At 39.8% G+C, this 266,206-nt stretch overlaps 13 protein-coding genes and 2 pseudogenes across 14 annotated transcripts; 2 read left to right on the forward strand and 13 right to left on the reverse strand.

The window, feature by feature from the left end:
* Positions 1-53,885: 53,885 nt before the first annotated feature.
* sox8a (SRY-box transcription factor 8a) lies at positions 53,886-57,642 on the reverse strand. Its single transcript, XM_061026385.1, has 3 exons — positions 56,947-57,642; positions 56,350-56,585; positions 53,886-56,213 (listed from the first exon to the last, which is right to left on the reverse strand). Exons 1-3 carry the CDS (start codon positions 57,360-57,362, stop codon positions 55,474-55,476), a joined length of 1,392 nt encoding a protein of 463 aa, XP_060882368.1. The 5' UTR covers positions 57,363-57,642; the 3' UTR covers positions 53,886-55,473.
* A 49,854-nt stretch (positions 57,643-107,496) lies between these two features.
* On the forward strand, positions 107,497-166,200 carry LOC132995397 (ras-related protein Rab-26-like). Its single transcript, XM_061065356.1, has 9 exons — positions 107,497-108,052; positions 110,094-110,204; positions 132,081-132,122; positions 134,519-134,585; positions 142,958-143,010; positions 160,905-160,970; positions 162,773-162,829; positions 164,121-164,197; positions 164,753-166,200. The coding sequence occupies exons 1-9, from the start codon at positions 107,867-107,869 to the stop codon at positions 164,850-164,852; spliced, it is 759 nt and encodes a 252-aa protein (XP_060921339.1). The 5' UTR covers positions 107,497-107,866; the 3' UTR covers positions 164,853-166,200.
* LOC132995396 (arf-GAP with dual PH domain-containing protein 1-like) lies at positions 162,060-175,586 on the reverse strand. Of its 2 annotated transcripts, XR_009677016.1 has the most exons (12): positions 175,243-175,586; positions 172,971-173,101; positions 172,397-172,488; positions 171,600-171,682; positions 168,726-168,838; positions 168,252-168,398; positions 167,942-168,025; positions 167,780-167,842; positions 167,556-167,627; positions 167,082-167,310; positions 166,912-166,992; positions 162,060-163,151 (listed from the first exon to the last, which is right to left on the reverse strand). XR_009677016.1 is itself a non-coding variant. In XM_061065355.1 (11 exons), exons 1-11 carry the CDS (start codon positions 175,331-175,333, stop codon positions 166,964-166,966), a joined length of 1,134 nt encoding a protein of 377 aa, XP_060921338.1. In that variant the 5' UTR covers positions 175,334-175,586; the 3' UTR covers positions 166,198-166,963. The 2 variants fall into 2 exon arrangements, 1 of the variants encoding a protein (XP_060921338.1); XM_061065355.1 differs by lacking the exon at positions 162,060-163,151 and having other exon boundaries at positions 166,198-166,992.
* Positions 175,587-176,083: 497 nt separating this feature from the next.
* Positions 176,084-179,807, reverse strand: LOC132954575 (tektin-1-like). Its single transcript, XM_061027166.1, has 8 exons — positions 179,530-179,807; positions 179,124-179,295; positions 178,851-179,016; positions 178,542-178,670; positions 178,262-178,405; positions 177,604-177,829; positions 176,912-177,108; positions 176,084-176,679 (listed from the first exon to the last, which is right to left on the reverse strand). The coding sequence occupies exons 1-8, from the start codon at positions 179,620-179,622 to the stop codon at positions 176,520-176,522; spliced, it is 1,287 nt and encodes a 428-aa protein (XP_060883149.1). The 5' UTR covers positions 179,623-179,807; the 3' UTR covers positions 176,084-176,519.
* A 672-nt stretch (positions 179,808-180,479) lies between these two features.
* On the reverse strand, positions 180,480-183,036 carry LOC132954170 (RNA-binding protein with serine-rich domain 1-like). The gene is made up of 7 exons (XM_061026654.1): positions 182,926-183,036; positions 182,219-182,365; positions 181,931-182,116; positions 181,712-181,817; positions 181,333-181,486; positions 181,101-181,242; positions 180,480-180,938 (listed from the first exon to the last, which is right to left on the reverse strand). Coding segments are annotated over exons 1-7 (843 nt in total). The 5' UTR covers positions 182,928-183,036; the 3' UTR covers positions 180,480-180,832.
* A 1,255-nt stretch (positions 183,037-184,291) lies between these two features.
* Positions 184,292-187,042, forward strand: LOC132995580 (uncharacterized). The gene is made up of 3 exons (XM_061065621.1): positions 184,292-185,144; positions 185,289-185,393; positions 185,734-187,042. Exons 1-3 carry the CDS (start codon positions 184,509-184,511, stop codon positions 186,688-186,690), a joined length of 1,698 nt encoding a protein of 565 aa, XP_060921604.1. The 5' UTR covers positions 184,292-184,508; the 3' UTR covers positions 186,691-187,042.
* A 241-nt stretch (positions 187,043-187,283) lies between these two features.
* On the reverse strand, positions 187,284-191,018 carry LOC132995585 (cytochrome P450 2K1-like; annotated as a pseudogene).
* Positions 191,019-192,229: 1,211 nt separating this feature from the next.
* On the reverse strand, positions 192,230-217,536 carry LOC132995586 (cytochrome P450 2K1-like). Its single transcript, XM_061065625.1, has 4 exons — positions 216,886-217,536; positions 193,094-193,276; positions 192,527-192,667; positions 192,230-192,445 (listed from the first exon to the last, which is right to left on the reverse strand). Exons 1-4 carry the CDS (start codon positions 217,064-217,066, stop codon positions 192,258-192,260), a joined length of 693 nt encoding a protein of 230 aa, XP_060921608.1. The 5' UTR covers positions 217,067-217,536; the 3' UTR covers positions 192,230-192,257.
* On the reverse strand, positions 199,298-203,837 carry LOC132995584 (cytochrome P450 2K1-like). Its single transcript, XM_061065624.1, has 9 exons — positions 203,446-203,837; positions 203,193-203,355; positions 202,784-202,933; positions 202,434-202,594; positions 201,415-201,594; positions 201,197-201,338; positions 200,548-200,732; positions 200,307-200,448; positions 199,298-200,209 (listed from the first exon to the last, which is right to left on the reverse strand). The coding sequence occupies exons 1-9, from the start codon at positions 203,638-203,640 to the stop codon at positions 200,016-200,018; spliced, it is 1,512 nt and encodes a 503-aa protein (XP_060921607.1). The 5' UTR covers positions 203,641-203,837; the 3' UTR covers positions 199,298-200,015.
* LOC132995588 (cytochrome P450 2K1-like) lies at positions 206,262-215,552 on the reverse strand (annotated as a pseudogene).
* A 1,166-nt stretch (positions 217,537-218,702) lies between the features above and the next one.
* On the reverse strand, positions 218,703-220,329 carry LOC132954396 (cytochrome P450 2K3-like). Its single transcript, XM_061026948.1, has 4 exons — positions 219,613-220,329; positions 219,331-219,543; positions 219,074-219,223; positions 218,703-218,941 (listed from the first exon to the last, which is right to left on the reverse strand). Exons 1-4 carry the CDS (start codon positions 219,773-219,775, stop codon positions 218,703-218,705), a joined length of 765 nt encoding a protein of 254 aa, XP_060882931.1. The 5' UTR covers positions 219,776-220,329.
* Positions 220,330-222,728: 2,399 nt separating this feature from the next.
* LOC132954397 (cytochrome P450 2K1-like) lies at positions 222,729-237,043 on the reverse strand. The gene is given in 17 exon segments (XM_061026949.1): positions 222,729-223,640; positions 223,738-223,879; positions 223,979-224,163; positions 224,628-224,769; positions 224,846-225,025; positions 225,865-226,025; positions 226,215-226,364; positions 226,624-226,786; positions 226,897-227,070; positions 235,499-235,638; positions 235,641-235,677; positions 235,759-235,855; positions 235,857-235,914; positions 236,073-236,222; positions 236,314-236,498; positions 236,690-236,845; positions 237,030-237,043. Coding segments are annotated over 17 exon segments (2,328 nt in total). The 3' UTR covers positions 222,729-223,446.
* A 960-nt stretch (positions 237,044-238,003) lies between these two features.
* LOC132995587 (cytochrome P450 2K1-like) lies at positions 238,004-243,575 on the reverse strand. The gene is made up of 9 exons (XM_061065626.1): positions 243,309-243,575; positions 242,972-243,131; positions 242,246-242,395; positions 241,924-242,084; positions 241,454-241,633; positions 240,771-240,912; positions 239,842-240,023; positions 239,527-239,668; positions 238,004-239,439 (listed from the first exon to the last, which is right to left on the reverse strand). The coding sequence occupies exons 1-9, from the start codon at positions 243,498-243,500 to the stop codon at positions 239,252-239,254; spliced, it is 1,497 nt and encodes a 498-aa protein (XP_060921609.1). The 5' UTR covers positions 243,501-243,575; the 3' UTR covers positions 238,004-239,251.
* Positions 243,576-250,615: 7,040 nt separating this feature from the next.
* Positions 250,616-255,187, reverse strand: LOC132995581 (cytochrome P450 2K1-like). Its single transcript, XM_061065622.1, is given in 8 exon segments — positions 250,616-251,527; positions 251,625-252,050; positions 252,515-252,656; positions 252,733-252,912; positions 253,752-253,912; positions 254,102-254,251; positions 254,511-254,673; positions 254,784-255,187. Coding segments are annotated over 8 exon segments (1,611 nt in total). The 5' UTR covers positions 254,979-255,187; the 3' UTR covers positions 250,616-251,333.
* A 4,388-nt stretch (positions 255,188-259,575) lies between these two features.
* Positions 259,576-265,201, reverse strand: LOC132995582 (cytochrome P450 2K1-like). Its single transcript, XM_061065623.1, has 9 exons — positions 264,912-265,201; positions 264,645-264,807; positions 264,184-264,333; positions 263,178-263,338; positions 261,542-261,721; positions 261,313-261,454; positions 260,580-260,764; positions 260,339-260,480; positions 259,576-260,253 (listed from the first exon to the last, which is right to left on the reverse strand). Exons 1-9 carry the CDS (start codon positions 265,122-265,124, stop codon positions 260,063-260,065), a joined length of 1,527 nt encoding a protein of 508 aa, XP_060921606.1. The 5' UTR covers positions 265,125-265,201; the 3' UTR covers positions 259,576-260,062.
* Positions 265,202-266,206: the final 1,005 nt, after the last annotated feature.

A 266,206-nucleotide genomic window follows, 5' to 3' on the forward strand; every position in this document is an offset into this window, starting at 1 on the left:
CCCAGAGGCAGGACTTATGTTAAAACTAAGTATTAGCTCTTTTTTGCAGAAGGCTGCTAGTAGTTTTCTTTACATACAAATGTCGCTTATTTTCTTCTGTTTGTACTTACTTACGTACTTGTACATAAGAACTTTGCAGATCTATTTCTGAAGGGCATAGGAAAGTAATAAACAATCTCTTTTTTGCAATAAAGTAACTGGAAATGTGTCAGGAGTGGACCAGAACATTGCAAATTAGTGTTACTGTGTAGGAGTTTGCTTATATATTTTTAAATACTTCAAATTGTGACTTGGAACAAACATCTTCTTTTTTTGACTATTATTTTCTAGATCTGAGTTGGGTGGGCAGACATGATGGGAAAAGACCATTGCACTTTGCAAAAGTTGCATCTGTGAGAATACAACATGTACTCTTTAACCTAAAAGGGACTTCTGAGTTCAAAGGCAGTTTTCAGAAGCACTGAGTTCACAGAAAGTAATTATAACACAGTCTGTTTCCATGCAGCACTCTCTCACACTGTCAGGGTGAGTTCAGGTTAAAAATATATATAAATGAGAACTCTTAACCCTTTTTTCCTGGAGACAGGTCGCCTTTTAACATCACTTATAGGTGACCTGCTGTACCATGATGGGTATTGCTTTGAGGATGGAACAGCACGACTAATCTAAAAGCTTATTGAACTCGTTTTTTGCCCAAAATATCAGTATGCAGGACTTACAAGGCATGCATAGATACTAAAAGCAAGGGCAGCTATGGGTGGGCTACAGTGAGCTAAGTAGCTAAGCGATAAGCAGACGAGGTCATTCCTTGCGATCTGTATCTCTGCCCTGCTGCTGGCACATACATCATTCAGCACAGTGATAAAAACAAGGACAACTGAATGTAAACACCACAGAGTGGACACATGACCACATCACAGCATGTTCAGGGAGGAGGATGGCAGTGGGAATTGGGTGCTCTGAGACATTTGGACATAATTATCTAATATTCTATGTGGAAGGGACCAAAATAGAATTGGCTCCCCTGTTCCTCTCGCTGTTGTGTCCAGCTGTAATGTGTGTAGGTTCTCTGCCCGTGTGACAAGATGAGGTAACACAAAGTCATATCCTACAATCTCCCCAACTGGATCTCATGTCCGCCAAACAGTCATTACCAGCAGCAGGAGCACACATTGTGCACACTAAATGACAGGCTGGGTCAGTACTGGCTGCCCGTTAGCCTAGCCGCTGCACCTAGATAATTATGTATAATTGGTCCTCGCTGCTCTGAGTGCATTAGTCTCTCAGGGTTCGACATGACTCCATGTATGTTATGTTATGTTCAGGGATGTTCAGTAATATGAGAGAGGACTGAGAGGGGATCAGATGCAAACATATACAGCAGAAGTACAGATCACACACACACATACACACACACATACATGTCCATATAGAACTCATCCACAAATGTAAATACTGAACTTCAGCACACTCTCTCACCAGAGCACTCACCGGAATCCATGAGTCGTCTCAGTTTTGCTCTGCGTCATGGCAGCTTTACACTCTCCTTCATATCTTTTTTTGAACAACTTGTTTATGGAGCATGATAGTGATTAACATCCTTGATTATCAGCCCCATGCACCAACTCTTTCTGTGACCTCAGGAACCTGGCTTTCTGAGGCCAAAGTCCCATTACAAGAGTTCTAAAAGATGTAATGATGTAAAATGTAAATAGTATCACTCAAAAACAAAATGCGAGTACCCACAGACAAAGTCCAGATTTTTTTATGGTTCTTGCCAAAATGTCTTAGGGTGTGAGGAACATTAAGAGTGATTTTACTTCCCTCTATATCCTCAAAAAGAACCTTGTGCTAGTGTTCAAACATCACACCCTGTTGAGTGAGGGAACCTTGAGGACAGCTGGGCACACACTCTGTGGATGGTAACGTGGAATGAAATGATAGGCAATTGGGAAGTGAGTTGACTGAATGACGTTTTTACTAACCTCAAGCTCACACTGTAACATGTATAGCCCATTTTCACGCTTTATCTCTTCAACTTCATCCACAGCCTTTCTTTTGTCTTTGTGACATTTCAGGTTAAGGTAGTCCACAATCTGTCATTGCCTATATCCGCCTGCTCATGATCAACCACGTTTGTTCACTTTAAAGTCACGTTTGACCTCAAGATCTTTGAGATTTATAGTTTTTTTGAGTCAGATCTCTTACTATCTATCGAGTGTATCTAGTGTGTGATGTGCTGTTTTGGTCTTTTGTTACTCTCTTCACAATATGAAAAAAACTAAATTTTAAACCTATTTGTCATCATGTGTGGGGACTCTGACATTTCAACATTTTTAGGATTTTAAAACTCTTTTGATGTGGGCCAGGCTTGAGGTGAAGATACGCTTCTGTGCAATCTCAAACATCACACTCTACAGCAGGAGTGGGCAAACTTTTTGACTCGCGGGCCACAATGGGTTCTAAAATTTGACAGAGGGGCCGGGCCAGGAACAGATGGATGGAATGTTTGTGTGAACTAATATAAATGACAGGTAAAAGCCATTACATGAAAGGATTTGGCCTTTAACAGGTAGCAAAGCATGAATATGCAAGGCTCATTGTACAAATTGATTTCCAAATGCATTCATTTAATTACACTCATTCATGTGTGAAAATATGTCCACAGCAAATGCAAAGTCACAAAGCCAGTTCTTGTGGCTTAGCTCAGGAAATTTGTCGGATTTCCCCATTAACTCCAAAAATGCGCTGATCTCCTCTTTCAGCTCCCACACTCGTTGAAACACTTTGCCCAAATTTAACCAGCGGACACGAGAGTGGTACAGTAAGTCCTGATGATCCGCATCAGTTTCCTCCAGGAACATAATAAACTGACGATGCTGAAGTCCCCTTGCTCGTATAAAGTTAACACGTTTTACAACTGGATTCACGACATGATTAAGCTGCAATACAGACTTACACAGAGATTCCTGATGGATGATGCAGTGAAGGAAAATAACATCCTGGTCAGGGTTTTCCTCTTTCACTTTATCCTGGATTCTTTTCAGCAGCCCAACATGTTTTCCAGTTAAGTTTGGCGATCCATCCGTTGTGACATTGGCAAGTTTACTCCAAGGTAGCTTCATTCTCTGGATGACAGCAGACACCTGGTTATACAAGTCCTCTCCTCGCGTTTTTCCTTTCAGGGACTCCATGGTCAAAAACTCTTCCGTTATCTCAAAACTGTCATTAATCCCTCGGATAAAAATGAGGAGCTGAGCAGTGTCTTTCACGTCATTACTTTCATCCAGCGCTAGTGAATATAACTTAAAGGACTCAGCCTTTTTGTTTAATTCGCTGGCTATATCTTCATCAATCAGTTCCACACGGCGAGTCACAGTCCTGCGTGATAAACTGATTTTTTCAAACTGGCCTTGGCTCTCCGGACACAAGAGACCTGCTGTCTCTACCATGCATTCTTTAAAAAACTCGCCTTCGGAGAAAGGCTTGCTAGCCTTTGCTAATTTGAATGCCAGCAAAAAACTTGCCTTGGTAGTTGACTCTTGAATCGCAGTTTGTTGGTGAAAAAAATGTTGCTGAGTCTGTAAATTATCCTTCAACCTCTGAGCCGTAGCCGCCCGTTCTTGCGGGGACTGCTTGCTAGCGTAGTTAGCATGCTTCGTTGCAAAGTGATGGCTGATACTGTACTCTTTGAAAACTGCGACAGTTTCTTGGCATATCAGGCATACAGCCTTTGATCGGACTTCAGTGAAAAAATATTTAGTTGTCCACTCCGTATTAAACACTCTGCATTCACTGTCCACTTTTCTTTTCTTTGGTCCGCTCATTTTTACAGAAGGGCTCATACGGGTTCATAGGGCAAAGCGAAAAAGTGAAGAAGGGCGTAATACACCACACTCTGAAGTGCGCCATCTATTGGGGAAACGCGGGCATTACAGGGGAAAACGAACGAGGTTTAATTATAATAAAATTTAATTTAATAATAATATAATTTGGACAAGTTCGGCGGGCCGGATTAAAAAGCCGTATATGGCCCGTTGGGATCTCAGTGACTCAGATGTCAACAAACCAGAGACTGAATACAGCCTGCTGTAGTGATACTTTGCAGAGAGAAAATCAAAAGCAGAACTCTGAGACACACATGGTAAAAGGTTGTCTATTCCTTTAGCAGGAACTGAAGGCCATATTGTACCTGTTTGTTTTCTGTCACATATACAAGCTGACTTAGCCTTAGGGCTAGAGTGTTTACACTTGCTTGGAAACACTATTACGGGATTTATCGCCATGTCTCCTCTCTTTTTCATAGGCTATTTTGGTCCAGCTCAGAGGATACTGATGTAATCAACACAAGGATGATTTATTGAGGTGGCTCAAATTAGTCAGTGAGCCCACAGGTTAAATGCTGGATCTGAAAAACTTTCAAACTACCCGATAGACTTGATTGAACATCAGTATCCAAGGCCTAAACTCCCATAACTATTGGACGGTTAGTGGTTCGATCTCAGCTCCTGCAGTCCACATGTCAAAGTGTCCTTGGGCAAGACACTGACCCTGAAATTGCTCCCAGTGGCAGCCATCCAATATGGTGTAAACAGGTGAATGTCTAAAGTAGTGTTTAAGCTCTACATATTCTTGAGTTCAGTAAATTTGACCATTTTCCAATTTCACACTGTTGCAGGGTTCAATGTAAAAGTGCAAAGACAAAGTTACAACAGAGCTTCATTATGGCGTGCTGTGGAATTGAATTTAATAAAGGATTGTGACTAAAAGGTCACCTACCAATCTATAGATAAGTATTCTGCATGTTAAGTATTCTTTAGCAAGGGGCTGAACCCTTTGTGTAGAAGATGATGATGACCCTGGTATGGCAAAGCATTGTAGCACCTTGAGTATTTTGATTCTGTCATACTTCTAAGAAAATACAATAAACAGACAAAGACAGACCAATCATGTTTTTCTTCATTTAATGGAGTTCTTTTTACATATAGCCTTACCACTGTCAGGAGTAGGGGGAGCTGAATACATTGTGGCAAAGTGTCCATTTATTTCACTGAACACATTTCCTCCTGTCTATTATCCCTTTGGGGTTGACATGGTTAGCAATCAGATTCTACTACAAAGACAATATACATGTGCTTCACTCACAATAACAATCCCATTACCGCCAAAAGTGTTATATAGCCTGAAGTGGCCAATATCCTTTTACATCTTGTAGAAATTCTGTCTTGGATTCTTGCTACCTTAACTTGAATCGCAATTGTGAAAAAGAAATTACAAGAAGTGTCTTTCTCCTTAACAAGTCTATCACTTAGGATATGCCTATACGTCACCCTGCTAGCTCTGCTGAACATCTGTAAAAGTTACACAATGATCTGTCAAAGTAATTTGTGAAATTTGTTATAGAAGAGAATTAAGTTCTTTTCACATCTCAAATTGCTCTCTGAGATTTAGACCAATGCCCCAGTTTCTGATTTGGACTCTTTCTACATTAAAAAAACAACATATTCTAACCGTATGTGCTGCAAAATGACACAATGTTCCCCCCTCAGCAGAGTGGATGCAGACAGTGACAGACAGATGCTGAATAATCCAGTGTTCCACCTTGTTGACACCTTTACGTGTATGCACTGACTGATGGTTGATTTTACAGTTAAGAACTGAGCACACACACAGAACCAATGGATTAGAATTAGCCTCCCCCATTGTCTCTATCCCTGCCCACAAATTATATGGTTAAATGACATCTGTTACTCCATTCTAATGTGTCTGGTGTTGTGTAATCAAACAGGAGAAGAGCTGGCAGGGGCTACACTCAGCATTTTTGTGTCACAGTGGCAACAGGTGGATTGGGTTGCTTGGTAACGGCGGGAATAAAACATATTTGAAAATTGCACGCAGAGAGAGGGACAGTGAGTTTATTTGATGTTACACTTAAAGGCGATTAGCAAAGCGTCAATTTTGATGGATTTTGTCGCAGCCTTTGAAGATAAATACAATGGGGTCTATGTTGCTTTTTATGCGTGTTTATTAGTGACAATTGGAAAGGAAGATTGCATAACTATTCATTGCAACACAAGCCCCATACTGCTTTATTGTACAACTAAATCAAATAGCTTTCCCGGCAAGCAAGAGAGGACTCCCACAAGTCAAGACTTGATGTTGATGTGTGTGTGTGTGTGTGTGTTTCTGTGCATCACTAATACCTCTCTTGGGAGGCCTGCGTGTGTACATACTCTACCATCCATTGAGAATCTTGAAGCAAAATGTAAGACACACACTGTACTGTACATTACTGTACGTTTCCTTGGTAGCTTAGCTCTCACTGTTATTACAGTTTGTGTCTCTAACCCTGAGTGTAAACTTTTTCCAGGGACTGTCTGTACACGCTGCTGAGCAGGGACGCACTGCAAGTCAAGTTGGCCCTGGATCTGGCAACATGAGAAATTCTGCAGATTGTAGAAAATGATGTAATCAAAATGTCAAAGAGAAAGTTAAAAAATGACATCAGACAGGGGAAAAAGCATAATTAGAGATTTAATTAAAATAATTAAGTAAAGCAGTACAAAAAGGGCATTAATGAAATTCAAGTTTAATTGAAATCAATTAAAGTACAGCTGGCTAAGAAGTCATTGAATTTATGGGAATGCAGCAGTAATTGAAAATGTTTTAAGACTTGTTTTAAAAGAGTTTACAGATTGAGCCAATAGTTTGAGTAAGACATGAACGCAATCTCAGTGACTTCACCCATTGGTTTTTGGAGTTTTGATGCCCAACGATGGCAGTTGCCATGTTGACAATGCTGTGACACATTCTCTTTCGATCAATCTAGAAACAGCCTGGAGATGAGATGAGCCTTAATATGCAACATTATGAATATTAGCAAAAAACATAAAGTATGGAAAACATGAGCTATTGATACCAATATTTTTTTTGTACTTTGATGTAAACATGTTTTTTTCTGCTGTCAAAATGGGCATTCTAACGCGGGTGTAAATGGTCCCATTGAGACTTTTGCAAACAGCCTCAAGTGGACACCAAAGGAACTGCAGCTTTTTGCACTTATGCATTGGCTTCATTTTTCATCACTGGAGGTTGCTGCCTGAGGAAGCTGCAGGTTCTCTGACAGCTATTGTTTTACAGTTGAGGAGACTAAACTAAAAGCTGCTTCATCCTGTTTGTTCTGGTTCTAGGAACAATGAGTAAACATGACCCGGAAAACCCGAGGGGTCTGGATGCCTCATAACAAACTCACAGATCTGATGTGTATTTTGGCAGCATGATAATGAAAAAATATCGTAATTATTTATATTGTATGCTCAAATGTGGATAAAACATGTTAAATTTCCATTTTTTTCTCAGTAGAGTAAAGGAAAATGCTAATGTGAAGATCAAGTAGAAAATAAAACTTGATTTAAGTCCAACATTAAGGTTTAATTTCAAGACCTGAAGGATTGAGGTCAAATTCATCATAACGGTTTCAAGAATAGCCACTAGGTCAATGATATAATAATGTTCATGCTATGCAGGAAATGAACAGCAGGACACATGTTGAAATGACTTATGTTTTTGTTTTGTCTGTGTGTGTGTGTGTGTGTGTAGGTGTGTGTGTGTGTGTGTGTGTGTGTGTGTGTGTGTGTGTGTGTGTGTGTGTGTGTGTGTGTGTGTGTGTGTGTGTGCCAAATATTCTCTGACTGCATCATAAAGATGACCCACATTTGGGTCACATAAAAAACAGCATGTCAGCGTCATTGAGGACTTACCATCATCTCTTACCCCGACAACATTTACGGCTGATTTCTTGAATGAAAAATTCATCCGTCTGCATTCACACATTTCAAGGCAGTTTTCAGGAGTTTGTGTGTCAAAATATTTTTATTGATTTATGTAAAAATGACCCATTCATTACTTTCTGTTCAAATACCTGTAATGTATTCAGGTATTTGTTGTTGTTGTTGATGATGATCATCTTGGTGACAAATCTTAATTAAAGCTTTGACTGTTGTGGTTTATCTCCATCTGAAGCATTCTTTAAATATTTGATTTGAAATGTAGGACATATAAAGTCACATTCATTCATATTCAGAACAAAGAGGAAGATGTATAGGAAGAAAGAGGTGTTGTTTTGTGTACAAACAATATGTACCATGACACTAATTAAGTGGCTTTGGTTCATAATGACCTGTAATTATGCGATACTATACATGTAATGAGATCTGCTTTTAATTATTGCAAATGACATGCATTGTCACACTCCGACCACAAACTGTATCTCTCGTAAATTTGCAGATCATGTGAGCATTTAAAGTGTCATTTTACAAATTTTCCATGAAAACCAAATATTTTACGAAAAATTTTACGAAAACAGAAGCAGTTCTCATCTGTTCTAATCTGAGTTTTATGTTGGGGACAAGAGTGCGTAATCAGGAAGTCAGACAGTGTTTTGGAAAATTTAAAACTTTCTAAATCCTGTGTCTAAAGAGAATTTCTGCTAAATCTGCTAAATCCGCTCACCAGAATTTCTTGAACAGGCCATCAACAAAAAAAAATCTGAAATTCTGGCATCCACTTTGCGTTTTTTCATCCCACTTACATCGAGTAACAACGTTCAGCGTCCAAGCTTTTTATATGAGCAAGAACACAACATTTAATTGTTGTTAATAACGTTAACAAGGACTAAGTGGGAAAATGCAGAACCTGGAACATGCTCAGGAAACAGATAGCCCTGAACAGCCTGATCAGCAACAGCAGCAGCAGCAGCAGCTGGGAGGGCCGTTCATTATCCAAGATGTGTTCTTCAGTACAGCTGGAGACAAGAACACACCTGCCTCAATACATTGTTTTTGTATTTTTGGACCCAGTGACCTGACAACTGCACCATCAACAAATAGATACTTTATTCAGACTCAGATTCAGATTCAGACAACTTTAATTATCCCAGAAGGGCAATTCAGTTTCACAGCCTACCGAGACATTCATCCTTCTCTGGAACTTACAATGTCACAACATGCAGCTATATTCACATTTAAAACACCATATCTAACACTGGTCATAAGAACACTTCAGCACATAAAATCCATCCAGATACACTAAAAATAAGTTCCTAAAAACATAATAAAACTTGCTTATAAAAATATCTAAAAAAATGTCCAGTGCGCAAAAGTGGCTTGTAATGTGGAGAAAAAAATCCTGCATTAATATATGTGCACAAAATTGGAAGAGAGTTTGTAGTAGTTGCATGCATATCCTTGGTATAAGCCAGAAACTGTACACGCCCAACATGTCACCCTCATGTTCTGAATCGTTGATAACAGCTGAGCTCTGTTCAGAAGTTAAAATGGACACTAAATTTGGTTCTTGTAATATATCATCCAATTGATGTGGGCCTTGGCTTGCATGTCAGTTTTCTTTCCACATTGCTGGTGTTGATGCTGCCCAATAAATCAAAAGAACAAGACAATCCAGCATTTGCCAGTTTTTTTCAGATGTCCAGCCAAAGTCTGCCTCGGTCATAAGTACTGTAGCTGGTTTGATTTACTTTTTTTTGTACCTCAGTCCAAGTAAAAGAAAAACATGAATAAGCTACACACTTACCCTCATTGTGTGTAACAAGGATGAACTGGAAACAGAACATTACAAACGTTATGCGCACATCAATCAGGAACAGATTGTTCTCACTTTGTCTCATTATTCTGCAGCTTCTTTACTGTACATGAAGTTCTCACCAGAGGAAACAGTTTGAGGCAGACAGACATAGTACATTTTTTCATATTGCAATCCAGAGAAAAATACCATATTAAATTACAGCACAGAGTCACCTTGACCATAACGCCCTGTTCTTTTAAGATGAGGCAGAATAAAGCTGAGAAAAGTACTGATTTTCATAAGCTTGGTGGCAGTATCAAAAGACCTTCACGCTAAGGCCATCGCGCTCAACGCACAATTGAAAGAGAAGGACATTATCCCATGCGCTTAGCACGGCCTGGACCAAAAGTAGAACCTGTAGTGGAAAAGATTAAGAGGAGAGGACTCCCAGATCTGGCTCACTAACACACACACACACACACGCACACGCACACGCACACACACACACACACACACGCACACACACTGGACAAGCTGTTCTCTCCCCTGACTCAGCAGGCCGAACAGCCTGACCTGTGTGTCTGTGTGCGCACATCTTTGCACCTTGGTGTTTCCAACAGAGTTTTTTTCCCTCTGTGTGTATGCCTAAGAGAACAGTTTAACTTAGAGACACACACACGTAAACATACTGTTCTTTTTTGCATCAGCACAGGGTGAATCCTTTTTTCCATTATTATAGACAAAAAGGAAAACTAAGATCTCTCTCCCACTCGTCACAGAGAACACACCTCCGCAGACTGCGCTGTCAGATGTCTTTTTATACTCTCCAGTAATATGCAAGGACAGGTTACTTCTTAAACAACGTTTTTGTGTGTGTGCCCTTTCTCATTAGCGGAGGGAAGAGAGTTCGATTGGACATGTTATGAAACCGTCTGCCTCTGTATGAGAACAAGCTCTTGCTTTTTCTTCACTGTCGGACACGTTAGCTAATCCTGTTTAAGTGTAAATGAGTTGCATGATGCTGCCATGGAATACAAAAGAAAAAAACAACTACCTTTTACCCTGACATCACCAAACCAAATCACAGAAGTAATTTTGTCTCGGAACTCTCAGTTCATTTTCCATTACAAGGGGAGTTATCAATGGGCAGCTTCTAAACCTTATAAACAATCAGAGCAAAAATTGGATTGGCAGTATGAATCCACACTATGTCACTAATATAATCCTTAGAGCTTCCAGATGAAGCACTGATGACAAGTGAGCAGTCCAGTTTGTACCCCACCTCTCGCCCTTGGCAGCTGGAATCAGTTCTAGTCACCAGCAACCATGGACGGGATAAGCGGTATAGAAAATGGATGGATGTATAAAGCCATATTGGTTTCTATCAAAATTACCTACATATACCTCAATAACCTTGTTCTCAGGTCTATTCAGTTGAGTCAAATTAAAATAATTTTCTCAAAGAGTCAAGCTTCCCTGAAAACCAGCACAATCGACAAAGCTAGCGGGTGAAGGGACGGGGTCTCCAATGCAGACAAACATCCATTGAGGTAAATAATCTGAAGCAATGGTCAGAAGAGGGATTTTTAAATAGAAAACATTATGCATTTTTAGGTGTCCAGAAATCTAAGAGGGGCTGGACAATTGAGCATGCAAAAGAAAGTAAACAGAGAAACCGGTGTGAAGAAAACATGAACAGTTTCAGACGTGGTGAACAAGCAGCAACCTCCAATGCAGAAGTACCAAAACGTTCAGTTCCTTCAGCGTCCAATGAATCACAATTGACACCCATGTTAAAATGCCTATTCTGACAGTAGAAGTAAGGTCTGGTGGGGAGTCAGATGACTGGGACTGGTGGGATATCTGGAAGGCATATCTGGTGGACAGCTGAAAAAAAAGGCCAACATGGATATGCCAAAAACTGCAATTCCTCAAGTGACCACTTGAGGCTGGCTCCAAAAGGGAGTAAAGCTGCATCAAGCTTTATGTTATATCTTATACAGTTTCTAGATTATTACACCTTTTAAATACATCTTTAAGGGAGATTTTATGAGACGAGTGGATCAGCCTTGAGCATAAACTGTTCAGCTTTTATAATTTCTTGTTCGCCCGTCCCTCGCTACTCACCAGGTGAACCACTGGTTTAAATGGAGGGTTTGAAACAGCAGTTCAAAACTAAAGGGTGACCTCAGGATGGCTACGTCTGCCTTTTTACGGTCTCAGAATAAAGCTCAATAGAGGATAGGTGGGGGCCTGCTGTGGTGGAAATGGGTCTGAAAGGAGGGACACACTTAACGAAAACACAACTGAGTCAGACAAAAGAAACAGCATGCAGTGAATCCTCATGACAACTCAGAGTAGGCAGTGAGTACAGAGTCACATCAAGGATCAGAACAAAAGTCAACATGTCCCCCCTTTTGCAGTAAAATTGACCGAACACACAAAGAAAAATAATCTGGAGATTTTCAAAAGACATATAGGAAACTAGAATGGCTGAGATGCTAACTGATAGCCAAAATGTAATGACTTGAAAATCTGTATTATGATGTTGGATGAAAAACCTGATAAATTAGAAAAAAAATGTAATTGGAGGATTGCACAATGACAAAATTCAATTTGACCTTGTTTTGTGACTTATTATCACCAATACAAATGTCGCCAGTATTACAGGTTGAAAATAATCCTAATGACACAATCAAAAGTATTCAGATTGGACTCTGTAAATCTTCATGTACTATGGAACTTACTAACCACATATTTTCCTGGGAGCTCCTGAGCTTCCTCTCGTTGGTCTTTGAATAGATTAACTCTCAGTGATGTGAATTCCATTGAGTTAAATACTACTAGCTATTCCTTTAAGTGAATTTACATTAGAGCTCAGACCATTTCTAAGAAACCTGCATTCTTTGAAAAGTTTGTCCATTATGGCTTTCGCTGTCCAAGGCATTTTGTTCACTGTAAGTGTATCGTATTACTCTGTAAGGACAAATGCTTCTATGCAGTCTTCTGATGCTATTATGAAGCTTGTCAAGCTTTTTTTCTATTACAGCTGAAGTCCTTTTTCGGGGTGAGGTTGGCCTTATGGTTGCGTCACACGTCCCATGTGATGTGGCTGTGTGTCATCCCCGAATCTCTACCCAAACATTTCCTGTGTCTCTTCAGCTTTCCTATTCAGTAAAGGCAAAAATGCAAAAGCAAGAAAAAACACAATGCTCATGAATGCAATCAGGAGGTCAATGGCAGGCTTTGTGTTCAGCTTGCATGACAATTTTGGAAACAGACACAAGTTGCAGATCTGATTGTAACCGAAACAAGACGTTCTTGGTTCTGTACCTTGTGATCCTTAACAAAATTATCTTTCAGTTTGTGTCAATTTCTGCCTCCCACACTTTTAAATGTTGCTAAATGTTTCTGTGCATGTGAAAGCAGTGTTTTCTGAAGAAAAACAACGTCTCAACAGTTGAATATATAATTCATTGTGAATCTTTGCTATAAAAAATGTTCACAAAGGATGCTTTCACAGAGTGCTGTAACTCATTTCCTCTGACACCTACCATTTGACAAAGTTTTTTATGATTTCAAAGCACTTCATAGAAATAATCAATCTTGTCACTGTTGGTATTTTGCTTTTGGAGGTCATACAAGTGCATCAGTATTATTTTCCATGTGTTTCATAACCAGCAAAAAAAACTCCTCACTGGAGCTTTAAGATGATTTGGGATTTAAAATACATTCAAGAACAAACGCACTGTGCAAAATGTGTTTAAACATTTGTGAATCACAGCAACCATGAGCAAACAGTTTGACTTGGCAGGCAGAACAGTGCACAAAAAAAAGTATGGCTGTTGAGTCCAGAAGTTTGCACGATTAGCTGTGCAGCCTGATACAAAAAACACACGCACTCTTACATGAATGACTGAACACATGATCCCCCCGAGCTTATGTCTGATGGAGATAATAAAGTACATTCTCACATCCCAAACACGGGCTAACCGACTGATTAACTTGTGCCGTCATATCAATAGCTACACTGAACTATGAATATTACACTGAAGTCAGCTGCCTTGAGATACAAAGTGTATCCATCATGCTCACTCAGTTCTTCATTCTCATAAATAGTCGGACATCTTGAAACCCCTTGTACCAGTGTTATTGTTGCTGCTGCTGCTGCTGACCGATTATGTGCACAGTTTAACATAATTTAACATAATCATATTAATGAGTGAAGCTGGGCTGCCTGTCCACAAGAACGGTGTGTTTTTATGCATAATCAGTGCCGCAAATATGCACTGTTAAAAATCATCTGGCAACTGCTGCAGCTGGGCGTCCATGCTCCGCTCGGACAGTTTTCTGTAACACCTGCTTGACATAAGACCTCTGTTATGTCAAACCAGATTGAGGCTGAGCTTTGTCAATAGAGAGCTAACATCAGCTTTCTATGACTGCACCTACAAGGCCTTTCAATTTTCAATTCCAGAGCAATGAGGAAGCAGACACTTTAAGGGAAAAACCTTGAGTATTGTAATTGTGCACAAGCAGACACTTTAAGGGAAAAACCTTGAGTATTGTAATTGTGCACAAAAACATTTCAGGGAAGAGAGTACTGAATAAACTGTAGAAAGCAGACCAGAGCACATCTTTGACCTTTTTCCGCCATACAGAGCTTGCAGTAGACCTACACTATATGTTAGGTATATGATACATTTTGGTTGATTTCCTTCACAAATGTTCATGGTACTGTTTGACACAATGGCTGAGACTAAGAGACGGAAGAGGACGACGACAGATAAAGCAAACAAAAGAAAATCGGAAAAAAATAAGAAGCTGGCACCCTCATGTGTAATGGCTCCAGACCGTTCAACAGATGTGGATAAAGTGTTGAGCTGCTGACAGCCCTGGGTCGATTTAGCCTCTGGTTATATTTATAGTAGTGATGTTAAAGTAATATTTAGAGACTTTATAAACAGATCATTTCTTTTTAAAGTCATACAGAGACGGACTGATTTCCCGTTTACTGGAAAGATTGCCTTGGACTTCTCTTGTAAATATTGCAGCAAACTAGTCTCAGCAGATGGTTCTTGCTCGTAACTGTACATGTTTGTGAATCATATGCTTTTCCCCAAAATGACTGCCGAATGGCTCATTTGAAATACCAGCAATGACGGACGGACAGGCAGAGACGTTTGCTCTTCAGGGCGATTAGGGGATGCATTTAACCCCCCTGCTTGTGTTTTGTGAATGAAACGCTGTCTGCGTATAGCAAACGCAAAAGCAGCACAATCCTTTAGGGAATCAGGACCCTGTGTGTTTTACAGAAATGCAGTTGCACTCGGAGACCTCCAGTGGGCGTAGAAGCGCATCAAACTGAATTCCTCTATAATTGTTGCTTTAACAATGGAAATGAGGCTCATTGTTCCAGCAGAACATTGTTTGATGGTTTCCCTCTGAAATCTCCTCCAGTACAGGTAAGGCACCAAGAAAGATATGTGACCGATATGTGGAGGGAAAATTACTTTGCTTTTGGTCTACAGTAAACCGACCTTCATACGATTGGGAGAACGGTTAGACGAGTCGGGTGCAATCTCCAACCTCCCTGCTAGATGCTTCTAAATCCGAAACATCCGAACCAGACCACTTGGATACGTGTGAAACGACTCTTAGAATAAACAATCCCAGGAAGACAGCCGTCTGCCGAGTTAATCAACACGGCAGGGGAGGCCTTTGATGTGATCTGGACTATCTCAAACGGACTTAATAGCTTTTAGACCCGTTGAACGAACTGCCTTAACCAACATAATCCATTTCTGTTATAAAAGAATTTCGGTTCAATCCCCGAATCGGATATATGTATCCATGACATCAAGACTAACACTTTCTTGTAAGGTAGTTTCCGCTACGATCATATATGACGAACTTAGATATTGAGAAACTAAATCACATCACCTGATGAACTCGACTTGAATCTTACGTGGAGCACTACTGCCCCCTAGTGGCAAGAGCGCTGTACCGACCTGAGTTTCAGGACGGAGGAAGTACGATAGTTACTATGTGATTTTGTCCTAGTTATACATTTTGTATTTTAAGATATGATATTATACCCTTCATACTATATTAATGTGTGTTTGAATGTTGAATGGTATAATGCTGATTTAATTCCCATACAGGCGGAAATCGTCTAACTGTCTTCCGGTTGGACGTAATGTCTATTTCATTGCATAATTGTCTGAAATGTTTACTGCCGGAAATAATCCTACATACGAATATTGACATGGTGATGTTCATATGATCAAAGTTCTTATTTATGCTCTTAATGAGTAAAGAACTCGGAGTGTATTGAAATAAAAGTGAACATCGGAGGCAGGTTAGATATTAGGTCCCGCCCCCTCGTAAAATCATCCCCTGGATAAAGTAGCTCATCTCTCAGGAGCGCACGCTTTTTTCTCTCGTTTTTCTTTGTAAATTTTCCTCGTAACTTCTTCTTCTAAACTCTCTTAGACGTCTCAAATTCTTGTTTCGAACCACTTTGTTTCTTCAAGTTTTGCCGACGCGAAACTCTTTGAATTTAAGTGCAGATTCGCAGGACCTGCAGAACTCGAATCCAACTTAAACCAACCCTGATTCTTTATGCCCGCATTCTAAGGTTTGCTTACAGCCTAAGATTGAGAGCCTCTGTCTTTTTCCTTTTTTTTAAGTATTGATCATTCGTCTTCCAGAACATTATTTTTTTCTATCCTCACATTTGACTAAAGTGACCATTCAAGTCAAGTGAGGATCAACGAGCGTCAATCCTGACGAACGTTAATTAAGACTCTTTGAGCCGCTGAGAGAAGGACCCACGGACAACTGCTTGGACCGCTGTGTTTTTCTTCAAACCCATCTCATTATCGACTCCGACCGGACCTGCTACGGCGGTTATTGTGGGCCACCAGCATTCCTGATCTGAAAGAACTTGACGGGAAGTCTTGGTACCATTCGGCGGAGTTAAATTGAACACTACATCTCAGTAAGGAAGCGTTCTGATTATGAGATTGGGTTGTTGAGTCAAGCTTGTGGTATCCGAATCAAAGCCTCAGAGTCAACTTTCACCAAATTTATTAAGTTCCCTTTTTAATTTTCTTTCTCAAAATCCCACTTCGTTAAATCCCTCAAACAATATAGTTAAACTCCAAACTTGACATAAGGATCTCACCATGGCAACTTAAACAATTCAATATTATTATTAAAGTTATTTCACTGTCGTAATTATACTGATATTACTTATGCATTTCCTTTAAATTCTTCTGTTCATCATTTTTCTTTATTAAACTTTCATATAAACTTTCAATACTTTGTCTGTGTAATTTCATGGTTTTTACTGCTTGAGAATTCATCCCAATGATATGAGACCGATTTATAGATTCATTAATTACTACAAGTAATATTAGTTTCCTTACTTAACAAGGATGGTCCCCCGAGTTATACATATATAAATATTAAAATGTACTGACTAATCCAAATGTAATCTCTGGTGTCATAATAATGCATTTACGCTTGTAGCATGTACAGCAGATGGGTATAGTAATATCATGTGTGAATCATCAATATCTCAAGGTTGAAGAATACAGAACCAGAAGGCAACCACCTTGCAGCAGGCTGGCTGCTTCACACTAGACACTCATAGTAAAATAAAATAAAAGCCATGTTGTAACCAGCCCTCTGAGTTGCTGACGTTGATTCTGTTCTCTAGCTCTCACAGGGGTGGGTACACGTGCCTAGTACACAATAAGACATCCACTACAAAGTACACTTAAGACACACTGACACACAGACACACACTCATTGGTTATGCTCTGACAAAAACAATCCTGGACATACAGTAGCATGAAGCCGTATGCAGCTGGTTGAGTCCGTAAAATTACAAATGTGTCTTCATTATTCATATAAGAACATCAATTAGAAATTAAATCATTTGGCCTTTTTAATTAGAAAAGGGAACATTTCAGCCCCTTTCTCTTTATCAGTGGCTAAGTGTGGAAGAATTGTAATTTAACCAATTATTTCAAGATGTGTCCATGTGAGATCTATGCTAAATCACAAGACATCTGGCATGCTTTTAATAACGATGCACATCTTCCATTCACAGCTAAGTTCTTTAAGAGAGCCAGAAAGAAAATGCTTTTAAAGAAAGAAAAACGTGTTGAGAAAAAAGGCATGATTTGCAATCAGAGCACCAACACTGGGCTGAGATTGCTTCTTCTTCTAAAAAAACCAAAAACCCATTGCTTTAATTGAGGCTGGGATGACAGAGATTGCAGGGCATTTTGTCCAAACATTAAAGTTTTTATTCTGGTATTTGGGAAGGAAGAGGACTACTTTTTTTTTTTCACTTTGCAGAAAATATTTTAACTGATTTCCATAAAACATTACGTTAAGTAAGGGTACTTTCTTTTTTAACCATGGTGTGGATAAAAAGAACACAGAATGGGTTGGAAAACAATAGTTTGGGTGGAATCGGGTGCCATTATGGGACTGATTCATTGAGCTGTTCAACACCTGCCACCTTAAATTGCTTTATCCTGATGTTGTGACTGTTCAAATATTCAGAAAAAGTTAGAAACATGCACCCAAAGCCACGTGGCAAAAGGGCACCTACTTGTGATATTCTGATGTGGAAGCATGTTCTCATGGCTGCAAAAACAATCAAATATCACATTGTGTTTGCAGTCCTGCCGTATGGCAATCGAGACCACGCAGGATTGAGTTTTGAACTAACCTACCATACATCTTAGCAAGCTAGGTGAGGCTTTATAAATTATGTTTTGTATTGTGACGTACCTTTGACTCACCGGTTGTTCTTCCATGAATGTGTCTGTTGTTGTTTAACTGCAAGGAAGACACCCAGCAAGGACAGACAAATAAAAGTTAAAAGTTGTGCTCCTCGCCAACAACCAGTGACTCATGCTCTTCCTATTAGAGAGTAATTTCTCTCCCAACAGAATCTACATCAACAGGATTTGACAGCAGAGCAGCAATTACAGGTGTTCATCACTTTAATTCCCTCCCAAACCTGAAATCCAAAGGTCATTTTACTCATATCCAGGGGGGCCACCAGCTGCAATCCTGTATGTAGGGTGCTGTTTGAACATTTTAATACCGGTATGAAAACTAAACTGTGACAGCGGCAGATCTTGTATTTTAGTCTTTATCATTTATTTTCTATTTCCTGTTATGACCAGCGTCATGACGCAAATGTATTTGAAGGCATATGATTGGTCTAACAAAAGTACTGTTGTAATGGCGTCAGTTAAGGGTTATTATATCAAAAGCTATGGTGAATTAATTATATTGTTTGTTTGAAAAGAATGAAGTTGCATAGATATGAGCAAACACAAACCATTTTTAGGTTTTTGGAAATAAAAAGACACTTTGCAGTAAAGCTTTAGCCGAGTGTAATACTGGTAGACTCTGCTAATGTTAGCACCGCTAGCATTAGTGGTACAACAGAGGGCAGCAGCCAGCTAGTCCATGATGAAGTTCAGGTGCAATCTAAGATCTCAGAAATCACCATCAGTGACTGTTTTCCACATCCAGAGGAGTTGGATATTTCCCCCCACACAGCAGCAAACATCCACAGTATTTGCTACCTCAGTTTTCTCCACGTGACATCAGCTTTATCACGGCTAATGAGCTAAAAGGGCGTTTGAATCGGTCAAACTGTTGACTAGATTCAAGATCAATACCGACTTTTACTTCATGTTTCTCTGGAATAGCTTTATAATACAACAATACATTGCTCCTTGTATTTAGCTGGCGGTTGTTTTTGAGGTCAGTTGTCTGGCTACTTGTGGTTAATTCAGAATGTTGGTCTTGTATAGCAACGTATAGGTAGTCTCTCTCTCTCTCTCTCTCTCTCTCTGGCTCGCTCAATTATTGCGTATGTGCATGTGGGAACCTTGAAAATAAACGTGTCCTATGCATGTGCTGGAATGTTCTTGTGCATACAGTGAAATTGAATCCTGCCAGCGCCAATGTTCACATGCATACATTTATCTCCTAATATCAGATATTCTATGAAAAGGGTTGTACACCTAATGACCAAGAGTTGATATAAGCAAATCAAACTCTTGTGCGTAATGAGTAATGTCATGTTCTGATAAAACTGTGTGCCATGTCCATATTAACCACAGTGTCATCCAGGTATCGCGTTAATATTGATATGTGAGGGTAACCAATAATGCCTCTCAAAATGTTTTTTGTAAAGATGATTACAAAACATTTTGACATGCATATGACCTACCTTGGGCAAGAAAATTACTCATTCTGTTTTATAATTCACTGCTATAATATTACTGCATATTTAATCTTGAGACAGCAGTGTTCTCAACTCAATAACACTCAAACCTTTGAGGCATTTTCAGGACACAGAATAAAGAACCCATTCTCAATCCCAAGGCGGAAAAAATCAACACTTGGTCAAGGCCGTCACTTCAGCTTCTCGAACACAGAAGGTACCATTTACAGTCTGCCAGCTTTCAATTTTACATTAAAGCCTTTGAAGGCAATAAAAGATTCTCAGAGAAACAGCTGAGAGGGAAGTTTGGACCAATGAGTCCCCATAAGGGTGCAGAACCTCAGAACCTTTGGTAAACAAATCTTGACTTCGGTCATTTGAGCAACAGTGTGACAACATTGTGAAACATTAAAACTACCCCATGATCCATCCATCCATTATCTAAAACACTTTTTCCCTTTCGGGGTTGTATCAAGTCAACTTTGGTTATATTCTTTAATAATTATACTTAACTATTAATAATATAAATAAAATATCATCAAACTATGTTTAATCTCATTTTGGGGCACCAACCTGTACTCAGGGAAATATAACCAAAATATCACTCAAATCAGTCTCAAATCAGTTATTTAATTACTAATATTATTAATAATTAATAACTATATTTAATAAATTGAAGGCGTGAAATCCGTACACAAAGCCTTCGCACCCAGCTTATATCACAATGCAAATACACCAGTAATCACAAACAACTGCTCTCTTAAATTATAACAGAATTTATTTAAACAAGGCAACATCAATCCAAAATCAATGAACTTAATCAAACAAATAACTATCATAAACTAATCTAAGCAACAAACATTATCAAGCAAGGCTTGTGGAAGGTGTAAATGTGTGTGTGTGTGTGTGTGTGTGTGTGTGTGTGTAGAGGAGAGAGAGAGAGAGAGAGAGAGAAAACAAGATGGTGGAGAGAGACAATGCACCATGTGGCTTCGTCACATGTGGACAAAATGGTGGACAACAAAGGAAGCCGTGTGGCTACCTTTTGAAATAGTTTTGAGCTCTCTGAGCTGAGTTCAGTAACTGTTACTTAAACACCAGAAAGCCAGTGGCCGGACTTTGATTCAACAGCAGGTACACTGGTCTTTCTGATTGTGAAAGCCGTTGACTGAAGGTAAACTAGCATAGCATTACATACATAGGTGAACACAGCAGTTCATCACAATAAAACAAATGCAGCAGCTTACAACAGATAATAAACAGAATGTGACGTCTCGTCAACAATGATGCATAATTATCAGTGGTTATAAAAGAAACATAACTATTTCTGAAACTATTTCTGCCCAGACCAAAGCTCTTACTTGGGGTAACTCCTGGTGATCGTTTCAAAGCTGGTTAGATCGTCACTCTGTTGAATGTTGAATCATCAGATTCAGGCAGGTTTCCTTCGTGGCAGATGTAGGAGGAGGGTAGCGGGATTCAGATCTTCGACCAGAGCGCTGCTCTATAGGGTCTTCTGGTTGCAGGAGCCGAGTTCTTTATGTGTCCTTGTGGATTCAGGGATCAGTGGGCTTCCTTCAGCGCTCCTGTCCAGTTGCGTTCAATGACGTCTTACGAAAAATCAAAGGAAAGAAACTCTTCTTTTTGCTCGAACCTGATAGCATCTGATTGCGCCCAAAACTCCTAAAAATATGCCATGGAAGTAGTCAACTGAATCCTCTGATGCTTGAATTCAGCATGTGAAGAGCTACCTATACTGAGCAACCTCAGCTCTGGAGTTTAACCTATGTAAGTCAAGAGGAGGAAAGGCTTTGTCTCGAATGCTGGAGTCCATCTTGTTGGAGAGGGTATCCTCTAGTGTCGGCAGACCACACTTGAAGAGAAGGAAGCAATGCCTGGTGATTGCTTTTAAAGACTGGATCTGCCTGTGGGTTTACCTCAGGCCTCCTCCAATGAGGATAGAGAATTCAGAAGCCCCCAACCCCCCCACTTTTCACACCTATTTGTTAGTTTCTGTTGGGGGTTTGCTGGGCTAAGACCCCTTTGTTTAGTTGCCTTCAAAATCACTTTAGTCAGGCTCGGGACTGTGATATAGGCCTGAGTCCTTTGTCCCAACCACATGGCTGAGGCCCAACAGGGTTGTAACAGGGCAATTCAGAGTCACCAATTGACCTGACAAGCATGTCTTTGGACTGACGGATGGTGTCGGAGTACCTGGAGGGAACCCACACATGCACATAGAGAAAATGCCACACACACACACACACACACACACACACACACACACACACACACACACACACAGAAAGGTCCTGTGCAATGGGGATTTGAACTTGAAACCTGGCTGTGAGTCAACAGTGCTAACCACTGCACCACCAAAAAGCCTCATGGTGTTAGTTTTTATTTTTATGACACATATTTTGTGCCTTTACCTTACCCACCCAAAAAGAATGTTGATGTTGTCCTATTTGGAAATAACAAAAAGGTATTTAAACTTTATTGTTAAATGCCTCTTTTTCCTTCAAAATAAATAAATGCAACCTGTGCGTATTCCATTAAAACAGTTCATTTTGAAAGGAAGATCAGCCTAAACACAAAGTTTTTTCCACATATGCACCAAACTCCTGAAACAATCCTAAAATGTATCAGAGCGAGCTGCATGTGTGAACTCAAAAAGCAACATTTTTAACAATGGCTTTTTCCTGCCTGTCAATTTTCTGTATAAGGTCGAGGTGAGCAGCAGGAAAAAATCTGGAAAATTCACCACGAGAGAGTGAGTGATGAAGTTTATATCCTACATGTAGCACTGATATACTTTGGAATAAAGGCAAAGATTTTTCATCATAGCGTCGGACTATGTTGCTTCATGTGCAACTTTTGTGTTGTTCTCATTAGGTCACATACTGCCTCCTGTCCAACAGCGATAGCCTCCTTCTGTGAGGTGCATGCATAAACAAGCAATTCAAGAAGATTCAAGGGGCATTCTGCCTGAAATCTACAAGAGTGCATATGTGAAAATTGATTCAGACATACAAATGGAAACTCCTGCAGTCCTGTTGCCTGAAAGTTTAGGTAACGATGTCCAAAGTTTACTTTTCACATTAGAGAAAAATAAAGTGTCAATTTCCCACCTTACTGGCATCTGATCTACTAGTAGATCTCACATAAAAGGTTTTCTCATTCACTTATTTTTAAACCATCATTCTAAAAAACTGGTACCAGGTCGGGATAACACTATATATTTTTTTAAACTTAAAATGCATCTAATATTATGTTGAAATTTTTTTTCCTGGGGCTGTTCCCAACTGCAGACTAAACCCTCTCTGGAGAAGAGCTAATTAGACATCTCTGGTATCCTGTGGACCTGGAGAGAGGGATCAAAAATCTGTTCCGCTGTCATGGATCAAATTATCTCGATCACACTTTCTCCTGCAGAGCACCTACACCTTTCCTCATGAAATTACTTTGAAGCTCTTTCTACAGCAGCATCAGAGAGATGTGCTGTCTGGATGAGGCAAACCCAGCTTTATTCATTAAAATCTTCTTTTTTTTTTTTTTTTTGCCTTTGCCTTTATTTTATGAAACAGTGGATGTTAAGTACCCCAAACGGTCGAGGTATGTTTGCATGTTCGCATGTTTGTATGATTGTATGATTGGATGGACGGATGGAGGGATGGATGGATGGAAGGCTGAATGGATGGATGGGTGGATGGATTGATAGATATTGATGGATGGATGGATGGATGCATTGATGGGTGAATGGATGGATGGATGGATGGATGGGTGGATGACCTACCGATCAGTTGCTGTTGACGTGATATATTCTGGGGAATTGTTTTATACATGCATGCACGACTTGACATTGTATTGTTTTGTCATTACATTCATGGGTTAGCTATTTCACATATGTCTTGATTTTGCCTTTCTCTGTTTCATGAAAGAGTCCGATGGTTCTTCTTAATTAACAATGGATTTGTGTTAACTGGGTCATCCCTTTTCATCACAATACATCTCATATCATCTAAATCTGTGACAAAAACAAGAGGCTTATAACTAGAAGTCCCATTGGGCACTTGTGTTGCTGACCTGAAGACCTAATAAAGCATCAGTTTATTGTAATCATAATTCTCTTCATCCCCAGATGATTTCAAACTGTAATCTCTTCAACTGGAAACAAGAAAACTTCAAATCCAACAGGACATCAGTAAAAATGATCCCCCCTAGATCCCTCCTAAATGCACATCCGACTATGAAGATTGGAAGTTTCCATCATCTCAAGTCCATCTGTCTGAGTCATTACGTTTTCGATGATATGTCAAATAAGACAGCCAAGAAAGAGCAGAGTAGTCCATAACTGGAAACTTTCAAACCTGCGATGTTCCAGTTTCTGAAAGGTGTGAGTCACTGATTGAGACCAGGAAATTAAACCTGAATGATTCAACTTGACAAATTACATCTTTGGAGTTTATTTTAAAGCAGTTCTTAAAATACAAAAAGGAAACAAATAAAAGCTCTATAACAAGTGTAGATTAATGCCCCATTTTGAATCCCTCCTGATGAGCCAAAAGTTTTAATTATAGTTTCTGGAGTTTGAGCTTTGCTTTCTTGTTCCCTGGATATAAAAATTGGCCATTAAAACATGTAACAGCATAGCAACCATCAGTTATGTTTCTGACCACCTCAGGCCTGTACAACGAATCAGGGTGTTATGTTATTGAGATAATTCCGGGATTAACTCTGGCTTTTCAGTAAGGTGTTTCACTTCTTACCAAACTACCTCCTGCTCTGGAGGAGGTTATGTTTGGAGGAAGAGATTGACCCTGACTAATTAGATCTCTTGATCAAGGAGCTGGAGGACAGAGAGGCCAACAAATACTTTGTCTGTCACTTTTTTTTAAGAAATAGGATGATAACAGTTTGTAGTAGTGCTACTGATATCATCCTACAAAAGAGACTGAAAAAACACCAAAGTCTTGTAGTACCTATTAGTTGCTAGATAATCGTTAAGCGTACTATCACTTCTAATTGGGCTCTACTTATATACTAATTGATTTGCCATAAAGCCAGATAACCAAAAAATACCCTGTTGAACTCACTCTATAGTACAGGCCTCAGATGTTCAATGTTAAATCTATGTGCAGCATTTCTTTCTCTTGTCTTTGGTATCTCTCAAGGGAAATATCTGGCTCCTTAACAACTTAATACTCCACAATTTTCCCCAGCTAGCAAGGTAAATGTTGTTGTCTGCTTTTTCTTAGCCCGTTTTGCTGTAAATGGATGCCTTCTGTGGCTGAACACCATGCAAGGAGAGCTATCAAAGGGAATCAAGACAGTACAGTGACAAGCTATTTTAACTAGTCAATGAGCTGCATGAAGGTACAGAGAGAAAGAAATAATCTCCTGCAATTTTAAATCATCATCTAGATGTTGTGATTGGCATTTTCAAAGAGATTTAAGATTTTATTAGTAGTCTTTATTCAGTTATGCAAACTCATTGTCCCGCAGAAAATCCATCAACTGTGATTCTGGGAAACATGCACGTCGTCTAGTAATTAAAAGACCATGAAATGTGTTTAAAAATATGTAGTGTCGTAATGAGCCATTAAATACTGCCTTTGATACATGACTTTTTAAAATTCCTATAATTAGACTTTTTCTTGCAGCAGAATTAATGTATGTTACATAATAAACTTTACTCATTAAAGCCTTGCCAGAATAAAGCCTAACAGTGTGGTTACACAAGTAAAAAGCCTTTCTTTTTGTCCACCAGGGATTGAATTATGAGCCGTAATGTCATACCCATCTAAAGTGGACTCACAACAAGCTATACTGAGTGTGAAACAATCGTATATTATCCTGTAAAAGACACAAGTTTGTATGACCTTGTTTAAAAAAAACAAAAAACGGTTTATTTGGGATCTTGGGGAAAAGAACTACACTACCCACAATACTAGAGTGTCACACTGATAGGTGGAGCCTGCTGTTATATGGAAATGTTTAATGTTTGCTCCTACCACTGAAGTTAAACACACTTTAAGTACACAAACTACAATATATTACAATATAGACATTAACAATATAGACATTACTATGAAGATAAATGTTTCGGAAGAAGTGCGCTGAACTATAATTTTTTGGGTCTCCATGGATTTGTAATGGATTGTTGGATGTGTAGTTCCTTTACTCTCGGAAGAAAAAAAAAAGATTCATACAGTCTTGTACCTTTCCCATGTTCTCTGCTTTCCAATTGTTTATTCTTTTCAGGGGGCCTGAATGAAAGCTCCATAAGTCTTTCACAGCTCTTTTCAACATCTGTTAGAAAAGTGCTAAGTTAGCATCCAGCTGCAGGAGGGACCGTTCTATTCATCAAAAACACGTGAGTGTGCTGGTCTCACTGACATACTAATGCAACTCAAAAAAAAAAAAAATCACTGTGGGTCAAAGACACACCCAGTACTGTACATGCAGAACACATTATCCCGTGCATGCATACACAACTGTCTGCACACACTGACACACACACATAAACATAAGCGCAGGAGTACAAGTAGGTGGGCCCAGGTAGGTCAAGTCACTAGCTCAGGCAGTCACAGAACAGCAGGAACAGCTGTGTCACATGAGGAGACAGAACTGACACAAGCAGAACTGCTGGAACATTAGTGCAGTGAGGTGTCAATAAAGCAGTTCTTACAGTAATATATTCACTTTGGAGTTCAAAACCTCCTGATATATGTATTTTTGTGAGTGTGTGTTCATGTCACACTATCAAGGACGGCACAGCGGTGAAGGTTGGCTTTTTGTACGACGAGGAGCGCCTTTATGTTTCTTTGTCCTGTGCTTTATTACATTAACCACTATTGTTGAGGTCAAAAGTCTAACAGGCAAACCCCTCCATTTGGTCGATTTAGATTAAGCTCTCACAATGAGTCACATAATGAGCAAAGTATAGTCTTTTTAAAAGGAAAGCTTCGGGCTGAGAGTTGCTCATCAGTGGGTTTGAAAAAAAGGAAGTTGGATTTCACTCTGTTGACAAAAGATTTCTCGATGTCACCAAACTCACAGCAGCCCAGACTGCATGAGAAAAAGGGATCAATGATGAGGCGGGAGTAAATAATGAAAGTCCTAATCAGACCTGCACGTGCTAGGAAGGTGTTAATACATGTGCATACCCCTATGAAGGCATCACGTGGCAAACAGAGAAGACTGGGTTTTGGAGGAAGTCAGAGTTTGGTTTGGCTTAAAGGGAGACAGCAATGCTTTTGCGTCTAGACCAATAACTTAAAAGAAATTATGTTACTTAAAATGATGTCTAAAAAACATCTGAAGTTTTAATATTGATTGAATCACTTACAGTAGCCTTATGGCCTTACTCCTTTGATAAATGGCATGAAAACTCTCCCTTACTGTGAAAGTCAGAGCTGTCTTAAAATCACATATCCATCACATCCGGCATTCTTCTATCACTGCCACCACCACCAGTGTCTAGAATCTAAAAGGGGTTTTCCTACCCTGCTCTTGGCCTCGCTACCCCTCTGAGTGCATGAAGTCATCATGACAGAGTCTAATCACCAAAGACATTGCATATTTATCTTTTCCTTAACTGTTAAATAAATAATTGTAAACTCTTACTTATGTCTTGAAATACCTTTATTAGAGGACAGGACAGTTGAGTAGGAAATCAGAAGAAGAGAATGGGGAATGATGGGAGTCAGAGTCTAACCTGGACCAAGGACTACAGCCTCTGCACAAGAGTTAGACCCAGCAGCACCCCTCTACATTTTTACATTTAAGGTCATTTGTGATCTATTTCATCCCTACACTCTGTTTTTATGTCATTGTATTTAAAAAATTGTTTCTACATGAACCGACAGGTGGGCAGTTCCATTTGAAGGGATGAGGTGATGATGGTCTGTTCCATGTGTATTACAGTAGCCGATAATACTAATTTCAGGACAACCTAATTACATTATCAGATATGATGTTACAACAACAACAACAACAACAACAACAACAACAACAACAACAACTGTGTTACGTAATTCTTACCCCAGTGGTGGTAGTCTTCAACCTGCAAGTTGTGCCAGCCCAATTGACACTTGCAAGAGTTTCCAGATTGCACATAGAGACGGGATCAACACGGTCAAAATGCCCAGTTGTACACCAACAACATTTATCTGTTTATTTCAGAACAATGCAAAAACAACTGTCCTATTGTTAGTATTCATCCACATAGTGTCCAGATTTTGTGTGTTCAGAAACATGTTAAGTCACTAAATTCATCTCATATTGAATGAACTGCTGACTTCATTTTCTGTTTATCAAATATTTTGGCCTCATATATCAGTTCTCTTACGTAAGATGTTTCGCAATGCTGCTTACTTTTTCAATCATAAAACCTCACCTAGTAACCTTTTCTCAAATTGGGGAGAAGCTCAACAAGTTGACTGTTGTTTCTTTTTCTTTTTCCAGTAGCGGTAAACTGAATCAACAGCAGCTCACTGTTAAGCGTGAAATGTATTTTCCCCTTAAGTGTCAACAGGTGAATTCCTCACTGGCCAAGACATAAAGCAACATTGTTTGCACAGCCCTCCTTTACGCATTTGAAACAACCAGTATGTTTTTTTTCCCTGCATCATCAGAGCGCACAAACCACGCCATACACACACAAACAGCTCCTTCTGCCGTCCACTGCTACTTGTTTGTGTCTGACTGAACACGGATTCAAAACACTTCATGGTGGTTGTTTTGCTGAGGCATTGAAAGGAATGAACCACTCTTAGAAGCGCAGACATGCAGCTTTCCTTTGGGCCATTTTGCTTTTTTTTTTTCTTCCTTTTAATACCAGTGAAGGGCAGCAGTAAAAGAAAAATATTCTAAAAGTGTCTGACTACTGTCTGAGTCTTATTTAATACTCAGTCGTACAGTATAAAGCGCATATTATGTGAAGCAGTCCTTTTAATTGGCTGTACATCTCTTACACATCTTAAAAGTACTAAGCTTCCATTTTAATGTCATTCAAATGTGCAAGTCCCTTTGTTTCTGAGATGAAAACCAATCCTTGCACATCTTAATAGAAGCTGTATTTCATGACATTTACATCTATAACAAAACATACGGTCTCTACACTCATATCAAATTAAATTCCCTCATTGTTCAAGACGTTTCCTGAAATATAATCCTTTTTCTGCTTATTTCAATCAACACAACAGTGTGGTACCAAACAAGATCAAACATGATCTATTCATTACATAAATAGTTCATGTTCAGTGCCCTAATTGGAAAAAATGGTTGAAAGGCTCCAGAAGGTCACTCTGATGTGTTTTTGTCTCTCTTAGTGCCAGCTAATTCTCCGTACGCTGTGATTTGTTTTGGGCTTGTAGCCACAGGCTGTGGGTCACAGATAATGCTATAAGCTCTTCTGGAGAAGTGAAATTGAATTTAGGAACACTCACAGGAGAGAAAATAGAAGCACCAAAGATGAGGACAACATGAGGAAAAACAAGTTGTCAGTTGTATGTACTGTGTTTCTCGCTCAGCAGCATAGGAGCACCTTTACATAAACCACATACATACATAACATCTCAATGGATACAAGCCAGTTATTTCTGTACAAACTCAACTTCAATGTTTAAGGGACAACACATTAAGGGAACTTGCTCTTCAGAAAGGCTAAAATTACGTAAGAAGCTTTAAGGGTTCCTGTAGATAAAAAGGAAGAATTATTGCTAAGAGTGCTGCCTCTGACCTTTTATCTGTGGTAATACATGCATAATTCACATACATTATTATTTTGAACATGTAGAAATGACACAAAAAGAAATGTTACAAATAAGCAGACAGAAAATATGTACAATCAATTAACTTATTTTAATTCATACGTCCTTAAAGGAATGTGAAGAAATGTCCATTTATTTAAGCACGTCTACATTATTCATAAATCATCCTGTCAGTTTCTTATTTTTATACATACAGTGGGTACGGAAAGTATTCAGACCCCTTTACATTTTTCACTCTTTGTTTCATTGCAGCCATTTGCTAAAATCAAAAAAGTTCATTGTATTTCTCATTAATGTACACTCAGCACCCCATCTTCACAGAAAAAAAACTGAAATGTAGAAATTTTTGCAAATTTATTAAAAAAGAAAAACTGAAATATCACATGGTCATAAGTATTCAGACCCTTTGCTGTGACACTCATATTTAACTCACATGCTGTCCATTTCTTCTGATCCTCCTTGAGATGGTTCTGCTCCTTCATTGGAGTCCAGCTGTGTTTAATTAAACTGATTGGACTTGATTAGGAAAGGCACACACCTGTCTATATAAGACCTTACAGCTCACAGGGCATGTCAGAGCAAATGAGGATCATGAGGTCGAAGGAACTGCCCAAGGAGCTCAGAGACAGAATTGTGGCAAGGCACAGATCTGGCCAAGGTTACAAAAGAATTTCTGCAGCACTCAAGGTTCCTAAGAGCACAGTGGCCTCCATAATCCTTAAATGGAAGAAGTTTGGGACGACCAGAACTCTTCCTAGACCTGGCCGTCCAGCCAAACTGAGCAATCGTGGGAGAAGAGCCTTGGTGAGAGAGGTAAAGAAAAACCCAAAGATCACTGTGGCTGAGCTCCAGAGATGCAGTAGGGAGATGTTCCCTTAAGCCATGCACCGAACCCACAACAGCTTGGGCGCTTATTTATGTGCAGCACCTCACTCTGACATCTCTCCATAGGTCATGTTTGTGCACGGTAACCTCAGGGATTAAAGTGTGTAAAAAAAGAACATATGTTGTATGTGTTTGTGCGGGTGTGTGTGTGTTTCTTTATTAATAAAAGTAAACGATGAACCAAACCAATAGAAAATGTTAAACTCATGCCTACTGTATATCAGGAGAAGCTTGAGTCAGTTGTTTGTTGATTTAGTAAATTAATCTAAACTCATGAGACAACCATGACTTTCTCAGGACCTTTTTTTAAAAATAATGTGTCTTTACACGAGATCATCAAAAAAAGTAACTAATGTAACTGTAAAAAAGGAAACGTACCTAATAAAAAGTTTTTAACATATTCCAGGTTTTCTGCGAGGAACTTTAGGGTGGTGCCAATTTGGGGTCCCCTGTTTTAGTCCTGGACATGTCTAAGTAGTGTTTTATGATGAAAGCTCTCATCTTGCTTTCTTTGAACTGTCAGATATATCACTCTGAATGTTTGCTTTGGGAAATGTAAAGAAAGTCTGTTTTGACAGCATGCTGCTATTCTCCTTGTTTGACACCTCCCCTGTCGCAGTGGTTAAAGCATTTAAAATAACTGCAGTATATTGAACTTTTATCTTTTCACTGATGGAATTCTTTGTGTTTTTAGGTCCAAAAAAGGCATGGGGATTCATTTCAGTATGTTTCATAACCTGTTACCAACTCCTCACAGGTGCTTTAAGACCTATCACTGGAGATTTGCAACCGGAGTTCTTTATTCATGCAAAGACAATGTGTTTCTAAATGACTTGTCAAACAAGCTGATTTATTCAAGGATGTTGTTTCCTAAATATGAAAAGAAAAATTTCTGCAGGTTTTTACTGATGCCTGACACCTTGCACGTCCATTCAGTAGAAGTCCTGAATTCAGAAGCTGAAACTACTGTGATATTCATTTCCTGAGTGGGCAGCAGTCAATCACAGTGACTCACTTTACTTTAGTTCCAACTCCAGAAAGAACTGCCCATGAAGAACTCTTCATGTCCTCCTGTTGCTTGGGAAACATGTAAAAAGGGGGAAATATGTAAGCTGAGTCATTTATCTCAAACAAATGCCCTCTGTCTGAGAAAAGTAGAACGAAAAGGGCAAACAGGATGCATCAGAGATTTTAGAAGACTTGTATAAAGGGCACAATGTTATATTAGGGATTAAAACTAATGCTCAGCTTGTTGTTTTTCCTCATTCCTTCTTGTTTTTGATCACTGCGTGGGTGACAATATCTGTAAGACGTCATGTAATCATCTGGAAGTTCTCTGGAAATCGCAGTTCACATGTATAGCCTACATTATGTTTGGTTTCAGAAAACTGAAAAAAAAAACATCATGTCCTCTGCTTTTACATCAAGGGGAATTTACAGTATTGTGTGGTGTTAATGCTCTGGTGCTAAGTGTGACCATATGCGATCTGACATTTCTTCTATTGAATAGATGGTCCTTCAAAAAGTGATATCCAATGAAATAAGAAAATAAAGTTGCATTTTGACACTGGGGAAAAAAATCAGGTTCTACATCTTTTAATGAAAGCCTTTTACAATTCTGTCTGATTGAGCTCTTCTTGTCAGAGAAAATACAGTTTAGCACATTCTCTAGTCAAAAACCATGCAGTTAGTTGTGTTGCTCTTTGAAAGAGAAATAAAAATGGTAGCATAAATTGGCAATAACTCTGAAGCATTGTATTGATGTGCCATCTAGTGGCCTTGGCAGGGTAAGTTATTAGCTGAAGGGCAAAAACTAAGAGCTGCTGACACATGATGAAAAAAAAATCATAATTTAATAGACACTCTATTGATCAACTTATGCAATCATTTATGCTAAAACTAATGGAGCTTATGTTCACTTCCAAGTTTTTAAAATAAAACACACACCTCAGAAGCATCTCACTTTGGTGCCATATGTATTAAACCACATGTTGTTCTTTAATTTCTCCCTTAACTCTGCTTTAACATCCCCAATCCCCTTTCCTCTTTATTTTCTTTCTCTCTCCCCTTGGTCTCCTCTCTTCTTTCCTAAATACAGGAACTAATGGAGGGCTCCTTAGCAAAGAGACGGCTCCCCAACACTGAGTCTCACCACGGCCGGTTCCATCTACTCCTGAATCGGCAGATGTCCATCTCTCTCCTGAATCCATCAGTACAAACCCTCCTCCATAACACTCTACCCTCATGCCTCCATCCTTCTTCTCTTAGCACCTACCCTCATCCCTTGATGCCTCATCTCTTCTCCCAGTCTGTCAACCCTTACCTCATCCCTCATTTTGAACCCTGCCACTTATTTCTTTCAATAAAATATCCTCAATCATTACCTTAGAGTGATATCTGTTATTGAACAAGATGGTCATTTATCTGCACTAAATTGACTTATCCAATAAAAGCAAATATAGCCCAAAAATATGGAAAAAAAAAAAAAAGTTGGCTACGTGAATATGCAGTGTTTAGTGATGTCCCCTCACAGAATAGAAGGTTCCTGGTTTGAATCCCTGTCAGACAGGAGCCTTTCTGTGTGGAGTTTTCATGTTGCATGCTTGGGTTCACGTGCTTTTGCATGATTTTTTACTTTTTTTGATGTTTAAACTTTCATTTATTTTATCTTTGAATTTCTTGAATTGGCTGCAAAGTCGGTTTTAATCGTATATGCCTACATTTCATAAACTAGATATCGCGAACACTTCCCTGTCAGAGACCTTCTGAGTTTGCGTGTATCAAGTTTGGGCAGAGTGAGTGTGAGAGTGTGTGTCTGCATGTGTCCACGCTACAGGGGACTGCAGTCACGCGGTGATTAACAACACTCTTGGATTCTCTCGACATTCATGTGAGGGTCACTTGTGTTGTGCTCCATTCAAGATCTCTTTAAGAAAGCAGGAACTGTCAAATTAGTTATCCAACGTGCTGTTACAAGCAGCCACGTTGAAGGGACCTGAGATATGAACACAGGAGATTTTTTATACAAAGTCCAGCTGACCTGATGGGGATATTGGGGATATGGGGATATGAGCATGAATAGCACAAAACATCCAATCCTTAGTCAAAACATTAAAACCCTCTGTGATATAATGATTTGTACATTTCCATATTGATCACAACACATACATTATGTAAAGGAAGCATGTAAAAACCCATTTGTCGTCAGAGAGAGCTGAAACAGGAGTGTTTTTCCCCCTTTTGGTGTAAGTGTCGTAGTAAGGTGTTGTTGTTTTGCCACCTTCAATAGGTGCAGTGTGGCACTGTGACCTCTGACATAACCACATTATTACATAAGTGTCATCTGGTTCCCCTGTCCTGAAATCACATGTGCTCCCACTGTGAAAATAATAAATTAAATATATGGCCAGATATTATGTTCGCCAGTATGTTCTTCTCTGCTCATTTGTTTATACTGTGAATACGTCCAATTATGATGCAGCAATGATGAAGAGCAAACACTGTTATCATTAGTGTTTTAGTACTCGAAATCCGTTTTTTAAAGATTATTATTATTATTATTAGATATTTTTGGGGCTTTTTGTGCCTTTATTTGAGAGATAGTACAATGGATGGAGTTGGAAATCAGGGAGGCAGAGAGTGGTGAATGACATGCGGGAAAGTAGCCACAGGTCTGATTTGAACCTGGGCCAACAGCTTCCATACATGGGGCGTGAGCACTAACGACTGTGCCATTAGTGCCCCCTTGAATTTAGTTTTTGAAGGTCTCATCTCGTCATTTTTACTCGGTCTTGTCTCTGTCTCAGACCGGGAGGACTCCGGATTTTAAATCAAGACCTGTCAAGACCACACCAGTTAGGTTATTTTTCCACGTCATCTAAAAGAACTGATAACTTCAATTCATTCTAAGTTTGATTTTTATCCCGCGGTTACAGCAGCAACCTTCCCGGTGTTACAATCTAAGTGAGTGACATACCTGCTGCACACAAGAGAATGATTTTTCTCTGATATTTATGGTCTTGGTTGTCTCGCCTTGCCTTGGTTTTGATCTCGACTCGGTCTTGATCCCTAAATGTCTTGATCTTGTCTCAGTCTCGTCCTGCCTTCTTCTTGGTCTTGACTCGGTCTCGGAGCACTGTGGTCTCGGGTCTGTCTTGGTCTCGGTTAGTGTGGTCTTGACTACAACACTAGTCATCATAGTAGCAGCCTGTCTGTAATCTTGGTGCAGTCTTTTTACATCATGTCAAGTCCTGTTGGCTTGTATTTTTCTGAAGATGATTTGTACCCTTTGAATGGAAGTTGGATGTGTGATCTTTTCTCTGGAACATGTTGATTTTCAGACTGAAATACTAACATTTCTGCACCGTGTGCTTGTCTCCATGGCAACAGAGACTCAGATGGAAGCTGATACCGAGGAGATGTATACAGTGGCCTAAGTGCTGAATGAAATCTATTTTTTTCCCTCTTTTCTTTTTGCTCCTTAGACTCATATCTTTAATTTACAGCATATCTTATTCACACTGGATCCACAATGTACCTCACAATCAGGCTATTTACAACACCAGCATCCCATTGGGAATATGAGTACAGTGAATGAAAAGCTCTTGAAAAACTACAGACCTATTTTTGATCTACATTAAAAAGGAAGGCAAAAATGTTGACTATCATGAACACGTAATCCACCTTCTTCACGTCATGATGGACAGCCTGGAGAGCAACTTCAGCAACAGACTGATTCACCCCGCTGTTCAAAAGAAAGACACAGGAGGTCTTTCTCAAGTGCTTTATTCCGTCCATCCATCCTCCTATCTGAATGGATTTCAGCCATCCATCCATCTAGCTATCTATACATCCGTCCGTCAGTCAGTCAGTCAGTCAGTCCATATATCCATCCGTCCGTCCGTCCATCTATCTATCTATCCATCCATTCAGCCATCCATCTGAACTTTTCCTTTTAGTCCTTTTTTCACATTAAGTTGATCTTTTTCCCCAGTGTCTAGAACAGTTTGATGAGAAACACGATCTAAAGACTTTTATGGGCCAGGCATGTGCTCATAGAAACGTGATGTGTTTTTTTACATCTTTCCTTTCTCTTTCTGTAATCGGTACATTTCACAAATCTCCTTTCTCTGCTTCCTAATAACATCTATCTGCTCTGCATGGCCTACCCCATTATCATGGAGTGAGTACATCAACAGCTGCACTAGCGACTCAGATCACGAGGCCTCACACTGATTCAGCTTCATTCATTTCACCTCCTCTGAAATGGCATTAATAAAATATGGCCATGAACTCGGAAATGAAAGCGCTGTTTACTTATGAGCATAATGGGCATGCTAAATGATTTTCTTTGGATTCATGTCTATATTGAGCCCACATTATTTATGTATGCCTCAGGACTGACTGCTTGCTGTAAAGGTAAGTATAACTAGAGAACGGAGGAAGTCCTTATTGCATTGGATTGAGAAGTCCCTCAGGGCTCCCAACTAGGTTGCATGATGGTTTTGTTAGTGACTGTAAATGTGCAAAGGTAGATGAAAAAGTATTCCCATTCTTCACTTAATTTTACTTCTACATATCACACTGCAACAACAACAGCCCTGAATTAGTAAGGACACAGGAAATGTAGCAAATTACATGTAAATGGTTACGTTTTACATAAAAAGAATAAATTATTGATGCTTAATTAAATTATTAACAATTTATATATGATTGTATTTCATATGTTCTCTTTGATAGGAAGTTATCCAAAAATCTAAAATGCCAAATGTATTTTTTCCTCTTATTCTTTATTCTTCAAAGTAAGTACACAAAAGACTTTAGTTGTAGAATCATAAATAGAAATAAACTGTTTTTTTTATTGTGGATATTTCCATCTGTTTGTAGAAGTTGCCTCATACCCTCTCTGTATTGTTTACAAAGCCATGAAACTTTGATCCAAGATGTGAGATTAGAATGTAAAAAAACAAAATAATGTACAATATGGATTCCATGGTTGCTATGGTTACTCTCAAGTTGCATCATTTATATCAAAATTTAATTTTAACCCAAACAAATTCTCAAACAGCCAGAAAGTGTTTTTTTCTCAGTGATTTCCACTGACAATGACGCTTCACCTGCAGAATTGTTCCACCCTGACAAGGAGCAAAGATTTCCTGAAACTGACACAAGCCAAACAAACAACTTCTGTCATGGAAAATGTAAGATTTCAAACTTTTTGGTGAACTCTGGTGTTGACTGTAATGACTCATACTGTCAGAAATAGTCTGCAGAAGATCCTTTTTATCAAGTTTTTAACAGATATTGAAATGCTATAAATACCTCTATCATATTCATTCCATCTTGTTTCATATTCAATAACTAGTTCATTAGAAGTTAGAAAAACAACCACATAGATATACTACTATAAGTGTAAGTATAAAGAATATCTGCCCTTAAGTTCATAGTTCCTTACAATTTGTAATTCATGTTGCATTAAATGTGTCAGAGAGAGGAAAAGTACTACTTAAGTACTACTGTTTGTTCAGAAATAAAAATGGCAATCATATGGGGAACAATACAAGCTGAGTGTAGACATTGTTCAGACTCATCAGTATTACTCCCTGCAGACCCGGCCTCAGTTCACAGCTGGTTTTTGTGCATTTTATTATGCAATATAAGTGGACCATACATTATTGTGTAACTGTCTGTTTGTGCCTGCAAATTGCCTTTAAGAAACCTTATCTGGTGTTAATGCATAAATGAGCGTGTTGACTGTACAAAATGTCCGAAGGGTCTCCATGGTTGCCATGGTTCTTCTCAAGGTGCATCATTTGTATCAAAAATCAAACATAAACAAAATCTTAAAGTGCCACTCGAAGTATTTCACAACCCAAATGTGGAATGTTTTCATCCTCATGAGCACAAAAGACTCAGGCTGTGTCCGAAATCACTCACTCATTCCTTACTCCCTATTCACTATATAGTGAGTTTAATGCAGTGGACTATATAGTGCACTCACTCAGCAAAATTAAAAAACATTTCGGACACTGCTCGCTCACTCACCGGCTGCAGACAGAATTTGAATTTGAATTTCTGTGATAACTCATATTATACACTTATAAAATATTGAATTTTACATAATGAGACATATTTTCGGACCAAAACTAAATTATTTATGCTCACAGACTCTGGTTTCTCATCTGTCATCATCATTAGGACAAACTAACGTCACTAAAGTTGACAATCTTTGACTCTTTATTAAAACCGATCATAGATTTCAGTAAAACGCTCTGAATATGAACTTTATTGAGTTTCTGTGTTCATGCTGGTCGCTCTTCTTGTCCGTTTGAGAGCAGCCGAGTCAAAGGCCACTCTCCGCTCGTAAAAATCTTTTGAATGCATGATGGTATATATTGCTCGCATAGTGACCATCGCTCATACACTACTTTTCAAAATGCATTGTGGGATACATTGAGTGGACTATATAGGGTATGACCATGCTCACTCAGAATTCGGACAGCACTACAAAATGGCGTGTCCACTATATAGTGGATAGGGAGTGATGTCGGACACAGCCTCAGAGATTTAAAGAGGTCATATTATGCCCTTTTTGGGGTTCGTATATTTAATCTATGTACCTACTAAAGTATGTTCACAATAGCTAAAGTTTTAAAAAAGTGTCTGTTTTCATGTACTGTCGCTCCATGCACCGGCTCTGATCTGATTGGTCGGCCTGTTGGCTCTGCCGTAATTGGTCAGTCGCTCAGCCACTCTGGCTCCGAGGGCCAGGGAGCAAAAACATTAGTACCTTAGCACTACTGTGCTACCGCAGGCTACGACATATCGTGGGCGTGCTACAGAAGTTAATGGGCGTGCAACATGAGCTGCTGGGCTTGCCACAACGAGCCAATGGGCTTAGATCAGTGATCTCACACTGACAAGACGTCACACTGACACATTTTTTTCGAGGGGGGCTAGAACCGAGCGTTACATGCAGCTAATGCTAAAGCTAACAGGAGGACGTAGGAGAAGCCGCGTTTCCGCTGACTTTGAATTTTTGCACATAGATGTGCCTAAACATGCACAGGACACTTGGAAAACACACTAAAGAGCATATAAAACCAGAAAAAGCAGAATATGGGCCCTTTAATGTGGGGTCAGCTAACTGTCATCATGGAAAATATTAGATTTTAACGGTGTGAAGATCTTCTGTGTTTACTGTAACGATGCATACGATGAACCGGGACTTTCTCTTCTGTCTCCTTAAAGAATCAAATAAGATCCATGCTATATATGTATGATGTCAAATATCTAATAAATAACGTGTTAAAATCAATCAAAGGCATTGCTAACATAAAGGCAAACAGCTGCAGCATAAAGCACAATCTACAACTTCATCCAGCAATCTTAAGCTTCTGCCTCCACCATGCATCCTCTGCAAAAACAAATCAGCCTATACCTCTACATTTGCAATTTGAAAGACAACCAATGCCTTCAACTGATGGCTCCGCAAGCAAACTGCAACACCTCCAACTGAAGTTTGTGGCTTAAAACTCTTGCCAAAGCCCCCAGCTGCAGTATCTTCTTTTCACCAGCAGCAACTTCCAACTGGAGCCAGGTTGAAAGCTCCAGCCTATTAATCCAACTCAGACCTCTGCCAATCCCCGACAGCCGCCTGGAGCCTCCACTAGCAACCTTAAACCTGCACCACAAAATTTGATCATACAAGCTGTCTCATTGAGAGCAAAATTCATTCAATATTAAACAAAGTATATTTAACTTTTTCCTGACACCTGTGAACTGTTGTTTTTCTTCTGATGCTCAGGATGAACTTTCAATCCTCTGTTCATATGCCAGATTATATCAGTATTTAATTTTAAAAAGTTATCATATTAAACATTTTCCAGTTTGTGTTTAACGTTTATGTGAACATGTGAGTGGTAAGGACAGAAAGAATGGGGAACTTGACATTCTCAAGCTCTTATTTTTCCAAAATGGTTCTTTAACTTTCAAATTACCTCAAATTATTCACACCAGCTTTAGGTTTTTGTCATTAAACCACATGTAATATTCAATGACATTTACTCTTCCTATGACTGATACCATATGACGTGTATATAATCAAAAAGAAAATACTGAGAAGCAGTATGGAGGATCACTTTGTGGAGTGATGTTTAATGCATACTAACAAAATTATTTAAGAATAATTTTGCCATTTTAACTCTGTTTTGACAATGATGGCTGAAACTTTTTGAAAGAGCAATTAAAAAAATCACTGGAGCATCCATAAGTCTAATGCAAACATAATCATTTTAGACATTAATGATACAGTTTTAATGTCACGTTGTTAAGGTTATTATATCCTGCAAAAACTCTCAGGAAAATAGGTCCGCCCTGGTTTAAATGTAAGCTTGATATTACACAAAAAAAACTAATGACAGACTCCAGAGCAACCAGACAACAGACACATCTAAATGCAAAATCAAGAGTAACGCCTGTACAACAGACTCTGCATTATATAAAGCTAAAAGAAGCTCTTCACAGTTTGTATTCACCTTGTTTGACTTGTTACATCTTCAGATACGAACATTGTTTAAATAGCTAATGAACAGCCTACCATTAAATATTGTGACAGAGAAACAACATAGACATATGCCAATCCTTTGATGTACTTACGTATCACTATTTTAACTGTTTAAAAGTTATCCATCACATCATGAAATTGTGTATTCAAACCTGAATTAAACTTGATTTTTATATTATCAAGAATTTTATTATTTGTCCTCCTCACACAGATCAGATCTTAGATGTGGAAATGTGTACGTTGAGTTAAATCTGTCTACACTATAAGCTGGTAGAAGTGTATGGCCCCACAATTACTGAACAGACAATAGGGGGATGCATTGTTTGTGAAAGGCTCTTATGGACTTCACCGACCCAGTGGCAGCAGAATATACATTGAAATTTCCTGAATGTAGGTCAATCGTGTTTGTGATGGTCCTGCTTACTTTCTAGGTCACAAAGAGACATCAGAGTTTATTTAAGCCTCCTTTATAACCAGTAAAAACTCCAGAGAAGAGCTTTAAATATTAAAATGGTGTATCTAGTGCACATCTATCGCCTGCTGATTGCTCATAAGACTCATAACAGCTCTGTGAGTTTATTTCCTTCACAAAATACCAGCTCTCACTTTATGTAATCAGACTTGTATATAATTAACCTACTTTTCCAAATCCAGTGGCAGTATACAGTCACAGTGGCTGGTGAGGACAAACAAACGAGCTATCAGCCAGCAGCACTGCGTGTTTATGAAGGTGATTTGCACCATTATCCTGCATTGCTTTGTGGGAACAGAGCCCATGCACGTGTAAATGTCTGCCTAACAGCCTAACGCCAGTGCTGAGAAGCAGGACTGTGGACTAGATAAGAGAGTGGCTCATTGAGCTTGCCAACGTGCCATTTTCATTTGTCCTAATTTAGCCACAGTGGGTGAAATGAAAGTGTAAGAATTGTAAAAGTGATATAAACCAGCAGTGTGATCAATATGGTAAAAACAGATTGTTATATTTTTGACTTACTTTGTTGCCAAACTGACAAAAAAAAAGTAACTTATTCGTTTCCTTATCACACATGGGGTTGTTTACATTTTCCATAAAAATGGAAACTATGTTTGGTCTGACACATATAAGTGAACATAAAAGATTTCAATTGTTACATTCATGCCACTAGCACTCATCCAAAATCATCTTTTCTTCACAAAATCAAGTGTCAAGACCTTGACACGTCAGCTTCAAATTGAAAGTAAAATTTGTATGGATAGCGACACATTTATGGGATAAAAGGTCATGAAAGTGTGGACAAATGTGTCATACAAGCAACAAAAGAAAACAGCATTGACATAAATGAACCATAGAGTAAAATGGCATGGCCACAATCGGGTGGTTCTGAGAAGTATTGGGAATTTGGAATTGAAAGGATTAAACTAGAAATACAGTTACCTTTATACAAACCTTTAATAGACCTTTAATACAAAAATATGCTAGTATATACTAGTATTACATATTTATGTTTTAATACCTTAGAGATACAATTGTTTAAGAAAACATATATAGGTTATCTTTATATAAAAGTTTTGTTTATTTTTTTATTTTAAAACTTTATTACATTTATTAATTTTCCATGTCATAAGCCTATTAAAAGTAATAAGCCTATACTGTATTTCCAGATCCCCATTCTGAACCAGTTGGGGGCGGTAATGCACCAAGAAGAGAGGAAGACTTCAGCTCCCAGAGTTCTTTGGTGTGGTCACATGATAATACAACAACACAGGTGTTCCACATCAGGTGATTATTAGCGTTCTTGTTTACTTTTCATGACCTCAAGGTCCAACATTTTTACTCTTTACTTAGAGTTTGGGTCTCCTGAGGGGAATATTAGTTCTTTAGCTGCTAAATGTTACACTTTTTTCATCTTAGCGGCATGCTAACTTTGTCTTTCTATTGTTTGTTGGGGAGTAGGTGGTGCTGAATTAGGCTATTTGAGCTTTGTAGCTAAGAAAAAAACACCTGTTGCTTCTGGAAATGAGTCTGTAAGTCCTTAAAAGCTGAGAAGCAAAAAAAAAAAAACTCATAGAGTTGAGGAATGCTACAGAGCTGGCTACATCACTTTAAGCTAAATTAAGGTAGGAGCTAATTTCTAAGGCTCAGGTATGGAATTCATTAATTGATTGAAAGATTCAGAAGTAACTGTTTGCCTCTGGACAGATGATTTAACTTTTTAAAGCCATAATCTTGTAAACTATGTTAAACTTGGGTTGTCAAGAGAGATACAAGTTTTTATTGTCATTCAACCATATCAGCAGGGACCTGTTGTCACATTCTACCTTGTTAAGGTCTGTTTTTATTGTCCCACAAGGCCACATTTTCACTAACTACGCCATCAAATGAATAACACTTAAATTGAATTGTCTTTTGGATTAAAATGTTCCACATGTGGCTAAGATAAACTGCGATGTGCAAACAAGGCGGGTTTCCAGGTACCACAGAGGCTCATCATGGAGGCCATTTAGTGGGATAAAAGTTTAATGAGGCATCATCTAATGTTTCTGACATCATTTATAGAGGTCAGCGAATTAATGGAGGACATTTTTCTAAGGCAAATGGAACTGGATAATAAAGAGCTAAATTGTGCATTAGACTGTCTGGTATTTCTCCATATCAATGTACCCACAGAATAATACTTCATTTCTTCACTCAGTCTCGAGACTCAAGTTTGATTTGAATGAAAGTGGAAATGAATCATTTTGCATGTGCCGCGTGATCTCGTGTTTTCGTAAGTCAGTATTTCAGTCGTACATTTCATTCATGCTCTTCTTCGATTCCAGGCATTCATGTAGACTGCATTCATTTGCATATTTTTCTGACTGGTTTTGAAGCAGGAGAGTCATATGATATTAACATCTTTAATCTACAGACATGATTCTGCTCCCACTAGGTCTAGAGATTCAGTTCACCATTCCACTTTTAGGCTTCATTACCAGAGTGAGAAAAAAAAAATCCTGGACACCTTTTTCACGTGATACATAGTCTTAACTGACTAAAATATTCATTTTCTACATGCAATAAGCTCATATAGGTAAATTGTCCTTATATTATTTAATTAATTCATTAATTTTGCTGCTGTGGATCCCTGTTCTTCCCTAAACTCGCTCCAGAGATTTGCTTATGCTTACAGGACTATGTAAAAAATATTCTGCTTTTACTGCCAATGTCCCTGACCCCTGTCAGTAAGACCCTCCAAAAATATATTTTTGAACAGTGGTTTTCTTTTGTTACTTTAACACAAATCTCAAATTTAACATGTAATCTGTGAAATGTAACGTTGAATTTTACAGTTCATCAAGAAAAATGCAGGTTTAGTTCATTAGGAGAAAAGATTGGCTACTTGGCTGCTATTCTTTTGGACTCTGCTGAGTGTGTGTTCTGGTTTTACTTTTGGATGATGTAAATATGTTGGGCTGAAAGAAAACGTGGCACAAGCTTGGTACACAGACAATCTGAAATCAAGTCATTTAGCTGCTTTGATTAAGCGAGATGCACAAAATAACTCCTCCAGTGTGCAGTGTTTTTTATGCATGGAAATAAAGGAAGGTGTGTGTAATGTGTTCCTCTAAACACTCGGTGGAGCAACAGATGTCAGGATCCAAATGAAGTGAAGTGCTGCAGTGCCATCTTGTGGTGAACTCCCCTACATGTCTCTTCAGTCAGTCCCTCTGGCCTTTTGAACGACAGAGCTCTTCTTTATGGAAATACATTCATCATCTATATCACACAACATACATGAGAACAAAAATGTTTAGTCGGTGTAAAGCTACAACTTTACAACCTGTTATGATTTACAGTTTAGTTTGAAATGTTTAAGAGGGTCATTTATCTCAGCTGTGACTGGTTTCTGTGGTAACGGGAAGAACAGGTGGAACTCGGCCTCTTCTTCAGGGAAATACCAACTTTTCCAGAGTCGCCTCAACCACCTGTGCCTCTTATATTTTCCAGGAGAAAGTGACGATGACACGCGCATTCCTGCCTTTGAGTTTCATCTGTTTGATTGCACTTTCCCCGCTGCTCAGAGAGAGAGAGAGAGAGAGAGAGAGAGATGAAGTACAAGAGGTGGGTCATAAGGTGTAAGAGATACACTGGGGTTATGTGTTTAGCTGTATGGGTCCAGCAGGTTGAGGGATGAAGGAAATAAGGATGAACAATGTAGAGGCTAATGATGCCTTTTTTAAATATGTTTTAGTCTATTTTTATGTCATGTTAAAACTAAGTTTAAATTATTTTTGGAAGAAGGGTAGATAAAAAAAGATGTCTTGGTCGTACATAAATGTTTTTTAACAGTTTGGCGAGAGCTTTAGAGAGACTGTATTATACGTGATGTTGCCACACTGCAAGTGAGAGGATTGAGTCTCAGCTGTTGTTATGAACTGAGGACCTGGGTGACTGGACAGCTTTGCATCTGTTGGTCGACAGATGCAAAGTTATTACTGTGCTGAGCAGTTGCCCTTGTGTGTTCGGCCTCTGGGTGTTATTGTAAAGCTGAAGATACAGAGAGATGTTTGCCCTTTGGGTCAGTATGTACACATGAACATGTGCTTAAACACACAAACCAAAAGAGACTTTGTAAAATTTGTAAAATTACATTTCTCCAGAATTTGTTTTATTAAGAGGGTATGCTGCGAATAAAAAAAAAACACTTGTACAAAATAACAAGACAACATCAGATTTGTTTTGTATAACATTGATGTATAGATGTAACCTGAAGTATTTTAATATCAGGCATGTGACATGCATGCACCTTCCCACTCATTCTCAATTTTGATGCAATTTGAAATTATTACATGACTGTTGGTTGTATTCTGACGGAGATGTCAAAGATTAACTGTAGCCCGAACATTTTTTTGGGGAAAACCCCTGAACCGCTGTGCCAGCATGCAGCTTGTTTTGACAGTCAAATCAGCTGCTCTGGCTATATTTCAGAGGAAAACCAGGGACAAGGAAATTGGGATGAAAAGCAAGTGATACCTAAGTCAGCCAACCTGCCTTGTGATGAAAGATCATGAGTGATATTTGGAAAGCCCCAGAAGGGCAAAAACCCTTCAAGACCAAAGGCTCTCTCTCTTTACCTCTGCGGAAATAAGCATCACATCGATGATGATTTTTTTATTTTCATCTAGTTATTTTTCATCTTGTGATGGGGAAGTCCTCAGGGCAGAGAGGGTGATCAGGCTCAGGGTGCGGAGGGAGTCTTGAATTATGGGCGATTGAAAGCTTTTCTGGACCGGGTTCAAGAAGTGCTGACGAAGCAAGACTAAACATCGTGAACCGCAGCTGAAAGATTTGCACATGTGCTGCGGCCCCCCACCCCCACCCCTTCACTCCTGCCACCCCGGGATTAGTCCCATCCTGGGAGAGCGGCTACATTTACATGCCTGCAAGCATGCACACACATACACTCACTCGAGCTTAACATGCACGTTCACCCTATAATTAGAGAGAAGAAAGGAGAGGTAAGCGTCAAGAATGATGGGAAAATGGGAAATGCAAAAGACAGAATTCCAGAGAAACCACAATCTGCAGCATATATACATTCATAGTAGCATAAAGTATGCCGGTCTGTGAATCAGTTACAATTAGGTCAGTTCGAACACATTAGATTCACTTTCAATGTTTTTTGTTGTTGTGTTGTTTTTTTAAAATCAAACTTATATTTTAACTTTTGACATTAATAACTGCTTCACTGAATTCACCTGTGCCGTGAAACACAATATGTAGACGCTTTATCTCTATTGCATCAGTCATTTTTGGATGCATGCGGGTTCAACTTACTGTGCAAGTATCTTTGAGACAATTGGTTTAAATAGTCGGTGTGTCGAATGTATTTCTGTGTCTCAGCCCTTAGAGCTAGCTCCCTACGAGGCTACAGTCCTCGGGGTCGTCCCTGGTTTGAGCCTGGGCTTTGATATTTGTCGTATGTCATTCCCAACACACTCTTCTCCCTACTCTTCCTTTCACTCTTAATCATTCTATCCAAATAAATATATAATATCTTTCGGGGGAAAAAAAGTATTTTTGCCAGATCGTTGTTACTAAAACCCTAAAAATATTAATTGTGATTCTTTCTTTCTTACACAGATCCAGGATCTTTTATCTGGCTCCAGTGACTTCATTCAGTATTTTGGAGTCTTCTGACCTCCAGTAACCTTCACAAGCTAGCTGCCCCATGTGTTTTCCCCATGCAGCCCCCCCCCCCCCCCCCCCCCCATCTCCCTCCCCTGCAGCAACAAGAGCACCTCTTCTCAGGGATATCAAACCGCCAAGCAGTGAAAGGTCTGTTTTATTTTTAAAGAAATCCTCACAAACTACAGATCAACTTTCACATTTAATCATGTAATCGCAGCACCAGAACCGACCCCACATCAACACTACCGGGAAGCAAGTGGAATGCATGCTACCTGGCTAGCTGTGTGTAGCTGTGTGTGTGTGTTTCCTTTGCTTACCTTTAGAGCAGAAGAGATCTTACGATAATATATTTAAAGACATCCGAATCAAATACTCACTCAAGTTAAAGATGAAATGCCTTAACTAGAACTTAAAGGAAAGTTTCCTTCTAATCACATTGTTTATAAGATATAACTGCTTTGTTGTTGTGTCATGATTTCCGAAGCAGAATACAGAATTCTTCTTGAGTGGAAAGCTTTAAAAAAAATTCCCCTACAACCGACACCTCCTCCACAAAACCATAAAAACAGCCGAGCATTACCTGGTGCAGTCTAACACACCGGGTCCCCTGCCTAGCCAAGGGGTCAAGGTCAAGCTCATTAGCTGCTACAGTGAACAGTTTGTCTCGCTGGCACAGGCGAGCGCTCACTACGTCACCCTGAACGACGCAGCCTCAGCAGCTCTGTCTTCTCTCTGTCACTCTGTTTCATGTGTTTGTCTCAGACCTTTAAAATCTGACACCGCCATTACTTCATAACCATGTGACAACGTGGCTCTGTCACTAAGACAAATGGTGATTTGAAGTTTTTGTTCTTTGACTGAAGAGCGACGCAGCAGTTACTGGAAGTAGCTTTGAGGGTCCTTCTTTTCACTCTTGGCTGAAGAACTGAGAAGAGACATGTAAGAGAGATTTTTATCTAAAGTCACGAGGGAACTTTAACATCCAGCATGTAATGCATCAGACATGAGATTTTGAATTGTTGATTGATTGTTTTAACAGAGTTTTTCTTAATGCATTCACAACCAGTAAGCTGCTTAATGACTTTTTAAACAGGCAGACATTTGATCTTGGATTTGTGTTGATTTTGAAACCGAACCAGGCCGTTTATTTTTTAGCTTTCTGGCTGTGTGTGTCCTCACTGAGTGCTAGCATAATGCTTATTCCTGGCCTTCCTGAAAAGTCAACACTGTGCTGTCAAACACGGTTGTTGTTTCTCTATGAAATATTATGAATATAATTGTCCCTGAGAAATGACTGTTGTCATGTTGATTCTTGACATGGGGGGAAAATAATGGAGCAGGACCAAGCCAAACATTACCTTAAGGAATCGGCAGAGGAGAAGTCAGCATTGGAAACCACAGACTATTTGTGGTCAAGATTGACCTTCCCAGACACAAACTCCACGTTTGACCATTTACCTACGCTGAGTCATCGCCTGCTTGGAGCTACAGGCACATCACTGAACACCAAGTTTGGCATCAAGTTAGCATGAGTGTAAAGTTTGTGTATGTTTTATCTTTCACGCCATATATCCTGGCTTCAAATAGCAAATATGCTGCTCTCATTTTTATCCATTCAAATCATCTTTTACCTCTTCTACTCCAAATATAACTCGCCACACACATTTGCATTGAGCTGTGTGTAGCTGCTGCAGTCAAATCAAACTGCTGGTCGTGAGGACAGCGGTGACACATCCCAAGAGCTGCTACAACGCCCTAAAGCCACAGTCCAAGGCCTATATGTCCCTGTCTGTGAGAGCAAGCCACGGTCAGGGACCCAGTATCATGTTGAAGGCGCCAGAGCATTTTGCAGTGGGCGACCTCTGCGACCACGCTGAGGTTTGTTTCTCTCACCATAGCTCAGCCGTAATAAACTCAGCAGACCACTAAAAGGCTAAGGCTAGCTCTCCCAGCTCCCAGGCCCCCATGAGGCGACAGAACCATGAAAAAGGGGGTCTGTCTTTTACTGCACAACACAGAGAGAGGGTGAAAGCTGGTGTCATGTCCGCTTTACCTCTGTTTTTATTTGTTGCGGTCCTGCTCAGATTGTCTATTGAACGAGTGTAGCCGGTCCAGTTCTCAGACTTGGTTTTGAGCCTAAAGTGTTGATGGCATTGTTTTGCATAAGAGGAAACAGCAGGGAGGGTGTAAGCAGGTTCAAATCTGTTTGATGCTTCCCATTTGTAGTTCTCAAGAGGTGCTAACGGCTGCTATAATTCAGCTCTGGCTTTATACTAATTCTTTGCAGTTGTGTGAAAACAAAAAAATTAGTGCAAACAATGATGAATGAAATGAATTCTTGAAAGATTTGACACTAGAGGCGCTAACACATTTAGCTACAACTGCAAAGTGAGAAACCTGTTAGTACAGCTCAGTGTTTCAGAGTGTCAGGACTGCGATGAGGTGAGTGTGGAAATGCCCTTTCAGCCACACACAGCACACCTCTCCTGCTGGCCCCATATTGTTCTAGTCTTTGACAATAGCTTCAGTTACATAATGAACCCCATCCATATCAAAGGCTGGACCCTGGATAGACTGGCGGAGCTCCAAGCCCCCTCAGAACGGGGCCAAAACCACATGGGAGAACAAACTCTTCCCTATTTTTGCCCCCCTCTCCCACTCTTTGCTGTTTTTTGTCTTCCCACAAAAGATATCGAGTGTGAGCGGATGGACATGTGTTGCTGATCATATGTGTATTAAACAAATATTGCAGTGGTCACCTAATATGTTGTGGTGTTCTATGCATTTTAGCATAGCCTGGAAAGTAGAGAGAGTGTGGCATCCCAGACATGGTTTAAAATGCATTCCTCATGGCACTTTGAGCTATAAGAGAGTATAGACAATCCAACCGGAGGCTTGTGGGGTATATATGCGAAGGCAGGGTAAATGCATTTTGATGGGCTCTGCTGCTTTTTTGTGTGTCTGAATCGCCATGTTGCAATGGGCGACAAAATTTGGTGCTCCCACCGAGTGCACTCACACACAGCTCTGCCAACACCGAGCTACATTTAAAACTCTGGTCCTGCTGTCCCTGCTGCACTCTCTGCCAAGCAACTCCGCCAACAAGACAAATAAGAGGGGGATAATTTTCTTTCCTTTGTTTCTACCTGAGGCACTCCAGCCTTCTCTTTTCTTCCCCATCCTCTTCCCTCCCTCTCCCTTCATCATACTTTCCTCACCTCCTTTCCCCTCCTCTGTTCTCCCCCCCTTTGCTTTGTCTCTACCTCTTCTACCTCTGTGCATCAGTAGCATGAGAAATTTGTGGCAAATGTTTCTCCCACACTTCACATTCCAGGGTCTTACAGGATCCCACATGCTGGTGGCTCAGTCTCTCTCTCTCTTAGTGACAGTGGAGTGCAACTTGTGTGGGTGCTGGGGGCCAGGCTAACATTTTGAGGGTGTGTGTGTGTGTGTGTGTGTGTGTGTGTGGGGGGGGGGGGGGGGGGGGGTGGGGGGGGGGTGTATATGCTAATTCATTATTCTTGAGTATATTGGCCTAACGAAAGATTCCCTCATTGACATAACCATTTTAAATAAATGTTTGTGAGGGAACAACCCTTCAGCCAGCACTTCTGTCACTTCAAATTGCAGAAATATTTAAATAATGTTCGTATTAAATCTCTGGACTGCTTCTTAATCAGAGTAAACAGAACATATCCTAATAAACATGCAGAACTATCGTTTCTCTTTTTGAAAAGCTGTAGACATTTTATTCTGACAACTGTCAATCATCGGAAGTCTTCCCAGCGTTACTAAAACACTGGACAGTAAACTCACTCGGTGACGAGAAGAGAGACAGGAAGTGTGAAGCGAAAAAGGTTGAGATGAGCTAACTTGAAGTAAAGATGGTGAAAGTACATGACGATGGAAGCGTGCCACAGTTCAACAAAAGCAGAAATCTGTGACAATGAAAACACAGCCATAGTTACTAATCAACAAGTCTTAAAGCTGTGGAAAGAAGATGAGCAGCTATGCTGCCACCCCATTCACAATCGAGATGTGCCAAGAAAAAGTGAAAAGGAGAGAACAAATGAAAAAAGAAAGTGAAAGACTGTGGACAACTGTTCAGAGAACAGAACATGACCAGATGTCAAATTGTTGCTGTTTTTATTCCGTTTTTTGTATTTCTTTTCTCCCTTTTATAAAAAATAAGAATTGGAACAGTCCACCTGGTGACTGTTTGTCTTCATCACCATCAGTATCACGTTTCACAGTGCGAATAAACCCCACTTTTTGTCACATTCATTTTATTTTTTCAAAAATAATACGAGATCTAAACTTTGAAAATTGTGAAAACTGAATATGAAATTTATGAGCACCAGAAAGTTTTATTATTCAGGAAAAAAAAGCGTAAAAGTCTCCTGACACTGTGACTCTCTGTGGTGCAGTAATCCCTCCCCATCTGGCACTCCGAGCAGGTTGAAACAGACACTGAGAATTATGTGCAAATAGTTTTAAACCTAGGTCTGATTATCTTTTCAGTAAACAACCAGAATCAGCCGCTCCACTGGGACAGATCTACTTCAAATTATTTTTCATTAGGCTCCAGATTTTTTAAATTTATGGTTACAAAGTGCTTAAGAGGCTTTATTCATTGATGCTTTGTGATTTACCAAGAAACATTTCAATCCTCAAGATACAAAAGAACTGCGACTTTATTCATTTTGAAACAAAACTGTTATGGTTTTGACATTTAACGTTCGGTTCAAGAAGCTGAACTTGTTGAAGTAAGCGTCAGGTCCTTACATGAGCTCAACATTGCCGACCAATCGTAGGTGACCTAAGTGGAGCCAGCATCAATTTAGTGGCATTTCAGGAGCCGGAGGTGTTGGCATACTCTCCCTTTCCCTTCTTTTCTGTGCCGGCCGCCCGTGAGGAATCGTGGAAGTCAATGTTAGTTCTGTCTGCCACCCTGTTTTACTTGGCCTAGTCACGGCTGCAAACACAGTAGTCACCAATATTAAAATGGACTTCTTTATTTAGTGAGAAGAACAGGCAGAGGAGGCAAAACAAGCCACAGGAAGTCATTTAGTTGGGCGGAGCGGCAACATTTTAGTCGGACATGTTTGCTTTGGAAGTAGCTTGAAAACCTGAAGAAATGAGTGAGCTGGAAAACTTTTAAAAATAAGCTACTGTATACCATGTTGCCTTGGTCTGTAGGTTGTTAAGAAATCAGACAAACTTGTTTTAAAGCTCAGTTTTACATTTACCAAAAATACTAAATCTGTAACTGAAACAAACCAATTAAATGAAAACAGTTTGCTGATGTTGGAGTATCGTTTTCATACCTCCATTAATGGTATTATTTGTAGTAGGGAACGTACTGTATTTTTTTTCTTTTAAAGGCCGGTGATAAATTACACATCAGCTGTGTTTGCAAAGTAAGAATTCAGATAACTTAAAAGAGACTCAAATGGAATCAGGCCAGGCAGATTCAGCGACGGGCAATAAGCACGCTTTATGTCCACTTCATTTCCCTTGCAAATCAGCATCACATTCTCCCGAGTTTTCACAGTTCCCAGCTCCCTCTCCCCCCCCCCTCTCGAATCATGCCCTGAGTCAGCCGGGCTCATTAAACAGGATGAGACTATTACCAGGCGAGTTATCCTCCCGCTAACAATGGGATGTGGTCAGGTGGTGGAATCACTAGTTTCACTGGGTTCATTTTTCTTTCCCCCCCTCTCGTCCTCTGGGTGCAAGACCGCGACTTCCACCATAGGACCCAAAAAAACGCCCTTTCCTCCATCGGCAATGACTGTGACAGCTGGAATGTAGAACAGTTTCCGTGCGGTGGTGATAAAATTACGTTAAATTATATTTCATTTCCAATTTTCTGCGTATATTTGAGTATGGAGGGGGTGACTCTGAAAATATTGTATGTACAGTGTTGTGGTGTACTGTGTTTAGAATATGTCCATAAATGTACTATTCTTATGAGATTAAACTGGAGCAGCAGTGTAGAAACGTTCATTCATTCATACATTAATTCATTCAGTATAGCATTCTGATCTAAGTCCAGTTCTTTCTTTTTTTTTTTTTTTTTAGCTATTTACAGTAGAGCTTTCAAGAGGCCCAATCGGAAACTGTGGACAAGTTCCAGGGAAACAGGACCCAAGCACCCTGAAGAGCCTTTTTGCCTCACTTTTATTCACTCCTGTTCTTTCTCAAGAGTTCCTCCTGAAAGTATTTGGCAAACACTGGTGAAAAAAAAAAGACTTTGAGGGAAGAAAAACAACAAGTCGTTCTTGAGCCACCCACACCCCATCTGCTGTGGTATTATCTTCTTTTATTATCTACAGATTATGTGCGCTGATATGATTTCTACAGTTTGGTCTGCTGGTCATTCTGGTTGTTCTTGTTGTGTTTTCTTTTTGTTTGTGGGGCACTGTGATATGAGACAGCAAGGTGGGGGTGGCGGGGTCCTCCCCCATGTGCATCTAATCGTCCATTCAGGACCCTCTTAATGGCTTGTCAGTTCCCCTTGCCCTTCCATTTTCTGTCCAATTAATTCCTTTCTAGCTCTCCGGATAAAGGGACACAATGGGGCCCCTCCACAGCATAATGAATCATTAAAATTCAGCAGCGCGGCCCTGGCACTTGGCTTCTCCCGTGGCTGGTTAGGGACGGCTGCTTGGCATGCATGCCAGGGCCAACTTGAGCATTCTACCCACTGGACCAGAGGAGATGGGATCTCTCCTCATTCCTCTGTAGTCTGCCGTTTAACGCAGAAATCTCAACTTTTCTACTATGGAAGACGTTGTCACAAATAAGCGTTGACCCCCAAGGGCCTGAAAGGTCAGAAGGCCCAGAGAGTGGCACCAGAAGTGCAAGAAAGCTGCTTATTGCAACATGTGTCAATTATCTTTTCCATCCTGTCTGTTTTTCTGACAGAATCACACTTGTTGAATCTATAAGCTATTTTTTTTTGTACTTATATTAAATGTACAAATTGATCTGATTTTCAAAGTTTCTTGTTATATTTCTGTTACAGTTATTTTTAATGGAGGAGATGTAGTTCAATGTAGGTCCTCAACTTATCCTGACACTTTCCCGATATCTTTTTGTCTTTTAATCCAGCAATGGTTGAGTCTTTATAATGCCACATGGTTGAGATAAATGTTAAGCACAATGTCTCGTGACATCTTCAAAATGCTTCTTTTGTCACACCAACAGTTCAAAACCAGATGACTAATAAAAAAACGTAATTTGAGGCTCCTGGAACGAGCGGATGTTTGACATTTTTGTTGAAAAATTAGTAAAATGATTCATCAATTATCACATAGTTGTCATTCACTCAATTGTCATTGAGTTAGAATATCTAGTCAATTTTTGCAGCTCTAGAGACAAAGCTAACTTCTATCCTCTGAACGGAGTCCACTAGAGATGAGATAAAGACCAGCTGTAAGAAAAAACAACAAATGTGCATTTCCCCCCCTCTCTTTAAGAAACTGTTCAGTGCTACAATAACTGAGAATAATGTCCTGTTCCTAATGCTGACTTTACAGATGTCAGAAGCTACAAAGACAAACTGAATTATTTATATTCCAAATATTCAAGTAGAATTATGAACAAGTCTGATCTAAATTAGACCGTAAATAAGAATGACAAAGACAAATATCAAGAAAAAGTATCTCATTTATTTATTTAAAAAAAAAAAAAAAAAGGCCAGCGAATGGGTTAGCTGTGCATGTGTGAATGAAACTCTAGTTAAGAGAACAACAATAATTTTCACAGCCTTCCTCAAAATGATACACCAAAATAATATACAAAACACAGTTCTGTGGACAAAAGACTTGGCGTGTGGTGCTCCACACGATTCTCACACAGCGTCTCACAGAACATTTACAAACCAAAGCTGTCAGGAATGATATCAAATTAAGGATAAAGAATCGGGTTAAGTGTAGTTTCTGGTGTGGATTGTGTGCTGCCTGGAGTTTGTTAATAGTTCAATTTCACATTTGAAATACTGACTGAAAGCATTAGAAGGCACAAAGCCGTTTTTTTGCGCGAGACTGCGGCAGTGAGTTGGCACTTGATGGTCGATGTGATAAAAAATGGGCGAATGTTCACACACACTACATCTCCTCATTAAAACGCACACACTCCTCTTTATGTAATGGATGAAGATCAGAAAACGTGGTTTTAAGTACCATATGGTGTGTATTTTCATTATTATCTCTTTTAAAGGAAATGGCTCACACATACAGAAGCACTTTGTCTCCCACACAAACTCATGTGTGCATGTACACACATATCCATGTGTTGTCCATCCACGTATACAGGAGGTCCAGCTGACATGTCACTCAGAGTGTGCGGTGTTATTTTACCCCATTTCCTTTAACCCCAGATCATGACTAATCGCAATTAGCCAAGCGTAGCCTCCCGACACCTGTTCTGTCCTGTGCGAGTCTGTTGGTCCGGCTCAGTTTGCTTGGAATGGAGATGTTTCTGGAAGTTTGTCTTAGACGGAATGATATCAGAATCGTTGAACTCGTACTGTCCTTCACTTCAATTACCTGCTATTCATTAAAAGCCAAACAGTACTGTAAATAAGCAAACCCACATTACATGTGTTTATCTACTCAAGAACAAATAAAAGGAACCAATAATGCAAGAACATAAATATATATAAGACTTTTATGCCAAAATGTCACTAAGATTCATATGAGCCATTTAGTTAAGACTGATCCACTGATGCAAATGTCCAAATGTGCTGCGATACAGCTCCGGCCATTAATGTAAATTTTACTGCAAATTCACACAATTGGTCCGTGTACATTCTCTGATGTATCTGCTTCTCCATCTGCTTGGCGACAGAATTGAGCCAAAGTGTTTCTCTCCTACACAATGACGCAGTGGCAGGCCATTTGCTTTTACCTCAAGTGTGCGCACACACGCGCACGCTTTAACGGGAAAAAACGGGGGATGTACAGAATGTAGGCGTAGGTGACATTTCCTCATGGAGGAGTTTGGCTCACCAACAACAACACACTTTGTCTTTGTGTATAATGTCTGACAAGTGTGTGTGTTTTATATCGCAAAGATATAACTTTGTATAAAATCAGCAGGCACTTTTTCTTTTTTTTTTCACGTTCAAATGGTCTCACACACTCTTCTCCACCTGCTCCTTACTTCCTTCATTAGTAGTGCATCAATCTGAATGAGTCTCTGGTGCGAGTTGACAATTTATTTATTTTTTGTCCTCTCATGGTCGAGACAGAGTGGTGTAGACGGGCTGGTCCCAGCTGGAGGTGGTGGGGCTGTGGGCAGGAGCCATGGACAGACTGTTGAGGATGGGGCTGCCGTAGGGCCGCCTGGATGAGTGGAAGTAGGGGTACTGGTAGAGGCTAGAAGGGTAGCCTGAGTACGGGTTGTAGTAGTTGGAGCTCTGGATATCAGTATAGTCACACTGTGAGCTGGAGAAAGAGGAGGAGGCTGACGTGGCCGAGGTAACACAGGCCTGACTGCCGTAGGAGCCATAATCGGAGTGAGGAGGGGACCTGTGGGAGTGCTCACTGTAGTGACTCGGGCTCAGTTGCTCCGTTTTGATGTGGAGTCGGTGCTGGCCAACATCTCCAGCGGCCGGAGAAGAGGAGATGGCGCTCTTGCGGCTCCACACTGACCCGTTGGCGCCTGCATGGCTGTATGAGGAAGCGTAAGAGCCACCAGGCGCCGGACCCCCATGGCTGTGGTCTGAAGGCAGGGCGGAGGAGCTTGAGGCGTGGCCGTTAAGCGGGAGGTACTGGTCAAACTCGTGCACGTCAAAGGTCTCCATGTTGCTGATGACATCAGTGCTGAGCTCAGAGATGTCGACATTGCTGAAGTCGATGTTTTGCCTGCTGCTGTCAACCAGACGGCGGCCTTCATGTTTCAGATCCTGCTTCACCCCGTGGTGCAGGTCTGTTTTGGGAGTAGTGGGTGGTGTAGGGGGACCATGAGGCTGCCCTGAGAGGAAAAAGCCACAAATAAAGGACAAGAGTTAAACACACTAAATACAAAATGATCCAAACAATTCACAGCAGCCTGAAACATTTAGAATCTTAAATAAAGCAGGTTGATGTGTTGTTTCTGAATAACATACCTGCATGTTCAGGGTGGTGGTGTCCGTCGGTCATCCCTGCCAGTCCTCCCATCCCGGGTTCAGCTTTGTACATGTGATGTGCCAGTTCTGCCCCTGAGTCTGAGTCGCTCTGGCCTGGTTTCACATTCTTCCGTCGCCGGGGCTGGTACTTGTAGTCTGGATGGTCTTTTTTGTGCTGAACCCGAAGCCTCTCTGCTTCTTCCACAAACGGCCTCTTCTCACTTTCTGAGAGCAAACTATGGTGGACGCCCAAAGAAAGAAAGAAAGAAAGATTAAAATGTGTGCAGTCAAACTAAAGAGAAATAAAAAGTGAAACTTTGTTGATAAGTTTATTTAGAGGTGTCAGGAAATAACTGCTTTTTTTAACACTTAATTTTCTCTAGAACCTTTACCTACATTCAAAATAAAAAAGTAAGATTTAGTAGAAGACAAATAAATTAAATAAAAAGTGTAATTGCTAAAAATATTTTTGTTTAATAACTTAACTATTTCCAAATATTTAGCCATGGTCACGTGATCTCCTTATTGTTACTTTCTTTTAATCATATCAATTTATATCTATTTTTTTTCTTAGAATAGTATAATATGTCTGCTTACCGCCACAGTTTCCCCAGAGTCTTGCTCAGTTCGGCGTTGTGCAGGTGTGGGTACTGATCCGCCAGCTTTCTGCGGGCCGCTTGCGCCCAAACCATAAACGCGTTCATGGGTCTTTTGACGTGCGGTTTATTCTTCAGAGATCCGTTCCCTCTCACGGGCATCGGCACCAAGGACCAGTCATATCCTTTGAGGACCTGAGAGACGGCGTCCCGTATGCAAGCCGGGAACCGATCATCGTCCTCGGAGTCCAGCTTCTTGCCCAATCCAGTGAGCAGAGATCCTTGCCCGTCTGAGCCCGTCGGTGAGGACGGAGCATCGGAGTCGGACTCGTCCTGGGACATTGAGCTGTTTGAGCCCGATGGACTGCACGGCTGGTCGCTGACGCACTTTTCATGCTCTTCTGTCATTTTCAACATTATTTATTCAGCCCTTTTTTGATTTAAAAAATCCGAATAATTAATTCTAAAGACAGAATTCAAATTTTGCCACTGAATTCAAGCGCGCAACCAAGTGGCCAGTGCGCCTTTTACGCACGGTGCGCCACAATAAATTCCTCCAACACTTTCGCTCAGTACGAGTCCGTTGTTTTCCTTCTGCCTCCCTGTTTGTTTGTCTTCGTCAGGGTTGTTTTCCTAGGCTGTCATGGGAGGTGCAGTCGTGAAAGTTGTGGTCCACAATGTGAGCTGAGGAGCTGCACGTTACAGCAACTTGAGTTGGAGTTTTAAAATCATCCCTCCACCCTCCGCCCGCGATTGGCTGGAACAAATCACCACTTCCCCCCGATTGGTTCAGGCTTTTATGTATGCTTCATGATTATAATGATTTTCTATTTGTCATTATTGACACAGTTCAGTTTTTTATTGCACACGTTGTGCAATTTTATGATGCTGTTAGAAAAATAACCATAGTGATTATTTTAACCAGGGCTGATACTAATAAGAATGATTACTAGAGTATATCAAAAATATAATTAAATTCTATGTAAAAAAAAAAATTAAAAAAAAGTAATGGAATAATTCTTAATAGTAAATAATGATTTGTGCAAATAGGCTTATAATTTCACTTTTATATATATATATGGTTTATTTTCTGTCTACACAGGAGTTCATCTCTTAAAATAGTTTTTTTTCTCATGAACACATTAAGTGACTGCCAGACATGAAGTGGTCTGAACATAATAAATGTGCAAATCCAGAAAATAATATTTTTTTCCTTTTTAAAGTCATACTTACTTAATGAGAGAAGTACTAGGTTAAACATCTTACTCAAAAATTCCATCTGAAAAAGTAACATTATATAGAAAGTTTAATATTTCATATTTAGGATTTTCAAAGAGTTGAAAGAATACATAAGAGTGGGTGAATAATCTTTATGTGGGAAAGGAATAGACGCATATTTGATAACTGTCATAACTAAAACTGATTGTATCTGTCTAGCACATTGTATCTGTCTTTCATCAATACAAGCATACAGGCCTGTTGGGCCCTATTTACAGCTTTGGTATTTGCTCCATATTGAGAACATGAGGTGAATTTGTCCCAGCGGTCTGTCAATGTTCCCTCTAATCACCAGTGTGCGTTTTTTTACGACACTAAAGATATAGAGAGCAGGAGAGATAAGAATGTAGATGAATCAGGCCTTTTGTTAAAGGTGTCTTTGTATTCTCGTATTGTGGGGTGATTTTTATCACTGAGGCTCCCTGTGAAAAGATGTGGTGTGTTTTTGCTGGACGGCAGTTTGCTCTGCTTGATGCACACTGCAGGTGGCCGAGGGAAGAAGGCAGATTGTTACGTGGTTCTGATATAAATGGTGGCTTTTTCTCTGAGTTGACAGCAAGAAAGGGATAGGCTTGCACATTAAGGTAAGACGTTTGAATTGTTTGTGTAAAGAAGGATTACGTGTCTGCCTTTTGGGAAGCATTCGATGTAAAATAAGCTTCTTTTGGTTAGGTGTAAGTTGAGTAAAATGAAAGTGTGTCCTGAGCTGCTTGTCTTTCTAACAGCTGCTGTCAATGCTCGTGCTTTGGGTCAAGTTCAGTGCATGTGGGGGTGTGTGTCAGTGTGTGTGTCAGAGTGTGTGTATGAAGATACAGACAGGGAAACGGCTCGTTGTCAAACATGAATGACTCTGGCTATGTTCTTGTCGCGCTCCACACATGGAAAGTGTTCCTTGGTGCAGGCAAGAGTTTTAACCCATACAGACTAACACTTACACACGGTGTGTACACATGCACGTTATGTCAATGTGTAGAGCTTTAAGCAAGCCACAGGCACATATTTAAACTGAAGCACCAGATATTTGATATTCATTTTTCAATTTCACAAGTTCTCAGTCAATAATTACTTAGTTGATTTTATGCCATGTTAATTGTGGGTCCTTAGAAGTCACCCAGTAAGTGTAAACGTCCATGAATTGATCAAGTATCCCAAACATAGGGGACATAATTTCTGTCACTTCAGCATACATTTAGTCAAATGTTTTTCTTGTTCTGTGTGTGTCGCATGTACTGCTGGAAATCCCTGTTCCCAATCACAATTGAAACAGAATCAACTGTTCTTGGCTCAAATCCTGCCTCTCCACAAAATTTCCCGGAAATCTTTTATGTCAGGGCTTTGAGTTATCCTGCCGACAGACAGACAAACAAATCAACATCATTTGAACCACTCTGTCATAGTTCAAAAGTGCAAATTCAGCCCATTTTAAAGCAATATCAAGAAACAGACTTAATCTCGGCGGCTGATTCTGTTCCTTCCTCCCCAAATCACCTCAGACTCAGGATGAGCCAGACATGAATGACAGCTGCCGTCGAGCCTTTTTCTAAGCTGTGAGACAGTCTTGGTTTCTGGGTAGAGAAAAGGAGACAGACTTAAACAGACTCCAGCCGTCCCCCCTTCATGCCTCCCTGTATTGTGGGGAGAAACTCTGGCCACAGTTTGTGGTTCTCTGGGCTCTTGATTAGAAAAGGAAGGAGCAACAGAGGAGAGGTAACCGCGTATGAACCCTGAGTGTCCCGAGCAATGATGGAAGGTTTCAATTTTCCTATATTCACAAAGATGCATCTCAAAGGAAAGACCAGGGTAAAGATTTTCAGATTTTCAGTTTTTTCCAAAGCTTTTGCAGAGCATGTAAGTCCATTCCTCCTGGGCCCTAGTCACATCTACCCTACATGTAAATTATACTCTCTGGCTTCTAATGTGCATACAAAATTACATTACACAGTCACCCACAGGAATCTTGCCCCCTTTGGTCTCTGCTTCTGTGTTTTAATACACTTCGGCACATTTCTTCACTCTGCCCAAGTTATTGTACAGTGTGTTGAGAAGATAAATTGTCATAAATTGTCACAGCATTTCAAGGCCTAGAAAAGAGTTTTAGATGTGTTGGGAGTACTTAAACATGATGAGAGGTTCATAAAGGTCAAACCCTGAGTTTGATACGTGATGCTATGTCTCCAACTAAGTGCTTTGTTCTTGTGCAATATGTCTCATTTCTGCACCACAAGAATCCTGAATTCTTTTACGATTTTTTACAAAATGTTTCACATAAGTAACAACTGTGAAAACCTGTCTCTGCAGCCATCACAGCACCCAAACCCTAACAGCAGGCCTTCACTCTGTTAAATAATCTCTGTGATTGCACACTGAGTCAGTGTAATCTCTCTGAACCGTAGAGACTGGCATGCCCTCTCTGTCACCCAGACAATCCCAACCACCAACCTAACCACATGTGGAACTAGCTCCTGGGCTGCTAACAAACCGTAATTCACTTTGGCACCACATCAACCAGACCACTTCTATCTTTGGTTTCACACACTTAAGAAAGGAGTAATTAGCACATAATTTACAGTCCCAGAAAATGCAACTGGAAGGCAAGGATACAATATCTGGAAACGATATTTTGCAGCCGTGGTGAAGTTACGGCGTCTTGCATTGTTGCAACTTTTTGGTAAAAAAAAAAAAAAATCACAGGATTTTCCAGCCAGGTTAACCCGATCAAAGCAATCTCTCAGAGATGAGTGCATCTTTTCCTCCTTAGTGGTTCACGGCCAAATCCCAGTGAACACTGAACCCTGACAGACCTAAATTAAAAAGCATCACATTGACCAAAAAAAGACAATACAATATAAAAATACTTCAAAAATGTTGGATATAAAAGAAATCAAGAAAATTACATTAAGCAACAATAAGACCTTCAAATATAAAATATATTCAAATCTCCTCAAATGGTGTATCTGCAATTTGCACCTAACAGTGAAACAGTGAAACTCCTTTCTACAGACACAGATCCCTCTACTGGTCTTGTCTAATCAAATTAGATTCTGTATAACAAATTAACAAACAATTAATTTAGGCCCACAGTTTGCTCTGTCTGTCTTGGGCACAGCCTGAAGTTGCCCTGGAAGCCCCACGCAGGGATGTTGTGGTGGGGAAATCAGCCAACAGTCTCTACACCGTTTCACCAATTTATCAGTGATATGCTTCAGACATAACATCATTTGTGATTTATCCTAATTTGCCTTTTTGTCAAATGGATAATTTGCCTTTATCCTAAAAAGTCATTTTTTTCTTATAAATATTTATCAATTAATTTTACTGTTGTGTGTTTGTGAATTTTGCAATGTATGCAACGTACTCTGGGTCAGGTCTCATGGAAAAGTCTGCATAAACTCAAACTCACAGAAGGTGCCTTAAATTTAATTTAAGGCATTGTAAAGTTGGCATCAGAGCCCTCATGCACTTGATGGTTTGATTGTGGGACAGCACTAAGTACCTACACTTTCACCGGGAACGCGACTCTAGATCTGAATGTGGAGTTTTGAGATTGGGCCAATCCCTGCTCAATCTCCAAACCCATGGACTATTATCTGACGATGAGTTACCCTCTTTGAGCAGCAGCCAACCGTTAGGAGCTTCTGGTTGTGACGGCCCTGGCTATGGGGTTTTTCCAGCATTTAGCAAAAAAGGACATCTGGCCGTGACTTTCTGTCCTGCTGTTGTAGCAGTCGGACGAGCAACTTGAGAAGCAAGAATGGAGTTGGAGTTGAGAGATGATGTCTCTTGTCCTGATTGTTTGCTTCATCTAAATGCAGCTATCAGTCTAGAGACGTTAATTAAGATCAATTAATAGTTGTCAGACGACAGCCGATGGAAGTTGGGATAACTTTACAGTTGGTTACGGTATCTTTTTTTGCTCCCTACTCACAAACTGTATTTTTGCACAGATCGAATGGCAGCAGAAACTCTAGCGGACAAAAATACCTGGACTTCACACAGAAACCAGAACACCTCCGACACACATCTTGTCTCATGTTTCCAGATTTGGCATTTCTATACAGAATTTGTAAATAGGGATTCATCTCTACTCATCCCTTATCTGCATCGCAGCAAGTGGTTGGAATTGTTTTACCAATTGGACTGTGGCCAAACGTATTTTCCAGGTTTTCTACTAAGCGATGTTGGGGACCTTGGGATGTTTGACTTCACTGCTTCTAATCACACTCCAGCCTGGCAGCTGCTGTGTGTTAGTACCTCCCACTGACCCCTGACCCTGCACCATCCTATATTCATTCTATTAAAACACCGTAATGAGGGGTTTACTGAACCAATTGCAGGTTTTATTTAAACCTATTAGCAGCTGCAGAGAGGGGGAGAGGAGGGGCGGCACTGTGAGGAGGGGAGAGGAAGGGAGTTTTGGAGAGATTGGAGGGGGAGTGTTTGAGACTGAAGGAAACAGTCGAGAAAAACGTCTCAGGGTGTGTTTGGCCTTAAGCCACACTTGTTTTAATGTCATGAGTATAAAAAGAGCTCAAGTGTTTCCAGATTATTTGCTGTGTTTTTCTCCCTGATGCGTAAGTGTTTTGTGATGGCAGCAGTTTCTCTTGTGATGGTTGCGTATGTTCATATGAACTACAGGTAGCAGACTGACAGGTTTTGGAGGCTGCTGTGGGAGCAGGTCAGGAAAGATTATGTAAAGTCATTCTTTACTTTCCCAGAGGCTTTCCTGCAAAACCTTTGATCTGCAAACCGTTAGATGATGTCTTGGTTGTGCCGGAAACTCCCAATGACTCCACATGTAAGAACACTTTAAATGCATGTATCTGAGGTGTATAATGGTTTGAGTTGTTGACACAAAGTTTCAGTTTGAACGGTGGTAAAGGTAAAGATCAGAGTTTATTATCAGAGAACAAATCAGGGAAGTTCGGTTTAGTCCTCTGCGTGCCGTAGAAATGTCCATCTCTTTTTTTTCCCCTTCTGACATGACAGTATAAATGCTAAGACGCTCAGCAGGGATGACACTTCCCATGGTATATCTTGTCCCAGAGCTGTCCCAGGAGAAGCGTGGGTGTATGCGGGTTCTTTTTTTTTTGTTTTGTTTTTACGCTTTCTGATCTACACCCCCCTCTTTCTGTCTTTCTTCCCTCTCATCTTCACAACATGTGTTCTGCATAAAAGTTGCGGTGTGCTCAGTCTTCCACATTGTCTACTTTTTTGATCCTTGATTCACATAAATCATCTCCCTAATTTGCCTGTGAATTAGACGGTGCGGGACATGTAGACATTTAGTGCCGATCTCAGGGGCAGCGAGGGAACAGAGAGCCCACCCCTTGACTTTACGGGAAATGGGAGGCCGCTCCACAAAAGTGGGACTATTTAGAGGACTCGTCAGGCTGTGGGACGTTGCCTCACAGCGCTAAGATAACTGCGGTGGATTTGTTTTTATTTGGAGATAATTAAAACAAGAATAAAAATGCCATTTGCACTGCTCATTTTTATGTCCCTTTTATGAGCACAAGACTGAGCTAATGTGCTCATGCCTACACATGTTTACACATTCAGACCAGCACAGCACACATTGTATGATTCATATACTGGAGGGTAATTTATAAGCTATTACACTGATTATTGGTGAAGTGGATCAAATTCTCCAATTAGGCTCTCGGTGTACCAGCCAAGACTTTCAATGTTTGGAGCCTGTCTGTCTCCAGTCTGTCTGTAACCTCTATTAGAATCACTACATGTAGAAACACATCGGCACACCTGCTGCTGACCACATAAAGAGGCTGTTTGTGTTGTGATCGTTTGAGTTAGGGATGTAGTATATATTCTTTAATAGGTGTTTCTGCTTTGAGACCATTTTTATAGGTTGATGTCAGTTTACATTACGGCCGTTTTATGTTCATTGTATTCCTTCATTTTCTCCAAAATCTGTCTTTACATGCACAATGTTTTCTTACTAAGTAATAATTCTTTGTAATGTATTGAGGAATTTTATACGCACACATTTGTTTTTGTTTTTTAAAGATTTATTTTTGGGCTTTTTGCCTTTATCTGATAGTACAGAGGAAATGAGTAGGTAACATCTGTGCCCCTATACCCACACATTTGTTTGCATTTTTTTTTAGCTTGTATAATGTCTTTATGAGTGTACAAAAAGTCCAGACTGTCCCATAAGTATCAGTTTTGTTTTGTAATTATATGCTCTTATATAATAACAGTCACGATGGTCAACAACAGAAGTTTAATTTTTTTGTTGTTGTTGTTTCTTTGACCTTAGTCCTTGTGTTCATCTATAGGATTGAAGTCGATTCCCCCACTGGATAGCTGTTATATAATTGCCTTAATTTTGTTAATAATGCAGATTATTGAAAGTTATAGACTCTCTGTAGATTACTAAATGGTTCGGGGATAATTTGAAGCTTAAGTAATATATGCCCCTCCCCCTTCCACAAACACATATCTTGCAACTGACTTATACAAGCTGTCTGTAGTCACTACGTGTCCTTGTTCCCCTATAAACACCCATCAGGCTCCGCATTGCTGAGCACAGAAACCATCAATGCAACATTATCCAGAGATTAGCACCATGTACCGACACGGTCAGCTACAGTACAGATCTGCTGAAGAGAAGGCTCAAATTAAACTGCAGTGACTGGCATGTCGTCACCATGGGAATATAGTTCAGCGTTTTAAAACTGGCTGGGGCAGCAGCTGTCAATCTCACTTAATATTATTAAAACTCCTTAAATGAATAAATAAAACCTTTCAATCATTATTTTTTTTTCTTTGTCTTTTTGAGAGTTTATGTGATCTTTCAGCTGGTGTAATGATCCCAGCCAATGAATTTCCTAGTCAGTACAACTAACTAGTCTAAAGGTAAGAAAATACTACCTGCCAAGCTAACTGTTGAAGATCATCTGAAATAAACCATAATGTATTGTAATTTTCTTTCCAGTACTGCCTGTATCAAATACAGATCAGTACAGATGAGGCTGTGTGAGGGTTGGATGTGACTGTATTTACTGTAAGTATATGAATGTAACTGATTTCTTTTAACTCACCCTCAGCAGCATGCAGTCTATGTAAAAAGCATTCCTGTAAAGCACTGTTGTGTTTGTGAATCATCGTCCTCACTTCCTCACTTCTAAAGAAGTTGAACTATGAAAAGTTACCTCACTCAATCTGTCGTGACTGGTAGTTCCACTGTAGCATACTTTCTTGATCCATAGCATGCAGCATCACTTCTATACTTGCAACAGTCACCCACGGACATCTCTTGCCTCAGGCAGGGAAATACGGAAGCACTTACTAACCGTTTTCCACTGGTAGTAGGTACTGGATATTAGCCACTTCACTATTTCAAACTGTTTATCCGACCCCTAGAGACACGCATCAACAAAGTCTCCAACATCTACAATACACACGAATTCAAACATCCACAAATGTGTGTGCATAAAAACCTGAAGCAGGTTATTTATGTAAAGTCTATAACAGTTTTCACACACTATCTCCTGAAAATCTTCAGCACGTTTTAGGACAGCCTGCCCATGAAACCTTCCTGAGTTGCTTTTTTCATGCATGTCCCTTCTTGCATGATTTTTTTCCCCCTCTGCAGCAATCATGATGTAAAAAAAATGAGCTGCAGAAATCCAAGATGGCAGCGTTTTTGCCTTGAAATCAATGCTACGTGTTGGTCAATTGTTCATTCTCACATTGTCATTGAACAAATGGGGAAAAAAAAGAACATTCTGGTAAGCAGAAAGAGTATAAAGCAGCTTTTTTTACTGTACATGCAAGACAACCTCATCAGCCCTGACGGTTGCTTGGGGTGAACTTTCCCAAATGATCCAGCTGCGTTTACACATCGACTCACCTTGACTTAACATGGAAATTCTACTTTTACAAAAAAGTCTTGGCCGGGTTGGAGTGACACATTTGTCCGTTTGCGTTCACACATACAGCTCATCATGAAATTTACAGAATATTTTCAGAAGTTTTTTGTTTTGTGTTTTTTTTAACATTTATGTTTGGGCTTTTTATGTCTTTATTGAGCTTAGACAGTGGATAGAGTTGGACAAATAGAGTGGGGAATGACATGCAGGAATGGAGACCCTCTGTAAATGGGGCGCGCAAACTAACCGCAAGGCTATCAGCGCTTCAGGACATTTTTATAGGTTTTTGTTTGTATGAAAACACTAAAATAGTTCTTGTTTTTTTCCACTATTTTAAATCTATTTTTGGCCGATCTTTGCCCTTATTGGAAAGGACAGTCGAGGAGAGACAGGAAATGCTGGGAGAGGAGAGTGGAGGATTACATGCAGCAAAGAGCTGAAGCCACATTCGAACCCATGGCCACTGCATAGAGGGCCTATAGCCTCTGTTAAACTGGGCTTCATCTACTGAGCTAAACCTGCGCCCTGGTTGTTGTGGTTAATTCTGACCATGACTGCTTGGTGGATCACAGCTACAGGTCACATGATGTGGGAGTCCAAGATCACCAAGGTCACTTCCTGTTCCCTTTAAGAGGTGCAGAACTTGAGCTGGGGGACAAAAGAGACCAAGGAAGTACTTCTGTTGCATGGAGGACATAAAGACTCTTTTCAGATCACCACAAAGTCTGACCTTTTCATTCACAGAGGAATTTAACTTTCCCTAGAACTAGCATGCTTTGGAAATGTAGCGCACTCCTCCACCTCCTGTTGTGTTTTCATACAAATCCTGACCTGATACTTGCATATGTTGTTTATGCTGTTTTTGTCTGTTAAGAGTTTCATAAGCAGACAGAAATCATATTTAATGGCTGGATCACCTTTGTTGAAGTTCATCAGAGTTGAACCTCCTCTGACTGCTGACTCTGTTCAGCTCTGAGGATTATCAGTGAGCAGATGAAATTACATATCTGCTGCAACTGATCAACATTTGATTCAACTCAACACACTCACCTTGGATTACCTCTCTGTTTTCTCCTCTCTGTTTCTCTGTTTCTCTTAATATGTAACTTTATTTCTTTACAAAACATTTGAATTTAAGTCTACTTATTTTAGCCAAATTGAAGACATACTAAGCACTCCAACCCCTATTCCATCTACAGTACCTCTTGTATGTAAAAATTGCGGCCCATGGGGCATACTTTTTTTTTTTTTACAAAGAATATAAATCTACTGAGCTATAGGGTCTGTCATTTAACAAAATGCTGCTTTGTGGGGATCTGCAAACCTTTGTTTGGACAAACGTTTTTATTTATTATAATGAAGAATATGTCATTGAGGTTTTTATTGATTCATAACTTTGTATATGCTTTTGAACCATTAGCCTCCTTGTTTGGTATGGAGAATACATTCATCATTTGTAATTTGATAATGATATGACCCTCTAAATCCAGACTGTACATTTAACAGTAACAAAGCAGAATTCTCTTAATTGGAAAAGTTGTTTATGTGCTGCTTTTTTATGTGTATGTGCATGTTTTTGTTGGTATATGCAGCATATATAGGATCTTTTAGTAACCAGTAAGTTGTTCACATATGCCTCCACATGCTTTGGATGAATTGGTACAGAATTTAATCAGAACCAATGACCTGGGCCCCCCACCCAACAGCCTAACTTTTGCTGCATGGTGCATTTATGGCCTCAAACTCAGGTACATGTATTTATGATGGCAGTAAAGTGTGCTGCTGTAGTTAATCGCCTAATGGCGTCTCCTTTCCTCTGCCACCAGTAAGTCTGGGTTCGGGCCACAGGGACCGATTGCTGGAGTTGGGATGGGTGGGGGGGAACTAGCCCCTGTTTTGGGGAGTTGAAATTCTGCAGAGCATGACTGGGTTTAAATTAGACTGGCTTCATTATTTGGTTGTGGGAAGCCCAGTATGACATGTATGTGACATGGCATATTCCAGAGGTGTGAGTGGGAGGCCCAGGGGGAAATTTCCTTAATGGGAAACAAATGGGCCACAGCTCATGTCACTCTGTATCTGGGAGGACGTGTTTTTGTTTTGTTTTTCTTTAGGCATTCATTTGCAAAGGTGTTTTGCATACACCTGTTATGCAGCTTATTTGAATAATATTCACGTATTATGCCATGCAGTCTACTTTTGTATACCTGCATATGCACAGGTGTCATGGCGTTTTTTTAAGTATTAGCAGAAATCTTTTGTTAGGGGCAAAGCATGATTCTGATCTATGAGCGCCTGCTACTGTATGTAACTTTGCATGGATATAAAATATGATCTGCAAGTGTCAGTGCTGCTGCTGCTGCACACCAAGCAGAACAGTTACCGCCCTTTTCCTCTTTCTGTCTCCACTGTCCATCTTCCCTCCTCCTTCCTCTCTCCTCTCCTGGTTGCAGTTGTATTTGTGCGCCTTGGGAAGATTACAAAGAGGCGCTTTGTGAGGGGATGCAGCTGCTGAAATTCGACTAGATCCAGCTGAAGAGAGAAGGGAGCAGGTGGGTCAACAACGCCACCCTGCCGTTCCCAGAATATCAGGCTGCAGAGCTGTGTCCCCCTCCCCCACCCACACACACACACACACACACACACACACACACACACACACACACATCCTCAGTGCACCCCTACCCCATCCCAGCACACACAAACAAACATTATACCATGTCAAAATACAAACACAGTAACACCCACGAAACAGCAATATGCACATGTCAGAGGACTACCGCAGTGGAAATACTGCCCACTCAAACAAGTGTGCATCACTGGATTCATTCATGCGGTGGGAGAATGTTGGCAGAAAGTTAGAAAAGCAACACAAAATAATTACAACAACACACAAACAAATCTCTAAATGCTGCCTCACTAAGGTCTGCTGATACTTAGTTGTGGCTTTTGGGTGTTTTTTATGATTTAATTATGAGTTATAACGAGGTTAAAGTGTGGCAGACAGAGTGTCAAAGTGTTGCAGAAGGCAGAGGAAGATCCTGTCAGCTTTGTGGAGTCAGGCTGTTAACAGGTCGGGATGCTGCCAAAATGTTGGCTTTTTGCATTGCAAAGGGGACTTTGGTAAGATGACCCTGATCCGGCTTTGGTGGAGGTGGTGGGAGATGGAGGGAGGAAAGGAATGAAAGAGAGGAGAGGAAGTCCTGCAGGCTGATAGTTCTTGATCTTCTTGAGGCGGATAAGATGTCACACCATTCTCTCTCTCTGCAGGGGCAGCGTTCATTATGACATGAAATGCATTAATACAGAACTGTCATTATTCGTTATGGGTTTTTTTTCAAACATGAAAAAGTCTGGGATGCTTCAGATCTTCAGACACACAACGAAGTAGTATTGAAGTTAAAGAAAGACAATGCTCCCAATTTCCTTCATTGTCTCCATCTTCACCCTTAATCTGCTCCAGCTCCAGACAAGCTGCTTTTATTTTTTACACAAAAATTCCCTGGGGAAACACCGGCCAAACTATAGCTGGATTCCTTGTATTAACTTTGCATATGCTTTCTCTTTGCCGTCATGTTCAATAAACAAGCTTTTTGATAATCATAAAAGCAATATGCTAAAACTTTGTGAAGGAGTTGGGCAGTAGAGAAAACTGTGTGCTTGGTGAACTTTTCTTCAGCTTTTCTGCCTCCTAAAGTTTCGCTGTATCACTAATGAAGCTTTTGACGCACGTCTCCCCTCCCCCACACCTCAGCACGTACCCATCCCCATTCATGAGAGCCATAACTCAGCCTCACTGATAATAACTCCTTCTGTCCTACTCAGAAAATGCTTGAATGTCATTTCATACACTATGCCCCACAGGGTTATACGCTGAATGAATCAACTGTCTTACATCCCGGTTCTTAATATTCTTGCCTTGAAGTACTTGCAGACATTTATATAACTAGTAGGGATGCAGCGATGCATTGATTGAACAACGTTATCGACCGATATTGATCCTGTTGACAGACATCCACACATCGGCAAATGATGTGGTATGAACCGATGTAAGTAGTCGATGTTTATTTGTTGTGCCAAATCATTTTAATGATGGAATATAGTACATATACTGTAACTACTAATTCAGAAAAGAGGTTTATTATTAGGCAGAGAAAGTCACCTGTTGAACAAACTCAGACTTGTTTTTTATTGTCAAGAGAAAAAATGGTGGTATTGTGGGAGTCTTAAACCAAAAGAAGTGATGAAACCAACATATCAGAATCAGCGTTTGGCTAAATAGTAATTTCAAACATCGGTATCGACCCTGATTTTCCCAATCCGTGGATGTCTATTAACTAGTTAATGCACAAAAGTAAATACACAAAAGCATCCTTACTTTGTAATATAGGACCTTCTTGACACAGTTATTTTAGATTGTTTTTAAATAACAGTTTGAATCCATATTTAAATTATTGTCATTTAAGTTGCTATAAACTTTTCTGAATTGTATTTGGTTGCAATTTGCAGGCAAACTGCAAATCATTTAGCATTGCAAAACTCAGAACAACGGGTCATCTCAGATATAGAGAAAGAGAAACTTGTTTTAGAGAAAACAAGTGTGCGCACATTGACGCATAATGCATACAGGTGCAGGACAATAAATAGTTTTAACTGCAGGACAAAGAGAAAGGTCCGCACACTGTTAATCTTCCAGTGAGCTACTTTATTTTAAACAGTGCAACGTTTCGATCTAAAGTCTCTTCCTCGGCAGAATCATCAAGTTGTCATTTCTTCTATCATTTACTGAATAACTTCAGTTGTTGTTTTAGGGTCAGTAGTCTTCTTTCACTTGTAGGCAAGTAGTTTTTGTTTAAAAAATGATATTAAAGTGATAATATTGTTACAATCACTGTCACTTGCAGGTTTCTCTCTCAGGCTTACTGACATAATGCTCCAGGTTCTTCTTCATTTTCAAGGCACCTGTCTGCTTCACCTGATATAGCAGACACGCCACATTCTGGGTTCCTCACTTGCTCAGATTACAGTTTGTGTGGAAGTGTGAGAGAGATCATCATCAGAAGGTGGATTTCAAAAAATGCAGACTTCCAGCCATCTGGATCTCCATCCCTCCACATGTTTTTAGAGTGTGGGAAGCTGTAAGAACGTGTCACTGGTCTATATCAAATCGCTAAATATTTCATCAACTCTGTGCTTAGTCGTGGGTGTTTTTGTTAACAGTTATTGTTTGAGTGGGTTTCCTTTTTTCATTGTGGCCAATTACTCTCCCATCACTGTCATTTGCATTCATTTACATCAATTCATTTGTCATATAAAATTTGTCTATGCTAAGCAATCTGCGTCCAGCCCACGCTTATAGAGTTTGACAAAATGAAGCCATATGTTGATGATGTGGCACTGTTCATATGTATTGGGCTTAGCACTGTGTCATCTTAACCCGCCCTGGGCTGCAGCAGCAGAAGACGAGCCACATCTCACCTCTCCACTATGTCTTCACTGTCAGAGTAATGGTCTCCACATTGCCTATAGTGAAGCATCATGCATGATTGCTGCCATTCTCACATCTGCTTCCTGGAACAGCGGCGGGGAAGTCTCCAAAGAGCTCCCAGCAGAGTGCGGGGCATGTGTGCTCACATACGAGGCGAGAGTTTGAGACAAGGGCTTGCCGGCGTGGTTTATTTTCAAAGGGTAGCGCTGAGAATGTGTTGAGAGGTTGAGGAGTTGAGAGAGCTCTCTCAGCTCTGGTTTGGGTTTCAGCTCCCTGGGACACAGCTGGGAGGTTTGGGGGTTAGAATTGATGTGGGGGTCCACAAGGATTCAGAGTTTAGACAACAGCAAAAACAAGGCAGCATATTATTTTTAGTGTATGTGGGTGGAATCACGAAAGACACAGACAGAGTGTTAAACCTCGCACATAATGTTTTACCCTATCATATTTACAGGAAATAGTTACCTGATTCTTGATCATCTCATTTTGTGTCATTTTATATTTAAGTCTCAGGTGAGGGGAAAAAAATGCAAACAACCAAACTGAACTGAAGCAGAACAGGGAAGTGTGGAGGCCAGCTAACTGTCATATCTGCACAGTTAATTTCCCTATTTCTCAGCAGCCGCAGTAACATGTGTAGCGATAGGCATCTCTCCAAATGGGCCACTTTGCATTGAAAAAAAGGCCTTGGCCAAAGGAAAAATGTACAGAGCAGAATCAAGTTTATTTGGTTATTCAAAGTCACCACTCTTCTTCTTTTCTGGGCCTACATCATACCTCGTGTTTTTTCAAGCTGCCACAGCAGCTTTGAATGCGAAATAAGATGCAAAAGGGAACATTTGCATCTACAGGACAGTTTCAACACATGCAGCAGAGAAATAAATGTTGACTTAGACACCTTTTAACATGAGGCATGGTCATTTTAGGTGCTTAGTGTATGACCTCTCTTTAAACTGTATATCCCATATTGCAGAGAAAGTGAGTGTGCTGGAATTTGAGAGCAATGGAAACCTTATTTAAATGCATACCAATGTTGTCTTCTGCTAAATGTTTTTATTGAATTTGTGAGGAACCTACTGAATAAGTCTGCATTAACGTGTCCAATTAAATTAGCTCTCCAAGCATCACGCTGAAAGTAATGTTAGCAAAATAACTCAAATCAAAAGCAAGCTGAGCAGATTTAATAAAAAACACTGGATTAATTTTACATTTAAGAAGTGTTTTACCGACTTCCATTAAAGTAGAACATACACATTAACGTGACCAGATAGTGTACTTGCATGATATTTTGCAAACTGTGTGGAACCTGCATAATGTATTTTACCGTCCTTGCGTGTCCAACTAAATCAGCTTTCTACAGATAATGTTCTTCATCTGAAAGTGTGTTGGATGCTTACTAATGTTGGATGGTATTTCAACTTTCTGTTTTGGTCATCTGGCGCTCAGGACAAATCATCCCTTCTGTTTAAGATCTCTATTATTCTTTATCCTCGCTTTTTCATCTTTACTGTACTTTCTTTCTTCTTATTTTACACCCACCTCCACAATAAGCTGTGTCACACTATACTGTGCATCTAAAATGCAAATGGGGAAGCAAGACACTCGGCATGTCTGGATTTCTTTTTTTTCTAAAACAATTCCTATGGCTTCTCTGCATTTGTTGCATTGTATTGCCTGCCAAACAGTGAGGCTGCCACAGGGCTGCCGCCTGTGTTTTTTCAATCAGACTGGTGTGGACCTGGGAAGCAGAGCAGTGCCATGGTGGAATTCAGGTGCCAAGAATATAATTTTCCTTTAAGTGCTTACAACTGTAAAAACCAAAGTTGATTCCCTGAGACTGAAAGTAATTACAGGCTGCTTAAAAATGGAGAAAAAGTCCGAGCTCAGGAGTCAAGACACATCATCTGGTCCGTCTAATTTTTGTTTTATTTGAATGTTTTAATGTTGAAGTCGGCCATTTATGTTGGCTGTGTGTGATTCCTCTGCAGGAAATGCCACTGGCTGCGGTTAGCCCAAACGACTATAAATTGTGGAAGATATATCGGGCTTTCATATCAACACTAATGTAAAAAAGCATGGTCTGGAATGAAGTTGACTATAATATCCTGTCTCTTACATCTGCATGTGGCTAATAATCCTTCCATTTACATTACTGGCTCCATGTGATTGACTGTGTCTCTATCAGCATGTCTGAATGAATTCCAAGCTGCTGCTTTGTCCTCACTGAGAGATGATTTTGGCCGAGAGATGCACCAAATGTATCCTGTATTTGTAGAGTAGCAGAGGTTGGGAGGGGGGGCTACTTCAGGCCTGCAAGAGCGTGACGGTGCACCTGTCAGAGAGGAAGGCCTGGCTAATCAGTGTAAGCTGGACGCTGAGTTAACATATGTGCTGGGGAGACCCTCAGGCCAGCAGGGGAGGGGAAGAGGGAGGGCAGGCCTGACCTAAATTACTTTAATAAAAAAAAGGAGGATGTGGATGGAGAATTCCCCTAATCATTCCCCCACCTTCTCACCGCTCCTTCTGTCTTCCCCTTCCCCTCACACTCTCCTTGTTTCTGTTATTGCTGTGAAATCATCCTGCAGTTGACATAGTGATTCCATCCTTTGCTCATATTTGCTGACTCATCTCTTCTGTGAAACCCGCCTTACTGGGAATATCTGGCCTGTCATTGGTTCCCTCGTGTCTGATAACGTTCAGAGAATATTTCCCTGCTCTTTCTCTCTGTCTCTTTCTATCTATTTCTCCCGGACTTTCTCTCTATGTTGAGTCATTTTCCTGGGAAAAACAAATCAGCACTCCGGCGAGATTTCCTAGAATACACACTCTCCAGTTCTGTTGACGAAGGGTGAGGTTCTTCTTCTCCTCACCTCTCGAGGCAGGACCACACAGCGTGTGAAAATCTGGCCGGCAGACACACCTCGGTTTTCACGTGCAATACACAATACATGCTTGTTTTCCCAACACAAATGACTCACACTAGAGATGCACAATCATCTTCACTCTGTTGTAGGAATAACTCGGGCTTAGCTGTGAGTGTGGGTAACGCTGCAGGGTAATTATCAGGATCAGAATTTGAATATGGTCAGCAGTGGTGCAGTCTAAACAACATGAAGGAAACAGAAGGTTTGTCTGGAGTTCAGCTATTAGCATGTTAGCTCAGTCTGCCAAATCGAAGGAACGTTTTAAATGAACGTCAGATGTGGTGAAGTCTACCTTACCCTCATGAAAACCAAGTCATTTCAGTTGTTTATCTTTTTTTAATTTATTGTCCATTTCTGATGGACTCTAGATTTTGACTTCAGCTCTGATTTGATTAGGTGCACTGCCTTTGTGTTTTCATGTGTCTGGTCTAGCTGCATTGGCAGACACATCCAAACACTTGTTTCTTTTCAGTAGTTATTCCAAATGACCAGCATTACTTTTCTCCAGGGGTCAGACCCTTCATTTCATTTCACTTATCCCTCTACACTCCCAATACGGGCGGCAATAAGGGCGGCAGGGCGGCAGTAGCTCAGTCTGTAGGGACTTGGGTTGGGAACCGGAGGGTCACCGGCTCAAGTCCCGGTGCGGACCGAACATGGAAGTTGGTCTGGTAGCTGGAGAGGTGCCAGATCACCTCCTGAGCACTGCCGAGGTGCCCCTGAGCAAGGCACCAAACCCCCTCCCCACCACCAGCCCAGGAGCGCCCGCCGTGGGCCGCCCCGTCACCCTGACCCCCCTCCATTAGTGCACGTCCATAGGATCCTGTTTCTGCATGTGTATATTTCAGCCTATGTGTGTGTTGCATGACTTACAGAGTGTAAAAAATGAAATTTCCCCTTGCGGGGATCAATAAAAGTAAATCTAAATCTTAATACAATTTGCATCTGTGCTAAACTGCAAATTAAAGAAATCCTTTATTTTATTATTAGATCATTAAAAAAAACATTGTTTAAGATGAATTGACACCAACTAAAAAGGCTAGATGGAGAAGCGAGGCACAATGAGAAGGCTTAAATGCAACAGGTCTGGGTTAAATATTACAGTATAAAGGTGTAAGTACAACATGACAAAATTAAATGTTGTAAACCATAACGTTATGATGTTGTTTAAGATGAACAGTGTGTCTGTTTCAAACATGCAGAGTCTCATCTATATTACATAATAATCTGAAAAAAAATATCCTTTTAATGGAGACTTATCCTGAGGAACTAAAATCAGACTTGATGCTGTATACTTTTGTGTATAAGTCGGTTACCAATCCCTTCAACAGGTCTGTCCTAAACATTGGTATTGGACTTGGACCATAAACATGCAGAGTAACACATGCTGTCTACAGCTTGTCAATGTGCTTCCACTTATATCCACCTCCTCCTCCTCCTCCTCCTCCTTTCTCTCCCCTCCCTCCCCTCTATCTCTTCTCACCCTCTCCTTCCCCTGAGGAGGAGTTTGAAGTGGCATTTTTTGGGCTTTGTTTCCTAAATGGGTAGTTTTGTTGTGTCTAGTGTCTGCTGCAGCAGGGCCTGGATGCCGAGCTGAAACCTAATATAACTCTGAGCTCGCCACACCACAAGAAGCGGTTTCTTGGGATCCTCTTAGTGGCTTCTGGCTGCTTTATTCTGGACTTCATGGGCTCCCTATAAAGGCAGTGTCTTCCCATCAAGGGCCATGGTTTGCTGCCTTCCACTACCCCCTTTAGTCTCACTGTTCCTCAAATACAGTCAACTCTGAATTTATACTCAGAGTACAGAATAAAGAAAAACAAACAAAAATGTCTTGCATAAACAAGGTTCATACTTTTAGTGATGGGCTCATTTTTATAACTATTTTAATGTGATTTTCTTTTTCATGTAAAAATGACTGGGGGTTTTGCACTGCTTGAAAGTTAAAGTCAGATAATAATAATAATAGTCGGCCCAAAAAATATCGTATCGGTCAGAATTAAATCTCAATTCCTCTTAAAGCAGAGCTTGCAGAAAAACCTTTGGGAGTAAACCGATGCTCTACTGCCTTTATCAAGAACATTTAGACTTTTATGAAGTGATGGCTGTTTGGAGCATACTAACCTTCCTGATGGAGAGCAGGGGAAGGTTTATTTTTTCAAGGAGGTGCTAAGACATCTCTGAATATGTTTTATTCTTTTCATCATCAGAAAATAACTTGAAGATGACCTTATATGACAAACATCGAAGACATCTCTTTGATTGAGCGTTGATTCTCAAAAGATTGATGACACATCGCTCTGAAAGGCTTCCACCAGTTGCTGCTACTGTAGCTCTCGCTGTCTACCTATTATGCCTCAACACACACACATTAACACACAGACACAGAAAGAGTAACATGGGTCCCCTGGCCTGGCTTGGCTGTGGGTAGCTTGTAACCCAAGTGTTTTATTAGCAACTGGTCCAACAAAGCTAATTGCTTCCTGAGGGAGCCGCCTCCCTTCAGTCCATGACTGATTAACAGCCCACATTATGTGTCTCGACAACTTTGACAATCCTTTTTTTTTTTTTTCCTTTTTGGTCACAAAACTTTTTTATTACACTCTACTGCCACAAACCTCGAGTGTAAATCTCCTCCCAAACCAGTCATTCATTGTGAAGCTGTAAAAGTATTCTGAACCTGAGATTTTTATTAATATCATTTAATAATTTGTCGAAAAGGAATGTTTTTAATGCTCACTTATTGGTTTGGTTTGCTAATGTCTCAGTCATTAGTAATATTGGTAACATGCACTTGATACTTTTTCCACACTGGATTATTTGTCAGCTTGTTTGTGGTCACTCTTGTTACTAATAGTGTATCATCTTTACACATAAATCCATTTTCAAGTGATGACAATGTTTCACTGCATCACATCAGAAAATGTGTGTGGGGGAAATGTCAACGTCTTCAGCTCTCTTTTTGTAAATCACAATGGAAATTAGATCACAACGATTTTCTCTGTTGTAATGGCTTCGCTGTGGGGACTTTCATATTGCCCATAAATATTAGTGCGTCTTGTATGATTGTTGTTTATCAAACCAAGCTGTGATGTTCAGATTCAATAGAAATTGTTTTTTTGGTCATGATCAGATTTGTCACTTATTTGTCTCTCAGAGCTTTTATCTGGCATCTCTGAATCTCATTATTTCTGAGTTTAAAACCACTTGTTCAAGCCTATTAGATTCAGCAGATGTTGTGTTGTCTTCCATTTCTCTGTGTGTATTCATGTGTGGGTTGACTCTTGTTATACTTGTGCTTGTATGCACATGATGTAAGCATATATTAATGGACTGAAACCAACATCATCTGGTTTTTGACCTCTTAACCGCCCAAAGGAGAATACTTAATATATGATCAGTGGATGTGTGAGTGGGTGGACATCAGCCCTGAGAACTTCCCCAAATTTATTGACTTTCCTTTTTTTTGATGCAGATATTTATTTTAAAACGCAGCCTTTCATCCTTTCTGAAACTTTGTTCTTGAGGATCTTAATTACAAATGCTGAATCTTTTGCATGAAAAGCGGCCGCTGGTTTCCGGATTCTTCTTTGTTGCATGCTCTTGTCTCATACGTGTCTTTGATGATGCCGTTGGGAGCCATGAGCAGATGGGTTTCAAAAGGCAGCGTTCCCAAACAGGATATAAATGATGTGTAGGCCTCGTGCTCTCTCGAGCCAGGATCAAATGATGTTCTTCCACCCCCTGCTGCTCCCTAAAACTCTGCTGGGCCGGGTCCGGACGGATGGTCTGAGGAAGAGGAGGTCTGCCTCAAGTGTGTTTCAAGGTCACTATTTCACATGGGCTGCATCCTCATCACTTCCTTTGAATCATCTGGACTTCATTAATATCTCCAGTTTATAAAGACCTAATAAATGAGTGGAAACCATCTATTTGTCCTCCTTACAGTATGTTAAAATCAATCTTTTCATTTGCATGCACCTTATTTTGACCCCTAGATGCAGAACTCTTTAATTACTGTCACAGTTGCATACATAATGGCGGATCAAGGCCCTGAAACCATGTTCAGACAAACTGCGGTAAAAAAAGAAAAAAGATTCATACTTCTGGTTTAGGCATGAAAGAACATCTCTTGCTTCTTCTCTCAGAAGTTCAGAGCCGACGTCAAGTGTGGAACTCTATTATTGACATGGATTTGTTTTGAACCATCTCTTTTGAACAAGATTCAGCCATAATTGTGTCAGAATCTAGGACATCTGTCTCTGAGGGAACAAATCTGATGGATCCATCCTTTGCAGTGCTCTCACATGTGTTTCAGTGTATTTGCAGCTGTTATTTGATACCATGACACTAGAATGGCACTGACATCAGGAGTGGATGGTGCTGGAGTGATGACTCAGTTGACCGTATTCCAGAGACTGTATGAATATGGACGTAGTATCTTGACATCCCCCATTGGTTTCTGAGGCGTGGTTTTGAAGCCCAATGTTGGCGATTGTCTTAAAAAATGCAGCCTGAAGCTAACTCTCGATCACCCTAGCAACAGGCAAAGAGCTGGATCTGAGGTGGGCCTTAAGCCTCCCTGAAAACAGCTAGCTCAAGTCCAACTTGAGCTGTAATCCGGAAGATGACGTCAGAGAAAAATGGCCACCTTGTGAATATGTCGAATTGTATCGGATAGATTTCTTTCTGACGAATACAGCCATGACCAAGTGGGCAAAGCGGCTGGAGCGTGGTTGATAGGAGGGCCCTGGAGCCCAGACGGAGGAGGAGGAGTCGTTTTCGTATTAGCAGAATCACATTTCGAGAGAGAAGCAACATTCCAGGAGCTCTTTATTTAATTAGCAGTAATGTCATAAATGCAAGAATGTACTCGGATAAACGGCCCAAGTAGCTGATGAATTAGTTATCCCCGTCAGCAAATACCCACGCTGGCTCACCCTCCCCATCCACGTCCCACGGGCCACATTGCCTCCTCAATCTGCAATATGGAGCATAATTATACTAATTTCTCTCAATTGCATTAGCGAGGGCCTGGAGAGAAAAGAAAGCCTGTCTTTCTAAGTCGGAGCCTCCACCATCCAGTCAGCCTCCCTGCACCTCAGAGAGCAAGTACAGGGGGAGGCAACATGACCCCTGCTCACCCCCTCACCCACCCCTCCTCTTTTGTTTGCACTCCTCTCTCTCCTCCTTCGTTCCCTCCAGCTCTTGTCCCTCTTTACTCTTTCCATATTATCCTCCCACACCGGTTTCTTCATTTGATACAAACTGAAACACACAGAAAACATTGAAGTGCTTCCAGTGTCCGTAGAAACAGGGACCTCTATTATCCCTTTAAAATTGTGCTGAAACAGTACCATACTTTATCAGCTGCAGCAATTCAAGAGTTTGCTTGTAGATAAAACATCCTCCTCTTCAACCCAACAATCGCAACAAAAACTGCCTGGAGTTTGGAGTTTGTATACTTGGATTACATATTATGTATAACAAAAGCCCCATTTCAAACACACCTCCTGACAAGGTGGCTGATCAACTATGCTCTGGTTCTGCTCGAGGTTACTGCCTCTTGGGGCGCACTCACGTTAGGCAATCTGTACCCCAAGTACGGTACGCTTCCTTGACCACAACAGGTACACAACATAGACAGCCTTCGTTATGTAGAAATCCTGGAGTGTTCTCAAAATAAGCCACAAAGTCAGTAAAGTAGCTGTCTTGTTCTCCGTGTTGTTGTCCGATGTATGGACGTGGACCCGTCTTTTTTCGAGTCTGTCTGTCTTTTAAACTGAGCACGCTTCATAATAACGTAAAGCCATGCATGTGTTGTATTACGACCTCATGTACAAGAGGTAACCGCTCAGGCCCGGTTATTCCTGGAGCAGTGTGAGTGCAGGCCGGCGGGGGAATGGGGGGCTAATGGTGCTTAAGTACGGTACGGGACAACTTTGCCTTGTTTGAGTGCGCCCTTAATGGCCTTTTTTTCTTTGCCACTGTAACTTTGCTAAATGTTGCTTAGTGCTGTGCTCATAGTGGAATAATGTTGGGGTCTTTGTAAAAATAATAAAGCAAATAGTAAAATCTGGATCTGCTATTTTATTATGAATTGGCCCTGTACAAATATAGGTTTATTGATTGATTGACCCCTAACTTTACGGAAACTTTTTACGATGGGGCTTGAAGGAAAAAGTCAGCTAAAAGTCTAGGTGACTGATTCAAACATTAACGTTCACCCATGCATCCTACCCAGACAATGTGTATGTTCAGTGCACTTCTTAAATGGTTTAAAGAAAGTTATTGAGACTAGTGCCTCAGGCGAACAAAAGAGAAATCCTCTTTTAGAACTTCCTCCATGTTGAGAGTAATGTTGATTACTCCGTGGTTGTTCTTCTGTCTGCCCGACAATGTTTTAGATTGACATTACTTTACTTTTGTGAAATATACTCAGTAACTACTGCTTTGAGGATCTAATAGAATTCTTTCTCTCTCTGTTTCCTTCCTGGTCCTCCATGACCAGGTCACACCAGACCGACCCAGTGTATGGGGGGGACTCTGGGGGACCGCAGGGTGCTGTTAGAGGGAACACAGCCTCAGTTATGAAAGACACCATTGTCCGGTTTGGCTCGCCAACATACAAAATGAATAAATCAAAGAGGAGAGATCAAGAGTGGAGGAGAGGAGTGGATGGAGGGAGCAGGAGACTATCTGACATCTGCATTTGTAACTGGGCATTTAGCTCTGGAGGAATGTTGTTATCGTCCACCCTCAATGCTGCAAGGGTGAGGAATTTTGCAATGAATTATGGTGCAGTCTGACCTCTGATCAAATCTACACCTCGTGTCTGCCTCTGCAAACATACTAAAGACTGTGATTGCAGACATCAAGTTAAACCTTAGGGATCATTGTTAATGACATAAGATTTCTTAAATAGCTGAATTGAATCTGTTTGAGCAAAGTTCATATTGGTCAGTATCGTGTGTCCACCTGGATGGTTGAGCCAGGTATTTTGGATAGATAAGTCTCTATTTCTGTTGATTTGATTCAGAGATTTACTTTTGATTTCTTCCCTCAAGCAGCACTTGTCATTGATGTTTCCTAACCTGGTTAAGATGGGGCTTACAGTGAATCTTGTTTACGTATTAGTGCTCCGACCACAAATAGATAGACAAGACTTGTATTCATTCTCTGAAAATCTTGCAAATATAATCATCGGCAATTGACTGCCTTAAGTGAATATCAATAAATGGGACTTTCCTATCAAATGATCAGAGGTTTTATGGTTGTTGTTTTTTTTTTTTTCACTGACAAGTTATTCCACTTGTTTTCAACTAAAATGTCCATTCTCTCATTGAAAAATACACGGCCAACAACATACATAATTGAACTCTTTTATGGCTGTTGTTTGTTTTTTGCATTACTTTAGGCCATGGAGTAAAACAGAATCAAGCCACAGTGACTGTAGCAAGTCTGTATCCTAACCTGAAACAAAGTGCACTTGTTGCATTAACATAATGACTCAGGATGCAAATTCCTTTCTTTGGTATGAATGTCCAACCTTCCCACCTCAGTGTGACTACTGGTGCTCGTACTAGTGTCATGTGGCACACTTACTGTAAGTAACAACTTTATCTGGAAAAACATAATATTAAGGAAACAGGGCTGGTGCCAAAGTGGATAACTGGGTCCCTCCTGTAATAACATACATTTTTACTTTGTAAGTCACAAGTTGGTTTCAAATGAAGTCCATGCAAGTCCAAAATGAAGTCCTTAAGTTTGCATGATGTTGAGAGACAGGAAACGTGGGGGAGAGAGAGTAGGGGATGACATGCACCAAATGGTTGCTGATCGGAATTCAATCCAGTGGCCAGTGTGATGAGGACCAAAGCCTCTTGAGGCATGGGGTCTAACGCTTGGCTAAACCCACCCCCAAGTTTGCATTTTAAGTCCTAGATATAATCACCTGTTTGTTAACTGTAATGGGCTTTACCATTAGCACCCTCTCTCCGTCTCAACCAACAGACATTTTTCAATACACGATCTTTGCTCATTGGGTTTGAGGGTTAGTTCTGTTTGACGTAACTCATTATATATATTTAGTGTGTTTGTGTGATGGCGTACATGCAATGTCAACCCAGCTAGAAGTAGAACTATAAGACTGCATAAACATCCCTTTACACCTGCTGTTGTGCCACCACTGGACAAAACAGTGCTGTCATATTTTTGACCCAGTGTGCTGGCATTGAGGGATCAAAAGAGAAGCACGTGTAAGCAGATAGCACTGTTCTATCCTGCCTGCTCCCCCATTTACAAAGACACCGTTTCCCCTCTTTTGTTCCTTTACTTTTTGGATACGGTGAGCCGTAGCTGAGACATATCAGTGGATACTTGTACATGCTGTGTGAACACAGCGCACAATATTCAGAACCTAGTGTGGGGGAACATGGGGTTAGCTGGTCAGTCTTTGGTCAGCCTCTGCCTGACTTCTGCTTTCTTACAGCCAGTGCAGACTGGTATACTTCTGGATCCCAGTAACAGCAAGACGGCAGCTGGCTCTCTAATTCAGCTCAACACAGTGGCACTTCACTGCTGCCTCCCATCCCAGGTGTGTATGTGTGTGTGTCTGTGTGTGTCTCTTTGGGTGTCTGTACAATGGCTGCCCTGTGTGACCCTGTGCATCTGTGTCTGCCCGGACAAGCTCCTCTGTCCTGCTTGCTGCTTGGTCCTCTCTTCAGTGTTGACAGCGCGCTACAGGTGCCCAACACATCTGGCCCGTCACACAACCAAACACACACACACACACACACACACACACACACACACACACACACACACACACACACACACACCTCTTTCACACATCTTACATCTGCTGAGGCATTGATAAGTAAAATTAAGATTAAGGCCTCAAAGGAATACACTAACAGAATCAGCAGGACCATAACAAACTGCCTTCAGTTGCTACTTTAAGAAGTGAGAGAAGATTTTTTTTTCCTCTGCAGGGCCACAAATGCTTTCATTATTTGACCAGGCCACAAGTTCATGACCAGACCTCCAGTCATTAATGAAAGTCTGTGTTTGGGAGGGGATTCTGAACAGTCATCACACTGTTTTTTCATCCAACACCCCCCAACATCTTTCAGTACCAAACACATCCTGCACATAATCAATGCTCTGTCCCACTGCAACCTCTGTTTGCTAACTCTGGACAAGCAAAAAAGTTTGTTTGAAAGGTGCCATTTATTGGTGTTTTTGTAGGCTAAAAGAACGTTTGTTATTCATTTGGTCACTTCTGAAACAGTGTATCCATGCAGTTGCAGTTGTGACAGTTTGTGACTTTCTGTTTAGCCCATTTAAGCTGCAAATTGCAACATAAGACGTTCACTGAGCACAAGGAGGAGGAAAACAAAGTCCAGCTTTACGCTAAGCTATGCAAATAAATCATGCAAGTTAGGCAGTTAGTTGGTAACAAACCAACAATGAGATCATCAGGCTTGGTTTGCTCTTCTGGTAAGCAATGGCACTTCATGCAAAAGTGAGCCTGGGGTTAGCCAGTTCACAGGTGCACTTCCTCCTTCACCTGGCTGGGTATTTGCATGAGCTTCTAAGGAGGAACCACCATCATCAGTCACCTGTCATAAGAGTCAGTCAGCGGAACGTTTGAGTTTACATCTCTTCCTCATTCACCTGTGAAACGGATCCCTTCCTGTGTTTTTATCAGAACCATTCCTGAAGAAACTCTGCGTATCAGGTTTCTGTGGTATACCCCAAGACAAACACCTTTAATAAACTTTTGCTATGAAGCATCAGTTACAGAATCAAGCTTCCTGACTGAGCTGGATTTTCTCCCAGAGTGTGCGATGTGTGTTTTTTCAACTTTAGGTTCCAGCAGGTCAGGTCACAGGACATGACAGTTGGCTAGTGGAGAGAAGCCTCCAGGCTAGTGCAAGTCCCCTCCTCCCCCGCCCACCTATCTCCCTCTCTCTCCCTCTCGCTCTCTCTGGGTGGCCTGTGTTTACGAGCTCCAGGAGCAGGTCATCACTGCACTGAGAACACGGCTGCTGCAGTGGGACTGTTGCTAGGTCATCCCTCAAGCAGCAAACAGGAATTTTTTTTCCATGTTGTGTGTGTCTTTACATGCACGCTTGCTGCTGTGTGTGTGTGTGCAGATTGGGACTTCCTGTGTGCAGCCGTGCGGGGGAGCAGAGCAGAGATGGGGGTGAGGTGACCTATGACCCTGACCACATGTCCTGGTCTGTCGGCTGATCACCCACACTTCCGCCTGCGGGGCCTCTTTGCTCCTCTCTCGGGGTCTGAGAAATCTCCCGGCTCATCAGCGCTGTCATACTTTTATCCTCATCTGCATCATCATAAATATGTTTGCTGTTTGCATTGATTCACAGATTTTTATCTGGCTTTCTTTGAAGTTCTCATTCCAAGTTCAGGAGCACACGACAGAAGTGGCTAGCCAAAATGTTTGTGCAGATTGTTTCTGAGCTAAAAAAGACTTCTTTTCTCAGAAGAAGATTCTATTTGTGAGTGTGAACCAACACCTTGGTTACATATGCACCAACCTACTGTGGGTGAGACAGTAATACTATCACTTATGAAAGGCAAAACAGAGATATCTTCGCTCAATTGAAAAAAAACGTGAAAATGAAATTTGGCCTTTTAAATTCTAACTTATAATTCATTGTCAGTGTAAATTATTTTATTTGTTTGTCATCTCGACTTATGCAAAGGTTTCAAACTGTAGACGTTATTAAATATGAACCAGATATACGAATGAAAATAATTAACCTTGTAATAAAGATTACCCTAAATATAAATATTGAATTAAGATGACGTTGTGCAAAGTGGTTGCATAGAGCAGTGGTTACTGCTGTCGCCTCACATGTCGGGGGTTTGCATCCCGGTTTGGGATGGCATAAATGAAAAAAAATACTTAGTTGACAAAACAACTAAATTGTAAAATAAGTGAACTAAAGGAAGTGCAAGTCAAAGTTTAGTTTTTTCATTGAATATCAATTGGTCTCAACATATCATCTAACATTCAGTCAACTAAAATTTATATGGCTGTTTTAAATTCAAACAATATTTAACAGTGTGTGTAAGGAAATATGAAAAGAATTTGTTTTTTTATCAACAATCGTTAAATCATCATTTGATATAATAGTAGTAAAGGCCCCAAAGCATTAGGGCCTCTGTGTTCGTGGTTATCATGGCAACAGTTAACTGACACATCACGGTTAGTCAGGGCTAAGAGACATGGTTTCTTTTCTTACCCTTTTTAAGATGGTTTATTTCATATTTGTTGTGCAGAGATTAAATGAATCAGTCCTTTTAATATGTTGAGGGACTCATTCACTGTTTCACACATTGTCCACTTTCCCCTGACATCATGCCCAGGAGGAGAAATCTGATTCTTCTTTTTTCAAAGCGGAATTCCAGCTCAGTGTTTCAGATTGTAGTTTGTATAAATGAAAGAGAGGTTTGACTTATTTTTATCATTTCAAAGCGTCGTTGATCAGAAACCTAGACGACAGATGATAGCTGGAATCAGACAGAAACTGGTCCATATTTTAGAGTACACTACATATTATTTTAAACCTGTAGCCTCCTGTAAACATCCACTAGCAGTAGCATTTAATCGCTGGCTGGGAGTATGCTTTACCATCACATCATGCAATGATTTTATAATAATGCTAGACGTGGCTGAATATTGAGCCTAACTGTTTTCTAATCCCTCTACGATTTGACTATCACTGGTTTCTGTTTCCAGTCACTGGAGTAACTGTGAAATTCGGCTGAAATTCGGCTGCGGTTTTCAAATTTGAGTAAAAGCTACTGTACATGTAGCCTCTTTTAATTTTTTTTTGACAAAATGGTTGAATATTGAAGCACAAAAGCCAAAATATACACACATAGATGTATGCCTTGTAATTAATTTTTCATTTGAGATTAACACTTCCCAACCCTATGAAGCCTTTCCAAACACCATCCTCCATACCTCCATCACTGGTGACCCTTTAACCCCCCGGCTTCCTTGGGAACACCGTCATTCCTGTCCTCTCACTCATAGGGTCGTATAGTCACCGGCCCGGGGCAAAAACTACCACAAGGCTTTCTTTGACGAAGCCTAATGAGAAGTCTGTGGTACGTGGAGAGGTTAGCTTCCTTAACTGCATCCTTATCAGCCAGTGTATCGAAAATTATTCAATTATATACATCTCCTCTCCCCGAGGATTATGTCCACTCCCGGTGGTGCACACTATTCTACTAATATGGTTAAATACAGTTCAATTATATAATCACAGAGGCTGATAGAGGGGCCAGTATGTGTGTTGGCAATGCACTCTCCTCCAAGATCTCAATTCGTGTAATTAAATGTAGGGGTCTGCATTTTTGTTTATTGGATTTATTTTGCCTGATTAGCCTTGGCATTGACTGATAGGTAAGACAGAAGTGGTGGTGTGTTGGTGGAGACAGAGAGGGGTCTGGTATTATGAGAATGCATGCAATCCTGTTGCTCCTGTTTGGCCTAAAAGTTAAAGGTCAATAAAGACGTTATCAATCATACAGCCTGCCTTCCCCTTTAGCAACTCTATTAAAACAAACACGAAAGGCTTCTTGCTTTTTACGCCTTAATCAGAGCTCCTTATGTGCATAGCCAGCATTAGTCTGGTGTGAGTGTGTGCGTGTGTGTTTGCAGTGGCGTTGGCTGTGTTTATTTGGTCAGGGGTGTCAGACAGATTAGCTGGTGTGTTACAGGTGCTATAAAAGTTGTAGCTTTGGACACGGCTCATGAACAGTATAATGACGCCGGGCTCAGGTTAATCTCACCCTGCCTGGCTCTGTCTTTGGGTTGCTGGCCTGTTTTTTGCTGCTGGGCAGGGCTCAGGGCTAACAGGCAAGCGGAGACGACGCAGAAGGGAGCAGAGCGTTCCAACATTACGCCTACAGGCAGAGGCCGGGAAGCAGGCCAGAGAAGGAGAGAGGGAGGAGAAGTGCGTTTGTGACTAAAATGGTGTTGATTTCTAATCAAAGAGAAAACTCTTTTTACAATGATTTTTCTTCCTTTTTTCATTTGCTCCACTGTCATTTATCTACAGATGCAGTTGATTATTGAATCAAAAAGAAAGATTGAGCACCCATCAGAGAGGAGCCCAGGAATATGCAGGAACAGGAGAGAAAAATAGCGATGCAAAGTCACTCTGTCTGTTCTCCTCAGAGGAGGTTAGTGTGTTGTGGAGGACATGCTGTTTGTCTTATCGTCCTTAAGGGGAAAGAGCTTCAGAACATTTGTTCTGGATACACGGAACCACATAGTCTGTGTTTTATTTGCGGATGATACTCAGCTCTTTGAGGATCATGAGTCACAGATCTTTGTCTCGAACTGTCACACCAGTTTGCTGGTGCATTTCTTTTATGCCCCAACCTGTCGCTTCTCCTTACACACATGATCAGTCTGCGCTTATGGTTTCTGTTACCAGTTCTTAGCTCATTCTTGGCCTTTTTGTTTGTCTAATTTGAAAATCTTAATTAAGTATAACATGCATTTGAGAAAACTTTGTACTTCCTGGGTTGGAGGCCTGCCAAGCTGTCAGACATGGCTCTCTTATGAGGTAGTGCGTTGGCACAGACTGCAGACAGGCTGAGAACTCAGGTGTAGTTTAGAACCACAGTGTTAACGAGGCACTATGCTGGTGTAATCCAAGTAATTGTTTATTACAGGCCTCAACCTATAGTATATATGTAATTACTTTTGGGTTGCCCTTGCCCTGTAAAAAATCTGTTGTGTTTCCTGTCTGGGTGCCGAACACCACAGTCTAAGCTCCTCCTTCCAAAATATATATTTTACTGCACCTTTTGAATGATATTACATATAATTGTGGATTTTTTTTTCTGTGCAGTTGTAAAATACATGCATATGCTATTAAGGATCATTAAAGCTCTTTTGGTGCAGAGCTATTCCTCAGTGACACTCCATCGCCTGAGCCCATAAAACTCTCCGAGCCGAGCCAGTGGGGGGAGGAATTTAAGTGTTGCACAGTGCTCTTATAGCCACTTCCTTAATCAAACGGCTGGACAAATTGTAATCATTAGCAACGTAGTGAGCATGACATGGGTCTCCAAACTCATTAGAGTGAGTTAGCTGCAGCGGGGAGTGATTGAGGGAGGAAGAGAGGGAGGAGGAAGGTTGCTGTCACACACTCACCTGGGTCTGTTTGTAATCAGGCGGTTCAATTAGGGCCTGGCTAAGCGCTGCACCAGCTTGGGTTGCGTCATCTCCACCGACACATGGATGCAAGCGCTCCTCAGACATATACGCATGTGAACACACACAGTCAAATGAAGTTGCTCACATACAGTTAAACGAGGGGGCAATAGCCAACACATACTGTGATTACAGTTACAACATTAGGACACATGCCCATACGTGCTCAGCAGAGCTCAGATACAGCTCACACTCTGATTCACTCTGTAGCTTTGTCATCCTTCTGTGCCGTGTGAAACTCATAACTGGCGGCAAGAAAAGACAGGGAGCTGTCGACAAGTGACACCTTTAATTCTCTTGGCTTGGTTCCCTTTTTTGAGTCCTGACCCTTTCCTTTAAGGATCTGTTTGTCATCGTGTTAATTAAACAATAATAATAATCAAGAAACATAATCTACTGACATTATCCTGACTCAATCTGCTTGTTAACGTAATAGAGCAGCCAAAAGCCTCAATGACTAAAGCTGAGATTCGTTTGCACAATGACACATACATTGGGACACACACAGAAGAAAACCTATGAACATGCTAACAGACACACTGTAGAAAAAAAAAAAAAAAAACTACACACACACATACAGTACACAAAAGCAACAAGTGTGCACATCCACACAGCTGCACATGCTTGAGCAAAGCTAGCATCTGTCCCAGAAACATCCGTCAGTGCCTCCACATCTGTGTGCTCCAGCCCGAGCCTTTTGCCCCCCCCACACCCCACACACGTTTGCCTCAACTGGGCTTGGCCCCGTGCCACCCTCCCCTAGTCCTACAGCTGAGTGAAACATGCGCTAACCTCAGACAGCTATACAGTCCTGTAGCCAATTTAAAGTATTCCACATGGGAATGTGATACGGTGGGTTTTATTTGAAATGTCTTTTTTGATTGAGAGGGAGATGTGGCACACTTACCATAATGGCACTTCTAATGGGCCTAATGTGGAATGTCTTTTCACGGTAACACATGTTCAAAGCCTTTCTGGCATGCTCGCTGGAGCAGCAAATGCAAACCTGAAAACTATCGCTCATCCGTCTGAAACGTGACTTTTTCTCTGTAACTTCACAGGCGGACATCGGCTCAGGGACATCATTGATGATGGCTGTTGAAAGCATCACTTATGGACAGTGATTGACACAACATTTGCCGTTGCTTGAACTCTAAATACCCTGGATTCTAGTTTCAGTTTTTTTTTTGTTTTTTTTTAATGCTGTTGCTGTAAGTTAGATAAGAGGCCGAGTTTGAATCCTGTGATGATGTTGTTGTCTTGTTGTCTTCAATGACGGCATCATTCCTCCCCCCCTCCATCTTCACCCCTAACTAACCCCTGCCCCGAGGTCATTAGTCATAAGCTCGGAGGGAGGGGAGGAAGGATTGTCAACAGTGCAGAATAGAGCCTATTGTTAGCCCTGCAGGCCAGAGGGTGCTGTCTCACCCATGGAAGTGTCACCATTTGGACTATGCTTGCAGCCAAGTGTGTTGTCTTGGTCGTCCTTGTGTATGTAAATGTTTATGTCTATCTCTGCATGTGTGTGTGTTTTTCTGCAAATGCATGTATCTGTAAGTGTGTGTCTGCACAGCCATATCACCACGGCAACTGCTTTTTTTTCGGTTGTTCATTTCCATCAAGCATGTGATATGATGCAGCCTGACACCGACACATGAGCATGTGGAGGTTGTCACAAGCTAGTCTTTAAACTTCTTGTCTTCTATTGCACACATCATAACGTCTCTACCCCCAAAGGTATTTCCATATGTTGCTTTTTTTCGCTGCAGCAGAGGCCTTCATGTGTGGGTTTGTGGGTGGTTTGCATTTGTCTCCTCCTAATCTGTATTTATGTACTTGCGGTCAAATTAATACAGATTACTATAATCATATCTGGCTGTGACATGACGTCGATGTTATGCTAGCTCTCTTTCATACATCTCAGCAAACCCATTCATCCCTGACTCCCCCACTTTGATTTAGGCCCAGATTGTTAAAGGCGAGCACACCTTGTTTCAGGAGAAACCCCGGCCAAGGGGGAAAATCAGCCTTTAATAACTTTGTGAGGGAAAAGACTCACCCTGCCAAAATGGCAGCCGCCCTGTACGCTGTTCAGCTGGCAGACCAACAGCCAGAGAAGGAGGGACATGATTGGAATCCAAGCAAAAAGTAAGAGTGATTTCTCTCCCAGACCTCCTGTTGCAGAGACAGCATGTAAGAGCGTGAGGAGAGGGGTGTGAAGAGGCTTAGCTAACCATCATTATTCTCTCTCGTCATTATCCTTACATGTATTGTACTTCCTCGTAAAAAAAACAACATTTATTTAAATTTCTATTGGAACAAATTCATCCGTACATATTAAATTGGGTTTACAGTTTCATTGTGTTATCTCAAAATGGGTGACTTGTTTGTCACTAAATGCTTCAACCATAACCTTCACTTGGTTACATTAACAGGGTTACCCAGACTTATCTCTCTCTGTATGTCTGTTCTCTCCTTGCTACACTCGACAGGCTTTTAGCGGTTGTATATGTTGTTGTAAGTCTTGAGTCTTCAGAGCAGAGCTTGGTAGGGAGGAGGCTCCCAGCATGTTGGAAGCCACAGCATCAACAACGCCAACTCCGACGAGACATGAGTTATAGCTCCGGCTTCCCCGAAATCAAATAAATAATCTCCCGCTTATTCATTTACTTAGGATCTGAATAAGATTTGCAGCCTTTCAGTTATTCTATAGGGATATAAAGGACTTTCCTGACTCTTTTCACGCTTTGCCTTCCCTTAGACACGTGCAGGGCTGATATTCAGACACACACCTGTCACCTGGTTTTCCCTTTTACATTTTTCAGTCTGGATATTTCATCATTAAGTAGTTGCAGCAGGGCTATAACAGTGTAATGTAAAATCATTGTCTGAGCATTTATGCAGCAGCAGGTTCCACCATTCCTGCACACCAACAGCGACAGAAGCGAAAACATTCAACCAGCCGACCTATAAACACACGCACACACACACACATCACACACACACACACACACACACACACACACTTGAAATGAGCCCTTGGTAGCAACAGTGCTACAGCTATCACAGCCTCTTGGCCATGTGTTGAGTACAATAATGGTAAAGGCAACGACAGGCTCAGCCCATATTCTCAATTAGGCTCCCAAGTGCTAGGTGTGGAAAGGTGTCTGGCACAGCGCCTGACCGCAGCACTCAAAGAGCACTTTGTCTGCTTACCTCACACCCACCGTACCTGCCCGTGTTGTGGAAACAACCCAACGTTGTCACACAGTTGATTTAATAAAATTGGATCCCCAAAATGAGACTTCTAGTGTTTCAGGGGCTCAATAGTCGTAATGGAAACACTTACCCCGCCCCCTCTCCCTCCCTTTGGCTTTACAGGCGACTTCCAGAGTGAGAATGAGCGCGGGAGACCCCGGGGGTAAACGGATACTTCCCCACTGTGAGCCCAGGAGTCTGGGTATGGCAAGAGTAACTCCACGTCCATCACAAGCTCGTATCTTGCCACAAGCCTGGCTGTTGCTGCAGCTTACAGACTTGTTAAATGATGATTGCAAAAACAGAAAAAGGAAAATAAAGGTAGTGCCAGTGAGGGTGAGGTGCCGCTGTGGTTTTGTAAGTTGGTTTTGGGATCTGTGGGAAGCCTGTTTAGTCTCCTGTAACCCCTGCTTATGCATGATGATTTAACATACGTGTTTACAGAAGTGATGATTAATAATCACCTCAATAGCAAACTTAACTTAATAGATGCATGCAACTTGATGAGGGAGGTCAGTTTTTTTTGCAATCGTGTTGGCTGAAGGCATTTAATGGCATTTAAATGATTGGCTTGCGGAGAAAGGGCTGCAGTACTTCAGGGGTAAGCTTGGAAACAACTGAGGTGACAGCAGACCCTTCACAACAAACTGGCCAAAACAAATGGACTTTGAGGACTTGTTCCTGAAATAGTCCAATAGCATGGCAGGAAGTTAAAACTGGTTGCTATAGTATCTGTCACATTGCATCTACTTTTAGAATTTGTCCTGCAGAGCGTTTGGTTTTTAGTGCTCTCTTGTGCCTGGTGCCATAATGTACGGCAGCCTTGAAGGTCAAAACACAATAACATTATACAAAACATTACTTTGACATTTCAGTAGGGGTGTAACATGACCTTGTGATACATTTAGAAATTGATACAAAGATGGACACTTTAAATCGATGAAACAAAAATATACTGTTACACTTTCTTTTTTAAACCAGCAGAGGGCGCTTTCTGCATTTAGTTTGTCTTGTTCGACATCAGTAGCTGAAGACGCTAGACCGTAATGTTGTTGGTGGAAGAAGGTGAAGATTTTGAAGTGGCAAAAGTGACTTCCTGCTTCAAATCGAGGGTGTAGAGTCGACATGACAAAAAATGTTTTGCAAATATTTCAAGAGACTGATCAGCTACACAAATAGCACAACAAACATGACATAGCGTGTAAATAAAGAATTATGAAAAAGATACCACAAACTAGTATCGTAATGTATCGTATCATATCGTATAATGAGTTCAGTATTATGACATCCCTACATTTGAGTAAAACAGGATTCTCCATGAAACACATCAGAATTTTTAAAACACTACAACAGAACACAAAACAAAATAAACAAAAACATAAGGTCATGTCAGTAACAATAACGACATAAGACACCACATGACAAAACACAACAACGTAAAACAAATGACATCCACAGAACAAGATAACTTTTTTTTTTAAACAGTACTTAATAAAAACACAACACTTCTCAAAACACTAAAAAGAATTAGGACACAAACATTTCAGAAAAAATATGATGTCATTTCAAGAAACTCAAATCATTGCATCAAACACAAATAAGTTGACTGGTGACATCACCTTAACTGACAATATCTGCATTAGCATCATAACAACACAGTCTCATTATTCATCATTACCTCTCCTTGTATGTGGACGACATACAGAATGAAACAGTTCTTCATTTCTCTGTGCATTCTCTGGACATGTGACAGCACATATCACAGATTTCCAGCACGTTCCAAGAATATAACAACACTGTGAACAGATGATGATCCATATGTGTTTTCCACTCAGCCATTTTTCTGTACATTCTGTTTTCTGTCTGTTTTGGAAAGATTTCCTCCATCTTGGGAACAATATTTATAGCTTTAGCCTGCAACCCACACCCCTTTTAGTATACACACACCGATTTGTCATTTTTAATCGTGTAAATGTTTTAAATAAGTTTAACTAAGTAAATATGTTATGTCTTATGTTTCATTTTCTATTTATTCCAAAAATATTTATACTCATCTAGGTTGAGGCAATAGCATGAAAACAGCAGTGCATGTGCTAGTTCTCTTGGGACAGGGGTAGGGTAATAGGCAAGAGGGTAAACAAGTAAACAATGTGGTGGCGTGTGTGTTTGTTTACCTGCGGAGTGTGTGTTGACACATTTATACAGCCAGGGGACTCTGAGGTTCAGGGTGGGGTGTAAGAGCTATGTGTGTGTGTGTCACTGTGTGTGGTGTGTTTCCTTGCTCCTTATAAAGCACACATTGTGGGTCAAACCTGGGTGTGACAGAGGCACCTTATTAATTCAAGGAACATGACCCTAAACATGCTGGAAAAAGATTTCACTGATAGCTACAGGTGAGTTAGGGTGGATTTCTGCACAGTTGCCCTTGCATAAATGGGGAGTACTGATCATGTTATTATAGCAGCTCTAAGAATCATATTAGCATTTCAAAATGATGATAAAAGAAGTAAGACAGTTTGATTGTTGTTACAGTTGGAGTCAGGCAGATCCTCAGCAGCAGGCCGTCTCTCCAAGGAAGATATATGGTTCGTAACTTAAACAGTACATGCAGATTTGAAGTTAGTGTCATGCAGTTCTATGATATGAATGCAAAACATCACACAGACATCTCCTGCCTCTGTCCCAAAATGGTTTAGACAAGTTTTCATGAGGTTACATTTCACGGCCTACAACACTCATGAGGTTTACGTCCATAGTCACACTCTGCAGGATTATTGGTGTACTTTATAGGTCTGAACTTGTGACCTTGGATGCATCGTGGAACAATTTATGATTCCTTTTTTCTCCCCTCTTGTGCACGATAAACATCTGCGAACCTCCCCAGAGCTGACTACGATGACAACTTACAGCGAGGAAAGTTGAAAAAAATGATTCGGCAGAAATCTCTGCTTTCCCCTCCATCTCCTTCACCTCTTTTTGTCCTTTTCTCCATCTCTTCTTTTTCTTCTTCCTCTTCATACTGATGTGTAGTCTTTGGAGGTGGATGGATTCGGGGGGGGGGGGGGGGGGTAAAGAGGGGGAGCCACAGGGAAGGATCCTTCTGCACATCTGAGGTTTATTTGGACTCCCCCTGGGGAGTGCGGTGAAGCTCTGCATCTCAAGGAAATTGCCAGCGCTCTCAGGGCCGGCTTGGCACTCTCTCAAACGCACTGTCACACACATAAGCGAACACACACACACACACACACACACACACACACACACACACACACACACACACACACACACACTCTTCAGGTTGCTTAAGTCGTCCTTCTTCTCACTGTCACAGTGGCACAGCATGTCCACTTTTCTATTCTTAAAATTGACACAATTATTGGCTGTAGGTTCTCATCCAGTAAACGTTATTGTAATGCATATCCCCTTTGTCTCCTTGTCAACAATGTATTCCCACACTGGAAACCCCCTTTATGCGTCCTCGGGCATGAATCACTTTTTTTTTTCTTTTTTTTTTTTTTTACCAAGCAGGCCTTGACTTGTTGAGAAAAAGCACCTTTAAGGAGTCGATGCCAAAAAGTGCTCTGCAAACTTAAACTTAACTTTTAGAGGAAACAAACCCTTTGTAAACCTAAAGATTTCATGAAGCTTTTTTAATACAGTAAACGTGGGTATGTCCAATGAAGAGAAGGATCTCATCCCTGAGAATGCGCCTTCCTGCTGACACTGCACCCACCCCAATCTCCTTGTGTTTATTCCCCGCCTGGCTGCCATTGAGGTACAAAAGAAAAAAATGCAGGGGAGGTAACAATCACAGGCAGGTGGCTCTCCCTGTGACCTGGATGTACTTATCCCCCTGATCCCTGCTGACCCTCACAGGAAGTGAATTGCTGTCCAAATGACCTCCCCTGGTGGCCCTTCCTGTCCCCATGTTGCCTCGCAGGAAGGAAGGATGCGGTCTGTTGTCCTCAGGCGCCGCTCACCCGTTCTCCTCTCCTAAAAAGAAAAACAGATTATTGATTCCAGGCTCGTCTCGCTTCATGCTCACTTTTCATCCTTCTTTTGGTCTCTTTAATTTCCCATATTCCTCCCCCTTACCTCAGCACCCACTTTATCCTCTTTTGACATTATTCCTTTGGTCGTTTGTCGTCTTTACTGTGCCCATGTGAGATGTAAGTAAACACTGCGGACACTGGCGAACCACAACACCTCCCCCAGTCCCAATCGATTACACTCCAGGGGCTGATGAGCCGTGATTTAAAGTCCTCGTTTAATTTATTTCTCACACTGACTTGTTTATTTGTGTTATTGTTATTTTATTGGCCATTTGTTTGCATTAAATGTGGCAGTCATTTCATGTGGTAGAGAAATCCCAACGCCAGGCTTCTGGGTTAAGTCTGCTCTCAAATGATGCACATGCACTTTGGGAATTAGAGGACAGCATTTGGTGATAGTTAGAAGGAGAAGGGGACTTCCCGACAGACAGAGAACGAGACCTCACTGACAACATCAAACGCCTGTTTTTCTTTTTTTTTTGTTCTTCTGGCTGCAGTTTAAGAGCGAGGACTCAAACAAAACCAAAAAAAAAGGTGAGTAGGTCATGACGAATCTTCGGTCATTGGTTGTGGCATATAGCTGTGACAGCAGAAAGAAACTCCTGACCTAAGGTGTCTCTCCTATTAAGACGAATGAACTTTGTTTAATCAGGCACACTCTGCATTTCATTGGATTTCATTAACATTGATCATATTTTGCAACACCATTTATTAGTATTATAGTCAACAGGCCAAGCTGTATCATGCATCTTGTAAATTATGCTTTAAGTTATATAGTAAAAATCTAAACATATAAGAATCATAAGAAAAGTTTTATTCATCATACTTTTAAACATTTTTTTAAACATGCTCATGTGCAAAATATAAATCTTTCAAATTTGTGTGTGAAGCATTTAAAAAATCAAATATTGCAGATTACTTTTTTGAAAATGAGGATTTTGTGACCTACTTTAAAAATAGTACATGTCTGTGTTTTTTTAATTCTCTGTTGTGGGCTTATGTGTGCGTTGTTTTTGCAAATATCATTTAATGTGCAGTATGAATTTCCTGGTTAGCTGAAATTACGTTGACATTTATTTAGCTGACAATATTATCTAAAGTGGCTCACAATAGCTGTATGTGGATATAAGACATTTAAAAAAAAAATCACACCAGAGCAAGGGCTTCATTTTTTTATATAGACTAAAGTTAAATTTAAACTTTAGAGCCTCCTCGTGATGATGATGTTTCCTGAAGTAAACAACGTTTGTTAAAGCAAGAGTGTTATTGTTGATTCAATTAAAATGCTCAGAATATGAGATGAATTTAAAGAAAGTTCATCTTAATGACAAAGGATAAGTGATGTGCAAAACAGTCTTTTCACTATTTTATAAAATGTCACTCAAGTATAAGATCCACTCCCTCTTCATTTCCCGAGGCTGAACAGAAACATTAAATGGTTTCTGCTCATTAAAGTGAATCCAGTTCTTTGTTTTCTAAATGAAAATATAACACGTTCTAAAAGACTTGGGACACATGAGAGGACAGCAGGGAGAGAGTGTGAAGTGAGATGTTGTGATCCCACAGGTGTTTGTCTCCCCCCTCTATCATGTGGATCTGCAGCTGCAGTGCCACCTAGTGGGAGAGAAGGTTAACTGGTCCTCACTGCAGTGGTCTGAAACCAATGTATGTTTGGTGGACCAGGCGCAGTATGTTCTTTAAAACTCGGGAAGCGTATCTGAGGTGGAGTAAAGATAAATAAGAACCGAGACAGAACAAATGTAGGCTATTTGTCACCGTCATCTGTTTGTGAGTTTTCTTTTTCAGGTCAGACTGTTTGTCTGTGTCTGTAAAGTTTTCCAGCTGAGCTCCTCCAACCAAACATCTAGCCAGCGAGTTCACATCTGGAGCTTATGTGGGAGATAGACATCAAGAAGTCAGGCCTTCAAGCCTTAAGAGAGCATCCCTAAAGTTGAAAAGAATTCTGAAAGCTCTGAATAGATAGACGACCTATCATCAGCGCAGAAGAGGCTGAAGATGCTTAACAAACTGTGTCCCAGTGTGAAGAGAGAACTGAAAGACTGTAAAGAGGGAGGGTGAAAAGAGACCATGCTGTAAAGGCAGGGGAAGGTTTGTTTGGCCACGTTTTGCTAATTGGTCTCAGTGGTGCAGCTAATGGTTTTAGGTTTATGTCCAAACCCTCAAATAAGTGGGAACCAGTGAACGGCTAGCCACTTTATTTTATGCTTTTTCATCATTTTGCAAGAGAACGAGTTCAGAATATTTCAAATGGAGACTGAAATCACCTCATTTAAAGGCACACGTTGCACATCCTGCATGTATTAAACAGATGTTATGGTAAAGTGAATTTGGAACTGTTTCATCCATTACAAGCTACTTCAGGTTTCACACCCCAAAATGTCAAGCTAACATTTGAGATTCAGCAACGTGCTTGCGTTCACTTTGAGACCTTCCATGGCTGTCACTGTCTTTCATTTCTTTCAGGTTATAAGCGGCCCTCCTCCTGACCCTCAGCAGTCCATTTTGTCCATCTTTCATCGGCTGTGGCTGAGGCATGTGGCAACAAAGCTCCGCTGTGGTCAGATGGCATCTGTCCCTTCAGTAATCCTGGCCTTATCGCTACACATCAAAGTGTGAAAGGCTTGCATAATTGAGTTAACGAGTGTGTTGGTAAGTAACCTGATCTTTTATTCCCTGTGAGGAGCTCGGTCGTAGTATGTGACACGATGAGAGCGAGGGAGAAGGCCCTAAAGCCCTGCAACAACTGTGGGTTCACACTATGGGCCTGGCAAGCCGCACGGTGCCCGGGGCCAGAACCAGGCTAATGAAAAAACAACAGTGGGGTAATGCCGCTGTGGAGATGGGGCCGCTGCAGCGTGCCCACTGCACAACTGCGCCGGTCAGCACTGGCACTGGCCGTAGCACCAGTTGTCATGGCCTTAATCCTGCCTGCTGAATGACCTCACCATTGCCTGCCTGCCTCCCTGCAGCTGCTGCCTGCCGTGGCTCGGTACTGCAACGAGCCACAGAGTGACCTCACCTACACAGCACACCATCACATGCAAAGCATGCAGATAGACTGTTTTACTCAAAATATGCAAAAGTATAAAATATGCATAATCCAAGTTGCACATTCTCCTGCAGTAGTGGTATCTGGGGCTGGTATCATAGAGATATTGTGACTTGTCTAAAGAGTTAAGTTTTAAGTTCCACAGTTCGTGGAATAATGTAATGCAACATATCACAAAAAAAGAGTGCAGGAAATTAAAGTAGACACCAACCCTCGGGCTAACCCGAGCCTATGATCCATGCAACACAGAGAGAACAATTTAATTCTAAAGCTCCCATGATGTGTTGATATGTAAAATGCTCGAGCCGCTGTCTAGGCTTTCTTTTTAAGACATTAAGTTGCTGTTTACTGACTCAACATTAGCATACAGAAACCCTTCTCTTGACTTGAGAGATCTGAAATTATCACGACTGAGTCTGACATAAAAGGCCTCTTGCTGCCCTTTGACCTTGTCTAAAATTATCCTCTAAAACAGGCGTTACTGCCCACTGTTTATCTACAGCAGCATTTATGTGGTATCTAAGTAAACCTGTGGTCCTAGGTGTTATAGGATGTGTGGTTATGAAGATTTCTACAGAAGCCTTTAGAGGATATGCATCCATAGATTTTATTCATTTCATTTTCTTATGATATCTAGTAAATTCATGTTGTTTTCTAGACATCCCTGCTAATTGTTTCATAATCCTCTGGTAAAAATGTTTGTTTTCCAGTGATAATGGGATCACTCTCTGGTGATCTGGAAAACAGAACAGGCTGGTCAATTTAATAGGCCAGACCACGCCATGCTGCTATAAGATAAGACATTTGACAGCTGATATCTATGTTTGTCTTATGCTTTGATGAATAAGTCAAGATCTCAAGAAAACATCTGCAGTATGGATGAATGTCTGCTTGTGACTTCTGTACTTCTATATCTTTGAGTTCAGAATCCTGATTTCTGATGTTCCTCTCTCAAACAGAATTCAACCATTCACTTTCATTCTCTTTTTAAGGATTGTTTTGAGCGCCTGCATGGAGGGCCACATAGCCTCCGTACATGGGGTGAGACTTAACCGCTAGGCGATCCCCCACATCCGTCTTTTTATGCTCATACTCTTCTGAGTCTGTGAGATCCTTCCAAGAGACAAACCTTCCTGGAGGGGAAAAACAGAATTAAGTGGTTGAGACTGAAAGTCTATCATCTTTTTTTACTTTAGTCTTGATTTTCACCAAATCCTTTAAACTGTAGCCCTGCCCCAACCGATTATTAATTTTCTTTACGCAACCCATGAATTCAGATATCTAAGCAGGCTATTTGTCAAACCTAAGCTCTATCCAAACTTTATTTTTATGAAGATAAACAACGTACAAGGTATGGGAGCAGTTGTATCTACTCAGATTTTTGCTTCCACGCCTTTAAAATGAACCTACATTTTATTTTATTTTACACCTAAAACATTAAAAATGATTCTTTAAATTTGAATCATGAAGTTTATCACAGAAAGAAAATCAAGCTCACCCAGGAACATTCACAGACCTCCACACGGGCATTAAGGTCTGGAACTACCTCAGAGAAAGAGAAAAAAATAGTTGTTCCCACCTACCTGGAAACGGTCCACGGTGAGGTCTGTGGATTGTCAGGATTAATCTGCCATTGTTTTCAGGGGCCACAAAAGCTATTTTTTCATCCTTTAATCAACAAAATTGTAGTCACTTTCATTGTATTTGGGACAAAAGGGTAATTGTTGAGTTGGAAATCTCAAAACCATTGCAGTGCTCCCTGGAATTGTGTCCATAAAAAAAAGAAGACATTTCTGCTCCTGACATGAGCTGATTCTCAGAAACAATACAGAAAGCAGAGTGCCCTTAATGAACCAAAGTGAACGGTAGAAGATAATTATGAGAAGTTTTGAAAATATGAACATAAGTGTCTCCAAGACAATTGTCTGAAACTTTTGTGAGTGCAAATTTTGCAACAAAAAATACATTACCCAGCCATTAGTGAGAACTGTTGTTTTCTTTCTGAACTGGGTGTATTGACCCTTTAACTAATTATAGCTAAACATGAAGGCTTCATGTAAACATGAGGCTTATTTACATTTTGTATACATTGTATGAGAGCCCCATATTGCACCCATATCAAACAAGATGAGCCTGTCCTGCCCATACAGACTAAATTACCATGAAGATGGATATAAAGAGACACAAACACAGATGTACATAGTGTTCATGGACATATATCGGCACACAGACACACTTGTGTGTGATGAAAATAAAGAGACACTTGCTCCGTTGGCACCTCCTCCAATCACACACGCCGCCTCCACTCCTTCATCCCAGCTGTCACAACTGCAAAAACTCTACAAATACACACGCACACTCTCACATATTCACACTCACCCACACACACCACTTTTCCTGCTCACACCTTTTCCCGCTCACCATGGCTCTCTCCAGTTGGTGCTCGTGTGCCCACTCTCTTCCGCAGCTTGTATGTAAAGTGTGTGTGTGTGCGTGTGTTAATGAAAGTGTGTGTCATCGTCTTTTATTGCTGCGGTTCCAGCGGAGCTCAGACATGCATAGTGCCCACCTCTGGTCCTGCTGCATATAAGAGAGAACGTGGACAGTGAGTCATGTTTTATTGTGGCCTCCTCTAAGCTGTGAAAAATTACAGCCACCCAAAACTCAATCTGTTCTGCGTCTGAGAGCAGAGAGCGGATTGAAGTGGCAGTGAGCAATTTAGGCACGCCTTTCAGTGAATCTCTGCTTTTTCTCCGCTTTACACCCCTTTACTCTGTGCTCCAACTGTCCGACTTCATGGGCCATCGAAGCTCATAATCGGAGTGAGAAATCCCTCCTGCGCTAACTCCTCGTGCTGTGGTGTCTATGAGCGAGCACGCCAAATGCTTCCTGTTTGACAGCGACGCCATGTGTCAGGTAATAAATCTGATCACCACAGAAACAGAATCCAGTGACAGTGACGCTTGCAGGAAGCACCCTGGGTTAGTGAGGATTTATGGCTGGGCTTCACATAGCACACCCATCACTTCTGAATGCACCCAGTACCCCTTTTCTTAACATGACAGATTGGCGTCTTTGCAACTGGAAACAAAAGTGTTTTGCACCTTAAAACAATCCAGAGAAAATCAGTGCAGATTCAAATTAAATTTAAGTTAAAGGGCCTGCATCCAAATAAATAAGAGGACTGAAATAAGGAGCAGATATTGAGGAAAATTGGGCCCCTGGTAGTGATTATTACCCTTGTGGAGTTTTTCCATCCTGGTACCCTGGCTCAGACTCTCATGTCTGGATCTTTTAAAGGGTCCAGGGAGGGTTGGGCATGTATTATTTTCAACACTTCAGATTAAACCTTGCTACAGCTCTCCGAGGCCTTACTAATACAGACCCCCTGCCGGGGTTACAGCGAAATTAAAAAACTGAAAACAAAAAAGAAAAAAAACAGCCGTGACTGTGAACACAGTGTTAAAACAGAGGTGGAAACTGCGAGCGTGACACTGAGATGCTGTGATGACGTCTGTTGGAAAGGTAATAATTACAGAGTGTCACCTTTTTTACGACGTATAGGAAAGAGAATTAGATACTTTGTATGATGACAGATTTGAAGTCAGGGCTTGGCTTCATTGGTTTAGCACATTAAAGTATGGCATGATCGAGTGAAATGGTCATGCCAAGGTAGTTTCAAGCCACAAGAACACATTCTTTTTTTGCAGAGGACCATTGCTCTACATTTTCTCTTGTATTTGTCCACAGTATTTAGATGAGTGCAGCTCTTGCTTTGCACAAAACAGTGAGGACATGTTGATAATCAATGCATTACTTTTGTCTCATGATGAAAGTCGGAATCAGAGAAAAACATTCAACCGACATGAATGATGATAATGATAAAAATATCATACATATTGTCCCCGACTGATGATGTGTGATTTATCCACACACCGTTTTTTTACTCTCTAATATGTTTGTTTTGTCATATATGAAACAGGCTTTACCTTGTGATGTTTAATCTGCTCACCTTTATGGCACATGCAACGTGTTGTGACCGATACTGAAGGGTTCATATGGTTTATAACAAGAGTATAAAAGGAAGTGTATTGACCTATGTTATTGTCAAAAGGTTCATTCTGCTAATTATGGATGATTGCAGTGCATAATCTCCACTAATGCTACCTTTTATTTTCAGCCTCTCATATGCAAATACATATATTTATGTAAGGCACTTGTCCTATTACTTTCTCAACTTTGCATAATCATATAAAATATTTTTTTCCCCTGCACCTCGTGCAGAGAGAGTTCACGTTGTTCTGTCAGGGGTTTGTATGTACAGAACATTATTTATTTAAAACCTGAAGAAACTGATTTGTTGGCCACTTGGGGAAAAGGGAAACAGTTTACATGTAAAATTGAAACATACATTTTTCATCAAGTTTATTTAAACCTGTATAAAAGTGTTTTTTTTTTGTTTTTTTACACATATTCAGCACATACGGAGCAACTTAAATATTCCTTCTGTATGTGCTCTTGAGTATGGCAATGTCTTATTATTTCATATCATAATCACTCTAATGTCTTTTTTTAGCTGGTTTTTGGTCTACTCCATATCACAAGAGAAATATCTGCCTCTAGCTGATAATAATCATGTGTGTGCACCAGGTGGCTCCCCTGTTTTAAACCCTATCTCATTAAAGGTGTTAAAGTCTCATGAAGTTTATTCTGATATTTGTGGCTCCCTCATTAACTATTAACAGACCTGACACATAATATTTTCATTTCTTTGTGAAAATAGAGAAATGTAAGTCAAACTGAAGTGTACCTCCAGCTGAATATCTGCCTCCTATCAAGCTGAAATGATTTGTTATAAGATAAACACAATGGTTGGTATCTTCTAATGTCAGGATTTCTTACTAAGAAGCCCTATATAATATTTTTATTACATAGAAAACAAGCAAGCTCAAATAAAAAAAAGAAGCATCAAGGCCACCCATTTTCTGTTCCCGCTCTCTAACACACACACACACACACACACACACACACACACACACACACACACACACACACACACACACACACACACACACACACACACACACACACACACACACACACACACACACTCTGTTTTTCTCATTTAAGACGCCTCTGGGAGCGAATAAGTGCCACGCTGTGCCAGTCCACTGGTGCTTGCTCTCGCCAAGGCCTGACACACAGGGATGCCGGCTGGCAGGGTGCTCCTACCCCCCCTCACCCCCCCACCCCCCTCCCTCTTCACAGCACCGGGGGGGCCACGGGCAGCTGAGAGAGAGAGCGGCCAACGGATCAACAGTTGCTGTGACGTTGGGTGAACGACTGCCTGGGCTGCCGCACGCCACCCAGCCCCACATTCGGGGCACCTGACCCTGGGTAAACTGACAAATGCCTGGCCTTTGGGTGCGCCTGCAGAGTGATGTGACCTTACTGCACTGGACACACACACTTGAGAGCACTTATACTGTAGCTACCCTCTGCCTGCCTTGTGTTGCCAATCACAATGTTTTTCAAGCTCCTGATCAAGTCTATTGTGCTTACATTTGCCCACGCTTTTCAGGCCGTTTGATTTATCGTCATGGAAATGGAGCTGTGCTGAGGCTTCTTGCGCCCAGAAAAGAATGCTGTAATTTGCTCCTAATTAACATGTTGAAATGATGTGATTTGATTAGCCCTTGACAGCTGAATCACACAGTTGCTTTACAGTAATTTGATCAGTGCCTTGTTAGTTTTAGCTAAGAAAAAGTACATTTGCTTGATTAGATTTCTCTCCACTGGCTCCACTGTTTGCATTGTTAGATCTTTATAGGCGCTGTGTATATGTTGGCATGGGCACTCACACAAGCATATGGTACACAGGTTTTACAGCCTCGTGGTCTACTGTACACTCGTTGGGCATATTTAAGTCAACTTGACAAGGCTGTTAATTTTTTCTGTAACCAGGCATGGACCCCAACAACCCTCTCTCTCCACGTCCCCTCTTCCCTCCAAAATGCCCAGCTGTCTCTGCAGTAGACAGCTGCTTCAGGGGTAGAACGAATCTCAGCTGTCGAGGGGAGCTATGGGCGGGGGTTGGTGGATTTTGGGGGGTTGTTTTCCCCCTAAAACCAATGACAACTCCACTCCTTGCTAGGCACTGAGTTGGGTGGAGTGTGGAAAAATTGCTGACAGGGTGCAGATTTAAGGACAGAAACCAGAGGCTACAGCTGTCTGTGTGTTTACAACCAAAGTGCTCTGTACTTCTGAAAAGGGGAATTCTGGGGTCAGATCAGTGACGTCCGACTAAAAGTCTAAGCAAAAAAACGTTCAGTAGCTTGTATTGCAAACTGCAGTGTTAGCTGTTTGGACAGAGAAGTGTGTTGGCATACTGTTGTTACTTTTTTAAGCTTAAATGTTATATTTACACCTTATTTTACATTATTTTACATGTACAAACATCAGTAGAAACGATGAGACTTAAAGCCTGAAATATTTGTATTGCTCCTTTTTTTTTGCTAAAAGGTTAGTTTTACATAAATGATGGCCATGAGTAATCACTACAACATACAGATCAGTTCAAAAAGTTGAGATTTATGGCGCCAGTGGCCTAGTGGTTAGTTTAGGCGCACCATGTACAGAGACTACAATCCACAAAGCAAGCAGTCAGGGTTCAAATCCATCCTGCGGCTCCTTTGCCACATGTCATTCCTCACTCTTTCCAACTCTATCCACTGTTCTGTCTCTCTGATAAAGGAATAACAAGCCCAAAAATAAATCTTACAAACATTATTTTTTGCACTCTTTGAAGCTTAAATGTATTTTTTCTTTAGAAGTGTACCATCATTAATATTTACTGCCTACAGATCAAGTGAAAAGTTGTGACTCGCTCATTACCAAATCCAACAAGAGGTTAAAAAAAGCCTGCTGTCATATGTCCTCTACTGCACAGAAACTCCCTTAAACATGACTCACTACCTGTTTTGTTTGTTTTTTGCTCTGGTGTTTCTCTGTTCTGATCCATGCTTCACTTTGTAAAGGTCAGAGGTAATTCAATCTCACTTCGGTCTCCTGTTGCAGAGTGCAAACGAGGTCTCTGGACTCTGATCTCTGAGCGTATTCTGATCAGCCTGGACAGCCTGGCTCTTGATCACACAGGCAGTTGTATTATACATTAATTTCATATTGCATAACCAACAACAGCATCTCATTACAGGCCACAGAGGATCAGGATCTAATCACAATACGCTGCTGTTCTCCTTTTTTTTTTTGCAAATGAAGACAATATGTGGACCCTGTGATACAGTGACATCCTCCATGAGACTTTTTCGGTGATGTTGTGAATTACATCTGCTTTTGTGTGTAAGAGTCACACAGAGGCCAGTGGCCATGTTTTTCACTGTACTACTCCAAACACAATTTAGCCTGTGTGTAGAGAAGGAAGTTAAAAACAACTGTAGCCTATTAATTAAAAGGACAACCAGTGAAAATCACAACTTTTTTTTATTATTGCTAAATAAAATGTATTTTTACTGGTTTTACATTCCCTCATATCTTCAGGTGTTTGGAGATTTTTGGGTCATTCAGACCCACAATAACTAAACTCTGCTGTTGTACCTATATACTGTGACTTTTTATTTTATGAACTTATGTCGCCCTCTTGTGGTGCATTGCTGTAATCACACCTCCATGACGTTCCACAGGTGTTTGACATTTTCCTCCTAATAAAATAAACAAGCCTCATTCTATGTGAATAAGATAACGTTGATGACTTGTATTAACCATCTTTTATTGTTGCAAACAACTGAAACGAATTAACGAAACGTGTTTTGTTGACTTTCTTTTAATCAGCCATGGCCTCATTCCACGTCTCATGCATGCATAATCTTATCCAAGAAATAAGAGCATTCAGGATTTTATCGCGATCATAATAATTTTGTTCAGATGTTGCATGTGAATGGAAGGCTATTCCGAAAAGAAAGTCTGTTTTCCTCATTGCTCTAAATAACTCGTTTTCGCTTTGCGTTGTATGCCTCTTACTTTGAAGGTTTAGATGGTCAGGTTTCTGCCAAATTCCATAACCGAGTTTATTGATTTTCTGAGAATGAAACCTTTATTTTCGACTCACAATAGTATCGTATAATGTTCTGCACCTCTAAGTACCCAAACTTAAAGGATTTGCTCTTTAATGGGCAGCTATTTTCAGCACCATTACTGGCGTCCCTCAGTTACCAAAAGTGTCTATATTTATCCGTAGTATACATCTTTGTTGGGGTTTGTAGTTCGTATAATGAGGATAGGAAAGCTCAGCCTTTTCTGCCTTCAAGCTCTGCGCAGTGCAAAGTGCAGCGTCTGTGCGTCCGGATTGTTTTGCGCTCACGGTGGCGTTTTGTGCCACATCACATGTCATGCAGCTCCAGCGCGCAGAGCTGAATCTGTGGTCCTGAAAAGAGCACGCTGTAAGGAGCAGGAAAGCGCTTCCACAACAACGGAAGCGAGCGTATTTTGCAATTCGGGACAATTTTGCCCTTACTTTGGATTGACAGGTGTGGAAGAACATGCGTTCAACGCGCAGGTGAAAACAATCTGCTCTTTAACGCCGCTGCAACTTTTCAGTCCTACACCTTGAGCTGCGAGATTTGTTCTTGTTCTTATAGCTTACGATCGTAAAGATAGTTTAGAAATCTTGTGAAATGTCTCGTAAGAAGGCAGCCAAAGGCAAAGCCGCTAGCAGCAGCCCGTCTGCCGGCAGCCCTACCGGGAAAGGAACCGGGAAATCCGCGAGGAGCAGCCCGGCCATCGTCCAGATGAACGGGGTGGTCCACCCCAGCAGACCCTCCATCAGCAACAGCAGCGAGTTTTACGACATCGCTTTTAAGGTAAGTCGCCTAATGTTGTTTACGCACAAAAACATGGAGAAACTGACATGAAAGTGCGCGTAATTCTGTAATTTTACATTAAATGATTACAGACTGGGTACAAATGATGGCAGGAATGTTACTGAACTATATACAGATACAATTTAAATGTAGAACATGTAGAAATAAACACGTAGTAAAATGAGTATTGAAGAAATTGCATTGTGTTTCGTTTTACAACCACCTTTTATTCATTAAACAGCAGCGAGCTCCTGACACCAGCTGTGTCAATATTCGATCGATAACAAGGAAATGTGCACAGTCCTGCCACAGACAACAAACAAATCAGTCACAGCAACTGGTTTAGATCGTGTTTCTCCCAGCAGCGGGTTACTGGGTTGAAGGGGATCTTTTGGCGAGCTTCGCTGAAACCAAAATGTGAGCACTTGTGAGTAGAGAAGTGTCACTTCACCAACAACGCAAACAGTTTTCACACCCACAGATTCTCAGTGTGCACTACCATCACAGAGCCAAGGGACTTTGTGCCACCTCCTCCTCCATGGTTTTGAAGCAGCTGTTTGATGTGAGTGCATGATGGCTTTGTGTTGCTCTTTTTTGCAGAACAATTGATTGTACCATCCAAAAGCTCTTAAATATGTAGGCTGCAGATAGAGCTCCAACATGTTATTATTATCCTAATCTACTGGTAATGTTTGCAATAATCCTTTAGCCTTTTTATTAGAAAGTTTAAGGGAAATGAATATCACATTTTCCTGAGCGAAACATGATCTCTTCAGGCTGCTTCTTTTATGAATCCAACCATGCTTATAATAAGTATGTGCTGTGTAAAATGACAAAAAGGTACCAAATACTTACAATAAAGGTACTAGAACCAGAAAATGTTGACCATGTTCCTTGAAAAATCACAAAAAGATAAATCAATAATCAAAGTATTTTCCCATTCTTTATCTGTTACACTGTACCTTCTTTTAGTTGTATACATTTTGCATCTTCTGTATATGTTCAGGCACATATATTTCCTCCAAATTCCTCTTTAACCGTGTCTAAATATAGCTGTTATACCTACTTTGATGTTGCAAGACTGTTGCAAGGTAAGGGTACCTCATTACCAATGGAGCTCTGCAGAGATGAACCTTTACTGTATCCCTTTTTCACACACACAAAAATGCAGCATAGCATGCACCATGTTTTTTTTAATTTACTGCTCCTTCTATCATCCTTCTGCATCGAGTCAGTGAGAAAATTGATTTCATATTATTTATTTAAAAAAGAAAACCAAGGGCAGGAAGAGACCTGGTGCCTCCTCCTGCACACTCCTGCAAATGTGTATCTGCTGCAGGGATAAGAAACACACACACAGAGATGAAAAAAATAGACAATTTAAAGCAGAAGAAAAGAGGTGATGAGATCTTCAGACGTACATTATTAACACCATGCAGTGACCGTATTCCACCTCTTCATATAGCTCTTCCTCTCTGTCATCTCATCTCTGCTTCCTCTGTGCACCCAAGAGACCCCCTTGGATTTCTATTATATTTGCACTCACATTCCCCTCAGCCAACCTGGTGACATTAATCACATCAAACCTTTACATTCATCTTCAGAGAAATAATGTAAGACTGTGTTGAGCAGCAGGAATGAAAGCCATGCATCGCTGTGCATTGAGACGGTTGGATTTGTTCACGCTCTCAGAGAATGGACACCACTGATGGATATGATGACACACTCATTTTGCCAACTCTAACTGGCTGAGCACCAAAATACCGGGATGGATTTAACTGAATGATTCAAATGTTCTGTTTTATTTCTGAGGACTAATAATGACAGACTGATCTAAATTTACACACATGAGCAAAAGATCTGTCTCGCAGTGTTCTGTTTCTACTTCCCTCGGTGGTTGTATCAGCTCTGTCTGACATTTACCTTCCATCGATTAATCAAACGGGCCAGAGTTCTGTACCTCTGCGTCTCATTTTTCTGCTTCTTAGTTTCGCCTTGTAATCCTTCATGGCTGAGTTCCCCCTCTTGGTTTCCTGTGCAGGTGATGCTGGTCGGAGACTCTGGGGTGGGGAAGACATGTCTACTGGTCCGTTTTAAAGACGGAGCCTTCCTGGCCGGCAGCTTCATCTCCACTGTGGGCATCGACTTCAGGGTGAGTTTAAAGTTGAAGAAACAAACACACACAAATATAACCAATCCCTCTCATAGGCAGCACAGTCAGACTTTGTCAGGTTTGGAACTATTCTTTAAAACAGGTTACACTAATGGGAGCTGGCCAGTGTCTTTGTATGCCTACAGGCTATGTAGATTCCCAGTGTGAGAAGTGTCACCACATAGGATATTGATTTCTTAAATTAGTTTGACATGCTTTAGTTTTGGAGTCTCCCTGACTGATAATTGTGTCTCTCGTGTGCCAGTTTTGTGCTCCCTGCTGGGCAGCAGGGACAGAGCGTGTCCAACTTCTTTTACTAATGATCCCACTCAGGTGTGTCTGTGGGCCCAAGAGCCAGAGACAGGCAATCAGTCACATCGACACAAACTGCAACACACAAGCCAAGAGATGCTATTACTGCCCTAAGGTAGCAGAGTCATGAGGGCTACAGTTAAAGCCCAGACTAACTACACATTTAATCACTCTGCCAATTTTCTTTTCATAGACATAAAGTCTTAAATTGGTTGCAGAAGATCAAGGGATAGTGTTTTCCTGTTCAAAACCACAATGCATTTCATCCCCCGGACTATTCTGTTTGTTTTTTTTCTAGCAGCAAACTTTTTCTTTGATGTTGTGTTGATCTTTTAATGATTTCTAGTTAGACTCGGTCATGGTCAGACCTATGTGACTTTTCTTCTTTGTTTCTGTTGCGATGCTTTGTTAGCGTCTTTTATAAACCAAACTAAAAACAGTAACCTCCCACTGCCTGGTGCACCAACACAACTTAAACACAATCTTATCCTTTACATGATGAAACACTTTTAAACCTGCAGCAATCTGAATTAAGATGCAGTCTCTGGTTATGTCAGAAATCAAACACAACTCACTATATAGTGCACTATATAAGGAATACACCATTATGTGGTGTCCTTACAGAGTGGATATTATCATACCTCATGCTCATTGTATCCCACAATGCATTGTGCAAAGTAGTGTACAGCTCATGGTCACTATCCATGCAATATATACCATCATGCATTGCAGTTCAAGGCTTTTCATGAATAGAAAGTGGCTTTTGATTGCAACCAGAGTAAACACACAACACAGAAACACAGAAAACGTTCATATTTGAGGATATTTTTACTCAAGTCTTGAAGCTGTTTTGGTAAAGAGTAAACGATTCTCAACAGAGTAATGTAAGTTTTTCCTCATGATGAGGTCATGGGACCATCGTGGGTAAGAACAAAAAAAAAGAGTTTTGGTACAACACTGTTTTATAAATGATTAAAAACTCTATATTTCAGATTTATTTATTATGTTCAATTGTTGTGTGAAATTTTGCTCAGTATGATATTAGTACACTGAAAGGCATGATGTTACTTACAGTTATAATTGATCCTCGGGCGGCAATAAGCTGCATGTTTTAGCTGTGCTACACTAACCTCATCATTGTCGGCGGTGAGTGAGTGTCCGAAGTTTTTTTTTTTTACTGTACCGAATGAGTGTGCTATGTAGTCCACTACAGAGAACTCCCTACGCAGGGATTAGGGAATGAGCGTGTGATACGGGACACAAACTCTGTTTAAACTCAGACTAAGTTGATTTAAAAAAACAGAGATGGTAGCTTTAGCTTAGCTAGCACATAGATTTTCAGAGGATGAGTTAACAGCTGTCTCAAAGCATGTTTACACCGTCTCTACGTTCAGATAGAAACCTGAAGACTCGACATTGCTCATCTTCATCTTGAGATTCAAAATGACTCCTCTTTAAATGCAGTAGAACCCCTCATTACCTGTAAACATAGTTTGATGTGCAAATATGATGCTGCTACCTTTAAATAACCTCTGCAGTTCTCTTTGGAGGGCATACGTTGTTGTTCTTTAACTCAAATCTAACTTTTGAATTTTGATACCGCCGATCTGCTCGCTCTTGTTAAAAGGCTGCCTGTTCCTGCTCACCCTCTTTCATTGCTTTCAGTAAGTGCATGTCAGTCGCTCAACAAACCCTTCTAAGCTCATTGGAAAAGCTTTATGTAAGTTTATCTTGACTTTTACCTGCACCTGTCTGCTCCACCTTGCTCTGTAAATTAACCTCTTTTCAAAAAGCAGTTTAAAGTTCTGAAGTTAACACCATTACATAAAGTGTGAGTGCAATGTTGGAGCCTTTATACTCTCGGGAGGCAGTCTCTCATGGGCCGCCACAGTGTGCGTGCGTGTACCCTGTGTGTGGGTTGGATGAGTTTGTGGGTGGATGAGCAGTTGATTTATTTACTTATGTAACACCTCTTCTAACACTGTCTGCAGACCTGATGTACATTAGGCCTATCTGAGCAAACCAGAGAGCTTCATTAGCTTGATGCGTTTCTTCCTGATAGTGGGAAACGTATAAAACTCATAAAGTGTAATGCTTAGTCTGTGCTTTTGTCATATTGACTTATTATTTAATTACAGCTTTGCACCGTGCTGTGTCACATGAATCATTTCATTATCATCTGCATGGCTTCTCGTTTAATAGTTCTACTCTTCGTGCAATTGAAATAAACCGACCTGACTCACAAGGATCCTTCCTGACATCTTTTTTTTTTGGCACGTTAATAAGAAACAGAATGAGCACACCACGAGAAGCAGACATACATTTAAAGTTACTCTTCATCTGACTGCATGTGTCTTTAAAGAGTGTGTCTGAGAAGTTCTGAGAGCAGAACTTTGAGTCGGAAAACATGAAGGTTCACTTTGTTTGTCTTCCCATGGAGGATAAACAGAGACAGAGAGTGATCGTTATTTTTAGGAAAGACAGTTTTCGTTCCTTCTAGTTGGTGGGAAAGAGAGGCAATTTGCTTTCGTACAGGGATTTGATCCGCTTCCCACTTCAAAGCTGCGGCGAGATGCTATGGTTTCTTACCCCCCTCTTGTTTATTGTGGACTCATCTCATTTAAGCCTCAGCATGTTCTCAGGATTACAGAGCTGCACTCGTGCCTTGTTGGGCTTAAAATACAGTGAGTCAGAAAGGAGAATTATTACCCCACAGCAATTGCATTTCGCTATTAAATCTCTCTATGAAGGGTTTAAGACAAAGATTGAGAAAACAAGACCCACCTAATTATATGAATTCCATGTGGATCTTAACCATGTTATATTATATTTTTCCCATCCTCTTTCTGTTCAATAAAAACTGCTTTACACTAACAGGAAAAATAAGATGCATTTGAGCAACTACATGTAGAAGCAGTCAGGACCATTTCCAAAGTAGGACAACTTCTTTTTATTAGAAACTGCCTGATACGACATGCCAGGCAGACTTGGGTAAAAGTAGCAACATGCATCACTCTGAGATCTTTGCTAAAACCAGATTTTTGGCAGAGAGAACCAAAGAATTCAGGCATGCAGCATGTCCAGGTCTTCAGTTGCCATGGCAGTGCAGGTGCTAACCAACAGGCAGGTGACTGAGATTGTCCAGAGGGCAGTGTTTGTCTTTGAGCCATGTTTTTTTTTTTTTAGCCCATGAAGTTCTTGGCTGCTGGGAGTCTGAGTGCTCTTGATTTTCTTCATTTCTTGCTTCAGTCTGTGGAGTTTGTGAAAGGCATCAGGTGGGTGTTAATAACTCCTGCGGCTCAGATGGAATTGTGCTTTCTGAGTGAAAAGGACCTCTGATGTGTTCTTCATGCTCCAGCCTGCAGTTTAATGTTTAGCTGAAGTATGGATCTGTAACATGCATGGGCACACATGAGCATACAAATGTGATGTTAGAGTTTCCTGGGGATGTGTATTGTCTCGATTTCTCTCTGCATTACAACACATCACATCACCTTACCTACTTTCTTGCAGCTCCGCAGACAGACAGGTTCATGGCCTGTCTGTGGGAGACTTCTATAGTATCTCTTATAAAATGAATTAGGATTAGCTCTGCTGGACTCACTGAAGGCAATTACCTTTTAGAAGACTCCTCCGTGCTTGCCTTTTTATCAGGCCTTGGCTCTGCAGGGCACAGATGAACAGATTCATCTCTCTAACAGGAATAAAAACACAGAAAGCACGGTGATGAGCTGCACATTTATGTTTTTTCTCAGACTCTTGGTTCTTGAATTTAGTCCAAAAATCTATTAATTAACAAATGAGAGAAATAGGCGGATGGCAGGAGAAACTCCGGGTTAAGTCCGCGTGAAAAATGTGGCTGATTGCGTTCAAGCATAAAGCTCCTCCTAGTTTTTCAGGAGTTTTCTAAAAGTGTGAAAACCTTATAATTTAATTAAAGCAGAATAAAAAAGTGTTCTTGTGGGGGACTTTTTAGAACTGCAGATTAGTTCATACTTTTTTTTTTTTTTAAGTAGGCAGAGATGGGCACATGCGGTCAAAGAATTGCAGTCCATGGAGGGAGCTGTCCGTGGTGCTGATCTCCCCCTTGTTCCTGTATGACATGTCAGCCAGTCTATCTTAATCTGCTGCAATCAGATTTTTCACACACTGTAGGACCGATATCAATTTCCCATGCTGTGATTGTCTAAATCCAGTCATTTTGAACATATTCTCGTCAAATTATTTGTGGAGTGTTGTTTGGTCTTCTAAAAGCCTGAAGGTTCTCACTTGCAACTTATTCCCACAGTCACAAATAGCAGCACAGAATTTGGAGAATTGATCTCTGTTGCAAACATAATGAGTCCCCAAAGTTGTTCACCAAAAAGGAAAAACAATATTCTCTGCTTCTCTGAGGATTCTTTATGTGCTTGTGGGGGTCGAAATGTCTTCATTCAAACAAAGCCTGAGGTAAAATATCTTTACGAGTCATAAGAATGGCTATTAAGTGGAAGAGAGAAATAGGAGTGGAAATCTTATCAAAGCAAAACAAATATGCTAATGCAATTTTCAATAAATACACATCATATTATACCCAAAGCCTTCCTCTTATTTCCGATGAGAGAAACCAATCTCTCCTCCTCTTTTTCCCACAAAGATCTGCCTCAACCTCATGACACCGAAGGCAAGTAATCCTTCTATCCCTCAGCTGACGTAAATCCAGTGTCTGTGGAGAAGAGCAGCACCAGGGATCTGCCCTCAGCTGTCAGTTATGTCGACTGTGCCCCGACTGACACACCTCTTACGCAACCATAGATTTCACCTCTCTGAGCCCTGAATAACTTCAGCTTGTTTGACTCAAAGAGACGGATCTTATAGGCGCCTGGGAGGAATCTCAGGTTTGTGCGTCAAACATTGGGGATTTTAGAGATGGCTGTGTGGGTCTGTTGATCGGAGTATATTTGAGTTATGTCTACAACTGTTGGATGGATTGACATTAAAATGCAAACCCTCACTCATGTTTCCCAGAAGATTAGCCCTTATAACTCTGATCCTTTAACCTACCCTCTTGAACCAGCAACAGGTTACTGTTATCACGTATTCTGTGAAATTTCTCTGATGGATTGTCATAAAGTATTATGCAGACATTCATTGTCCCCAGATAATTCATCTTAATGACTGTTTCTGCTTGCACTAACATGAAGTTGACATTTGAGGTGCAGAATTTTCATCCAACAGATGCACAGATGCTCGCAGGCATTGTTGGTTCCAAGAAGATGTACCCTAATGACTCTGATCTCTTCACCTCTTCAGTAAAAGACACCTGTTTGTAATTATTCTGTGAAATAACTCAACATTACAACATGGATTTTCATACAATTTTGTGCAGACATTCATTGTTCACAGATAATGCTTCGTTAAGATTTTTCCTCTTGTGCCATGGTTAGGTTGACAATTAAGTTGGTGCTAAACATTGCGCTGGTTCTTTTGAAATATCTCCACAAACTCAAACAGGATGTATTGTAATATATTTTCACCATGCCCCATCAGTATTTCTATTCCTCCAATACCTTGAATTTTCAAAACAAATGCCAGCTAAACTAAAGGCACCCCTGTTAGCCTCCCTTTAGTCTCCTTGGCAACTGCCCAAGGTTTTCTTATTGTGACTGTCTCTTCCTGCTTATTGTGGTCAGTTCAAGTGGAAAAACAGCATCTCTTCTTCCTGTGTGCCGTTCTCAAAATCCAATGCTTGACCATTTTTATTATTCATGTATCATCCTCTGACTGAGATGCATGACCGGTCTGAATGCTCAACTCATATTGGCATGCCATGTCCAACCCAATATTGAAGTTTTCCCACAAACGGTTAATTTGTCACCTGAGGATGAAGAGAGAGTTACACATAGTGGGCAAATAAAGTCGGTCACAACAGACCACACTCTGCAGCCTACAACAGATCGACAAAACAGCTCCTCCCTTCTGCAATGATTTACTTATAGTACTGTTTCCAGGAGTGATCGATAAATGTTCCTGACAGGTTAAAGACACATGGATCGAACCTGGCATTCTAATTTATCTTGCCTTGTTTGTAGTCTATTTTACTCAAGACCTTTATCTCAAAGATTACCTTTGCCGCCCTACTTCAGGTACATGCGTTTTGTGAGCTAAAGCCAACATGTCCTCCTTCTACGTTTAGATTTTGGTCCTGAATGGTCTCCTCGGTTTGCCAAATATGAGACCAGCTATCATGGCAAACCAACAGCTGTTGCAGCGATTGAAGCAGGGAAACGAACTCCGACAATTGAGTCTACCCGACCTAAGTCCTACCCGAGTCTAGCATTTTTCTGATAAGCTCCAAGACCGGTAATGTGATAAAACTAAGAAATATTGGAGATGGTTTTGAAAACATTGATCGAGGGTAGAACACAGAAAGGTTTCAAGACCCATGCAGAGCTGACTAAACACTGAAGCTCCAATGTCCATGACATGGCAACCAGCGTCTATTCGACTCTAGCAAGGAGTCAGCACTGCTTAAATAAGAATGCATACATTGTCCATAGAAAATATTTATTGTCTTCTTACTAGTCTTATCTTATTCATCCATCAATATAAGCACATGACCTTTGCTCTGTAATCCCCCTTTAAGTATCCCTCTCCTTTCCCTGAGAAGTCGCCCCACATGTTCACATTTACACTCATGGCGTCCTCCTAAAACCAGAAGTTTCACACCTCACTGATGAAGACAAAGCATATGTATTCAAGTTTCCATTTTTAAGCACAGCAAGAGAGTTTTACTCGTAACAGACGGCCCCCTTGATTCAGATTTCTCATCCCTCTGATGTTATTTTTGGGTGTACTTGGTATGTATGCGGGGGAGGGGGATATGAATCAGGCAACTGCAAAATGATCAGATAAGATTGCTTGAAGTGAAGATTTCTGGCACTGTGCTCCTGCATTTAAGAACATCACTGGTATAAGCCAGAAGAAGCTTTACAAATAGCTGGTTCGGTCTTTGACCTTGACCCTCTGATACCCTGAGCTAGACGACGTGGGCAACATGTTCATTATTTATCACAAGTACAGCCAAAAACAATATATTTTCCTCTTTAAAATGATCTGCTAACCTTATTCAGAGCGAGTTTTCTCTCTTTGTTAGTAATGAAACATGAATTTTAATTTAATTGTGCACTGAAGCTAAAGTGGAAGCCAGAAAACCGTTCAGTGGGACCCGGGTCATCTGTCCGCTGCAGTCTGTTGCATCGGCCATGAGCAACTACTGATCCAAAGCCATAAAAAATGAGTTTGTGAAGAGGACCATTAAACTGTGCAAAAAAAGGGGTAGTCATATTGAGCCAACAAAATTTACTTTCCAAGAGTGTGTGAGCATTTCAGTGGCCGTGAGGTTTGGTTTGTTCCACCTGTGGGAGTAAAGAGGAGGGAGATGAGGCGGGTTCAGTCTCAAAGGGGCGAATCTGCTTTAAAAGTCTAATAACCAGAGTCTGAGACCTTGAAGATAGCACAAGAACATCTGTCACCTCTCATACGCTCACCATATATGCTGCATGACTCCTTTAAAATAATGAGGACAGAAAGGTGTTCAGGCTCCTACACGCTCTGTGCTTTACTAATGAACCCAGTCCCCTTAAAGAGTGTATAATGTACAGTACATGGCAGCAGGCTTTTCCATTCATCTCAATCCTTGCATCTCGTTTGCTTGCATCCATCCGTCTCCTTTACTAGAGAATTATTTCATCTCTGACTTTCCCAGCACAGAGGAAATACTGTAGGAGGAAACCATGCAAGACCTCCCATCTAATGACACATCGGAGTGAATTTGAATTGTTGTGTAGTTGATGTATCAAGTTTCATCTGATCAGAATGTTAGTAGGGCAAGAATTATAACAAAGAGTTGAGTAATGAAAGCTTAAATGATTATTTATCGAGTTACATTTATCACAGTGTATCCCATGGCCAAAAACAAGAGCTAGACTGAAATGATTCAGGGTCAGTAAGTCAATTTTGTGGATACATTTTTGTTTGTTTGTTTTTATATTTTTTTTACCATTTATGAGAAAATCACAAACCATTTCAGTTCCTCTGGACCATTGTCGAGCATGCTCTCAAACAATTTGCACAACAGTGTATCTAAAGTAGACAATGTGCCACCCACTGTGTGTGCACAGGTGTGTGACATTCAATCGAAGTGTGCACGTCTCTCGATCATCAACAGTGACGTGTGCAGAACCCCTCACCACACAATCCACATGAAGGGAAAAATAACAGGTACAAGAACGGGTCAAGATGTAAATACTTCTATAAAATGAGACACCACAACATGTAGTTGAACCTATTTAAAGAACATTTTACATCTTATAATTGGAAACACAGGCCTGCAGCTTTTATAAATCATTCCCAAAAGTACAATAATATGAACCACAGGGTTTGTATCTTGCGTTTCCCATCGGTAGGTCTCTCAAAGACTAGACCTCCTTAAAGCATGACGTGTCAGGAAATCTCAAACATTCAAACCAGCAAAAGAAAGACGAAATGCTGAAAATCACCAAAACCAAGATGAAGGTCATAGAAGCCAAATTCATCCATCTTGCAGCACTAACAGGTTTGATATTAAGTTCCAGTCAATCAATATTTTAGTATTGCTCCAATTCATAACGAATGTTATCTCAAGACTCTCTACAATTAGTAATGTATTTGACCTGCCCTTTTGTAATGTTAATCTACTTGTGTATTTATTTAAAAACATAAAAATAAACATTGATGTCTGTTTTGGTACCATAATGACCAAATACCCCAAAATTAACAAGACATTGCAAACCTTCAATTCCTAAGAATCAAAGTGAAAAGGTGTTTAAATCATTTTCAATATGCAGAAGCAACAAGCAAAGATTTTACTAAAGTTTGCAACACATAAATACATCAAGATGAACATAGTATAAGCAGGTTTGGAAATTAAAATATTAGAAATATAGAAGCAAGCCCCAAACTTATTCATTTTGTTTTGTTAAAGGTCTCCTTTTAATTTAAGTTCCTCACGCTGCTCTTCTTACCTGTATTTAATGATTTTTTTTTTAATGTCCACCAACCAAAAAGTATTTTTATGCATCTGTGATTTGTTGTTGAACACAGTTTACATCTTCTCCTCATTTCCTTCATCACCAGATGTCGAGGCTTTCTTCTTCACTTTGTGTGTTGTAACACAATGTTGGTGTTAAAGGAGGCAACAACTGTCTCCGTCTGAAGCTTTCCCGCCTTAAGGTGTTTGATGGTCATACCACCTGAAATTAAAGCTGTAAACATTGATTGCCTGACCTCTGACCCCCATAATACTAAGCCAATCATCCTAGACCTGCTGTCCTTTCACGCGTGAGTTTGTTTTCTGTGGTTTTGTCATCCTCTGGTAAACGGTGTGCTGTGGTTGCGTTTGAACACTGAGCCCTGGTCGTGTGATCAATAGCATTGATAACAGCTTAGCGGCTAAATGGGGTAAAAATGAACTAGGAAGTCGATTCCCTGATCTCAGTCGCACCCACAGACACAGAAAAAAGATGCCATTTGAGTTTTATACACGGCTGAAGAGGCTCCATAAACTCTGTGGATGTTTTGATGCATTTGTTTCACATCACATTAAAAGTTACAGCCGCTCCTGAAATACGACTCTATCCATCAATAGGTTATTGATAGAAGACTCTGTCTCATGAAGTGAGATAACGGTCTGCTTTCTGTTCAATTCCATTCAGCAGCACATTTGAGAGGCTGTCAATGACACACACGTTCACACACAATGTACACACTCACACCGATAACAATGCTGAACAGATGTGGTAACTGTTAATGAATCAGGCGACATCCAGGCAGGAAGCTCTCATTGTTAGTGGCTTCTCTTACGTCACCGGCGGGCAAATAAAAACTGTGTTTGGATGCAGGAGAGGTGTTCAGATGCAGACAGTCTAGCTGTAAGGCTCAGTAATCACTGCCCCAGTGAGAAAAAGGATTAGAAAATAAGCTGCGAGGAGACACATGCTGATAACTGAGTGCATACTGTTATCTGCTGTGTGTGTGACGTGGAATAGAGCTGCAACAGCTTGTCAACTAATTGATCAGATGTTGGAAAAGCAAGTTTACATAAAGTTCAGGTATTTATAAGTGGATATAATTCAAGACATGCAGTGTAAATTTAGTTACTGAAAACATGGGTTGCTAATGTCAAATTAGGAGCTGATAGTATGCTAACCTAGCTGTAATATGATCCCATATTTGGGTCCCATTTTAAAACTGAGCTGCAGCATTCAGTCCAAGTTAGAAGAAATAAAGACGTCTGGGAGAAACATCCAGTTTGTAATTGTGAAATGTATTTACATTCATCTAAATACTCGAGTACTCGCATTACCTTTTTATGAAGGAGTACTCATTAATTATGTTTTCTTTCCTGGAAGAAAGTTGCACTACACAAACCTGATGGAAAAATAATAGAGATGAACTTATAATGGACGACAGTGTTTTCAGTCCTTTGAACCATGGTCTCATTAGCCAGTCCATCCTTAGTAATGACCCCCTGAATTACATAAAATGAGGATCATCTCTCTCTATTGTCTCAGATATGTGTGTGTGTCTGTGTTTATTGGCTCATTTTATAAACGGTGGGTTTACCACCGACGGTTTACCTTCATTCTCTTTTGCACTAGCGTCATCGCTGACGTTTGATGTTTTAGACCTCAGGTCATTATTTGACACGCTGCATTTTGAAGTATTTGTTTAGAGGCTGAAAACCTCTTTGTTCTGAGATCCATGAGGTCATCATCTTCAGACAGCATGTTTATTGAGACAGTGACTGATGCAACAAGTGGATGTTAGTCATCGCGTCATTACTGTGGCTCATTTGGAGGCTAAAACTAGATGCACTTTGGCATGAGTGCTTTTGCATAATTTAGTTTTTAATGTTTCTTTGTTAATTTAAAATGCCCAGCAGTTGTTTTCCCTTTTTGGCAAAATGGCGATGATTGTGCAGTTTTTTTTTTTCTGTTGAAATTGCCTCCCAGCAGGAAGCAAAATCAGCCTGATTACAGAGGCACAGAGAGCGTTTCTGCTTTGACAAGGATGCTGATAGAATTTTTCGTTTGAGTTTAAAATGTGTTCATTGCGTGGATTATTATTGAAATTTCTCTCCCTTAAGTCGTCCTGCTTATATGTAACCAAGTTTAAACCTTCTCTTTACAGCACAGTTCTCCCTGAGTGACAATACAAATCGACTCGCCTTTATTTTAAATGTATTTAATTTATTCTTTAAATGGGTCTCTAAAAAGGATTTAAGAAGTTTATACCTGCAGAAATGAGGTATAAATGAGTGAATGTAAGTGTCTGCACATTTAAGAGGACAAGTAATTAAAAGATGAGGAAAAAATCAGACAGCAGGGAGAGAGGCAGCTCTGGCATGTGAGCGGACGATAACGGACCCAGCATAGATATCAAGCTGTGACTCTGTGATTGCATCTTGTTCTGTGGAAGCTTCCGCTCCTCTTCTCCGTCAGTGTGCAAATCACTGACAATCTCCAATCTTTAGGTTTCTTGTCTTTCACTCGTTTCAAGCTTCCATACATCTCAATGTTGTTATTTTTAAATAGTGAGCAGAGGGATGGCTGACAGAATCCACCCTTCTGCCTGCCTGCCTGCCTGCCTGCCTTCACTGAGTGGGTGCAATTAAAGTGCCAAGCTTGATGAAGCCATCAACAGGCTGAAATTTTTCTCCTGCTGCAAATTAAATTGGGATGAATTTCGAGCTACAGTAAAAACTCAGTCACACCACAAAACATAAAATCTTTACATGTGTATCAGTATGTATACAGGCCTAACTAAAAGCCATTTGGCTGCATGTTGTTTTAAGTCTTGTTGTTTAATTAGGGATAAGCTGTTCTGTTGTGTTGTCATACAAGCTGCAGCTGGTATTATATTAAAATTTGTCAAGCATTTCATTTTCACTTGAATGGCTGTCAAAGCGAGTGTGTGCACGTGTGTAAATCTGTGTGTGTGTGTGTAATGGATGGGGGTTCACTTCTGCTCGGGGAGGTGTTTGTAATTAATGACAAGTCGCTTTGCCACCTGCTGCCCTAATGTCACAGGGATCTGCAGAGACGAGCCCAGAGGAGCAGCATGAATTATTAACCAGGACATGAAAGAGGTGGCAAGTAAATCTTTGGAGTGTGAAAACATCACTGGACAGGATGATGTCATGATAGGAAGGGTAAAGAAACATATAGGGAGGAGAGATGGGTGTTGTTAAACAGTGATACCTGTACAGACTAAAGACAAGCAGGTGGAGGGACTTAAAACTGAGTACATAGACTTGATGGTGGTTGGTGAAAAACACACTCATAGCAGCAAGTGGTAAAAGTAAATGAACTATCGTAAACACAAGAATTATGCTAAATGATTAAAGGAGCAATATGTAAGATATCTACTGAATTAAATCATGAAATGACCTTACTATATCATCAGACATTAAGGAAACATGCTACGTTGAAGTGCTCGATTCTCTCACAACAGAGCAGCAGCCAGTATGTCCTTCTAAGGTTTGATTGTGGTGTGAAATGCTATGTATTTGTTTAGACCAGAGAAGGTAGGTGGTTTTAAGGCACCTGGTGGAATCTACACTGAAGCCAATTTTTACAAGATAAACACACTATCTCTAAATGGGTTTGTTTTTTTACAGTCCAGGCACTGTAGCATCCTATTCCCTTTACTTGTAAATGATTAACAGGTTTAATGGCACGTCCCCCGCCTTGATTTGCTGCTCATTTGGGCTAATTTTATCATTCAAAGATGTACATCCTGGTCCTTGAGAGATTGTGTCTCCAATGGGGAATAATGCACCAGCCGCCACTGGAAAACCTTTTGGGCCTTTGCATTGTGTTTGCATTTTTTCAGCCACCTTTAAAAAGGCAAACTTCAACAAAGCAGGACACTGAGTTGACCAATTTTTGACATGCATACTATGGGGCAGTTATGCTGCTTTTAATGTTATTATTTTGGGTTGAGGGGAATTTTTTGACTCCCGTTTGTGTAGACATCCAATCAGCTCTATTTTTAATGTTATCATCTAAAGCATCAATTCTTTGGTTCATGTGGTTTTAACTGAGAGAGCTAAGTTCGCCTGCTCCCTGAGTTGTAGCAGAATGCCCATGTGTACCAACATTACACTGTAACTGCAGATGTTTTAGATTCTTTATACCTAACTTATTTACCATGAGTTTTTGTGTGTGCATAAAACCCAAATCCCTTAATTCATTACACACTGTGCACGATGTGTTTGTAAAAGGCTGCCACTCAGTGTTATACTCGTGCATGTCCTCAAGACAACAAAACATCTTCTAGCTAAACCAGTAGGCACAAAGTCACCAGGACACATTACCAGTCAGTACAGGTCATCACATCCTGAACTCAACAGTTCTTGACTGGTAATGTGTGTGTGCAGGAACATCAGCGTGAAGTCGATCCAGAGAATGATCCCCTGATGCTGTGCCAGCACTAATGTCAGCTGTGAAGTAGACAAAACGGGATGAGAAATTGTTTTTTTTCCTCCATAGTGCACAATTATCCTGGTTAATTAGGCTTCTTCCTTTTAGGAATCAATGTCACAGGTCACAGGTCAAAGGTCGGTGCATTTGAAGACATTTGGGGAGAAGTCTCGTTAAGAGAAACGTTTGGTTCAGATGGAAGAAAAAATGCTTTTGGGCAGAATGTTAGCGTTTATCCAACGTGAGGTTTCTTACTCAGCGTGTTTTAATTTTGTGTAAGCAGTGCCTGGATTTCAGGAAATGTGTCTCAGCATTTGAGAAAAAACTGTTAGAAATGGCAACATATGCGTTGGCAGATATTTTTTGGAGAAGTCTGTGATCATGCTGCACAAAATAAAAATAAAAGTGCGCTCTGAGCAAATGAAAAGCAGAGAAGAGAGAAGAGAAGAGGGAGAGACACTTTCCCTTCGGCCATGCTCATCGTTGCCGTGTTTACATGCACTCTGTGTGTTTACTTTACAGGGTGAAATGTGCTGTATACCGCACATGTGTTCGTATACTGTATGCATGTCGCCAGGGAAGAAGCAAATTAGACGGCCAGACGAGAAATGTTTGGATTTCCAGCCAACAGCTTGCCCCACAGTCTGTTCTGTCCTGTGATTCAGCCCTCACACATGCTCGCAGCGACCACATTGAACCGTATTCTGTGGAGTTGCCATGGGATAAGTGTCATGCCAGTGTGTGAAATAAGCCCCACAGAGGTCAAGGCTCCCCCTCGCAGCCTTCAGCTGAATAATAGATCTTTGATACAGCATCACAAAATGCTGTGTGAGTGCCTTTGTGTGTATTTACGCACAAAGGGCAGGTTTGCATCACAGCTAGTGTCAGTATGAGGGTGTTGCTTCAGATAAAAGATCAAATACAGCTGTAATCCAAAACATGAACTGATGAAAAGCGATTAGGGTAAAACTTGGCAGGTTAGCTCTAAACTCATCTCATCTTGTGAAACCGTTTCATTTTTCAGGGTAAAGTGTTTTGTATTTTTTGAACATTCTGCAGCAGCACGTCGCTTCACGGGAGTCTTGGTGTCAAAGAACGAGGAAGCCTGCATTTCTTTAGCAGTGCAGCCTCCATTGTTAGACGGCCCTAAGGCCCACTGCGCTTTCAATTAGTCTCTGTTTTCAGCTTCACCGGGTCACCCAAGTGAAAAAGTCAATAACAGGAAGGTTCTGGCTGTTGCATCGACAGAACAGTCAAAAGTGTTGTGGAGAAGTGCACTTTGCTTTTTCTGTCAAAGCCGAACTGATGAGCGAGGAGACTTCCTTTTCCTCCCTGAAACAGTGAACATTCAGTTTTTATGGTATGATATAGTATAGTGTGACCTTCCAAAATAAAACAAAAACCACTACAATTATAGTTTAAAAAAAAAGTTGAGTTGTTAAATTTGTATGTTTTTGTTTTGTTTTGGGGGCTTTCCAACCAGCATCAAGATAAATGTCACTGGTTGAAGCCATTGTTTCCACATGAGCTAAGTCAGCAAGTTTAACTCGTCAGTGAAAGACTCTCATAGTGTCTTTAGTGTGCGGCATGTGTGAGTCTGCTGGTGGAATAAGATTTATGGTGCTATAAAAGTCTCCAAGAGAATACCAGAGCTTCTTAATTGAAAGTATTTGTAGAAGGCCTTCCAGTGGTTTGAAAATGCTGACAACGCAAGAGGAGGAGAGGAGGAGAGAGGAGGAGAGAGGAGGAGAGAGGAGGAGAGAGGAGGAGAGAGGAGGAGAGAGGAGGAGAGAATTCAGAATGAAAAAGGATAACTGATCATCTTCCTAAATAACAGGGGTGTTAGAGGAGGGGTTTTGAAGAATCTTCATCCTGTCTCACTATAATTACATCAATTAAGGCTCTATATCAGAATTTCAGATGGTATTATATCTAATCTTTGGAGAACAAATTTTTACTGATAACAAAAAGTCTGCCATGATACGATCTGGATTCAAAACAACTTAAAGGTCCCATATTGTCCCATATGTTTTCGGCTTCTCCTACGTCCTCCTGTTAGCTGTAGCATTAGCTGCATGTAACGCTCGGTTCTAGCCCCCCTCGATAAAAATTTGTCAGTGCGGCGTCATTGTCAGTGTGAGATCACTGATCTAAGTCCATTGGCTCGTTGTGGCAAGCCCTGCAGCTCATGTTGAAATTTCCGGGACGCGTGCTGAGCAACTGACCAATAACGACAGAGCGGATTGGCAGACCAATCAGAGCAGACTTGGCCCACGTGGGGTCTAACAGTGGGGGCTCAGCAGAGCGTAGCTGACGGACTCAGAGCGTAGAGGGAGCAAGGAGGAGCAGTACATGAAAACAGACACTTTTTTAGAACTTTAGCTATTGTGAACGTACAAAAGTAGGTACATAGATTAAATATACGAACCCCAAAAAGGGCATAATATGAAGCTCAGTAGCTTCATCTTTAGGCATAGCCACTACGGATATTGTACTTTAATGAACTCGTACCTATCCCAACTCTTACCTACCCCTCTCTCATCTCACCTGCAGAAACTCTGCAAGATACTGCTGGTCCTTTATTCCCCTCAGCTCTATCGTCCTCTCATAACACCTCTCAACAGAAGGTTGAATTACTTAAATAGAGACAGGCAATAAAAAGATGTTTGTGCCTGACGCCTGGTTTGTTGTTTATCTCATAAAGGCATTGTTTGCATGGCGTGCAATATTTCTGCTGACCCCAAACATATCCCCACTGCTCATCTATTCCATAAAGTGAGTAAATTATCTGTCTCTTTCTGATCTGCTTGCCATTTTTTAGTTTATATTTTAAGAAAAAGGCTAATAGATCCAACATTGATCTCGCAGAAGATTACAACAGCAGAGACTGTGGCTTTGTCTGTGCAATAAAAATGGCACCAAACAATGATTTAGAAAGATATGTCTGAAGGAATGAATTCATAAGAGACTGTGAGAAAAAGAAACTGAATTCAACAAAGGAAGATGGGAAGGAATGGAATCAGGAAGGTTGAAGATGATCAGAAATGCATTTTCTTAGTTTAATAAATGTTTTTTTTAAAAATGCTTAGGCTAAATGACATCATAAATCTGTCCACTGCAGATGGTTAACAGAGGTAGAATTTTTTTTAGGACATAAGATTTATTTGATTTCATGATTTTTGCAGTAATTTTAAGACATTACAATTTGGGTCAGTCATCTCTCTCCTGGAAGGATGGGTGTTCGATCCCCAGCTCCTACAGCTATGGAAGCGATTAGTGATCAGAATTCAAATGATAAAGCTAATTTGAAAATTCAAATGCATTAACAGAAATTCTTTTTAATTTTCAGAATATGGGTGTATTATTTGACTCAAAAATAAAATGATGATTAATTTATCTAATTTGAATTTTAGTTTTCAACTTCAAAAATGCACATTCTTTGACTAAATTAAAATGAAGAAAATTACATTTGCTTTATCATTTTCAAAAAATGCCCCGCTTAATCTGTATCATAATTCAAATGAAAAAGATAATTTTAAAATGAAAATACAGTAACAGAAACGTGTTTTAATTTTCAGATTATAGGTGCATTATTTGACCTATATTTAAAATGAATATTCAGTCATCCAGTTTGCATTATACTTTTACTCTCTATGTATGCATATTGTATGACATCATTCAAATGAAAACTAAAAGGTCTTTGGCTTTTCGTTTTCAAACTTGCCGTGCTAAAAAGTGATCATAATTCAAACTCGAAAACGAATTGGCAAAGTGGACGACGCAGGAAAGTGACGTCAGACTCCAGCTCCTAGGCAGGTGAACGTAATGTTTACAGTCAATGAGGCGAGCGGGCAGAACGCGCAGTACGATGGGTGGCGGGGTGAATCTTTAACACTAGGGCAGACTTTAGTTCATACTGTGATACAGGTGGTGATCGGAGTGTTTTTTTCAGTGCAGACTGAACTTTCAGCGAGCATGACGCAGCAGCTTTATAACCAGAGCTGCCAAGTCTCACGCGTGACACCATGCCCACTATCTCTGACCGTGAGAGTCACTCAGCATCTGCACGCTGTGAAATTCACACAGACGTGTCCTAAGACCGGTTTATTGGTAGATTATAGATCACTCTCTTCTCTGCTTAACTGAATTACATTTAAAAAAATTATCGATTGAATTTTCTGTTAAAAATAATCTCTCCAGCTCTGTGCACAAAGTGTCTCTCATCCTCTGTGCGTAATGACACACACTCTCTCTCTCGACGACTGTATGAGCTCTCTCTCCCTTTCAGAGGTTGTTTTGTAGTTATTAAAAGAATAATCAACTACAACGCCAAAACTGAATCAAAATCAGGGCAACAACTAGTTTGGAGCTTGTAACAGCTTTAAAGATTCACCCCGCCACCTATCGTACTGCGCGTTCTGCCCGGTCGCCTCATTGACTGTAAACATTACGTTCACCTGCCTGGGAGCTGGAGTCTGACGTCACTTTCCTGCGCCGTCCACTTTGCCAATTCATTTTCAAGTTTGAATTATGATCACTTTTTAGCACGGCAAGTTTGAAAACGGAAAGCCAAAGACCTTTTTAGTTTTCATTTGAATGATGTCATACAATATGCATACATAGAGAGTAAAAGTATAATGCAAACTGGATGACTGAATATTCATTTTAATTTAGTCAAAGAATGCATTTTTAAAGTTGAAAACTAAAATTCAAATTAGATAAATTAATCATAATTTTATTTTTGAGTAAAATAATACACCCATATTCTGAAAATTAAAAAGAATTTCTGTTAATGCATTTGAATTTTCAAATTAGCTTTATCATTTGAATTCTGATCAGTAATCGCTTCCATACTACAGCCACATGTACAATGTGTCCGTGGGCAAGACACCTCACCCCGAATTGCTTGCACTGCTTTGTCAGCGGTGTTTGAGTGTGTATGAATGTGATTAGTTACTTCTGATGGTCTCTCTACATAGCAACCTCTGCCATCAGGGTGTGAATGCGTCGGTGTGACCTGCGGTGTAAAAGCGCTTTGAGTTGTCAGAAGACTAGAAAAGCGCTACAAGCTCAAGTCCATTTACCATTATGTCTAATACAATATCTCATAAAATACAGGGATAAGGCAATATGTCAAACAAACTATAATATTTCTCTTAGATAACAACCAATACATTGAAGAAGAATGAGGGAAATCTTGTGGCAATAATCATCACCAAACTTCTTTCAGAACAAGTTGATAAAATGAGTTCCTTTCTGTATGCATAGAGGTGAAGGGGTCGAGTGTGTGTGTGTGTGTGTGTGTGTATGGCATGTGTAAGTGTGTGTGTACTCTACGTCTGTGTCAGCATGGCTTGGATAGCTTGACAGCTGGGAGTTGGGCTGACTGCAGAGTGGAGCGCTGCCTCTCAGCATCTCCCTGCACTCACTTCTTCAGCTTGTTTCCCCCATTGATTTGATTTCTGACGTGTGTGTTGAGGCCAGGCAGCCGTATGCATCAGCAAACCCTCGGAACAAGACATCCAGAAACGGCGCCATATCCCCTCTTTCTCATTACTTTCATGGGGGAATGTGAATTTGTCTCACACACATGCTCTTTGCGTGTCCTCTAAGCTGCTGCTCTTTGCCTCACGTCGCTGCCATTAAAGTTTTATTGGCTCACACTTCACGAGCCCTTCTGAAAGCTCCTCGTGCATTTGTAATTTATGATCACCGTGAAGTACTCTTCAGACTTACTTTACCTTCTCACTCATCGTGTTCCTTTGGGGAAAGAGGAGAGGCATTAAATGACACACATGCAGGCTCTGTGTGGTAAAGGAGAGCAGTTTGTATTTGAAGATCTGTTCTGTTTGGAGGCAGCTCAGGGATTGAAACTGACCCAAAATGGATGCAAGCTTCCCAGCAGTCCCTCTGTACATTTTAAATGAACACAGAAGCTTATTGAAGCTTGAGAAACTTTTTGAAAGCAAAGTAGAGACTGTGCTGCCGGAGCTGTGATTGACAGTCTGTAATTTGTTATACTTAAATTCTCCACAGTAGACTTAGACATATAAGCTGCTCTGATGCTTCTTATCCTGCTCTGTACTCACTCTCAGGTTTCATTAAATCTGTGTTTTCTACATCCTGTTGTTTGATTTAAAGTCTTAACAAATCCAATATAATTATAAGTGCAATGAAGCCTGACTAACCACCCAAAATCCCCCAAAACACCACAGTGCCATGAGTTTCATTTTCTAGGTCACTAAATATTTATGAAGCCTCCAAGCACATTGGGGCATTTTTTTTTTCAGTGACAACAACAACAACAACAACAACAAGAGGGAGAAAGTCTTTTGAGAACTGTGATTTCTAGCAGAGCACATTTACAATCTAGCTCCCAGCCCGACTGTCAGTGAATATGCATGAGACTCCTCCTTTGTGAATCTCGGGGAGGTAAATCAACCGAACCCATCAACAAAGAGCGTATCTGTTTCTAAGTGCTCTGCTGGCAGATTAACAGCATCTCGTCGTGGGTTGATATCTTCAGTTTCTCCTCGGGGATCGGGGAATTAGAAAGGTTAGCGACGGCTCACAGAAACAAATGAGGAGAGAGGATGGAGGGGGAAGGCTTTTGAGCGTTGCCGTGGCACCAGGTGATGTAATCCACAATGGCGTAGCAGGAGCCGACATGTGGGTCAGCTATGATCATCTTGACCTCTTCCTTCTCTACAGCGCAGCCGCTAGCTCAAACATAATGGCGACTCAAGTGCTGAAATTGATGTTTATGTGAATGTTCAGGGGAAATAGAAACTGTTATTGAATTTTATTTTCTTGAGGGCAGCCTTTCATTGCAAAAGCATTTACTCTAGATCTCGCATGGTCAGTCAATTCATGTTTTGGTCAGTTATCTTTTCATAATTTATGAATGTTTCCAACCATTTTGGTCCAAAGTACCCAGAGGAAGGGAGTCATAAAGCCATAACACTTTTCTATTTTGTTGCTCTTCTCCTGTCCATATGAGTCATGTTGTCTGATTAAAATATCACATCCTACTGTTCTTAACAGTCAAATGTATCTCTCACAGTGAATCTCATCTGTGCAAAATGTAATCAAAGGCAGTTTCTGCAGCGAGATATAACTCACTTCACCTGACACTCCTCAGTGATTGTGGTTATAAGCATTAAAAATGACTGTATTGAAAATTCTTGTTGCTGATTGTCCAAATTGTTTTTCCTTTTTGGTAACGGAGGAATCCGTGTTAATTTTAGGTTGTTTCATAACCAGATAAATCCTCCTTTCATGTTCATTAGGCATGGTAAGATTAAGATTTTTCACAGTAGCAGCCCCTTCTTCCTCCACAAACAGCAGAAGCTGTGGATACGGGCCATTGGTTCCACAGTGTGCATGGATCAATAAGATGTTGTGTTCCAGAAGATGTTGGAACAGCAGTGATGATCAATGAGCTGAAGGGCAGAGGGCATAAGGCAGGTCGACACCTCGAAACTGATTTATCTGTCTGACTCACCTGTCACAGGTCAGGTGTGCAAAATGTTGTCTTTCCAGCTGATTTAGTGCCATCAAGAGCAGCTCTAGTTTACATTGAATCAAGTGATTTTTAACTTGAACCAACGCCTGCTGTCATTTAAACTGATTTTAATGTGAAAGTACGATGTTTAACTTTTGTGCATCGAGCCATTAAGACCGAGCAAACCTCTGACCTGAGAAGCGGCCTGTCCATTTAGCTGAGCCTCACTCTGCCTTGTGATAGAGCAGATCGAAGCGCAGATCAGAGCAACGTCTCGCTAAGATGGAGAGACGGAGGGAGGTGAGAAGAGCAGAGGGGGCTAATCCTCTGGAGGAAAGAGGCGAGGCTTCATCAAAAGGGGGCAAAGTGAGGTGAAGGCATGCAATATTGATGGAGGAGAGAGGAGAGGAGCGTGTGGCCGGCAGATGAGAGGAAGAGCCTGTTTGCAGAGACAGGTGTTTGACCACTCTGAGAGAAAAAAAAGAAGCTTTTGAAAGATGGAAAACATGTTTTAATTAAGTCACTGTCACTCATGGTTTCTTGCTTTCATTTCAGAATAAAGTCATGAACATTGATGGAGTCAAGGTGAAGCTTCAGGTAAGAACTTTAATAAATCAAGACAACCATCAAACTGTTCTCATTTGAGTTTCTATGAGCTGGTTTCAAAAGCATCATAGCCACCCTTCATCCTGTTTCCAACCCTCCCATGTCTGCAAGAGAAATCCAATTTTAGCTTAAGCACAGATACAGTTGGCAGGCACACTAAAATGGTACATCAACAACTAATCTAGACTAACCACATGTGTAACTATATACAATGAAACACAGGAATGACCAAGTAATGTTTCTGCCCAGTTAGCCCAGTAAGTTTAAAAAAAAAATGTAGTACACAAGATCAACATACAAACTGTGTCTCACTTCAGAGGCTGCATCCTTTGTAGGGTGCATTTAAAGACTGCTACGATGCATGCAGCCTATTTTACCCAGCCAAGTAATGAGAAGGATCCATACACTAATGTAAAAATAAAAAAAGCATGAAGTGCCTTTGATACATCAAATTATCTAAGAAATAGTTTAAGTTATATGAAGTTACTTATGTTAGCTTGTTCAGTTGCAGCTGTCGATGTTGCTAGGTGACACAAGCAGCTAGTAACAAAAAGGAAAAGAGCAGAAACAGCTGCTGAGATAAAACAGGAAATCTTCTTTAAATCAATCTCATATCAGCTCAGTCTGAGTGATCTGCACTGAGTCTGCAACCTTAGCGATGGGTTTTCTTATCCAATGCATGCTACTTACTTTAGCTAGCTAATAGGTTCCATGCAGCAGAAGATGTAGAAATGGGACTTTTTTGTTTTAAGATTTATTTTTGGGCTTTTTGTGCCTTTATTCTCCTCGAGACAGGAGAGTGGACAGAGTTGGAAATCAGAGAGAGAGAGAGAGAGAGAGAGAGATTGGGGCCACAGGTTGGATTCAAACCTGGGCCTCTCGCTAAGACGACTATAGCCTCAATACATGGGGCGCGCAAACTAACCGGTAGGCTACCGACGACCCTGAAAAGGGATTTCCTTTTAAGAAAAATCAATTGAGAGGGCTTTTTGTTTTTTACCACTAATGCTTTTCATCAGTCTTTGTGTTTCATTTTTTTTTTTTACGATAACCACCACCCACACTGAGAGCTACTCAGCATTGTTGTGTTTAATATTTCTGTCAAACGGAGGAAGTAATTATGTGGAATCGTGCCTAATGATCTTAATTAGGGGTCTTACGGAGGCTGGTGGAGCGGGCCTTTGCTCTGTTATGTATTCATTCAGGGTTAATTGGCTCAGAGTCCATCTGCAGAGAAGCCCGTAGCCCTCAAAGAGAGAGAGTTTTTTTTCCTTCTTGTAATCATTATTACTGCCACTTGGTCCCGAGGGGGGCGGTTCCCTGCTGGGCCATCAGGAGGCAGAGCCAGCGTCACAGCTGACATGTCTCAGAGAGAGGGTCCAAAAAAAAATGCAGAAAATTTTGGGCGATATGTCTGAAAGGAAAAAAAAAAGAGGGAGCGGTGCAGTCAACCTTCACAGGTTCATTCCCTCGAGGGAGGAAAGTAAACGCTGGTTTCATTGGAGCCAAATTGTGATGAGTGACAGAGCTGCCTGATGGGAAAAACAGGAACAACAGGAACTTAATTAGCCTCAATGCTCTGCGGTTAAACAAGGTGAATGGTAGCAACCGTGACTGATTACTTTACAATATCATGATGAAGTCTGAACTTCAAAAAAAGAGATAATAAATACAGTATGTAACCTCAAACATCCAGTCAGTGATTTTTCACACTATCTAAAGTTCAAACTACAAATGTAATGTTGAATGCTAATAGCTAACACCTGATCATTAAACAGCTTTGCGCTTAACGGCAACTTGTTTTAGTTGACTCTTTCTATTCTAGATGACCTAACTGTTAACCTTTCAAAAACTTTGATAAACCAACTGTGCGCTACATTTACAGCCTCAAATGATTTCCACACAAAAATAGCATCTGGTTCCTGAAAGGGGCATTTAGGACTTAGAGAGCCAGACATTTCCCTCTGGAGTTGTTGGATACAAAGACAGATCAAAGAGAAAGTAGAACGTGCATTCATTAGACGGAGGTAAACAATACTTTATCACATCTTTATTTATTGGATCATAGAGCTTCGCCATAAAAGTAGTGCTAATATATCAGTGTTGTGACTGCTTGCTGCGCTGCCCCCAGTGGCTTCATGAACCAATAAACCAAACAGGTTTGAGTAAAGCTCTTTCTCTGTGATGAATTCATAAGACAATGGGCTGTTCAAAAGTCCTCTACATTTAATTTCCTCATTCCAGAATAATCCAGTATCATCGGTGTGAATTAATTTGCGGGTTACACAATGAGCTGCTGCAGGACGCCTGAGCAAACAGAAGACTTATTAAAAAGATTGAAGCTTCTTTGTCTGCTCTGTGATGAACTTCCTGAATATTCTCTGCAGATCTGGGACACAGCTGGACAGGAGCGCTTCCGCAGCGTCACTCATGCCTACTACCGAGACGCCCATGGTGAGAGACACATACACACACACACACACAATTGGGCAAAGTTTTGAGAATGTTGTTCTAAACTTGATTTGTTGAGTTAATAAACAAACTAATATAATATGTATACTTGAAATAAAACAAGGGCTGGTGTGATAGTATGAATAAAATGGTCTAATGACGGAGCAGTTTTAAAATGTTGTAAAGTGTTTCCTGGCAGTTGAAGATGAAATTAAAAACATACACACTCTTCCTGTGCATATGTTGATACAAGTGAAACAAATAAGTCCAAGCAGGATTCCACATCATGAATTTTGGTGATAGTAAAACGCGTGGGCACTGGAACTAAACCTGTGGCAGCAGGAATGTGGCGCAGGGTCTCATCGTGAGAGGGAAACCAGATTTGCCCATTTTTTCATGTCCACCCAGTGCCCGGATGGAAAGCATCCTCTGTGTCCTCTCCACTCTCAGGGGAAGGGTCAGACAAAGGAGGACTCCACTACAAACTCTACATCAGTTTGTCCCTCTGAGGTTGTTTCAGTTTCAAAGGATGAGTCCTGCAGCTCTCTTGCAGTTAAGGGCAGTTGAAGACCAAATTAAAAACATACACACTCCTCCTGTTCATATGTTGATACAAGAGAAATACAGTATGTCTACTGAAAGAAAAAACAGTGTCACCCTCACTGTTCAGCATAACTATTGTGTAAAACTTAATATTTTTATTAGTGTAAGCCCACTATGCCGATGTTCTATCGAATACAACTGCCCATCCTGATGTGCTACCATGCAGCTCTGTGCAGTACAGGTAGCTTTATTTGATAGAGGCTATTGGTCTATCAAGATATGCTTCCTCTCAAATTTGAAATAATAATAGTACCAAAACTTGCTCCCGTGAGTAGTGAACTAATATAAAGTTATTTTGTTCTGGTAGCATTATTTCAGAGGGGCTATAGCCCCTGCTATCGGTTTTGTGCTATGGTAGCATCTTCTGAAAAGGTAGCACATCTCAGCACAACACTGGTTAAATGTTGTGTCTAAGCAGTAATGCAGCCATCCTTCAGTAGCCGGGGCTGAAGCTCTGGTTAATGGACCCGCTCTCCCTGCTCTACTGCCTCGATTTGAGCCTGCTGTGTGGACAGATGACATCTCGTAGGAGCAGCATGGTTTGGCAGTGTTTTGATCTTCAAAACGTAGATGTAGTTGTAAATGGGCTATGTCAGATTAAACTGGCTTATAACCTCTCGACATGTGGATATTAACCTGTAATGTTGGTGATGCCAGTGCTAACGTTAGCCACACTTGACAAACTGGTTCTGATATTTTATATCTTCAGACGCTGTGATCCTGCTCAGTCTGAAAAGATACCACAGTTCATCGTGTCAGTGGTTGCACAAGATATTTAGTGTTTTCTTACCTTTAGACTAGTCAAGTAATCTGAATTTAAAATGTCATATTGATAATAATTCATAGCAGCACTACTGTGAAGTTGAAGATGATTTGCTGATAATGTGCTGTATTATCAAGCCCTGAGGTTTAGTAACTCTCCTGCTGTGACTGAAGGACATCACATTCAGGGTTCAAGGGCCTTTTTGATGATCTGCATTCAATGTGTGTAAGAGTCTGCATGTGTGTGTCTACTTTGTGTTCATCAAGATGTCATCATTGGCCGTAGGAGTTCACTAAGCTCTGACTTGCAGCTACAATGCAGGGATGCTTTTAGGGAATTGAATCATTTGAATTCACAGAACCTGAACCCTGAGCAATAAAAAAAAAAAAAAACACGACGATGTAATCCTTTTTTCTGGTACTTGATATTCACACAGCGTTGCAGTTTGTCATTTCCTCCCCTCATATGTATGGAGAAAGCATCGACTTATTTGGTCTTTCAATCTCTGGTACCCACAGTGTCCTTGTGCAACCAAAGGAAAGTTTTGCATCTGTCTATTCAAGTTTACACAAATTAAGCAGGACTGTGTTGTGTTTGTGAGGCGCTACATTCATAAATGACGTACAAATCATCCGTGTCTGTTGTTGTGGTTTGGCAGCTAGCCTGCATAATCACAGCATGGATTTATTTGTCTGCGTCTCCTGGAGGATGCAGACCCCAGACGAATGCTAGCAGGTCCGGTTTCAGACACGACGCCTGTGTGCATATAGAACCACACTCTGGGGATGTAGCCTTAGACACCTCGGCAGCAGGATTAGAAATTACTTTTCCATCACTACCATGCAGCGTATAACAAGACAAGTTCCACAGAGGATCTGCACACACCATCAGGGATGTGACCTTATCACCGACATCACCTCCTCGCCTGTCTGTTAAAAGGAAGAGAAAAAAAATAATTAGATCTGAATGTAAAGATCAGACTTTATTGGTGACCCCTGTAGGATTTGTGACAGCCTGACAGCCGGCTAAATGAACATCTTTGGTGCCTATAGTGACACAGAGGGAAAAAAAGTTATCTCCTTAACACTTGAGCAGCCATAGAAACCAATCCTATAAATGGTTCCTGCTGTGATTCGCTGCAACTTTTTCCCAAGCCGAACAAACTCCTGTTCCAGCGACAGACTGTCAGCGAGGCTTTTGAAGTCGCTGAAGCGTTGTACAAAACTTTCTGCCACTGATGTTTCCCCGGCTGTCGGGACCTTGTTAAAAAAAAAAACACACCTCCATATTGATGTTACCTTCATACTGTGTGTAAACTCTGTCAGTCTCTGTAGAGAAACTGGAGTTTGTTTTCAGAGTTAAGCACACAAAGTGTCCTTCCTCATATCCCCACAGTGAACTGATCATGTAACACAAGTTGTAGTGGGTTTTAAGTGTAGGCTCTGATGACCTCTGAAAGATTTAAGCTTCACTTTTCATCTCTCTACATCAAAGTATCCGTGTAATGCCAGCAATGGGAAAAGCTTCTCCTTGCATTCTGTATAAATCTAACCTGCTGTCTGGCACAGGTTTCATTTAAGATAAATGAGCCAATTACCAAGTAGAATTAGAAATGCATCCCTCCAAGCAGTGAGCAGGAAGATGAGATAAATAATACTTTATTGATTTACTTGATTCTAAAAGACTATAATGTGATAGCAGCGATGTGATGAAATCCTTTATCAGGCCAATCACTTCAAAGTACGGCTGCTAGATTATGGTAAAAATCATAATCATGGTTATCTTGATGATGATTGTGATTGTTAAACACAATTACTCATGGGTTTAACAACATCTACATCCCATGGGGAAATGGCCTGAAACGGTTACATGACCTAACTGGTATTGGTAAGCTTACTTCCTGTCAAGAACCACAATACACGCACTCTGAGGGGTTTTTAACTGACATTAGCCTAACTTACTTATCGTGATTACTCTGTACAAAAGCAGATTTAAGGTTTTTTTTCTGTAGTATCACCATAGGCACCAAAGCTGTTCATTTTCTATCTCTTCCTTTTAACAGACAGACGAGGAGGTGATGAGGTCACATCCCTGATGGTGTGTGCAGACTATTAGCCTGAAGATTGACTCTTTCTTCGTTTCATATTATTTTAAATGTTTGTTAGCGCTGCGACCGGGTAACAGCATAAAAACCTTTTTGTTTACATTTTCCAAGCATCGTTATTACCTTAGCCACTTTAAATTAGATAGGAGAATTTCCTCTAGAGCATTGGTTTCTCAACTGGCGGGTCGGGACCCAAAAGTGGGTCGTGCAAATGTTTTCAGTGGCTCGGAAATGTGTACCTGGAAATGTTTTTTTTTTTTTTTTTACTTTTTTGCACATTTTTTAATTAAATAAATTTGATTGGTTTTAAAATATCAGAAATGTGGTTTGCAGTTTTTCATGAAGGAGTGGGTGGTGGGTTCTGAAGCTAGACCAGTTGAGAATCACTGCAAGAGAATACAACGCAAAGAGATCAAAATATTGGATTGTCCACCGGGATGTGGCTAAGTTTTTAAGCATAACGTGAGTCAAGGAATATGCAATTTGTTTAACCTCAGTGACCACAATCTAAATTCTGCCTAGGGTCCCAAAAAAGTTTGGGGTCAGCTGTCTGTTCTGTGTTTTTCTTATTATGACTTGCAACAAATTCAATGTTTCCACCAATTGCACAGAGAGAGTGTGCAGTTTGGAGAAGCCTGCCAGCAGCACTTTTATGACCTCAAAGGTAATTAACACCAACACTGTTTGACATGCAAACACTCTCCTTCATGAAGGCAAGGAGAAATATGATGAATGAAGCTAATTGGTACTGCCGTAAATGTTGGAGGCTGAAGCAGAGCTGCAGGCGGAGAAAATTCAGAGAGAGAATGAGTGTGGGAGGGTGGAGGGACTTTGAGTTAGGAGAGGCTCCGACAGAGGACAGAGAGAAAGAAATGAAGGTATGATTATTTTAGATGTCGTTGAAATGCAGTGTATCCGCTGTGTGGGAGAAAAGGTGCAGACTGCCATCAGATATTCTTCAGTTCATTTCAGTGTGAAAATTCAGTGACTTTATCTTAGTACCTTTTCTTCCCCATGCTTATCCTGGTTCAGTCTATTTGTGTGTACAGCGATAAAACAAAACAGGAAGGAAAAATAAAATAAGAAATGGACATAACAGAATTGAATTAAATTACAGGCTTTCTCTGAGAGGATACAAACAAAAGTCCGCAAAACATTTCACTGAAGGTCTTCCAGTTTCCTGAGAAACTACATAACAGTAGATTGATTATATTTCCTCTATGCCTCCTCCTTTGCTAAACCATACTGTGTGTGATCTACATACAAATAGATTTCTCTCAGCTCAAATCCATTTTATATTCAAGTCAGACTCCCACCATGCAATTCTTTTACCTCTTCACATGCTCTTTGATTTGTTTGTTTTTCACATCTGTAGAGAGTAGTCATTAGAAAGGCGTTTCAGAAAGCAGTAACACTTCAATGCTCGAGCACCAAGGGACGTTTGGGTAAAGACACTTTATCTTAACCTCAAGGTGCAAAACAAATTAGTGAACACATTTCTGTTGTGACCTGGAAAAGTTAAAAAGTAACTTCAACCCCCACAAGTTTTGGCTGAAGTGCAGCTACCCTGGTAAAAAAAAACACACACTTTTGAAGAGCAATGTACAAACATAGATAGGGCTGGGAGGGGGAGTAAAGACCAACCGACTCACTTTTTAGTAATGTCACCGTCAGCCACAACATCAAACATCAAATCAAAATCTATTCATCACACTCACACATATAAACTGATTAGCAAATTAAGTTAGGTTATTTAGCCATGAGCGACAGCTGGAGAAGCAGCAATGACACTTTTCTTTGACAGAAGTGTCATCTGAAGTCGAGGACTTCTCTCCCCTCAATCTCCTGTAGGCCTCGACCACGGCGGTCCGGAGCTGATCTGTCATTGCTCTAACACAACATCGAGCTCTAACAGTTCATGGTAACAGAAGACTACTAGAAATGAAAAATAAAATGATAGCCATTCACTTTCTAGAACTTTAATGTGGACTTAATAGTAATCTCTTAGGTAATGACAGTATTAATGAGGCTGATAGAGCCCAAAAAATCATTTGTCTAGGAACTTCTCTGTAACCATAAATAAGGCTTAATTTCCCCATAATGACCATTGATGCACTAACTGTGTTATTAAGTTCTGCCTCCTTAATGTGCTGTGTAATTAAATGAAAAGCGTTCAAGCACAATCTGAAGATGAAATTACAAGAAAGATGAAATTCAATCTAGGCTGAGCCAAGGGAACTACGAATAAGAACAAATAGGAACTTTCAGTGAAGCAGATTCAATCAGGAAATTTAAATGAGAATGTTTGTGTGAATCTAAAGAAGACGACTGCATATCATAAAGTTTTTTTCCATTACTGTTCTTCCAGCTTGGCGTCAATTTTCCTTCTGATTTTACCAGTTAAGCTTTCCTGAATTTCACTGATCCATTTCCCACTAAATCTTGCGTTAAATGAGAATTGTTGATTACATCCGTTGTTTCACTGCTTCACAGAAAACAAAGGTTCTGTTTATGTCACACAAACTGTTTTCGTAACACATTTCAAGACCGTTTTATTTCCTGATAAACAACTGAGGCTGACCTTTTACAGGAACAAAAAACCCTATCCAAAAAGGTGATTAATACAAGCTCCCAGACAGGCGTGCATGCATGTATCCACACACTCTCTAAACCACAGCCTCTGGCAGGTTGTGGGTTTCTGTGTCCTGATTTCAACCGGGGAGAGATAACAGACTACACAGAGAGTGACAAACCGCTCCAGGACAAGTTTAGCACAACACAGCTATATTACACAGCTGTCAGTCTGCATCACGCTCACCTGTAAGCGGCAGAGTCCTCCGCTGACTCTCACATACCTGCGCTGCCCAGCTGCTCCGAAGACAGACAGCGGGACAGAGAGTGAAGCATCTCTGTCGTTAGTGTATTTCACTCATATTTTCTACTGTTTGAATCAGCTGCAAAACTGAAGGCTTGACGACACCACATACAGAATTATACTCTCATGTATTGATCTGAAATAGTCATTTTTATTCATGACTTCTTATGAGTGTATTTGTCATTTTTAATAAATAGTGGGAACAGTTGTGGAAAATGATGGCAGAGGTAAAATAGGTAAAAATAAAGATCGAGATCTGACTTAATAACTGGAGTTCTGACTTTATTCTTGAAAGTATTTCCTGCGTAGCTTCATGTAGTTGTGTACTCGTATAGTGTGGTTTTTTTTAATTTGAATTTAATTACATTTCATTGGCATTTAAAATGAGACAAAAGATGATCAAGTTTGGTGTCTAAAAACAGGGTTGATGCTTATGGAAAAACAAACTTTCCTTAGGGCTGTTGTGAAACCCCTGATCTTATCAGTATCAGAAATGTAGGCACTAGTCAGCGGTCCTGACAATAACTGAACTGATGAGACGTCTTCTGAACTTGTAATCAGTGAGGCACAGTTGCTGCAGTCTATTCACATTCAGGCTTTTATTCTGTTTGAGTATTCATCCATCTGTTCATAATATAAATTAAGAGTTCTTCCAAATAGTGCAGAGATGCAGCAAGAACAGCTGCTAATGGCTCTGTGTCTAACTCACTTCAACGCTGCTTATAAAACTTATGTAAATAAAAGACGAAGCCTCAAAATGTCAACATGCTGCAGGTTCCAGGATGCGTCTGCTGCTGTTGAAATGTAAGTCCTGTTCGAGAAGGTTTGATGACAGCAGTTCTTTTAATGAGGGGGAAAAACAAACCAGTGCTGAATTAGTGATATTTTTCTTCAGGGTTGACTTGGATCCAGTTTAACCATGCTCACATGTGGGGCACTGCAAAACGGTTTTGAAGGTTTGATTAAGCCTGGAACCTCATTGATAAAGCACCTTTAAAACATAAAATTACAAGAGAGTGCAGATTTCTTAGAGAGACGCTACAACTAGTCAAAGAAGTGAATGATGTGACAGGTGGTGTGCTGCAAGTGAACTAGTTTTCAGAATTTGTCTCTCATGGGGTTTGAGTTCTAGGCGTCTAGAATTCCAAATGATTCAAAAGGCATGCCATGATTTATTAGTTAACACTTGACAGAAGATACTTTTTCGATACTATTGATCATTTAAATAACAGAAAATTACCGGCCGCTGATGGACTAGTGGTTAGGTCGCACCACATGTACAGAAGCTACAGCCCTCAAAGTGTGCGTCCGGGTTCAAGTCCGACCTGTGGCTCCTTTCCTGCATGTCATTTATCTCTCTCCCTGATTTCCTAAGGCAGAAACCCAGAAATACATTTTAAAATGGTGTTTTTCGACACGGTATTGAAAGGAATCGAAGTGTCATTAATTTTCACAACCTTTCTTTACACTAGCAAAACGCTTGTTCTGTTTGCCTAACACTGACAATTTAGCGGGCCGCATCAGGGGCACCCACATTGTCTTTAAGCCGCCCAATATAAGGACAACTGGGTGTGATTCACCCGACCTGAATCGGGTTAGAGGGAAGTCTGTCTGAACAGGAGAGGACCGGATGCATCTGTCTTAGCATTCAGAACATGAGCCCTTAGATTTTTATGGTTCCCAGGATTTTATGTTAATTCATTAAAGTTCCCAGCCACTCGTCTTAAATCTGTCGAATAGCACAGTGAGCACTAAGGAGTTAATTCACAACCTGAAGAATTATCTGTGGTCTGTATGAGACTCACTGATTGTGATTCATAACTGTTTCAGGCAGAGAGAGAAAGAGAGAGAGAAGAGGAATTAATCAATCTGTTTCCCAGCAGAAGGAATATGAACTTTAATATTTTAATCCATAAATGAGACCAAATTAAACATTTGCTGAAAATCTTTCCGCATAAGCATTTAATGGTGATCTGCAGTCATGAATTCTGACTACATTAAAACTTTTCTCTTTATTTTTTCTCTTTTAGCTCTGCTCCTGCTGTATGATGTCACCAACAAAACATCCTTTGACAACATCCAGGTAGGTTTCTTTTTTTAGCTCCTCAATATTTGTGTTTGTTGTGTCTGCTCTGAGCGATGTGTTTTGACTTCATTTCACTCTGTCGCTTCTCTTTCATACTCGAAATCAAAAGATGTCATTTCTTTATTTCAAACACCTCACGTCATTCTTTTTTTTTTACCTTTTAAGTGACTTTGTTTTAGCCCATGAGACTATAGTTCAAAAGGCTGAGTGAAGAAATGAATGACTGGACTATGGCTTTGTGGCTCTTCACTGTCAGTTTTGCCGACTTCATTATCCCTCATTTAAAGTCAGTCATTGTGACAGACAGTTGAACAAGCAGAGAGCGCTCTGATGTTTCGTCTCTCACTGTCAAATGGAGACAAAAATAAAAGAGAACAAACTGGCAGAACACACAGGAGCAGTATGGAAGATTGAATCTGATACAGTGAAGGACAGCAGGGTCAGCCTTAAGTTGACTTTATGTTCTTTCTGTGGATCAGAGGGAGTTCTCTAACTGTCCATGTATGTATCTGACAGACCTCCAGTCTCTCTCAGAGGAGAAATACATGCTGTTGAGTTTGACTTGTCCTGCCTCCTGTAGTTCTTGGAATCAAGTGTAATCAGTCCGAGCCAGCAACTTGAACCATAATGAGTTTGTCAGTATTCACTTTAAGCCCTGAGGAACGATGGAGATGGTTATTAAAGAGACTTGATTGCTAATGTCTTGTTTCTCTGAAGTATTTTAGCTCATCTGCTCCTTTGATTCCCAGAACGACTCCAAGGTTATTAAAGTGAAAAGAAATGACTTCTCTATCAAGACCTGTAGTTTATTCTAAGCTGTTTTGGCCATTTGGGGGAATTCATCTTGTTTATTTCACTCCATTTATTACAGAGCAGTAACTGAAAACCAAGATCCATAATGGCAGTATTAGAAATAAGTTTCAATCCCAAAGGAAAACTGTGTTTTTCAGTTTCTGGTACCCTGGTAGATATAGGGCGTGGTTAAGCTCAGATCATTGTCAGGAAAAGGATGCGATTAATACCAGAATTCCAACTTGGAAGTAGTGTCACAGCAGCTATACACCCAACTTCAGCTTTGTGCATCACAAATAATCAGGTGTTGAGGACGGTCTACATTTGTCTGGGAGTTGATAGTATATTTTTAACTGAATGTTGAGGGAGTTGTGTCTCTACTCCGAGCTCCCCCAGATATCTGAGGTCCTCACCCTATCTCAAATGTGGAGCCCAGAAACCCACAAGAGGAAGCTCCCTTCCGCCAATTGTGTAGGCAGTCTCATGCTTGCGCTCACTACCCAAAGCTCATAACCAAAGGTTAGAGCTGGAACATATATTGACTAGTTAATGGGACGCCATGCCTCCTAACTCAGCTCCCTCTTCACCATGACGGTCCTGCCCTTCAACGGCATTAAAACGCCATTAGAACGCCTTCTATTTCATGATCCACTTGCTCACTCGTGGACAAGACCCAGAGATACTTGAACTCTTTTACTGGAGGCAAGGAAATCACAAAGTGTTTAATTTGAGCAGAGTGTTCATTGACCATCCATGAGGTTGGGTCCCCTACCTTTCTGCTTTACCTTTAATTTAATTTGTATCATTTAAAAATAACATAAAAGGTCAAACAGTCAGTGAAAAGGATACCAACAAATGTGGAAAAAGGAAGTGTGAAAAGATCCAGAGAAGTCCTGAGTACATTTCATTTGAATAAGAATACTTCAGCACGACTTTAAATAATTTAAAAAATGTGCATTTGCAGTCCTATAATTAGAGGAAAACAAACATCACACATCAGACACATCTTCCTCCCCTATTTCCCTCCTGCATATTGCCACTGCTGTCAGGTGGACTGAAGTCGTGCCAGCTGGTGTCACTATGTCAACATACCTGCTGTGTCCCTCTGTGTGGTAAATATACCCTGCAACGGGAAGGTGGCTATTTTCAACCTCTTTAATTGACACTGGCCGTCAGAAAAAAAATGACATTCAGAGCAGCAAAGGGGCTGTTGAGGGAAGGAGAGAGTGCTCGTCTCTGCCAGGGAAATGTGATGCGCCCATTTTCCCCAGGAGATCATTAAAGCAGGAATAAAAAAGTGCTTCTCTAGCTCCAGATGTGAACAGCAGCTCAGGGTGGGTGTGTGTGTTTATGTATTTTTGTGCGCTGCGTCAGCCTTGGTCCTTTGTGTTCATGCTTCAACACACACCTCTTCAAACTCTGTTTTTTGTCCTCAAGCCTCAGCCAACTGGGAGGATTCTGATGCAGAGTCACTTCTAAAATATGTTATAATTATTCTTTGTTTACGGATAGTCTTTTACTTGACGCTGTGACACACAGGGATACATACTATTTGCCACATTTGTGACAAAGTTTTTTTTTTTCCACCTGCAGATCCAAAACCCAAAAATGAATACACAATTAATTAAATGGTGAGTTTCCAAGTTAAATTGTGTCGCTTGTTTGTTTGTCAGTTGGATTAAGTCCCAGTCCAATTTACAGAAACCTTGGCAGATGAGGAGCAGCATGGGCTGCAAGACAACAAGGGAAGTGATAAGCAGAGTAAATTTCCTCACCACGGCTAGTCTGTACCAGAATATCAATTCAGGCCCACAATGCTGGTCATATGTAGTCTAAGCAGTCGCCTGCCTAGCACTAGCACTGCCAATGTTAGTCACACTCAGCAAACCAATTTGACGTTATTTACCTGCTGACACTGTGATTCCATGTTGAGCTGTGTGAATAAATTGTGCTTAATTTTGACTTTTTTCTGAGCGTTTTTGATTTAAGACTTGCCGACTAGTTTAAATTTTAAATTGCGTTTTCTCAACAGTTTCTTTGTATCTTGCATACAATTTAATGAAAGTGTCTACCTATGTAACAGTGACATATATGCTGCTGGGGAGTACACTGGCCCGTTGCTTGCCTGAGGGTCCAATAACACTTGTTTGGGACGTTTGGTGATTTCTTTCTTCTGGTGTGTTCTAACGGGTGATATTATTTCAAATGGTAGAAAGGATTTGTGGTTTTGCCCGTTTTGTCTTTGGCAGGCTGCTCTTTTTTTTTTGTGTGTGACTGTAAAAATGTCAACGATGCTGTTAGCTGGTACACTTAGCGTTTTCTTCAGTGTCGCTATCGCTCATTTCAGCTATTTCCATTCTGCATCCAAACATCTCTAAGACCCCACCTACCTTTATCCCTGTGACATGATTGGCTGTTTGCTGTTTTTTCTTCTTCTTCTCTTTAATGTCAGATGGCAACTAGCATTTAAGCACCCAGTGTTTGGGTGGTGTGATTACAGGTTTAAATCAAACTTTTATTGAACATCTGGTATATTTATGTTGAGAAAAATGATAATGTTGTAATAATCGTTGTCATTTTAGCGCCCAGGGCTAAGTATAAATATTGAACATTTTGACAACCTTACTGGACCAAATTCATAGTGTCTCACCATCATGGCTTAATCATTTATTCTTTAATGACAAAACAAGACTCAAACTAATGTTATGTCTTCATAAACCTAATGGCTTCTAACGTCACTCGTCTTTGTTGTTACTCAAAGTCTTCACAGTTTACTCTAACTTACAGTGTTTAGTTTTCAAGAGATGAATTTGGGGCAAACTGAAGAGAGAAGAGTTTGACATATCCCCACATCGCCCTATTCAGCTTCCCTTTCTCGCCTCCACATCCGTGCACCACTCTCACAATCACTCACCGTCTATTACAGTGGATAGATATATACGCTGTTGGGGAGCTACAGATGCCCGCTGGCACACCGCTGCCTAACGAGCACTAACTCATGTTAATGAACGCTAATGGTGATGAATGCCACTGAAAGAGAGGGAGAAATGAGAGGAGCAAATTATTCTCTGCCCGCCCGCAGACCCGCTCCCCTCTGCCACGTGTTATTGTCTCCTCGAATGGAGACATTTAGGCAAGCAAAGCATTAACGCCACAGCAGCTGTCCATCAAGTGAGAGAAAAAGACACTGAGTCAAAACATTTCCTCTTGTGCTGGGACATGTTCTAAAAATATCAGCTGCTTTATTTAGAGAGTATAACAGTGTTTAAAGAAAAAGGTGACTTTTCCTTCTTTCTAAAAATGAGTGTTTTCTTTCTTGTTTGTGCGTTTTGATCTCCAGCTTGCAGAGAAACTGAGCTTTTATGTCGTCTCTTACGGTCAGAGCCATGAATCTGCTTTTGATGGTGGCATACACTGTCACGAGTATTTGTTGGTTAAGCCATTGCAGCAGAAATACACAAGCCATTTAGCCATGTGATGAATGTCTTCTTGTCAGATGTAGTTCTTCAGGGAGACTATAAGAGTCCATTTAGGCCTCTGCTGCAAATCATTTAAAGCTAGGAACGTTTGCCTCTGATGGACATCCGAAAGATTGTCAAACCAGAACGATTCAGAGCACTCTCTCTCTCTCTCTCTCTCTCTCTCTCTCTCGCGCTCTCTCTCTCTCTCTCTCTCTCTCCCTCTCTCCCTCTCTCTCTCTGTCAATTAAGATGCACTTCCTGAAACGCACCAGTAACAGAGGAGCCAGGCTGCTCTGGTTTACCCATAAGCTGCAATGTTGGGAAAAGACTGACCTCAACAGAAAACATGTCAGCTGTGGGGATTTGTTCATAAAGGGATAAAAGCTCTGAGGTTCAGTTTATCTGACAACATCTGTGTGGTTAACTGATGTTGTGAGAAGTAAAGGTAATTTGATGGTTTATTGCCAACATGTCTTTTAATCTGGATAATCAGGCCAAAGATTCCCCCCATATGACAATCAATAAGAAAAGTCCTGATTTTTTATATTTCTAAAGATTATGTTGCCAGATTTTCCTGTGGTGTGAGGAACGTAAAGAGTGATCCAATCTGCTCAGCCAATTAGAAAGCGAGCTGACCAGAGAAGGTCTAGGGAAGCTACGTCATTAAATATCACTTTTCTTTCATTGTTTATGTGAGAATATTGGATAGAGCTGCTTACACTGCAAATCTGGCAGCTCTGAAAGCCGTCATGTGAAGCATTTAAATGAGATTATGTTGTTCGTTCATGTGTAGCATGCCGCCTGGTCAGAAAACCTTTGTATGGTTTTGTTCCTTGAGACATGACGAACAACATAATGTAATTTCAAGTTAAAGAGACTCGTCATGTCATTGAGAAGGACCCTCGTCAGGCTTTTGATCTGAACTTTAACTTGAATAAGAAGTGTTAAATGTTCCAGCAGCTTTCTCATAACATAAGAATGGATCAGTAACCAGGCTGGGATGCTAGTGGATCAGTCTCAGTAAACACATACTGTGTTAAATATCGACTGCACAGATCGATAGCTAAATCCCAGATTAGAATATTCTTTTATCAAGATGTTCCTTGGTTGACATATTGGCTTGGATACTGACATGTTTTACTGCGGCTGCTCTTGCTCTAACATCTGTGTGTGTTTGCGTGTTCTAAAGCCCTGGTGCTTAATCATGCTTTTCGTGTAATTGGAGCGCTCTAAAAGCAACGAGAGAGAGATGAAACCTTCCTCTGCGAGCCTTCATTCATCTCTCTCTGTCGCGCTCTGTCTGTCCCCGGGGCCTGATCATGGCTTCCAATGAACTGGCTGCCTGCCTACCACATAGCAGTTAGTTAAATGTCATGGCACCACCGCACCAGCTGGTGATGAGAAGAGCTGTCGGTAAATAATGCAGTGATATGAATTTAAATACCGTTCCTTTCACTGGAGACTCTGGCATTTTGAGAGTGAATCATTTCAGGCGAGTGTGGTATGGAGAAACCTCACGTGTTATTCTGCACCATGAATGACATTAGTGAGGACATGACAAATGTTAATCTTCATTCATGACCCTGTCACTCACAAATCACTTGTCATTTGGTCTCCTGCTTGGAACATAATTAGTATTTTAGCCTTCATTGCTCCACTAAATGATTGCCTGTCCTCGTGCTCACACATGATCCAGCCAATGGAGCGTAGCTCTGCAGAGGCTAAATGATCTGACGGTGCTCTGCTGCTTTCTGTGCACATTTCCAATTACTTTTTATGGCAGCTGCAAAGTGACAAAACATATGTCATGCAGGTTATGTGCACGCAACAACAACAACAAGCACCGCAAGATGAATGAAGATGCCCTATCAGCTCTGTGCTTTATGCTGTTGTTGGATCACTTCAATTTCCAAGAAGGTGTAAAGAATGACAGAAATTAATCTCACTGGATTTAAGAACTGTTCCACTACCGCTATGGAAATAAGAATAGATTGAAAATAGGTTGAATATCCTTCTTTGTCCTTATTGCATGTTACTTTTTTGTTTCACTTTTACGGCTCACAAAAAGCTTCTCTTTGTTGTGCAGAGTTTGAAAAAAAAACAGTCATATCGCTGCTTCTCATTACATAACACCTCACGTCTGCCCGCTCACCAGAAAAGTGCCTTTTATGTTCCTCTGAGTTTGTTGCAACTCTGCAGAAAGAAGCTCTTTACCTGCAAGCAGGGCTGAAACAGGTCAATGCGATTCAGACAAAGTGATTTGCAGACGACCTCTTTCCATCCCTTCCTTCAGCAACAAAAAGCACCATGAAGTATTTTGTTAAATCAGAGACGGCTCTGCCATGAACTAAAGTGTTAAAACACCCACTCGGCTTATCGTCTGAAAATCTACAGTTTGATTATAAACAGTATCCAAGGACGGGAATTTATTCTTCTATTGTTTGCACTCTCATTATCCTAAAATACTTTAATGAATTGATGCAGTTGGCAGTGTTTGAAAACAAGAAATACTCGAGACTAGACAATTTGGAATCCTTTTTATGAAGACAATTTGAGGAAAAATGTGAACCAGCCTTGAGTGCAGTGTTTGAATCTTTTAAACATAAAAAAGAGAGATGCTGCATAAAAGGCCGTTCTGAAACATTCAAACAAGCTGAAGTTGAGGAACGCTGCTTTGAAAAGTTCCCCATGACCTCAGGGGTTTAGACTCTCTCAGACTGAGTCACATTTTGTTGCCATTTTCCCCAAAAAGCTTTCAAACGTGTTCCAGATTTCTCAGATGATCCTGAAGCCACAGGTCCTGGACTGCATGTCCTCAAGGTTTGCGTAAGATGATTCATCCAATCATCGCCTACACTGTTTGTCTGTTACTGTATGTTAGTCACAGGAACTACTGACACTACAGTCTGACACAATATGTGAGGCCTCTGAAGCCTTTCTCTAAACCTCTTTGTTTCTCTCTGCGGACGCCGCCGCCTTTCTTTTCCCCGTTGCTCTTTTGCACACTGAAGTTTATTTGTTTGGTTTTCAAGTTTAAAAAATAATTAATTAATCTACGAGAGAAACACTCCCCACAAAGATCAGCACATGCCTAAAAGAAATCTCAGTTCTCCAGTCACTCTATCTCTTTTGTCTCTTTTGTTTTGGAGTGTTTTCTGTCTAACTGGCATGAACAAACGCGGAGGCGTCATTAAATATTTTTCTGCTGCTTTTATCACAGTCCTGCGATCCTTTTATCATCCAGAAGGACCGTATAGCTCTTTGTTTGAACCAGAAAGAGGGTGAAAATGGATTTCCATTATATGTATGAGCAGAATAGTAAGTGGCCTGAAAAGAAGTGTAGGTGGCTTTTACCTGACGGCGCTATGAAGTAAACATGGACACTAACTAATGCTAACTTTCTCTAATGACAGAAATGTTTTTGTGTGTTACAGCGACTCATATCCACTAACACTAGTAACACAGCATGATCTGTTGATTATCCAGAGTTTTTAAGACTCTGTTTGGTGAAACATCTGCGTTCTGAGTTATTTCAAATGTTCTCTATCAAGCAACACAAAGAAATCAAAAACAGATCAGTCTCAGCAGCTGATATGTTTTCAGATCAAAAAAATGTATATATACACTAAATATGGTTTAACCTGATAATATTTTTTCATCAAAAATAGTGCAAAGGACTCCTTCACACAGGCAGAATCCAAAGAGAGTACTGGAGGACACGCAAAGAAGTTGAGGTTTAACTCATTGCTTGTTAGTACATAAGTAAGTTTTAGAAGATCCAAAGAAATAAAGATTAGTGATCCGTTGCACCCATACTTACTGTTGTCAAAAACAATGAATGAAATGAAAGGTCACAGTGATGAACCTCAATCTGCATGTCCTCAGCTTTTAGTTTAGTCCCTTTAGACGCTGATGATATTTTACAGTTCTTTGTTGATTGGAATAGAATTAAATGCTGCATCCACTCATGAACACATATTTGTTCAAGGTTTTTGGCAGAACCAGAATAATGAAATCTAACTCTGCAACACAAAAAAAAAAATGGTGTAAAAAAAAAAAAAAAAAAATTAGTGCTTACTGCCAAAAATGTGTTTACATAACGTGTTGTGCAAGAATTGATCTGGCTACTGAAGTGTTAATAAGCCTGCAGCATGTCAGGACATTAGCTCTGGGTGTTAGATGTTAGTGCGTTTGTAACAGCAGAAGAAGAAACAGTGGATCAAAGTATCTCAGCAGAGGTCTTCCTCCTCCCACACGGGGTGACTGCATCAAAGTCAGTAAACTCTGTGTATGGCTTTAGGTGGGCTTTTTTCTGCTTCTACACGTTTGTTTTACTTCATCGTTGTTGTGTCATTGCCTATCAACTCAAATCTGAACCTAGCTAAAGCATTTTAATGGAGACGACGAGCAGGAATATATGCTCCCATAGACCAAAGTAACAGAACATTTTAGAGCGGGATTTGGTTTACAAGACCTGACAAGAGAACAGATGAGGAATCATTTTGATTGACAGGACGACACTGAGCTCCAGCTAACCTCCCTCTGACACACAGTACATGTCACATGAAGAGAGGGGCACAGATGTCACAGAGGAAATCATCATAATGAGGCCCGCGTGCCTGCACACAAACACAAAAACTTGCAAACCACATCGGGGAAAAATGCATCTTTATTCCTGCTATTAGGTTTCGATGCTGAGATCAATTTATTCAGATGAAAAAGTAGCGATGTGACACATTTGCAGGTTAATGACTTCAGCTCAGTGCGTCTGCAGCTGTGAGACCTTTTAGTCTGCTCATACTGAATCTCAATTTTTCCTGGTACTTGACATTTTGCCCACTTCATTCCTTTTTTCCCTCCATAACGTAGTGAAACCTTAAATTATTGATTTGCTCTTTTATATTCATAATTCAGCTGACTGCATTTAAGTCTTGACCTGACCACCATGCCACCAATGAAACATAAAATTAATCTCTCAACTCTGCTATAATTTATTCATACTAGTATCTTACAGTAGACGGTTGAAATTTCATTCTAGAATTCACAATAAAACAATGAAAAGAAGATAAATCACATATTCATGGCAAAAAGAAAAACTCAAATGCAGGAACTTAAATTAGAGACCCATTAGCAAGAGTTTGTGCATTTGCATAAAAATATGTTTATGTAGTATAAACCAATGTTTAAATCTGTAAAACTGAGAAATGCTAAGTTGAATCTGAAATCATGCCGTGAAAAGGAGAGAGAGAAAAAATTAACCGATGAACTATAAAAAGTTTTATATGCACTGTACTTATCAGACTGCTCGTAACAAAATGTTTGAGCAAGCAGGTTATTATAATAAATATTTCTTATTATCGGTAGGCGGCAACCTCTGGTGGTGGTTGTTAATTTGGTCGAAACAAAAGAGTGCAAATAAAGGCGTGGACTTTATTTCGAGTCAGCCATGAAAAATAACTATGAAGACATAATAACCCCTTTTTTCAATCGGTCATAAGGAGGCATCAATAATAATTTCCGTTTGTTTCATAACCAGTTAAAACATTCCTCACAGGAGCTTTAACATGCTTACTTGTAGTTTCAGACATCCAGGCATGGTAGTTTGAATGTTTTCTTTTGGCTTGGTTTCTCTGCAAAGCAAAAAGACCTTCATCTACAAATGAGTGTTGACCTTGTTTCATCCTCCAGCTTAGCTGTAATTTGTCTTCCTCTGGCAATGTGTTTTGTTTTTTGGTAAAAGCGCCAAGCTGGAACATGCTGTATTAATATTTGTAAAGGAAGAACTGAAATAGAGGAAGAACACACTGAACTTTCCTCCAAAGAAAAGAGAAGAACCTTCTTTTTGGTCGAAATGTTCTTAAATCAAAATAATGAAAATCATGACAAAATGAAAAACTTCAGAACAAATCCACTGGTAAGGCGTCATCGTGTATGCTCCTCTGCAAACTTTAAACTCAAGGTGAGCGAGACAGGTATTGGGTCAGTGCTTTTGTTCTACTTTAGTACAGTAACACAGATTTGTGGAGATTGTCTAAAAAACCGTTGTGTAAACACGTCTCACTCTTGTTCATACTGCCTCTGACTGCACATTTTCAAAGCCCATCAGTCATCTGACTTGTCTCACACTCGTTTGCCGGCGGAGAGATGCGTCAGCTGCTCCTTTGTCTACATTAAAGCCTTTCTATTCCCTGTCAGATCACAGAAATCTTCTTACAAGGCTGCTGCTGTTGTTGTTTTCTTGTTGTCTTTTATGTTGTAAAGTTTACAGCACAGAAGGGACTTGGTTCATGATATTTTTTATGAGACATATTGTTTAGTGACTATAAATCTTCCCGACGATTTGCATGCAAGTGCTGCCTCAAAATGTCAACAAGCAAGACTTTAAAAAAAAAAAAAACTTATGCCAACATAATAAAGCTTATTTTTGAACACATCAAATATTGATTTCTTTCTGCATGCCTGGATGTGCACCTGCATGGAGGTGTGAAAACACACAGCCCGGAGTGTGACAGGGTTTCTCGGTGTCTTCCCCGTGTGTCAGACAGGGACACGGTGTCACTCCGTTTAGCCGAGCCGCCTCTTGCAGATTAAACCTCGTCTCCGGGGAGAAGCCCTACTTTCTCCCTGCGCTGCTCTGGGTTGCCTCAGTCTGACTCGGCTCTGTTGTTGGAGGCAGACTGCTCCGCTCTGCCTGCTGCTGTAATACCCTGATCAAAGCTTGGCAGAAAACAGCATTGTCACACACTGCAAATCTGCTTAGACAAAAGTGCAGCAGAAGGAAATTTGGGTCATTTGGAAAGAGATTGAGAGGCTCCTGGAGGAATTTTACACAATTTGTACTCGGCAAAGCATGACCACGGTGTTTATAGGATGCAGAGTGAGCTGAATAAATCATTCAGTTATTCATGTGACGTTATAGTTCAAGGTTGTTCTATATGTTATATAATACTAACCTAGCAACAAAGGCAATTTTATCTCTGAGCACTCATTTCACCTTAACAGCAAGGAATAGTACATACTGACACAATGCTCTCGTTGTGATCCCAGATTAGTAATCTTCTATATGATTCTAGTAAAAATAACAACCCCAGCAATTTATCGGACAGCCAATAGAGCGCCACAGGAATGAGTCCTAAAACCCAGAAGTAAGTTAGTATTTGAGTGCCATGGGGTCTAACGTCTAAAAGTCAATGGGAATTATGAATGGGTTTGTGGTTAGACACCTGAAATAAGGTCTGTGGTTAACACAAGCTTAAGAGATGTTGGTGTTTTGTTAGACCACATAAACTACTTTAGGTAATACCCCCACTTGTGAATTTTGAAGTTTTTACGCGTCCTTAAAAAGGCGGTTGCTAACAAGTGGCTAAATATGACTACAGTGGTTGTCATTAAATGTCATCACGCCGGACACAAATGACGGGAACTCTCTCACTAGTCTGTGATGTCTCCTGTAGGTTTAATCTTTAGGTTAAGTTGAATATTAGGTTAATAAACAATTTATTAAGCTATGCGGATTAGTTTATCGGAGATCGTCTGAAGCATAACGGTAGTGACGTCACAATCATCCGACCGTGGTGTAGTTACCTTGTAGCATAACGTTAGCTTTTTACTTCTGTTGGCTGCATTAACGCTTCAAACATCATAAAAATGGTGTTCATCTGTGAAGATTATCCTGCTGAACAAAACGCCTACGCATCAGCAACGTGTGTTTGCCTCAGAGATTATTTTCTGCAATGATCCAAAATCCAATGCAAAAATCTCATTGGACATGGAGATGCTACTTCCGGGTTGGCCTACAAAAATACGTCATATGGTTTGTTCTCTATGGTATCGGCCGATATTAGCATATCCAGTGACTATCGGTTTCGGCTGATTTTATGGCAGATATGCCTCGATTTATTCACCAGTCAAATAACATTTCATTTTATTCCCACACCATCAGGTGGCCTAGTTAGTCTCGTATATCCTTGAGTAGGACAGAGCCCCGCTTCTTTATCTCATTGACAACAAAAGAAAGAGACGTACAAGGCTACATCAGAAGTACCCTCACATGCCTCTGCCAGTGACAAGTTGTCTCGCCAAAGTCACGATGCAGCCGCCAGCCACTGTGTGCGCCCGCCTTTTATCTCCCCTCCTCTCTGATACACATCCTTTGTGTCTTTGTCTTTCACTGTCACCGTCTGTCTCTCCATCTTGCTACCTTTTGGCACACGCTCTGTCTCCGACTCATACCTCTCGCTCTGTCTCATCAGTCTTTCTGTCTTTGTTATCACCTCTTACTTGGACTGTTTGGAAGGCAGCAGTGTCATCTTGACATCACAAAGTTTAATATACAAGAACAAAGACAACCTAATTACTTAGTCTTTTCTTAATATAGACTCAAAGGATGACTTTGACATTTTGAAAAACTTTTTAAATCCTCAGAGCTCTAGACCAGTAAGAACAGAGACTGATTTAGATGCATCAAGATTCACCTTTTTTGTTCCTTACAGACAAACTTCTACCTGCATTCAGATTACTCATTTACATCAGACACTTTCACAAGTCTTTTAAAGCCGTACAAGTTTTGATCTACTTTCTTAGCGTGAATCTAACCTAAAAGACAACACAAGCAAATGTGAATTAAGTGGTTGATTCTACATTGATTTATAAGAGTAACATCCAGCACAGCACAGCCCCATGTTTCCTGCTGTGTGTTTACAGCATGTGGATGAGATATTGTGAAGCAGCTGTCACTGTTTGTTCAGCTTTTCACTCACATATAAAGCCTCTCAATACTCGGCTGTGGAGCATTGTAGCTTTATTTATGTAAACCTGTTTACTCATCAGTTATCACTTTCTACAAACTCCAGACACATTTCTTTCACTGATGGATGTGTTTACTGTGGAACACAGTGTTTTCTATCCCTGTCTTTTTCTCATAAACAGAGATGTTTGTGATGGTTTGGGTGTCAAATTGTGTTGATTAAGTTGAGCGATATGCTGGTGATGACATTGCGATCATGGTTCAGGTTCGTAATAATCCTCTTTGCACTCCTTTTAGACAAGTAACTCATAAAAACAGTTTAATCCACATTATGTTTTAACCAATGATCCTAATCTTTCCAAGCAGGCCGGCCCAAAGCCATATTTGGGCCTCTGTAAAAGGGTCCGTACAGATGTGATTTGATTTATCAATACATGTGAGTTAATGCTAGCCTCCTCTGCCTGGCGCCAAGCCGCTTTTAGAGCTGGTGCTGGTATGGCTGTATCAGTCTGACATCACTGGCCTTGAGCATGATTTATAACTCTGCATCAAATCAATGGTTGTAATTGTTTAAATCTATGTGTGATGGACAATGTTTTTGCTAACCTCTATGGATCCCCCTGTGCAAGTGGGCCCCAGAAAGCTTTCCCGTTTTTCCACCTTCTATGAGCGGCCTTTGGTCCAAGTTAGAAATGCACACTCTCTAAATAGAAATGATAATGTTTTGATCACACTTAATGCATTGATCAATTTTTTCCTGTCTGCTGAGTCATTGCCCACGCCATTCCTCTCCTGGAGTAAAAAGATAATGGGGTAGTTTAAATCCCTGGGATAGAGGTGACAAGTGGCATCATCTGGAATCAATGATTGTATCTGTGAAATGACCCATGTGGGGGGGAAGTGCTATAAACAGCTGAATGATCTAATTACAGGCTACGGTTCATCAACAGTAATTGCAGCATATGGAGGGAATCACTCAGAGGAAAGCTGTCACCATTTTATCCCGCACAGGTTTGTGTGGACCTGTTGTGGGAGGAGGGAAGTTTGCAAAGTTGGTAGACAGATGAGCAATAACCTTTTTATCACAAAGGTCAGATGTACTTGCAAATGTGTTAATTGGACTGATAGAAGTCACCACAGACAGACAGACAGACAGGCAGGCGGACGGACAGAATCCAAACATCCAGGAGCAGCAATGACAAGCACTTGACCTTCCTCTGTTTGTGTGAATGATGGAAAACCTTGAAAGTTGAATTATGGATGAAGCAGGTGATTATGCAAAATATGCAAAATATTCCTCAGTAACATCTCAGCCCTTCAGGTCTTTGTTGAAAAAGACTCCCGATGCAAATTCTAACGACCCAAGCCAGCAGTTTTGTTTTTGTTTTCCCAGAATAGATGTTCCTCTCTGCACAAAAGAACTATTCCTTAAAATCTGTCCTCCACTCAGCACTGGTGGAGCCCACCACCTCACTAGAGATCATCCCAAACAAACACTGTGTGGTTCTTTTAATCACCCGACTTCATTACATTCAAACATTGAATTGCAAATACGATTCAGCAGTGATTTCAAGGTTACACAGTATGATTGAAAGGACATGATAAATAGAGAACAATCAGTGTTTACAGAGTAGTAGAGAAGAAATTGTTACCATGTATCTTAATGAAAGAATAATTCTGATTTAATTAAAGTAATGCTGTAGAGTTTACATTTCTTTCTTTGTTGGTATGAAAAACATGAAAGTTCAGTTTACAACACCTTTAATAATGGCCAGAACTAAGGCGCTGTAGAGAAACACTGATTGTTACACAGCTGTGTTAAATTCTTGATTCTGTTTGGCAGCAGCTATTTTTAATTAGCAACCTGCTGCTTTGAAGAACAGGCCGTTGCTACGAGTAACAGATTGTTGCTAAGGACGTGGCTCTGATCACAAGCTGTGCGTACCACTGTATGATTTCAGTCCGATGTAGACCCAATTTTTGATTGTACAACTAATTTTCAAGTTTAGTTGAATTTCAGCCCGATCGCACGTTTGCAGTCGTGTAGCGCACATTGAGGTATGACGTTTTATCACAGATCGATCAGCTGCTCCCGACCGCTCTGGCTTTTTTTCTGGCATGTTTGATACTTCGGTCATACGACTGCACACACTCTCACAGTGAGAGCAGAGCCACAAGCCAATTCCCCGACTTCGAGACTTTTTTTTTTCTTGATTGTGTCTGCACAAAAAGTGGCACAGCATCCAAATCACCATGGCAACAACAGGCATACCGGGTTTAAGCTGTTTCTCCCCTCCTATCGTCAAAGAAACATTGGCAGGAAATGTATGCGGACATCCACCTGACAGGGCATACATGTTATAATTAAGCTGCTAGTAGACTTGTGTTTATTTGTGATGCAGATTGTGAGAAACACACAGATCCGACTTCAACCTCCATCTTTGGGAATTCTATATTGAATTGTGAATGCTCTCGATATAACTCGTACGCAGCGAGCTCTCAGGTTGTGCCCGACAATCAATCGTACATTGTGAGCACATAAATCATGAGCTGTAGTCGTGCATTGTATACAATCGTACAGTGTACATCTTTACATAACTGTAGTCATGTCTAGCTGCAGTCCCTTGAACTTGACCTTTGTCTTCTTACTGAAAGAATTGAGACAATAACAGAGGGGTTAAAAGATGCAGAAAATGTACTCCATTGAAGATGGTACATGAAGTAAACATGCAACAGAACATGGTAGTAGATGTAGTGGAGTTTACAGAGACTGGTGAATTCATCAGGGTCCTGCTTACACTGTTGAATTTACATCCTGCTCAGTCGACTTTATCGCTTTCATATTATTGAGCATTATTTTCTGTCATTATTTTTTCTAAATTGTTATTGTGTTTTCCCATTAATACCTTTTTTATAAACTTGAATTAATGTAGGGATGATTTATGTATCTTTTAAAAGTGTTACTTAAGACAAAAGTTAAATTATAAAATATAATTAATTCTTCGTCCTTGCATATGAGGATCTGAAGATCCTTTGAGAAAAAGTGACTGGCTGCATGATGAAGTGCTCGCTGGTGGAACTCAGATCTTTTATTTATAGCCACCTGCATGTTAGAGCGTGGTCATGTAATGCTAATCATGTGAACCTGCAAAGAACCATGCATCATTGTGTTGGATGATGAGCTGACTGGAGTTCAGAGGTCAGATTGTTTGACTAAAGTTTGAGGGTAAAATATTTAATATTCTCTGGAAAGTTTAGAGCATGGAGCAGTGATGTAAACATGATGTAGTTGCAGTTCAAACCAGGTGAACTGCAGTTCCTTGAGTGTCCACTTGAGGCTGAAAAAGTCCTGGAAATATTTTTTTTATTTTATTTTATCAAGGATAATAGTTAGCGCCTGCTTTTAGCCTGATGCTAGGGTGACCAAAAGTTACTATGAGACAGAATTTCCAATATGGCGACCACTACTGATATGCTTCAAAATTCCACTTAACAAAACCAATGAAACCAGTGATGTCACTGAGACTACGTCCGTGTTTAAACGTTTGTACATCCCAAGGTTATCCATGTTAAATAATATTTTTTGCATCCAAATCTACTTGGTACAACAAAAAGAGCAGCAGATGATACTGGCATTAGTTCTGCAGCTTCACTTAATAAACAACAATATCTTGAGGTGCTACAGAGAAAAAAACTCTGGAAAAGTCCATAGTACACAACATCTAAAGAAAATCAACGTTTGTCCAAAATCCAATTAATCCAGTACATGTTGAGATATCTCACTGGAAAAGTTCAAGATGAACTGGTAAGGATAGGTTGAATTGGGAACATAGAAGACTTGACAAAATCATTTTATAGTTTAAATATTTTGGTACAGACCAAAGTTATGGGATAACCCTTCAAATGTCACCATCTCTCAATGCTGCTTAAAATGTCCATATTTCAATACTTGTTATTAGTTTAATGATAAAATATTGTAAACCATACTATTTTACCCCCGTTATTAAACTGAGAAATGTTTAAATCAACAAATACCAACCCCTCCCTTCACAAAAGGCACAAACTGGTTTTCACAGGCACCATGTCAACATGTTGCGTATCTCATCTCCTGTTGTTTAACATGACCTTTGGCTGGAGGTGACCCGGCTGAAAGCCCCGTACAAATACGGAGTCATCACCAGAATTAATTAGGAGAACTGTCAGAGGGGAAAGGGCTCTGGAGAGGGAGTGCTGAAGAAAAAGCTGATTGATCTGCGGCCGCTCAGAAATCCAATGTGGAGTAATTCACTGTGGGTACAATTAGGCTTTGTGCTGAGATGAGGGATATTATTTCAGCAGGTGTGTGTCTGGGCTGATAAAATGCTCACTAACAATAATGGGATGGTTCAGGTACTGTTCAGTGTTCTTTGCTCCCTGTGAAGCTTCATCTTCCCCTGTGTAAATAGTGTAATGAAGGCAGGGTTTAGCACACAGTGTAGATTAAACCCATGACGAGTGTTCCTGTAACTCTTGCTCTAGCTTTTAAGTATTTCTCACAAAAACCATGTCTTGCTCTCATCCCTTTTATTTCTTCGTCCTTGCCTCAGTCTTTCCATCTAATCTGTGGATTTATTTCATCCTCTCTCACAAATCCATCTTCTAAATGCTGCTTTCTTCTTCCTTCTCTTTATTCGTGTTATTAGATTTAATGCTCAGACTCGTCCTTGTCGAGTCCCAGGCAAGCTTTTCTTTTCCTTCAGCTCTTTTTTTTTTTATGTGAACGACACATTTCTACTTCCCTCTCGCTAATGTCAGGTTGTTCCTTTTTTATAGGTTTTCACACCCATAATGTCTGATGGCTCCTCTAACGGCTCTCTCTCTCTCTCTCTCTCTTTGTCCTGTGTTGTTGCCAGGCATGGCTGACTGAGATCCATGAGTACGCCCAACAGGATGTGGTCCTCATGCTGCTTGGAAACAAGGCAAGGCATTGTGGGAAATTCTTATGACTGTAGGTAAAGACACAGAGGGATATACACTCGGGCTTTGCGTCAAACAATAAGACTAATTTTGGTTCTTAAACTTGAAGCACAGCATACCAAAAAGGTCACTTTTTGATGTTATGTCCAATTAGTTCTTGAGTTAACCTTTAACAAAAACATTTTTTACGATTTATTTTATCAAGGCAGAGCTTTTTTTATAGCAACTATAAAGTAGATAAAACATTAATTTATGGTAAAAGTCTTGCAGTTTATGCAATTTTATTAAAAATCACCTTAGTAGAAAATAGCCTCTCTTCTCTGCAGTCCATCACCGATCTATCGTTTTCCTCTGTGCTCATCCAATTTGTGTCCAAAAACTATTGAGAACCAATCACTGAGTCACACTGCTACACCGCCTGACAGCTTCTTTGATGACATCGACTGTGGGCACTGAAGTTTACTCAGTAAGTGACTCAGTGGAGAACCAAATGTGTATTTATATATGGCTATAATTAGTCCCAAAACTTCAATAATGACTCTTTTTTTTTTTAGTCATGTTTTCCAAACACTACAGTGCCCTTCCCTTTTTTAGCTTTGTTTTCTAAAAATAAAAGTCCTCATCTGTTTTATATTTAAAGATTCAGATCTTCAATAGCTGGAGTTTAAAGCTCCTGTGAGGAGTTTTTAGCTGCTTATGAAACAGACTGAAGCTATTATTGATGTCTCTTTATGACCTGCTAAAGCACACAAGATCAATTATTTTTATATTGTTATTAATAATGCATAAAAGAGCTATCCCAGGGTAGATGTCGTATAAAGTGATTTACAGCATGCTGCTGAAACAACCTTTTTATTGTCAATACAAAGACTCCAGATGAGTGATACATTCGACTGGTTAAAGAAAGCAGGATTACATTTTATCTGAAAAAAATGTACAGGATAAGATCAGCTAAAGGGTAAGAGGGACTGCTTTGTCCACAGGGGGGCGCCAAAAGCAACCCAAGCTGGAAGTTCCTCACAGGAACTTTAAGTACATTACAAACAAACGCTGTGAGGATTCTATTACAAAACATTTTCATGCTCCTTAAGTGGGATAGAAAAATATATTGTTTTATTAGCATTAGTAGCCATCCACATTTCTTTTTTCAAAGATCTGTGTTGGGCTTTAAAGCCTTTATTTGATAGGACAGTGGATGGCGTAGGATATCAGAGAGAGAGAGAGAGTGGGTAATGACATGCAGGAGAGGAGCCACAGGTCGGACCTCAACCCGGGCCGCCCACTAGGCCATCTGCTTCTCCCAATACACACACAGCCTGAAGCACTGATTGCGTTTGAGAAAAAATAAAAACCTCAACCAGTTGAAAGCTAAGTCAGTGAATCATAGGTGACTGTTTTTTCCCCCAAAATGTAATTTTCTGAAATGAGTCATGTTTATCTACAGCACACTCACATACACGTCTGATAATATGTCAACCTGTTAATGTGAAAATATCGCTGTTACACATTTTTTTGTATAACTGCCATTCACATCTCCCCTCTGAACAGAGACAGATGTCTCTGCCTTGGAGCTCGGTCTAGTTTCAGTCCCCAACACTCCATATCAGTCCCTAATTAGCACTCTGAGAGCCAATCTTGACTCATTAGCTGCTATCAGACCTGAACACCAGGAAAGCTTGAACGTAAGCTGTGGATAAATAGTGACGATCTGCCCAGTGGGTAGGTGGATGTTGTGGTTTTTTAGCACTGATGTTGGTGTTGCATGATGCTCTCATGTGTGACCCTGTTTTTCCTGTCGCACCAGGCTGATTCAACTCATGAGAGGGTGGTGAAGAGAGAAGATGGAGAGAGGCTTGCAAAGGTAAATTAGTAGAAACTGATGAAAAACTGGGCACAGTATTTTCTCCCCACATTAATTCAGCTGTCAGAATAACTACAATGATTTAATGCAACTTTGATTCTCTGGAAGTTAAGGCCCTGTTAGTGAAATATGGAGGTAGTGATTCTCCTTTGTGTCATTTTAAAAGGTATTTGTATGTATTATTGAATTTCTATGGAAGATGTGAAGATTACCGATCTACCAGAAAGAGGTGATTGAGATTGTTTAGGGATCAGTTCTTCTTTTCATTCGGGCTCTTTATCTCTCAGATTTAGACCGTCTGTTATGAGGGGAAATGCACCACCTGCAACCCAAAAAGATAAATGGAACAGAGAGAAAAGCCTCAGACATTTTGTTGCTCTTGTAGATGAAACATTACATGATGAATATTTATAGCATGCCTTCTGTGTCATCTGTAAAATGTTTATCCGTCTGTGATAAACCTCGGCACACAGACGACTGAAGCCACTGAGCACTGAAACCAGAAGCGAACATTTATTTTGCTTTGCAGGGTGGCTCACAAAACAAATAGCAAACAGCTAAGCGGTTCGCTCCAGAAGTGGAAGCAATAAAGTGCCATTAAGTAACTTGAGGTCTAGCCCAGGGAAGAAACACATCAGTTACCTTCACTGTGGGCCGAGACCAATCCCCCTGCAGAGGAAAAGCTGGGAGACAAATGTGTGCATTCTAGCCAGATTTATCCAAAAGAAACACGTCCACCATTGTGCTGTAAAGTCTATGATCTTTACATTTTGTGGCCAATCAGAGAAAGAGTATCATGTTGTGACGTGCTAAATTTCTCTTCTTAGTCTTCTGTGGCAAGTTTCTCAAAGATAAACTTTGACCATGTCTGAGATCTGACAGCTAGTCAAACTTCAGAAAGATGCAAAAAGATGATTCCTGATTATCTTAATTGCTGAATGGCAACAAATTCTTGGTGGGTTAGAACTTTGTTTAAAAAAAAAAACATGGCTGCAACAACTTAAAACTTCTCTCCCTATTCATGGGTATTCCATCAGAAAATGCGTCTCTGGAGGAATTCAAGTTTCAACATTTTCCTGAGGGAAAATAAACACAAATCAAAGAATCAGCCCTGTTTTCTTTCATAACATTCTTTTTCAGCTAAAGTGGGCATAGGGTAAAGGTTGCTAAATTCTAGTGCTTAGAATTTGCAGGTATCTATTTTGGGGACTTTTAAAACCCAGAGGCCAATTTCACAGAAATCTTCAAAGCTAAAAGTTTCCCATTACTGGTTTTTGCTTTGATTCTGCAGGAGTTTGGAGTTCCTTTCATGGAGACCAGCGCCAGGTCAGGTCTCAATGTGGAGCTGGCTTTTACTGCCGTGGCAAAGTGGGTATCATTCTCTCTTAAAGTGCTGAGGGTTGGTTTAACTAAAGACCCTTTTCACACATGCACTCTTGAAAACTCCCGAGCAGTTTACAATCAGGGGCCGAAATGTATTTTAGCAGCAGTGATTGGCATCAAACCATTACAAGCTGCATTTAGCAAATCAGTTAAACACATCAAGAATGAGATATTACTGCACTCATATCTCATTTTCACAGTTCTGTGTCTGTCACTGATTTATTTTTTCTCTGCACATAATTTGGCTCAACATAATACTCAACTTGCAACGTCTTTAACACAAAGATATTGAAATACTAAGCCAGGAACATTTTTTTATTTTCTCTTAAAATGTCTTCACGTTTCTTTGGGAAGTCCTGAATGAATATTTAGGAAAAATCATCATTTTAATTACTGGATACAATATGTCTCCTGCTTGCAGATAGATTTAATCTGTTTTCTGTTCTTTTCTCAAAATCAATAAGGATTCCCATTTCTATTGTTTATTAATGTGTGACTCTTCTTTGGTAATCCTGATCTCATCCTCTTCCTTTGTCTCAGGGAGTTGAAGCACCGATCTACGAAGGATCCCAGCGAGAAGTTTAAGCTGCAGGAGTATGTGAACAAGGAGATGAAGGGTGCAGGCTGCTGCAGGTCTTAAAGCCTTCCACGGTCACTCCCTGGATCTGTGTGTGTGTGTGTGTGTGTGTATTTATTTATGTGTGTGTGAATCACTCATGTTCATATCTGAGATGAGGAGTCAGCTCCAGCGAGGTAAAAACTTTTGTCCTTCTGTCTGTCCTCACAAACTCCAAACTGTAGTCCTGAGCTCATCTCTTTCTTTCCGTCCTCCTGCAGCTGTGAATGTAGGTTATGGTTTGCAACAGACAAAGTTAAGTGCTGCTCACCTCGCTCATTATCATAAATGGACATAATTTTTTCCATAACTGTAGCTGCATGATAATAACTCTTCTCCTTCATGCAGACACCAACCAAATAGATTTGCACAACCCTGTGTTATGTTATTGTAAAGGGATTTCATTACTTCAGATTTGTCTTTTTTTTAGTTAATGTCATTTTGGATGAATGTTTCTATAATAGATGTATAGTGAAGTTCTGTCTATGCCTCAGTGTTCATGTCAGTGATTCTACAGGCTATTTGGAGCCAAATTAGCTCACCAGCATAAACTCGATCTAAGCATTGCCATGATTCAGCTGTGGATATTTGGGAAGAAGTTTCACTCATTTAACATTCAAGTAAATGGAAGTGGCTATTTTTTTTATGGGTTTTCTAGTTCAGAAAAGCTCAAATGTATGATTATTTGAATAGATTTGAATTCATGCTAGATGGAAAAGGAAGTATACAGTAGTTTAAAGGCAACTTTTAATGGGTCACATGAAATCTTTTGGGCATTTTTCCAAAGTAAGAGGATCAATGTTGAATCTTGGGAGTGCTCGAATGCAACTTCTCTATTTGATAATAAATATGACTTCAAAGATTCATACAGACTGTACGTAATCTATACTGATTGATGTAAATACTTTTGTTTCTGCTTGGAAAGACGAGATGTTGGAGGAGAATAACACTGTAATGGTTCATTAGTGCAGGTTGGGAGGAATAGATGTTTATATTATACTGATAGTGTTTCCTCAAGTAACACTCTTCATTTGAAGTTAACAGTGAAACATTAGTCTGCTGCTTGCTTTTAGAACCAATCTTAAATATATAAATGGGGTATATAGTGCCATGTTTTCTTAAATGCATTGACTGGTATGTTTCTTAAAACCATATGTTCTCCATTTTAGAAGCATTTGCCTCTTTTTGATACGACTGTTGCTTTGATAGAATTCATGGTAGTCACAGACACAGAATCTCTGTACAGTATTCACAGTATTTTCCAAACTTAATGTTTAAAGTAATGTAATGATTTTGGCTTTAACTATTTTTCAATGTGCAACTTCTGTCTTGTAACTGAAAGTTAAACCCAATAAAACAGAAGTTAATGTGACTTTAGCCCTTTTAATATTGACGACCATGTTCCATTTTCAGGTCAACATTTTCCTCTCCACCGTGACTGAAGAGCAAACACGGTGGAGCTGCCCCATCATAATACTGTTCATCTTCATACTTTTCTTTACAGCACTTACATTCACCTTCAATGTGCACACCTCAAGTCTCTCTGGTTTAAACTGTTTCCTCTGTCTCCCTCTGCTGGACAAATAATGGTACCACATCACAGTAAATTCTTAAACTAACCACAATTTTTACCCAGTTTCACAATAAAATGCACCAAGCAGCTTACATTCAGGGGCCGGATATACACATAGCTTCTTTTAGCAGCGGTGATCGGTGTCAAAACATTACAAGCTGCATTTAGCAAATCAGGCAGTTAAAAAATAAATACATCACAAATTCAATATCACTGCAGCCAAACACTGAGTTTTTGAATGTACTCATCTGCATATTGAACGTATACAAACATGTACAACAACCTTTGACAACAGATCTGATTCCTACAAACTTGGCATACTTCTTTAAAATCTTCACATACAGGTGAGGAGGACTGACCTCTTTCAAGTATAAAGGTTATGTAACATAAGTCATGGGCTAACATTTGAGCACTGAAGTGATTTGGGTTCCCTTTAAAAGGGAGTGGCACATGATGTGGAGGTGAGGTTGAGTAGTGAAGGAATGATTATTGTCCAAAGTGTCGTGTCACCTTTTAACTCCTTTGTGGTTCCTCAGCAAAACTCCTTCAAACAGTAAGCCTGTTATCGTTTGTGCTTAAAATAGGCCTCCACTGCAGAGAGAGGGCAACAAAAGGAAGACTTAAATCAGACTCAGCTATTGAAATCAAACAGTTAAATGAGGACTTGCTGTTTAATTTACCTGCATACTCCTGCGGCAGCATTGGTCTGTCAATAACGGTCTGAAATGCAGAGATCCAGTCTTTCTGATCCTTCTCAGTTTCACATGCAAATAGAAACTTTCTGTCGGGGGTCACTATGGTTATCCCAAACTGCCAACGGTAGGCTTGAGTGTTTGCTGGGAGGCCGGGGAGCACAGTGTAGCTGTTTTCCTTACTGCCAATGAACACCTCGCCTCGTGCATAAGCATCCTGAAAGCAGAAGAAGAAACATTTAGTGAAGGCCAAAATGAAAAACATTGCCTCTAAATTGTACTGCTTCAAAAGAATGAAATAAACCAATAACAACTATCTGATGTTATCTGATTATCTTTAAGGGGAAAAAAATGACAACATTCAACTGTTTCAATGCACTGACCCTCCAAATAAGACAGATGCATAAAGAAAAAAGGCATAGCACCATCTGCTGGTCACAGTGTTGCGCTACATTGTATTACCAGTGAATCTTTGAAGTACATGAGCCTCCTGTCATCCATTGTGAACCACCTCTTCTTAAAGCCCTCTGTGTGCTGCAGGACGAAACAGGAGACAAACGAGGAGTAAAAATACACTTATCATTTGGCTACCATGCCCTGCAAGATGCTGCCGTAGACTATAAACATTCTGTGACTTTTCAATCATGTATAAATCAAGTTTAATCAAAAAATAAAAAGGTCATTACCTTTGGACCAGTCTTCTCCATGAAACCCTCCTTTATGTAGCTCCTGGTAAGCTTTGGCAGCAGCTACACAAACAATGCAGATTTAGTAACTGATTAAAAAATATATTGTAGGGTTTAATTCCCTAGCAGTTTGGAGGTAAGACCGTGTGTGTGAGAACTCACTTCAGAGTGAGAAGCTCCAGGAAAGGCCACCTGCAGGTAGTGAAACCTGGCTGCTCTGATTGCATTGAACCAGTCCACCATTTCCTTCAAGACATAAAAGCAGGACTTTCAGAAACTTTTTTTGGGAGGAGGGGGGGGGGGGATAAAGACCATAGGAAAAAATACATATTCATGTTAAAAGTAGAGTCAGTGGCAACATTCAAACTGGGCCCCTCCTTCACACTCACTGCAGGAAGTGGTGTGTACATCTATTGCTTTTACCTACACTGCAACCTAATGCACACCTTACACTGTGAAGAACTGCTCTCACCTTTCCATCCTCGTGGTAAATGAAGATATTCCTAGTGCTGTTGTCCTTTAAATAGGTGATCTGCATGCCGTGTGGGTTGCACATTTTTTCTGGCTGAAAAGAGGCGTTCAAAGTATTGATCTTCATTATTGCTTTGGGCTCTCTAGCCTGCAGAAGGGAAGACATTGTAAGAAGAACATGAATATGGTAGAAAGCTGTTTACTTTCATGCTTCTTAAAATCCTGAAGAAGAAAACAGAATCCATGGAAGAATGAGTTAACAATACTCCGTGTGACAGAAGGGTTTATCAAGATGTATTTAGCCTCACTTTGATTTTGTAAATAGAATTTCACAATGTTCTTGATCTTCAGGTTTAAGAAACAAATCAGGAAGTTTGTAATAGTTGTTTTTTTTAAACAGTTTCAACACCAACTAGATCAAATCAGTAAATCAAATCCAGATAAAGACATTTAAAAAGAGGGAATTGAAACTCACATCATGCTTGTTGAAGTACTTCAGAACACCTTCCCGTTCAGAGAGAATAAATTTCCGGCTGAGGAATTGCCCGTTGTCTCTGCCTCTCTTCCATAGAAACCCCTCTCTGTAACCTGCAAGGAGGAGAGCAACAGTGGGTCCAGATCCATTGACAGGGAGCACAGAGTAAAAGATAACAAATTATGCTCTACGCAGGAACATCAAGCTTTGACAAAAATGTATTCTATCATATGAATAAACTTTAAGCCACAGTAGTTGTTTGTTTGTTTGTTTGTTTTTGGCCAGTTGGGGGCAGCAGACCTGTTAGCAAGTTGCCCATTTACACAGCAATGTTTCCTCGAGCAGACTCATCCAGGATATTATGAGATTAAACATAATTTTTCAAATTCAGTGCAACAGTGATCATTAACAGTTTGGTAGATTTTAAACCATGTATTGTTATCCTCAATGATTCTGAAAGCACATCTGTTATAAGGACCTCACATATTGGTTTGTGCACACTTTCAGCTTTTGTGGTCTCTTTTCTAAGCAGCTCAGCAGAGGTGGGCAGAAGCGCCTCTGCTTTTACTACACATAAATAATTCAGCCTGGTTTCCCCTACAAGCTGAAAACTTCAGCAGATCACAAACCAGAGGCTACACTTCAACTGCCGTCCAGGAAACGCTCAATGGATGGTTACGTTGTGATCAAAGTGCATGTTATTTTGAGAGCTGATGCTTGTGACATGAAAGAAGCCATGGGCATCATCAGAGTGCATGGCTGAGGCTGCTTTGCACAAACAGTGCAGCTCGTAGTCAACAAGGATCTACTGTAAATTACAGTTTAATTGTAAATACGGTTTATTTAGAAGATTTGTTTCCTTTAATCAAACTGCTGGTACACATTAATCATCTTAATAAACTGAAGAATAAATAAATGACAAAGTTACAAAAGCCTGATGTTCCCTTGCATGATTCCCAATCCGATCCTCACAGTGAGGAAAGGTTATTGTTTAGTATCGGAATCAGGACTCAAAAAATTGAATCTTTGCATTCCGACAGTGAAAGTCTGTATGAGCAAATTTTCTATGTGATAAAGAGCAAAAATGTGACGATAATTTTATCAGGAAAATGAGACACAAAATGACAAATACCACTTTTTAGGAAACTGGATCTGAAATAAAGATGCAGCGTATTCGTCTGCAGCTCCACATCTCTCTCCTTCCGTCCATAATTTACTATGCCCCCCACCTCACCCCCTTGCTGAGGTTTCTTGCATCTTTGTGCAGAAATAAAGTCGTCATGGGTTGGGCCACAGACGGCAGTAAACTTCTGGCTCTGCATGGCTTCATCAATTATTCATGAATCAGAAAGTTTTGTTCCACAGCTGAGAGCAGAGGGTAGATTTACACAAGAACATGACACATCAGAGGAGAAGAAGGCGGCTCATTCAGAGTGACCAAGACTTGAAAACACCTCAGAGAACAAAGCTGTTTGGAGCCTAGTATTTGTCTTTAAGCTTCTCCACAAAACGCAGCTGGTTTCTGCTTGCAGCAATGCAACATTGAATATTTTTACACAAAAGAGGCCATTCTTCCTCAGTGACACAGACGCACAGCCACATGCTCCTTAACCTCTGCACAGCACAACACAACACAAGAGGCCATTGAGAGAGAGGGACAGAGACAGAGAGGAAGAGTTCCCCAGTCATGCGAATCAGATAACAGCTCTTTATCTAGTGAAGGGAGATTTTTCGCTTTTTCTAAACAGTAATAAGCCATGTTGTAGCAATGAGAGGTTGTTCAATTTTGACCCTGTGAGAACTTGGCCTTGTTTTGGTTAAATGGAACTGTGTTGATTTAAGACATGACACTCTGTTTCCTCATCAGGGCAAACCTGTGTGTGAACTTGTCACTGTGGCTAGAGTAATGACATCATATTGCTACAACTTTGTACTTTGACCAACGAGGAGGAGGTACACAGTTTTTAGCCTTTAAATGTTCTGGAAAAGCTGCCAAAAATGATGTCTTTATCAGGTTAAACAGCTTCCTGTTTCCGGTCTAGAGGTCCCAAAGGGAAAAGGTTGATAGAAAGCATATTGATTACAGTTATTTTTTATCAGCTGAACATATACAACATATAGATACTTCTGACTATGCAGACAACTTCCCTCTTTCCTCTAAGCTGCAGCAGAACAATGGGTTTCTCAAAATGTATTAAAGTCAGGAATATCATTTTAATAGTGATATGTTAAAGTTACATTAAGTTGTTCTAGTTAGCCATGTCAATGAGTGAACAATGAGTAACAAACATCACTAATCACAAAGTGCTCAGGGAATCATTGAAAAAAAAATTAAAAAGGGCAAGAGTGCATCATGTGGGAGAAAAAGATTTGAAAGATGTCCGCCGAATCTTTTAATGCAAAGTTAAACACAAGCCCGTTGAATAGTGAAGCTGCTATCAGCCTCTTTTTTTATTGGTAGATTACAGATTTAGAACAGGAAAATGGTTTGCAAACTTATCAACCCTTATATACAGCGTATTTAGTTTGTATTAGTTACAAAAGCCTGAAGTTGCCTTGCCTGATTCCAAGTCCCATCCTCCCATTGAGGAATACAGGTTATTGATTTAACAGTGGTATCAGATCAGTACTCTCTATAGGCCTACAGACCAGCCCAGATTTCCAAATATATAAACCTTTTCCTTAAAGCTGGGCAGTAAAGTGGTGTGTTACATCATGCCAACTCTCCCTCCCTTTATCTCTGTTTTAATCAGCTGTTTCCCCCTGCTGGATATTCAATGCTGAGGAGGTGGTTTTGTGCAGGATTCTGACGATAACTTGATTTTCTGAACAAGTGAGAAGTGTAATGTGTTAGTTAGAGGTATTAAAACTTACCCGCTGAGTACGGCTCCTGCCTCTCCACGCACATAAACTCCTTCCTCTCGTACTTGGCTCGGATCCATTGTTCCCTCAGGAGTCTGAACAACAGTTGGTGTTAGACACACAGCTCTGGTGTTTACTTCACGCTTCATTTGATTTGAACACCTCATTAACTCACATGGACCCATCGGGCTACATTTCATGCTGACTGAGAAGTACAGCTATCAGATATGACTCGTTTGGAAAATGATGTCTTGTGATATTAATGATTTGGCTTGTGCTTTTCTTTCGTCTGACTGACATCAGTTCACCGTGTTTAAGGGCCAGATCAGTATTTAGGGAATAAATAGAATATATAGGTATTTTCTCTCTTCTTTATCCAATCAGGTTTTCCTTTGTGCTGCCTAAAACAACCACCCCTCATGAACGTGATATAGCCTCACTGCTCTGTGTGTTATGGTTACACATTGGTATTAAATGTATCCCTGAACAGTTAAGAAGAAAAACTTGTGCCGAACTGCTGCTTCCTGTTCGACTTCAGGAACTTGGTTTTCTTATCACTGAGAAGCGTCTGCGTGTCCGCCTGGCTACCACAAACTGCCCTATATTAATCAATCTCTCCGTCCACAGAATAATAAAAGCCGTCTTAACGGTGCCATCAGTAACATTTTAACATCTGTTAGAACAAAAACAACTAAGTTAATAAGCAAAGGTGTGGAACAAAACAGATTAAGAGAAAAAGGTCCTAATCACTCTGACATTTAGAGGTAACATATGGAATCAGACATACCTGAGGATATATTCATACTTACAGGCAGTCTTTGTATGTGGGTCGGTAGAAGAAGGCAGGAACTATCTGCTCGTATTTGGCATTGGCAGCATCGTTACCAACAGAGTCCACAAACTGTAGAGGAGGAGAGAAAGAAATTAAGTCCGTCAGTGATATTTGTGTGTATTAGTGTGTTTTGTTTAATGAGGGCAAGACACACACGCACATGCACACGCTAGCTGTCAAGTGTTTGTGTATCTGACTCAGGCTGCCCATTAGAGAGACTGCTGCTGCCATAGCTGCTTCAGTACACACACTCTATCTGCCAGCTGCTGGCTCATGCCTTTTAGCCAGTGCTGAATGGAGAAAGATGACTCGTCTTATTCTTCCTAATAGGGATTCAACGGTTGTGTGGCAGACGACAGTGATGCATACAGCAGAGAGGGCGAGGCACAGGCTGCAGACATAACTCCAAGTCAAGTTTCAGACAATAATCTGTGGTCGATCTTCTATTAAAATACACAAGGCTTTCTACTCTGTCCAGGATTGAATAAATAAAATGTTTAAAAACACTTTTGTAGTTTCCACAGGAAACATTAACACTCAGAATTACTCACCTCCACCTGAGAGGAGCTCCAGGGATCCAGCAGGACAGATTTCACCTTGCTGATCTGAGCAATGTTTCTATGGAGACCTGAGCAGCTGTGACACACAAACACACCCAGGGTGTAGGACGCCCACTCTGGATCTGCAACAAACCACAAAGACACATGTGTTGATGCACACTGAAGTTAAGAATAACCAAACAACTTCCTTTTAACTGGTACTGATGGCTCAGCTGTACTTGAAATAGTTGACCATGAGCCACCCAGTGTTTTACACAAGAGGCAGACAACACCATCACACAGGGAAAATCTTTTTTTTACAGCTTTTTCTACATGATTACTGTCATGGATTAAGTTTCTAATCATCAAGTAGTTTGTGTGAGTTTAGAGGTTTCAGTGCAGTGCAGTGGCATTGACACACTAACACTTCAAAATGTCTCCCTTACTTGACTTTTTTTGGTGTGCAACATGTCAATCACACATTACATTCACTCTTTTTCTTTATTCAATAATTGAGTCACTACTTCCTCCAACACCTCCTACATAAATCAAAAACCTAAACTTGAGAAACGGTCTGTTCTGTGTTATGTCACCCAATCAGGTGTCAGCACTTGATGACATGTTGCTGCTTTCTCAAAGAGGTCAGTGAAAGGTTACCAGATCAAACTTTTCTTTGAAGACAGATGAGTTTGCAACGTGGCGAGCATCGATTCAAAATGAATCCACATCTTGTATAATCTATTTCTATCTTTTAGAGTCAAGATCATGTTTTACAGTATGCTTATCATAATCCTTTCCATTCAGGTTTGTGAACAGAAGAGGAAAACGCTGCTGCAAATGTGTAAAAGGCCACAAATACACAATCACAGCTCCTCCTCTTTCAAATGCCACTTTCACAATCATCACTCTGATCAATGAGCTGAGTCAAACATTTTTATGAGCTTGTTACCACCATTAAACCATTATGCTTATAAGGACTCGGGGACACAGCTGCTAAAGAAGCGTAAGAATATAAATAGTCTGTTACTTCCTTGTGCTTTATCACAAAGCCGCACACATCTCAGACTGTGCATCTGTACACAAGAGACAGCAGGCTGGTGTGAAGTCAGCCACTCCCATCTTCTCTGAAGTAATAGGTCTGTAGCTTGTTGAGGTCGAGGCTGTCTACCAATGTAACAGAGAAGTTCCTCTGAGAAGATATGATGCACACAAAGTCTCACGGACAATTGGCAGCCGGAGGATGGAAGAGAAATAGAGCAGGGTCCACAAAATGACAGTGCAGATAATATGTGAAAAGTATTTTTGCCATTTCAGCCTTTTACAAGCAAACTTAGACAAACTTCTGTCTTCTCGTTTTTAACATTTTCTGATTCTGACTTCTAAAGAGTAAGGATTTTAATTTGTCTCATGGTCACAATATTCATTGAAACACAGACATACACGACGTCACCTCGATCTCTTGGAAGGATTTTCCTTCTTAACAAAAATACTTGTATGTCACAGCCTAGAAAATAAGAATAAATAAATAAATACTCTAGGCCACATGGATAAACTGACTTGAAGAAAGAAGAGTAAATATAAAGGCTACATGGGTGCATTGCATTTTATACGAAAGTGTCATTACTTTGACACGTGTTAGTAATAAGAAACGCCTTGTTAGAAAGGAAACAAACAGGCTAAATTACTTCAACCAACTAAATCTAAATATCCTTTTAACAGTCACTGTGGTGAAAGCATATTTTAGGAACCACACCTGTGTCTTTTTCTCTATCCTGGTATGTAGGCTATACGCACTGAAGATATGTTAAGTGGAAACCTGCGTGTTGTAAACAGGGTGTGTTACCACCTAAGCATGCAAAAGACAAGGTGAAAGCATATTTGACCCTTAGAATAGGCGACATATGAAAAGGAGTAGATACTGCTTGCATGACAACTTTTAACAATAACTAAAAGGTTTTACAGTGTATGTGTTACTTATGCCAAAAAGGTCTATTCAAACTGTTCAAAGCCTACTGAATAAATACAGATCATTCTGAAAGCTTTTAAGTGACATGATTTAGGATCTGAACTATATCTAGATCAGGTCGTAACCGTTGGCAGAGACACTCTTAAGAATAGAAACAGTGAATAGTGGTATGTTCATTCATTTGTCTGTTTTGCCTATAAACCAGAGGGATTGACATAAAGTGGGGGAGGTTCATAGAGGGTTTAAAGAAACAGGTTAAAAGAGGGAAAAGGTCCGTAAAGCTTTCCAGCACCTGTCAGTGAGTCCTCTCTTGCCTACCTGCAGCTCCACAGTCGGCACAGTTTCCATTCCCGGGTTTCTCCAGAAGCTGTATCAAACGCTTTCCGTTCTGTTCTTGATCCGAAGCCATAGTCCAAAGCACACACGATGACTGCACGGTGGCTCAAACACTCACGCATCGAAACTGAGGTCTGTCGCCGCCCCGGGACGCGCAGGACTATAGTGCGTAAAAAGCGTCAACACAAGTGATGTGTGTTCAAGCGGCTGAACGGTGCAGCATTGTCACTCTTTACGAGCTGCCAAACAGATACACAGCTATAAGTATTCTCTGTGTCTCTCCAGAGTGAGACCCCCAGTGGTAGGAAACACACTCACGACACATGTAGAGCAAAAACATGACACTAGTACCCACAATAACCACTTTACTGCCTTCTCCGCTTCTTCAGTGCCCGGAAGTATCAAGACTAAATACCTGTCATTATCTCACCGCTTTACTTTTCATACAGAGCTGTAGATACCTTGTTGCCCCTGCAGCGCTACCTTTTTTTTAAACTACCACAGAACTGACACTAGCCCACCATTAGTCGCTAAAAACACAATTCTGCTATTTTAGTTTTCAACGAACTACAACAACAGCGCAGGCAGAAAATCTCGCCCAGGTGTTTCCACTTGAGAATAATTAGGTTTCATCTCAGGTTGGTGGTGGGCGGGACTTACATTTTTTTGTGTGTCATCAGACGTCTTATTGGTGAAAAAAAATAACAACACTATTAAGGGTTGATGCCATAGACTAAATATTCAGGGATAGGCTGATCCTTGGAAAACCAGAATTTTAGAAGCGTTATTTTTGGCCCTGAATTTATTAATTTGAGTGATTTTTGAGCATTGAGTAAAGAGGTATATATTTTCATAAACTAACCATTTACAACACTAAACTGGCATTACAAGACAAAAAGAGTTAGATAGACAGTTGACCAGCAACTTCAGGTTCAAGCATGCGTGATCTTCTTGTCACAAGTAACTTGTTGCACTTTCTGATGTAGAAATCATAAAGTGAAATATGTTATTTTACTTATCTGTAAATGAAACAACAGGAATGTTAACTCATGTAACCACTGACCAGTGTAACCAGAGAATTTGTCAGAAAGCACAAATAAACCTTATATCATACAGTCCTTACCCTGATGGCCTTAGATAAACTCTGGAAAATACAAATTGAGACCCTGTTAAGTCCACATAATGGATAAATAGATTCAAATAAATTGAAGATTTTGAAGTGGATTACATTGTATTTATTATTTTGTTGTTGCATTTACTCAAAAGTTACGTATGGTAATGGACTTCCTGTGCCCGGTGCAGATGACCTCATCAATGTAGAGAGAGTCTGCTTTAAACTCGATGTTTTCCTGCAGATCTAGCTGGCAACGGATCAAAGACTTCTGCTGCTCCTCTGACCGGGCCACTGCCTCACGAAGTCTAAGAGTGCAGAGAAAAAGAGACAACACATTATGACTTATCCTGTACGGTAACAGCTCTGCAAAATACACCCGCCTATATCGGAAGAAAGACAGAAGAAAATGTTAACATTATTTTGATGTTTCAATTCTCTTCATCTATTGTATAAACATAAAACTCTAGCTGTAATGCTTCTCAAAAACAGGTGTTCCCTTGCCCTTTCAAATTAGAAGCCGGTGTGTCTTGGACTTACTTGTTGATGTTAGAAGGCAGCAGCTGGACCTCACCGAGAAGCTGGGCCTGTGCTGGATCATAGCATTGCTCTTTGCCTGGCCTCAGACGGCGCAAATCCAGCCGGGCATTGGCCAAACTCAGACCACGTTCACTGTCATTGATGGCCACTCGAAGATCCTCTCTGATACTCTTCTGACAAGCAACCTCGGAAAGAATCTGGAGAGAGCAGAGGTGTCATACAAGGGTCAGTCAGTTTCAGCCTTTAAAAGAAAATTAGCAGCAAAATAACATCAGCACTAAACAGATCCATAAATCATGTAAAATAAATGTTATCTAAGCACAGAGAAACACATGATAATGTTAATCACATAACTGTTGCATGCGCTTGGAAAGGACTCAGAGAGGAAAAGGCACTGATAATCACATGCTTTTACTCGTATCCCTTATAAACTTTTGGACCTAAGTTGTTTTTTATAAAAAATGATTGAGGGGTTTCCCTGCTTAAGATTCTTTATGCTGAAAAATCAACATTACATTTGCCAGTTATTCTTTTGGATCCTGCAAGAAAACATAACATAAGAATATATGTGCATTGGCTTAGTGAGGATACATCATTTTATTATAACACTTCCCAACTGATGCCTGCCTTATTCCCAGCACTAGACTCCCTCTCTGGAAGCAACAGACACTCCATACATTCATGTTCTCTACCTTGGCCAGTTGATCCTCCATCTGGCTTTTGGCTGATCTCAGAGCCTGGATGTTAAACTGAAAAGCTGTCGTCGTGGCCTGGACCTGCATTTGCATGTCAGCGGCCGTTTGCTCCAGGAGCGACTCCACCAGCACATGTAAGGTCAGAGAGTTGGACTTCTGCTGCTCCGCCTGGGCCATGTGGATGTCTGTGATGTTCTCCCACTGCTCTGGAGTCACTGCCAGGCTGAGGAAGTGAAATATATGTACAAAAAGGACTTAAAAACTTATTTTGATACATGTTTAGACTTCCCATATCTGGGTAGAAATCTTAAAGCAAATACGTCAGACACATTTTATATTCATAGTTAATTAAAATCATCGAAAAAGTTTAGAAATCAAACATTTTTACATAGACAGTATGCCATTTTTCTTTTCTTTTTAAGGTTATATGTTTGGGCCATTCTTTTCCTTTATTGGACAGCAGAAGAGAGACAGAAAATGTTGGGAGGAGAAGATGGGGTTGACATGCAGTAAAGGGCAGAGGTCGGATTTGAACCCATGGCCACTGCAACAAGGACTCTGTACAAGGAGTGTGCAACACAATGGCTAGGATATCTGGCACACCTGTAAGTGATTTTCTAATTTTTATAGGGCAAACAAGTAAGTGGTAATTCACCTCATCACAGTTTGAGGGTTTTTGAAACTTTCCAGCTGGTTGATGGGATGAGCAGTCAGTAAGGCACATGAGTTGTCAATGCTCTGAGCTTCAAATTTTTCCTTCAGATTGTGCTCCAGCTGGTACTTGGCAGACCGGTTCAATCTGGAACACAGAGCAACATGTTTTTTCATGTGATTCTTCCTTCAGGTTTTAAGACAATACATGTTTTGTAAGTCTCCATACTTTTATTGTTACCAATAAGGAGTCTTGATAATCCTACCTTGTCTTTTCCCCTTACCTTATCTGCTCATTGATCTGCTCTAAAACACGCGTAAGAATAGCCTCCACTCCTTCAAAAACCTCCCTCTCCTTCATGAGTTCTCGGTCCACATCATCATGTCGCCTCTCAGCAGGTAGACGTTTCATTCTGAAGGCCATAGAAGAAGAAAAAAATCATTCTCATCTACTTTAAATTGAACCTTTATGGTTTAAACTAATACCAATAAATTGGCTCCTCGTGAATTGTGCATCTATTAAGAACCTTAAACCCTTGTTTGTTTGTTTTCATGTTAGTTTGAGATCCTAGCTGTTTAACATTCAGCCTCACCTCTCCTCCAGGCAGAGAACAGTGACTCTCGTAAGCTCTTTGCTCGCTTCCAGGGCTTTTATCCCCCTGCTCTGCAACACCATGAGATCATCAATCCCCACAATAATGTCCTCCAGTTTCAGCTCCAACTCCTTTTTTAGAAACTGGATGGCTCTGACCCGCTGATCTAAACAGCAGAAGAAAATAAAATATCATAACAGTACATACCTGTAGTCCCTTTAATAATACACTGTTAACACAGAGCATTTAGTTTTGAGTAGTTCCCTCTCTTACCAAGTCGCTTGGTGTCATCACTCTGCATGCGTTTACATGCTTTGTCAGTTTCTAGGATCAGCCTAGAGCATTCTGCTCTGAAGAGTTCACAATGGCCCCGCACAGTCTCCATATTTTTCAGATTTAATCCAGAACCCTGCTGAGAAATGCTTTGCTGGACTGACATTGTTTCCTTCCTAAAACATTACAAAAACAGAAAAAAACATACTTCGGGACATGATTTACATCAAATATTGTCAACGAGCAATTAATGTAGTAATATATTCTGCAACTAGATAAGAAAGCAGACATCACAGCAGCATTAACCATGTGGATTTATTTAGTAGTGTAGCTGTAAAGTCATTGCAAAAAGACAGTAGGCAAAGTTACAAAGAAGTATTGTGCTTAGTTTTGTATTGATACCTACTTGCTTAGACTTAAAAGAGCAACAATGATGGCTAGACGAAATTATTTCCAATGTGTGTCTTTGTAAAAAAAAAAAAAGGGGGGGAAATGACATAACAAACGCAGCCCACTGTCTTACAGACGTTTATATTCCTGTGAAAAGACGATATAATCCTACGTTAGCATCTGCAGTTAGCTACAAAAATAAACTAGCTAGTGAGTAATTACAAATTAAACTTGACATATGTTAGCTCTATTTTGCTTTGCAGACGTGTTTTCCTCGTGTTATACCGCGTTCTTAACAAAAACATTGAAGAGATAAAAACAAAACACTGCCACTGACAATACCTTTAATCGTTGGTGAAATATATTGGTTTTGTCGTCGTCTACCTCTGCCGCGCGGTGCATCAAAACAAAGAGTAACCATGGCAACGGATGACACGCTTCAAACGCGGAAACGGTCAGTTTATCTTTAGCCAATCAAACGTCTCAGTTCATTCTAGAATCCGTCTGGACCACTGAGACAAGACATAACAAAACGTTGTGACAGGGTCATGTTTACATCTGTTGCATTGCATCACCTTTTCTTTTAACATGTTACCAATTTCCCAGACCTCACATCTCTAACCAGTACACAATGATTATCAGAATGTACTGTTACAGCTGAAATCAGCATTAGTCTTTCTACTTCTCTAGAGCATGCACATTAGAACAAATGCAATTATTGTTGTAGGCCCACTGCGGTTTATCATGTGGTTATTTGAAGGTATGGCAGATACAGTGCATGAAACATACATTTTCTGAAATCTTTTTTTTTTTTTAAAGGTAGTAAAAGAGCTGCAATCTTTCAGTCTTAACTCAACTGTCTTGTGTGAAGCACCTTGAATTACCATGTTTCTAAATAAATATTAAATTAAATAAATATGTGCTATATAAATACACTTGGCTTGACAAACTGAACTCACACACTGCTCGTTTCAGCATTTTTATTTTCAAAATGTCTAAAAATTCAGTACATGGTAAAAAGAAGTCATACTTAAAAAGTAAATATCTCTGGTTCTGAGAAACCAAAAACCAGCTTTACACATTAACTCTGAGTTAGCTTTTCAGGAGAAACTCAACGAAAACATTAAAAGAAACTCACATTTGAAGAAAAAAGAGAAAACAGTTCTGCTTTCAACATGCATGGCAGGTGTTAATTTAGGCAACACTGCAGATGATTTTATTTCTAGTGGGTCCATAGAGGTCTTGAAAAGCAGAAACTCAATCTGATTTGAGTCAGAGAATCTAAGAGATCACATGGTATCAAGAGGCCTTTAACATGTCTATCTGGAGGAGTTAGAGCTGGAACGAGAGCGGTGACGTCTGCGCCCAGGAGACCTGGAGCGAGAGCGGCGGCGTACTGGGGAGCGTCTCCTGGGTGAGCGGGATCTACAAGGACAGAAAAATATTTAAATTAGCTCCTGTGTTTGAATGTGAGGAGGAGGACGCAGACTTGATCTAAACCAAAGAACATGATCATATGTTTAAATTATAAAGGTCCAGTGTGTGAAAATATCATGTAAATTACTGATTAAAAATCTATCACTGTACCTTCTCCTCATGCGTGGTGGTGTGCGACGCCACATTGGTGGGGGTGGGGGCATTCTGCGAGGGGGAGAGGGTCTACGGGGTGGAGGGCGGACTCGTTGAGGCAGCACAGCAGACGCAGTGATCTCCTGTCCATCAATCTGACCTGTCATTAACAAAGTCAGCACAGAAAGCTTATCAACAAGGGTGCACAGCGTAATCTTGGCCCAGGCAGAGCAGAAAAATGCTTATGTACCTCCATCCATGTGTTTCAGAGCTTTCTCTGCCTCCTCAGCGGTTTCAAAATCCACATATGCAAAGCCCCTGGACAGGTGATTATGGAACCTGTCCATTGGCATGTCAACCATTTTGATTTTTCCGTAAGTGGAAAAGATCTCCTGGATGTGTTCCTGTGCAAAAAAATAAAAGAGACAAACAATATTCTTAGCAAAGTCAAATTGAAAGAAATCTTTAGAGGAAGATTCCAGGATGTAATTTGGCAAAGGATGAAAAAGCCAAAAATATGCACACAACAGACGTACAAAAATATATTCAATGGTTAAAGTCACAAATACTGTTCATACAAGTTACATTGCTATGCTGTAAAAAAAAAGCTAAACTATTTCTCAGCTAACCTTGGTGACATTCCTTGTCAAACGCCCCAAGTGAACCTTAGTTGGCTTTGGACTTGGCGTTCTTTTTCTTCGCTCCTTATCGTCTCCCCTCTTCTGTGTTTTGGACCTGTAGAATCACAAACAAAACAATTATGATCCATTTCATGACTCAAACTAGTGAAGAAACATGACACCCCCGGGTATAATGAGCGTGTAGCTGCATTAGATAAAGTCTCTTACGCTGAGCGGGAGCGGCGGCGGTTGTCATGGCGTCTACGGCTGGGGCTGGGAGAGCCTGAGGAGCTGGAGGAGGATGATGAGCGGGAGCTTGAAGAACCAGAGCGGCTGGAACCAGATGAGCTTGATCCACTTGAGGATCCAGAGCTGGAACCAGAGCTGCTGCTTGAAGTAGAGCTAGATCTGGACCTAACGGTAGGAAAAGTCAAGGTAAGAAAATGCACATTAGCCACTGATTTTTCCACTTCTGAACACAAGCGATGACTTGAAAAGGTATTTTAGAAAGCAAACCTGCTGCTGCTGCTCCCAGTAGAAGCACTGCGCCGTTTCTTTGCTTTGTCTCGTCCTCTCTCCTTGTCTCCTTCCTTGGTACTAGTCTTCTCTTTGCCTCTTTCCTTTGTTTTCTCCTCCTCCTTACGCTTTGTTGGTGATGGTGCCCTAAGGTCAGGGGAAAATTCGTTATGAGGGGATAACACTGTAACCTACACTTTTTTTTCATTGTCAGTAAATCTGTCAATTTTTGGGATTACCAGTTTGCACAACATGTAAAATGTTGGCTTTTGACAAATTCTAATGAACTGTACTGAGCATTTTTATAACGGGCTTACAATATAATATATAAAATACAGACAAAGTAAAACTTAATCTGAGAGAAAGCACAGAGTTTAATTTATCAGATGATGAAATAAGTACAGTTCAGTTAGAGCAACATGTTTCATTATTTTGTATTGTATTTATAGCTGGATTTTATTTAAGTTAGAAAACATGCATCAAATGAGCAGACTTGACAACAACGACAACATGATCGTTTCTCTCTCGCCGCCATTGATGTTCATTCAATTCACTCAAAACAAGAAGAAGGTATCATGACTGCTGGACAAGAACTACTCTGTTCTAAACGCACACGCTGTTACAAAACACGAAACATTTATTGTTTGTGATGAAATTTAATCTCGAAATGCAACTAGCTCGATTGCAATACGATAAAACACACTTACATATCCTTCGAGCGCGGCGATTTGAGCTTCCACCACTCGCGGCCTGAGAAAACGTCGCGCTGTGACGACGACACAGCGGAAGTTACGTTTTCAGCTGAGCGCCACACACACACGCGCGCACACACACACACACACACACACATACACACACACACACAACTCATTTCTTGTTTATGTTGGTACGGATTTAAATGCGAAATTGTATATGGCTTTATTGTAGATTTGAAAGGACGACATATTTCATGATGTCACGTGAAATGATTTGAGCCAATAGGACACTCAGACTGATTTCTCCTGTGAGGTAAATGTGAGCTTTATTACGGTCATATGCTAGTTAGCTGTTGTTGTTGTATGCTACATCTGTAAGGTGGACGTGGACCTGTGCCTACCTCCACAATGATACAACACTGTCAGCACATCTTTATTACTGGATTTTATCAGGATCAAATACATTTTATGATAAACTGTGGCCACCTTCCATCAATGCGAGGCAAGTTTATTTATAAATCACCATTAATGCACAGAGCAGTTTAAAGAGCTTTACAGGGTTAAAAACATAACATTAACAACATTAGGAACATTAGAAGATGAATTAAAATAGAAAATATATTAATACATCCAAAATAAAGAAATAAGACATTAGACAAACGTTAGTATAAAATACCAATATATATATTTTCTTTATTCTCTTGATACTAAGTATATATTTAATACATTTATTGTTTGATCGACATTGGTGCTGCTGCATACAAACATTAACATATTGATATAACATACTGTATATATATTTGTATAAAGATATGTTTGTTATAACAACGATATTGATGTAATGTGGTAAAAGTTCGAATTGTAGCTAATGGTTGCATCAAACATAATTTACTACATTTTCATAATTTTGTTCATTTTAAAAATGCATGTTTTATATATAAAATTTTGCAACGGACTTGCTCCTCCTCCTTTGAAGGACTTTATAAAGCTGAAGTCTGCCAGTGGGATCGGCACCAGGGGCCACAGCCCGTGGAGACTGTGAGGTCCCACACAGACGCACTACATTCAAACTGTTCTGTCAGTCAAAGGAACTAAATATTACTGACAATAAGAGACTCACAAACATATGCAACCTTCAAAACACACCTCAAAACAGTGGATAAAAGAAAACCAAGTCTGTGACCACCTTTAAACTCTATTATTATCTTGTGTCACTTGTGCCTTTGTCTTTGTATTTGTATTTTATTTGTAATTTGTCTTTCTCTGTTACCTGCCTAGGGAAAACAGATGGAAACTAGCACTTCTGCTATAATCTGGCATTTTTACAGCTGTAATTGTTCCAGCTGTTCATTAATATGCACTGTCCCTAACAAACAAATAAATAAATAAAATCAATACAGTGCTGCATTACTCGTATTTTGAAATACTATAAGAAGAAAGCAGCGAGAGCTCCAAAATTCATATACATTTCACTTTGAAAGTATGCAACATTCGCCAAAACGTGTTAATTTTTTGTTGTTTGTTTGTCTGTTTGTTTCTGAATCTTCCAGAGGATTGATAGAGAAGTTCACACAGTTCCTCTGGAGTGACAGACCATGGGCCGGCTGGATGAAGCAGCCAAACAAAAAGTGGTGGAGCTACGGAAGGCCGGTCTCAGTTTCCGTAAGATAAAAGCTGTGTTGGAGCTGGAGAACATCAAGGTGTCCGCCCAGGCCATCTATCTATACCTGAGGGAGTTTCAAGGGAGGCCACCAGGGAGGGTCAGACCGCTGGAGGCTGGAAGCAGCACATCACAAGCACATGTGCATCCTCGAGGAGGTGCAGCACAAGAAAGCTGGAATAATATTCATCTCCAAAACCTTCTGCGTGAGGCATCTCAGCATGCTGGCTTTGCAGCAGCTGCAAACTTTGCCAAACAGACTCCAACAAATCCAGCCACTGGGGCAAAGCCATCAGGGTCTGGGGTGACAGGCTGCAGGTCAGAGCAACAACCAAGGGGAGATAAGGAGGAAAATGACATCCAGATTGTTAGTGTCACTTCCCTTGCACAGAACAGCCAACAAAGAAGTCCCCAGTCCACTGTAACAAGGGCAAATACAGGCCCTGTGTCTTCCACACTCACAGCTTCTGGAGCAGTCATGAGGAGAAGAGTCACTCCTTCTCCAGCCACCAATCCAATGCTGGCAGCTCGAAAGAGGCTTTTAGATAAAGCACTGTCACAGAAGATGAAGGTAAATTTTTATACGTAATCCCTCTCTTGTCTTTTAAAACCTATTGCTGGATTTGTAAACTGAATGAAACAAAAGCTGTGAAATCATTTCTTTAACATGTTATGAATGATTCAGGCTAGATCTGCTCACATTGCTTTTCAACAGTCGTTCCACCAGATGGCATCATTGTTGAGGAGAGATCACTTGAGTGTCCAAGGTCAGAGTACTGTGTCACAACCATCTGAAACATATGATCTAACCAATGACAAGGTGAGAAAAGTGCTGTTAATGCCCATTAATCATATCAGTTATTTACGCACCTAAACTTAAGTTTGTGCCAACTCTTTTTAAAGGACTACCAGTTCTTGTTACCTGGCAAAAGAAAATAAGTAGTAAAGTCTTTATCAATTTTTTCAATCAGTTTTATCAATCAAAACTTTATCAATGACTGGCTGCTGCTTCATACGACCTGGCAGCTGTACCTGTAAGATAATAAACCTTTTGCATCAGTAGCTGGTAGTGGGCAGTATTCCAGCATTTGTTCCTAGATCATTTGCATTTTGTCTTTCATTGTTTTTTTACTTTTCTAATATATTTGTGTGCTGTCCAGACTGTTATGGAAGATCAGCCTGGAGGAGCCACTGCCCCCAGGCGCTTTATCACACAGAGACCAGGTCCATCTGCCCGTTCCCTTCACCCTCTTCCTCGAGTTGGCATTCGTCTTCCGAATCAATCCCCTTCACCTTTAACACCTTCTGCTCCTGGGGTTGCAGTCATTCGTCTGCAGACCCCTGGAGGTCAGGGCGCCACTCGTAGTGAGGGCAACCCGAGTCCCCATCAGGCGGTCCAAGACGCAGGAGTGAGAGGAGGTCTGCAGGATCAGATCAAAACTCTCGGTACTGAGGTGCATAGTTTGGGTCTTGCAGTGAAGATGCTGGTGGAGCAGCAGTGCCGCCTGGAGAGGGAGCAGGCGCAGCAGACACACATTCAGAAGCAGATCCTCATCACTCTACAGAGCTTTACCTCCAAAATAGGACATTGTAGCAGTGTTCAACAGCCACAAAACAAAACCCCATCACTCTGTGACTTGCCGGTTTCTGCATCTGCCTCCTTCAGCCAAGACACCTTTAACTTCAGTCAAGGCACGTACAGTCAGTGCAGCCAAACCCAGCCAATCTTCAACTCTTTAGAGAGTTTAGATCATGCAGAGGCCTTTAAACTGCCTGGTCTGAGCCCGTCAAGTATGAATGGGTTTCCGACATGTAGCAACGCTGAGAACCTCCCACTAACGCACACTCCTCCTATAACACAAACATATGCAGCTGCTTACCCACAGCAGTCAAACAGTCAAGCACTCATTCCAACATATACACAGTCCTATGTCTCTACATACAGCCAGCCACATTCTCAGACTTTTAGAGGTTCAGAGAGTAAAGCATCTGACTTCCCAAGCAGCTGTTCAGCCAGGACTCTCCAGGACTGCAGTGTGTCCACCCAGCCGATGATGAACTCTGAGCAGTGTTCACAGGATCAACAGATCAATATAATCAAAGTGGAAGGACCGTAGATAGCTTGAGAAAGTGTTTGAACAGTAAGGGCTTTTTTTTAAAGAGTCTATTCAGAATACTAATTTAATCAGCCATGTTTTTATAAAAAAATAAAAGTACACTGTAGCATTTCTTCAAATTAACTTATTTTAAAATACATTTTAATATAATACAAACAGCAATACAGTTCATAGATAGTGTCTGAAGTTTGTCTTTACTAAAGGCAACAATTACAACATATGAAACATGTTTTGTGTCGGCAGGTTGTCACTGTGTTAACACTAACTGTATGTTTTTTTATCTCTTATTTTTGTATCATCAACTGATTGTTTCATACCTCTGTGCTAACTGATTAAACAAAAGTAATCGTAAGGGTTTTTTTTGCATTTTAATCCAAGGTGGTGTGTGACAATTTACCATAATGACAAGGTTTCCCACAAAAACATGTCACATTACACTTACAGAGTTTTAATGCTTTCATGTTTGTACAATTAAAACCATGAAATCAACATATTGGCAGCGTACAGATATGTTTGTATCTCAAGGCTTGCACTAGCTTGCAGAGTAATTCAATGTGAGCGCTGTAGTTGAATCAACAACCAGCATTGCTACAATCAAATCAAAGCAGTTATATCGAGTGTTTAGTTTCGCAAGCTTTATGATTTGATGACTAAACATTGGTACAGTTCTCATTGGGTGAAAGTAGTGCTCACTGGTAATGTTTGTCAGACCCTGCTTATAGCACAGAGTTCATGGGGTGTAGGGGTGAGCGTGAAGCCCACAACCTGTGACAAATCCACTTCATGTTCTTTAACTCCTGGTGGTGGAGTAAAACAGAAGTGTTGGAGGAGGGAGGTGAAGAAGAGGAACAGCTCCATCCGAGCCAAATTTTGTACAAACCCTTGTTCCTGAAATGAAACACGCACAAAAAAAATCCCAAAGTGAATGGTCTTGGTTTGAGTCAACAGTTTAGCTACAATTACCTGCAGAAAATGGGAGAAAAGCATCTCTCTTTCTGAAATGTCCCTCCGTATCTAGGAAATGGGCTGGGTTGAAATGGTGAGGCATTTCCCATTCATCTTCATCCTGATGAGCAGATGACAGCAGAACAAGCACGGGCGTTCCCTAAAACACGTTGGAGAAGACGGTGAAGGATGTACTGTAGATGTATTTCATCGTTGGAGAATTTGGAATGCATTATTTTATATTAGTGTTATGATGACGGGGTATCAAATTTATGATGATGCTAATGCTATAATTGGAGCTGGTAAATCACATTTAGCTTCATCCTCTGAAAAATATGAGCCCATATCACTACTGTGATGTAGAAACAGAGAAAATTACATTCAAACCCCACAACAATCCAACAGAGCAAAAGTAAATAGAGATGCATTTAAAGAGAAACAATAATTTACAAGTGGTACACTTGATTTGTTTTACTTGCCAACCTTTTATCCAGTTTCTCAAAGAAGTGCACCCAGGAGTGATTTCTCTGAGAATTTCAAAGCTGCTGCTTAAAAGTGGATGCAGAAGAACCAATCATACTAAATGGATCAAGCCCAAGTAGACACACATCCTGTAAATGAAATACCTTCTTGATGAAGAAGCCGTGGAAGGTGACATCCTCAGAGGTGCGATGTAGAGTCATCGGGACAGCGTTGGCTGTTCTCTGTATTTCATGGAGGACAGCATCAGTGTATGGAAGCTTCTTCCTGTCCTGTGTCTGCACCACACAGCTTCCTACTACCCTGCCGATCTCCTCCTGGACCTGGTCTAGTAGTAAAAGGATGAGAGCTAAGTTGATAAGCCGTATGACTAGGCGACAGAAGTTGCTGTCCCTGTTAAATACAGATGTTAAACATTTTGCAGCTATATAAACATTAGCAACTGAGCCTTCTTTCTACATGTGCCTTTGCTGTAGAATTGAAAGACCTTGGGAATAGGAAGATGGTTGAACCCGAGCTCTCTACAAGAGGTGCATCAATTATACATTAAGTGTGTAGAGTTTATCTACAGAATCTGCATTTAAAGACCAGTTATAAATGTCCAAAATCAGTACAACAACTGAAACATGCTGCCAATGGAAAGATGTGCTGCAGAAAGTAGATATACATAAACGATGCAAGCTAGAAAAAATGCTAACAGGAGAAAATAAAACAGACATAAAACTTTGGAGAGGCTTTTCATATACCTGTGAAAACCAATCATGGCTGAGGAGACTAATACCTAGGTACTGTGTAGCTGGGGGAGGCAGCAAATGAAGATTGACACTCAGCATGCGTGTTCCTTGAGTCTTCAGTTTAGGTAATTATTAATCCCATAACCTCAAATGAGAAAAGCTTGGCCTACACAAAGTAAATTAGTAACAAAGCGTATTTGTTTGGTTCCATACCTTGTATTTCCGGGAACTTGGCCATGAGCCGTAAGCCATGTCTGATAGAAGCAGAAGTAGTGTCTGTGCCAGCAGTAAACAGGTTGACTGTAGTCATCAGTAGGTTGTCTTCATTGTAGTGAGAATGAGTATTCCCAGAGGCCTTAAAATATAGACACAATGGAAATAAAAGTTTAAATCCATGGATCAAAAAAAATGGATCAACTATGAAGATGATTTGAGCTTACTTTACCAAACATGAATGGCCAACTACAATATGATGATAGAGAGATCAATGAGTGCAAGTTTACATGGACTTTAGTATCCCAGTTTGACCTGTGTTTTTCATGAAGTCATTTAGCGCTCCAAAAAACAACATGGGACTTCAAAACAACTGTTGACAAACCAATTGGTGACATCATCAAGTCTTTGCTCTTATGACTTACTACTTATACATTTTTTGGAAAGGTCACCTCTCCAGTGTAATGTCTTAAATGCCATTATGGTTAGTATTTAAATCTGCACTACCAAGAAAATAGGTCACAATTTCTTGTGTACCTCCAGCTGAATCTTGCGGGCCAGAAAGGAATCCACCAAACCTCTGCACATCTGTGGATTGAGGCTGTCCTGTAAACCCTTGATCAAGTCTTTCATGTGTCTCCTATTAGCAAACGTACTCTTCATCAGTTGCTTTCGGGCCCGACCTATTTGAACAGCCTTGGAAAGAAGTTATATAACTGTAGAAAAAAAAGCATAATAACTGAGAATTCAACATTGACACATTTTCCTCCTGTCTGTAGAGGCACTCTTCTCTGTACCTGTACTGAAGCAGATCCCATGAGTTGAGAGTTTCTACCAGCTCGATCCACCATAGATATGAATACTGGGTCATAATATTCAAATCTGTTTGCATATAGAACAGATGATGTTAGAGACAGCGTGGTTAACTGGCTGGGCAGGGTCAAAGGCTTTACCTTTAAGAGAGAAAAGTGTTAAGTCATATTTGTGTTGTTATTATTGACTTGTATTCAAGCATACAAAATGTTGCTTAGTTTGCAGTTTTTTTAAAACAGTTTTAGAATAAAGGAAATTAATGTTTATTTTTCCAAATAAAATGAAGCTTAATTTTGACCTTTTTTTTCTTTGAATAAGTCGATCAGTCGTTGACTCTCTTCAGTTATTTTCTCTTCAGAGGCTTTCCTGCCCATTCCAAATTCTTTCATCTTAGTCAGCACAAAACGCCTCATTTCTTTCCACGAGTCTCCATTGGCAAAAATTATTCCTGCACAAGTCGAAATCATATTTTCTAACTGAGCATAGCTTTTAAGAAAAAAATAAACAAAAGTATGAAATCAGAAATTAAAGATCCTAACCATGAGTTAAGTTCAGGTCATGGATTATTGGGGAATGTTCTTTCTCTGAAAATCCCTCACTGCTGACCAGAGCCTGCCTGATTGTCTTGTGTCCTGCATACACTACCATTTTTTGAGGCCCAAAATGGAAAGTGAATACCGGTCCATATTTCTTGTACATCTGAAAAAGTTCATAAAATATTTGTTTTGTTTTGTTGTTTTACAAAAGAATAATACGTTATCATTTACACAGACTTAAATATCAAAACTCCATTTCTCCTGATATTTGATTTCACATCAGTCATACTGTCTTATATATATTTAGTGGAAATTATTGAACTCTTCATCTTTTAGTTACCTGATACAGCGTTGTGTGGGGTGATTTAGAATCCAGCAGCAGCAAATTGCCAAACAGAGGCAGTGGCCAGGGGCCCGGAGGCTCCTTTCTTTGAAAGTCAAAGCTGGAGAATACCAGATACAAAACCAGTAGGATCCCAAAAGTGCCCAGTAATGTTGTTGTACTGGGGAACTGAAGAAAAATGGTTTCCATTTCAGCAGGACTGTCACAATTTAGACTGAAAAGAAGAAAAAGAAGACAATAAATAAAAGTTTGTTTTTGAAAGACTCTGTGAGATAAACCCTCAATGGTGGTCATCCAAAAAAGGCTGTAGCTATTCCTCTAAGGCTTTAGTGCAATAGTTATTTGGTTAATGTTTTACAAGTTTTTCAAGAACACTGTGTCCCTTCTTTTCATCCGCAGTAAATAAGTGATGATCATCAGATACACAGATGTTCCCTGTCAAAATGAACAAGAGATTATCGCCACTGTATTTCTGCCTAACCTTAAAAACATGTAGTGAGGATAACACAGAACAAGATGTGTCTAAGATCACATGCCAAGTCTGCGTGAAAAACAGGTCAGACCTCCCACCCCTTTCTCAAAGGGGGAGGGGGTCTCTGAAGTGAAACTCCTGTCCTCTCTCAAACAAGAATTGACTTCAGTAATAAATGTGACACAATAAAACTGTCTAGCCCAGTACTTTGACTCCCCATCATTTCACAGAAAGTTGGTCAGACCCAATAAAGCAATTAACAGCAGATTGCATAAACAGCGGATAACCTTGTTTTGTTTCTGATTTGATGGTTATGAAAACCTAAAACAAGTTCTATTCCCTGTTGGTGCATCACAGAATAAATCAGTTATGAGGCATATTTCTCCAGGAAAGTGACAAAGGGGATACCTGCTCACATTACTGATTCAACAGAGAGCCAGACAGCTAGATAAGTAACTGAGTTAATGTCACTGGACTGTGTCATCTTTAGGTGACCTTTGGGCTCTTGCTTAGTTACTGCATACCTTTTACCTACAAATGTATATTTCCCCATAACAAAACAGAAAAGAAGAGAGACACAATGTTTGGCAATGAACAGTCACAGTAGTTTATTTTAGTTCTTTATTTTGAAATCCAAAATTTATTTTGAGATACTATACACATTTTTAAATTTAATTTCATCAACAATGTGCTCCTTGTATGTTAGAATCTAATGTTTTTGTATTGTTAGGACAGGCATCAACACATGTTAGTTTTTCATACATTCATACATGATTAAAATATAGTGTTTTTTTAGCTGTACAATTTTATTTCAATTTGTCAGGATATGTGTGACAAGTTCATTTGCACAGAAGTTGTGTCTTGTGGGCACAATGCTGTGTTTATAACGTCTTTGCTGTAATGATTTCAAAATAAGATACAACTCAACTGCACATGATACACTGAAATTGGTCTCTAAATATAGTTTTCATTAAATGACTATAAATCAGAGTAGTAAATCTCATCGTGTGATAACACACTTTAGAAGTCTGTCAGACCCTGCTGATAGCACATAGTTTATGAGGTGATGGACTCAAGATTAGGCCCACATTCTGTGTCAGATCCAGTTCATCCTCTTTAACTCCAGGTGGAGGAGTGAAGCTAAAGTGTTGGAGGAGGGAGGTGAAGAAGAGGAACAGCTCCATCCTAGCCAAGCTTTCTCCCGCACAAGCCCTCGCTCCTGAAATCAAACAAGAAACGTTGCATCGTTAAAGAAATTTGAGCCCCTCAAATGTCTCGGTAATATATTCAACAAAATTACCTGCGGAAAACGGTAAAAAAGCGTCTCTCTTTTTAAAATGTCCGTCCTCATCTAAGAAGTGGGCTGGGTTGAAAGTGTAAGGTGTTTCCCATTCGTCTTCATCCCGAAGAGCAGATGACAGCAGCAGCAGTGCTGTAGTTCCGTAAATCATGTTGGGAGATCATTCCAGGTTTAATATTGTACGAGGTTTTCATACAACCAGAATGACTTTGGAGTGCATGCACACATTTTAATTAGTACTGTATTGACAAAAAATATGATTCATGAAGGCCAACGCATCAACCGCTGCACATTTTTTAGCATCGCAGTTTCACAAGATAGTAATCTAAACAATACCTGGAGAAAAAACACAAGTAATTATTCTCATCACACAATATATGAAGACTACATTATTTTCTTAAAGATAGGTACTTTCTATCTTTAAATGTTTCAATGAAAGTTAACCCTGTGACAACCCAAACAAAGCCACGTAACCAAAACTCAGTCAAAAGTGTAACAGGAACTTGGGTGGTCTTAATCTTCACTTTGATGTTCTAATAATTCTTATTATTCTGAACAGTTTTCTTACTTTCTTGATGAAGTAGTCCTGGAAGGTAACATCCCGTGTGGTGCAATGTAGAATCAACGGGACAGTGATGGACATCCTCTGTATTTCATGGATAACAGTGTCAGTGTATGGAAGGTTCTTCCTGTCCTCTACCCGGACCTGACGGCTTCCTACCACCCTGTTCATCTCTTCCTGAACTCGTTCTTGGAGATGAAACACGAGCAAAATCTCATTGGCTTTGTTATACAGTACCAGAGAAAGGGCTGGTTTAAAACAATTAAGTCCAAACACAGCCATACAGTGTGCTTTAAGGGCAAGTTTTATCAATATTAAAGGAACATTGATAACACTGATTTTCTTTATGAATCATTGATGAGTGTTTTGGGCAGCGCTTCAGAAAAAATAGTTTCCAGGAGGGATCCCATGGCATTCATTTGGTCCATGGGCCCAAATCAAGCAAAGCTAACGCTAAAGTGCTCAAAACTGCAGTTCCTGAAATATCCACTCAAGGCTTGAAATTCTTCAGAACGCCCCGTTAGAATCTTTACATTAAATGTTAGCATCCCACTCTGACAATTATGGCGGAGGAGAATGGCAAGTGCATGAAAACATGACTTTCTGGTGCCTGAACTTAAGCTTTTTTCTGTTGAGTTAAATTCTATTCACTTATTAATTGAGATAATTGTTTCATACATCCAAGTTATTGTGTTCCTTACCTTGAATTGTTGGATTCTTGGCCATGAGCAGTTCCTTGTTGCCGTGGGTGATTCACTCCCACGAGTATAATACCTCCTTGTGGTGAAGGACTTTTCCTTATTTGATGCACGGTTGAAACATGACACAGCTCTGGGATGCACAGTTTGTTGTCACACACTGAAGTGAGCATTCTCCTTTGGCAGACAATGTTTGAGATAAAGTCTAAAAGTACAAAAATTTATTAGCAAAGGGCGTGACTGACAGTGTGATAAGTGTATATCATATGTTAATGTGTTGATGTGTATGGTGAGTGGGCGTGGGGGGGGAATGAAAACATTTTCATCTGCCAAAAGGTGGCCCAGTAACAACCCTTGCATTTCAGAATGTACACTTGTTCTGGTTATCTGTTTTCTCTTTGGCCAAGCTTCATTCAAAGCTTCTTTGTAAGGCATCCAGGTCTCCTAAAGCTTCTCTCTGATTTCTATCACAACACATGACCATACAGGCATACAGATATGTATGTCTGAACATGTAAAGGCCGTACAGTGTTCTTGTCTGTAATGAAAAACTGTTGCATAATCGAATTGGACTTAAAAATGCATGCAATTGTTTGGCTCATCAGCACTGGGTACAAAGTCACTTTGAAATGTTAGTCTTTGGTATTTAATGCACAGTATCCATGCACTGCCTGATTTGTGCAGATTATGAAGTTTGAGAACCATCAAACATGGTAACCACCTTGATTTTTTCTATAACCCCTGTTCACTTTAACTAAATACTTTTTCTGTCTTACAATTTGGCATTTCAAGTTAGCCGCAGAAAACAGATAATGATTGGGAGATGGGTTTAGCTTTGTAACATAGGAACCTTCAGTAAAACCAGCATTAGTTTTATCAATACAATTTAAGAAGGTCAATCTTTTCTTGTGTACCTCAAGCTGGAGCTTGTATGTGTAATGTATGTATAATGTATATCAGGTTTATAACTGGTGATTGATTTGGCACTCATCACTGTGACCTGTATGAGAGGGTCGGTTGGCCTTCTCTTGAAGAGAGGTGCAACAAACACTGGATTTTAAATATTTTTAAGGCTCTTACTGGTAAACTTCCACCTTACATTACAGACCTGTTGGAATGGAATACAGGCACCTACATGACCCGTTCGTCTGATTGGCTCGTTTTTAAAGTCCCTCGAGCTTTTACTGAACTCGGTAAATCAGCATTTTCTTTTGATGCCCCAAACTCTTGGAACGCCCTCCAGCAAACTCTAAGGATGAAATATCTGCAGCTTTATTTCATTCTATCAAAATCTCATATCCTTTTCTCTGTTTACTCCTTCTCCCTGCACTTCCCCTTTAACTTATGGCAGACAATAGCATTCATTCTTATTTACACCAATTAACCTGACCCAAATGAGGTTGAACTGTAGTAAATTGTCCTGCTATCAGGTTAAAGTGCTCACATATTGTATCTCACCTGCTCTATTCTGCCCATTCTATACTCTTTAGTCTGTTTACGACTCCTGCTCTCATGTACACTGTGTACTGTACCTGCATTGAAGGACAACCCAATAGTTTAGAGTTTTGAGTAGCTCTCTCCACCATGGATGTGAAAATCGGGTCATCATATTCAAATCTGTTTCCATACACAATAGAGCAGATGATGTTGGAGACAGAATTGTTTACTGGCTGGGCTGGGTCAAAGCCTTTACCTGATAGAAAGAAATCAATCATTGCACTCATCTCAACTGATGTATCACTGTTAAGATAAATGTGATTTTTCTCGAATAAGAACACATTCATTTACATATATAATGATTTAAGCAAAAACACCTCAAGGATACCATTTTTTTCTTTGAATATATCAATCAGGCGTTGACTCTCCTCTATAATTTTCTCTTCGCATGCTTTCTTTCCCATTCCAAAGTCTTTCATCTTTGTCAGTGAAAATTGCCTCATTTCTTTCCACAAGGCTCCATTGGCGAATAAAATTCCTGAAAATTACCACATTTTTTTGGGGGACTTCTTTTTTAGTAGCAACCAACAAGAATATTAAAACATGAACAGACACATACATTTTTTATTGATTTTTACCCCTCACCATGTGTTAATTTAAGATCTTGGATAATTTGAGGAACCTCTGTCTCTGAAAATGCATCATGGTGGACAAGAGCCTGCTTGATCGTCTTGTACCCCGCAAACACCACCACTTTTTTGGGCCCTAAGTGGAATGTAAATACTGGTCCATACTTCTTTGAAAGCTGATATAAAAGCCATAATAAAAAAATGAAAAATGTATAAAAAGTCAGACCAACTTTTACGTAAAATATGCTGAATCAATAACAAATTCTCATCTCATTCAGTGTTGTATGTCGGGATTTATGATCCAGTAGCAACCAATTGCCTATTACAGGCAGTGGCCAGGGCCCCGGAGGCTCCTTTCTTTGACGATTGAAACTGGAAAATAACACGTAAAAGACAAGCAGGACTCCAACAGTGCACAACACAGTGGTTGTACCTGGGGACTGCAGAAAAAGGCTTTCCATTACAGCTACACTTCAGTGTTAAAATCAAATGAGTCTAAAAAAGTCAGGCAGTACTGGTGTTTCCAATTCCAATGTGCGGCGTGAGTATTAGCATGAGCTATCACATTCAGCTAATCTAGTTCTGTCCAGTTTGAAGGTGTGAAACAACAGAACTGAAGGAGGGAGAAGGGTTCCTATTTAACTGTGTCTCTGAGACACATCCTGCAACCTGCAATAGATATAAGTCAAGTAATGTACTTTTACAACTGCTTTTCATAATGAACTGCAAAAAAAGTATATAGCCTTCCTCAGCAATGATTGACATCAGTATAAAATACCCAGTTGTTTTCAATTCCAAAAAGAATGCTGCCTCCACTCTACACCCAGGCTCATCTAATCCTTATTCCAGGTCCAAGAAGAAGAAGTACTTCTGGTATATATTTTCTTTTGGTCCAACAGGAAACCAAAAGAAGAGTTTCCTTTTTTCATCCATGCATTCATTCTGTTTCTCCCTGTTACCAATGATTTAGTGAGCAAGTATTCAACTAGAAAGTGCCCTGTTAATATTTTACCAATTGTTTGTCTTAGAGTTTAATTACCCACAAATTGACCATGCCTATATGCAAAATCCATACTTTAAATTCTACCCTGCCATTCATCTCTAAGTGTATTTTAAATCTGTAGTTGTCAAATCTAATCTCAAAGTAATCATGGTTTGAGTGTTGTAGTCCATCACTATCATTTTGAATTGATGCAACCATTGCTACACGTCTTAATGTTGTCTTCCACAAGTGATCAAATCAAGATTTGAGGTTTTTTATAAATAGCCCACAATACATCAAAGTGTTTTGCTGAATGCAGGGATTTCTTTCTAAAGAACTTTCCAAATTCAAAGGATTTCTCATATCACTGATATGCTGATGATATTCAGCTGTATGTCATATAAGCCTTATGGCACTAACAACCTATGCTCTGTAGCTTGTTAATGATTCAGTGAGCTCATGTCCTCAAATGAACTATAGCGCTCCTGACTTGAATTACATAAGCATTTTGTTAGTACTCTAAAAGGACCCTGACGTTCAGCACAGGGTGGCTCTCCTCTGCTACTCACTCTTGATGAGCTTAATCATTTCTACAGAATTGGCTACTTTAACCTCTGCGACTCAAATAAATGCCAATCCAATAACTAACTGGCTAAATGAATACAATCAAAAGCTTCATTTTAATTAACCATAATTCTACAATCTTGTCCAGCCATACCACTACTTATGTGAGCCCAAAATGTGTGAAGACCTGTCGATACTTTAAGAGCTGCAATCTCATCCATCTTGCATTATTTAAAGAATGACACAATATGACATTTTTTGTATTCCCATTTGTCCGTCCCTTGTGCATGTGGCAAGACATGAAGTTAGCAAATTACTCTCATTACTTTTTCTTCTGATCAGGCTGCAGCAAATCGTAAAACATGGCCTTGTTCCCAGACACTCCTATCTTTGATAACAAATGTTAGAGAAATACAAGTAGGATCCCAACAGTCCCTCGTGGATTGGTGGTACTGGGGGTGCAGCTGAGAAGTGTGTTTCCTTATTATAGCTACATTTTCAATTGTCAAAATAACGATAACAAAGTCAATACAATAATTATGTCATTCTTCTTTGTGCATGTGTTGTAAGTCGTTTAAGGATTAAGTCAGGTGAACGAGTGAAAAAAACACTGATTGCCCTTTCTTACGGTTGTCTTTATTTCTGTGTGTAAAGGTTTTGGTTCATGTGAAAGACATTTTTTTAACACAACAAAGAAAAGATTTCCATTCCATAGCTGTTTACATGGGGGGATAAAGAAACACATGATCAAATAAAGTAATAGCCTGCCAAGCAAGTTAATAAATTATGAAATGTTCAGTCCGTGAGGGAAAGTTAAACAATACAGATTTATATGACATGCCGATCCGTCTCAATATGTGTAGCTTTCCAAAAAAATAAATGAATAAAGGGAAAATATGATAATAAAAACACAGCCAAGTTATCATTCTATACTGTAATTGTATTGATTGTATTGATGCCTGTTTAAGTCTACTTCAAGCACCTTTTTTACTTCCAAAGGCCCCGCCATAACCCTTCTACGTTCATCCATTAGATGCCCTCAGATCCTCTGCAGCCAGTTTGGGATATATTAACCTTTTAAACAGGCTTTGCTATTGGTCGCAAAAACCATTGAAATGTAAAAGTCGAAAAGGTACTGTTTGAAATATGGGATTGTTCTCAGACGAGTATACGCACCTCCGTTATTGATCACACAGAGGCTTTACTTCTCAGCTTTGACTGAAGCCTCACGTTGCCTCATCCTCATGAGAAACCTCAGTCACAGCCAGCATCACTTTAAAAAACAAAGATGTCAACCTTGTTTATATTATCTACAAATTGTAGTGAACTGACTGAGCCAAATGAAAGGTGCAATCACACAACTACATTTAGGGTGGTGACATCTATTGGTTGAAGGGATAAATCTGCACATGGAGGGGAATTGGGTGGATGAATGGGTGGATGAATGAGCAGATCACCGCATGGGCAAAGTGGGCAAGTGTCCAGAGCCATGGTGAATGGGAGTCTTGGTCTTAAGATATATATATTGAAACCATCAGTACATGGATATACATATATAAATACTGTATATACAGATGTTCTGATGGTTTTGAGAATGGATAAAAGTTTTCTAACATTTGACCATCTTATCTGAATGGATTGTAAAAAAATATAATTTAATGTTTCAGTTTCTACCCACTGAAATTGAATTGAATCAACTGCATACACTAACTATGACCAACAATCCAAAAGCTAATTGTGTGTGTGGTCACGCATGTGAAAAGTAATATAATAATAATAATAATAATATAATAATATTACAATACCAAGAATATGGATAATTTAGACTATAATAAAGAGTAAGGTGACAACTGGTGGTGACAAGATGACTGACCCTTCATATAATATCAGATGTGTTCATTTTTCTGCTAACCCAGTCAATCAAATCTAGTAGTTGATACTTGGAGTATCTAAACAGAATCAATTGCAATATTGGACAAATTCTTAGAATATAATTTTTTGCCAGTGAAAATTATAAAGTATGATATTTTTATATTCAAAGATAATTTATTAAATATGAACCATCGAATCAAAGTTTGAATAAGAACAAGGGTCGTGTCATCTGCAAACATTATTGGAGAAAGAACATGCGACTTATTAAACAAATCATTAATATAGATAAGAAATAATGCAATCCTTAACAGAAACAAACTGGCTTCTGTTGAGAAGATCATTTTTACCCATTTGTGAGTAACATCATGAGAACCACGTAAAAAATGGTTTTCAATAACACATGTAAATCAACTGTATCCAAAAGCTTTTGAAAAGTGTAAATAGATACTGAAAGTAAATTTATGATCGTCAAGTGCAAATGTACCGTAGTTTCATCAATGAGATGAAACAAAGCCATATAGGTGGAATGATTTTTCCTTTAGCCTTGTTGGTAAGGAATAGAATTTGAATCAAGCTGAAAGAGAATTATTTGAGATGAGAAGAAACGTTTGAAAATGCTTGTTTTTTAAAAGGGGGTTGGATGGATAATATTTAATGTGTTTCATGTAGTCTAGGAATCTAAATGCTGATTGGCATTCAAGATATAGCCAATCAGCATTGCGAGAAATGATAAGATAACACATTTTTAGAATCCCTCTCTGCTGACAGCACAAAGCTGATGAGGTATAGGGTTGACAATGAAGCCAACACCTGGACTCAGATCCAGTTCGTCCTCTGTAACTCCAGGTGGAGGAGTAAGACGGAATCGCTGGAGGAGGGAAGTAAAGAAAAGGAAGAGCTCCATCTTGGCCAGACCTTCTCCAAGACACACCCTGCGACCTGAAGACAGAAGAGATTTGCAAGGATTCCAACTGGATCATGCTGTGTTAAATATTGTTGTAAACCCAAACTACAGAAACTTTGCAGAGAATGCTACCTGCAGAAAATGGCATGAAGGCATCAGGCTTGAAGAATTTACCCTCCTCATCCAGAAAGTGGGAAGGGTTGAAAGTGTAGGGGCTCTCCCATTCACTCTCATCATATAGAACAGATGTAAGCAGAGGAAATACAATAGTCCCCTGTAGGCAAAAGCAGATCCACCATATAAAATTTTAAAAATCAAAGCCTATTTTCAAGAGATGACAAACATCTCCAATGCTCAGATGTGTGCACCTAACCTTTTTGATAAAGTATCCCTGGAAGGTGACGTCTCGGCTGGTTTTGTGAGGTACACTCATGGGGATAATGCTGGCCAGTCTTTGTGTCTCGTGGATGACAGCGTCAATGTATGGCATGTGTTTCCGGTCATCTACCCGCACCTCCCGGCTTCCCAACACCCTGTCCAGCTCCTCATGGACCTTCTCTGAACACACACACACAAATAAAAGCTATTGGCTCTGTGAAGATCAACTTTTGCAGAGTTGTGTTTAACTAAATAGGAGTAAACAGGTAAATATGTTAAAAATGACAATTCAAAGATTACAATGCTGACATGTACCATATAAATAAAACTGCCTCAACTGGCCTTGTATAATTTACTTGGGTGCTTGCAGTACGACACAAGGATGCAACAGAGCTCTCAATATTAAAAAACAACTACAGGTTGTGTCAGCATAGATGGAACTGTAGCCAAGCTGGGTGTGCTCACTTAGTGAAATCTGACAGGTATCTGACTCCTTGTGATCTGACTAATGTTAGCTGATTATTGTTATGTAATCAGGCCGTTAGAACTATCTATTATGTGTATCAAAGTACATACATTACATTTGTTCATGACTGTCAAGTATTCCAAAGCATTTAAAGGTAAAATCAACCATTAAAAACCACCTTGTATGTGTGGATATTTGACCATGAGCAGCAAACCCCATCTCAGTGTAGTTGCTGTGGTATCAGTTCCAGCTGCAAACAGGTTGCCGACAGTAAATATCAAGTTTGTCTCATTGTAGTGAGAGTCCTTTACAAACGAGTCCTAAGAGAAAAAAGGAGAAATATCATTAAAAAAGCTCTGCTGCTCTTTTAGTAAGATGGAACAGAGGTTGACTTACCTCTTCTTTCTGCTTTCGAATTAGAAAACAGTCCAGAAGCCCCCTGCATATTTGAGGGTTGAGTGTTTCTTTAATACTTTTGATCAACACTTTAATGTCTTGGGCAGTATCCTCAATGTTTCTTAATATCTGCTGCCTGTTTTTGACCCAGCTGAGCAGCCTTGGAAACATGTTGTAAAGCTGTAATGCAACAACAACAAAAAAGAACCATCAACACACATGTTTCTAGATTTGAAATAACAAGTGTTATAGATAGGATTACATGCAAGCTGTAACAGCCCAATCCGAGGTGGGCCTGTGGGCTAAACAACAACCAAAACATTGACCCAACAAAATCACATTAAACACCTTCAAACACTTACATGGTAATAATTATTAGACAAACAAAATAAAAAGAACACAACCCAAACTCCCTGATTGAGAGGCACTAAAAAGTAGTCCCCACTTCAAAGGCCTCCCACATGCATGACTAGGGTGTTAAACACCCAAGACAATGTGCATCTTGTTGAGCAATCAACATCACCTGTAGAGCTACAGACAACCGAAGGGGAAAATGTAAAAACAGAAGAGAGAAACATTCCACTTTAACAATGTATTTATTCATCCTTATGGATCAAACACCCCAAAGTAACCAATTGGTTCAGGCAGTCATTTACTCCCAACCTAGTGGGAGCAATCCACCAGTTTCAAGCAGAGAACCATAGTCTAACTACTGGAGGGTATGACCCTCATCCTGAATGCACCACACTTGGCTGCTAACTGTGTCAGTTCCTGCTGGAAGTTGAACTTTGATAAAGCCAAGTTCCAACAGATCCACATCATCTGCAATAAGCACAGGTAAAAACCTTAAATCCCAAATTATGACACTAACTCCATGGTTAGTACTTCACAAACTGTGAACACAGTTCAGCACAGTTGTTGGATTTTTTCTTTTAAATCAAGCTTACATGGATCAAATTTCTCAGCTACATTTGCTTACTTCAATTACAATGATACAAAATAGTAAATACAAAAATCACCTGAATTGTTGGAGAACCAGTTAGAGATATGGTCTCGTTTGCTCTTTTCACCAAGTTTTGGAATCGCTGGTCATCATATTCAAATCTGCTTCCATACACAATAGAGGAGATGATATTGGATGTAGCATAATTCATAGGACGTGAAGTATCAAAGGGTTTTCCTGTATAATTGCAATGCGAAAAAAATGAAGTCATGTACAGTGCAGTCGTACAATGAAAAATGTAAAACAACTACTGTTAAAGCAATTACTGTTTTACTCAGACATGACTGAAAAATAGTTTTCCTTCATCATAATAATAGGGTTAATATCATTATTATTAAACTGATGTTATTATGATGAAGTCCATACCTTTATATTCATCAAACATTTGGATCAGATGAGGGCATTCCTCCAATATTTTTTCCTCAGCTAATCTTTTGCCCATCCCGAAGTCTCTCAGGGTGGTCAGGGAAAAACGCCTCAACTCTTTCCATGATTCTCCATTTGCAAAAAGAATTCCTATTTAACATGAAAAGACATATCAGAAATGAATCTACAAAAAACAAACTACAAATTACAAATGAACACAGGAACTGATCATCAAACTGTGTTACATCCCATCAAATTCAATGTTATTTGTTATTTTGGTTAATAAATGTGTGTTTTTTTCTTGTCTTTTAGTGGTGTTTACTTTTTGTCACAGCTGTCTTTGCAAGCATTTGGTTTGGTGCTATAATGAAAACATGCTGTATATAAAACATGTGCAGTTAAAACATACCATGGCCATGGTTTAAGTCATATGATATAGGGGAGATGTCTCGGTCTCCAAACTCCTCTGAGTAGTTGACCAGAGCCTCTTTGATTGTCTTGAACCCTGCCAAGACGACCACTTTGGAGGTTCCAAAGTAAACTTGGAATACAGATCCATATTTCTTTGCAAACTGGACAATAGAAAAATAATTAAACATGTAAGAAATAATGTAAGAACATTTATATTCAAAAAATTGCAAAATTGAGAGCGGTACACTCACCTCACAGAGAGTTTTGTCAGGTCTCTTCAAATCAAACTGCAATATGTTGCCAAACAGGGGCAAAGCGCTTGGCCCTGGAGGCTCGCTCCTTTTTTCTTGTGAGCTGAAGCTGGAGTAGAGAAAGTAAAAGACCAGCAAGCCCACTATGGTCCCCAACAGGACAGAAGTGGAGGACTGGAAAAGACCCCCCAACATGATATAATCCTCTGGACCAGACTCTTAAAAGTTAAAAACTTTGAACTGCACAGTTTTCCCCAAAGTCAGTTCTGAGTGCTCTTAGGTCTTATAACATATATTGTAAAGTGGGGGTAGGGTTGGTAGACCAGGGTCTCACAGTCAAACTTAATGCACCAATGAATCCTCTTCACTGGGTGTAATAGCTAAGTCATCACAGATCTAAGCAAATCAATTGTAGTTGTTCACCAGTCACATGACTTGAACTCAGGCCAGACTTGAGTCCTAGATTTGATGACTTTGGACTGGACATGATAAGAGCATAAAGAACACAACTCGACTTGGCCTTAATCACCAATGACTTGTGACTTGAGCCTTATGACTTGAAAATACATTAGATTTAAAAAGTGTTTTAACGTATTGCCCTAAGATCTCAGTGACGCTGAAAACACAGAATCCATCACTTAAATATATGATCTGATCCAATGGAACAAATCAGATAACAAAGTATTCAGAATCATGGAAAAGGAAAACACGGAATCCAAAAACAATTCAAACCGAGTCAGTCACACTAGTCTTATTATTTTTATTTTAAAAAAGGCTTCTAATAAATTAATTACAAAAGCAATTATGATCTGTGTGAATATAAAAGATTACTACTCTATTAAAATGGCATTTCATTTGGTGAAGAGTGCTAATGACTCGAAATTCAAAGTGTAGGACTTTGGACCGGACTCTGGACTTGCCTGTCATTCAAAGTCTATTTTTGAAATAGTACATACTTCAGGATCTACTCCATCTGTGAGACTGGCTGAATTTCTTGCTACTCTATTCGGCATTCTACTAAGTTAAAGAGCTACAGTAGCCTTAGCACTTAGCAGGGAGTGACTGATTAGCCTAAAAAAAAAAAATCGATTTCTGGAAGTTATGAATCTATTTGAAATCTCACAAGATAAGAATCTCGATTTTTACATAAATCACTTTTTTTTCCCAACCTCTATGTGACAGTATAAGGGAACATTACCTTTAGCTTTACTGACTGAACAGTCACAGCGCAATCAATAGTGTAAGTTGGAAGCTAAGAAGTTGTATGGAAGGTCTGAAGAAGTTTAATTTATTTAACCATTGTTTCATTATTACATAGCAACAAAAAGATACGATACCTTCTCCGATGCAATTTGCAAATTTTTAAAAATTTTGAATTTCACTCGCTTCCAATAGAAATGTTCACACCAACCAGATGAACTTCTCCACGAACCCATGCGTAATAATGTTTTTCACCACAGGAGAAACACAACTTTGCTTTTTTCTAGCAACAACACAGTTAAATTTCATTGCTGGGGCCAGAGTTTGATTGCAGTAATTTGGTTAAAAGTGCAACTTTTATTTTCATGTAGTGGTTCCTAAACTTTTCTCTACCGGCCGCCCACCCCTCACCATACACACCAACATATACTACAGTATATATATGCAAGTCCCGCTCTTTGCTAAAAAAATGCCTATATATTTAGAATTTATCTAAAACATTGGCTGCAAAAAGTACATAAAAACATTTCAGTGTGTGACAACAAACTAATCTGGAGTCCTATATCAGGGGTTATTCTTGAATCTACTTATTCTAGAAATTAATGTTAGGCAGATAATCATGGGGCTGAGATTATAACTTGCTCATCCGTCCTCCAAAGGGTGTTAGTGGAATACATTTTACATAGCTCCTTCCACTAGGAAAGAGTAGACTAGCAGGTTGGTAGGGAGCGAGCTCTCATTTAATTCACTAATTAGTTAACTAATGGGTGGTGAGCTTCCATAAGCTATAGTAAAGTTATTCACCCCTTTTTGCATGTCCGGGACATGCTACAGGTTGTATTTTTCCAAATCTCCTTTATATCCAACTTGGTAACAGAACTCCATGTTATTATCCTACCTCTGCAAATATGGCTGGAAGTGTCATATTGTGTTGTGTCAGAGAAAAGAGCCATGAAGACAGAGATCTACAGATTCAAGACAGTCTTGTTTGAAGTGGTCCATAGTTTCTGCAAGGCATTTGAATTCAGTTCAAAACAATATGAACTTGTATTCTATATATATACGAACTAAACAAAAACATATAGCATAGGCTACATTACCAGATTAATAGATTTATCTGATGCATCCATTCATAATTGTTGTCATATGAAAAGGCCCATTCAGATGAGCAGACCGCTGCAAATGGTTTATTCGCTAAACCTTTCCTTTGCTGCCACCTTCTGGACAATTTATCAATTTCCATTTTGTCTCTATTTTTCCTTTTCCTTTTTTTTCCATTTACTCCTTTAGTTGATTTTTTTTAATCATGTTTATCTCTATCATCAATAAGGAAAGGAAAATATAGCAAATTACACTGAAAGAGTAGGTACAGTTGATGCTCCTGTGAGCAAATTTTTAGCTGGTTATGAAAAAGACTGAAAGTAATATTGATGCCTTCATATGACCTTCAAAAGCAGGCAAGACCAATAATTGATTGGAAGGATTGGTTTTTCTATGAGTTCGTTAACAATCTGTCATGCCTGCGGCAGGGTAGGTGCCGGGCGAGACAATTAACAACAATAAGGAAACTAAAATGCAAAATATGAGGGAAAAACAAGAATGAATTAATTCCTGAGATCAGCTTTGTGTAGAGGCAGCTCAAAAATGACTTTTATGATAAGTCAATCTATTTCTATCATCTTCTATAATATAAAATATGTATCTACCCAACCAAGCTCACCCTTTCATGTATATGAGTCATTGTAGAAACGAGTAGTAATGTAGGAGTCCCATTTGCAAAAACCTTAAAAAACATTTCTACTGATTGTTTCAACTAATGTGTACAAACTACAAATATGATTTGACTTACAGTGAAGTCAACGACCTCCACTTATGTATGACGTCATTCACCTTTGGTGAGACCACTTCAGGTAACTTTTTTGGTAGTGACAGAGAAACTGTCCGTTCATGTTACTCTAGCGTTTTTTTTTTTACAAACTCTGGCAGTTATCATGCCACTTTACAGATCTCGACTTACAGCACAAAGCTGGTGAGGTGAAGGGTTGAGTGTCAGGCCAATAGCTGGTGTGAGATCCAGTTCGTCCTGGAGTGAAACGGAACCGTTGAAGGATGGAGGTGAAGAAGAGGAAGAGCTCCATCTTGGCCAGACCTTCTCCAAGACACACCCTGCGACCTGAAGACAGAAGAGATTTGGCAAGGATTCAAACTGGATCATGCTGTGTTAAATATCTCTGTAAACCCTAAACAGAAAATCTTACCTGCAGAAAATGGTATGAAGGCATCAGGCTTGAAGAATTTACCCTCCTCATCCAGAAAGTGGGAAGGGTTGAAAGTGTGGGGTCTCTCCCATTCACTCTCATCATATAGAACAGACGTAAGCAGAGGAAATACAATAGTCCCCTGTAGGCAAAAGCAGATCCACCATATAAAATCTCAAAAATCAAAGCCTATTTTCAAGAGATGACAAACATCTCCAATGCTCAGATGTGTGCACCTAACCTCTTTGATAAAGTATCCCTGGAAGGTGACGTCTCGGCTGGTTTTGTGAGGTACACTCATGGGGATAATGCTGGCCAGTCTTTGTGTCTCGTGGATGACAGCGTCAATGTATGGCATGTGTTTCTGATCATCTCATGGACCTTCTCTGAACACACACACACACAAATAAAAGCTATTGGCTCTGTGAAGATCAACTTCTGCAGAGTCATGTTCGATTTAAAAAAACACGATTATAAAACTACTCAGCTCATGAATTTAATTTGCACTTGCGCTCTTGACATTGTTGAAAAGTGAGTGCATGCCCTCACTGATTTCTCCAGATTAAATAAATGGTGAATGAATTTTGAAAGAGTGTCTTAGATGAGGAGCGTTCCCGTGATCAGGGATGCTGCGTGCAACAACTAAGGCCACAACAGTGAAGGCCGAAGGCACAAGAAACTGGGCCACCATCACCTTCCAGTTTCTCCAGCTGTACAGCGCCCTCTTCAGGAACATGGCATAAAACTGCTGCAGGTGAAGTCTGGCCTGGTAGGAGAAGAAAGGGAAGATGAAATGTGAGTGATGTAAATAAAAGGCAGAAATCACGCATTATGGTTTAGCTAGCTTCCTTCTCGTCTCACCCCGGTGTTCAGCTTGATGTTGGAGCAGTCCTCTGAGATGAGTGTGCCGCTGTCTGTGAAGTCAGTGACGTCGGTCATGCCGCTGATGCTGCTGGCATCGTCTGTGGTCCAGTCATTGGAGCGTCTCTCGTGTTGGTACTGCAGCGCGGGCAGCTGGATCGCCTGGATGTCCAAACTGGAATCCACCAACTTTCCCACCCTGAACACACAAATGTATATCTTGTAATCCAACAACTCACAGATAATAGGTCTGAAAAAGACATCTCTATGAAGTCTTTTGTGTTGTATGAGACGCCCTCATCTTACCAGATATGGGTTGCATTAGTTAGCCTAGATACATCTTTATAGTCGGTCAGTGCATCCCTCCTTTTCCTCTTAATGGAGGGATTGTTAACAAATAAATGAACAAACTAAGAACATGTGATTTTTAAAAAAATATTTTTATCTTTTATGTTTTAGAAATGACTAACAACTCCTAAATTATGATAGTCTTAATGGGTGCAGCATTACTATTTAACCGATGAGTTTGTCTGTTTTTTTGGCAGCAGAACGCAGAATACCAGAAGGACACCAAACGACCAAATGTTCAAACAGCAGCTCTTCTTGGTGTAATGTTTGATGTCATGTTTATGGCCAGAGCACCCTCGTGGACTCTCAGTTTGACTTGTAAATAATGAGGCCTAAGAGACAAACGTACTTGGCAGCCCCCAATTACAATGTCATACACTCATAGTAGTTGACAAGTGTGCAGGGATGGCAGTCTTCAGTGGAGCTGCTCTCACGTGTGTTGCCAGAGTGACACATATTAAACTCAGCTGGAGAGTAGAAATAACAGCTCAGAGAGCAAGCCACCGCTGGGACTGAGATGTGTGAACAGAAGCCGACATGTAAGCGACAGTAATGGTTTGGACATAAAGGAAACTGAAAATTGTCTCTTTTACACTAAAGATTTGTGTTAAAGTAGAATTTCCAAAAAAGATGTATGACAGATGTTTCCAGAGCTACTAAAACAGGATTTAATTCAGGCAGAATACAGAACAAACCACCTTTTTAAAAATAAAATGTATCTCATTACATGGCTCACATCACCATGATTTACACACATTGGCTTTAACTATTTATTACTCGTGCAGTCAGCTGCAGTTGATTTGGAAAATCAGAAAGACCTTCACATTCACCCATTCCAGGTCCCGCCTACCTGAGGAAAACCTCTTCCATGGTGGTCACTGAAGCCCCGTAGCTGGCGATGCCAAGCTCCTCTCTGTTCATCTCCAGCTCAGCAAACAGCAGCTCAAACCTGAGCGACACACACACACACACACACGCACACACACACACACACGCACACACACACACACACGCACACACGCATACACGGTTACTCGTTACTCAGTAGTAACCCAATAATAGAACAGAAGTGCTACAGTGGAGTCAAAGTCTAACATGTAAGAGGTATAATATTGATTTTCAGCTTTAAAAGCAGGTAAAAGGAGAGATGGCTATTATCATAAAAAACCTGCAGTGAGAGAGAAATTCAAAGGACGTAGTTCCATTATATTTTAAAAAACTGTCAGCAGGTTGTCACTGTGTTAACACTAACTGTATGTTTTTTTATCTCTTATTTTTGTATCATCAACTGATTGTTTCATACCTCTGTGCTAACTGATTAAACAAAAGTAATCGTAAGTCTTTTTTTTTTGCATTTTAATCCAAGGTGGTGTGTGACAATTTACCATAATGACAAGGTTTCCCACAAAAACATGTCACATTACACTTACAGAGTTTTAATGCTTTCATGTTTGTACAATTAAAACCATGAAATCAACATATTGGCAGCGTACAGATATGTTTGTATCTCAAGGCTTGCACTAGCTTGCAGAGTAATTCAATGTGAGCGCTGTAGTTGAATCAACAACCAGCATTGCTACAATCAAATCAAAGCAGTTATATCGAGTGTTTAGTTTCGCAAGCTTTGTGATTTAATAACTAAACATTGGTACAGTTCTCATTGGGTGAAAGTAGTGCTCACTGGTAATGTTTGTCAGACCCTGCTTATAGCACAGAGTTCATGGGGTGTAGGGGTGAGCGTGAAGCCCACAACCTGTGACAAATCCACTTCATGTTCTTTAACTCCTGGTGGTGGAGTAAAACAGAAGTGTTGGAGGAGGGAGGTGAAGAAGAGGAACAGCTCCATCCAAGCCAAATTTTCCCCTGTACAAACCCTTGTTCCTGAAATGAAACACGCACAAAAAAAATCCCAAAGTGAATGGTCTTGGTTTGAGTCAACAGTTTAGCTACAATTACCTGCAGAAAATGGGAGAAAAGCATCTCTCTTTCTGAAATGTCCCTCCGTATCTAGGAAATGGGCTGGGTTGAAATGGTGAGGCATTTCCCATTCATCTTCATCCTGATGAGCAGATGACAACAGAACAAGCACGGGCGTTCCCTAAAACACGTTGGAGAAGACGGTGAAGGATGTACTGTAGATGTATTTCATCGTTGGAGAATTTGGAATGCATTATTTTATATTAGTGTTATGATGACGGGGTATCAAATTTATGATGATGCTAATGCTATAATTGGAGCTGGTAAATCACATTTAGCTTCATCCTCTGAAAAATATGAGCCCATGTCACTACTGTGATGTAGAAACAGAGACAATTACATTCAAACCCCACAACAATCCAACAGAGCAAATGTAAATAGAGATGCATTTAAAGAGAAACAATAATTTACAAGTGGTACACTTGATTTGTTTTACTTGCCAACCTTTTATCCAGTTTCTCAAAGAAGTGCACCCAGGAGTGATTTCTCTGAGAATTTCAAAGCTGCTGCTTAAAAGTGGATGCAGAAGAACCAATCATACTAAATGGATCAAGCCCAAGTAGACACACATCCTGTAAATGAAATACCTTCTTGATGAAGAAGCCGTGGAAGGTGACATCCTCAGAGGTGCGATGTAGAGTCATCGGGACAGCGTTGGCTGTTCTCTGTATTTCATGGAGGACAGCATCAGTGTATGGAAGCTTCTTCCTGTCCTGCGTCTGCACCACACAGCTTCCTACTACCCTGCCGATCTCCTCCTGGACCTGGTCTAGTAGTAAAAGGATGAGAGCTAAGTTGATAAGCCGTATGACTAGGCGACAGAAGTTGCTGTCCCTGTTAAATACAGATGTTAAACATTTTGCAGCTATATAAACATTAGCAACTGAGCCTTCTTTCTACATGTGCCTTTGCTGTAGAATTGAAAGACCTTGGGAATAGGAAGATGGTTGAAGCCGAGCTCTCTACAAGAGGTGCATCAATTATACAGGAAGTGTGTAGAGTTTATCTACAGAATCTGCATTTAAAGACCACTTATAAATGTCCAAAATCAGTACAACAACTGAAACATGCTGCCAATGGAAAGATGTGCTGCAGAAAGTAGATATACATAAACGATGCAAGCTAGAAAAAATGCTAACAGGAGAAAATAAAACAGACTTAAAACTTGGGAGAGGCTTTTCATATACCTGTGAAAACCAATCATGGCTGAGGAGACTAATACCTAGGTACTGTGTAGCTGGGGAGGGGCAGCAAATGAAGATTGACACTCAGCATGCGTGTTCCTTGAGTCTTCAGTTTAGGTAATTATTAATCCCATAACCTCAAATGAGAAAAGCTTGGCCTACACAAATTAAATTAGTAACAAAGCGTATTTGTTTGGTTCCATACCTTGTATTTCCGGGAACTTGGCCATGAGCCGTAAGCCATGTCTGATAGAAGCAGAAGTAGTGTCTGTGCCAGCAGTAAACAGGTTGACTGTAGTCATCAGTAGGTTGTCTTCATTGTAGTGAGAATGAGTATTCCCAGAGGCCTTAAAATATAGACACAATGGAAATAAAAGTTTAAATCCATGGATCAAAAAAAATGGATCAACTATGAAGATGATTTGAGCTTACTTTACCAAACATGAATGGCCAACTACAATATGATGATAGAGAGATCAATGAGTGCAAGTTTACATGGACTTTAGTATCCCAGTTTGACCTGTGTTTTTCATGAAGTCATTTAGCGCTCCAAAAAACAACATGGGGCTTCAAAACAACTGTTGACAAACCAATTGGTGACATCATCAAGTCTTTGCTCTTATGACTTACTACTTATACATTTTTTGGAAAGGTCACCTCTCCAGTATAATGTCTTAAATGCCATTATGGTTAGTATTTAAATCTGCACTACCAAGAAAATAGGTCACAATTTCTTGTGTACCTCCAGCTGAATCTTGCGGGCCAGAAAGGAATCCACCAAACCTCTGCACATCTGTGGATTGAGGCTGTCCTGTAAACCCTTGATCAAGTCTTTCATGTGTCTCCTATTAGCAAACGCACTCTTCATCAGTTGCTTTCGGGCCCGACCCATTTGAACAGCCTTGGAAAGAAGTTATATAACTGTAGAAAAAAAAGCATAATAACTGAGAATTCAACATTGACACATTTTCCTCCTGTCTGTAGAGGCACTCTTCTCTGTAACTGTACTGAAGCAGATCCCATGAGTTGAGAGTTTCTACCAGCTCGATCCACCATAGATATGAATACTGGGTCATAATATACAGATGAGTAATGCATTCAGCAATGTAACGGTGCTCCCCTTGGTAAAAGTGGCAGCTAGTTCCCTCAACTATGCAAAGTTAAAATAAGGAGGGGGCATTCAAGGCTCAACACCATCCTGGTAGATGAGATATTAGCAGCTTGGGTAGTTGTTGCCTTTCCTCTAGGTTACTTTTAAATTGGCGGGTGTTTAGGTTAATGTCTCAATAAAGGTCTATAGATTCTACCATTTGAGAGGGTTTCTTTTGGGGGGGGGGGGGGATGTTACTGGTTACAAGAACAAGCAAGTACGTGTTGAAAATCTGGTAAATTGGCTACTTGCAGCCTTGTGTTTAACAAAGCTTGCTCTCTGAATGCAGCAAGCAAGGGTAACTCGTTACATCCACTGATGTACCTCAACACATAACAGATGTGGTTGATACATTATTTGCTCTAAGACATGACATTTTCATCCAGAAAAAGTTTCACTAATAGTTCTCAGACATTCAGTGTTTCTTTTGTTTTAACATACCTTGTATTTTAGGATACTTGGCCATGAGCAGTAAGCCGTATCTAACAGTGGCTGAAGTAGTGTCTGTGCCAGCAGCAAACAGGTTGAGAACAGTCTCCAGAAGGTTGTCTTCATGGTAGTGAGAATTCATATTCCCAGAGGCCTTTCAAGAATTCAAATAATGACTTGCGTTATTCGGGATTACAATAAGAAGCTTTGTGTTTACTTAGGGTTAGGGGTTGATGGCCAAATAAGGATAATAGGTTGCTCCATATAAGGGTGTTTTAGTCATCTGGTAGCTATGACCATACTGCATTTCTCTTTCAGACAGTTGCCCGACTGTGCTGGACTCGCCCTGGATCCGTACCAAGTCTCTTCTTTGACACAAATTAATTCATCATCAATACCCAGCACCTAATTTATATTCTAACGTAATAGTTAGGTGCCATTTTTGGTGAATTTATCATATATTTTGATGCTTCTCTTTCTCACTTTCAGTTTTTCATTTCCATCTCATTGAAATCGCTTTCCTTTCAATACACAGAGTTCTGCAATCTTCCCCTTGATGTGGAAGATGTCTCAAAAAGTTAGAAAAGATCAAACACAATACATGGTGATAAGAGCCAGCTGAAGGTCTTTCTTTACAATAACTAAGTCTACACAATCTTAAAACAACATTTTATTTCTTAAACAATATTTCTTACCTCATGCTGAATTTTGCGGGCCAGAAAAGAATCCACTAAACCTCTGCAAATGTGCGGATTAAGGCTTTCCTGTAAACCCTGGATCAACTCTTTTATGCATCTTCTATTAGTTAACGAACTCTCCAGCAGTTGCTTTCGCACTCCAAGCCAACCAAAAAGCCTTGGAAAGAAGTTATATAACTGTCGGAAAGAAAAAAAAAAGTGTATGAAATCAAAAATTACGCATTACCTGGGCCATATCATTTATGTAATCACAATCTCTCAACTACTTTCCCATGGTTTTCCCTTTTTGATATATGTTGGCTAAAATGTCCTTTAAGTCAACACCAATGAACCTGACCTTAGTGTGATTGAACAAAACCCTCCAGCTGTGGAGTGAAGTTCTCACCAGGAGGCACTTTCCATCACATGCTCTGTTTCCTGTGGCGTAATGAGAAAGCCTATCCTCAGTCGCACTATGAACAGTATACCTGAATTGAAGCGCATCCCATGAGTTGAGTGTTCTTAAGAGCTCGCTCCACCATAGATATAAACAGTGGGTCATCGTATTCAAATCTGTTTCCATAGACAATAGAAGAGATGATGTTGGAGACAGCGTTGTTTACTGGCTGCGCTGTATCAAAAGCTTTACCTAAAAAAAGAAAGAACAACTTTGTTATCTTTTTGAACTGTGTTGCAATGAGTAATGATAGTTAGCACAGCATGTTCACTGTGGATTTTGTATTCATGACATTGTGTCAATAAAAATAAATGGTGTCACAGCTGGATGGACAAGATGTCCTTGTTGATTACCATTTTTTTCCATGAATGTCTCAATCAGACTTTTGCACTCTTCAATGATTTTCTCTTCCAATGCTTTTTTTCCCATTCCAAAATCTTTCATGTTAGCCATCACAAGGTTCCTAATTTCTTTCCAATAATCTCCGTTTGCAAATCCAATACCTGTAGATGACAAAGGTTAAGGTTTTTCCTTTGAATATAAAACCAAAACAGAGGTGTATATACATTTAGATAAAGATATAGACATGCCCTTGTATGTATTTACATATGACATATTTGTGTAGTTCTCTGTGTAGTTTACAACTCTAAAGTTTTACTTTAGAGTTGATCTGCTTTTTGTTTTTGTTTTATTTTGTTGGATTCCTTATGTTCTGACCTATATGAAGGATTTTACAGGATAGGCAGAAATAAACCTTGTGCTTCAGCCTGTTCCTTTTTTGGTCATTGATTGTTTGAATGTTATTGTGTGAAATGGACAAGTGTAAACATGTAAAGGTGTTTTGTTTCTATTTCTGTAAGTGGACTATTTGCACAAATATTTTTGACTCTAGTTATTCTTTAATGTATGACCAAAATAAAAACATTCATTCATTCATTATTTGAAACATAAGACCAAAGATGTACACTCTTAAAAAGGATTAAAAATGGATTGAAAAACATAAACAACACTAAAACTTTTTGATCCTCACCACGTGTTAATTTAATGTCAATGACAATCTGGGAAACTTCTCGCTCTGAAAATGCATTGTTGTTCACCAGAGCCTGCTTGATTGTCTTGTGTCCTGCATACACTACCATTTTTTGAGGCCCAAAATGGAAAGTGAATACCGGTCCATATTTCTTGTACATCTGAAAAAGTTCATAAAATATTTGTTTTGTTTTGTTGTTTTACAAAAGAATAATACGTTATCATTTACACAGACTTAAATATCAAAACTCCATTTCTCCTGATATTTGATTTCACATCAGTCATACTGTCTCATATATATTTAGTGGAAATTATTGAACTCTTCATCTTTTAGTTACCTGATACAGCGTTGTGTGGGGTGATTTAGAATCCAGCAGCAGCAAATTGCCAAACAGAGGCAGTGGCCAGGGGCCCGGAGGCTCCTTTCTTTGAAAGTCAAAGCTGGAGAATACCAGATACAAAACCAGTAGGATCCCAAAAGTGCCCAGTAATGTTGTTGTACTGGGGAACTGAAGAAAAATGGTTTCCATTTCAGCAGGACTGTCACAATTTAGACTGAAAATAAGAAAAAGAAGACAATAAATAAAAGTTTGTTTTTGAAAGACTCTGTGAGATAAACCCTCAATGGTGGTCATCCAAAAAAGGCTGTAGCTATTCCTCTAAGGCTTTAGTGCAATAGTTATTTGGTTAATGTTTTACAAGTTTTTCAAGAACACTGTGTCCCTTCTTTTCATCCGCAGTAAATAAGTGATGATCATCAGATACACAGATGTTCCCTGTCAAAATGAACAAGAGATTATCGCCACTGTATTTCTGCCTAACCTTAAAAACATGTAGTGAGGATAACACAGAACAAGATGTGTCTAAGATCACATGCCAAGTCTGCGTGAAAAACAGGTCAGACCTCCCACCCCTTTCTCAAAGGGGGAGGGGGTCTCTGAAGTGAAACTCCTGTCCTCTCTCAAACAAGAATTGACTTCAGTAATAAATGTGACACAATAAAACTGTCTAGCCCAGTACTTTGACTCCCCATCATTTCACAGAAAGTTGGTCAGACCCAATAAAGCAATTAACAGCAGATTGCATAAACAGCGGATAACCTTGTTTTGTTTCTGATTTGATGGTTATGAAAACCTAAAACAAGTTCTATTCCCTGTTGGTGCATCACAGAATAAATCAGTTATGAGGCATATTTCTCCAGGAAAGTGACAAAGGGGATACCTGCTCACATTACTGATTCAACAGAGAGCCAGACAGCTAGATAAGTAACTGAGTTAATGTCACTGGACTGTGTCATCTTTAGGTGACCTTTGGGCTCTTGCTTAGTTACTGACCTGACGGCTTCCTACCACCCTGTTCATCTCTTCCTGAACTCGTTCTTGGAGATGAAACACGAGCAAAATCTCATTGGCTTTGTTATACAGTACCAGAGAAAGTCCAAACACAGCCATACAGTGTGCTTTAAGGGCAAGTTTTATCAATATTAAAGGAACATTGATAACACTGATTTTCTTTATGAATCATTGATGAGTGTTTTGGGCAGCGCTTCAGAAAAAATAGTTTCCAGGAGGGATCCCATGGCATTCATTTGGTCCATGGGCCCAAATCAAGCAAAGCTAACGCTAAAGTGCTCAAAACTGCAGTTCCTGAAATATCCACTCAAGGCTTGAAATTCTTCAGAACGCCCCGTTAGAATCTTTACATTAAATGTTAGCATCCCACTCTGACAATTATGGCGGAGGAGAAAGGCAAGTGCATGAAAACATGACTTTCTGGTGCCTGAACTTAAGCTTTTTTCTGTTGAGTTAAATTCTATTCACTTATTAATTGAGATAATTGTTTCATACATCCAAGTTATTGTGTTCCTTACCTTGAATTGTTGGATTCTTGGCCATGAGCAGTAAGCCATATCTAATACTGGATGACGTAGTGTCTGTGCCAGCAGAAACGAGGTTACTAACAGTCACCAGTAGGTTGTCATCATGGTAGTGAGAATTCATATTCCCAGATTCCTTACAAGCAATAAAGATAAAAAATAATATGCTTATCATAAAAACAATCACTTTTGAAATGGCTAGTCAGCTTATAAGACACATGGGTTTTAACTTCATCTGTGGCTAATATAGACAGGCACATATGTAGCCCTTGTCACTTACAAGCAGTTCCTTGTTGCCGTGGGTGATTCACTCCCACAAGTATAATACCTCCTTGTTTATATAATTACCTCAAATCCAACAGTTAAAGTCTCTGACAGATAATACTTGTGAAGGACTTTTCCTTATTTGATGCACGGTTGAAACATGACACAGCTCTGGGATGCACAGTTTGTTGTCACACACTGAAGTGAACATTCTCCTTTGGCAGACAATGTTTGAGATAAAGTCTAAAAGTACAAAAATGTATTAGCAAAGGGCGTGACTGACAGTGTGATAAGTGTATATCATATGTTAATGTGTTGATGTGTATGGTGAGTGGGGGTGGGGGGGGGGGGGAATGAAAACATTTTCATCTGCCAAAAGGTGGCCCAGTAACAACCCTTGCATTTCAGAATGTACACTTGTTCTGGTTATCTGTTTTCTCTTTGCCAAGCTTCATTCAAAGCTTCTTTGTAAGGCATCCAGGTCTCCTTAAGCTTCTCTCTGATTTCTATCACAACACATGACCATACAGGCATACAGATATGTATGTCTGAACATGTAAAGGCCGTACAGTGTTCTTGTCTGTAATGAAAAACTGTTGCATAATCGAATTGGACTTTAAAATGCATGCAATTGTTTGGCTCATCAGCACTGGGTACAAAGTCACTTTGAAATGTTAGTCTTTGGTATTTAATGCACAGTATCCATGCACTGCCTGATTTGTGCAGATTATGAAGTTTGAGAACCATCAAAATGGTAACCACCTTGATTTTTTCTATAACCCCTGTTCACTTTAACTAAATACTTTTTCTGTCTTACAATTTGGCATTTCAAGTTAGCCGCAGAAAACAGATAATGATTGGGAGATGGGTTTAGCTTTGTAACATAGGAACCTTCAGTAAAACCAACATTAGTAGTAACCAATTTTATCAATACAATTTAAGAAGGTCAATCTTTTCTTGTGTACCTCAAGCTGGAGCTTGCGGGCCAGAAAGGAATCCACTACACAACTGCACATCCCTGGATTAAGGGTGTCCTGTAAATCCTTTATATAGGTTTATAACTGGTGATTGATTTGGCACTCATCACTGTGACCTGTATGAGAGGGTCGGTTGGCCTTCTCTTGAAGAGAGGTGCAACAAACACTGGATTTTAAATATTTTTAAGGCTCTTACTGGTAAACTTCCACCTTACATTACAGACCTGTTGGAATGGAATACAGGCACCTACATGACCCGTTCGTCTGATTGGCTCGTTTTTAAAGTCCCTCGAGCTTTTACTGAACTCGGTAAATCAGCATTTTCTTTTGATGCCCCAAACTCTTGGAACGCCCTCCAGCAAACTCTAAGGATGAAATATCTGCAGCTTTATTTCATTCTATCAAAATCTCATATCCTTTTCTCTGTTTACTCCTTCTCCCTGCACTTCCCCTTTAACTTATGGCAGACAATAGCATTCATTTTTATTTACACCAATTAACCTGACCCAAATGAGGTTGAACTGTAGTAAATTATCCTGCTATCAGGTGAAAGTGCTCACATACTGTATCTCACCTGCTATATTCTGCCCATTCTATACTCTTTAGTCTGTTTACGACTCCTGCTCTCATGTACACTGTGTACTGTACCTGCATTGAAGGACAACCCAATAGTTTAGAGTTTTGAGTAGCTCTCTCCACCATGGATGTGAAAATCGGGTCATCATATTCAAATCTGTTTCCATACACAATAGAGCAGATGATGTTGGAGACAGAATTGTTTACTGGCTGGGCTGGGTCAAAGCCTTTACCTGATAGAAAGAAATCAATCATTGCACTCATCTCAACTGATGTATCACTGTTAAGATAAATGTGATTTTTCTCGAATAAGAACACATTCATTTACATATATAATGATTTAAGCAAAAACACCTCAAGGATACCATTTTTTTCTTTGAATATATCAATCAGGCGTTGACTCTCCTCTATAATTTTCTCTTCGCATGCTTTCTTTCCCATTCCAAAGTCTTTCATCTTTGTCAGTGAAAATTGCCTCATTTCTTTCCACGAGGCTCCATTGGCGAATAAAATTCCTGAAAATGACCACATTTTTTGGGGGGACTTCTTTTTTAGTAGCAACCAACAAGAATATTAAAACATGAACAGACACATACATTTTTTATTGATTTTTACCCCTCACCATGTGTTAATTTAAGATCTTGGATAATTTGAGGAACCTCTGTCTCTGAAAATGCATCATGGTGGACAAGAGCCTGCTTGATCATTTTGTGCCCCGCAAACACCACCACTTTTTTGGGCCCTAAGTGGAATGTAAATACTGGTCCATACTTCTTTGAAAGCTGATATAAAAGCCATAATAAAAAAATAAAAAATGTATAAAAAGTCAGACCAACTTTTACGTAAAATATGCTGAATCAATAACAAATTCTCATCTCATTCAGTGTTGTATGTCGGGATTTATGATCCAGTAGCAACCAATTGCCTATTACAGGCAGTGGCCAGGGCCCCGGAGGCTCCTTTCTTTGACGATTGAAACTGGAAAATAACACGTAAAAGACAAGCAGGACTCCAACAGTGCACAACACAGTGGTTGTACCTGGGGACTGCAGAAAAAGGCTTTCCATTACAGCTACACTTCAGTGTTAAAATCAAATGAGTCTAAAAAAGTCAGGCAGTACTGGTGTTTCCAATTCCAATGTGCAGCGTGAGTATTAGCATGAGCTATCACATTCAGCTAATCTAGTTCTGTCCAGTTTGAATGTGTGAAACAACAGAACTGAAGGAGGGAGAAGGGTTCCTATTTAACTGTGTCTCTGAGACACATCCTGCAACCTGCAATAGATATAAGTCAAGTAATGTACTTTTACAACTGCTTTTCATAATGAACTGCAAAAAAAAGTATATAGCCTTCCTCAGCAATGATTGACATCAGTATAAAATACCCAGTTGTTTTCAATCCCAAAAAGAATGCTGCCTCCACTCTACACCCAGGCTCATCTAATCCTTATTCCAGGTCCAAGAAGAAGAAGTACTTCTAGTATATATTTTCTTTTGGTCCAACAGGAAACCAAAAGAAGAGTTTCCTTTTTTCATCCATGCATTCATTCTGTTTCTCCCTGTTACCAATGATTTAGTGAGCAAGTATTCAACTAGAAAGTGCCCTGTTAATATTTTACCAATTGTTTGTCTTAGAGTTTAATTACCCACAAATTGACCATGCCTATATGCATAATCCATACTTTAAATTCTACCCTGCCATTCATCTCTAAGTGTATTTTAAATCTGTAGTTGTCAAATCTAATCTCAAAGTAATCATGGTTTGACTTTTGTAGTCCATCACTATCATTTTGAATTGATGCAACCATTGCTACATGTCTTAATGTTGTCTTCCACAAATGATCAAATCAAGATTTGAGGTTTTTTATAAATAGCCCACAATACATCAAAGTGTTTTGCTGAATGCAGGGATTTCTTTCTAAAGAACTTTCCAAATTAAAAGGATTTCTCATATCACTGATATGCTGATGATATTCAGCTGTATGTCATATAAGCCTTATGGCACTAACAACCTATGCTCTGTAGCTTGTTAATGAGTGAGCTCATGTCCTCAACATGTCCTACTATTTTGTTAGTACTCTAAAATGACCCTGACGTTCAGCACAGGGTGGCTCTCCTCTGCTACTCACTCTTGATGAGCTTAATCATTTCTACAGAATTGGCTACTTTAACCTCTGCGACTCAAATAAATGCCAATCCAATAACTAACTGGATAAATGAATACAATCAAAAGCTTCATTTTAATTAACCATAATTCTACAATCTTGTCCAGCCATACCACTACTTATGTGAGCCCAAAATGTGTGAAGACCTGTCGATACTTTAAGAGCTGCAATCTCATCCATCTTGCATTATTTAAAGAATGACACAATATGACATTTTTTGTATTCCCATTTGTCCGTCCCTTGTGCATGTGGCAAGACATGAAGTTAGCAAATGACTCTCATTACTTTTTCTTCTGATCAGGCTGCAGCAAATCGTAAAACATGGCCTTGTTCCCAGACACTCCTATCTTTGATAACAAATGTTAGAGAAATACAAGTAGGATCCCAACAGTCCCTCGTGGATTGGTGGTACTGGGGGTGCAGCTGAGAAGTGTGTTTCCTTATTATAGCTACATTTTCAATTGTCAAAATAACGATAACAAAGTCAATACAATAATTATGTCATTCTTCTTTGTGCATGTGTTGTAAGTCGTTTAAGGATTAAGTCAGGTGAACGAGTGAAAAAAACACTGATTGCCCTTTCTTACGGTTGTCTTTATTTCTGTGTGTAAAGGTTTTGGTTCATGTGAAAGACATTTTTTTAACACAACAAAGAAAAGATTTCCATTCCATAGCTGTTTACATGGGGGGATAAAGAAACACATGATCAAATAAAGTAATAGCCTGCCAAGCAAGTTAATAAATTATGAAATGTTCAGTCCGTGAGGGAAAGTTAAACAATACAGATTTATATGACATGCCGATCCGTCTCAATATGTGTAGCTTTCCAAAAGAATAAATGAATAAAGGGAAAATATGATAATAAAAACACAGCCAAGTTATCATTCTATACTGTAATTGTATTGATTGTATTGATGCCTGTGTAAGTCTACTTCAAGCACCTTTTTTACTTCCAAAGGCCCCGCCATAACCCTTCTACGTTCATCCATTAGATGCCCTCAGATCCTCTGCAGCCAGTTTGGGATATATTAACCTTTTAAACAGGCTTTGCTATTGGTCGCAAAAACCATTGAAATGTAAAAGTCAAAAAGGTACTGTTTGAAATATGGGATTGTTCTCAGACGAGTATACGCACCTCCGTTATTGATCACACAGAGGCTTTACTTCTCAGCTTTGACTGAAGCCTCACGTTGCCTCATCCTCATGAGAAACCTCAGTCACAGCCAGCATCACTTTAAAAAACAAAGATGTCAACCTTGTTTATATTATCTACAAATTGTAGTGAACTGACTGAGCCAAATGAAAGGTGCAATCACACAACTACATTTAGGGTGGTGACATCTATTGGTTGAAGGGATAAATCTGCACATGGAGGGGAATTGGGTGGATGAATGGGTGGATGAATGAGTAGATCACCGCATGGGCAAAGTGGGCAAGTGTCCAGAGCCATGGTGAATGGGAGTCTTGGTCTTAAGATATATATATTGAAACCATCAGTACATGGATATACATATATAAATACTGTATATACAGATGTTCTGATGGTTTTGAGAATGGATAAAAGTTTTCTAACATTTGACCATCTTATCTGAATGGATTGTAAAAAAATATAATTTAATGTTTCAGTTTCTACCCACTGAAATTGAATTGAATCAACTGCATACACTAACTATGACCAACAATCCAAAAGCTAATTGTGTGTGTGGTCACGCATGTGAAAAGTAATATAATAATAATAATAATATAATAATATTACAATACCAAGAATATGGATAATTTAGACTATAATAAAGAGTAAGGTGACAACTGGTGGTGACAAGATGACTGACCCTTCATATAATATCAGATGTGTTCATTTTTCTGCTAACCCAGTCAATCAAATCTAGTAGTTGATACTTGGAGTATCTAAACAGAATCAATTGCAATATTGGACAAATTCTTAGAATATAATTTTTTGCCAGTGAAAATTATAAAGTATGATATTTTTATATTCAAAGATAATTTATTAAATATGAACCATAGAATCAAAGTTTGAATAAGAACAAGGGTCGTGTCATCTGCAAACATTATTGGAGAAGGAACATGCGACTTATTAAACAAATCATTAATATAGATAAGAAATAATGCAATCCTTAACAGAAACAAACTGGCTTCTGTTGAGAAGATCATTTTTACCCATTTGTGAGTAACATCATGAGAACCACGTAAAAAATGGTTTTCAATAACACATGTAAATCAACTGTATCCAAAAGCTTTTGAAAAGTGTAAATAGATACTGAAAGTAAATTTATGATCGTCAAGTGCAAATGTACCGTAGTTTCATCAATGAGATGAAACAAAGCCATATAGGTGGAATGATTTTTCCTTTAGCCTTGTTGGTAAGGAATAGAATTTGAATCAAGCTGAAAGAGAATTATTTGAGATGAGAAGAAACGTTTGAAAATGCTTGTTTTTTAAAAGGGGGTTGGATGGATAATATTTAATGTGTTTCATGTAGTCTAGGAATCTAAATGCTGATTGGCATTCAAGATATAGCCAATCAGCATTGCGAGAAATGATAAGATAACACATTTTTAGAATCCCTCTCTGCTGACAGCACAAAGCTGATGAGGTATAGGGTTGACAATGAAGCCAACACCTGGACTCAGATCCAGTTCGTCCTCTGTAACTCCAGGTGGAGGAGTAAGACGGAATCGCTGGAGGAGGGAAGTAAAGAAAAGGAAGAGCTCCATCTTGGCCAGACCTTCTCCAAGACACACCCTGCGACCTGAAGACAGAAGAGATTTGCAAGGATTCCAACTGGATCATGCTGTGTTAAATATTGTTGTAAACCCAAACTACAGAAACTTTGCAGAGAATGCTACCTGCAGAAAATGGCATGAAGGCATCAGGCTTGAAGAATTTACCCTCCTCATCCAGAAAGTGGGAAGGGTTGAAAGTGTAGGGGCTCTCCCATTCACTTTCATCATATAGAACATATCTGAGCAGAGGAAATACAATAGTCCCCTGTAGGCAAAAGCAGATCCACCATATAAAATCTCAAAAATCAAAGCCTATTTTCAAGAGATGACAAACATCTCCAATGCTCAGATGTGTGCACCTAACCTTTTTGATAAAGTATCCCTGGAAGGTGACGTCTCGGCTGGTTTTGTGAGGTATACTCATGGGGATAATGCTGGCCAGTCTTTGTGTCTCGTGGATGACAGCGTCAATGTATGGCATGTGTTTCCGGTCATCTACCCGCACCTCCCGGCTTCCCAACACCCTGTCCAGCTCCTCATGGACCTTCTCTGAACACACACACACAAATAAAAGCTATTGGCTCTGTGAAGATCAACTTTTGCAGAGTTGTGTTTAACTAAATAGGAGTAAACAGGTAAATATGTTAAAAATGACAATTCAAAGATTACAATGCTGACATGTACCATATAAATAAAACTGCCTCAACTGGCCTTGTATAATTTACTTGGGTGCTTGCAGTACGACACAAGGATGCAACAGAGCTCTCAATATTAAAAAACAACTACAGGTTGTGTCAGCATAGATGGAACTGTAGCCAAGCTGGGTGTGCTCACTTAGTGAAATCTGACAGGTATCTGACTCCTTGTGATCTGACTAATGTTAGCTGATTATTGTTATGTAATCAGGCCGTTAGAACTATCTATTATGTGTATCAAAGTACATACATTACATTTGTTCATGACTGTCAAGTATTCCAAAGCATTTAAAGGTAAAATCAACCATTAAAAACCACCTTGTATGTGTGGATATTTGACCATGAGCAGCAAACCCCATCTCAGTGTAGTTGCTGTGGTATCAGTTCCAGCTGCAAACAGGTTGCCGACAGTAAATATCAAGTTTGTCTCATTGTAGTGAGAGTCCTTTACAAACGAGTCCTAAGAGAAAAAAGGAGAAATATCATTAAAAAAGCTCTGCTGCTCTTTTAGTAAGATGGAACAGAGGTTGACTTACCTCTTCTTTCTGCTTTCGAATTAGAAAACAGTCCAGAAGCCCCCTGCATATTTGAGGGTTGAGTGTTTCTTTAATGCTCTTGATCAACACTTTAATGTCTTGGACAGTATCCTCAGTGTTTCTTAATATCTGCTGCCTGTTTTTGACCCAGCTGAGCAGCCTTGGAAACATGTTGTAAAGCTGTAATGCAACAACAACAAAAAAGAACCATCAACACACATGTTTCTAGATTTGAAATAACAAGTGTTATAGATAGGATTACATGCAAGCTGTAACAGCCCAATCCGAGGTGGGCCTGTGGGCTAAACAACCACCAAAACATTGAAACAACAAAATCACATTAAACACCTTCAAACACTTACATGGTAATAATTATTAGACAAACAAAATAAAAAGAACACAACCCAAACTCCCTGATTGAGAGGCACTAAAAAGTAGTCCCCACTTCAAAGGCCTCCCACATGCATGACTAGGGTGTTAAACACCCAAGACAATGTGCATCTTGTTGAGCAATCAACATCACCTGTAGAGCTACAGACAACCGAAGGGGAAAATGTAAAAACAGAAGAGAGAAACATTCCACTTTAACAATGTATTTATTCATCCTTATGGATCAAACACCCCAAAGTAACCAATTGGTTCAGGCAGTCATTTACTCCCAACCTAGTGGGAGCAATCCACCAGTTTCAAGCAGAGAACCATAGTCTAACTACTGGAGGGTATGACCCTCATCCTGAATGCACCACACTTGGCTGCTAACTGTGTCAGTTCCTGCTGGAAGTTGAACTTTGATAAAGCCAAGTTCCAACAGATCCACATCATCTGCAATAAGCACAGGTAAAAACCTTAAATCCCCAATTATGACACTAACTCCATGGTTAGTACTTCACAAACTGTGAACACAGTTCAGCACAGTTGTTGGATTTTTTCTTTTAAATCAAGCTTACATGGATCAAATTTCTCAGCTACATTTGCTTACTTCAATTACAATGATACAAAATAGTAAATACAAAAATCACCTGAATTGTTGGAGAACCAGTTAGAGATATGGTCTCGTTTGCTCTTTTCACCAAGTTTTGGAATCGCTGGTCATCATATTCAAATCTGCTTCCATACACAATAGAGGAGATGATATTGGCTGTAGCATAATTCATCGGACGTGAAGTATCAAAGGGTTTTCCTGTATAATTGCAATGCGAAAAAAATGAAGTCATGTACAGTGCAGTCGTACAATGAAAAATGTAAAACAATTACTGTTAAAGCAATTACTGTTTTACTCAGACATGACTGAAAAATAGTTTTCCTTCATAATAATAATAGGGTTAATATCATTATTATTAAACTGATGTTATTATGATGAAGTCCATACCTTTATATTCATCAAACATTTGGATCAGATGAGGGCATTCCTCCAATATTTTTTCCTCAGCTAATCTTTTGCCCATCCCGAAGTCTCTCAGGGTGGTCAGGGAAAAACGCCTCAACTCTTTCCATGATTCTCCATTTGCAAAAATAATTCCTATTTAACATGAAAAGACATATCAGAAATGAATCTACAAAAAACAAACTACAAATTACAAATGAACACAGGAACTGATCATCAAACTGTGTTACATCCCATCAAATTCAATGTTATTTGTTATTTTGGTTAATAAATGTGTGTTTTTTTCTTGTCTTTTAGTGGTGTTTACTTTTTGTCACAGCTGTCTTTGCAAGCATTTGGTTTGGTGCTATAATGAAAACATGTTGTATATAAAACATGTGCAGTTAAAACATACCATGGCCATGGTGTAAGTCATATGATATAGGGGAGATGTCTCGGTCTCCAAACTCCTCTGAGTAGTTGACCAGAGCCTCTTTGATTGTCTTGAACCCTGCCAAGACGACCACTTTGGAGGTTCCAAAGTAAACTTGGAATACAGATCCATATTTCTTTGCAAACTGGACAATAGAAAAATAATTAAACATGTAAGAAATAAAGTAAGAACATTTATATTCATAAATGGCTCCCCATTCAAAAAAAATTGCAAAATTGAGAGCGGTACACTCACCTCACAGAGAGTTTTGTCAGGTCTCTTCAAATCAAACTGCAATATGTTGCCAAACAGGGGCAAAGCGCTTGGCCCTGGAGGCTCGCTCCTTTTTTCTTGTGAGCTGAAGCTGGAGTAGAGAAAGTAAAAGACCAGCAAGCCCACTATGGTCCCCAACAGGACAGAAGTGGAGGACTGGAAAAGACCCCCCAACATGATATAATCCTCTGGACCCGACTCTTAAAAGTTAAAAACTTTGAACTGCACAGTTTTCCCCAAAGTCAGTTCTGAGTGCTCTTAGGTCTTATAACATATATTGTAAAGTGGGGGTAGGGTTGGTAGACCAGGGTCTCACAGTCAAACTTAATGCACCAATGAATCCTCTTCACTGGGTGTAATAGCTAAGTCATCACAGATCTAAGCAAATCAATTGTAGTTGTTCACCAGTCACATGACTTGAACTCAGGCCAGACTTGAGTCCCAGATTTGATGACTTTGGACTGGACATGATAAGAGCATAAAGAACACAACTCGACTTGGCCTTAATCACCAATGACTTGTGACTTGAGCCTTATGACTTGAAAATACATTAGATTTAAAAAGTGTTTTAATGTATTGCCCTAAGAGCTCAGTGACGCTGAAAACACAGAATCCATCACTTAAATATATGATCTGATCCAATGGAACAAATCAGATAACAAAGTATTCAGAATCATGGAAAAGGAAAACACGGAATCCAAAAACAATTCAAACCGAGTCAGTCACACTAGTCTTATTATTTTTATTTTAAAAAACACTTCTAATAAATTAATTACAAAAGCAATTATGATCTGTGTAAATATAAAAGATTACTACTCTATTAAAATGGCATTTCATTTGGTGAAGAGTGCTAATGACTCGAAATTCAAAGTGTAGGACTTTGGACCGGACTCTGGACTTGCCTGTCATTCAAAGTCTATTTTTGAATTAGTACATACTTCAGGATCTACTCCATCTGTGAGACTGGCTGAATTTCTTGCTACTCTATTCGGCATTCTACTAAGTTAAAGAGCTACAGTAGCCTTAGCACTTAGCAGGGAGTGACTGATTAGCCTAAAAAAAAATCGATTTCTGGAAGTTATGAATCTATTTGAAATCTCACAAGATAAGAATCTCGATTTTTACATAAATCACTTTTTTTTCCCAACCTCTATGTGACAGTATAAGGGAACATTACCTTTAGCTTTACTGACTGAACAGTCACAGCGCAATCAATAGTGTAAGCTAAGAAGTTGTATGGAAGGTCTGAAGAAGTTTAATTTATTTAACCATTGTTTCATTATTACATAGCAACAAAAAGATACGATACCTTCTCCGATGCAATTTGCAAACTTTTAAAAAAGTTTCACTCGCTTCCAATAGAAATGTTCACACCAACCAGATGAACTTCTCCACGAACCCATGCGTAATAATGTTTTTCACCACAGGAGAAACACAACTTTGCTTTTTTCTAGCAACAACACAGTTAAATTTCATTGCTGGGGCCAGAGTTTGATTGCAGTAATTTGGTTAAAAGTGCAACTTTTATTTTCATGTAGTGGTTCCTAAACTTTTCTCTGCCGGCCGCCCACCCCTCACCATACACACCAACATATACTACAGTATATATAGGCCAGTCCCGCTCTTTGCTAAAAAAATGCCTATATATTTAGAATTTATCTAAAACATTGGCTGCAAAAAGTATATAAAAACATTTCAGTGTGTGACAACAAACTAATCTAGAGTCCTATATCAGGGGTTATTCTTGAATCTAATTATTCTAGAAATTAATGTTAGGCAGATAATCATGGGGCTGTGATTATAACTTGTTCATCCGTCCTCCAAAGGGTGTTAGTGGAATACATTTTACATAGCTCCTTCCACTAGGAAAGAGTAGACTAGCAGGTTGGAGCGAGCTCTCATTTAATTCACTAATTAGTTAACTAATGGGTGGTGAGCTTCCGTAAGCTATAGTAAAGTTATTCACCCCTTTTTGCATGTCCGGGACATGCTACAGGTTGTATTTTTCCAAATCTCCTTTATATCCAACTTGGTAACAGAACTCCATGTTATTATCCTACCTCTGCAAATAGGGCTGGAAATGTCATATTGTGTTGTGTCAGAGAAAAGAGCCATGAAGACAGAGATCTACAGATTCAAGACAGTCTTGTTTGAAGTGGTCCATAGTTTCTGCAAGGCATTTGAATTCAGTTCAAAACAATATGAACTTGTATTTTAATACTATACCAACTAAACAAAAACATATAGCATAGGCTACATTACCAGATTAATAGATTTATCTGATGCATCCGTTCATAATTGTTGTCATATGAAAAGGCCCATTCAGATGAGCAGACCGCTGCAAATGGTTTATTCGCTAAACCTTTCCTTTGCTGCCACCATCTGGACAATTTGTCAATTTCCACTTTGTCTCTATTTTTCCTTTTCCTTTTTTTTCCATTTACTCCTTTAGTTGATTTTTTAAATCATGTTTATCTCTATCATCAATAAGGAAAGGAAAATATAGCAAATTACACTGAAAGAGTAGGTACAGTTGATGCTCCTGTGAGCAAATTTTTAGCTGGTTATGAAAAAGACTGAAAGTAATATTGATGCCTTCATATGACCTTCAAAAGCAGGCAAGACCAATAATTGATTGTAAGGATTGTTTTTTCTATGAGTTCATTAACAATCTGTCATGCCTGCGGCAGGGTAGGTGCCGGGCGAGACAATTAACAACAATAAGGAAACTAAAATGCAAAATATGAGGGAAAAACAAGAATGAATTAATTCCTGAGATCAGCTTTGTGTAGAGGCAGCTCAAAAATGACTTTTATGATAAGTCAATCTATTTCTATCATCTTCTATAATATAAAAGATGTATCTACCCAACCAAGCTCACCCTTTCATGTATATAATTCATTGTAGAAACGAGTAGTAATGTAGGAGTCCCATTTGCAAAAACCTTAAAAAACATTTCTACTGATTGTTTCAACTAATGTGTACAAACTACAAATATGATTTGACTTACAGTGAAGTCAACGACCTCCACTTATGTATGACGTCATTCACCTTTGGTGAGACCACTTCAGGTAACTTTTTTGGGAGTGACAGAGAAACTGTCCGCTCATGTTATTCTAACGTTTTTTTTTACAAACTCTGGCAGTTATCATGCCACTTTACAGATCTCGACTTACAGCACAAAGCTGGTGAGGTGAAGGGTTGAGTGTCAGGCCAATAGCTGGTGTGAGATCCAGTTCGTCCTCTGTAACTCCAGGTGGAGGAGTGAAACGGAACCGTTGAAGGATGGAGGTGAAGAAGAGGAAGAGCTCCATCTTGGCCAGACCTTCTCCAAGACACACCCTGCGACCTGAAGACAGAAGAGATTTGGCAAGGATTCAAACTGGATCATGCTGTGTTAAATATCTCTGTAAACCCTAAACAGAACATCTTACCTGCAGAAAATGGTATGAAGGCATCAGGCTTGAAGAATTTACCCTCCTCATCCAGAAAGTGGGAAGGGTTGAAAGTGTAGGGTCTCTCCCATTCACTCTCATCATATAGAACAGACGTAAGCAGAGGAAATACAATAGTCCCCTGTAGGCAAAAGCAGATCCACCATATAAAATCTCAAAAATTAAAGCCTATTTTCAAGAGATGACAAACATCTCCAATGCTCAGATGTGTGCACCTAACCTCTTTGATAAAGTATCCATGGAAGGTGACGTCTCGGCTGGTTTTGTGAGGTACACTCATGGGGATAATGCTGGCCAGTCTTTGTGTCTCGTGGATGACAGCGTCAATGTATGGCATGTGTTTCCGATCATCTACCCGCACCTCCCGGCTTCCCAACACCCTGTCCAGCTCCTCATGGACCTTCTCTGAACACACACACACACAAATAAAAAAGCTAAGCTAGTGGCTCTGTGAAGATCAACTTCTGCAGAGTCATGTTCGATTTAAAAAAACACGATTATAAAACTACTCAGCTCATGAATTTAATTTGCACTTGCGCTCTTGACATTGTTGAAAAGTGAGTGCATGCCCTCACTGATTTCTCCAGATTAAATAAATGGTGAATGAATTTTGAAAGAGTGTCTTAGATGAGGAGCGTTCCCGTGATCAGGGATGCTGCGTGCAACAACTAAGGCCACAACAGTGAAGACCAAAGGCACAAGAAACTGGGCCACCATCACCTTCCAGTTTCTCCAGCTGTACAGCGCCCTCTTCAGGAACATGGCATAAAACTGCTGCAGGTGAAGTCTGGCCTGGTAGGAGAAGAAAGGGAAGATGAAATGTGAGTGATGTAAATAAAAGGCAGAAATCACGCATTAGGGTTTAGCTAGCTTCCTTCTCGTCTCACCCCGGTGTTCAGCTTGATGTTGGAGCAGTCCTCTGAGATGAGTGTGCCGCTGTCTGTGAAGTCAGTGATGTCGGTCATGCCGCTGATGCTGCTGGCATCGTCTGTGGTCCAGTCATTGGAGCGTCTCTCGTGTTGGTACTGCAGCGCGGGCAGCTGGATCGCCTGGATGTCCAAACTGGAATCCACCAACTTTCCCACCCTGAACACACAAATGTATATCTTGTAATCCAACAACTCACAGATAATAGGTCTGAAAAAGACATCTCTATGAAGTCTTTTGTGTTGTATGAGACGCCCTCATCTTACCAGATATGGGTTGCATTAGTTAGCCTAGATACATCTTTATAGTCGGTCAGTGCATCCCTCCTTTTCCTCTTAATGGAGGGATTGTTAACAAATATATCAACAAACTAAGAACATGTGATTTTTAAAAAAATATTTTTATCTTTTATGTTTTAGAAATGACTAACAACTCCTAAATTATGATAGTCTTAATGGGTGCAGCATTACTATTTAACCGATGAGTTTGTCTGTTTTTTTGGCAGCAGAACGCAGAATACCAGAAGGACACCAAACGACCAAATGTTCAAACAGCAGCTCTTCTTGGTGTAATGTTTGATGTCATGTTTATGGCCAGAGCACCCTCGTGGACTCTCAGTTTGACTTGTAAATAATGAGGCCTAAGAGACAAACGTACTTGGCAGCCCCCAATTACAATGTCATACACTCATAGTAGTTGACAAGTGTGCAGGGATGGCAGTCTTCAGTGGAGCTGCTCTCACGTGTGTTGCCAGAGTGACACATATTAAACTCAGCTGGAGAGTAGAAATAACAGCTCAGAGAGCAAGCCACCGCTGGGACTGAGATGTGTGAACAGAAGCCGACATGTAAGCGACAGTAATGGTTTGGACATAAAGGAAACTGAAAATTGTCTCTTTTACACTAAAGATTTGTGTTAAAGCAGAATTTCCAAAAAAGATGTATGACAGATGTTTCCAGAGCTACTAAAACAGGATTTAATTCAGGCAGAATACAGAACAAACCACCTTTTTAAAAATAAAATGTATCTCATTACATGGCTCACATCACCATGATTTACACACATTGGCTTTAACTATTTATTACTCGTGCAGTCAGCTGCACGATTTGGAAAATCAGAAAGACCTTCACATTCACCCATTCCAGGTCCCGCCTACCTGAGGAAAACCTCTTCCATGGTGGTCACTGAAGCCCCGTAGCTGGCGATGCCAAGCTCCTCTCTGTTCATCTCCAGCTCAGCAAACAGCAGCTCAAACCTGAGCGACACACACACACACACACACACACACACACACACACACACACACACACACGCACACACGCACATACACGGTTACTCGTTACTCGGTAGTAACCCAATAATAGAACAGAAGTGCTACAGTGGAGTCAAAGTCTAACATGTAAGAGGTATAATATTGATTTTCAGCTTTAAAAGCAGATAAAAGGAGAGATGGCTATTATCATAAAAAACCTGCAGTGAGAGAGAAATTCAAAGGACGTAGTTCCATTATATTTTAAAAAACTGTCAGCAGGTTGTCACTGTGTTAACACTAACTGTATGTTTTTTTATCTCTTATTTTTGTATCATCAACTGATTGTTTCATACCTCTGTGCTAACTGATTAAACAAAAGTAATCGTAAGTCTTTTTTTGCATTTTAATCCAAGGTGGTGTGTGACAATTTACCATAATGACAAGGTTTCCCACAAAAACATGTCACATTACACTTACAGAGTTTTAATGCTTTCATGTTTGTACAATTAAAACCATGAAATCAACATATTGGCAGCGTACAGATATGTTTGTATCTCAAGGCTTGCACTAGCTTGCAGAGTAATTCAATGTGAGCGCTGTAGTTGAATCAACAACCAGCATTGCTACAATCAAATCAAAGCAGTTATATCGAGTGTTTAGTTTCGCAAGCTTTGTGATTTAATAACTAAACATTGGTACAGTTCTCATTGGGTGAAAGTAGTGCTCACTGGTAATGTTTGTCACACCCTGCTTATAGCACAGAGTTCATGGGGTGTAGGGGTGAGCGTGAAGCCCACAACCTGTGACAAATCCACTTCATGTTCTTTAACTCCTGGTGGTGGAGTAAAACAGAAGTGTTGGAGGAGGGAGATGAAGAAGAGGAACAGCTCCATCCGAGCCAAATTTTGTACAAACCCTTGTTCCTGAAATGAAACACGCACAAAAAAAAATGAATGTGTTCTCCCAATGGTCTTGGTTTGAGTCAACAGTTTAGCTACAATTACCTGCAGAAAATGGGAGAAAAGCATCTCTCTTTCTGAAATGTCCCTCTGTATCTAGGAAATGGGCTGGGTTGAAATGGTGAGGCATTTCCCATTCATCTTCATCCTGATGAGCAGATGACAGCAGAACAAGCACGGGCGTTCCCTAAAACACGTTGGAGAAGACGGTGAAGGATGTACTGTAGATGTATTTCATCGTTGGAGAATTTGGAATGCATTATTTTATATTAGTGTTATGATGACGGGGTATCAAATTTATGATGATGCTAATGCTATAATTGGAGCTGGTAAATCACATTTAGCTTCATCCTCTGAAAAATATGAGCCCATGTCACTACTGTGATGTAGAAACAGAGACAATTACATTCAAACCCCACAACAATCCAACAGAGCAAATGTAAATAGAGATGCATTTAAAGAGAAACAATAATTTACAAGTGGTACACTTGATTTGTTTTACTTGCCAACCTTTTATCCAGTTTCTCAAAGAAGTGCACCCAGGAGTGATTTCTCTGAGAATTTCAAAGCTGCTGCTTAAAAGTGGATGCAGAAGAACCAATCATACTAAATGGATCAAGCCCAAGTAGACACACATCCTGTAAATGAAATACCTTCTTGATGAAGAAGCCGTGGAAGGTGACATCCTCAGAGGTGCGATGTAGAGTCATCGGGACAGCGTTGGCTGTTCTCTGTATTTCATGGAGGACAGCATCAGTGTATGGAAGCTTCTTCCTGTCCTGTGTCTGCACCACACAGCTTCCTACTACCCTGCCGATCTCCTCCTGGACCTGGTCTAGTAGTAAAAGGATGAGAGCTAAGTTGATAAGCCGTATGACTAGGCGACAGAAGTTGCTGTCCCTGTTAAATACAGATGTTAAACATTTTGCAGCTATATAAACATTAGCAACTGAGCCTTCTTTCTACATGTGCCTTTGCTGTAGAATTGAAAGACCTTGGGAATAGGAAGATGGTTGAACCCGAGCTCTCTACAAGAGGTGCATCAATTATACAGGAAGTGTGTAGAGTTTATCTACAGAATCTGCATTTAAAGACCACTTATAAATGTCCAAAATCAGTACAACAACTGAAACATGCTGCCAATGGAAAGATGTGCTGCAGAAAGTAGATATACATAAACGATGCAAGCTAGAAAAAATGCTAACAGGAGAAAATAAAACAGACATAAAACTTTGGAGAGGCTTTTCATATACCTATGAAAACCAATCATGGCTGAGGAGACTAATACCTAGGTACTGTGTAGCTGGGAGGGGCAGCAAATGAAGATTGACACTCAGCATGCGTGTTCCTTGAGTCTTCAGTTTAGGTAATTATTAATCCCATAAACTCAAATGAGAAAAGCTTGGCCTACACAAATTAAATTAGTAACAAAGCGTATTTGTTTGGTTCCATACCTTGTATTTCCGGGAACTTGGCCATGAGCCGTAAGCCATGTCTGATAGAAGCAGAAGTAGTGTCTGTGCCAGCAGTAAACAGGTTGACTGTAGTCATCAGTAGGTTGTCTTCATTGTAGTGAGAATGAGTATTCCCAGAGGCCTTAAAATATAGACACAATGGAAATAAAAGTTTAAATCCATGGATCAAAAAAAATGGATCAACTATGAAGATGATTTGAGCTTACTTTACCAAACATGAATGGCCAACTACAATATGATGATAGAGAGATCAATGAGTGCAAGTTTACATGGACTTTAGTATCCCAGTTTGACCTGTGTTTTTCATGAAGTCATTTAGCGCTCCAAAAAACAACATGGGGCTTCAAAACAACTGTTGACAAACCAATTGGTGACATCATCAAGTCTTTGCTCTTATGACTTACTACTTATACATTTTTTGGAAAGGTCACCTCTCCAGTGTAATGTCTTAAATGCCATTATGGTTAGTATTTAAATCTGCACTACCAAGAAAATAGGTCACAATTTCTTGTGTACCTCCAGCTGAATCTTGCGGGCCAGAAAGGAATCCACCAAACTTCTGCACATCTGTGGATTGAGGCTGTCCTGTAAACCCTTGATCAAGTCTTTCATGTGTCTCCTATTAGCAAACGCACTCTTCATCAGTTGCTTTCGGGCCCGACCCATTTGAACAGCCTTGGAAAGAAGTTATATAACTGTAGAAAAAAAAGCATAATAACTGAGAATTCAACATTGACACATTTTCCTCCTGTCTGTAGAGGCACTCTTCTCTGTACCTGTACTGAAGCAGATCCCATGAGTTGAGAGTTTCTACCAGCTCGATCCACCATAGATATGAATACTGGGTCATAATATTCAAATCTGTTTGCATATAGAACAGATGATGTTAGAGACAGCGTGGTTAACTGGCTGGGCAGGGTCAAAGGCTTTACCTTTAAGAGAGAAAAGTGTTAAGTCATATTTGTGTTGTTATTATTGACTTGTATTCAAGCATACAAAATGTTGCTTAGTTTGCAGTTTTTTTAAAACAGTTTTAGAATAAAGGAAATTAATGTTTATTTTTCCAAATAAAATGAAGCTTAATTTTGACCTTTTTTTTCTTTGAATAAGTCGATCAGTCGTTGACTCTCTTCAGTTATTTTCTCTTCAGAGGCTTTCCTGCCCATTCCAAATTCTTTCATCTTAGTCAGCACAAAACGCCTCATTTCTTTCCACGAGTCTCCATTGGCAAAAATAATTCCTGCACAAGTCGAAATCATATTTTCTAACTGAGCATAGCTTTTAAGAAAAAAATAAACAAAAGTATGAAATCAGAAATTAAAGATCCTAACCATGAGTTAAGTTCAGGTCATGGATTATTGGGGAATGTTCTTTCTCTGAAAATCCCTCACTGCTGACCAGAGCCTGCCTGATTGTCTTGTGTCCTGCAAGCACCACCACTTTTTGGGGTCCAAAATTGAATGTGAATACTGGTCCGTATTTTTTGGAGAGCTAAAGAATAAAGGTCATAAAATATCTCACAAGAACACAATAATATACTATAAAACAGATTCTTTAGAAACAAAACATAAAGACTTTTCCAGACAGACACACACTCATATAGCCTTTGCATTTAACTGATTAAATACAGGACAGAAACATCCAATCAAAAACATGTATATCTATATATTTTCTTACATTATACAGGGTGATGTGAGGTAACTTATAAGAGGAAGTGGCCGGGGTCCAGGAGGCTCCTTTGTCTGACTATCAAAGCTGGAAAAAAATACATAAAAGAAGAGCAGGACTCCAACAGTGCCCAGCACTGTGGTTGTACTGGGACACTGCAGAAATAGGCTTTCCATTACAGATAAACTATCGTCTCTTGAAGTGATAAGCCAAAAACAATATGTGACAAACGTCAAATGTTTGCTGTTCTCTTCTTTTGTGCTGTGTGTGTAAGACCTACACTGAAGATCACAACCTGTGCCCTATCCATTTAATAATTTCTCACTCCAGGTGAAGGAGGGACACAACTCTGCAATCAAATGTTATCCATTAGAACCACCTTCTTTCTTCCATCTACCATCTAAAACTCTGTTTAGTTCTGACTCTGGGGACAGAGAGCAGACCTGTCCCAGACGACCTGAGCGGTCTGGATGGTTCATAATTAATCAGGAGGTCACTAATGTATTTTGGCCCTAAACCTTTAAGCGCTTCATAAACCAGCAGCAGGATTTTGAAGTCTATTCTCCAACAGACTGGGAGCCAGTGTAAAGACCTCAGAACTGGACTGATGTGATCCATTTTCTTGGTTTTGGTGAGGACTCTAGCAGCAGCGTTCTGGATCAGCTGCAGTTGTCTGACTGATTTTTTAGGTAGACCTGTAAAGACACTGTTACAGTAATCAAGACGACTGAAGATAAAAGCATGGACAAGTTTTTCCAGGTCCTGCTGGGACATAAGTCCTCTAATTCTTGATATGTTCTTCAGGTGATAGTAGGCTGATTTTGTAATTGTCTTAATGTGGCTTTTACAATTGAGGTCTGAGTCCATCACTACGCCCAGATTTCTTGCCTGGTCTTTGGTTTTAAGTCTTACTGACTGAAGCTGATTGCTGACTCTTAGTCGCTCATCCTTTGCTCCAAAAACAACAACCTCAGTTTTGTCTTTGTTTAGCTGGAGAAATTTTTTGCACATCCACTCATTGATTTGCTGTATGCATTTACCCAGTGCTTTTATGGGACCATGGTTGCCTGGCAACATTGTAATATATATTTGTGTGTCGTCTGCGTAGTTATGATAATGTATTTTATTGTTTTTTATAATCTGAGCTAGTGGGAGCATGTAGACGTTAAACAGAAGAGGCCCCAGGATGGAACCTTGGGGAACTCCACAAGTAATTTTTGTTTGCTCAGATTTGAAGTTACCTATAGACACGAATAAGTCCCTGTCCTTTAAGCAGGATTCAAACCAGTTTAGTACTGTGCCAGAAACTCCCACCAAGTTTTCCAGTCGGTCGAGTAATATATTGTGGTCAACTGTGTCGAATGCAGCACTGAGATCAAGTAAAACTAAGACTGAGGTTCTGCCACTGTCTGTGTTTAAACGGATGTCATTAAACACTTTAACCAGAGCTGTCTCAGTGCTGTGATTTGTCTAAAACCTGACTGGAAGACATCGAAACAGTCGCTCAATGTCATGAAGTTATTTAACTGTTGAAAAACAGCTTTTTCGATTATTTTACTTAAGAAAGGAAGATTTGATATTGGCCTGTAATTGTTCATTATTGACTTGTCTAGATTGTTCTTTTTTAATAGTGGCTTGATGACTGCTGTTTTCAGGGCCTGTGGGAAGACACCTGAGAGAAAAGACATGTTTACAATTTGTAACAGATCTGGAGCCATGACTTGGGAAACCTTTTTGAAAAATCCTGTTTGCAGAATATCAAGACAGCAGGAGGAGGAATTTAATTGTTGTATAATGTCCTCCAGGTTTTTAAGGTTGATTTGATTAAATTGTGTCATGGTGCTTAAGTTGGTTTTAAATGGACACAGCACATATCCTGATCCTGATGATGAGTTACTGACAGTTTGTCTAATTTTATGTCTAACTTTATAGTGTTAACCAAAAAGGGAGACAGTCCGTTATGAAGAAACATATTTTTACAAGGAACATGTGCTGAAGCGTTTTCAGTTTATTTTTGACATCCAAAGTACATTTTAATAATGTATAAAAGTGACAACAATGATTTGGAAATTGTTTTGATTTAATTTTACAATATGCAATCAATTCAAAGTTAGGTAAAGGTTATGTCAAGGCTTTTTTTTCTTGCTTATTTATTTATGAATCAGCAGGACGTGAAGCACAAATCAAGGACATAGTGGATTTTTAAATCAACAAGGGAAATGTCTCACAATGCATCTTTTAAATCAATCTTTAGAAAACTGTGATGCCTTTTTCCTGAAAACATGAAGAGAGTCATAGGCCAGCAGAAAGCACCAGAGAGAAACTCCCAGTTGTCAAAAGTTAGACAAAAGAAAGCAATATAGTTCAGCATAAAGATGGAAAAAGCACTTTTTAGATTCACTCTGACATCTTAACAGAGAGGCTTTGTAGTAGACTCAAATAAAGCTCACAAATCCCTACTTATCCCTGACTTCCCATCTGACCAGGAGTGCAATGAGTGGCATGCTTTTTAAATTAAAAAAAACATAATTTAAATGCACTAAATATTGAGATAAAAAAGACATATCAAAGCACTCAATGTATAAATTTGTTCAATCTTTTTCAGACCCTGCTGATAGCACACAACTCATGAGACGAAGGGGTGAGGGTGAAGCCCACAATCTGTGTCAGATCCAGTTCATCCTCTTTAACTCCAGGTGGAGGAGTGAAACAAAAGTGTTGAAAGAGGGAGGTGAAGAAAAGGAACAGCTCCATCTTAGCCAAACTCTCTCCCACACAAACCCTTGCACCTGAAATGAATGAAGAAATGCTCCATTTACAAGTGAATTTTTGTTCTCTCAGGTGTCTTGTTTAAATTCAACAATATCCCATTTTACCTGCAGAAAATGGTAGAAAAGCGTCTCTCTTTTTAAAGTTTCCATCCTCATCGAGGAAGTGGGCTGGGTTGAAAGTGTAAGGTGTTTCCCATTCGTCTTCATCCAAAAGAGCAGAAGAAAGCAGAAACAGTGCTGGAGTTCCCTAAAATATGTTGAGGACATAATGGACACATTTTAAAGGATTAACTTTTTTTTTAAATGACTTTGGAGTCTGGAACACACATGTCACTGCAATGCAGGGCTGAGAGGTTCAGGAGATCCTTTGTCCCCACAGCCACTAGGCTTCACGGTCTGTGAAGTACTCAATCTAATTACCTTCTTGATGAAGTAGCCCTGGAAGGTGACATCTCGTGTGGTGCGATGTAAAGTTGTTGGGAGAACGTTTGTTATTCTCTGTATTTCATGGATAACAGCATCAGTGTATGGAAGGTTCTTCCTGTCCTCTACCCGGATCTGACGGCTTCCTACCACCCTGTTCATCTCTTCCTGGACCTGATCTGGGAGATGAAGGTTAAGACAAAGAAGGTCAGCTTTGATAAATGGCCCACATTGGTCACATAAGATTAATTGCTATGTAACATCCATTTGAATTATGAAAGTCTGGAAACAGTTGAATGTTGCTGAATATACAACAATGCAGGAACACAATAACCCTTGGCTGCCCTGGTTACTTTTCTAATGAGAGGGAGTGGGAAATTAGACAGATCAAACGTCCCCAGCTACCCATGACATAGGGGCAACAGATGAGTAATGCATTCAGCAATGTAACGGTGCTCCCTTTGGTAAAAGTGGCAGCTAGTTCCCTCAACTATGCAAAGTTAAAATAAGGAGGGGGCATTCAAGGCTCAACACCATCCTGGTAGATGAGATATTAGCAGCTTGGGTAGTTGTTGCCTTTCCTCTAGGTTACTTTTAAATTGGCGGGTGTGTAGGTTAACGTCTCAATAAAGGTCTATAGATTCTACCATTTGAGAGGGTTTCTTTTGGGGGGGGGATGTTACTGGTTGCAAGAACAAGCAAGTACGTGTTGAAAATCTGGTAAATTGGCTACTTGCAGCCTTGTGTTTAACAAAGCTTGCTCTCTGAATGCAGCAAGCAAGGGTAACTCGTTACATCCACTGATGTACCGCAACACATAACAGATGTTGTTGATACATTATTTGCTCTAAGACATGACATTTTCATCCAGAAAAAGTTTCACTAATAGTTCTCAGACATTCAGTGTTTCTTTTGTTTTAACATACCTTGTATTTTAGGATACTTGGCCATGAGCAGTAAGCCGTATCTAACAGTGGCTGAAGTAGTGTCTGTGCCAGCAGCAAACAGGTTGAGAACAGTCTCCAGAAGGTTGTCTTCATGGTAGTGAGAATTCATATTCCCAGAGGCCTTTCAAGAATTCAAATAATGACTTGCGTTATTCGGGATTACAATAAGAAGCTTTGTGTTTACTTAGGGTTAGGGGTTGATGGCCAAATAAGGATAATAGGTTGCTCCATATAAGGGTGTTTTAGTCATCTGGTAGCTATGACCATACTGCATTTCTCTTTCAGACAGTTGCCCGACTGTGCTGGACTCGCCCTGGATCCGTACCAAGTCTCTTCTTTGACACAAATTAATTCATCATCAATACCCATCACCTAATTTATATTCTAACGTAATAGTTAGGTGCCATTTTTGGTGAATTTATCATATATTTTGATGCTTCTCTTTCTCACTTTCAGTTTTTCATTTCCATCTCATTGAAATCGCTTTCCTTTCAATACACAGAGTTCTGCAATCTTCCCCTTGATGTGGAAGATGTCTCAAAAAGTTAGAAAAGATCAAACACAATACATGGTGATAAGAGCCAGCTGAAGGTCTTTCTTTACAATAACTAAGTCTACACAATCTTAAAACAACATTTTATTTCTTAAACAATATTTCTTACCTCATGCTGAATTTTGCGGGCCAGAAAAGAATCCACTAAACCTCTGCAAATGTGCGGATTAAGGCTTTCCTGTAAACCCTGGATCAACTCTTTTATGCATCTTCTATTAGTTAACGAACTCTCCAGCAGTTGCTTTCGCGCTCCAAGCCAACCAAAAAGCCTTGGAAAGAAATTATATAACTGTCGGAAAGAAAAAAAAAAGTGTATGAAATCAAAAATTACGCATTACCTGGGCCATATCATTTATGTAATCACAATCTCTCAACTACTTTCCCATAGTTTTCCCTTTTTGATATATGTTGGCTAAAATGTCCTTTAAGTCAACACCAATGAACCTGACCTTAGTGTGATTGAACAAAACCCTCCAGCTGTGGAGTGAAGTTCTCACCAGGAGGCACTTTCCATCACATGCTCTGTTTCCTGTGGCGTAATGAGAAAGCTTATCCTCAGTCGCACTATGAACAGTATACCTGAATTGAAGCGCATCCCATGAGTTGAGTGTTCTTAAGAGCTCGCTCCACCATAGATATAAACAGTGGGTCATCGTATTCAAATCTGTTTCCATAGACAATAGAAGAGATGATGTTGGAGACAGCGTTGTTTACTGGCTGCGCTGTATCAAAAGCTTTACCTAAAAAAAGAAAGAACAACTTTGTTATCTTTTTGAACTGTGTTGCAATGAGTAATGATAGTTAGCACAGCATGTTCACTGTGGATTTTGTATTCATGACATTGTGTCAATAAAAATAAATGGTGTCACAGCTGGATGGACAAGATGTCCTTGTTGATTACCATTTTTTTCCATGAATGTCTCAATCAGACTTTTGCACTCTTCAATGATTTTCTCTTCCAATGCTTTTTTTCCCATTCCAAAATCTTTCATGTTAGCCATCACAAGGTTCCTAATTTCTTTCCAATAATCTCCGTTTGCAAATCCAATACCTGTAGATGACAAAGGTTAAGGTTTTTCCTTTGAATATAAAACCAAAACAGAGGTGTATATACATTTAGATAAAGATATAGACATGCCCTTGTATGTATTTACATATGACATATTTGTGTAGTTCTCTGTGTAGTTTCAAAAAAACCTTAAAATGCAAATGAATTAATGATTACAACATGAAATGATCAATACTTTAAAAATACTTTCGAGTTGATCTGCTTTTTGTTTTTGTTTTATTGTGTTGGATTCCTTATGTTCTGACCTATATGAAGGATTTTACAGGATAGGCAGAAATAAACCTTGTGCTTCAGCCTATTCCTTTTTTGGTCATTGATTGTTTGAATGTTATTGTGTGAAATGGACAAGTGTAAACATGTAAAGGTGTTTTGTTTCTATTTCTGTAAGTGGACTATTTGCACAAATATTTTTGACTCTAGTTATTCTTTAATGTATGACCAAAATAAAAACATTCATTCATTCATTATTTGAAACATAAGACCAAAGATGTACACTCTTAAAAAGGATTAAAAATGGATCGAAAAACATAAACAACACTAAAACTTTTTGATCCTCACCACGTGTTAATTTAATGTCAATGACAATCTGGGAAACTTCTCGCTCTGAAAATGCATTGTTGTTCACCAGAGCCTGCTTGATTGTCTTGTGTCCTGCATACACTACCATTTTTTGAGGCCCAAAATGGAAAGTGAATACCGGTCCATATTTCTTGTACATCTGAAAAAGTTCATAAATTATTTGTTTTGTTTTGTTGTTTTACAAAAGAATAATACGTTATCATTTACACAGACTTAAATATCAAAACTCCATTTCTCCTGATATTTGATTTCACATCAGTCATACTGTCTCATATATATTTAGTGGAAATTATTGAACTCTTCATCTTTTAGTTACCTGATACAGCGTTGTGTGGGGTGATTTAGAATCCAGCAGCAGCAAATTGCCAAACAGAGGCAGTGGCCAGGGGCCCGGAGGCTCCTTTCTTTGAAAGTCAAAGCTGGAGAATACCAGATACAAAACCAGTAGGATCCCAAAAGTGCCCAGTAATGTTGTTGTACTGGGGAACTGAAGAAAAATGGTTTCCATTTCAGCAGGACTGTCACAATTTAGACTGAAAAGAAGAAAAAGAAGACAATAAATAAAAGTTTGTTTTTGAAAGACTCTGTGAGATAAACCCTCAATGGTGGTCATCCAAAAAAGGCTGTAGCTATTCCTCTAAGGCTTTAGTGCAATAGTTATTTGGTTAATGTTTTACAAGTTTTTCAAGAACACCGTGTCCCTTCTTTTCATCCGCAGTAAATAAGTGATGATCATCAGATACACAGATGTTCCCTGTCAAAATGAACAAGAGATTATCGCCACTGTATTTCTGCCTAACCTTAAAAACATGTAGTGAGGATAACACAGAACAAGATGTGTCTAAGATCACATGCCAAGTCTGCGTGAAAAACAGGTCAGACCTCCCACCCCTTTCTCAAGGGGGGAGGGGGTCTCTGAAGTGAAACTCCTGTCCTCTCTCAAACAAGAATTGACTTCAGTAATAAATGTGACACAATAAAACTGTCTAGCCCAGTACTTTGACTCCCCATCATTTCACAGAAAGTTGGTCAGACCCAATAAAGCAATTAACAGCAGATTGCATAAACAGCGGATAACCTTGTTTTGTTTCTGATTTGATGGTTATGAAAACCTAAAACAAGTTCTATTCCCTGTTGGTGCATTACAGAATAAATCAGTTATGAGGCATATTTCTCCAGGAAAGTGACAAAGGGGATACCTGCTCATATTACTGATTCAACAGAGAGCCAGACAGCTAGATAAGTAACTGAGTTAATGTCACTGGACTGTGTCATCTTTAGGTGACCTTTGGGCTCTTGCTTAGTTACTGACCTGACGGCTTCCTACCACCCTGTTCATCTCTTCCTGAACTCGTTCTTGGAGATGAAACACGAGCAAAATCTCATTGGCTTTGTTATACAGTACCAGAGAAAGTCCAAACACAGCCATACAGTGTGCTTTAAGGGCAAGTTTTATCAATATTAAAGGAACATTGATAACACTGATTTTCTTTATGAATCATTGATGAGTGTTTTGGGCAGCGCTTCAGAAAAAATAGTTTCCAGGAGGGATCCCATGGCATTCATTTGGTCCATGGGCCCAAATCAAGCAAAGCTAAAACTAAAGTGCTCAAAACTGCAGTTCCTGAAATATCCACTCAAGGCTTGAAATTCTTCAGAACGCCCCGTTAGAATCTTTACATTAAATGTTAGCATCCCACTCTGACAATTATGGCGGAGGAGAAAGGCAAGTGCATGAAAACATGACTTTCTGGTGCCTGAACTTAAGCTTTTTTCTGTTGAGTTAAATTCTATTCACTTATTAATTGAGATAATTGTTTCATACATCCAAGTTATTGTGTTCCTTACCTTGAATTGTTGGATTCTTGGCCATGAGCAGTAAGCCATATCTAATACTGGATGACGTAGTGTCTGTGCCAGCAGAAACGAGGTTACTAACAGTCACCAGTAGGTTGTCATCATGGTAGTGAGAATTCATATTCCCAGATTCCTTACAAGCAATAAAGATAAAAAATAATATGCTTATCATAAAAACAATCACTTTTGAAATGGCTAGTCAGCTTATAAGACACATGGGTTTTAACTTCATCTGTGGCTAATATAGACAGGCACATATGTAGCCCTTGTCACTTACAAGCAGTTCCTTGTTGCCGTGGGTGATTCACTCCCACAAGTATAATACCTCCTTGTTTATATAATTACCTCAAATCCAACAGTTAAAGTCTCTGACAGATAATACTTGTGAAGGACTTTTCCTTATTTGATGCACGGTTGAAACATGACACAGCTCTGGGATGCACAGTTTGTTGTCACACACTGAAGTGAGCATTCTCCTTTGGCAGACAATGTTTGAGATAAAGTCTAAAAGTACAAAAATGTATTAGCAAAGGACTGACAGTGTGATAAGTGTATATCATATGTTAATGTGTTGATGTGTATGGTGAGTGGGGGTGGGGGGGGGAATTAAAACATTTTCATCTGCCAAAAGGTGGCCCAGTAACAACCCTTGCATTTCAGAGTGTACACTTGTTCTGGTTATCTGTTTTCTCTTTGGCCAAGCGTCATTCAAAGCTTCTTTGTAAGGCATCCAGGTCTCCTAAAGCTTCTCTCTGATTTCTATCACAACACATGACCATACAGGCATACAGATATGTATGTCTGAACATGTAAAGGCCGTACAGTGTTCTTGTCTGTAATGAAAAACTGTTGCATAATCGAATTGGACTTAAAAATGCATGCAATTGTTTGGCTCATCAGCACTGGGTACAAAGTCACTTTGAAATGTTAGTCTTTGGTATTTAATGCACAGTATCCATGCACTGCCTGATTTGTGCAGATTATGAAGTTTGAGAACCATCAAACATGGTAACCACCTTGATTTTTTCTATAACCCCTGTTCACTTTAACTAAATACTTTTTCTGTCTTACAATTTGGCATTTCAAGTTAGCCGCAGAAAACAGATAATGATTGGGAGATGGGTTTAGCTTTGTAACATAGGAACCTTCAGTAAAACCAGCATTAGTTTTATCAATACAATTTAAGAAGGTCAATCTTTTCTTGTGTACCTCAAGCTGGAGCTTGTATGTGTAATGTATGTATAATGTATATCAGGTTTATAACTGGTGATTGATTTGGCACTCATCACTGTGACCTGTATGAGAGGGTCGGTTGGCCTTCTCTTGAAGAGAGGTGCAACAAACACTGGATTTTAAATATTTTTAAGGCTCTTACTGGTAAACTTCCACCTTACATTACAGACCTGTTGGAATGGAATACAGGCACCTACATGACCCGTTCGTCTGATTGGCTCGTTTTTAAAGTCCCTCGAGCTTTTACTGAACTCGGTAAATCAGCATTTTCTTTTGATGCCCCAAACTCTTGGAACGCCCTCCAGCAAACTCTAAGGATGAAATATCTGCAGCTTTATTTCATTCTATCAAAATCTCATATCCTTTTCTCTGTTTACTCCTTCTCCCTGCACTTCCCCTTTAACTTATGGCAGACAATAGCATTCATTTTTATTTACACCAATTAACCTGACCCAAATGAGGTTGAACTGTAGTAAATTATCCTGCTATCAGGTGAAAGTGCTCACATACTGTATCTCACCTGCTCTATTCTGCCCATTCTATACTCTTTAGTCTGTTTACGACTCCTGCTCTCATGTACACTGTGTACTGTACCTGCATTGAAGGACAAGAGTTTTGAGTAGCTCTCTCCACCATGGATGTGAAAATCGGGTCATCATATTCAAATCTGTTTCCATACACAATAGAGCAGATGATGTTGGAGACAGAATTGTTTACTGGCTGGGCTGGGTCAAAGCCTTTACCTGATAGAAAGAAATCAATCATTGCACTCATCTCAACTGATGTATCACTGTTAAGATAAATGTGATTTTTCTCGAATAAGAACACATTCATTTACATATATAATGATTTAAGCAAAAACACCTCAAGGATACCATTTTTTTCTTTGAATATATCAATCAGGCGTTGACTCTCCTCTATAATTTTCTCTTCGCATGCTTTCTTTCCCATTCCAAAGTCTTTCATCTTTGTCAGTGAAAATTGCCTCATTTCTTTCCACGAGGCTCCATTGGCGAATAAAATTCCTGAAAATGACCACATTTTTTGGGGGGACTTCTTTTTTAGTAGCAACCAACAAGAATATTAAAACATGAACAGACACATACATTTTTTATTGATTTTTACCCCTCACCATGTGTTAATTTAAGATCTTGGATAATTTGAGGAACCTCTGTCTCTGAAAATGCATCATGGTGGACAAGAGCCTGCTTGATCATTTTGTGCCCCGCAAACACCACCACTTTTTTGGGCCCTAAGTGGAATGTAAATACTGGTCCATACTTCTTTGAAAGCTGATATAAAAGCCATAATAAAAAAATAAAAAATGTATAAAAAGTCAGACCAACTTTTACGTAAAATATGCTGAATCAATAACAAATTCTCATCTCATTCAGTGTTGTATGTCGGGATTTATGATCCAGTAGCAACCAATTGCCTATTACAGGCAGTGGCCAGGGCCCCGGAGGCTCCTTTCTTTGACGATTGAAACTGGAAAATAACACGTAAAAGACAAGCAGGACTCCAACAGTGCACAACACAGTGGTTGTACCTGGGGACTGCAGAAAAAGGCTTTCCATTACAGCTACACTTCAGTGTTAAAATCAAATGAGTCTAAAAAAGTCAGGCAGTACTGGTGTTTCCAATTCCAATGTGCAGCGTGAGTATTAGCATGAGCTATCACATTCAGCTAATCTAGTTCTGTCCAGTTTGAATGTGTGAAACAACAGAACTGAAGGAGGGAGAAGGGTTCCTATTTAACTGTGTCTCTGAGACACATCCTGCAACCTGCAATAGATATAAGTCAAGTAATGTACTTTTACAACTGCTTTTCATAATGAACTGCAAAAAAAAGTATATAGCCTTCCTCAGCAATGATTGACATCAGTATAAAATACCCAGTTGTTTTCAATCCCAAAAAGAATGCTGCCTCCACTCTACACCCAGGCTCATCTAATCCTTATTCCAGGTCCAAGAAGAAGAAGTACTTCTAGTATATATTTTCTTTTGGTCAAACAGGAAACCAAAAGAAGAGGTTCCTTTTTTCATCCATGCATTCGTTCTGTTTCTCCCTGTTACCAATGATTTAGTGAGCAAGTATTCAACTAGAAAGTGCCCTGTTAATATTTTACCAATTGTTTGTCTTAGAGTTTAATTACCCACAAATTGACCATGCCTATATGCATAATCCATACTTTAAATTCTACCCTGCCATTCATCTCTAAGTGTATTTTAAATCTGTAGTTGTCAAATCTAATCTCAAAGTAATCATGGTTTGAGTGTTGTAGTCCATCACTATCATTTTGAATTGATGCAACCATTGCTACACGTCTTAATGCTGTCTTCCACAAATGATCAAATCAAGATTTGAGGTTTTTTATAAATAGCCCACAATACATCAAAGTGTTTTGCTGAATGCAGGGATTTCTTTCTAAAGAACTTTCCAAATTCAAAGGATTTCTCATATCACTGATATGCTGATGATATTCAGCTGTATGTCATATAAGCCTTATGGCACTAACAACCTATGCTCTGTAGCTTGTTAATGAGTGAGCTCATGTCCTCAACATGTCCTACTATTTTGTTAGTACTCTAAAAGGACCCTGACGTTCAGCACAGGGTGGCTCTCCTCTGCTACTCACTCTTGATGAGCTTAATCATTTCTACAGAATTGGCTACTTTAACCTCTGCGACTCAAATAAATGCCAATCCAATAACTAACTGGCTAAATGAATACAATCAAAAGCTTCATTTTAATTAACCATAATTCTACAATCTTGTCCAGCCATACCACTACTTATGTGAGCCCAAAATGTGTGAAGACCTGTCGATACTTTAAGAGCTGCAATCTCATCCATCTTGCATTATTTAAAGAATGACACAATATGACATTTTTTGTATTCCCATTTGTCCGTCCCTTGTGCATGTGGCAAGACACGAAGTTAGCAAATTACTCTCATTACTTTTTCTTCTGATCAGGCTGCAGCAAATCGTAAAACATGGCCTTGTTCCCAGACACTCCTATCTTTGATAACAAATGTTAGAGAAATACAAGTAGGATCCCAACAGTCCCTCGTGGATTGGTGGTACTGGGGGTGCAGCTGAGAAGTGTGTTTCCTTATTATAGCTACATTTTCAATTGTCAAAATAACGATAACAAAGTCAATACAATAATTATGTCATTCTTCTTTGTGCATGTGTTGTAAGTCGTTTAAGGATTAAGGCAGGCGAACGAGTGAAAAAAACACTGATTGCCCTTTCTTACGGTTGTCTTTATTTCTGTGTGTAAAGGTTTTGGTTCATGTGAAAGACATTTTTTTAACACAACAAAGAAAAGATTTCCATTCCATAGCTGTTTACATGGGGGGATAAAGAAACACATGATCAAATAAAGTAATAGCCTGCCAAGCAAGTTAATAAATTATGAAATGTTCAGTCCGTGAGGGAAAGTTAAACAATACAGATTTATATGACATGCCGATCCGTCTCAATATGTGTAGCTTTCCAAAAAAATAAATGAATAAAGGGAAAATATGATAATAAAAACACAGCCAAGTTATCATTCTATACTGTAATTGTATTGATTGTATTGATGCCTGTATAAGTCTACTTCAAGCACCTATTTTACTTCCAAAGGCCCCGCCATAACCCTTCTACGTTCATCCATTAGATGCCCTCAGATCCTCTGCAGCCAGTTTGGGATATATTAACCTTTTAAACAGGCTTTGCTATTGGTCGCAAAAACCATTGAAATGTAAAAGTCGAAAAGGTACTGTTTGAAATATGGGATTGTTCTCAGACGAGTATACGCACCTCCGTTATTGATCACACAGAGGCTTTACTTCTCAGCTTTGACTGAAGCCTCACGTTGCCTCATCCTCATGAGAAACCTCAGTCACAGCCAGCATCACTTTAAAAAACAAAGATGTCAACCTTGTTTATATTATCTACAAATTGTAGTGAACTGACTGAGCCAAATGAAAGGTGCAATCACACAACTACATTTAGGGTGGTGACATCTATTGGTTGAAGGGATAAATCTGCACATGGAGGGGAATTGGGTGGATGAATGGGTGGATGAATGAGCAGATCACCGCATGGGCAAAGTGGGCAAGTGTCCAGAGCCATGGTGAATGGGAGTCTTGGTCTTAAGATATATATATTGAAACCATCAGTACATGGATATACATATATAAATACTGTATATACAGATGTTCTGATGGTTTTGAGAATGGATAAAAGTTTTCTAACATTTGACCATCTTATCTGAATGGATTGTAAAAAAATATGATTTAATGTTTCAGTTTCTACCCACTGAAATTGAATTGAATCAACTGCATACACTAACTATGACCAACAATCCAAAAGCTAATTGTGTGTGTGGTCACGCATGTGAAAAGTAATATAATAATAATAATAATAATATAATAATATTACAATACCAAGAATATGGATAATTTAGACTATAATAAAGAGTAAGGTGACAACTGGTGGTGACAAGATGACTGACCCTTCATATAATATCAGATGTGTTCATTTTTCTGCTAACCCAGTCAATCAAATCTAGTAGTTGATACTTGGAGTATCTAAACAGAATCAATTGCAATATTGGACAAATTCTTAGAATATAATTTTTTGCCAGTGAAAATTATAAAGTATGATATTTTTATATTCAAAGATAATTTATTAAATATGAACCATAGAATCAAAGTTTGAATAAGAACAAGGGTCGTGTCATCTGCAAACATTATTGGAGAAAGAACATGCGACTTATTAAACAAATCATTAATATAGATAAGAAATAATGCAATCCTTAACAGAAACAAACTGGCTTCTGTTGAGAAGATCATTTTTACCCATTTGTGAGTAACATCATGAGAACCACGTAAAAAATGGTTTTCAATAACACATGTAAATCAACTGTATCCAAAAGCTTTTGAAAAGTGTGAATAGATACTGAAAGTAAATTTATGATCGTCAAGTGCAAATGTACCATAGTTTTGTCAATGAGATGAAACAAAGCCATATAGGTGGAATGATTTTTCCTTTAGCCTTGTTGGTAAGGAATAGAATTTGAATCAAGCTGAAAGAGAATTATTTGAGATGAGAAGAAACGTTTGAAAATGCTTGTTTTTTAAAAGGGGGTTGGATGGATAATATTTAATGTGTTTCAGGTAGTCTAGGAATCTAAATGCTGATTGGCATTCAAGATATAGCCAATCAGCATTGCGAGAAATGATAAGATAACACATTTTTAGAATCCCTCTCTGCTGACAGCACAAAGCTGATGAGGTATAGGGTTGACAATGAAGCCAACACCTGGACTCAGATCCAGTTCGTCCTCTGTAACTCCAGGTGGAGGAGTAAGACGGAATCGCTGGAGGAGGGAAGTAAAGAAAAGGAAGAGCTCCATCTTGGCCAGACCTTCTCCAAGACACACCCTGCGACCTAAAGACAGAAGAGATTTGCAAGGATTCCAACTGGATCATGCTGTGTTAAATAGTGTTGTAAACCCAAACTACAGAAACTTTGCAGAGAATGCTACCTGCAGAAAATGGCATGTAGGCATCAGGCTTGAAGAATTTACCCTCCTCATCCAGAAAGTGGGAAGGGTTGAAAGTGTAGGGTCTCTCCCATTCACTCTCATCATATAGAACATATCTGAGCAGAGGAAATACAATAGTCCCCTGTAGGCAAAAGCAGATCCACCATATAAAATCTCAAAAATCAAAGCCTATTTTCAAGAGATGACAAACATCTCCAATGCTCAGATGTGTGCACCTAACCTTTTTGATAAAGTATCCCTGGAAGGTGACGTCTCGGCTGGTTTTGTGAGGTACACTCATGGGGATAATGCTGGCCAGTCTTTGTGTCTCGTGGATGACAGCGTCAATGTATGGCATGTGTTTCTGATCATCTACCCGCACCTCCCGGCTTCCCAACACCCTGTCCAGCTCCTCATGGACCTTCTCTGAACACACACACACAAATAAAAGCTACTGGCTCTGTGAAGATCAACTTCTGCAGAGTTGTGTTTAACTAAATAGGAGTAAACAGGTAAATATGTTAAAAATGACAATTCAAAGATTACAATGCTGACATGTACCATATAAATAAAACTGCCTCAACTGGCCTTGTATAATTTACTTGGGTGCTTGCAGTACGACACAAGGATGCAACAGAGCTCTCAATATTAAAAAACAACTACAGGTTGTGTCAGCATAGATGGAACTGTAGCCAAGCTGGGTGTGCTCACTTAGTGAAATCTGACAGGTATCTGACTCCTTGTGATCTGACTAATGTTAGCTGATTATTGTTATGTAATCAGGCCGTTAGAACTATCTATTATGTGTATCAAAGTACATACATTACATTTGTTCATGACTGTCAAGTATTCCAAAGCATTTAAAGGTAAAATCAACCATTAAAAACCACCTTGTATGTGTGGATATTTGACCATGAGCAGCAAACCCCATCTCAGTGTAGTTGCTGTGGTATCAGTTCCAGCTGCAAACAGGTTGCCGACAGTAAATATCAAGTTTGTCTCATTGTAGTGAGAGTCCTTTACAAACGAGTCCTAAGAGAAAAAAGGAGAAATATCATTAAAAAAGCTCTGCTGCTCTTTTAGTAAGATGGAACAGAGGTTGACTTACCTCTTCTTTCTGCTTTCGAATTAGAAAACAGTCCAGAAGCCCCCTGCATATTTGAGGGTTGAGTGTTTCTTTAATGCTCTTGATCAACACTTTAATGTCTTGGGCAGTATCCTCAGTGTTTCTTAATATCTGCTGCCTGTTTTTGACCCAGCTGAGCAGCCTTGGAAACATGTTGTAAAGCTGTAATGCAACAACAACAAAAAAGAACCATCAACACACATGTTTCTAGATTTGAAATAACAAGTGTTATAGATAGGATTACATGCAAGCTGTAACAGCCCAATCCGAGGTGGGCCTGTGGGCTAAACAACCACCAAAACATTGACCCAACAAAATCACATTAAACACCTTCAAACACTTACATGGTAATAATTATTAGACAAACAAAATAAAAAGAACACAACCCAAACTCCCTGATTGAGAGGCACTAAAAAGTAGTCCCCACTTCAAAGGCCTCCCACATGCATGACTAGGGTGTTAAACACCCAAGACAATGTGCATCTTGTTGAGCAATCAACATCACCTGTAGAGCTACAGACAACCGAAGGGGAAAATGTAAAAACAGAAGAGAGAAACATTCCACTTTAACAATGTATTTATTCATCCTTATGGATCAAACACCCCAAAGTAACCAATTGGTTCAGGCAGTCATTTACTCCCAACCTAGTGGGAGCAATCCACCAGTTTCAAGCAGAGAACCATAGTCTAACTACTGGAGGGTATGACCCTCATCCTGAATGCACCACACTTGGCTGCTAACTGTGTCAGTTCCTGCTGGAAGTTGAACTTTGATAAAGCCAAGTTCCAACAGATCCACATCATCTGCAATAAGCACAGGTAAAAACCTTAAATCCCCAATTATGACACTAACTCCATGGTTAGTACTTCACAAACTGTGAACACAGTTCAGCACAGTTGTTGGATTTTTTCTTTTAAATCAAGCTTACATGGATCAAATTTCTCAGCTACATTTGCTTACTTCAATTACAATGATACAAAATAGTAAATACAAAAATCACCTGAATTGTTGGAGAACCAGTTAGAGATATGGTCTCGTTTGCTCTTTTCACCAAGTTTTGGAATCGCTGGTCATCATATTCAAATCTGCTTCCATACACAATAGAGGAGATGATATTGGCTGTAGCATAATTCATCGGACGTGAAGTATCAAAGGGTTTTCCTGTATAATTGCAATGCGAAAAAAATGAAGTCATGTACAGTGCAGTCGTACAATGAAAAATGTAAAACAATTACTGTTAAAGCAATTACTGTTTTACTCAGACATGACTGAAAAATAGTTTTCCTTCATAATAATAATAGGGTTAATATCATTATTATTAAACTGATGTTATTATGATGAAGTCCATACCTTTATATTCATCAAACATTTGGATCAGATGAGGGCATTCCTCCAATATTTTTTCCTCAGCTAATCTTTTGCCCATCCCGAAGTCTCTCAGGGTGGTCAGGGAAAAACGCCTCAACTCTTTCCATGATTCTCCATTTGCAAAAATAATTCCTATTTAACATGAAAAGACATATCAGAAATGAATCTACAAAAAACAAACTACAAATTACAAATGAACACAGGAACTGATCATCAAACTGTGTTACATCCCATCAAATTCAATGTTATTTGTTATTTTGGTTAATAAATGTGTGTTTTTTTCTTGTCTTTTAGTGGTGTTTACTTTTTGTCACAGCTGTCTTTGCAAGCATTTGGTTTGGTGCTATAATGAAAACATGCTGTATATAAAACATGTGCAGTTAAAACATACCATGGCCATGGTTTAAGTCATATGATATAGGGGAGATGTCTCGGTCTCCAAACTCCTCTGAGTAGTTGACCAGAGCCTCTTTGATTGTCTTGAACCCTGCCAAGACGACCACTTTGGAGGTTCCAAAGTAAACTTGGAATACAGATCCATATTTCTTTGCAAACTGGACAATAGAAAAATAATTAAACATGTAAGAAATAAAGTAAGAACATTTATATTCATAAATGGCTCCCCATTCAAAAAAAATTGCAAAATTGAGAGCGGTACACTCACCTCACAGAGAGTTTTGTCAGGTCTCTTCAAATCAAACTGCAATATGTTGCCAAACAGGGGCAAAGCGCTTGGCCCTGGAGGCTCGCTCCTTTTTTCTTGCGAGCTGAAGCTGGAGTAGAGAAAGTAAAAGACCAGCAAGCCCACTATGGTCCCCAACAGGACAGAAGTGGAGGACTGGAAAAGACCCCCCAACATGATATAATCCTCTGGACCCGACTCTTAAAAGTTAAAAACTTTGAACTGCACAGTTTTCCCCAAAGTCAGTTCTGAGTGCTCTTAGGTCTTATAACATATATTGTAAAGTGGGGGTAGGGTTGGTAGACCAGGGTCTCACAGTCAAACTTAATGCACCAATGAATCCTCTTCACTGGGTGTAATAGCTAAGCCATCACAGATCTAAGCAAATCAATTGTAGTTGTGACTTGACCTAGCGCCAGACTTGAGTCCCAGATTTGATGACTTTGGACTGGACATGATAAGAGCATAAAGAACACAACTCGACTTGGCCTTAATCACCAATGACTTGTGACTTGAGCCTTATGACTTGAAAATACATTAGATTTAAAAAGTGTTTTAACGTATTGCCCTAAGATCTCAGTGACGCTGAAAACACAGAATCCATCACTTAAATATATGATCTGATCCAATGGAACAAATCAGATAACAAAGTATTCAGAATCATGGAAAAGGAAAACACGGAATCCAAAAACAATTCAAACCGAGTCAGTCACACTAGTCTTATTATTTTTATTTTAAAAAACACTTCTAATAAATTAATTACAAAAGCAATTATGATCTGTGTAAATATAAAAGATTACTACTCTATTAAAATGGCATTTCATTTGGTGAAGAGTGCTAATGACTCGAAATTCAAAGTGTAGGACTTTGGACCGGACTCTGGACTTGCCTGTCATTCAAAGTCTATTTTTGAAATAGTACATACTTCAGGATCTACTCCATCTGTGAGACTGGCTGAATTTCTTGCTACTCTATTTGGCATTCTACTAAGTTAAAGAGCTACAGTAGCCTTAGCACTTAGCAGGGAGTGACTGATTAGCCTAAAAAAAAAATGATTTCTGGAAGTTATGAATCTATTTGAAATCTCACAAGATAAGAATCTCGATTTTTACATAAATCACTTTTTTTTTCCCAACCTCTATGTGACAGTATAAGGGAACATTACCTTTAGCTTTACTGACTGAACAGTCACAGCGCAATCAATAGTGTAAGTTGGAAGCTAAGAAGTTGTATGGAAGGTCTGAAAAAGTTTAATTTATTTAACCATTGTTTCATTATTACATAAAAGATACGATACCTTCTCCGATGCAATTTGCAAACTTTTAAAAAAGTTTGAATTTCACTCGCTTCCAATAGAAATGTTCACACCACGAACTTCTCCACGAACCCATGCGTAATAATGTTTTTCACCACAAGAGAAACACAACTTTGCTTTTTTCTAGCAACAACACAGTTAAATTTCATTGCTGGGGCCAGAGTTTGATTGCAGTAATTTGGTTAAAAGTGCAACTTTTATTTTCATGTAGTGGTTCCTAAACTTTTCTCTGCCGGCCGCCCACCCTTCACCATACACACCAACATATACTACAGTATATATAGGCCAGTCCCGCTCTTTGCTAAAAAATGCCTATATATTTAGAATTTATCTAAAACATTGGCTGCAAAAAGTACATAAAAGCATTTCAGTGTGTGACAACAAACTGAAAAACCGAATATGGCACTTTTAAAAAGGAAGCAAGTTGAAGTACTGTCACATCAAACTTCCAAAGTTGTGACATATGTGTATTTCTAGGGACAAGTAGCTCAACATGGCAACTGTGTGATTCTTTTCATGCATGCAAACTTCACTGAAACCCCCTTAGATTCAGTTTGTAAGTGTGATTTCACAAAGTTATAATTACGTATTTAGACATTGCATTAAAATAATTCACTAAATATATTTATGTTTTTTTTGGTTTGTTGAAAGATCAGAAAGAGTTATGCAATTGTTGAATTTGTTTTTGTCTTTTTCTTTTATTATCATTCAATCAATTTATCATTTATTTCATATATTTACTTTTTATTTTATTATCATTTAATTCTTTTATCATTTAATTGACATGTCATAACTTTTTTTTTTTTCTCTGCTTTTATATTACCTGTTAAACTTACATACTCGCAGTGCCTACACTCCTCTGAGGTCAGGATAAGTGTGCCGGACAATTTAGCAAAACCACATAGGAGCTCGTAGGCGTACAGAGTTTCTGCATATCTGCCTGGTTCACGGTCTTCGAGCTAAAACCACATATGAACTTAGTATCACCTGTGTTACCTTGTATGCCTTGACATCAAGACCCCATATGAACTTGGTTGAACTTGGTTGAATACACGTGTATGTATCACGTTTCTGCGAATCTGCATTGTTGGGGTTTCACAGATTCTTGAAAAAAAGAGACCGTCTGGCTATAAAAACGCTGTGGAAAAGCTGATCGAGGTTCTTTTTTGCTTTGCTAAATGACTCCACGTCACTCTGAATCCCCATTTTGGGACTTAGTCTCTGAGACCGAGATCTTTTAAAACCTCAAGTGTCTACACTCTCGGGTTTAGACTTTGGTCTTTGTATTTTGCTTTTAATTTTTACATTTTTATATTTTTACTTTTACTGTTTTGTATTTGTATTTGTATTTATATTATCATTTGAAGTTTTTTAAATACATTTTTTCGGAAACTTTTTAAAATCATTTTCTGACTGAAATCATTAACACCACAAAAGACCGGAGTCTCCCTTAAGGACCCAGTGAACCTCGGAGGGTAAGCTTAAACAGTCACACCACGGCACACTTCTACTGACTTTTACTACACACCTCATACACACCTAACATCCTAGCAAGGGGAGTTCACAGTTATTCCCCCTCCGGGGGTAATCTAGAGTCCTATATCAGGGGTTATTCTTGAATCTAATTATTCTAGAAATTAATGTTAGGCAGATAATCATGGGGCTGTGATTATAACTTGTTCATCCGTCCTCCAAAGGGTGTTAGTGGAATACATTTTACATAGCTCCTTCCACTAGGAAAGAGTAGACTAGCAGGTTGGTAGGGAGCGAGCTCTCATTTAATTCACTAATTAGTTAACTAATGGGTGGTGAGCTTCCGTAAGCTATAGTAAAGTTATTCACCCCTTTTTGCATGTCCGGGACATGCTACAGGTTGTATTTTTCCAAATCTCCTTTATATCCAACTTGGTAACAGAACTCCATGTTATTATCCTACCTCTGCAAATAGGGCTGGAAATGTCATATTGTGTTGTGTCAGAGAAAAGAGCCATGAAGACAGAGATCTACAGATTCAAGACAGTCTTGTTTGAAGTGGTCCATAGTTTCTGCAAGGCATTTGAATTCAGTTCAAAACAATATGAGCTTGTATTTTAATACTATACGAACTAAACAAAAACATATAGCATAGGCTACATTACCAGATTAATAGATTTATCTGATGCATCCATTCATAATTGTTGTCATATGAAAAGGCCCATTCAGATAAGCAGACCGCTGCAAATGGTTTATTCGCTAAACCTTTCCTTTGCTGCCACCATCTGGACAATTTGTCAATTTCCACTTTGTCTCTATTTTTCCTTTTCCTTTTTTTCCATTTGCTCCTTTAGTTGATTTTTTTTAATCATGTTTATCTCTATCATCAATAAGGAAAGGAAAATATAACAAATTACACTGAAAGAGTAGGTACAGTTGATGCTCCTGTGAGCAAATTTTTAGCTGGTTATGAAAAAGACTGAAAGTAATATTGAAAAATATTGGAAAAATATTGGAAAACCAGGGTATGATGTTTGGATAAAGAAGAGATGCCTGAAGACAAACACAGGGCTGAACAGTATTTTTATTTTTTTGCAATGGTGGCAAAGCAAAGTAGTACAACTTTAACTTTATTAATATCACACAAAGCAGTGTAAAAGCAAAAACACTGTACAGTCAGTATGTCAACAATAATAAAATAACTATGGTGAAAGGCCTTTTAACTGTTCATATAAACATTCCCATTAGTGATGTCTGACTTTTCTCTCTCCTATTCCTCGTCTGCTCACGTCTTCTGCATTACATAAAGTTGACATTTTCTGCTGTCTTGATCCTGTCATTTGAAAAGAAGTCAAAGTCTGTAAAGTATTTTTTGTAAAGTATTAAGTCATGTTACTCAGGTCTTTTATTTGTTGTTTGGATTGTGACAGTCTTACAGGAGCAAAGGTGAATTCAATCTGGTTATTATTGATGTACCACATTTGAATGCAGACAGCCAACACAAGATCCCTACTGTAGTCATATCAGGTTACTGTAAGTGTGCTGCTCACCCTTGACCTAGAAGGAAGGATAAAGAGAACAACACTGAAATAAAATCTGTGTCATGTTTTTGTGTATATGGAGATAGCCAACAAACTGGTTGAGCAGCTTTCTAACATGTTCCCAAATTGCCTGCCCTTTCTCTTTTGTCTCACATTTCCCACAAGCCTCCTCTCGGCTTGGAAGTGACTCACAGAGTGTGTTTCTTGGACTAAAGTTACGGGATCTCGACTCCTGATGTGCTGACTAAAAATAAGGGCTGATCTTTTTTTGTCTGTGCCAAAACAGGTCAAAACAAGTAGGTCATGAAAGTTTAATATGAAGTTTCCCCTTCATTTTTATCCAGCTCATGACCATGTGGGAACAAGTTTAACATGTAACAGTCAACTGATGAGAAAAATTACTTATTGTGTGTCTAATTAAAAACATATTTAAGAAAAGAATATGTCACATTTTTATTGAATTAATATTTTATTCAAAGAAAAAACAAACAGGAATCATATAAAAAATAGTTTCATAAATGCAGTTTGTCTTAATTTCAGATGTTCCTGAGATCAGCTTTGTGTAGAGGCAGCTCAAAAATGACTTTTATGATAAGTCAATCTATTTCTATCATCTTCTATAATATAAAATATGTATCTACCCAACCAAGCGCACCCTTTCATGTATATGATTCATTGTAGAAACGAGTAGTAATGTAGGAGTCCCATTTGCAAAAACCTTAAAAAACATTTCTACTGATTGTTTCAACTAATGTGTACAAACTACAAATATGATTTGACTTACAGTGAAGTCAACGACCTCCACTTATGTATGACGTCATTCACCTTTGGTGAGACCACTTCAGGTAACTTTTTTGGGAGTGACAGAGAAACTGTCCGCTCATGTTATTCTAACGTTTTTTTTTACAAACTCTGGCAGTTATCATGCCACTTTACAGATCTCGACTTACAGCACAAAGCTGGTGAGGTGAAGGGTTGAGTGTCAGGCCAATAGCTGGTGTGAGATCCAGTTCGTCCTCTGTAACTCCAGGTGGAGGAGTGAAACGGAACCGTTGAAGGATGGAGGTGAAGAAGAGGAAGAGCTCCATCTTGGCCAGACCTTCTCCAAGACACACCCTGCGACCTGAAGACAGAAGAGATTTGGCAAGGATTCAAACTGGATCATGCTGTGTTAAATATCTCTGTAAACCCTAAACAGAAAATCTTACCTGCAGAAAATGGTATGAAGGCATCAGGCTTGAAGAATTTACCCTCCTCATCCAGAAAGTGGGAAGGGTTGAAAGTGTAGGGTCTCTCCCATTCACTCTCATCATATAGAACAGACGTAAGCAGAGGAAATACAATAGTCCCCTGTAGGCAAAAGCAGATCCACCATATAAAATCTCAAAAATTAAAGCCTATTTTCAAGAGATGACAAACATCTCCAATGCTCAGATGTGTGCACCTAACCTCTTTGATAAAGTATCCCTGGAAGGTGACGTCTCGGCTGGTTTTGTGAGGTAAACTCATGGGGGCAATGCTGGCCAGTCTTTGTGTCTCGTGGATGACAGCGTCAATGTATGGCATGTGTTTCCGATCATCTACCCGCACCTCCCGGCTTCCCAACACCCTGTCCAGCTCCTCATGGACCTTCTCTGAACACACACAAACACAAATAAAAAAGCTAAGCTAGTGGCTCTGTGAAGATCAACTTCTGCAGAGTTGTGTTCGATTTAAAAAAACACGATTATAAAACTACTCAGCTCATGAATTTAATTTGCACTTGCACTCTTGACATTGTTGAAAAGTGAGTGCATGCCCTCACTGATTTCTCCAGATTAAATAAATGTTGAATGAATTTTGAGTGTCTAGAAACAGAAAAAATGTAACACATGGTTAAATTACCATTCAAGTACACTAGGCATTTCAATGTCATTGTAATAGGAAGCACATATTCTGGCCTGGGTTTGTTTTTCTTTTGTTTCAAAAAATGCTAGAAAAACTGAGAGGGGAAAAAGAAAGACCAAGACATTCCTTGTCATAAAAGGCGAAAACTAACTGCCCAACAGCTGCTTGAGTAGACAGCACGGCCAACAAGGCTGCCCAGCATGAACATCTTAGCACATGATTGTATTTTCTGCCTTTTTTAAATAACTTAGCGCAGGTGGAAATATAAATTCATAAGCCACGTCATTCTCCTTACCTTGTATATGTGGATACTTGGCCATAAGCATAAAACCCCATCTGAGTGTGGTTGCCGTGGTATCAGTACCAGCTCCAAACAGATTGGTGATTGAAAATATCAAGTTTTGCTCGTTGAAATGGGTGTCCACTACACCAGTGTCCTCAGAGAAACAAATATAAATATCTTTATAAAACACACTATTCTTTATTTAAGAGGAAAAGACAAAAAGAACATGTGTTTTTCTTACATCGTCTTTCTGCTTTCGAATCAGAAAACAGTCCACAAACCCCCTGCATAATTGAGGGTTAAGTGTTTCTGTTAGACTCTTGACTATCTCTTTTACATTTTTGACAACCCTCGCAGTATTTCTCATCACCAGCTTCTTGTTTTTGATCCAACAGAGCAGCCTGGGAAACATGTTGTAAAGCTGTGATACAGAAACAAAACAATTACATGAGAAATAACAGATACTTTATTATTAGACATCTAACATTTCCTACAATATTAATTAAATGATAGAGCTAATTAAACATTATTGTTTAAATGGAATAAACTAAAAATATGTAGTATACATTAAACAAACGTTCATTTTTAGATTTCAGTTTTTTGTCCCTTTACTATGGAAGCGATTACTGATCAGAATTCAAATGATAAAGCTAATTTGAAAATTCAAATGCATTAACAGAAATGCTTTTTAATTTTCAGAATATATGTGTATTATTTGACTCAAAAATAAAATGATTAATTTATCTAATTTGAATTTTAGTTTTCAACTTCAAAAATGCACATTCTTTGACTAAATTAAAATGAAGAAAATGACATTTGCTTTATCATTTTCAAAAAATGCCCCGCTTAATCTGTATCATAATTCAAATGAAAAAGCTAATTTTAAAATGAAAATACAGTAACAGAAACGTGTTTTAATTTTCAGAATATAGGTGCATTATTTGACCTATATTTAAAATGAATATTCAGTCATCCAGTTTGCATTATACTTTTACTCTCTATGTATGCATATTGTATGACATCATTCAAATGAAAACTAAAAGGTCTTTGGCTTTCCGTTTTCAAACTTGCCGTGCTAAAAAGTGATCATAATTCAAACCAACTCGAAAATGAATTGGCAAAGTGGACGGCGCAGGAAAGTGACGTCAGACTCCAGCTCCCAGGCAGGTGAACGTAATGTTTACAGTCAATGAGGCGAGCGGGCAGAACGCGCAGTACGATAGGTGGCGGGGTGAATCTTTAAAGCTGTTACAAGCTCCAAACTAGTTGTTGCCCTGATTTTGATTCAGTTTTGGCGTTGTAGTTGATTATTCTTTTAATAACTACAAAACAACCTCTGAAAGGGAGAGAGAGCTCATACAGTCGGTCGAGAGAGAGAGTGTGTCATTACGCACAGAGGATGAGAGACACTTTGTGCACAGAGCTGGAGAGATTATTTTTAACAGAAAATTCAATCGATAATCTTTTTTAAATGTAATTCAGTTAAGCAGAGAAGAGAGTGATCTATAATCTATCAATAAACCGGTCTTAGGACACGTCTGTGTGAATTTCACAGCGTGCAGATGCTGAGTGACTCTCAGGGTCAGAGATAGTGGGCATGGTGTCACGCGTGAGACTTGGCAGCTCTGGTTATAAAGCTGCTGCGTCATGCTCGCTGAAAGTTCAGTCTGCACTGAAAAAAACACTCCGATCACCACCTGTATCACAGTATGAACTAAAGTCTGCCCTAGTGTTAAACGAAAAGCCAAAGACCTTTTCGTTTTCATTTGAATTATGTCATACAATGTGCATACATCCTGCACACAGAGATATTTAGCCATCTTTGCTTGACTTAATGTAGCACTAAAACAGTATCAAAAATAAAATAAAAAGCATACCCCGATTTGTGCAGAACCAATGAAACGTATGGTCTCGTTTGTTGTTTGCACCATGTTTGTGAATCGGAGGTCGTCATATTCAAACCTACTCCCGTACACAATGGCCGATATGACATTTGATGTAGCATAGTTCGTCGGATGAGATGTATCGAAGGGTTTTCCTGTTCAACAGAAAAGAGGAAATTATCAAGACTAAAAATAAATAATGTAAACTTGTACTACTCTAACAAACAAACCTCTCTTGACTTGGCAATGATAAGTAGGGTCTCCTTTACAGATGTTATAAAGCCCTGATGTGAATTCAAATTGGCTTCACTTCAACTGTTTTTCTGCTATATCAGAGTGACATAGCAGAAGAGGAGAAGAAAAGGGTTCAAAAGAAGAAGAAGAAACAAGAAGAACCAGCAACAAAAGAAGATGAAGAACAACCAACAAAAAGAAGAAGACAGAAGAGGAATCAAAAGAAGAAGCTGTGGATCTTTCTCTCTCTCCTATTCCTCGTCTGCTCACGTGCATTACATAAAGTTTACATTTTCTGCTGTCTTGATCCTGTCATTTGAGAAGAAGCCAAAGTCTGTAAAGTATTTTTGTAAAGTATTAAGTCATGTTACTCAGGTCTTTTATTTGTTGTTTGGATTGCGACAGTCTTACAGGAGCAAAAGTTAATTCAATCTGGTTATTGTTGACTGGGGCTGATCCTTTTTTGTCTGTGCCTAAATAGGTCAGCCTGGTTGATGTTGAAAGAAAAAGTAGGTCACAGTAGGAACAAGTTTAACATGTAACAGTCAACTGATGAGAAAAATTACTTATTGTGTGTCTAATTAAAAACATATTTAAGAAAGTAATATGTCCAGTTTTGTATTGAATTAATATTTTATTTGAACCAAAAGAAGTAGAAGAAGAAGAAACAAGAAGAAGAAGCAGCACCAAAAGAGGATGATTAACCAAGATGAAGAGGAAGGAATTATAAACCAGCACTACTCAGTAGAGTTTAACTACTTCTGACCTTTATGCTGGTCAAACATTTGGATCAGATGCTGGCATTCCTCCAAGATTTTTTCCTCTGCTATTCTTTTGCCCATCCCAAAGTCTCTCAGGGTGGTCAGGGCGAAACGTCTCATCTCTTTCCAGGACTCTCCGTTTGCAAACAGAATCCCTATTAAACATGACATATGTACCACATGTCAACATGTTATCAAAGTATACTTATCAGGGATTCATCTAATAAATGAAACCAGCGCAGGAGACTCAAATGATATACCACGATACTCATCAGAGAATTGTGTTTACAACTCAGACTAGAAATGTGAAGATTGAAAATAAAACTAATATTAAAAAAAATGGCATCATATGAAACAGATTAACAATTACAAAAATGCTAATGATCATTTAGAGTTTGTTGTTAACACTCCTTTTGTTATATTTCATTTTGTGCGAGAACAAAAGATTTGAAAAGATGTGACATACCGTGACCTTGGTTTATATCGTAAAACACGGGGGAAATGTGTCTGTCTCCAAACTCTTCTGCACAGCCGACCAGAGCCTCTTTGACTGCCTTGTACCCGGCCAGGACCACCACTTTGTTTGGTCCAAAGTGCACCGTGAACACAGACCCATATTTCTTAGAAAGCTAAAAATTACAATCGTACTATAACAACTGCAAACAAAGACATTCAAGTGAACCGTAAGATGGGACAACACTGGATATGTTTTGTACTGAAGGGCTTTACTCACCTCGCAGAGCGTTCTGTAGGGTCTCTTGAGGTCTAGCTGCAACAGGTTGCCTAGCAGGGGTAAAGGTTTTGGTCCTGGAGGCTCCTTCTGCGACTCATCCGAGTTGAGACTACTGGAAACAAGAAGACAGAGAAGAAGCAGGAGAGCGGCAGCCCCCAACATAGTGGTGGGACTGGAAAAAAGGAAGGCAACACAATCCTCCAGAAGAGACATTTCTTCTGCTCTGACGACTCTCCTCTCTGACTGAGTCTTGCTGCTAAGCCACAGACTTGATTACACTCAGGAAGCGTAACCTCCACCTAGTGTTACTAACCATCTCTCCTCCCACATGTGTGTCGTTAAGACAAGTGAGAGAAGTATGCTGGGAACATTAAGCAAGAGGACTGTTTTTTTCAGAGTTTCATCTTTTACGTTTCACACCAACAGATGGAGTTTGATACCAGATACAATGGTATGTAGATCAAAATGTAAGGCAAAGGTTATGTTGGGAAGAAAATCCTTTAAATGTCAGTAATGTGTTTGACTGAAGTACACAGACCTTTAGGAATTCTTCAGATTATTAATGTGGAGACCAATCGTTTCCTTCTGATTTGGCTTAGCAACAAACTGCAGATCTGTTTGCACGTCTACAGTATATCAAAGGTTTTATTATATTTTATGTTCAGCATGTCAGATAAAAAAAAAATCTAACTCTAAAGTAAAGGTCCAGAGTAAGTGTATTTTAATGCAGATCCATGATTTTTACAGAACTAATGATTGGGTCCAAGTTGCAACCTCAATCTCCAGAAATCTCTGTCTATGCAAAATGTCTTTGATTCCACTCAATTTGATTTATTTGCATTAGAGATGCACAGATTGGGAAAATCGAGACTGAAACAACAATTTAGCTATTTGCTGATTCTGACACAGATGGTGTTTTTTCATACTTTGTCTGATTTTCAAATGAGCAATGAGAGTTAGAGTATCACATTGTTGTTAGAAGCCCCCTCTCTGGGGGGAACATGTCGATCAAACTGCATGTTGTGGATGTTTTCAGACTCACGCACTGCCAACACCTTCTTTTTGACGTTTGACCATGAAAACAAATAAGTGTTCGTCCAACTTCCTCTGCCCAATAAAGAAACCTCTTTTCTGAATCAGAAGTTAGGTGTACCAGCTTACCAGAGTTAAAATGATGTAAAACAACTGATACACATATCGGCTACTGAGATCGGTGCAACACTGATAGTCATCTGCCATGCACTACAAATCTAAAAAAGTTAAGAATGTGATTTTTTAATTATTTTCAGTTGACC

The sequence above is a fragment of the Labrus mixtus genome, chromosome 20, assembly GCF_963584025.1.
Source record: "Labrus mixtus chromosome 20, fLabMix1.1, whole genome shotgun sequence".
Taxonomy (NCBI): domain Eukaryota; kingdom Metazoa; phylum Chordata; class Actinopteri; order Labriformes; family Labridae; genus Labrus; species Labrus mixtus.

Bases quoted from the DNA above. Each gene is read 5' to 3' on its own strand.
- sox8a (XM_061026385.1), bottom strand. From the start codon at position 57,362: ATGTTGAAAATGACAGAAGAGCATGAAAAGTGCGTCAGCGACCAGCCG. The intron at 56,586-56,946 runs GTAAGCAGACAT...CGTCCACCATAG, and splicing joins ACTCTGGGGAAACTGTGGCG to TTTGCTCTCAGAAAGTGAGA. The intron at 56,214-56,349 runs GTATGTTATTCA...TTTTCCTCTCAG, and splicing joins CCACCACCCTGAACATGCAG to GGCAGCCTCATGGTCCCCCT.
- LOC132995397 (XM_061065356.1), top strand. From the start codon at position 107,867: ATGTCTCGTAAGAAGGCAGCCAAAGGCAAAGCCGCTAGCAGCAGCCCG. The intron at 160,971-162,772 runs GCAAGGCATTGT...CTGTCGCACCAG, and splicing joins TCATGCTGCTTGGAAACAAG to GCTGATTCAACTCATGAGAG. The intron at 164,198-164,752 runs GTGGGTATCATT...CCTTTGTCTCAG, and splicing joins GCTTTTACTGCCGTGGCAAA to GGAGTTGAAGCACCGATCTA.
- LOC132995396 (XM_061065355.1), bottom strand. From the start codon at position 175,333: ATGGCTTCGGATCAAGAACAGAACGGAAAGCGTTTGATACAGCTTCTG. The intron at 167,843-167,941 runs GTGAGTTCTCAC...TTGTTTGTGTAG, and splicing joins CTGGAGCTTCTCACTCTGAA to CTGCTGCCAAAGCTTACCAG. The intron at 167,628-167,779 runs GTAATGACCTTT...TTCGTCCTGCAG, and splicing joins TGGAGAAGACTGGTCCAAAG to CACACAGAGGGCTTTAAGAA.
- LOC132954575 (XM_061027166.1), bottom strand. From the start codon at position 179,622: ATGTCATTTCCCCCCCTTTTTTTTTTTTTACAAAGACACACATTGGAA. The intron at 179,296-179,529 runs GTAGGTATCAAT...TGTTTTAGGAAG, and splicing joins GCTCTTTTAAGTCTAAGCAA to GAAACAATGTCAGTCCAGCA. The intron at 178,406-178,541 runs GTAAGGGGAAAA...TCTGTGTTCCAG, and splicing joins CAGATCAATGAGCAGATAAG to ATTGAACCGGTCTGCCAAGT.
- LOC132954170 (XM_061026654.1), bottom strand. The intron at 181,243-181,332 runs GTACATAAGCAT...TGTTAATGACAG, and splicing joins TCTGAAACACATGGATGGAG to GTCAGATTGATGGACAGGAG. The intron at 180,939-181,100 runs GTACAGTGATAG...CTGTCCTTGTAG, and splicing joins CCACCACGCATGAGGAGAAG to ATCCCGCTCACCCAGGAGAC.
- LOC132995580 (XM_061065621.1), top strand. From the start codon at position 184,509: ATGGGCCGGCTGGATGAAGCAGCCAAACAAAAAGTGGTGGAGCTACGG. The intron at 185,145-185,288 runs GTAAATTTTTAT...GCTTTTCAACAG, and splicing joins CACTGTCACAGAAGATGAAG to TCGTTCCACCAGATGGCATC. The intron at 185,394-185,733 runs GTGAGAAAAGTG...TGTGCTGTCCAG, and splicing joins ATGATCTAACCAATGACAAG to ACTGTTATGGAAGATCAGCC.
- LOC132995584 (XM_061065624.1), bottom strand. From the start codon at position 203,640: ATGTTGGGGGGTCTTTTCCAGTCCTCCACTTCTGTCCTGTTGGGGACC. The intron at 201,595-202,433 runs GTGATTTTTGTA...GTTGCATTACAG, and splicing joins CTGGTTCTCCAACAATTCAG to CTTTACAACATGTTTCCAAG. The intron at 200,210-200,306 runs GTAGCATTCTCT...TTCTGTCTTCAG, and splicing joins CTTCATGCCATTTTCTGCAG to GTCGCAGGGTGTGTCTTGGA.
- LOC132995586 (XM_061065625.1), bottom strand. From the start codon at position 217,066: ATGATAAGCATATTATTTTTTATCTTTATTGCTTGTAAGGAATCTGGG. The intron at 193,277-216,885 runs GTAAGGAACACA...TTCATCTCCAAG, and splicing joins CAAGAATCCAACAATTCAAG to AACGAGTTCAGGAAGAGATG. The intron at 192,668-193,093 runs TAAGAAAACTGT...ACATGATTTACG, and splicing joins GGACTACTTCATCAAGAAAG to GAACTACAGCACTGCTGCTG.
- LOC132954396 (XM_061026948.1), bottom strand. From the start codon at position 219,775: ATGGAAAGCCTTTTTCTGCAGTCCCCAGGTACAACCACTGTGTTGTGC. The intron at 219,544-219,612 runs ATAAATCCCGAC...TTTACGTAAAAG, and splicing joins CAATTGGTTGCTACTGGATC to TTGGTCTGACTTTTTATACA. The intron at 219,224-219,330 runs GTGAGGGGTAAA...GGTCATTTTCAG, and splicing joins AGATCTTAAATTAACACATG to GAATTTTATTCGCCAATGGA.
- LOC132995587 (XM_061065626.1), bottom strand. From the start codon at position 243,500: ATGGAAACCATTTTTCTTCAGTTCCCCAGTACAACAACATTACTGGGC. The intron at 239,669-239,841 runs GTAATTAGATTG...AACATATTTTAG, and splicing joins AGGGCTACTTCATCAAGAAG to GGAACTCCAGCACTGTTTCT. The intron at 239,440-239,526 runs GTAAAATGGGAT...CATTCATTTCAG, and splicing joins TTTTCTACCATTTTCTGCAG to GTGCAAGGGTTTGTGTGGGA.
- LOC132995582 (XM_061065623.1), bottom strand. From the start codon at position 265,124: ATGTCTCTTCTGGAGGATTGTGTTGCCTTCCTTTTTTCCAGTCCCACC. The intron at 261,722-263,177 runs GTATGCTTTTTA...TCTGTATCACAG, and splicing joins TTGGTTCTGCACAAATCGGG to CTTTACAACATGTTTCCCAG. The intron at 260,254-260,338 runs GTAAGATTTTCT...TTCTGTCTTCAG, and splicing joins CTTCATACCATTTTCTGCAG to GTCGCAGGGTGTGTCTTGGA.